The sequence below is a fragment of the Phoca vitulina genome, unplaced genomic scaffold (assembly GCF_004348235.1).
Source record: "Phoca vitulina isolate PV1807 unplaced genomic scaffold, GSC_HSeal_1.0 scaffold3, whole genome shotgun sequence".
NCBI classification, from domain to species: domain Eukaryota; kingdom Metazoa; phylum Chordata; class Mammalia; order Carnivora; family Phocidae; genus Phoca; species Phoca vitulina.
In genome coordinates, this window is record NW_022589706.1 from 55305453 (window position 1) to 55581496 (window position 276044).

General features: G+C 38.7%; 7 protein-coding genes across 9 annotated transcripts; 1 reads left to right on the top strand and 6 right to left on the bottom strand.

The window, feature by feature from the left end:
• Positions 1-9103: 9103 nt before the first annotated feature.
• Positions 9104-35464, bottom strand: SDAD1 (SDA1 domain containing 1). Of its 2 annotated transcripts, XM_032400561.1 has the most exons (22): positions 35231-35464; positions 33154-33258; positions 32611-32709; positions 29670-29780; positions 28135-28206; positions 27951-28051; positions 26490-26547; positions 25807-25881; positions 24576-24677; positions 23956-24025; positions 23086-23189; positions 21073-21130; positions 19916-19974; positions 18854-18930; positions 18591-18688; positions 18412-18488; positions 17292-17418; positions 15555-15649; positions 15221-15411; positions 15027-15111; positions 14006-14167; positions 9104-9456 (listed from the first exon to the last, which is right to left on the bottom strand). In XM_032400561.1, exons 1-22 carry the CDS (start codon positions 35318-35320, stop codon positions 9409-9411), a joined length of 2064 nt encoding a protein of 687 aa, XP_032256452.1. In that variant the 5' UTR covers positions 35321-35464; the 3' UTR covers positions 9104-9408. The 2 variants fall into 2 exon arrangements, with proteins under 2 accessions (XP_032256452.1, XP_032256453.1); XM_032400562.1 differs by lacking the exon at positions 35231-35464 and having other exon boundaries at positions 32611-32782; positions 33154-33243.
• A 15621-nt stretch (positions 35465-51085) lies between these two features.
• On the bottom strand, positions 51086-57415 carry CXCL9 (C-X-C motif chemokine ligand 9). Its single transcript, XM_032398438.1, has 4 exons — positions 57298-57415; positions 55597-55723; positions 53517-53601; positions 51086-52468 (listed from the first exon to the last, which is right to left on the bottom strand). The coding sequence occupies exons 1-4, from the start codon at positions 57359-57361 to the stop codon at positions 52364-52366; spliced, it is 381 nt and encodes a 126-aa protein (XP_032254329.1). The 5' UTR covers positions 57362-57415; the 3' UTR covers positions 51086-52363.
• Positions 57416-82853: 25438 nt separating this feature from the next.
• On the bottom strand, positions 82854-84265 carry LOC116628230 (hsc70-interacting protein-like). Its single transcript, XM_032398451.1, has one exon. The coding sequence runs from the start codon at positions 84177-84179 to the stop codon at positions 83070-83072; it is 1110 nt and encodes a 369-aa protein (XP_032254342.1). The 5' UTR covers positions 84180-84265; the 3' UTR covers positions 82854-83069.
• A 3883-nt stretch (positions 84266-88148) lies between these two features.
• On the bottom strand, positions 88149-90450 carry CXCL10 (C-X-C motif chemokine ligand 10). The gene is made up of 4 exons (XM_032398461.1): positions 90317-90450; positions 89673-89799; positions 89361-89450; positions 88149-88939 (listed from the first exon to the last, which is right to left on the bottom strand). Exons 1-4 carry the CDS (start codon positions 90375-90377, stop codon positions 88921-88923), a joined length of 297 nt encoding a protein of 98 aa, XP_032254352.1. The 5' UTR covers positions 90378-90450; the 3' UTR covers positions 88149-88920.
• Positions 90451-93160: 2710 nt separating this feature from the next.
• ART3 (ADP-ribosyltransferase 3) lies at positions 93161-215972 on the top strand. Its single transcript, XM_032400563.1, has 12 exons — positions 93161-93262; positions 186100-186177; positions 192489-193200; positions 204654-204686; positions 205598-205630; positions 206950-206979; positions 209216-209248; positions 209795-209827; positions 210456-210488; positions 211763-211795; positions 213082-213114; positions 215784-215972. The coding sequence occupies exons 1-12, from the start codon at positions 93209-93211 to the stop codon at positions 215918-215920; spliced, it is 1242 nt and encodes a 413-aa protein (XP_032256454.1). The 5' UTR covers positions 93161-93208; the 3' UTR covers positions 215921-215972.
• On the bottom strand, positions 120102-122016 carry CXCL11 (C-X-C motif chemokine ligand 11). The gene is made up of 4 exons (XM_032400564.1): positions 121811-122016; positions 121111-121237; positions 120924-120996; positions 120102-120696 (listed from the first exon to the last, which is right to left on the bottom strand). Exons 1-4 carry the CDS (start codon positions 121869-121871, stop codon positions 120655-120657), a joined length of 303 nt encoding a protein of 100 aa, XP_032256455.1. The 5' UTR covers positions 121872-122016; the 3' UTR covers positions 120102-120654.
• Positions 215973-240412: 24440 nt separating the features above from the next.
• On the bottom strand, positions 240413-272996 carry NUP54 (nucleoporin 54). Of its 2 annotated transcripts, XM_032400565.1 has the most exons (13): positions 272852-272996; positions 272016-272177; positions 269113-269196; positions 268868-269014; positions 261061-261287; positions 258905-259092; positions 257753-257949; positions 256176-256230; positions 255622-255715; positions 248139-248246; positions 243926-244045; positions 243336-243446; positions 240413-241321 (listed from the first exon to the last, which is right to left on the bottom strand). In XM_032400565.1, the coding sequence occupies exons 1-13, from the start codon at positions 272916-272918 to the stop codon at positions 241193-241195; spliced, it is 1689 nt and encodes a 562-aa protein (XP_032256456.1). In that variant the 5' UTR covers positions 272919-272996; the 3' UTR covers positions 240413-241192. The 2 variants fall into 2 exon arrangements, with proteins under 2 accessions (XP_032256456.1, XP_032256457.1); XM_032400566.1 differs by lacking the exon at positions 272016-272177 and having other exon boundaries at positions 240730-241321; positions 272852-272995.
• Positions 272997-276044: the final 3048 nt, after the last annotated feature.

The window sequence follows — 276044 nt, forward strand, 5'->3', positions numbered from 1 at the left end:
TAAATATTTACAATTGTTAGATCTTCTTTTTGGATAGACCCTTTAATTATTTTTTTTTTTTAATTTTTTTTTTTTTTTTTTTTAAGATTTTATTTATTTGCGAGAGAGAGAATGAGAGACAGAGAGCATGAGAGGGAGGAGGGTCAGAGGGAGAAGCAGACTCCCTGCCGAGCAGGGAGCCCGATGTGGGACTCGATCCCGGGACTCCAGGATCATGACCTGAGCTGAAGGCAGTCGCTTAACCAACTGAGCCATCCAGGCGCCCCGACCCTTTAATTATTGATATAGCATCCTTCCTCATCCCTTATTATAGTCTTTGGTTTAAAATCTAATTTGTCTGATATAACGTTTGCCACCCCAGCTTTCTTTTGATATCCATTAACATGATAAATGGTTTTCCACCCCCTCACTTTCAACCTGGAGGTGTCTTTGGGTCTAAAATGAATCTCTTGCAGACAGCATATTGATGGTCTTGCTTTTTTGTTCAATCTGATACCCTGTGTCTTTTGATTGGGTATTTAGCCATTTACATTCAGAGTAACTATTGAGAGATATGAATTTAGTGCCATTGTATTGCCTGTAAAGTGACTGTTACTGTATATTGTCTCTGTTCCTTTCTGATCTATGTTACTTTTGGTCTCTTTCTTTGCTTAGAGGACCCCTTTCAATATTTCTTATAGGGCTGCTTTGGTGATCACAAATTCTTTTATTTTCTGTTTGTCGTGGAAGATTTTTATCACTCCTTCTATTTTGAGTGACATCCTAGCTGGATAAAGTATTCTTGGCTGCATATTTTTCTCATTTAGCACCCTAAATATATCATGCCAGTCCTTTCTGGCCTGCCAGATCTCCATGGATATGTCTGCTGCCAATCTAATGTTTCTACCCTTCTAGGTTACAGACCTCTTGTCCCAAGTACTTTCAGGATTTTCTCTTTGTCTGTGAGATTTGTAAGTTTCACTTTATATTTCAGGGTGTTGACCTATTTTTACTGATTTTGAGAGGGGTTCTCTGTGCCTCCTGGATTTTGATGCCTGTTTCCTTCCCCAGATTAGGGAAGTTCTCCGTTATAATTTGCTCCAATATACCTTCTTCCCTCTCTCTCTTTCCTCTTCTTCTGGGATCCCAATTATTCTAATATTGTTCTGCTTTATGGTATCACTTATCTCTCGAATTCTCCCCTCATTATCCAGTAGTTGTTTATCTCTCTTTTTCTCAGCTTTTTTAGTCTCCATCGTTTGGTCTTCTCTAGCACTAATTCTCTCTTCTGCCTCATTTATCCTAGCAGTTAGAGCCTCCATTTTTTATTGCATCTCATTAACAGCCTTTTCGATTTTGACTTGGTTAGATTTTAGTTCTTTTATTTCTCCAGAAAGGGATTCTCTAGTGTCTTCTATGCTTTTTTCAATCCTAGCTAGTATCTTTATAATCATTATTCTGAACTCTAGTTCTGACATCTTACTTATGTCCGTATTGATTAGGTCCCTGGCAGTCGGTACTGCCTCTTGTTCTCTTTTTTTGAGGTGAGTTTTTCCATTTTGTCCAGAGAAGAATAAATAAACGAGAGAACAAAATATTAAAATGGCAACAACAACCCCAGAGATATATACACTAAACAAATCAGAAGAGACCCGAAACCGGAGTGGGGGAGGGGGCAGGGACGGGGGAAGAGAGAATATAATCAGACAGGTGAGCAGAGTAGAGCAATACCGTGGATTCTGGGTGTATTTTGGTCTGTTTTTTAGAAAACTATAACCCAAAATTGTTAAGAAAGAAAAACTTACATATGTATAAAAATAAAATTAAATACAATTAAAGGGTAGAATGTATCTGTAAAAATGGAAATTAAAAGACAAGAAAAAACAAAAGGAAAGAAAACAACAACAACAACAAAGGAAGGGATATAAACAGACAGGTGAGCAGAACAGAGCAATACACTACCTCCTGAGTATACTTTGGTCAGTTTGTTAGAGGAAACTACATCTCAAAATTGTAAACAAAGAAAAAGTTACATATACAAAAATAAAATTAAATACACTGAAAGGATAGAATGTAACTGTAAAGACGAAAATCAAAAAAGACTTTAACAAAACAAAACAAAACAAAAAAGAAGAAAAAAAAGAAAGAGAATATGATCAGACAGGTAAATAGAACATAGTCATATACTAGATTTTGGGTGTACTTTGGTCTGTTAGAAGAAACTCCATCCCAAAATTTTAAAGAAAGAAAAAGTATATATATATATATTTAAGAATATATGTATATATTTATAAGTATATATACTTATATAAGTATATATATAGTGTATATATATGTAAAGTGTATATATATATACACACACACAAATATAAGATTACAACGAAAGGATAGAATATAACTGTAAAAATGAAAATTTAAAAAGAATTTAAAAAGGAGCTGATAAAATAAGAAATTGGTTGAAAAAGGAAAGAAAAAAATTTAAAAAAAAGAAAATTAAAAAAAATTAAAGTTGAAAGACTAAAGAATCATGGGGAAGAAAGCCATGAATTCTATGTACTGTATTCCCCTAGCGCTGGAGTTCTGCTGTTGTCATTGATCGGTAAACTTGGTCTTGGCTGGCTGTTCTTGCTGATCTTCTGTGGGAGGGGCCTGTTGCCGTGGTTCCCAAATGTCTTTGCCAGAGGCAGAATTGACCCGCCCTTGCCCGGTCCGGGCTAAGTAATCTGCTCGGGTTTGCTCTCCGGAGCTTTTGTTCCCTGTAAGCTTTCCGAACAGCTTTGGAGGACGAGAGTGAAAATGGCAGCCTCCCAATCTCTGCCTCGGAGGAGCCGAGAACTCCGGGCCCTGCTCCTCTGAGCCCTCAGAGAAAAGCAATCAATCACTCCCGTCTCCCTGGTCTCCCACCGCACTCCATGCTCACCCGGCCTGTGACCGAGCATTTCTATCTCTGGCACCCGACCCCGTGTGGAGTCTCCAAACCCAGCAGATCCCTGCAGTGCGCTCCCACGCCGCTCCTCCCGGGGGAGGAAGGGGAGTCTCCCCAGATCTGCTGCTTGTTGGGTCCCTGCTGGAGGAGCAGTGGCCCGACTGTGCCGTGGATCTCGGTTTATGGCAACCCCGAGCTGAGAGCCTGCTCCACGGCTCCGTCTCTGCAGCTGGCTTCCCCGCTCCGATACCTGGGAGCTCTGCCGCACTCAGGCACCCCCGGTCTTCCTGTGACCCCGAGGGTCCTGAGACCACACTGTCCCAATGAGGGTTCCACCCCCCGGCTTAGCCACTGGAGCGACGTCCCTCAGCGGAGCCGACTTCTAAAAGTTCCGATTTTGTGCTCCGGGGCTCTATCACTTGCCAGAAGTGGCCGACGGAGGCCCCTCCCCCGCCGTCTATCCTCCCGAATATCGCCTCGGATTCACTTCTCCGCACGTCCTACCTTCCAGAAAGTGGTCGCTTTTCTGTTCAGAGAGTTGTTGCTCTTCTTCCATCTCTGGTTGAGTTAGCAGGTGTTCAGAATGATTTGCTAGCTAGCTGTCTAGCTGAGTTTCTGGGTCCGGACGAAACGAAGGTCTCCTACTCCTCCGCCATCTTGGACTCTCTTCTCTCATTTTGTTCGGTTTAAAAAGCAGTGTGATAGTTTCTGGAGCGCCTGGGTGGCTCAGTCGGTTAAGTGGCTGCCTTTGGCCCAGGTCATGATCTGAGGGTCCTGAAATCGAGCCCCACATCGGGCTCCTTGCTGAGCAGGGAGCCTGCTTCTCCCTCTCCCTCTACCTGCCACTTCCCCTGCTTGTACTCTAATAAAAAAATAAAAAATAAAAAATCTTTAAAAAAAATATAAAAGCAGCATGGTAGTTTCAACAAATTGCCACATATCCTTCAACACTCCTCCCATGCAATGGTGGAGCTTATTTCCCCTCCGAGACTGTGAGCTATACTTAATGACTTGCTTCTAGTGAATAGAATACCGCTTTAGTGATGGTGTCTGACTTGCAAGACAAGATCACAAAACACATTGCAGCCTCCTTCATGTGCTCTAGGATTGCTCGCTTTGCAGGTAGCCAGCTGCCAGGCCCTAAGGACACTAAAAAAGCCCTGTGAAAAGGTTCCTGTTTTGAGGAACTGAGACCTTTTACCAAGAACCAGAGAACAACGGAGTCTTCTTGCTAATAGCCATATGAATGAGCTATCTTGGAAGTGGATCCTCTACCCCCAGCAAAGCCACCCCCAAATTCCTGATCCTCAGAAACTACGGAATAACGTTCACTGCTTTAGCCGCTAAATTTTGATAAATTGTTATGCAGCAGTAGATAACTAATAAAGACTTGGGTAACATGAGTGTTACCACCCTAACACCTCAAATTGTAGGCATGGCTTTAGAACTGAGCAGTAGGTGGAAGCCGGAAGGACTTTTTTTTTTTTTTTTAAGATTTTATTTAAGAGAGAGGCAGAGGGAGAAGCAGGCTCCCTGAAGAGCAGGGAGCCGGATGCAGGACTCGATCTCAGGACCCTGGGATCATGACCTGAGCTGAAGGTAGACGCTTAACTGACTGAGCCACCCAGGTGCCCAGCTGGAAGGACTTTGAGCAATATTAGTGAAAGCCTAAGGTTCCTTGAATAGATTATTAGAAGTCTGACAGCTATTAAGTAGGCTGCCAGTAGTAGCTTCAGGGGAAGTGAGGAACATGTTATTGGCAACTGGAGAAAGGTGGTTATTACTCAGTAGCAGGACATTTAACAACACTGCCACTTACAGTAATGTGGAAGGTAGAAAATTTAACAAAAGAACCGAATAACCTAGCTAGATTTCCAGTCAAAATGTTGAAGTTGCCACCTACCTTCTTCTTGCTGCTTATAGTAAAACGTGAGAGGAGAGAAGCTTAGAAGGACTGCTACAAAGGATCCAGCAAAATGGTGCAGCCACTTTGGAACACAGTTTGGCAGTTTCTTACAAAACTAAACATACTGTTTTCCTATGATGCAGCAACTGCTCTCCTTGGCATTAAGCCAAAGGGGTGAAAACTTATGTCCATACCTGCACATAGATGCTTGTAACAGCTTTATTCATAATTGCCAAAACCTAGAAGCAACCAAGATGTCCTTCAGTAGGTGAATGGATAAACAAACTGTGGTATATCCAGAGAATGGAATGTTATTTAGCACTAAAAAGAAATGAAGTATCCAAACCATGAAAAAACATGGAGGAAACATAAATACATACTACTAAGTGAAAGAAACCACTATGAGAATGGTATATAGTGTCTTGACTCCCAACTCTATGACATTCTGCAAAAGGCAAAACTTGAGTAAAAAGATCAGTGGTTGCCAGAGGTTAGGGGGAAAATGGGGGTGAATAGGCAGAGCAAAGAAGATTTTAGGGGACAGTGAAACTATCTTGTATGATACTATAATGGTGAATAAATATCATTATACATTTGTCTAAACCCACAGTATATATAAAACTAGGAGTGAGGGCACCTGGATGGCTCCGTCGTTAGGCAACTGCCTTCGGCTCAGGTCATGGTCCCGGGGTCCTGGGATCGAGTCCCACATCAGGCTCTCTGCTCCGCGGGAAGCCTCCTTCTCCCTCTCCCACTCCCCCTTGCTTGTGTTCCCTCTCTCACTGTGTCTCTCTCTGTCAAATAAATAAATAAAATCTTTACAAACAAAAACAAAACTAAGAGTGAACCCTAATGTAAACTATGACTTGTGGTGATAACCATGTAGGTTCATTAACTGTAACAAACATGTCCCTCTGGTGCACTCAGTTTTGCTGTGAACCTACAACTGCTCTAAAAAAAGTGAGTCTATTTAGGGGCACCTGGGTGGCTCAGTTGGTTGAGCAGTCAACTCTTTGTTTCGGCTTAGGTCATGATCTCAGGGTCCTGGGATGGAACCCTGTGTCAGGTGCACTCAGCAGGGAGTCTGCTTCAGGATTCTCTCTCCTTCTGCCCACCCCCACCCCCACTTCCTCTCTAAAATAAATACATAAATCTTAAAAATAAAAAGTCTATTTAAAAAAAAGGATCCAGGACTGGTTTTGAAAATTCCCAGACCTAAGGTATATATGGGAACTTAGTTTGTCACAAAGATGGCACTGCCTTTCTGCGGAGATATATGTAACATAGTAATTGACAAAGAATTAGTATCCGGAATATATAAAGATCTCCTACAAATCAATAATTAAAAAAAAAAGCTATAAAAAAAGAACCAAATGGCAAAAATCTATGTGAAACAACCTCAATCTCTCTAGTAATCACTGAAATCCAAGTTAAAACAGTATCATTTTATAAACGAGAGTATTTCCTCTTGGGCCTTTATTATTCATTTTCTTACACATGTAGTTTGCTTATGCTATAAATATTTTTGTATTTTGTTCTTTTCACTTATAATAAGTATTTCCTATTGTAAACATTTTTATGGCTTCAAAATATTCCATCATGTGGACAAATTGCAACTTAACCATTTCCACACTGAGATTGGATTGACAAAACAATAAAAGCAGAATTTTAAGGATATAGTTACCATTTAAGAAGTGCCCTATACAAACATGGTGTTTAAATAGTACAGAATTAGCTGTGCTCTGTTCTCATCTGCATTTTTAAATAAGTACTGACCAGACTGTACTAGAAAAGTTTACTTCCTTATAAAAGAGAAAAAGCTCCATGTCAGTGCCTTACTTTTCTATTCATTTTCAAGATCTTTTTAAAATCTCATAAAATATGTTTAAAAAAACAATAGTTAATTTTTAGTTTTAATTTTTATACAATGAAAGGATGTGACGTGGTAGAACTGTATTATTCTTGGTAACACAGTTTAAAATGTGTTTATCTAAAATTGTTTGAAGAACAGGATATTCTAATTAAATATTCTGATTAATTCTGAGTTGCCATGTGACACTTTAGATTATAAATTTCCAAAGAATTAGAATATGAGGTAATGAAAACAAAATAACTTTTATGAAATTATACCACCTTTTAAACCGTAACTTTTTTGATTCAGGAATATTTCCTACTGCTTTCCTGTTCATCATAAGCATTAGTTTGTTAGCAAATAGCCATTTCACCCTCTTGACAGCTGAACTTCCCCCTTTTTAGGATGCTCTCAGCCCTATGCTGTGCCTTTTCTGATAGCTCCATAAGCAGCCTTCTATTATATAGTCATTTTGTAAGCCTATTTCTTTCATTGGATTGAAGGTTTCCATATGACACAAACACGGTGTTTGCAACCCACATACTGAGCATTCAATATACATTTTTATATTTCAAATTAATTCCCCCCAAAATGGAGGAGGGATAAAACAAATATTTGTAGCAACTCTTGTTTCATTTCACAAAACAAAAAATAAAAGAAAAACAGGTATCTAATCTTTGATGAGAAATTTACTGAATGTTTACTTTGTGGCACTTACTAAGTGCTTATAACATTCTCAAAATTTTCAAAACAATCAAGGAGGTAGGTGGTATTATATTTACACAGAGAGAACTGACAGGGAATAAATGCACTGAACTAGCACTAGTGATATAGTAGAGAACAGACTGCCTTTTGTGGAACTTGCTGAAATCGCATACAAAATGTATCAGCATTCTAGATTTATATATAACTTTATATATATTATGAGCTTGGAAATGGGAGTTCATCCCTGAAATGGATCCATACTTAGGACTGACAAAAAACAGAGATTGAAAAGTTGAAGCTCAGACTCTGATGACCTCTTCAAGGTAAGAGGGACCCTGAAAGATCACTCTGCCTTTGCTGACAGCATCCAACCTTGTGAGAATCTGATCTTCGGGTTTACAGAATATATTCTCAAGAGAAGATTTATAAAGTAATAAAAGGAATTGGGTAGAATTAAGATACTATGCGATTAAAGCAATAAGAGTTAAGACTTTCACCTTTTTAAACTAGGTATTTTTCTATCTTGCATATAAACCTCAGATAAGAACAGGGTGAAGCCACAGTAGAACAGAAGTCTGAACACAGAAAGGACTTTGGCCTCCGGCCTCTAAGTGGGGTACGAAGGTCCAGGGGAAGGAAGGGTAAGACTTCCAGGTACCATCACAAGTCATGCAGCAAAGCTGTGAACCCTAGCTGCTATGCCATTTTGAATTTTATTTACCTCTCTCTCTCTCGAGACACCCAGTTCAAAAATACAAACCCCTCCCCCCAAAGAGAGAGAGAGAGAAAGAGAGAAGTTTCAGGTCTGAAATATCAAATTTGCATCAGACACTCTTCCTGTTAAACATTGAAGTTGCTGAAGTTGACTCAGAGCTCCTCTCACCAGGCCAGTGCAACCTAATCAGTAAACTTCAAGATCTTCACAACTAATCTCCAAGGCCCCAAAGTTTCAAATAAAACCAAAAGTGAACACAGAAAGTGAACAAGAGAAGTTTTAGAAGCTACTTCCTAATTCTGGGTGGGCAGAAAATTGCCTTTTACTCTAAAGTAACATAGAACACTTTTCTTATCTATCACAGTATGATCTAGGAAATCTGAGGCAAAGGCACCAAACTATTTCCAAATGCAATGACTTGCAAACAGAGGATGACCATGGCTCTGTGTCCCCTGAGATCTACTCAAACATGCCTAGGGAAGGGAGACCAACACAGCACTCAACACACACAACAGTACCTATGTGACATTAGGAACCTTTTATTGAGACAAAGCAAACAGTGGTCTGAAAATACCCCAGCATGAAGGCAGGCTGAGGAAACCAATCTGATTTCTTTTTCCTCTATGGCGGCCCAAATGACGAACTAAAGACACTCCAAGATTACTATTTATACTTAAGGCAATTTAAAAAGCGAGGTCTTAACCAAAAAGCCTGTACCTGGCATTCAAAAAAATACATTTTTTGGATGGACTAAAAGACCTAATTGGCTACGGAAAATCTGTACAGCAGGGACCTGTTTTCAGCAGGTAAGCCTATATACAAGTAAGAATCTCTTACTCTTGTAACATTGTCCTGTTTTAAGAGAAAATGTTTAACGCCCATGCCCTGCAGAGGTCTCTATGACCCCAGAGAAGCACAGACCTATCTCTATTAGAGAACTATTTACACTGCACTATAAATACACATACAACACACATCTGCCCCCTCCTATTTCCCAAATAGGCTGTGAATGCCTTCTGTGAGGGGTTATGGCTCAGTCATTTTTATTATCTACAGTGACAATTAGTAGGCACCCAACATTTTTTTTTTTTTTTTGCATGAATGCTAAATGAAAATGATTTTACAACACCACTACTGGTTACATTTCAAACATTCCCACCATTACCCATCTCCAAAACAAAAACACTAAATTGCTACCAAGTTTACTATGTTTTTCACAATATAGCGCTTCAGGACTTTTTAATGTAAATAAACATTTTTGATTAATTTTCAAAATAATGATACAAATTTAGCACTCTTCTTGGAATGGAAAATTTGCTTGGAGATTACTTCATTCTTTTTCTCTTTTTCAAAAGTGCATCTCGTAGTGCCAGCTGGAACATAAGAAAAAATATTTAAACATGGGAACTCTTGGGTACCCCGTTATACTAATTTGGTTATATGGCAGTGTACCAGACTGAAATCACTAAATCAACAAATCATCCTGAGATAATTGTGTGTCTTCGGTGTGTGATGGATACTATTCCATGAATTCCCAAGCACCATTCTTTGATTCCTCGTAATTTTTTAAGATCCCTAGCTTTTGAATTTTAACAATATAGATATGTGTTTTTATTTGTTTGCTTTGTTAAAAGAATTTTTGGGGGTGGGATTGCCTGACTCTGTATCTAAATGTTCAAATTTCTTGGATTTTATGATTTTTAAATTATTGACTCCTTGCCTTTATTCATATCTGGGTCTTGGTATGTCTTTGTAGATGGGCAGGATAGCTAAGGATAGACAATTAAGGTAGAAAAATTAACAAGTTCATTTTAACCTAATTTGTATGGCTGAGGAGGTATTTCTCAGACTCATCTGTGCCTTATTTTCTCATCTGTAAAATAAAAAATCACAGTACCTGCTCATATTGTTGTATACTGATTAAGTTAGTTAAAAAACGGAAAGCTCTAGAATCATCAAGGCACAGGGTAAGAACTATGTTAGATAATGATGTTATAACCCAAGGTTACATAAGTTTCATTCTGCTCATTAAACTTTGTAATAAAGCACAGACTACTCACTAGTCTCACACATATCTCAGTTCCCTTCTCCCTTCAGCTGCCACCGTTTGAACATAAGGAACCTGTATATTCTCCTTCCTCTTCCTTTATACCTTTCTAAAGGCCTGACTTCAAGATCCTCCTCTCTCTGCCATAAGCTTCACCTTCCTTTTCTAGTCTCACCTTTTTATATATTCTTTTCTTAAAAATTAAGATTTACTTATTTATTTAACAGAGAAAGAGAGTGCACAAGCAGGGGGAATGGCAGGCAGAAGCAGAGGGAGAAGCAGGCTCCCCGAGGAGCAGGGAGCCCAATGCTGGGCTCTGTCCCAGGGCCCTGGGATCATGACCTGAGCCGAAGGCAGATGCTTAACTGACTGAGCCACCCAGGTGCCCCACCTTCTTATATATCCTATGAGTATACTCTAAAAATGTACAGTAAGACCTCATGTACACTTTTAAGCCATGTAAGACCCTTTTATTCAGGACAATAAAATACCACTGAGAGGTAGAAGGGGTATAAAATGTGATGCTCCTTTTCCAGAGGGTGCTTCGGGTGTGTGAGATAATAGAAAATATATACTGGTCTCTAGCCCTGGTTCCTGGCACAGAGCTCCTAAAACTGGTAATTTCCTAAGTGATAAGGGCATCTCCTTTTTTTTTTTTTATTTTTTTTTAAATTTTTTTATTGTTATGTTAATCCCCATACATTACATCATTAGTTTTAGATATAGTGTTCCATGATTTATTGTTTGTGCATAACACCCAGTGCTCCATGCAGAACGAGGGCATCTCCTTTTAATATTTGGCTCTGCCCGGTCCCTGACACAGGGGTCCCAAAACCCTTGTAAATTCCTAAGTGATAAGAGCACTAGGAGCATCTTTTGTACTAATGAGGCAAGTAAGTGGGCTCCTGGAGAGGGGCTGATCCAAGAAAGACCTTGGAATTTTTGGCAGCCCTCACCCCCAACCCACACACTTTTCCAGAGAGGGGAAAGAGGCTGGTAATGGAATTAATAATTGATCATGCCTATGTGATGAAGCCTTCAAAAAACCTCCTTAGTGTGAGGTTCTGACAGCTTGCAGGTTAGCGAACACATCCGCACCGGGAGGGTGATGAATCCCACTTCTGTCCACAGGGACAGAAGCTTCTGCATTCAGGACCCTCCCAGACCTTGCCCTATGTATCTTTTCATCTGGCTGTTCATCTGTATCCTTTATCACATCCTTTAATAAACTGGTAACCTTAAGTAACCATTGCGCTGAGTCCCATAAGCAGCTGTAGCAAATTAATCAAACCTAGGGAGAGGGTCACTGGTCAGAAACATAGGTTATCACCTGGGCTTGCGACTGGTTTCTGAAGTGTGTGTGTGTGTGTGTGTGTGTGTGTGTGTGTGTGTGTGTTTTGGGGGAGGAGGGCTGTGGAAGGTGGCAGGTGCAGTCTCATGGGACTGAGCCCTTAACCTGTGGGATCTGACACTATCTCCAAGAAAACAATGTCAGAATTGAATTGTAGACACCCAGCCAGTATTACAGAAAATTGCTTGTGTAGGGACAAAACCTCCACACACTGGGTGACCGTAAATGTCAGAAGTATAATGTGTGAGTAGCAAAAGAAACACACAAAAGGTAGACTGAAATGGGTTTTTCTATTTTAGGGTCACAGGTCAGTTTGGGGGATGCTCTGAAGTTGTACTGCCCGATCCAGTAGCTACATGTGGCTTTTGGATGTTTGAAAAATGGCTAGTCCAAACTGAGATGTGCCGCAAGTGTAAAACACACACTGGATTTCAATTAGTTCTAAAACAAGAAGGTACAGTATCGGGGCGCCTGGGTGGCTCAGTCGGTTAAGCGGCTGCCTTCGGCTCAGGTCATGATCCTGGGGTCCTGGGATCGAGCCCCATGTCCGGCTCCCTGCTCAGCGGAGAGCCTGCTTCTCCCTCTCCCTCTGCCTGCCACTCTGCCTACTTGTGCTCTGTCAAATAAATAAATAAAATCTTAAAAAAAAAAAAAAAGAAGGTCTGGTATCTCTAATAACTTTTATATTGATTACATATTGAAATGATACTATTTTGGATATATTAGGTTAAATAAGATATATTACTAAAATGAATTTCACCTCTTTCTTTTACTTTTTTATTTTAAAATTATTTATGTGGTTTGTATTGAATTTCTATTGGGGAGTGCTGGTCTAGGGTGAAGAAGAGAATTAAGAGAAAATTAGGAACCTAGAGTCAAGTTTTATAATGGAGAGATCTTGAAGAAAATATAGGGCAAGGATACATAAATAGAAATTCTGATTAATTTCAGGTTCCAAATGGCAAGGAAACTGGAAAACAAGGAAAAGACATTCTTGAACCAACAAGTCCAATGTCCAATGAACTCAACTCTTACTTTTAAGTAAAAAATTCTTTCATCTCATGACTCAAGAGGTGCTGGCCAGGAACAAAGCAAGGCTTCCAAATCATGCCAAAAAAATTTCGCTAAAACAACAGAGGAAGTAGGGAGTGGGGGAACATCCAAGGTCACAAAATCTTCATAATGAAGGAAGGAACAAACCATGGTGCAACTCAGTGGTTACTATTCTTCAACCGTACAATCTTATAAAGGTCTGCTGAAGGATAAGCTAATAGATGAATCAATTCAACTGTGAATTTAAGTTGAATTGGCAAAATTCAGATATTTATATATTAACATTTATTTACTTAGGGAGAGTGAGAGCAGGAGGAAGGGGCAGAGGGAAGAGAGAGAATCCCAAGTAGACTCCCTGCTGAGTGCATGGAGCTCGATCTCACGACCCTGAGATCCAGAGTCAGATGCCTAACTGAAAGCCATCTGGCATCCCAAAATTCAGATATTTAAAATCCGAAATGGCACCTTTCTTTTCACCTCAATTTTAACAACCTCTATTCAAAATGCTGTCACTTTATTATTTACATAATGTTGTTGGACATAGTTTAGAACCAGAAAAATGAAATAAGCAGATAGGTAGGTTTTATTTTTTTATTTTTTAAATATTTATGTATTTGAGAGAGAGAGAGCAAGCGAGCGAGCACAAGCAGGGGGAGCAGCAGAGGGAGAGGGACAAGCAGACTCTCTACTGAGCAGGGAGCCCGAAACGGGGCTCGATCCTAGGACCCCAGGATCATGACCTGGGCCAAAGGCAGATACTTAACCGACTGAGCCACCAAGGCGCCCCAGGTAGGTTTTAAATGGCACTTAACTCAGTTAATGCTGCCTTGGTGCCCCCATAGATGGAACACTGCCCTAGAAATCTGGCCGTTAACATTCCGGCCTGGCAGACTTATCTTGGCTAGCAATTTAGGAACACTGATTTACTCTTGACTTGATTTCCTGGTGATCCTTCAGAATACATTTAGAAATACTCTGGTACATTCCCCGTAGAGAAAGATATGAGAACATGAATTTGTTTTATTATAATAAATTACTAAAATAAGCAAGCCTACTGAGCAGCACCAGACTACACAGCAAAGGCTATAAACAGATAAAATGAAATCCTCAAAACCTGTAAACATAAAAGCTTTGCAAAAGGGCACATAAGGAAGGATCAAAATATTGTATTTCACAGATGGCAATGTCGAGCATGTTCGTATAGGGATGACCTTACAGACCATCTAGCTTACACTCCTTTCGTTATAGAGGAAGAAAATGGACGCCCCTTTGGTCACACAGGTGAATCTCAACCAAGTCAGGTGTAGGATTTACATGTCCTGACCACTTTCTACCTCTCCATGCTCTCCAATACTCCCCATTAATCCTAAGACACTCATAACACAAGGTCCTAAAGGCACAACTGTCTCAAGAGTAAAGAAGTCTTAAAATGACAACAGTATTCAAACCAATCCAGCTTCATTGAACTCACCTGCTTTTCTCGGAAGGAACGCTTGTTTTTTGCCCGGACATTATGGCTATATCGCATCATCATAAAGTTCTTCTGTTTTTTCTTCTCTTTATTTGTGGAACTGGAAAATGGGTTCATTTTGGTTTTCTTCCTCACAAATTCTTTTCGGTCTGTCTTTCCAGCCTAGCACACACACAAAAACACTTCAAGAGTTATCTAATCCACATACGTGTCTCCTCTATGCCAGGCTCTATTCCATCCTCTACTGGATGCCAAGGACAAAAAGATGGATGGAACTCAGTCCTTGCTCCCCAGGAACTCACTCCAGGGGAGAAATGACCATGATATATTGTAATGGAGCAAGGGAAGCTCAGCGGAGGAAAAGAGCGTAATTCAGCCAGTCAGATCAGAGGAGCTTCCTAGAAAGGGAGATGGATGAGCTGTTTTTGGCAGGATGAAGGCACTCATGGTGGGAGAAAGGAGGGGAAGGCTGGAGCATTTCAGGAAGTACAGATAGAATATGAGAAGGTAGAGAAGAACAAACATGGATTTTTAAACTTATCTAAACAGGTTTCAGTACAAATGGAATGCACAGGGTATTGTGGAACCAGTATGGGATGATGCCTAAAACAAATAAAGGTGTAGAAAATAAAGCTGAAAAGGTAGGCGGTTGGAAATGCTGGAGATGTGCAATCACATGCAGCCCACAGCACCTGCCAGAGGCTATTCTTTAATGAGTGTAAACATTTCCCTGCTTTCCTAAGAGCTCGGATAAATGCACTGAGCCTCCCAGATACGAGAACAGGTGCTAGTACCTTTGTGTGTTCTCCATCTTGTTTTGGATGTTGGTTACATGGCTATCTAGTTGTTAAAACTCATCTAACAGAACACCTAATATCTGTGCATTTTATTCTATGGTAATTATACCTTTATTTAAAACATCAAAATAAAAGACTGCCATTCTGTGGCTATTCATTTTATTTCATTTTTCATCTTATTTGCTTTCTGTTTGAAGAACCAGGGAATGGTATGCCTCACTTACCATTGCCGTTGCTAGTCTTGTCTCCTTGTCAGACTTTGGCTTCTTATGAAGGCGTTCAATGTCCCGAAGAGAAAGTAACTCACCCCTGGGGTAAAGAACAAATATAATATGAAACCAGGGTGGAGGTCCTTTCCCTAATACTTTCATCACCACGTGAGCTGACTGAAGAAGCCCCGGTATATGTGTTGTTTTACCTGGGCTCCTCATCACTATCGATTTCAATATATTTCCTCTTTTGGGCTTTCCCTGGGGCAGCGTCGAGTTCTTTCCTCATTTGGGCCATGCGGATTTTCTGGAAGTCTTCCTGAGTTAAAACTCGGCTCGTGCTAATGGCTGCAGCTTTGGCTTTCCGCTCCTCCATGGGCATGCTGTTGAGCTTCTTGGACTTGAAAGTACACAACAGAGGTTAAAGAGCTACTAGCTCAAGTGAAAGCTAACACTATTAGTCCCCCCCACAAGGCCCAGCATGAATTAGGTCTTAATAAACATCAGAGTGATGCACCTGTACAAGGAAATTTCAGGACTTACTATTTCTTGCTGTTCTTCATCAGAAGAGTGGTGCACATCAACCCACTCACCATCGGCATCTGCCTCCTCACTGAGACTGGTACTTTCCCACCCATCTGTGTGAAAAACAAGACACTGTTAGTGCTGTCACTTTGTGTACTCATGGTAAGTTGAAATAAATCAAGCAAAAGTAAGGTAAAAGTCAATGGAGCTCTACGGACTAATACTTGAGCAATATTTATTGTTAAATAAACCACATCAATGGGAAATACGCACGACCATGTATCTACCATGAGCTAAACCTTATAATCACTTTCTTTAACTCTCACGACTCAACAGAAGAGGAAGAGACCCTGTAAGTTAAGATACCTATCCCAAGCCACACTGCTAGAAAATGTGGCCTACGGTGAAATCATAAAAATCATGTCTGATTCTAGAGCCCATGTTCTTTCCACCAAACCATGTCCATCAAAACAGCACCTGGACATTATCTTGGCCACACAGCGAGGGTCTGACAACTTGTGTAAGCATATTTATACATGTTTTTAGAAACTAGTTAGAAACAGTCATTCAGAGAACTGAAGTTGAAGATTCTGGATGTGAAAGAACCTTGCAGATACCTCAACGAAGAGGCATTAGTTCTTAACGGAGTCACCACAATAAGCTTTCGAAATCACAGATACTTGCAATTTTTCAGTTCCCCATAAGAAAGTGTTTCAGCTTTTTTGGTATGGCGTAAACACAACCACTCCTACTGAGGCCTCAACTCTATCTCTAGTCTGGTATCTTGCTATGTTCCACCCTGTATCCTACATTGTAATAGTTTCTTAAATCCTTCAGGGCTTTGCTCATAGTTTGCCTGGAAAATCTCCACTTCTACCATTCCTCGCTTATTATTCAAGATACAGCTCATGGGTCAACATCTCTCTGAGGCCTTTTTTTTTTTTTTTTTTAAAGATTGATTGATTTATTTGAGAGAGTGCAAGCACTCGAGCAGGTGGAGGGACAGAGAGGGAAACAAGGAGACTCCCCACTGATTGGGGAGCCTGAGATCATGACCTGAGCTAAAACCAAGAGTCAGATGCTTAACTCACTAAGACACCCAGGTGCCTCCCTTTGAGGCCTTTTTTGAACCTCTGAGGTAGACCTGACTTCTCTCCTGCCCTTAGGCCCCATTTCAATCATAGATCTTGGTAACACTTTATTGCTGAGCTATTTATAAAAGATCTTCAAGGACAGGCACCATCATTCATCTTTACATTGACAGTGGCTAGCTCACAGGTAATGCTTTAAGAAGTTTTGCTGATATGATGAATTAATTAATATGAAGAGATAGGACTCTAGCAATCAAGGTAATAAAGGCTAACCATGGAAATCAGAATGGAGTTTTCTCAAGCATTCTTCAATAATGTTCAACAAGTGTTCTCCTTCAACAAGGAGTATCCTGGAAGATTGCTCAGGACTAATCCTCATCATTTTTTCTCGACAATGAGCAAAAACTATTATTTTTTCCCAAGTGGCCAGCATGCTCTTGATAAGGGGCAGCTGTCCTGAGGACATGACATCTACACTACACTGCAAGTTCCCTAAGAGCAGGAACCATGCCCATTTTGATCCTCAATGTCTGTAACAATGCTTGGCACATAGTCCTTGCTCAATAAATACCTGTCCAGTGAATGTTCAATCAGCATAAAGATTTCAAGGTCAATACAGTATAGGAGTGATTTTATCTTGAAAAATGGTGAAATGAAAATGAACCTTCATCGTTTTCAGCATCCTCTTCTTTTTCAACTTCTAGAACTTCTGCTCCTGGAATGTAATCTTTAGCATCTAATTCTCCATATTCTTGCACTCTTGCTTCTATGGAGGCCTCTGTAGGCTTACCCTAAAGGAAAGAACACTGTTTTGTTTTGTTTTAAAGATTTACTTATTTGAGAGAGAGAGCGAGAGCGCGTGTGCGCTCGTGCAAGTGGGGGGAGAGGCAGAGGGAGAGAATCTCAAACAGACTCCTTGCTGAGCATGGAGCCCCACACAGGGCTCGGGCTCATGACCCTGAGATCACGACCTGAGCCAAAATAAAGAGTTGGACGCTTAACCAACTGAGCCACCCAGGCGCCTCCCCCAACCCCCAACACTGTTTTTAGTAAGGTTCTTAGACTACATTATTCATGAAAAGGATGAGGTCTTGAGGCACCTGGGTAGCTCAATCAGTTAAGCATCCCACTCTTGATCTCAGCTCAGTATTGATCTTAGGGTTGTGAGTTCAAGCCTCATATGTGAGTTTAAGCCTCAGAAAAAAAAAAAAAAGGATTCTCTAAGATTATGAATGTAGAAGAGAGAATCATGAACAATGGAAGTAATCAAAGGACAAAAACAATCCACTTATGCCTTGGGTCAAAGTAAATCCCTCAGCCAGAATTCTGCCTATTTTTTTGCTCTCCTCTGATCTGGATCAGGAAACTGGTAGTTAATAGAGAACTGTTCCAATTCTCAAGTCTTGCAATCATCACCTCTTTCTGTTACATACACACATTTCTCTTCCTTCCCAATTCCAAAGAGGTGCTATCTGGCTGGGGAACAGCCTGTTCGATACTGGCATCAGTTACTGACTGATCTCCGGAATTCCAATCTGTTAACGATGTCAAAAGCTTTCAGGATGAAACAGCCTGACAGGTCTATAAGACTCAGTCAGCATCAAAGAGCATGTGCCAACTACAAAATAGTTAAGGCAATGGTATTCAATTCAACTGTATTCTGAGAATAAAATTGCCAATACTCATAGTGGAAGCTTCATAAACACCAAAACTCATACTGTAGGAAGTTATTCTCACCTTCTGAGACTGTAACCTTTGGATCAACATATGCATGTTTCACCTACCCGGAATTTCTTCTGCAACATCTTAGGATTCAGTGTTCGGAAGAGCTGAATCAAAGTTCTAGCAGACATCATCACATCTGTAAAATAATATCTTTAATTAGGAACTCCAGAGCAAAGAGTCTATTGAGAAAAGAGTCACTTGATATTCTTTGATCTACAGAGAATAACATGCATCTTACTCTTATCTCTGTGTGTTTTATACTGAGCCAGGTCTTGGAGAAGTTCTTCAGTCATGGCTAGAGGACATCGAGCTGTTATCTCTTTTATAGCATTGATTCTAGAAAAGGAAAATGAATTTAAAAAGCCCAAACAGCAATCTCAGATGGTTCAATCCAGGGAGGTTTCCTAAAAAGACTAAATCAAAAGGTATATAAATTGGGGACTTCCAGGGTCAATAGTCCTTTAAAAACATATCCACTGCCTCCAGGTATGTTCTACATACCCTACTGTCATGACCTCCCCAGAGTTCTTGTCGGTGACAAAATTGTTGGCCACAGTCATGAGCACTGATTGAATGATCTGAATTGGGAATAAAAGAAAAGAGATGAGTGCTGATAAAATGCCTCTACCTACTCGAACATGCGAGGATGAAGGGACAATAGACTATTCATAGTAAAACAGCCTTGCATCTTCAACATGGGAGTTGGAAGGAATCAAGACTGAGGAAGACCGATAAAAATACTTCGGGTTTCGGTCTTCCTGGCTATCCTTAGATTAAATTTTGCTCTCTTTTAGTATTATTTTTCAATATGGATTTAAAAAATTGCTTTGACTCAGGACCATCCAATGATTTTATTCTATTTTATTTATTTTTAAGTAGGCTCTACACCCAGCATGGAGCCCAACACAGGGCTTGAACTCATGACCCTGAGATCAAGACCTGAGCTGAGATCAAGAGTTGGACGTTTAACCAACTGAGCCATCCAGGTGCCCCTCCAATGCTATTTTAATCAAATAAAGGAATTAGCGTTGAAAAATAATCACTATAAAAATTTACTGATATATTTTTTTAATTTACTGATATTCTTGTCTTCTCTGACAAAAGATTTAGCAATTAAAGTCAGAATTCTCAACAACTTATCTAAAACAAACTTTACTTTTCTACAGTAATTTTTTTTTTTTCCTCCAGTTTCTATAAACGTGTGTGTCTATCTCCTTAAGAGTTAGTGTCTTGGGGCGCCTGGGTGGCTCAGTCGTTAAGCGTCTGCCTTCGGCTCAGGTCATGATCCCAGGGTCCTGGGATCGAGCCCCGCATTGGGCTCCCTGCTCAGCAGGGAGCCTGCTTCTTCTTCTCCCTCTGTCTACCACTCTGCCTACTTGAGCTCTCTGTCAAATAAATAAAATCTTTAAAAAAATAAAAATTAAAAAAAAAGAGTTAGTGTCTCTTCTTCTCATTTTGAAGAAAAGGGGGGCAGGGGGCAGTCATCCCTGTGGGAAAAGCTACCATGATATATTTAATAGTGGCACTGCTATGCAGACAGAGGTAAGGTTTAAGAGTTCTCACCTCTGGGGGTACTAAGTGATGAGATGCTTGGGCAGCAAACAGAAGGATCTTTGTTACTTCTAAAAATGTAAGAGATCAGAAAGATCATAGTCAGCTTACTGTTCTATCTCTCAGGACTATAGCAAACATGGCAAGCACGTTCTCACCTTACATGCCACTGCTACCTTACATACTATTCCAGCTGGAACACCCAACCCCCGGATCCCTGGCTCACTCCCTCACTTCCCTCAGGTCCCTGCTCAGCTGCTGCCTTTTCCAAATGTCTTTCCTGACATAACCTAAACTGGAACCTGCCCCAGCACTCTTTGTTCTTTATTCTTCCTTTTTCCTCAAAATACTTATCTTCACCTGGACACTGTATACACAGCACTCTCTGGATCTCCCTCCAGAATGTAAGCTCTATGAAGGTGAGGACATTCTTTATGTTCTCTGTGGAATTCTTAGCGACTAACTCAGTGTCCAGCTTAGAAATCACTAAGTAAGTGAATAACTACAAACAAATATATACACATGCTCTCCCTTCAAAGGGGCAGTGTATATTAGGAACAAGACCTCTGGCAGAAGAAAGAAGTGAGGTGAATCCTAATTTGCCATTTATTTGCCAAGTGACCCTGGTCTTTTTACTTCTACACCTCCCAGGACTGAAGTGAAGATCTGATGAGATGATGTAGTAAAGCATTTAGCAGCACAGCACTTGGCTCATGTTAGATGTTCAACAAATGCTGGCTTCCTTCCTATCTTGGTTCAAGTTCAAAGGCAAAAGCAACCATCTCTTCTTTCCTGCTCTTATGTTGTTTTTAACTAAGAATACACATGAAGACAATGATAACAGTAAGATAAAATTCTGATATCTATTACAGTTACAGTAGGTCAGACTTCATTTTTAGAACTTTCTACCTGTTTACAGTACTACAAAAAGACTTGCTTTGAGAATCCAGTCTTTTTTCTTCCAAAAATAACTATTTCTTAAAGTTGATAAGCAGAACATTTAACCCATGGCAGACTGGGGGAAAGAAAACATAAGGGTTTCTCTCCCCTTTTCTGAAACAGAACACACTTTACTCCTAACTCTTGCCTTTAATAATTCCAGAACAAAAGGCATGGGTGGTTATTCTAACCCAAGGTCACCGAAGGAACATGGCAAGTGGGAAGCTTACCTCTTTGGTGGGGCTGCAGAAACCTTTGCACAAATGGATAGAAGTTAAAGAGAAAAAGCTGTGGAAAGAAGAATGCACAGATTTTAATATTTATGTAACTGAAGCTATAGAGTTTTATTTCTCCCTAACACAATTTTATCACAGGCTCACCTAACTAGGGATCATCTTTTACTTTTGTTTTTTCTCAACAAGCATTCATGATTCAGTGTGCTATATTACCCAAGGAAAGGAGGCTATACTGCTGCCATCCTCATTATGTCAAGGAAGAAGAAAGTACATGCAGAATAAACCAGGGGGAAAAAAAGGCAACCAAAATGTAACATTCTTCTACTTTTAAAATCGGTGTGGCTGCAGAACTTTTTTAAGTCTTCAAAGATAAACAGGATTATAGGAAGGAATAGCAATGATATTAAGGCTCCAAAGCAAAGGATAAAATAGTAACTCAAACCTGAATAACATCTGGTATAATTTAATCACCAAAACCCCCACAGTTCTCATTTTATTACTGGATACCAGTCCAATCACACTGGAGGAAGCTCTGTATTAGCTCGACATTACTCTGAGCACTCTAGAGTCTACCTAAATAAAGGTGACAGGGTCTAGTTATTAAAGCAACTGTATTTTTTTTTAAATTGTAGTTGACATACAGTATTATATTAGTTTCAGGTGTCCAGCATAGTGATTTGACATTACTATACATGACAAAATGTTCACCAAAGCAGCTGTAATCTTTAACTACACAAGGAGAGAAACTTTGGAAATGGATTGGTCTTTCTCAAAGTTCACCATGTCAGAATAAATTAATTTTTTCTATTTAGCCACAAAGCAAAACCAGGACCAGGACCAGACAAGTAATACGGAAGATTTAGGTTCAGTACAAAGATGGATGCTCAACTGTAGTCAGTTATGAAACTCTAGTATCATTTCTATCAAACCACGCTTAAATTACACATCACTTCTGCTTTCCTATCAAGCTCAAATTTGGGCCTGACATGAAATTTCTGCGCAAATGTAACATAAATTCATCTGGTAATCCTGCTGTAGGACTACAGCCCGTGGAGAAAAGGCATTTTATTCATTAAGATGTTAAGTTTTTCTTAGAGAAAGGGAACAAGTGCTTTCATTATTCACACGTACTTTCATTTTTAACTGAATATTTGTTGACACTGCTAGATTTTCAGTAAACAAGACTATTTTACTTTTTTTCTTTAAATAAACTTTTTGAAGGGGGCACCTGGCTGGCTCAGTTGGAAAAGTGTGCAACTCTTGATCTCAGGGTCACGAGTTCAAGCCCCGTGTTGGGTGTGATTACATAAAAATAAATAAATAAAACTTTAAAAAATAAACTTTTCGAAGTAAGCAACACATTCAATGATGTACAGAACAGCAAGTCTCAAGAGCGAAATGATAGGGAACAACCTCAACGCCATTGCTTCATGGCCTAACTTTTTGGAAATCTCATTTTCTACAACGGTAGTTAGTCTATTTAGTATGTGTTAAGTTTCCATATGTACGCACTTTACAGATATACATATATATGTATATAAAATACCACCAAGGAGCTCCTACAATTTAATTCAATATGAAATAAATGACCAGAGAATTCAGGTTTGCAAACACTGACAATCTCCTACCAGGGTGGTCTGGAAGCCAGGAAAGCTATAAAGGGATAAACAAACTGCAAAATGTAGTTATAGTCAATAAAAATACACAGGTTATGTTGACTCAGAAAAACATATATGTAAAACAAAGTAGAAAAACAGAACACAAAATAGTCTGTACACAAACTCAATATATGTATAATTTAACATCCATACTTACTGATAAGAAAACAAAGTGATAAAAATTGCTGTTTTGGGAGTGAAAGATTTTATTCTTCTATAAATTGTATGGGTTTAAATGGGTTTTGAGGGATAAAATTAAGCCACTGTTCTACCTTAGTGGCTTTCCTTTTACCAAGAATAATTCTATTTCTAATATTCACCGAAATGAGAAACATAATGTAATTCAAACCTCGTGAATTCCCACCAATCTGGAGATGAGGTTCATGAGCATCATTTTCACCTCAAACCTCTCTGTAGAGCTCTCTAGCTGCTTTAGTAGTTTTTCTGCAAAATCTGAAAAGAGAAGATCAGAGAAGTACACTGTGAGTCCATGGTCTGTACACCACTATCTAACAGGTGTAGAGAAAGGCAGTTGTTAGATCAGTGACTGTGGTACAGCTGTACCTGAAATCTCTGCTGGTTAAGGATCCCCAAGATTTTTATTTATTTTTTTAAAGATTTTATTTATTTATTTATGAGAGAGAGGGAGAATGGCGGGGGGGGGGGGGGGAGATGGAGAAGCTGAGCAGAGAGCCCAAAGTGGGACTCGATCCCAGGACCCTGGGATCATGACCTGAGCCGAAGGCAGATGCTTAACCAACTGAGCCACCCAGGCACCCCGGATCCCCAAGATTTTTATGACTGACTGTTTGATAGGAGCTCCACTTAACAGTTCTTGGAACCTTGCTTTCCAAAGTATGGTCCACAGACCACCAGCAGCTGGTCCACCTGGTAGCTTGTTAGAAATATAGAATCTCGGGCCCCACCCTAGACCTACTAAATCAGAATCTGCACCGACAAAAGATTATCAATTTTTCATTTAGTCAAGCACAATGTCCTACCACTACTGTTTGTTAATGACATAAAGTAAAGAACTCTTCCACATTTTTCTTATTTTGCTGTGGACTGGGAATTACAACTTTAGAACATAATTCCCCAGGCTACAACCAACTAGTAACAACAATTACTGATTGTCTATTAAGTGCCAGGGATCTTACATTCCCTGGTAACAGGCAGAGGTAAGGCCAAAAAGGAACCTGGGAAGTTATAATTATAATACCTTGGGGATCATGAATCAAATGAATAGCTGAAAAGTTAAAGACCTCTGGTTTTTTCTTCTTTTTTTGTTTCTGAAATAAAACGAGAGGAAAATCATTTACATTACACCACACTATTGTGGGAGAGAAACCTGTAACAAATTTGTTTCAAAAGCCTTTCTTTCAACTAGAACTAAAGGTGGTTTTTGTCTTTTTACATTAAACCTTGGGAATGTTCCAGCAAATAGCACCTGTGAGACTTCAAAGAATTTAGAAATATAAACATTAAAAGACACAGAAGGGCCAAATTAATGAGTTTTCAGACTAACCATTATAAAATATAAAATGTATTTCATTGGTACACTCTTCTGAGAAGATAAATCTAGCAAAAATACCCTAGTATGAGCCATCTTGATCAGAACAAGTGAAAAGTGAGTTTAATCAAATTTAATCAAGTCACAGATTTTGCTAGAGCTGAAAACATTTTGTCATCTAAAAAACCAGTACTTAAAAATTCATCACACATTTCTAAGTTTCCCAAAAAATGCCAATTCTTTATTTCAAATACTTAAAAGCGTTTCCTAAAAACCCCATATTCTATAGTCTAATGATTCCTACCTCATTTGCCAGGTACAAGTCTCACCTTGAGCACTTTCATAGCCTTTTCCAACCTCTTCTTGTGTTTGGAACTTTTCTTCCCTGTGGCATATTGCACTAGAAGATCTCTTGCTGTTGGTCCTTCATCCTGAAGAAGAAACTACTTTGTAAACAAGGAAAATCTGCATAGAAGCAAACAGTAAGGCTTTCAAAGTCTTCTTTGCATTTGTACTCTGCAACCGCTATCAAAAAGGAGCATGACTTAAAATTCAATAAAAAATATTTGCCTATGTGTACAAACAGGTACATACCTGGAGCACTGATTTTTGTTTTTATATTTTGCTTTTAATTTTTATCAAAGTATAAAATACAACGTTGTTTTTATTTGAAAAAAGAAACTGGAAACACTATCACTAGGAAAATGATTAAGCTATAATACATTCACATTCTGAAATATGTGGAGGTTAAAAGAATGAGGTAGATCTGTATGTACTAAATGCATTGGTATATCCATATATACAACACAAAGAAAGCAGGTTGCAAAATAATATACATATCATTTATATATATTTCAAAGATCTAATATACGCATAACATATACACATCCACACATAAACACATGGGAAAGCAAATGGTTATCTGTGAAGATGGAACAGGGAAGTAGAAATAAGACAGGATCAAGAACTTTTATCTATAGTACCTGTAATTTTTTTATAATAAGAATATATTATTCACACATTATTTAATAACAAAATGAATTAAAAGATCTTATTATTCTTATATTCTTGTTACCACAATGCTAATATGAGAAAGAATATTTTTTCTTAGAATTTTTTTGATTTTACTAAAAAGTATTTTTTAATAAAGAAAATTTCATGACATCATAAATCTTCATTTAGCCTTTTTAAAAGAGGTCACAATATTCTTCCTCTCCTTCCCTAAACACTCTATGATATTGACATCGTCTCAAAAAATATACTGGCGGCAATTTTCACTCTAAGTTTATATAATGAGTTCAAGGCATAGCTTTAGAACTAAGAACAAGGCTAAATGAATTTAACTTTTATTAGTCCTTTAAAACCAATCTTAGTGAACATAAGTGACAAATTCTAAATAGAATAAAATCTCAGCATGCAGAACACAATAAAGGATAAAGATAACATGTAAGTGTCTTTCTAACTTGAGCAGTCATGCATTTTACAATCTGTACTGAGAGCAATAAAGAAATCTGACAGACTACTGTAAAGTTCAGAAGCATCTATGGTTGAACATATAACCTCAGATTCTGAGTCGCTGTCCTGTTTCTCCTCTTCATCTTTCCCAAGGAAAAATGTCAAAGCAGCAACTAATATCTAAAGACCAATCAGAACAAGTCAATTACTCACTCCAGCTTATAACAAAGAATAAATACTTTTGTTTACGCATTATTCATGCACAGAACTAGGATCTGAAGGAACAAGATCAGACTGATGGGATTTGGGTCCATTTTTCTCAATCAAAACATAATGTTGTTACACCACTGTTTGTCCTAAAAGTATATATAATTTTAAAAAATTATCTTTAGATTAAAACAGCCAGGTTCTACATAGTTATCTTTTAAGCAGACTACCAGGAATTTCTATATCCCTGCCTCTGCCCCAGAAAGTGACATTTTTGTCTTTGACTTTCTAACAGAAAGTCAGACATGTTCTTAAATTTCTTTCAGCTGTGCTTGGGCCCAATAAAAGAAGAGTCAAGAATTACAGGGGAAAACAAACACTAAGGCTATCATTTACTACAAAGCATTTAAAAAACTCGTAACTTTGTTTGCCTCCTCTAAAGCACAGATGAACCAGGGAAGCAGCCTAAACACAAAGAGAGCACTACTAAACATGAACTGCACGCCCATACAGCACCTCTTCCTCACATGCCCATCTCCTCGGTACTCACAGTGCCTCCACACAGCCCTACAGACACTCACCTTGGTGACCTTAGAGAAACATGCAGTTGTGATCACATTGACAGTTTTGGCATCATTCCTGGAGTAAGACAAATGAGTGTTTTCAAAGTAAATCTTCATTCTCTTGCATTTCATAGCATTGACAATGGCACAAAATAAACAATATATATTTCTGACAGGTTAGACTCCATAGTTTAAAAAGTTGTGGGTTGCAATAAATAATCATGGGTTGCCAAACGAAAAAAAAAATCATGGATTGCTAAATTGTCAACCCCAGTGAACATTTAATTAAACTTTAGCCCAGTCTTATGTCAGAAAATTATGCAGCCATTTAATATGGATTTTTTTGAAGAATTTTTAATGACACAGGAACATACTCAAGAGAAACAAAATGAATAAAAATTTAATAGTACTGCAAAATTCCAACCATATTTAAAAATTCATGTTAAAGGGGGCATCTGGGTGGCTCAGTTGGCTAAGTAGCTAGCTCTTATTTCAGCTCAGGTCATGATCTCAGGGTCCTGGGATCTAGCCCTGAGTGGAGCTTCGCACTAAGCGGGAGTCTGCTTGAGGATTTCTCTCCCTCTCCCTCTGCCCCTTCCCCTGCTGTGTGTGCACACGCTCTCTCTCTCTATATATAAAAAATGAATAAATCTTTTTTTTTTTTAAAGATTTTATTCATTTATTTGACAGAGAGAGACACAGCGAGAGAGGGAACACAAGCAGGGGGAATGGGAGAGGGAGAAGCAGGCTTCCCGCGGAGGAGAGAGCCCGATGCGGGGCTCGATCCCAGGACCCTGGGACCATGACCTGAGCCAAAGGCAGACACTTAACGACTGAGCCACCCAGGTGCCCCAAAAAATGAATAAATCTTAAAAAAATTCACGTTAAAGAAAAAACAGGAGAAAATATCATAAACTATTAACAGTGGATCACCTCTGGGTGGTGAAACTATCAAAAAAATTTTAAACAACCTTTCTAGCTCCTGATTTTTTGTTGCAATGAATATTACTTTTATAGCGAAAAAAGACATGAATTGGGAACAATGTACCAACAAACCAAAGTTTACAGAGCCTGATACTTTATATACATGGGATAAACTGACTTGGAAATCCTCAGAGTGACAGAGCAGGAAGAGCACAGATTTCAGAGTCTGACATCTGGGTTTGAATTTCAGCTCTGCCCTTGACTAGCTACTAAGCTTACACTCCATGAACTTTAGTTTTGTTACCTATAAAATGGGGATAATTCCAGATAAGCTGCATTATGTTGTTTTAAAGGTTGAAAGAAATAATATGAGGTGTAGGTGGCTCAAGAAACGGTTGCCAATGTTATTAGTTATTTGGATTGCTATTTCTAAAAATTTCCAACTTAATCTATGACAGCGGTATATTTAAGAGCTCAAGATCAAGAAAAATATTTGTGTATGTACTCTGTAGTAATTATAAATGAGAGTCTCCTTCTCAAGAGACAAATACATACCAGATGTTTCTTCTGTAGAGTTCAATCATCACATCCAAAGATATCTTGGCTGCAGTTGCATTGCTGTCTCTTAACATGGTGTACATGAAATTCTGCAACACCTTAAGAAAAAGAAAAGAAAGAAGACTTAATATAATACACTGCTGGTACATAATGCAAACATGAGAAACAAAAGGGTACTTACTATATTCACTTTATTGTTCTTGTGTTTTGCATTTATATTCTTGATATCAGTGACAATATGTGTGTATAAAGTCTAAGGAAAGGAAACAAAAACATATATTAACTAACATTTCTAACTTTGCTCAGTTTGGAGAAAAGTACAAATGCATGGGAGAGTTTAATTTTACGTACTTTTCATTGTATAAGACACCATAAACAAAACAAAAAGCAGCAGCTAAAATGCAAAAGGAAAGTTGTCCTAAAAAGGTTAAACAAGGAGTTACCATATAACCCAACAATTCCAAGAAAAATGAGAACATATTTCCACATAAATATTCACAGCAGCATTATCCATAATAGCCAAAAAGTGGAAACAACCTAACTGTCCATTGATGAAAAGACAAACAAAAGGTGGTATACCCATACAACGGAATATTACTTGGCAACAAAAAGGAATGAAGTACTGAGACATTCAACAACATAGATGAACTATGAAAGCAGTATGCTAAGTGAAAGAAGCCAGACACAACTACTACGCGTGTTGGGTGATTCCATTTATATGAAATACCCGGCAAGGCAAATCTATAGAGACCAAAAGTAGATTGGTGGTTACCTAGGCCTGAGCGAGATGGGGAAATGGGGAGCGAATGTTAATGGGAATGGGGTTTCTTTTTGAGGGGGATAAAAATGCTCCAAAATTGTTTGTAGTGATGGTTGCAAACCCTGTGAATATACTAAAAACCACTGAACTGTACACTTTCAAAAGATGAATTGTATGTGAATTATATCACAATAAAGTTATTTTTAAAAAGGAAAATTGCTCCATTTACTTGGCCCCTAACTACCATGGTGCCCAAAATATACTCCCATAGACAACTTTTATCTCACAATTAGACCAAGAAGTACAATTGCTAAAATCAAACGGTGGCAGTCTCTTAACACTCAGAAAAAAAAATTTTGAAGTTAATAAATGTAAACTTAAATTTTTCTTTCTTAAATTTCTTTCACAAATCTTCAGCTCTGGTCTTACTTATACAAGCAAACACAAAGTCACAGGGAAATATTAATAACAAAAAAAGTGTTTTGGGAGATAGGGTGGGGGCTGTTATAGCTAGGAGTGTCCAGTCCATGCTCTGATTTAGCTCGTCAGTATAGTACAGTTGAAAAAGGCATGGGTTCTGGAGCCATACTGCCTGCCTGGGTTTATATTCCTGCCTCCCCACTAACATGGCCCATGATTCTGGGCATCTTACTCTACCTCTTTGTGCCTCAGCCTTTTCATTTGTAAAATAATGGTAATAATAAACCCAATCTCATTTTGTGAGTAAACAAATAAATATGTAAGAAGCTCTAAATGGTACCTGGCAAAAAGTAAGTACTCAATAAATGTTATCTATTAGCACCATATTGTATGCACACAAACGTTGATTTTCTTCCTATTAAAATTATTCTTAACCGTATCCAATAACGCGAAGTATCAAGAATTCAATCTACAAGTTTAACATCACTGCAAGGAAAAATGAAATATAAGGGGGGGAAAGCAATTTTGCTCTTTACCTTTCGCAGAAGCTTATCATGGCAACGCAGAAGTTCAAAGAAGAGTTCTAGCAAACTTGATGGGTTGATGAGATTCTTATTTCTCAGCAAGATCAAAGCTTTGCAAAATGTCTAAGGAAGGAAGAAAATATACTACATGATAATGATGAAATTAAGATGAGAAAAGGGAGAATGTACACCCCAAAAGAGCATGCTGTCTTCTACTAATTAGGCACTATTCTGGGCATTAGAACAGAACAGTCAGTCTCTGCCCTCATGGACCTGCCACTGGGAGTGGGGCAGGAGAGCGGATAGAGGAGCAAGGAAGCACATAAACAGGTGTATCTCAATAATATGTGTCATGAAGAAAGTAAAACAGGATAATATAATTGATACACAGTGACTGAGGGAGGGCTACTTTACACATGGAGTTGAAGGAATGTCAAGATATAACAAACCCGGGGCCCCTGGGTGGCTTAGTCAGTTAGGCATCTGCCTTCGGCTCAAGTGATGATCTCAGGGTCCTGGGATCGAGCCCCGAATCAACTGAATCAAGCTCCCTGCTCAGCAGGGAGTCTGCTTTTCCCTCTCCCTCTGATCCTCCTCCCTGCTTGTGCCCCGCTGCCCCCCCGACCCGGTCTCAAAAAAAAAAAAAAAAAGATACGACAAACCCCTAGTGATCAATGAATGAACAAAGATAAGAAAGGTGGGGTAACAAGAAGAGAATAAACTGGAATCATCGATCTGAATTTGTGACCTTACAAGGCATTCCTTGGAAGTACTGTTAGTACCAAGAATCAGCCAACAGCACTCGTAGCACTCTGCTTACACCAACTTTCATGAGTAGCCTTATCGCCCAAGGTTTGGCTTCTACTACCGTCCTCCATTAATGGAACAAGTAATCCTTGGAGAATAGTTGATTCCAAGTCTTGGGGCAGGAAAAGCAGTAAAAAAGGTTTTGGAATTATTTCTGCCAGAATATAAGGATGCTTTCAAAAATATCAGGGGCTTTGCCGAAAGGACTGAAAAGCTCCCACTGGCTAGGTGATAACAATTTGAACAAAAAATGATGAATAATGCTTAAAAAAAGAAATGAATACAAAGGACATAAAAAGCCGGACGCGCCTGGGCGGCTCAGCCATTAAGAGTCTGCCTGGAGTCTAGTTCAGTCACACAGAAGCCCTGGAGCACAAACTGCAACACGAAGTTGGACCTACACCGAGGGAAGAGGCTGGGCTTTTGTACCTCTGGTTTAGTCAGGTACCACCTGTAGGCTGAGAGGGCGACCTCCCACGTGCTAGGGCTGTCATCTAGCTGGAGACAAGGCACTGGAAAAAGGATAGCTGGGGGCCAATAACAGCCAACATTCACCACAGGTGAGGGAAATGGGAGCACGAGGCTGGTAAAGGGGCTCTCAGCCAGGACCGAACATCAACCACTAAAGTGACAATATTTAAATGCTCAAACTGGCCAGTTAACGAATAAATTTATTAAATTAAGCATTACAGGAGTGTTCCTAATCAATTCTGGTTTGGCACTGCCCAATTTGAACTGAATTTTACTCCAACTCTTAAAATTTAAAAATAAAGGAATAAATAAAGCATTGTAAAAACTGTAAATTATAATTAGGGTTCTTAATGCATAAGAGATTTGAATGACTAGGGATGCCTGGGTGGCTCAGTCAGTTAAGCGTCTGCCTTCAGCTCAGGTCATGATCCCAGGGTCCTGGGATCGAGTCCGCCATCGGGATCCGTGCTCGGCAAGGAGTCTGCTTCTCCCTCTGCCTCTGCTGCTCCCCCTGCTTGTACTCTCTCTCTCTGACAAATAAATTAAAAAAAAATCTTAAAAAAAAAAAAGAGAGATTTGAAAGACTAGAAGAAATCATGTATTTAGAAGAGCATCCTGGCAGGGTTAGCATGCTAGAAGAACAGAAAGATCAGAGAGAGAGGGGGATGTAGCAGAAAAGGAGATGAGGTCAAAAGTACTGGTGGGGGCGCCTGGCTGGCTTAGTCAGTAGAGCATGCAACTCTTTTTCGTATTTTTTTTTATGATGTTAGTCACAGTTAGTACAGTACATCATTAGTTTTTGATGTAGTGTTCCATGATTCATTGTTTGCATATAACACCCAGTGCTCCATGCAGAACATGCCCTCTTTAATACCCATCACCAGGCTAACCCATCCTCCCACTCCTCCCCTCTAGAACCCTCAGTTTGTTTTTCAGAGTCCATAGTCTCTCATGGTTCGTCTCCCCCTCCAATTTCCCCCCCTTCATTCTTCCCCTCCTGCTATCTTCTTCTTCTTTTTTTTTTTTTTTTAACATATAATGTATTATTTGCTTCAGAGGTACAGATCTGTGATTCAACAGTCTTGCACACTTCACAGGAGCATGCAACTCTTGATCTCAGGGTTGTGAGTTTGGACCCCACATTGGGTGTAAAGGTTACTTAAAAATAAAATCTTAAAAAAAAAAAACAGGGGCGCCTGGGTGGCTCAGTCGTTAAGCGTCTGCCTTCGGCTCAGGTCATGATCCCAGGGTCCTGGGATCGAGCCCCGCATCAGGCTCCCTGCTCCGTGGGAAGCCTGCTTCTCCCTTTCCCACTCCCCCTGCTTGTGCTCTCTCTCGCGCTGTGTCTCTCTCTGTCAAATAAATAAATAAAATCTTAAAAAAAAAAAAAAAAAAAAAATTAAAAAAAAAACAAAAACAAAAAAAAACAACTGTCCCCCCCGCAAAAAACCCAAAACATTGGAAAGCAGATCACGTAGGGACTTACAGGCCATGTAAGTATTGTAGAGTTTTACTCTAAGTATAAATGAGGAGCCACAGAAAGATTTTAAGGAACAGGTGACACATTCTGATTTACATTTTAAGAAGACGTTTAGCTGAGGCTGTTCTCATTTAAACACATATTATTTGCACACATAAACACAGCACAATATATCAATCCAAATACTGGACCTACCATTCGAAGATCTGGATCCAAGACAGTGTGATTGTAGGAGAGAAGATCTTTCAGCTCTTGAGGAAAATTACTTAAATGTTCTGGATAGCAGTGACCAATCTGTAACAAAGCAAAGGTTCTTCTGAAGTTTCTCTTTCTCTCCTATAATTCATATGCACATATTTATGATGCTCTGCAAAAGGAGAGTAAAAGGCTGTTTCATAGAAGTAGATGGTTTCAAATCATTTCTTTTTATTCTACATGCTATTTTTCTGACCTCTTTCATATTTCTTCTAACCTTAGTGAAATATGTGTGACATGAGTTAGAATCTGCTCTTATGAATTTGATAAAAAACCAAACAGCCTGAAAGTTTTGCTTTGGTGGGTTCTGCGCAATACTCCAGCAAAATCTTCTAATTCAGCTTAGGGAGAAAATAAAATTTGCAAAAAAGGAAGCTTAAAAAGTTTCCATTCTTGAATGGAATAAGGTTGGATAGTACTAGAAAAATATTCTGCAAACTGTATAAAACAACTGGTCTTTGTTTTACTCAGAAATCATCTTACCTGTGCCATAAACATCACCAGCTCTGCCAGTTCTTTGCTAGGTTTGTTTGGTTGTAATTTGAAAATCTCCACATTGGATTTGTAGTGATTATACTGCTGTAGAAACTGTAGGAAAATAAAATTTAAGTTGTCACCTTCTATTATATGACTTTCTCAGTAAAGAATGAGAAATTACTTAGTAGACATCTCTGATAGTGGCACGGACAAACAGATATGGTAAAAGTGTGTAGAAATATCTTTTCCTTACCTGCATTCTTCAAAATAAGTTTTGAAAAATGTGAGCACATCATAGGTAATCTAAAGACCCTTTCCTTTATCATTAGAAATGTAGGTGATGTGGTGTAAAGCACATTAAAGCAAGCGTCAAAAACTCAGATTCAATATATAGAGCAGTCATAGCAGCAGAAAAATATAGGTCAGAAAAAGGAAATTATGTCGCAACTATGTAAAACTCTCCAGTCAAAATTCCCCTCTTCCTTTAAATAATGATTAAGATTTTATCCTGGAGTTCTAGATAGGATGTGTCAACAGCCAAAAGCAATACACAGAAATAATGATAATAGCTTCCACTTATTCAGCACTTGCTGTATACCAAAGTCATTATGTACATTATCTCATTTAATTATATTTAATTCTAACAACCACCCAACAGTCTAATGTTGGAACTCACCAGGCCTCAGTTCCATGCCCTACATCTACTCTCCAGCCCTAGACCATAACTTTAAATTGTGTGTGTATGAGAGAGACACTATGAGAATGAGTATTTCTTTTTTTTAAAGATTTATTTATTTTTAGAAAGAGACAGCGCGTGCGTCCGTGCACGCGCTCATGAGTGGGGGGGAGGGGCAGAGGGAGAGAATCCTCAGGCAGACTCCCTGCTGAGAGGGGAGCCCATGACTGGGCTCCATCCCAGGACCCTGAGGTCATGACCTGAGCCAAAATCAAGTCAGTTGCTTAACTGAGCCACCCAGGCACCCTAAGAATGAGTATTTCTTTGTATTAGCAGCCCTAACGGGGCCAGTTCACCCCAAATTCATTATCTCCAATTGCCTGACATGTGTTTAGATACCTAAAAGACATCTTAAACCTAGCATGATAAAAAAAACATAACTTTTGATTTCCCCCAACAAAACTCTTAGGCCTCCAGCTTTCTCCAAGACCAGGAGTCAAGAAAAAGACCTACAGCCCCTACATGCTTCAGATAAGTTCCTGCTCTTTTGACTCCACGCCACCATTGACAGGAGTGAGGAGGGGGCCCCAGAACTCCGTGTGCTCCTGGCAATATCCTTATCTCACTTCTTTCCCCCTCCTATCCATGGCCCAGCCACCACTATCTGCCTTGAGAACCTAAGAACTGGTATCATTACGCCCCTTATGTTCATCAGTCACGACAAATGTCCAGGACTCCCAGGTCATCCCTCATTCCCCTCTAAGCCCCAGACCAGCGGAATTAAGAACTCTTGGGCGGGGCCAGGCCATAATATTTTTTAAAGTACCCTAGCCATTCCGATACTCTGGAAAACTGTTTCTCTCCTGACACACTGCTGCCCCGTTTTCTTCCGCTCAGGAAGTGTCCTCTTTCTTCCTCGGTGCTACTTCCAGAAAACTGGCATCCCTCCAGATTGGTACCCTTTCCTGCTCCTTAACTGTCCCCACTGCCGGCTTTGAATCTTATGTCTGGAGGTCCATTTCCGGCTCTCGGAAACAGACGTCGATGGAAGGCATTCTAACATACGACTCATCAAGTGTTACCGACTTATTCAACTTAGGGGTTTCTGAAAGCAAAAGGCTGAAAAATCTGCATGGAAGTTGGAGGCTGGGGGGGGCATTTGTCCCTCCACCTCTATGAGGTCGGAAGATAAACGTTTAGAAAATCCAAACGGGCAGCAAATTTCCATGCGGCGGGGAACGAAACCAGAGGCATGTCCCTTCCTCAACCTCGTCTCTCCTCCCGAGGGCTCCCTGAACCTAACCGGAGAACTTGGGGCGAGCCAGGACCCCAGTTCCATTCCACACCTTCCCCTATGTCTCAACCAGTCGCGCCCCGGCCTCTAGCGGCGCTACGCCGCACTCCCACCTCCTCGACGTAGGCTGGCGGATCCCGCTTGATCAGATTCTGTAACTGCGGCAGGTTGCTGGGCAGCTTGTTATTGTTTCTGTTAGACATGCTGGCTGCTGACTGGCTCCGCAGGGAACAGTTTTAAGAAACCCCACACCGCCGGCAACCACCAACCGTGTCGGCTAGGTGTGGGAATCGTGCTTCCGAGAATGACCGGAAACAGCACATGGGACTCTCGGCAGGCGGCACCATCTTGGCTCTTAAAAAAAAAAAAAAAAAAAAAAAAAAAAAATCAGCGAGACTACGGGAGCCTCGGAGTGTCAAGTTTACTCCCACTACCGAAATGCCAGTAGTGGTTTACGCGAGGTTTTGATTTTCCCCCCCCCCGCACACATTAGTTTATATCGTCATTCTGACATTCCTATGAAACAGATAGATAAGGATTAATCGTTGTTTAAATCCCACAGCCTAAGGACAGAAGCTTTTTCCTTTGGGAGTGGATAGCACTATCCTATTTTAGAATGGGGGGGAAAAAGCGATGAGGTGCGTATTACTCTTTGCTGTAACTTTAAATACCGTTTTTGTTTTGTTTTTGGTTGTTTCAACCCACAGTAACCCACCCAAAGGAAAGGGGTGTGGCCTGGATAAAATGTAATAATGCTGATTGATTTAAAATTGCAAATTAGGGACGCCTGGGTGGCTCAGTCGGTTAAGCGACTGCCCTCATCTCAGGTCATGATCCCAGAGTCCTAGCATCGAGTCCCGCATTGGGCTCCTTGCTCAGCAGGGAGCCTGCTTCTCCCTCTGCCTGCAGCTCTCCCTGCTTGTACTCTCGCTCACTCTCTCTCGCCTATGCTCGCTCTCTCTCTCTGTCTCTCTAGCAAATAAATAAATAAATAAATAAATAAAAATCTTTAAAAAAATTGCAAATTAATTTGTATTTAAAGGACAACCATTGTTATAACCTTTATAAGTACTCTCCAGCTACAGTTTTTTTTTTTTTTTTTATTGTTTGACAGAGAGAGACACAGCGAGAGAGGGAACACAAGCAGGGGGAGTGGGAGAGGGAGAAGCAAGCTTCCCGCCGAGCAGGGAGCCCGATGCGGGACTCGATCCCAGGACTCTGGAATCATGACCCGAGCTGAAGGCAGACGCTTAACGACTGCGCCACCCAGGCACCCCCAGCCACAGTTTTAAATTCAGATGCTGGTAATTCGAAGAGAATACATTTCTACAATTTCACAGTGTGCAAAAACAAATATGATGAATGAATGAATTAACGAGTTAGGGTGTTGTTAATACAAAAACACGCGCGTGATCACTCACTCTATGCCAGGCACTGCTGCAAGCACTTCACTTGCATTACTCATTTAATCCTCGGAAAAGCCCTCTAAATTAGGTACTATAATTATCTGCATCTTACAGAGGAGGAAATAGGCTCGGACAAACTGACTGCCCAAATTCATAGCTGGTGTGGGAGCTGAGGATTTCAGTCCAGGCAGTTTTGATTGTACCTAGATGAGAAAGGAAAGGAGACTCACAGCTGTCACCTAGTAACTGGTCTGGCATTAATAGAAGGACAGTGGTATTCTTTGCTTAACGTAAACAATTTAGATGCACTGGCTGGCTTAGTGGGCTAGAGCATGCCACTCTTGATCTTGGGGTTGTGAGTTCAAGCCCTACGTTGGCTATAGAGATTACTAAAATTACTAAAATAAATTAATAATAATAAAAAAACCAATTTCACAAAACAGTAACTTCATTTCAGTCCAGGCCATCACAGAACTGGATAGAATGAGCCCAAAACAAGATAACTCTGTAATCATACCCGAGGACAAACAAAATCAAGAATGTTGTGCAAACCACCATTAATTTTCAACTATGTTTAGAAAATGGCTATTCTATTTATTAATTGTTGAGTCAGGTGCTTGTGAAGGTATTAAGAAGTAAATGTAGGCAGTAAATATTTTTTTTTAAAGCCTATTCAGAGGGGCATCTGGCTGGCTCAGTCTGTAAAGCCAGGGATTCTTGATCTCAAGGTCATGAGTTCAAGGACCACGCTGGGTGTAGAGGTAACTTACATGAGTAAATAAATTTTTAAAAATTAAAAAAAACCCAGTCATAGATTTAAATTTAAAAAAATGTTTTTAACTAGGTTGTATTAGGAAAAAAAGTATCCTCAAAATGAAATATATTGAGAAATTTTTTGAAATTATTTGATAGAATTCCTGTCAAAATCATAAGCTTATGTACTATGAAGCTTTCATCACAAAGATATGACATGAATAAAATACTCAGGCTATGTCACAAACTTTTATTTGCCCTCTGTACGTCAGGAACTAGCGTAGGTGCTAGGAATACAAAAATAAATGAGGCATGGGCATTTGCCCTCAGGGAGCTCACAGACTAAAAAGGGAGATAAATAGACAAGGACTTTTAAAATGGATAAAAATGTTCTTACAGTAGAGCAGTAGAAGCCACGGAAAGGACAACCCAGCCTAGAAGAACCAGAATATTTCATAGTTATGGTACTACTTGCTTGAAATCCTGAAAGAAGAGGAGTTTTTCTGGAGGAGGGAAAGAAAGTCTTTCCACATAAAGAAAATAGCCTGTTTAGAGGTATAAAGTCTTGAAAAAGTCTGGTGGATTTAAGGGATTGCCAGAAGTTTGGTGTGACTAAATGTTGGGAACGGAGTGTGCAGCAGGGAACGAGCTGCGAAAAATGAGTCAGCTGAGGTTATGGAGTCCTAATGATGAGAGGCTTTCTGTGCTCATCTAAGGAGGGCATGTAAGTCTGCTCAAGAGAAAACTAAGGCTGAGAGTGACTAACTGAATATGTATTTTCTTAAATTTATTTATTTTGACAGGGAAAGAGATGGAAAGAGAGAGCACAAGCAGGAGGAGAGGGAGAAGCAGACTCTCCACTGAGTAGGGAGCCCCATGCAGGGCTCAATCCCAGGACCCTGGGATCATGACCTGAGCCGAAGGCAAACGCTTAACCAGTTGAGTCACCCAGGCGCCCCTTGAATATGTATTTTTAAAATATTAAACAATGGCTAGGGGCACCTGGGTGGCTCAGTCGGTTAAGCATCTGCCTTCAGCTCAGGTCCTGGGATCGAGCCCCGCATCAGGCTCCCTGCCTGCTTCTCCCTCTCCCACTCCCCCTGCTTGTATTCCCTCTCTCGCTGTGTCTTTCTCTGTCAAATAAATAAAATCTTTAAAATAAAATAAAATAAAATATTAAACAATGCCTATATTGCATGTAACATAATCTACATATGTTTAACGTATATGAGCCAGATCAACACCAAGAGAACTCCATATTCATTTCTATATTTAGTCTTGAATTGGCAAAGAAACTTTTCATCTTTTTCTGATCTCCAAATAACTTTTAACCTGAAGTGAATTATTCTAGAAAAGAAAATCTCCTTTTACCTTTGCAAAAGAGACCCTATAATAATTATAAAATAGATCGTATCATCTGGATTCAAATGGAGTAAAAATCTCTTTATTAAAAACACCTAGACTAGGGGCTATTTTAAATTTTGATTGCATAAGAAGCACACTCTTCTTTTATCTTCATTTGGGGTGCCTTTTGGGGGGGTATAATATTCCAGACAATAGTGTGAGCACCAGTTTTGAGCCATTAAATCTCTATTACAAGTACTAGGAAGAAGGAAGGTGTTTCCGGAAGGGCAAAAGGGTGCACCCCCCCCCAACTGAATTAGCCTTATAAAAGTTCCAAACAATGTAATACTAATGCATTTATCTCCTTGGTCAGAACTTAGTGAGATGGATAGTCCTACAAAGGAGTGTTTTGGTTGGGTACAATGAAGCTTTGAATAAAGGAAGGAGAGATTACGTTTGTTTTGAGGAACAAGGAAAGGTTTCATGAAGATAGGTGTACTTGAGATAGGTCTTGAAAGCCATGTAGTTTTGATATGCAGGGGGATACATAGAAGACAAAGAAACAAGAACTCAATTGAGACAGGTAGTAACCTCCATAAGAGTTTATTAGTATCATCTAAGTAAGAGAACTTTGTGATGTTCCTTAGGAAATATTTCCTTCTTTGTAAAAGGAAAATGTTGAACGAAGCCAATCTCATGCCAACTTCATGATGGGAGGTACGATCCATATGATGATCAACTGAAATTTTCCATTAAATTGATGCTAAATATATTTATTCTCTTTATTTATTTAACCTTATATAAAACAATAATACCTGGGAATGATGGGTTTAATGTGCTGGTGATATTTTTTTGAGCCCATCTAAGGTCAACACCTCTGATTCCACATGAGATCCCATCCTTTATTTTTTTATGATCATATATTTATGTATTTATGTATTTTTTTTACATTTTAATCTTTTTTAAAATTAACATATAATGTATTATTTGTTTCAGGGGTACAGGTCTTGATCATGTATTTATTTTACAGATTCATTAAGATGCAATTAGTCTGCAAGAAATTGGCCATAAAGTGTACAATTTGATGAGTTTTGATGTATATGCATCCACAAAACCATTATCACCATCAAGATAATGAAAATATCCATTACCCCCAAGTTTCCTTGTGCTCCATCATCCCCTGACAAACATGCAGTTGCTTTCTGTCACCGTAGATAAGATTGCATTTGCAGAAATGTTATACAAATGGAATCATATGTTATTCTTTTTTTTTTTTAAAGATTTATTTATTTGAGACAGGGAGGGAAAGAGAGAGAGTGAGCAGAAGCTGGGGGAGGGGCAGAGTGAGAAGCAGGCTCCCCACTGAGCAGAGAGCCCAAAGCAGGGCTCAATCCCAGGACTCTGGGATCACAACCTGAGCCGAAGGCAGACGCTTAACTGACTGAGCCACCCAGGGGCCCCATACATTATTCTTTTGTGTCAGACTTCTTTCATTATATAATAATTTCTTTTAATGAGAGTTTGTTTTTTTTTTTTTTAGATTTTATTTATTTACTTGAGAGAGAGAGAGAATGAGCACAAGTAGGGGGAATGGCAGACAGAAGGAGAGGTAGAAGTAGGCTCCCTGCTGAGCAGGGAGCTGGACATGGGGCTCCATCCCAAGACCCTGGGATCATGACCTGAGCCAAAGGCAGACACTAACTGACTGAGCCACCCAGGTGCCCCTAGCATAATAATTTTGAAGTGGATCCGTGTTGTGTATGTATATCAATAGTTCATTCCTTTTATTCTTTAGTAGTATTCCATCATATGTATATAATGCAGTTTGTTTGTCCATTTACCTGTTGACTATTTGAATTGTTCCCAGATCAATATTTGTGTTCAAGTCTTTTTTTTTTTTAAGATTTTATTTTATTTATTTATTTGACAGAGAGAGAGAGAGAGAGAGAGAGAGAGGGAACACAAGCAAGGGCAAGGGGGAGTGCGAGAGGGAGAAGCAGGCCTCCCGCCGAGCAGGGATCCCAAAGCGGGGCTCGATCCCAGCACCCTGGGATCATGATCTGAGCTGAAGGCAGACCCCTGATGACTGAGCCACCCAGGCACCCCGGTGTTCAAGTCTTTATGTGGACATACGTTTTCATTTCTCTTGGTAAATGCCTAGGAGTGGACGGTTGGATCATATGAAGGGTTTTATTTAAGTTCTTAAGAAACTGCCAACCAGTCCTTTGCTTCCACCATTCCACTAAAACTGTTTTTATCAAGATCACCAATCACCTTGATGTTGCTAAATTCAATGGTCAATTTTCATCCTTTATCTGCAGCATTTGATACAGTTGGTCTCTCCCTCCTTCTGGAAACATGTGGTAGCTGGCCTTCAACTGGTCTCTCTGCTTCTTCCTTGCCCCCCATTATGTATGTTCTTATGGCGGTGGTCAGAGGGACCCTTAAATGGATCAAGTTACTCCCCAAGTTCCCTTCTCACTCAGAGTTAAAGCTAATGTGCTTCAGTGGCATAAAAGGCCATACATAACCTGACCTCACACTTCCTCTCTTCTCTCCCATCACACTCCCCTTTGCCCACTCTGCCCAGGCAAAATAGCCTCCTGCCTCCAATGTGTCAAGCCTCAGGGCCTTCACACTTGCTGTTTCCTTTTTATAAAAAAATATATTTATTTATTTTGAAAGAGAGCGAAAGCGTGAGGGGAGGAGCAGAGGTAGAGGGAGAGAGAGAATCTCAAGCAGACTCCCTGCTGAGGATGGAGCCCGATATAGGGCTTAATGACCCTGAGATCGTGACCTGAGCTGAAATCAAGAAATCGAGAGTCAGGTGCTCAACTGATTGAGCCACCCAGGTGCACCACCCCCTTTTTAAAAAAGATTTATTTATTTATTTTTAGAGAGAGAGATTTTTTTTTATTCTCACAGAAATACATTTGCTTTAATTAATTTATTTATTTATAATTTCAAGTTTTTATTTAAATTCTAGTTAGGTCACATATAGTGTAATATTGGTTTCAGGTATGGAATTTAGTGATTCATCACTTACATATAACACCCAGTGCTCATCACAAGTGCCTCCTCTGACATAAGCACCAAAGTCTGGCTCCCTCACTTTCCTCAGGTCTCTGCTCAAGAGACAGCTTGTTGGCAAGGCCTTCCCTGACTTCCTATCCTGCCTCCCACTCCGTATTTCCTTCTGCTCTATTGTTCTCCATAGCCCTTGTAAGCCCTGGCCTAGTAAGTATTCACCAGCTTAATTATTTGTTATCTGTCTTTTTACCACTAGAGTATGAATTTAATGAGGACTTTATTTTGTTCACTTTTCAATCCTCCACATTTAGAGCAATACATGGCGCATAGTAGGTCATCAGTTAATATTTGTTGAATGAATAAATACACAATCTCTAGTGTGTTCTGCCTCTTCCATTGTGTGATTTGATTTATTAAAGTAACAACTTAAAATATCTTAGACATCCATAGGCAAAATGTACTTCAAGATCAGTAAGTGACTAACACGTGAATTCTAATTACTGTCTCTCTTGTTAGAAGCCAATAATATTGATCATGTTCAGAAAAGCCAGGCATGTGTTTAGGCCTTTTCTAATTAAAATATCTTGTTTTTAAAAACTATTAGATTAGCCACTGGAGGGAGCTCATGCTTTTTTTTAAAACAAGAAAATTCTATCATTTGGCAAAATGACCACATGCAAACTCAACAGCAAAGTTCTTTTCAAGGTTAATATAATTTTTCATTGTTCTTTATTTTTTCCCCCCTCTTTTTTTTTTTTTTTGAAGATTTTATTTATTTATTTGAGAGAGAGAATGAGACAGAGAGAGAGAGCATGAGATGGGGGAGGATCAGAGGGAGAAGCAGACTCCCTGCTGAGCAGGGAGCCTGATGCGGGACTCGATCCCGGGACTCCAGGATCATGACCTGAGCTGAAGGCAGTCGCTTAACCAACTGAGCTACCCAGGCGCCCCTTTTCCCCCCTCTTTCAGCTTTAGTATTAGTTTTGCTCAGAATTTCACCTATCCTTCCTTCTTTGCGGACAATGAGAACTGTCGGGTCTGCCCTTGGATAAATCTATCAACCCTGGGCTCAACAGGGACGAGCTCCACTATCTTTCTCTGCTGTTTTTTTTTTCTGAAACAACCACAACCAAGTTCTTATGTCAGAATGTTCCTCAAGAACCATCTAATGGTTTTTATTTTTATGTCTTTATACTTCAAACTTCAAAGGGTGATAACATTTTAGTCGGCTTTGAAAGATATTCAGTGATTTTGTGGTAGTGGGGAAATAACACCCTTGAAGATAAATCACTGCACATTATATCAATATTTAATCTCATAAAGGGGAAAAAAATAAAAGCTGGCTCTTATCCTTTTGCCAGATATCTTGGGTGTGCCAGATAAAACCAATGCAGTTTATTGCCTTATTCTCTAAGATCTGCTGTTACTGCTGTAATAATTTAGACAATGTAAAGACTATGAATGTGGTTGAGTTCCTGCTTTTCATTGTCAGAGGAACCCATTAGGAAAATTCCCATCTTGGACCCAAGAGGTTCTTTTTTTTTTTTTTTTTTTAAGATTTTATTTATTTATTTGACAGAGAGAGACAGCGAGAGAGGGAACACAAGCAGGGGGAGTGGGGGAGGGAGAAGCAGGCTTCCTGCCGAGCAGGAAGCCCGATGCGGGGCTCAATGCGGGGCTCGATGCGGGGCTCGATGCGGGGCTCGATCCCAGGACCCTGGGATCATGACCTGAGCCGAAGGCAGATGCTTAACGACTGAGCCACTCAGGTGCCCCTAGACCCAAGATGTTCTAATACCACTTTATAGTTTTTCCATCACATGAGAAATACAATAGGCTATGGCTAGTTTTTTGTTTTGTTTTAGCAAGGTATATAAACATTTTGGGGTCCCTTTCAAGAAGACAAGTTGCAATAAGGGGAGAGACATGTCATATGTATGCATTCTCTCTTTGCTGATTAATTATCCTTGCCTTTTCTTTTCTTTCTCTAAATATTAGGAAAAAACAAATCTCTCTGTGGCCCAAATGATACGAAGGTTGTGGTGAGATTTCCTCAAGGATCCACAACCTCGAGGATCTTACTTATTTCAGGAAATAAATCAAAGTGATGAGAACACTTTTCTCCTTTCCTGTTGAGCAAGGTCGTTGAAAGATAAGACTTCCAAGGGACCTGTGAGCTAGACCTGGGAGATCGTAGGCTCCTCGCCCCCTCGCCTGTCCTCAAATGTGGGTTCCACTTCCTTTCTAGCTCCCAGAGGCTGCTCCAAGGGCATAGTCTTGAGATAATGGTGTGATGTTTGAGAACACCTACACAGTGTATGTGACTGAACTCAGTTAAGGCCTCTTTATAAACTTTTAGGATTTGGTGGGCCGGTGCGGGATCCATTCATCTTGCTGCTGCCCAAGACAAACCTAGTGTGTAAGTTCCCTTTGCTTATTAAAACTGCTACCTATCTGAAGTGGCCTGCCTCTTTCGTTGGTCTCTCCCTGACCTCTGCCTGAAGGGGGCTGGGTTTGGATTACAGGAGGCTCCAGGGAGAGTTGTGAACCTATACCTCCCCCAGAATGTTCTTCTCAGTTATAAAAGGAAAAGCATTGCCTCTGTTGTCTGCCCCACCCCCACCCACCAACCTGAGAGACTCACAGAAAGTAACTGGACAATTGGAAACTCTCACCTTCAGGTAGAGGAATGAAGCAATGTAGAAGTACCTAGACATTACTTAGCATTGTATTTGATAGGAAATAAAGAAATAATGACATTCTTTCGGAGTCTTCTAATTTCCATCACGTTGCTATCAAAATAACCGAAGACAAAATAACCTAAGACCAGAGAAGTAGTCTTCTCATATTTTGGCAGTCCTAGATTAGTTCCCTCAGCAGTTTATTTTCAAATATAAACATGTTTAAAGGAGTACAGGGAGCATCATTGTAAAATGTGGCCAGGTGAAGCCATCAGGTAGCCATTAAGCAAAAACTATGGTGTACTGGACAGAATAGTGGACATTGAATGCTTTGCAAGAAACTTTAGAGATCATAGTCCCTCATGCTTCAGTTTACAGATGAGTAAACTGCTATTCAGAGAGCCCATGAGACTTGTCAGAACTACTTGGCCAATGTGTGGCAGACCAGTAATATCTTCATTTCCAGAATCTTGGTTGTACTTCCATCTGTAAGGGTTCTCCCAGTGTGAAAAGTCTGTGTTTGGGGCTGTAAGAGAGAATAATAAAGATAATGCAGCTAACACTTAGTGCTCAAAATAAAAAGTATATGTAATCTATGCCATTTGGGTTCTCTGGGAAGCAGGCACGGAGACAGAATCGGATGTGCCGGAGGTTTATGGAAGGTAACCCTTACAAAAATAAAATAGGGAGGCAGCAGAATTGGGCAGAGACCGCCTCAGACTGTGAGGCAGATCTGACGAAGTCTTAGTCGACCCAGTGGGGGGCTCCCAGTTAAAGACTGCCCAGAAGGGGAGTCCTGCACTTGGCAGACATGGCCATGCCCTAGTATTCTTTCTGTACTCAGTCATTGGCTGGAAGCTGTCCAGTAAGACCTTGGCCTGAAATCTGAGGTGAGGCAAGCCGCAGCTAACTGGCCTGCTTGCAGCTGAACAGCAAGCTCTTTGTTGCACGGTGATCCGAGCAGCAGACCTCCATGGCTGCCACATAACCAAGGGGCCTTCTGGAGTTACCTTCAATATCCAAGTAGGGTGATGCAAGCCTCTATTCACCAATGAGAAATCCAAAACCTTTCCCGGTATTTCCAGAGTCCCGTGAAGGCTCATATTTAACACCGAAAGTTACACAGCAATGTTTTAAAGCTGGTCATTCCGTCACAGGAAATTTCCCACTGCTCTTCTCTACCTTTACTCCAGCCGGCTGTGCCCCTTCCCATCTCCCTCTCCTTCCTCTCTTTTTGCTGCCCCAGGATCCCCAACACCCTCCCCAGCTGCCAGAGATAATTCCTGTTTCCTTGTTTTTCAGAGAAATTTAGCTCACTCTTGCTTTGATCTCTATTGCATAAAAACTCCTATGCCAATCTGGCCCTAATCCAAGGCTCCAAACCAGAGAGATCTATCTAGCCTTGAAGTAAATTCTGCTGTTGGTAATATTATAGAAATGATTGATCACACTTTTAAGTAACAAAATTCCTGTTATATGGTTTATTTTGACATTTCTCCTCTCATAATTACAGAATTTGGTGTTCAGTTCCTCCTGCTGGAGGAAGTTCAGGTTGTCTGATGGTTAAGAAAGGCTGTGGTAGGTGGCTGGGCCTAATCAGTCCTGTGCTCTGCACAGAAGGCAGAGGCCAAGGCCTTGTTCCCTCGAGATGGGGATACCAGCAACTCCCTCGCCTTTTTAAAGCAAAACAAATTTTTTATGAAAACAGTCAACTTGCAACAGTATAATAAAATACTATATTTAAAGGATGAAATTTCTTTATTAATTTAGCAAGCTTTTTTTTTAAATCTTTTTTTTCTATTTTTTTAAAGATTTTATTTATTTATTTGACAGAGAGTTAGCGAGAGCAGGAACACAAGCAGGGGGAGTGGGAGAGGGAGAAGCAGGCTTCCCGCCGAGCAGGGAGCCCGATGTGGGACTCGATCCCAGGACCCTGGGATCATGACCTGAGCCGAAGGCAGACGCTTAACGACTGAGCCACCAGGCGCCCTAAGATGCAAATATTGCAACCTCCCCCTGTATCTTCCTTTCTGTGAAGCAAGCAATTCTCTGTTTTCCCAGGAGTGATAAAGAAATCTCAAATAGCTTTCCCAATGAACTGACCTAGAGATCACTGACATTTAAATTCACAAGTACAGCTTACAGATTAAATATTTTACTGATTCCTTTACCAATTGCTCTAATACAAAAACTTTGTTCAGATACAAACTGCTTTCTGGTATAGCAAAATAATTTAAATTTTAAATCAGGGAACAATTCTTACTGTTAAAGTTTACGACAGGGTAGTCATAGTGGAAGGATTTCAGTGTGTCCAGGAACATTCTGGGATGGAGTCCTGGGTGGAATGGGAAAGCAAGATTTGAATCATGAATTGGGTGGGAGTCAGATGGGGGTGAGGGGTGAGGGGAGCAGATGAATAAAAGAGCATTAGCAAAGCTGAAGGCAGAAGTGAGCATGGTAAGTTTAAATGATAGTGGTAAGAGTAGTTGAGATTGATTTGGGAAAGGCCTGGAAGATAATTTAGGGTGAAGCATATGTCATTTAAGTAAAAAAAAAAAATACGTATTAAGTACTTCCAAAGTGCTGGACACTGTGGATGCAATGGTGAACAAAGTTTTCTGCAGTCAAGAAACTTAAATTAGTGTTTGTGGTAGGGTGGGTCCAGGCAATAACTACATAAATATTTTTAAAAGATAATTTCAGATTATGATGAAGTTTGACTGACTTATCAGATTGTGATAAAAGAGAATGAAACAGATTATAGTTCCCAGATCTTTAAAATTGTGTGTCCTTCTAGATAAAATTATAACAGGCATCCTCTGCATGTGTGTTTTATTCTTTTGTTAGGTTATGTTTGCATTCTTAGTATTAACTTGCATATGAATTTCTTAGTAGGAATCTTTTTTTTTTTTAAAGATTTTACCCATTCATTTGACAGGGAGAGACAGCCAGAGAGAGAACACAAGCAGGGTAAGTGGGAGAGAGAGAAGCAGGCTTCCCGCCGAGCAGGGAGCCCGATGTGGGGCTTGATCCCAGGACCCTGGGATCATGACCCGAGCCGAAGGCAGACGCTTAACGACTGAGGCACCCAGGCGCCCCTCTTAGTAGGAATCTCTTAAAGCCACTTGCCCATTTTGTGAACGTTGGCTCAGTTAGCACTCTATTTTATAATCCTCATAATCCCGGTTCTTGTTCAGAGTTAGCTAGACAAGCCCATGCCCACATAAGTGGCGACCCACTATGGCTATGCTGGAAGTGACTGAGTGAGGCATGTGTCAATTCCTTCCAATTGTGGATGTCTCACTTTTTCCGCAGGAAATCTCCACGTGACACATGACCACCTGACAAATGCTCTTGAGTGAAGCTGCCAATATCAACTGCTGGGTTCAGATTTAGAGAAAATCTTTAGCTCTTTCTTGTTTTTTTTTTTTTTTTAAGGAAAAATGTTACAAATATTGTCATTTCATCCATTCCAGAGGGTGCACACACCTGACTTTGGAAAGCATTACAATAGAGAGGGTCCCAGGATGGTTATTTCATTAAGGTTGAGAAGGGACAGAGACTCTGGGACATGACATTTGAGCTGAAGCTCAAACAATGAGGCAGGAACAGTCATGCAAAGAAGAAGGCACAGGCGATCAGGGAGGCAGAAGCTATCTGAGTATTATGGGGATAAAGGGTTTACTATAGAATCAGATCTCACACAGATGAGGAAGGATCTTTGGAAGTAAAAGTCTGGGAGCATATTCAGGGAATTGGAGAAAAAGTCACTGATCAATCCTTCAGGAGCACTGGTACAGCTGGACAAATCAGAGCTTGTGAGAAAATCCAAGAAGCCCAACCCGTCCAGTGAGACTGCTAGGGGCCTATGGGAAGCTGTCACTTTTGTGTAACCCCTGCTTCTGTGGGTGCACTTCCAAGTATCCGCTGGAGGGTTTGGGACCATTGTTAGTCATAAGGCCAGCAGTCATCGAAGATGAAGGGAACACAGAGGAGAGCAAGGGCAAGCTGGAATCCCCTGGATACCACTGTGTCCATCATTATATCTAATCAAGAGTAATGGCCATCCTCTCATTTCCGTCTTCCAAATCTCCCCCAAGTGCCTCTTTGGTTAATTCTGACTTAGAACCACACGGGGAAGAAGATTCCGGGAAACAGAGTTCCCAGGTTAACCAAGCTGACACAGCACAACCCAGCACGACAGGGAACAGCATGTGCAAAGGCCATGAGAAGGAAATGAACTCAGTGTGCTTGAGAGACAGAAAGGTGAGGCTGAGGCTCAGTAAGCAAAGGGGAGGATGGAGGGAGATGGTCAGAAAAGCAGGCAGAGCCTAAAGTCATATAGGGCTTTGTAGGCCCTGGTATATTTGATTTAATTATAAATTCCAGTATTTTAAGCAAAGGGGTGGTATCCTAGGAGTTGTGCTTTGAAAGGATCATTCTGGCCATCAGAATGGTAAGGAAGCAAGAGAAAAGTTGATTAAAAGAGACAGGAGGGAAAATAGGAAGCTATTATAGTCCAGGAAAGGGATAATAATGGTCTGGACTATGAGTATAAAAAGGTAGATACAGAGAACTTGTCAGGTGAGCTTTTTGCCTCATATTTCCAACATACTTTTTTCAGTCCTGGGAACATCTCTCTGTGTATGAGATGTGGAACTCTCTGTTGCAAGGAAGGTACAGCAGAAGCAAGTGGTCACAGAAGGGTGGGACTGACACTGAGTACTTTCTATGCATCAGATCTATGCTGGGCCCATTCCTCACAACAATCCTGAATGAGGAAACTGGTCCATGGGGAGGTTAAACAGTATACTTGAACCAAGGTCATATAGATAATAAGTGGTGGGCTTCTGATCTTAACCCAGGTATCTCAGAATCCAGAATCTTAGCTCTTTCCACAGCATCATGTAGTCTCTCAGGTTAAGGCCCTTGCAGGGAGTCATGTCCATTGTCAGCAGCTGCTACCTGCCCAAACTTCACACCTTTCTGGCTGCGTCTCAAGTGTACCTCAAATGGACAAGGCTGATATTCTTTGTACATTTTCAACCTTCTTAGTCCACACTGCATAATATCTCCAACTTAGTTTCCTGGACCCTTAAAGAACTTATCCTACGTTTAGATCTCCACTAAAACTACTTGAGGCTTTACAATATTTAAATATATATGTACTTTCGGGGCACCTGAATGGCTCAGTGGTTGAGCGTCTGCCTTTGGCTCAGGTCAGGATCCCAATGTCCTGGGATTGAGCCCCATGTTAGGCCCCCTGCTCAGCAGAGAGCCTGCTTCTCCCTCTCCCACTCTACCTGCTTGTGCTCTCTCTCTGTCTCTCTGTCAAATAAATAAATAAACAATCTTTAAAAAAAATAAACATATATACTTCCAGAATATGGAAAAGAGGGCATCTTTTGTTTCCTGGGTATATATCTCATTGGAATAGCATTATCTTTCAGGATTAGGAAATAAATTGCATTCTATATAACTCTTCATTGTTGTCATATTTTCAATTCAAGTTTTTCTTCTGTTCCCAAAGAGCTCTTTATAGGGCTTCCATGGGCACCTGGGTGTCAGTCGGTTAAGCAGCTGCCTTCAGCTCAGGTCATTATCCCAGGGTCCTGGGATCGAGCCCCACATCAGGCTCCCCGCTCAGTGGGGAGTCTGCTTCTCCCTCTCCCTCTGACCCTCCTCCCTGCTTGTGCTCTCTCTGTCTCAAATAAATGAATAAAATCTTAAAAAAATAAATAAATGAATAAATAAATAAACAAATAAATAAATAAAAATATGTCTTTCTCTTAATTATACCCTATCTCACATGGAAGAAAGTGAATAAGGACATGTAAGAATTACTGTTAAACATGTAATAGTTGAGGTACATATTCAAGACACTAAAACATCAGTATTTGTTTTCTGATCAATGGTCTATTTATTGATACTATTGTCTTTTAGTAAAGAAAATATTTGAAAGTACAAGTTATATATGCAAAAACTGCTTTGAACTTAATTAATTATTGCTTAGAGAGTATACATGTATATATAAGTAATGAATGATTATCATGTCATATGTGTCATAGGTACTTAGTCAAAGATGTGGTCTCTGGTTATTTGTTATGCACTATTCACTTCACCTGTGAGACACATGGTAACTGGGTCACAGACTCTCAAACTATGGAATGTTTGGAGTTTTCAGGGGTTACATATTGAAGGAGCTAAAGAGTTTCATGATTAGACAAGATGCTGTTTGGATGGGATCACCTCTAGGCAGCATTAAAAATCACCTGCAGTGTAAGAAGTGACAAAATCTAACAAAGTAGGTGTAAGTTTAAATTCTGGCCAAAGATGTTCTTTCCTACACAATTCACGAGCCTCCTCTTCAAGAGGGTTTCCAAGCCCTGTTGAAGCTAACTGGGCACCAGCCACGTCTCCACTAACAGGATTTGCTGCTCCCTCCAGCTCTTGGTATCTTAATACCCACACTTCCTCGTGAGACGTGGTGTGGTAATTGATAATCACAATACTTCACAAACTGAAACAGGTTAAATGGACAATGAAATTTATATTTACCTACAATGAGTTTTCAAAAGGCACTTGGTGGCTTTCTTGCCAGACATAGAAAACTGAGGCTTGACAGAAATGGTACTGAGGAATTTTTGTACTGGGTGGGGAAAGGTTGGACAATAAAGCTCCTTCCTACTGTAAGATTCTATGATTCTAGGTATCCTGCACTATTTTATGAAAACAGTTCAGAATATCCGGAGTTTTAAACATTTTCTTCCTATTTGTTGGAGAGGCTAAGTTAACATCTTGTCGTAAGGCAAGAATGTTGCATCACCTCTTATTCCTGTACTGACAATGGCCTGAAGATAATGAGTAAAAGAGGTTACCAGGGGTTAGACAATATGGCGTAGTCAATATAGCCAATTCCTGTTCTGAGGAGAGGGTCTGGTTGCCCTCCTACCTGTAAAAACTGCAACTGAGAAATTATTCAAAACCTAGTTCACAGTCTACTAGGCCTGGTGACAGATTCAAGGAAATAAACTGTGGCCCCCTGCCCTCAAGAAGCTGACAATCTGATTGGAGAAATAGAATAAGCATGCAAAAAAAGTATTAGAAAACCGTTAAGTGCTCACCTGTGTGATACAGAACACAAGTGAAACTGGAGTTTTAAGATAATTCAAATGTCCAGAAGGTTTTATTTAAGAGACAGGATTAAACTGAGCCAAAGACTGGGTTAAACTAGGATGAATTGGGAGAAGAAGGCATTCCTGTGGAGTACTGGGGAAAGAGTGAAGAAGAGTGGACAGACCCAGGTGAATGAGGACATGACCTGTGTAGCAGAGACAGTGAAGAACAGGCTTGATGGAAGCAAAGGAACAGTAAGAAATACAATGGTGAGCCTGGAGAGGCAAGATGGGAGTCCCATGTCCTCAAAAGCTGGATATAAGGTTCTGAAAGCCAAGTGCTAGTGTTCTTCAATGGTGGTCCCCAGAAACAACCAGCATGGGTCTCTCAGATACACTGTGAGGTCTGTAGGCAGATTCGAATACAGATGCTGGATGGCCATGGCAGCTTGGTGAGGTCCAGCTCGATTCCAAACTGCTTGGCTTCCTAGCATGTGGACAGGCTGGGGCTTGCTGACACATGCCTCAGAATATTCTCTGGAGGCTTGAATTTGTGGCCTGGGAAGTACAGGACTGCTCTTCCAGCCAGCTGTTGTGTGTGGAATGTGACTGTGTACAGGATGTGATCGTGTGAGCATTTGTCAGATGTGGGTGTTAGGATTGTGGTCTCCAGCATGATGAAATTCAGTTGGTTAGAGGTGGAAGAAGAAAGTCAAACTATAGCTTTTAACAATTCTTAGCATTTGGATTTTAAAAGCAACTTTCTAGCTTTAATTACAATTTCACAACAATGCTTAAACTTCTCTAGTCAAAAAAAAAAAAGCTTATGTATTAAGATGCCATCCCCTTTTGGAATTATTTCAGTATAATTAAAAAGAACCTTGTTAACACAAAGCACTTGTTGGTAAAGTGGTTGCCTATGTGGTCTTCTTTTGATGAGGATGTTGAGATTTTTTAACTTTTAAAACTTTCTTGCTTTTTTGATATCTTTTCCCTTTCTTCTGCTTTTTCTTTTGGCTGACCTGTGAGGAGAAGGAAAACAAGAGTAATGTTCCTTTATCTTACCATTTTTCCTTCCTTATATTATATTTGGACTCTCCAGACTGTGTGTGTGTGTTTTTTTTTTTAATCTTCAAAAATGGTTTAAAGTTGCCTCCCTCTCAAAGGGGCTCCTTTTGATTCTCTCTACTTTACTGACTTTGAGGAGGAGGCCATTAGCCTCCTAATGGTCTTCTTTTGTCTATTTTCCTGGCTTATTACTGCCCTTACTTCAACTCTGCTTGTCCAAACTACAACCTTCTGAGGCTAGTACTATTATCATCCCACTTTTTACAGAGGAGGAGATTGGGGCTTGGAGAAGGTGGCTTGCCCAAAGAAGGTGGCTTGCCCAATGGCTGCTATATGTGGCAGAACCACTAGATCATCAGACTCCAGAAGCCAAGCTCCTGGCTTTGTCCTGGGCTACTTTTCTACCTCAGTCTCTTCACTCCCTTCTCACAAACTCCAGCCACATTACTTGAGGCTCCCTGAACAGAGCAAGCTCTCATGATGCCATGCTTCTTTTTCGTGCTGTCCTTACTCTCTTGGTGAAATACTTATCCTTCAAGACCCTAATCATATGAAAAGTCTTCCTTAACACTTTCTCCCTGCCCCTCCTTCTGGCAAGGAAAAGGATTACTCCTTCTATGATCTTCCAGATTCTGGTACATATCTTTATATTTCTCACATTGTACTATGATTGTTAGCACATCTGCTACAGTAGGAAGGGACCATAGCTTATTACCTTTCCATCTTCAGTGTCTTCCTTTCAATTCAATACATATATATTTTATTGAATAAGAAAAGTAAGCTCCCTCTCCCCATGGAAAACACTTCTAGTGGGGGATATAGACAAGTGATACTATATGCAGAAATACAATTATACTTCATGGTGATGACATTATTCTAGCAACAAAGTAGGAGCACAATAATATTAAAAAAAAATGTATCCTTAAAGAAACTACATAGATTCTTTGTCTTCGAAAGTTAATTTCTAAAAGAAAGAAAATTTTGTTTGTCCTGGTCACTGACCTGTTTTTCCCACTCTTGAATCAATTCTTTCACATCTGTTGAATCTGGGTTTAGACATGTTTGATCCCCATTCTTCATTGTTGCACTGCCAAGGAAATAGCACGAGATTTTTTTTTTTTTTACTTTCAATACTTGCAATGCCTCATCTTACCCCCAGAATTTAATCCCCCAATTAGAATGTATTTGTGTCATCACAATAAGCATCTGAGACTTCCAGTCTTCCTTCCTGCCTTTTTGTCTTATTAGTGAGGGGACTTAGATAAATTTCTAGAACACACAACCCTAAATTATTTAAATTAAAAAAAACATTATCACATGAGCATTTCCAATGTCATTAAATATTCTTTGAAAATACACATTTTTAAAAAATTTTTTTTAAAGATTTTATTTATTTGACAGAGAGAGAGAGACCACAAGCAGGGGGAGCGGCAGGCAGGGGAGAGGGAGAGCAGGCTCCGGGAGAAGCAGGCTCCCTGAGGAGCAGGGAGCCCGATGTGGGGCTCGATCCCAGGACCCTGGGATCATGACCTGAGCTGAAGGCAGTCGCTTAACCAACTGAGCCACCCCAGGCGCCCTGAAAATACACATTTAATGGCTACATAATATTCCACTGGAAGGCTACATGAGATTTTTATCTCATTAGTCCCTGATTATTACATTTCTAAGACATTTCTAAGACTAAAATAATTAAAGTAATATTTATTATTATAAAAAAATTAAAAATCCAATAGGTACATGCAATGAGAGAAGCTTATAGCTAAAGATAATATTAGTTCTGCTGTGATGAAAATAGCCATTTATGTTTAAGTGAAGAATCAAAATAGAGAAGTTGTCAATATAGCTATTTTTTTTCCAGAAAATATGAAAATCAGCATGAGGTTTGCTAAACTTTTTTTTTTTTTTTAAGATTTATTTATTTGACAGAGAGACACAGCGAGGGAGGGAACACAAGCAGGGGGAGTGGGAGAGGGAGAAGCAGGCTTCCTGCAGAGCAGGGAGCCTGATGCGGGACTCGATCCCAGGACCCTGGGATCATGACCTGAGCTGAAGGCAGACGTTTAACGACTGAGCCACCCAGGCGCCCCTCTGCTAAACTTTCTAATGAAATTCCTTAAAACATAAAAATTTTTTTAAGACATGATTAACAGACTGGTTGACTATTTTAAATTACTTATAGCAGACTGTCCAGGAATAATTAAAAAATTTTTTCTTTAATTTTTCTGTATAATCTGAGAGTAAGAATAGCCATTCTATAGATAGCCTTAATTTAGATTTCAAAAGATTGAAACTAGCAATTCTAATCTTTAAAAAGGTTATTATTTTTAAGCTTTCATTTAAATTCCAGTTAACATACAGTGTAATATTAGTTTCAGGTATACCATGTAGTAATTCAACACTTCCATATAACACCCCATGAAAGTTATTATTAAAGACACAATACTGTCATAGTTATAGTTTGATTTCAATAGCAAAAAATTGGAAATAATCTACATTTAGGCATTGCTCATATAGATTATGGTACACCCATATGACGGAATATAATTTGGCCATTAGGAATGACATTATTAGAAAAAATGATATTACAGAAGATTTACTGACATGGGGAAATGTTCATGATATAGTGTTAATGAAAAAGCAGACTATAAAAGAGTATGTAACATATCATTTTCTTTTTATGTTTATATACATTACATATGTGTATATATATATACTATATATATATATATATATATTATCTATATATGTACATAAATGCAAACGAGGGAGATTTGGAAGACTATAGGCCAAGGGGTGACCAGTATTTGTCACTGGTGGTAGAAGTATAAATGATTTTTATTTTCTTCTTTTGAGTTACCTGCATTAAATATTTTCTACATGCTTGGTGATATATTATCCTTGGTTTTAATGTCTACCAGAAATTCCTTGTTGTGTAGAAGAAAAAAAGTAGACCACATTTATGGAGGGGCAACCATCTGAATTTTAAGTGTCTATACGGGCAAGGGTCCTAAGGGTAATATCACACATAAATTTAATGTTCCTGCCAATATGGTGCATGCGTGTTGGATGAGTTTTTACTTACATGATTTCAGTTTTCTCACAATAAGAGCTTGGGGCAAATTGTTTAAGGTCCTTTAAGAATTTTGACTGGATTGTTCTTTGGCTGGTGGTGATGCAGGAACAGCGTCTATTCCTCATTGTTGGGGTTCCTAAGGGAAAGAAAAAGGGTAGAGAAAAAGGGAAAGAAAAAGAAAAAACATTGATTTAAGGCAATGTCTCAATTTAGGTGATCCGTCAAAATGATACATTTGACTTAGTCATGATTATTACTGTCATTTACTGAGTATGTTTGTTGGGGAAGGTGATAAAAAAAATAAAGTTACCACCAATTGACCTGTGAGCTGGACCTGGGCCCTTGAAGACTTCTCTTCCTCTCCCCTGTCCTTACAGTGTGGGTTCCACTTGCCTTTCTGGCTCCCAAATGCTGCTCCTAGGACATAGCCTTGAGATGGTGACATGATGTTGAAAATACCCACCCTGAATACATGACTAAGGCCAGTTAGGGCCTCTTTATAAGTTTTTAAGATTTGGTGGGCAGGAGATCCCCCCGAAATGGGGATCCATTTGTTTTGCTGCTGCTCAAGACAAGTCCATATGTAAGTTTCCTTTGCTATTATTAAAACTGCCACCTACCAACCTGGAGTTGCCTGTCTCTTTTTTTGGTCTCTCCCTGCCCTGTGAGTAAAAGGGCCAGTTTTAGATTACACCAGAAAAGCTCCTGAAAAAATTTGTGAACCTACACTGTTAATCATTACCACAAACTTTTGAAAGAGGTATTATCTCCATTTTACAGATAAAGAAGCTAAGGTTCAAAGAAGTTATATAAAGAACAAAGTCATTCAGCATTTAGGGGGCAGGTGCACGGTTTCAGCTCAGGTTTTTTTGAGTCCAAATGCACTGCTCTTAACTACCATATCTTACAATTGTAGGAAAGGAGATTTTCACAGTATTTAATAAATGCCTGTCACAGGTCAGACACACAGACACCGATTTATGTGTGCAATGTGGGCCACAATTTCTTAAGCAACTCCCAAAGCCATTTATTATCTGGCCTTAGTGGAATGGAGTTGGTGTTGGTTTGGACAGAAAGCTCTACTTATAATAACCAATTACAACCACCAACCTCATCCTCCCCACTGCCTTGTTTTTCGATAGTACTTCAAACTCTTAAAACCTCTTTGAAATACACTATCTTCATTCCTTAATTCTTTAATTCGTTCAACATATATTTATTCAGTGCTTACTATATGCCACACATTGTGTGATTGGTAGAAAAAACGTAACTATAAAGTCTCCATTTTACAGCTGAGGAAACTGAAATCTAGAAAAGTTCATTAATTTGCCCAAAGGTGGTTACAAAACAGATTTGGGATCTCTCTGATTTTTGGACCCTTAATTGGTTAACCACAGACATACTTATCAAGAAACAATATCAGGGTTACAAAAATAATTTAAGAGACAAACTCTTTGATCTCATTACCACTCAGTTCAGCAAACATTTACTGAACACTTACTACATGCCAGGAATTCACATACTTAGACTTAGAAGATTTACGTTTGGCTTAGTAGGTCTTGGATATGAACTACATCACTGAGAAGCTTTTATGAATGACTCCTATCACTTTCTGATGCATGCAATCAACTTTGTTGGGCAAATCAAGAGACTTTTATAGCAATTCACATTTCTGACTTTACTAACCTAATATAACTCAGAACCCCTTACCTTGACCTCCAATCAGAGTCAGGAAGATGATACTCAACAAAAGAGGAACACCACCTTTCTTCATAGTGGTAGAATGGAGTTCTACTGAATCACTCCTGTATTGGATTTCACGCCTGAAGATTTCTTTAGAGAACATGCTCTTGGGAATCATATTTATTTGGGAAATCCATTTCCCTCCTAAACTCTGACTGGCTGGTGTTGTTAGCTGACTTTGCTAAACTGACCACAAACCTAACTGTGCTGGGGGAAACCCTACTCTCAGATCCAAGGGAATTTCTGCATGTTTTATTTCCATTTCATATAAATGGGTAGTTTATAGTAAGGATGTGAAACCAGCATCATTGGCAGCCTTTAGCATACTCACAGCTACTCACCTGGGTGAAGAATAGGTTATATAATGAATATAATATTATACAATAAGGGTTGGAGATGTTGTTTCCGGATGGAAAATACTAAAGTCCAGATAAATAATACATTTTTTCCAATTTTCTTACTATTTACAAAATATCCTTCTGTATAATATATAGTTACAATTATTTTTTCTCTATTGTCTACCCAACAATCTTAAACAATCAGCATCTTAATTTCCTCAGAGACCAGGTCATTTTCTACTGTAAGCTCATTTTTTTAAAAGATTTTATTTTTTTATTTGAGAGAGAGAAAGAGTGCATGCACACACATGTTTGGGGACAGAGGGAGAGGGAGAAGCAGACTCCCCACTGAGCAGGGAGCCTGACATGGGCCTTGATCCCACAACCCTGGGATCATGACCCGAGCCAAAGGCAGATGCTCAACTGACTGAGCCACCCAGGAGCCCCCATTTTGTTTTTTATATCATTGCTGCTACAGTTTATTATTATTTTTTAAGTGGTTAGACTAGTTAGTATAGGGATCAGTTGAAAAAAGACAAATGGGACTATATCAAACTTAGAAATTTTTATAGATCAAAGAAAATGATAGACAGTAAAAAAGGAACTTACAGAATGGAAGAAAATAATTTCAAATCGCCTATCTGATGAGGAGTTAATATCCCAAACATAAAAGGAACTTCTACGACACAACAACAAAAACCCTAAATAACTGGATTAAAAAGTGGGCAAAGACTTGAATAGACATTGCTCTAAACAAAATTTACAAATGGCCCATAAACACATGAAAAAATGCTCAACATCATTAATCATTAGGGAAATGCAAATCAAAACCACAGCAGATATCACCTCATACCCATCAGGATGCCACTATCAAAAAAACCAGAAAACCACAAGTGTTGTAAAGGATGTAGAGAAGTTGGAACTCTTGTACACTGTTGGTGGGAATGTAAAATGGTGCAGCCATTATGGAAAACAATATGGAGGTTCCTTAAAAAATTAAAAATGGAATTACCATTTGATCTAGCAATCCCACTTCCAGGAATATGTCCAAAGAAATCCATAGCAGGATCTTTTTTTTTTTTTTAAATGTTTTCTTTATTTATTCATGAGAGTCAGAGAGAGAGAAAGGCAGAGGCAGAGGGAGAAGCAGGCTCATGCGGGACTGGATCCTAGGACCCTGGGATCATGACCTGAGCCGAAGGCAGACGCGTAACCATCTGAGCCACCCAGGTGCCCCTCCATAGCAGGAGCTTGAAGAGATATTTGCACACACATGTTCATTTGACATTATTCAGAATAGTTAAGAGGCACAGCAACCCTAATGTCCATTGACATTTGAATGGATAAATAAAATGTAATATATACATGCAGTAGATTATGTTCCTTTTTTTTTTTTTTAAAGATTTATTTATTTATTTGAGAGAGCGAGAATGAGAGAGAGAAAGAGTACATGAGAGGGGGGAGGGTTAGAGGGAGAAGCAGGCTCCTCGCCAAGCAGGGAGCCCGATGCGGGACTCGATCCAGGGACTCCAGGATCATGACCTGAGCCGAAGGCAGTTGCTTAACCAACTGAGTCACCCAGGCGCCCTATGTTCCATTTTTTAAAACATTTTAAAAAGATTTTATTTATTTATTTGAGAGAGAGTGAGAGTGAGAAAGCATGAGCACAGAGGGAGAGGGAGAAACAGACTCCCTGCTGAGCAGAGACCCTGACACAAGGCTTGATCCTAGGACCCTGAGATCATGACCTGAGCCGAAGGCAGCTGCTTAACTGATTGAGCCACACTGGTGCCACAGATTATGTTCTCCTAAAAAAGGAAATCTTCTCACATGCTACAAAATGGAAGAACCTTGAGGATATTATGCTAAGTGAAATAAGTCAGTCACAAAGGGACAAATACTCATATGAAATATCTGCAGTCAAATCTCAGAAACTGAAAGTGGGAAGGTGGTTGCAAAGGGCTGGGGGGAAAGAGTGAGGTGAAATTAATTTTTAGTGGGTATAGGGTTTCAGTGTTAAAAGATTTAAAAGTTTTTGAGATTTGTTGTACAACAGTGTGAATATACTAAACACTACTGAACTGTACACTTCAAAATGGTTAAGATGGTAAATTTGAAGTAATGTATTTTTTTAAACCACAATAATAAAATATAAAAGGAGTAAGGGATCTGTTACATGTAATGGAGACCCAAATTAAAAGTGACTAAAACAGAAGTGTATTTCTCCCTGACAAAATCAGGTAGACTAAGGCCTATACAGTAGTTCTGCTTCATGGAAATCTCACAGGCTCCTTCTATCATTTGCTTTATTGCCACCTCTAGGTTGGTGTCTCCATGCACATGGCTGAAGGGGGCTTGCCACCATGACCACTTTCCAAGGACAGGATGGTGGGAAAGCAGAAAAAGGGCATGTTCCTCATTTTTAGACCTATCTTGGAAGTTGCACTCATCACTTTGCAGCACCTTCTGTGGTCCAAAACTTATTCGCATGGCCACACCAAACTGCATCGGAAGTCAGGAAATGTGATGTTTATTCTGGTTGATCCACTAAGATTTGGAGGTTTCAGTATTGCAAAACAACATTTCTTTTTTTTTGTTTTGTTTTAATTTAAATTCCAGTTAACATACAGTGTGATATTAGTTTCCGGCGTACAGTATAGTGATTCCACTATTCCATACATCACCTGGGGCTCGTCATAAGTGCACTCCTTAATCCCCATCACCTATTCAATCCATCCTTCACCCACCTGCCTCTGGTAATCATTAGTTTGTTCTCTCTAGTTGAGTCTGTTTCTCAGTTTGCCTCTCTCTCTTTTTTCTCCCTTTGCTCATTTGTTGTTTAAATTCCACATATGAGTGAAATCATATGGTATTTATCTTGCTCTGGCTTATTTAGTTTAGCATTATATTCTCTAGTTCCATCCATGTTTTGCAAATGGCAACATTTCATTCTTTTTTATGGCCGAATAATATTCCATAGTATACATACACCTCATTTTCTTTATTCATCAATTGATGGACACTTGAGCTCAAGACAACATTTCTTTTTTTCCTTCAGCAAATGTATTTTTTTAAATTAACATATAATGTATTATTTGTTTCAGGGGTACAGGTCTGTGATTCATCAGTCTTACACAATTCACAGCACTTGCCATCATAGCACATTCCCTTCCCAGTCAGGACAACATTTCTTAACTTTTTTTTTTTGGTTACTGACTCCCATGAGATTAAATTGAATTCTAAATTAAATTAAATTTCTCCCTAAAGAGAATGATTAAATATTAATAAATAAGATTTTGTAGGATTAAACTTCAGTAGGCCACTAATCAGTGTATTATCTAAGATTTTTTAGTCTCCCCAAGGACCAGTTTTTGTCCCCTGAGAGCATTCTCCTTCCTCACCCCACTGAGAATGCATATAGGATAATGCTATAGGATAATGGGGAACATAATAGCATTTTCTGTAACATGGTGCACATTTTTGGGCCGATGCAGAATACTCTTCAACGAAAACTGTTGTGACCTTTGATACAGCTTGTTCGCTTGGTTATGCTTAATTTTGGTGATGACTGCAGCCATGCATAGGGTGGAGCTGGGTTTAGGTCCCAGCTTTGCTACTTAACGACTGTGCAAAATACTTCTGCAAGCCTCAGTTCCCTCTGCTGATAAAACTATTACTGTCCCCACAGGCTGTTAAAATTAAAGGCAGCAATTCATAGTCAACTGCAAGGTACCACAAAGCTTGAGATCATTCTTTCTAGCAAAGAAAGGGAGATGGAATTTTCTTAGAATAAATACTAAGGTCCAGCACGGCCTGCCTTTGCCCACCTTTCCAAGCTCTTCCTGCATAACTCTGGTCCAACACCCTTTCTTCCCTCTGTTCCTCAAAGGGACACATGCCTCCTTCCCACCACAGTTTTTGCTCACGCGCTTCCCTGCCTGGAATGCTGTGCCTGCTCTGCCTTCTTACCCTACTAGTAATCCTAACCACCTTACTATCCAGGTTGGCATTTCCCCTGGGAAGACCTTCCTGACTCCCAGACTCGGTCAGGATCCCACATACGCTCTTGCAGCACCGCGAGCTGACATCGAAGGCAACGTTACCTTTGCCTGCAATCCTATGGTGCAATCTCCTTACACCACAAGAACAGGGAAGGCTTTCCAGGACCCACGCAAGCGCACAGGACTGAGGGAAAGCGTGAGGGAACCAAGGCTCTTGGCCCGCCTCGACACTGCGCGTGCGTAGCGCTACCTGGGGGGTGGACCAGCTGACCTCCCTGGGGGCTGAGATGCGCGCACTGCGCATGCCCAGCTAGCCCGCTTCTAGAACTTTCAGTGGGGAGGCTACAGGCACAGCTCGCGTCGCTGGTGCCGCTTCTGGGTTCTCCTGCTGTTCGTGCTGATTCGGCCAGAGGAGCACATTGAGAGAAAGGTAGTGGCTGTGCCCCTCGGGATCTCGCCTCTCTGCCCCGTCTGGCCCACAGCCTGCTGCCCCCCAGAGGCTGCGTTTCTTGGGGGGGAGTGGGGGGACGACGCCGGGAGCGGGGCCTGTTTTGCAGTTTCCACACGAGGCTTGGGTTGACGCCGGAAGCGCTTGGTTACCGGGTCTGGGGCTGCCGGGAGAGGCTTCGGAGGGTCCTTCCACCGCAGTTTGTGGTGACTGGGAGAAGGCCTTTTGGACAAGAGAAAAGAGGTGCTGGGGTCAGTTAGGAGCCACGGAAGGCCCACCTTGTTTATTACACAGAAGGGGCTACTTTCCTCTGCTAACAAACTGAATGGGAGGGCTCGTCTGGAGGCGCGGCTGAGTGGCCGGGACTATTCTATACGAAGCGTGCGCGGGCTGGCGTGACCTGTAGAAATAGACGAAGGCTGGGGCCGCTCCCCGCACCCCAGCGGTGCAGTCACTTGTTTCCCAGGCCGCCTTTTGGAAGTTGTCTTGAAAGCTCTGAGAAAAAACATTTTCCTGTCTGGGCAGGATGGAGAAAATCCCATCGAAGTGTCATTTATGGCCAGATAGGGCTTTTAGGAGAAAGAGAAACCCAGCGAGAGGATATTGCAGGCATTTCTCACAGTCCTGGGAAAGGAGCCAAGGATTATCAGCACTTTGGAATCAACAATAAATTCTCCTTTTCACTTTGGACATGGTTTTAACCTGTTTTGCTTCCAACAGTTCCTATTCCCCAAGAAACCAAATGTTGATGTAACCCTCAAGAGAGCCTTGCAGAGACAGGATTATGTTTTCATGTGTGCTCCCGGACTTCCCCCTTCCGTCCTTTTTGGTTATGGAATTAGTGTGGTCTGTTTAATTATGTACAGTTTTACAGACTCTGTCACAGTGAAGATAAGTCTTCCTTTTACTTGTGAAAGGGGAAGTTTCTTTCAAAATGAAATCCCCAGGCCTGTTTGAATTTCTTACAGGGTGGACTTCCCCTTCGCTCAGCAGCTATTGCTAGTATTAAAGGATGCTGACTTGAAAAGGGTTTATTTCTTGAAAGTCTCAGAAGCCCCTACTTAGCCTTCTGATTTTTATTTTTTCCTCTTTTTTTCCCCCCATGCAGGGAGTCCTTTCTTCCTTCCAAAATATGGTAAGGTGTCTGCAGGCAGATCATAGTTGTGTCCACATCTCAGATAACAAAGAGAAAGGAACAAATTCTTCCTTTACTGATCTTCTATCAGGCCTCCTGGCTTATATTTTTTATCTAAAGCTGAAGGACTAGGTTAAATCTGTTAATAAACTATCCTGAGAGGAAATGTTAGAACATCATTGAAGAAGATAGCAGGAGGGGAAGAATGAAGGGGGGGAAATCGGAGGGGGAGACGAACCATGAGAGACGATGGACTCTGAGAAACAAACTGAGGGTTCTAGAGGGGAGGGGGGTGGGAGGTTGGGTTAGCCTGGTGATGGGTATTAAAGAGGGCACGTTCTGCATGGAGCACTGGGTGTTATACACAAACAATGAATTATGGAACACTACATCAAAAACTAATGATGTAATGTATGGTGATTAACATAACAAAAAATTAAAAAAAAATAAAGGACAGCTGTGGCTGAATGCTGGCAGTAACAACATTTTTGCTCTGTGATTGTCTGATGACATGTTACCATAGTTATTAAGAAGCTGCTGCCTAATTTGAAGAAAAATTATCCTGAAGAGGGAGAAAATATTTTTGTTTAAAAACCCATATTTATTTAAAGTGATTTACATTAAAATTCCTTATCTAGGTAACTTTACAAGAAAAAAGTCCATGTTCTTGAGACCCTTAATTTACTGTTTATCATTCATTTATTTCATTTACCAAGCTTTTATTACAATTCTAGACTCTAAGGACACAAATATGAACAATAATCTCTGCCCTCAAAGAGCTCACAGTTTAGTGGGGGGAAAGTGGCATTTAAATTAGTGATTACTGTAGAGGAAGTGGTATAATAAAGGATTGCAGTCAGTTATTAGAGGTACATAAAAAGTCACAGCTCTGGTTGAATTAGGTCTGGAAGGGAGAGTTGTTTGGAATTTATTACTAGAAGAAGGTGGATGGGGAGGCATTTTGCGCAGGAAGCATGAGAAAAACGATGCCAAAATTTGGAAACTGTAAGAACTGTGGTAAGGGTGAAGGGTACAGTGATAAAATTGGAGTGGGGAGAAATGAGGCTAGGAATATAGCAGCAACCAGAGGGTGAAGGGCCTTGTAAATCCCTATGCGGTGAGCAAACCTTCAAGAATTTTGACCAAAGAAGTGAGGTGAGGAGATTCACAAACACATAGGTACATCTATATCCACATCTGACCCTTGTCACTAAATAATATTTTTAAATAATCTTATTTTACATAAACATTTCATTATGTTTACATAGTTTATATATTTTAAAAATGGTTTTTTATATTTGTAGTCTATTCTCAGAGCACTGGAGTTGTTTCTATTGGAGTTGTTTCTATTTTATTAATTCAAAAAAACCTCTTATTTTTTCAAAGATTTTACATTCTTGGGATATTTTCCTTTTTTGGAAGTATAGAGACAAGGGTTAAAAACATTTTTATATCTCCTATAACATTTTGACTGATTACTTGCCAGAAAGATTAATTTTGTAATGCCCCCATATGATGTACCAGTTTCCCAATTCCTTTGTCGTTTGTATTTACTTTTATTTAATGTGTGAAACTTGGCACCTGAGATCAGTGTTTATTTCAGTTTCTTATTGACCTTTTAGTTTGTCTTGTCTTAGTATTTGCATCTTCTGTCTTTTCAAGATCACTTGTCAAGTGGAGTCAGAGTATTAACTTTATAAATGTATGTCAGTTCTTTGCATATTTTGAATAGGAAGCTTTAATCCATTTTCAGGTGAAATATCTGCTTTAATTTTGTTGTCTTTTCTTAATTTTTATTGAAGTATATTGCATGTTCTTTTTTTTTTATGTTATGTTAATCACCATACAGTACATCATTAGTTTTTGATGTAGTGTTCCATGATTCATTGTTTGCATATAACACCCAGTGCTCCATGCAATTCATGCCCTCCTTAATACCCATCACGGGGTTCACCCATCCCCCCACCTCCCTCCCCTCTGAATGAAGTATATTGCATGTTCTAAGCTGAATTGTGTCCTCTCAAAATGGATATGTTCAAGTTCTAACCACCAGTACCTCAGAATGTGACTGTATTTGGGGACAGGGTCTTTAAAGAGGTAACTGAGTTAAAATGCAGTCATTAGGGTGGACCCTAATCCATTATGACTGATGTCCTTATGAGAACGGTTAGGACACAGAAATGTACAGAGAAGACCATGTAAAGACACAGGGAGAAGAGGGCCACCAACAAGCCAAGGAGAGAGGTCTCACAAAGAAACCAACTCTGTTGACTACTTGATCTTGGAGTTTTAGTCTCCAGAATTGTGAGAAAATAAATTTGTTGCTAAAGTTGCTCAGTCTGTGGTATTTTGTGTGACAGCCTTAGTAGCTAATACAACCTATATACAGGGGGAAAATATGTATATATATAGAAACCTGCACCAGCATCATGGGTGACTCTGGATTTTCACTCTCAGTGGCATGACGGTATCATTCCCTTCTTCCCCAAAGATATATCACAAATGAGTTTGCCTATTTTTGAACTATATAAATGGCATTATGTATGTCCTATTTAGTGTCTCGTCCTTACGACTAAATGTTTCTGAGATTCATCCATGTCATGATGGAGAAGTTTCATTTTAATTGCTCTGTTGAATTCTGTTGTATGACCTACCACAAAGTATATATTCAGCTAATGGATATTTTGATTTTTTTCCCCTTTTGGGCTAAACTGAAAGTTGCTGTTACGCATGTTGTGCGTATCTTTTGGTGCATATATATATATGTGTGTTTTTGCTTAGTGTATTATTAGGAGTGGAATTGCTGGTTCATAGAGTGTGTGTATATTCAACTTAATTTATGCTGTTTATGCTTCCACCAGCAGTGAATGATAGTTTTATTGACCCTACATTCCCATCTATATTTAATATCATTAGGCTCATTGCCTTTTTATTTTAATTTTTTGCTCTTGAATGTTTAGAAGTTTTTCATTTTTACATAATATTGATTTCTATTTATTTCTGTAATGTATAGATTTTCTTCCCTTTTCTTTCTTTTCTTTTTTAAAGATTTTACTTATTTATTTGACAGAGCGAGAGAACACAGGCAGGGAGAGAGGCAGGGAGAGAGAGGGAAGCACCAAGCAGGGAGCCTGATGCAGAACCTGATTCCAGGACCCTGAGATCATGACCTGAGCTGAAGGCAGATGATTGACTGAGCCACCCAGGCGCTCTTCTCTTCTCTTCTCTTCTCTTTTCTGTAGGCTCCACACCCAGCATGGGGCTTGAACTCACAACCCTGAGATCAAGAGCTGCATGCTCTGCTGACTGAGCCAGCTAGGTGCCCTGTAGTTTATAGGTATTCTATAATTGAGTATTTCAAACTATAAATTATTGTCTGATACTGTATAAAGAGTGGATTTAAGTTTCTTTTTTTTATTTCCAAGTTTTTATCTAAATTCAGTTAACATGTAGTGTAATATTAGTTTCAGGAGTAGATTTTAGTGATTCATCACTTATATATAATACCCAGTGCTCATTACAAGTGCCCTCCTTAATACCCATCAACCATTTAACCCATCCCCCTGCCCACCTCCCTTCCAGAAACTCTCAGTTTGTTCTGTATAGTTAAGAGTTTGTTCTGTGGTTTGCCTGTCTTTTTTCCCCCATGTTCATCTGTTGTGTTTCTTAAATTCCACATGTGAGTGAAATCATATGGTATTTGTTTTTCTCTGACTTATTTTGCTTAGCATAATACACTCCAGCTCCATCCACGTTGTTACAAATAACAAGATGTCATTCTTTTTTATGGCTGAGTAATATCCCACTATTTATATATGTATGTATGTGTACCATAATTACTTTATCCATTCATTAGTCAGTGAACATTTGGGCTCTTTCTATTATTTGGCTATTGTCAACAAAACTAAAAGGCAACCTTCAGAATGGGAGAAGATATTTGCAGATGACATATTTGATAAAAGATTAGTATCCAAAATCTATAAAGAACTTATTGAACTCAACACCCCAAAAACAAATAATCATTAAGAAATGGGCAGAAGACATAGACATTTTTCCAAAGAAGACATACAGATGGCTAGCAGACACATGAAAAGATGGTAAATATCACTCATCATCAGAGAAATACAAGTCAAAACTTCAATGAGATATCACCTCACATCTGGCAGAATGGTTAAAATTAACGCAGGAAACAACAGATGATGAGGATGTGGAGAAAGGGGAGCCCTCTTATACTCTTGATGGGATTGCAAACTTGTGCAGACACTGTGGAAGACAGCATGGAGGTTCCTTAAGAAGTTAAAAATAGAATCATCCTTTGGTCCAGCAATTGCACTACTAGGTATTTACCAAAGGATACAAATATGTGGATTCGAAGGGATACATGAACCCCAATGTTTATAGCAGCATTATCAACAATAGCTAAATTATGGATTTAAGTTTCTTGACCTCCAAATTAATATCTAACTCTCCCATTAAAGTTTGCTAAATAGTGATTTTTCTCCAGTTGCCATCAGATAGTGGCTGGGTCTGGAGTCATCTGAAGGCTTGGCTGTGCTGGACGAGTGAAATAGCATCACAGGCCACCTCCATGTGGCCTCTTTCCCCAGCTGTATAGCCCAGGTATTAATTGGCCCCTGAAGACTTCTCCATGTGGGCTCTCTAACCAGCAATATAGCTGAGGCAGTGACAGTTCCTCCACGTCCTCCACCTTCACCCTCCATCCTTTCTTCTCCTTTTCCTCCTCTCTCTTCTTCTTCACTGTGTACTTTTACCATTTTTCTGTATTTCTTCATACTGCTTCAGTTTACTGTCTAGTATCCTTTCATTTTAGCCTAAAGGACTCTGTTTAACATTTCTTGTAGGGCAAGTCTAATGGTATCAAACTCCTTTAACTTCTATTTATCTGGAAATGTCTTCATTTCTTCTTCATTCTTAAAAGGTAATTTTGCCAGATACAGAATTTTTGGTTGACAGATTTTTTTTTTTCCTTTCTGCATCTTAAATATGTAATCCTATTCTTTCTGGCCTCCATCATTTCTGTTGAGAAATTGGCTGTTAATCTTACTGAAGATCTTTTGTATGTGAGGAGTCCCTTCTCTCTTGAATCCTCTTCAGAATTCTCACTTTGTCTCTGAGGTTTTTTTTATTATGTTATGTTAATCACCATACATTACATCATCATCATTAGTTTTTGATGTAGTGTTCCATGATTAATTGTTTGCGTATAACACCCAGTGCTCCATTCAATATGTGCCCTCTTTAATACCCATCACCAGGCTAACCCATTCCCCACCCCCCCCTCCCCTCTAGAACCCTCAGTTTGTTTCTCAGAGTCCATAGTCTCTCATGGTTTGTCTCCCCCTCCAATTTCTCCCCCTTCATTTTTCCCTTCCTGATATCTTCTTCCTTTTTTTTTTTTTTTAACATATAATATATTATTTGTTTCAGAGTTACAGGTCTGTGATTCATCAGTCTTACACAACACGGCACTCACCATAGCACATACCCTCCCCAATGTCTATCACCCAGCCACCCCATCCCTCCCACCCCCCACCACTCCAGCAACCCTCAGTTTGTTTCCTGAGATTAAGAATTCCTCATATCAGTGAGGTCATATGATACATGGCTTTCTCTGATTGACTTATTTCGCTCAGCCTAATACCCTCCAGTTCCATCCATGTCATTGCAAATGGCAAGATTTCATTCCTTTTGATGGCTGCATAATATTCCATTGTGTATATATATATATATATATATATATATATATATATATATATACACACACACCACATCTTCTTTATCCATTCATCTGTTGATGGACATCTTGGCTCTTTCATAGTTTGGCTATTGTGGACATTGCTGCTATTAACATCGGGATGCACATACCGCCTCGGATCCCTACACTTGTATCTTTGGGGTAAATACCCAGTAGTGCAATTGCTGGGGTGTATGGTAGCTCTATTTTCAACTTTTTGAGGAACCTCCATACTGTTTTCCAGAGTGCACCAGCTTGCATTCCCACCAACAGTGTAGGAGGGTTCCCTTTTCTCCACATCCCCGCCAACATCTGTCATTTCCTGACTTGTTAATTTTAGCCATTCTGACTGGTGTGAGGTGGTATCTCATTGAGGTTTTGATTTGGATTTCCCTGATGCCGAGCGATGCTGAGCACTTTTTCATGTGTCTGTTGGCCATTTGGATGTCTTCTTTGGAAAAATGTCTGTTCATGTCTTCTGCCCATTTCTTGATTGGGTCATTTGTTCTTTGGGTGTTGAGTTTAAGAAGTTCTTTATAGGTTTTGGATACTAGCCCTTTATCTGATATGTCATTTGCAAATATCTTCTCGCATTCTGTCGGTTGTCTTTTGGTTTTGTTCACTATTTCTTTTGCTGTGCAAAAGCTTTTTATCTTGATGAAGTCCCAATGGTTCATTTTTGCCCTTGCTTCCCTTGCCTTTGGCGATGTTTCTAGGAAGAAGTTGCTGCGGCTGAGGTCGAAGAGGTTGCTGCCTGTGTTCTCCTTTAGGATTTTGATGGACTCCTGTCTCACATTGAGGTCTTTCAACCATTTTGAGTCTATTTTTGTGTGTGGTGTAAGGAAATGGTCCAGTTTCATTCTTTTGCATGTGGCTGTCCAATTTTCCCAACACCCATTTGTTGAAGAGACTGCCTTTTTTCTATTGGACATTCTTTCCTGCTTTGTCAAAGATTAGTTGACCATAGAGTTGAGGGTCCATTTCTGGGCTCTCTATATTCTGTTCCATTGATCTATGTGTCTGTTTTTGTGCCAGTACCATACTGTCTTGATGATTATAGCTTTGTAATAGAGCTTGAAGTCTGGAATTGTGATGCCGCCAGCTTTGCTTTTCTTTTTCAACATTCCCCTGGCTATTCGGGGTCTTTTCTGGTTCCATACAAATTTTAGGATTATTTGTTCCATTTCCTTGAAAAAAGTGGATGGTATTTTGATAGGGATTGCATTGAATGTGTAGCTTGTTCTAGGTAGCGTTGATATCTTCACAGTATTTGTTCTTCCAATCCATGAGCATGGAACGTTTTTCCATTTCTTTGTGTCTTCCTCAGTTTCTTTCATGAGTATTTTATAGTTTTCTGAGTACAGATCCTTTGCCTCTTTGGTTAGATTTATTCCTAGGTATCTTATGGTTTTGGGTGCAATTGTAAATGGGATCGACTCCTTAATTTCTCTTTCTTCTGTCTTGTTGGTGTACAGGAATGCCACTGATTTCTGAGCATTGATTTTATATCCTGCCACTTCACTGAATTCCTGTATGAGTTCTAGCAGTTTTGGGGTGGAGTCTTTTGGGTTTTCCACATAAAGTATCATATCATCTGCAAAGAGTGAGAGTTTGACTTCTTTGCCGATTTGGATGCCTTTTATTTCTTTTTGTTGTCTAATTGCTGTGGCTAGGACTTCTAATACTACGTTGAATAGCAGTGGTGATAGTGGACATCCCTGCCATGTTCCTGACCTTAGGGGGAAAGCTATCAGTTTTTGCCCATTGAGAATGATACTTGCTGTGGGTTTTTCATAGATGGCTTTTATGATACTGAGGATATTGAGGTATGTACCCTCTATCTCTACACTGTGAAGAGTTTTAATCAAGAAAGGATGCTGTACTTTGTCAAATGCTTTTTCTGCGTCTATTGAGAGGATCATATGGTTCTTGTTCTTTTATTAATGTATCACATTGATTTACAGGTGTTGAACCAACCTTGCAGCCCAGGGATAAATCCCACTTGGTCGTGGTGAATAATCCTTTTAATGTACTGTTGGATCCTATTGGCTAGTATTTTGGTGAGAATTTTTGCATCCATGTTCATCAAGGATATTGGTCTGTAACTCTCCTTTTTGATGGGGTCTTTGTCTGGTTTTCGGATCCAAGTAATGCTGGCCTCATAAAACGAGTTTGGAAGTTTTCTTTCCATTTCTATTTTTTGGTACAGTTTCAGAAGAATAGGTATTAATTCTTCTTTAAATGTTTGGTAGAATTCCCCTGGGAAGCCATCTGGCCCTGGGCTTTTGTTTGTTGGGAGATTTTTGGTGACTGCTTCAATTTCCTTAGGGGTTATAGGTCTGTTCAGGTTTTCTATTTCTTCCTGGTTCAGTTTTGGTAGTTTATACATCTCTAGGAATGCATCTATTTTTCCAGATTATCTAATTTGCTGCCATATAGTTGCTCAAATTATGTTCTTATAATTGTATATCTTTGGTGTTGGTTGTGATCTCTCCTCCTGCATTCATGATTTTATTTATTTGGGTCATTTCTTTTTTCTTTTTGATAAGTCTGGCCAGGGGTTTATCAATCTTGTTAATTCTTTCAAAAACCAGCTCCTAGTTTCATTGATCTGTTCTACTGTTCTTTTGGTTTCTATTTCATTGATTTCTGCTTTGATCTTTATTATTTCTCTTCTCTTGCTGTGTTTAGGCTTTATTTGCTGTTCTTTTTCCAGTTCCTTTAGGTGTAGGGTTAGGTTGTGTAGTTGACACCTTTCTTGTTTCTTGAGAAAGGCTGCATTGCTATATACTTTCCTCTTAGGACTGCCTTTACTGCATCCCAAAGATTTTGAACAGTTGTGTTTTCATTTTCATTTGTTTCCATGAATTTTTTAAATTCTTCTTTAATTTCCTGGTTGACCCATTCATTCTTTAGTAGGATGCTCTTTAACCTCCATGTATTTAAGTTCTTTCCGACTTTCCTCTTGTGATTGAGTTTTAGTTTCAAAGCATTGTGGTCTGAAAATATGCAGGGAATGATCCCAGTCTTTTGGTACCGGCTGAGACCTGATTTGTGACCCAGGATCTATTCTGGAGACTGTTCCATGTGCACTAGAGAAGAATGTGTATTCTTTTTTTTTTTTAAAGATTTTATTTATTTATTCATGAGATAGAGAGAGAGAGAGGCAGAGGGAGAAGCAGGCTCCCAAGGAGCAGGGAGCCTGATGTGGGACTCGATCCCAGGACCCTGGGATCATGACCTGAGCCGAAGGCAGACGCTTAACCATCTGAGCCACCCAGGCGCCTGAGAAGAATGTGTATTCTGTTGCTTTGGGATGGAATGTTCTGAATATATCTGTGAAGTCCATTTGGTCCAGTGTGTCATTTAAAGTCTTTATTTCCTTGTTGATTTTTTGCTTAGATGCTCTGTCCATTTCAGTGAGGGGGGTGTTAAATTCCCCCACTATTATTGTATTGTTGTCAATGTGTTTCTTTGCTTTTGTTATTAATTGGCTTATATAGTTGGCTGCTTCCGTGTTAGGGGCACAGATATTTATAACTGTTAGATCTTCTTGTTGGACAGACCCCTTCAGTATGATATAGTGTCCTTCCTCATCTCTTATTACAGTGTTTTGTTTAAAATCTAATTTGTCTGATATAAGGATTGCCACCCCAGCTTTCTTTTGGTGTCCATTAGCATGGTAAATTGTTTTCCACCCCCTCACTTTCAATCTGGGGGTGGCTTTGGGTCTAAAATGAATCTCTTGCAGACAGCATATCGATGGATCTTGTTTTTTTTATCCAATTTGATACCCTTTGTCTTTTGACTGGGGCATTTAGCCCATTTACATTCAGGGTAACTATTGAAAGATATGAATTTAGTGCCATTGTATTGCCTGTAAGGTGAGTGTTACTGTGTATTGTCTGTGTTCCTTTCTGGTCTATGTTATTTTAGGCTCTCCCTTTGCTTAGAGGACCCCTTTCAATATTTCTTATAGGGCTGGTTTGGTGTTTGCAAATTCCTTTAGTTTTTGTTTGTCCTGGAAGCTTTTTTCTCTCTTTCTATTTTCAATGACAGCCTAGCTGGATATAGTATTCTTGGCTGCATATTTTTCTCCTTTAGTGCTCTGAATGTATCATGTCAGTCCTTTCTGGCCTGCCAGGTCTCTGTGGATAGGTCTGTTGCCAATCTAATGTTTCTACCATTGTAGGTTACAGATCTCTTGTCCCAAGCTGCTTTCAGGATTTTCTCTTTGTCTCTGAGACTCGTAAGTTTTACTATTAGATGTCAGGGTGTTAACCTATTGTTACTGATTTTGAGGGGGGTTCTCTGTGCCTCTTGGATTATATGCCTCTTTCCTTCCCCAAATTAGGAAGTTCTCTGCTATAATTTGCTCTAATATACCTTCTGCTTCTCTCTCTCTTTTTTCTTCTGGGATCCCAATTATTCTAATTGTTTCATCTTATGGTATCACTTATCTCTCGAATCCTGCCCTCATGATCCAGTAGTTGTTTAGCTCTCTTTTGCTCAGCTTCTTTATTTTCCATCATTTGGTCTTCTATATCACTAATTCTCTCTTCTGCCTCATTTATCCTAGCAGTTAGAGTCTCCATTTTTGATTGCATCTCATTAATAGCGTTTTTGATTTCGACTTGGTTAGATTTTAGTTCTTTTATTTCTCCAGAAAGGGTTTCTCTAGTATCTTCCATGCTTTTTTCAAGCCCAGCTAGTATCTTTAAAATCATCATTCTGAACTCTAGTTCTGACATCTTACTAATGTCTGTATTGATTAGGTCCCTGGCAGTTGGTACTGCCTCTTGTTCTTTTTTTTGAGGTGTTTTTTTCCATCTTGTCATTTTGTCCAGAGGAGAATAGATGAATGAGAGAACAAAATGCTAATAGGGTAACAATGACCCCGGAAAAATACACACTAAACAAATCAGAAGAGACTTGAAATCGGGGGAAAAGAAAGGGAAAGAAAGAAAAAAGAAAAAAACAAAAAAACAAAAAACCAAACAGAATATGATCAAATATGATCAGGCTGGTGCATAGATCAGTGCCACACACTAGATTTTGGGCGTATTTTGGTCTGTTAGAAGAAAATGCCTCCCAAAATTTTAAAGAAAGAAAAACTTATGTAAGTACAAAAATAAGGGTAAATACGCTGAAGGGATGGAATATTACTGTAGAGATGAAAATTATAAAAGATTTTATAAAAGGAATTGATTTGATAAGAAGTTAGTTGAAAAAAGAAAGAAGAGGATTTAAAAAAAAAGGGGGGGGGGGAGAGAATATGATCAGGCAGGAGACTAGAACAAAGCCATACAGTAGAGATTTAGGATATATTTTGGTCTGTTTGAAGAAACTGTACCCCAAAATTTTAAAGAGAGAACAACTTATATATATATATACATATATATATATATATATATATATATGTGTATATATATACCAAAAATAAGGTTAACTACTATGAAGGGATAGAATATGACTCTACAAAAGACAAAAAAAGATTTTTATTTATTTATTTGGCAGAGAGGGACACAGCGAGAGAGGGAACACAAGTGGGGGAGTGGGAGAAGCAGGCTTCCTCCTGAGCAGGGAGCCTGATGCGGGGCTCGATCCCAGGACCCTGGGATCATGACCTGAGCCAAAGGCAGACGCTTAATGACTGAGCCACCCAGGCGCCCCCCAAAAAAGATTTTTTTAAAAAGGGATTGATAAGATGTTGGCTGAAAAAGGGAAAAAGAAAAATTCAAAAAAAAAAAAGTTTAAAAAAATTAACTCTGAAAGACTAAAGAATCGGGGAAAAAAAGCCATGAATTCTATGTGTAGTATTCCCCTAGCCCTGGAATTCTGCCATTCTCATTGATCGGTAAACTTGGTCTTGGCTGGCTGTTCTTGCTGATCTTCTGGGGGAGGGGCCTGTTGCCATGGTTTCCAGATGTCTTTGCCGGAGGCGGAATTTCCCTGCCCTTGCTGGTCCGGGCTAAGTAATCTGCTTGGGTTTGCTCTTGGGAGCTTTTGTTCCCTGCAAGCTTTCCGTTTGGCTTTGGAGGGAATGAGAGTGAAAATGGCGGCCTCCCAATCTCCGCCCCAGAGGAGCAGAGAACTCGGGGCTCCGCTCCTCAGTAAACCCCGAGAGAAAAGCAGTCAGTCACTCCTGTCTCCCCCGTCTCCAGCCGCACTCCGTGCTCACCCGGCCTGTGACCGAGCGTTTCTATCTCTGGCACCCGACCCCATGTGGAGTCTCCAAACCCAGCAGATCCCTGCGGTGTGCTCCCGGGCTGCTCCTCCCAGGGGAGGAAGGGGAGTCTCCCCGGATCTTCCACTTGTTGGGTCCCTGCTGGAGGAGCAGTGGCCTGACTGTGCCACGGAGCACGGTTTATGGCAACCCCGAGCTGAGAGCCCATTCCTCGGCTCCGTCTCTGCAGCCGGCTTCCCCACTCCGATACCTGGGAGCTCTGCCGCACTCGGGCACTCCTGGTCTTTCTGTGACTCCGAGGGTCCGGAGACCACACTGTCCCACGAGGGTTCCATGCCCCGCTTAGCCCCTGGAGCGACGTCCGTCAGCAGAGCCGACTTCTAAAAGTTCCGATTTTGTGCTCTGCAGCACTATCACTTGCCAGTAGTGGCTGACGGAGGCTCCTGCTGTCTCTCTTCCCGAATATCACCTTGGATTCACTTCTCCGCAGTCCTACCTTCCAGAAAGTGGTCGCTTTTCTGTTCAGAGAGTTGCTGCTAATCTTTTTTTCGATCTCCTGTTGAGTTCATAGTTGTTCAGAATGGTTTGATCCCTATCTAGCTGAATTCCTGGGACCAGACGACATTTAGGTCTCCTATTCCTCTGCCATCTTGCTAGGGAAAATGTTTCTGAGTTTTGATTATATAACTATTGTGTGGCTCTCTTTGGGTTTATCCTCCTTATAGTTCATTTAACTTCTTGGATGTGTGGATTCATGTAGTCCATCATATTTGGGATGTTTTCTGTCATTATTTATGCAGGTATTCTCTCAGCTCCTTTTTATTTCTTCTCTTTCTGGGACTTGCATTATGAGTATATTGGTTCATTTGATGGTATCATAAGTCCTTTAGGCTCTGCTCACTTTTCTTCATTTTTTTCTTTCTGCTCTGCATACTCAATAATTTCAGTTGTCCTATTTTCAAATTGCTGATTGTTTGGCTGGCTCACAACTGCTGATGAATCCCTCTAGTGAATTTTTCATTTCGTTTTTTTACTTAGCAGCTCCAGAATTTCTATTTGGTTCCTTTTTATAATTTGTGTCTCTTTATTGATGTTCTTATTTTGTTCACATATCATTTTCCCAGTTTCCTTCTATTCTTTGTACATGGTTTCCTTTAGCTCTTTGAGCATATATAATGCAGTTGATTTAATGTCTTTGTCTAGTAAGTCCAGTGAATGGGCTTCCTCAGGAATGATTTTCTGTCAGTTCTTTCCCTTTGATTGGGCCATATTTTCCTGTTTCGTTGTACGCTTTGTGAGTTTTTGTTGCTGAAAACTGGACATTGAATATGGTGGTAACTCTAGAAATCTGATTCAGTCTTCAGGGATTGTTGATTTTGCTTGTTGACTGCTGGAACCATCCATTGGTGACTTTCGCAAGTATTTTTGCAAAGTAGGTATTCCTTGTTGTGTGTGGCTAATGAAGTTTTCATTTCATTGCTTCTGTGGTCAGCCAGTGACTTGACATATCTCTATAAATGTAGGTCAAGAGAAGTGGAATGACACACAAAGCCTGCTTATGTGTGTTAGGATAAAATTTATTTGAAGTAAATTTCAGATAGTTATATTTGAGACTTGAATCAGAGTTGAATTCCAAAAGTTACTTTTGTATATCTTCTCTTAAAATGAGGACATTACATCTCAGGCTTTGCAATATATACTTTTTCTTACCTGAAATAAGTAAAGATTTTGTTCCTTTTTCTACATATCCATGTTTCCAACCTACTTAATCATCCCCTTCTAATCTCACCACTCAATGGTACTTCAAGTTAGAGTTAAATGTTGTTGTTTTGAAAATCGCTTATTTTCTGCCTTTTAGAGTCCCGGAGATCTGCAAGTCATGAAATAGAGGAAATAGCAATGGAAAAAAGTTAGCTTTTGGGAATTAAAAGCCCCTTTTGTATTGTACTCTAGGACCACAAAAATCAAACTTGATTTTAAAATAAAACATTATCTCACACCTGTGTCCTGTATTTACATTGTCACCTCAGTTGATTTGACCCCCCACAAGCTTGGTGCTCAGAAAGCAGATAATAGTGGTGCCTGGGTGGCTCAGCCAGTTAAGTGTCTGCTTCAGCTCAGTTCATGATCCCAGGGTCCTGGGATAGAGCCCCATGTCAAGCTCCCTGCTCGGCAGGAGTCTGCTTGTCCCTTTCCCCCTGCCCCTCCCCCCTCCACTCATGCGTGCATGTCAGTGCTCTCTCAGTCTTGCTCTCTCTCAAATAAATCTTAAAAAAAAAAACCAGATAATAAACTTAGTGATGAAGAAAGTGAGATCCAAAAATTCAGTCACTTTTTTTTTCAGGGACATATATCTAGTAAAAGCAGAGTTAACGATCAACCATAGTTCTTCCTTAAACCATTTTCTCAATTCAGGCTTCCCAGATCACAAATAGGTATCCTCTTAATTTCACTCAAGCCATTCCTGACCTGCAGTTATTTTGGCTCTCTAACATTCATCCCCAAAATCTTTCTGGTTATAGACTTTGTGGCCACAGGGTTTCTTCTCACTGGAGCTGGAGGGAAATTTTTTTTAAGTGCTTTTATGAAAGAATGCCTAGGGTTGCAAGTAGCTATGGTTCCAGTTTTTCCAAGGAAATTAAATCAACTTCCTTGAGACAGAAAGACTGCAGAGTTAAGAGGAGAGGAGAAAAAGGCAAAGACCTGAGGATGTTTGAACTTTTCAATCCTGCTGTCCCTGACACAGGCTCTCCACTGCCACCCTCCGCGCTTTCTGCAGTTTAGTTATGTGCAAGATAATTCCCTATTTTTGCTTAAACTGGCTTAAGTAGGGTTTCTGTATCTTGCAACTGAAAGAACCCTAATAAAACCATGTTCTTCATACATTTTTTTCCTGTACAATTAAAAAAAAGGCGGGGGCGGTTTAGGACACTTTCTCTTATACTTTCTCCTTTTTAGGCATTGAGCATCCTAACTTCTACACATGTGTATGTATAGAACGTTATTGTGAATGGGGCAGGGATGTGGAAGGATCTCAACATTGGTTACAATAAAAGAAGGAGAGGTGAATTTTTTCTTTATAAATCTTTTCATTGTTTCACATGTTATTTTCTTAAAATTTTAATAAGGAACGGGTGCCTGGTGGCTCAGTCTGTTAAGTGTCTAACTCTTGGTTTTGGCTCAGGTGGTGATCAGGGTCATGGGATTAAGCCTCACATCAGGCTCTGTGCTCAGTGCAGAGTCTGCTGGAGATTCTCTCTCCCTTTTCCTCTGCCCCTCCCCACCTTGAGCACACACGCGTGTGTGTGCTCTCTTTAAATAAATTAATATAATCGTTAAAAAGTTTTTTAATAAAGAAAATAAAGCATTTAAAAAAATAAAATATATTTCTTTTGAGTTCAGATGTGCCAATTATGTTTGTAGCAAATGCTAATGTACAGCATTAATAACAAAGTTTATTCTAAACCCTTTTCATTTTATTTTCTGACACTCTGTCAGTCATGAGGATTGTATAAGCTTTATTTTTTTGTAGTTCTTAGTTACAAAAATAATAGTTGTTACTGTTTTGTTTTTCAAATTACAGAATTGAATGTGCATTTTCAAACTACATTTCCCACTCACTGCAAGATTCAATATACTTTTGGTAGGAATTGTGGTAGTGCTCCCAGTTGAAAATTGTGCTCTAACATTTTCAGCTCATGTTATGATGTCTGCCATTGTGGATATGTTCTATTTTACTTTTTTCTTTGGTTTTGTGGTATTTGTTAATTAGACTTTCTGTTTTCTTGCATGTCATTTGTTGAAAGTAATTTGTTCTTACTTTGTTTTTATTTTGAGTGATTTAGTTAGAGGTGGACATGATACTAATACTCATATTGCTGTTTACTAAAAATGTATAATTCCAATTTAGTTTTTGTTTACTTATTCAAAAATATGTATAGTATATACTTTTAATGTCTGAGGTCTGTGACTTGAGATTTTAATGTTTCTAGTATTTTTTTTCTCAGTCCTTTTTTCTCTCCAAGCTAAATAATTATCTTAGTGTCATAGGTATGTTAAACTATGTATAGAAGTCTATGTGTACAGGGATGGTGTATGTCTATAATGCTGATTCTGTGATTCTTGCTCCCTGGCTAAGCTGAAGTTCTGCATGCTCCTCAAAAAGAGTTTCACTTAGAGTTAGATTACTTTGAGCAGACAGCTACACATTCTGCTTCCTTTGTCATATCTTCCCTGAATGCACTACAGTTGTAGGTCATCCATCCTTTTCCTGAATAATTCTACACTTATTTCAGCATTTACAATTTTGACTGTCTTACCCTATTCCCATTAGTGTTCCTTCTGGGTAATGACTGAGCATTGACAAGATTAGAGGAGACAACATGTATCCATATAGATTTCATTTATTTGTACTGATTACCCATCATCAGGAGATATAATTGCTCTTCAAGACCTAAATTCATAAGCAATATGTTTAGTATAATTTCTTATAACTTGTAATTGAAAATTTCATTATGGATTATTGAAGTGAATAAACAAGGAGGTTGTTACATTGATGTTGCTTGGAAGCCTATGCAGCCAAACCAAAATCTGAGCCAGAGTCAATGCACTTGAATCTGAGAAAATGAACCTTAAGAACAACTAATCACAGACAGGCAACTAGGCTTTCCCAAATAAGGCAATTGCAAAACCCAATCAGATGATTTCCTTGATTTGCCTCTATGTCTTCTCTATAAAAACCTCTCCCTGAGCTCCTGTCTGTGGAGTGTTCCTAACCATTTTTGTTTGGTGCTGCCCAATTTGAATTGATGTATGCCCAAATAAACTCTTAACAATTTCATTGTGCCTCAATTTGCCTTTTAGCAGGATTATTCTTGTTGATTGCCCAGGAGTCTTCCAAGCTCCTCCCTAGAACTACTAAGGTGGAGCTAAGTAGATCACATATTATTCCGTCCCTACTTATGGTTGACTTCATTGCTCCATGGAATTTTCTTTTTTCTTTTTCTAAAAAATTTTATTTATTTGGGGGGGGGAACAAACGGGGAGGGGGAGAGGGAGAGGGGAAGCAGACTGCCTGCTGATTGGGAAGCCTGTTGCAGGGCTTGATCCCAGGACACTGAGATCACAACCTGAGCTGAGGTCAAAGGCTTAACTGACTGAGCCACCCAGGTGTCCCTGAAACTTTCTTATAATATCATTGACAAGATGAGAAGTTCTATTATCTACACAGTGTAGAGTGGCATATTCATGGTTTAGTCTCAATTTTACCCATTATTCCATTTAGGCAAGTTATAACTTTGATTTCTGTTCGTTTCACTCTCATGATTGCAATAATATAAGCATTGTTTAATTTTATCTTTAAAACTTTACCTTGTTTTATAACCTTACAGGGTTTTAGTGATATTTACATGGTCGTCTGATTTAACACCTATTTCTCCTATATTCAACGCATAATACTATTATTTCCAACATATTAGAATTCTTTGATCAGTTTTATTTACACATACCACTTCCACTTATGTGAATATTGGTATTTACTATTTTTTGTTGGTGGTGATGTTTGTTTTATATATATGTTTTGTTTTCTCAGCTGGATTATTATAATTTTGAGGTCAGGCACCATTCCTTGATTGTCTTTGCACCATTGGATCTTGAAGTTAGTAGGTGCGTAGTAATTATTAAGTTGAACTTGATTGCAATTGAGAATATTCTAGGCATATTTCCCTTTCACCTCATATAATGATTTAAAGGAGGTCTTTAATTTCTAACCACAGAGAAGTTTTTGCCTCAGTGGTCCTAGAGGTAAAAAGGGGGGGATGTCATTTTGATTAATAAAATAGGCCAGGTGGTCTTGGAAATTTTAGGAATACCTTGGAAATAACTATTGATGTCTCCTTTAGGACACAGATCTTTGAGGTCAGTTTAGGTTTCTTAAATAAATCCCCACACTGACCAAGTATTTTCAGTATAATTTGCATGCAGGATTTCCCAGATATGAAGTAATAAAATTGGTATCCCCATGGCTGAGATGAATGCTCTGCAAACTGTTAATTGTCGAGGTTATAGAACTCTGAGAATCTGGTAGAAACTATGAATACATGTATATTCATTTTGCTTATAATTTTAGGGAAGTTGTTGATCCCTAAAAATGACACATCCCAAGATGATCTGCTCTTGGAATAACAGCCTTCCAGATTCTATAATTCTTCTTAAATTCAGATTGATGTTAAGCTTTTTTCAACTCCCCTTTTTGTTTTCTCCCCCTTTCTCATTCTAAAGTTAACTAAGGGAGTTTCCTGCATCTGAGTCTAGGAAATGAGATAGCCATGCTATTCTGGCTTTAATTAGATTTGAGTGTCCTGGGAAAATGTTGCATAACATGTAAACAACATGCTCTTCTCTATGTCAAGTGAAAATAACACACAAAATTTTTTTTTTTGAAAGATCTTTCAGTATGAAACTCGGGGTGGGAGAGACTTTCCCTTCCTCTGAACAGCTGTTGCTGCTATTAGAACATTAAACTTAGCTTTGAAACATTTTTATTTTTGTAAGTCACTTACGCCCCTGCTTAAAACCTTAATTCTCTTCCCACAGAGTTTTCATAGTCCAGTAAACAGTTTGCCAATGCACATGTTTGATATTGTAATGGGAGAAGGACATCATTCCCTCTGTGCTTGTATGGTGAATCAACAGAACTAGTAAGCATCTCTTTATTTCCAAGTTTACTTTCTCCTAAGACTCAAGAAGTATCTAAGGTCTTTGGAAAGTTGTCCTGTCCTTAGAGCGAGTACCAGTTTCCAAAGGATTCTAGCTATGGCAAATGCCAGTAACTTATTTATTCATTCAGTGAGTCTTGAGCATTATTATGTGTCTAGTACTCTTGTAGGTGCCAACAATAAGTGGCAAATAAGACAGGTACAGTTTCTGCTCTCATAGACCTTTATGGGGATGGAGAACAAAGGCATGAAAAAAATATGTAATATATTTATAGATGGTGATAGATCAAGAATGATAGAAGTAGTGCTATTTTCAGTAGGTTGGTGAGGAAAGCTTTCTCTGAGAAGGCGTATTTGAGTAGACACCTGGATAAAGTGAAGGAATAAGCTATGGGAATATGTTTACTGTGCTTGAGAAGCAATAGGAGGCTGTATAGCTGGAATGGAAACATGGAAGGGAGAATGATACGAATGAGGTGGGAGAATTATATAGAACTTTACAGACTGTATGCTATTGGAAGGCTGGGACCAGGGGATCCGTAATCTCATTTATATTTTAAAAGTATTACCCTGGCTGTTATGTAGAGAATAAATGATAGCAGGCAAGAGGGTAAGCAGGGAGACTAATAATGACATATTATAATTTGGTGACCTGAAATATATCCAGTGGTGGTTTAATGATTTTTTAATATAAGCAATTAAATTATAGTCTAGCATTGGACAAAGAAGTTCTGGTATATATATACACACACACACATATATATGTATAGGTATATATATGGCTCTCTTCAGTTCAGATTTTTCTCAGAGATGGTTGACTTCAGGGTCACTGAGAACATAAATCCTAGCCCTTTAAGATTAACACTTAGTGTCTTTGACAGTTGGTTTTCTTTTTTTTTTTTTTTTTTATGTTTTTAAATATTTTTAAGGTTTTTAAGTAGTTCCTAGTAGGAAAACATTATCTGAATGACTACCCTAATGGCAAACCACTATAGAATGTTTCAGTTGCATGTGGGGCAGAGGGGTAGGGATTCTCTTCACAGCACCCCAGCTTTCTTCATGAGAAGGTCAGAGGTACACTGGTTTGTATTATTGCGACATCCATTAGGTGATCGTTGCTTTTCCTTCAGCAAGGGCTTTATTTGTCAGAAGGGCATTATTATGCTTGACCTCCAAATTTGGCTGACAATTTACTGATGAGATTCATAACCTTTGGATTGCTCTGATATTTTGACATATTTGCTGGGTTCTGGGCCACATCCTGGAAGGCCACCATAACTTCTGGACCCTGCATGGCTGCGAGAACCTCTGGATCACTAAGAATTTCATTGAGCCCAGGCATTCCTGCCATTCCAGGCATCCCCCCTGCCATTCCAGGCATTCCTCCAGGAAAATTACCAGGCATTCCCCCAGGAAAGCCACCTGGGAAAGAGCCATACTGAGCTCCTGATTGTCGTCTGGCTTCTTCCTCCCTCTGGGCTCTCTCATGTTCTTCCCGAGCCTTCTTAACCCTTTCTATTCGTTCTTTGATCTCTCGCTCTTCACGTTTTCGCTCATACTTTCTCCGATGTTCAGCAATTTTCTGGGCCCTCGGTTGAACTTCTTTCAGCATTGCGCTAGCATCTTCATCGTAATCCAGTTTACAAGCAAGGGCAAGATCATGTGCTGCTTCTTCCCAGTGGTCCAGAAGTCTGTGTGCTTTCCCTTGCCACTTACAAGGCTGAGCTGAATCAGGATTTATTTCAATAGCTCTGTCACAGTCTCGAATGGCAGCATTTGGCTTCTGCAATTTGATGAAGACACTGGCTCTCTTGGCATACAGAATGGCCAAGCGAGGATTCAGTTTGATGGCATCTGTGAACAAGTCAATGGCTTTCTGTAGTTCACCATCATTTAGGGCATCAATGGCAGCCACTTTTTTATCATTTGCCTGATCCATCATTTCCTCGGTTATCTCTACATTTTCATCTCCCATTTCTTGAGGGGCATCAGTATCTGGTTCAATCACACCTTCATTGTCAATTTCTAGATCACTTTCCTCACTTGATGGTTCGTCTGTCTTTATGTTTTCCTCCGCCTTCTTACTATCTGTTTTTTCTTCCTTGATATTGTCTTCTGATTTAGTTTTATGAGTGGCAGGTGGTATTTTACCCCCCATGCTCTCCACCCACTCCCGCAGGAAACGCATTTCCTCGGTGTGCAGAATGCTCGGATCCTGCTTACACATTTTCACGAAGGCCCGAAGCTCGCTCACTTTGCGGGGGTCCATGGTCCAGAGGCGGTGAAAGGCGGCAGGCGCGGCTAAGGTTGCAGCCCGATTCCAAGCCCGGGTACTAGCTCAGCGTGATCGTGTGGAAGGGGTGACAGTTGGTTTTCATTCGCTTAAATTTTTTTCTTATTAGAAAGTGAAAATATTCTTTGTAGAAAATATGGAGAATAAAGTAAAAAGTGAAAACCATTTCTAATTCTTTCATCTAGATATAGTATTTTAGCTGAATCTTAACAGTTATTTTGCTCACATTTCTGGAGGATTTCTATTTCTGCTTATATAGGTGAGAAAACAAGAGGTTTAGGCAGACTTTAATTACTTGTTCAGAATTACCAGAGTAATTATTGTCGTATTCTTAGTGCTTTATTGAGGTTCTCAGCCAGCCCCTGAATGGCGTGAAAATGGTGTTAGTTATCAAGTTCTAGATACGAACAGTGAATTAACTAAGTATACTGTGACAAAGAAAATTAAGAGACACAATTACAATCATTTTTTCCCTTATCCTTTAGGTCAGTGTTCTTAGATGATGTTGCAATATATAAGATCATTGTGGGACCATGTATTTCCCTAGAAAAAAGAGATTCTCCCTCTCAGATTTATAACATGACTATACAGGAGCACCTGGGTGGCTCAGTCGGTTGGAAGACCAACTCTTGATTTCGGCTCAGGTCAATGATCTCGGGGTCCTGGGATTGAGCCTCACATAGGGCTCCCTGCTCAGCCAGGGGTGTGTGGGGGATCTGCTTCTCTCTCTCTCCCTCTACCCCTCCCCCTACTCGTGTGTGCACGCACGAGCTCTGTCTCTTCTCAAATAAAATCTTTAAAAAATGCAACAGATTTCTGTATGTTGATTTTGTATCCTGTGACTTTACTGAATCCATGTATCAATTTTAGCAGTTTTTTCATGGAGTCTTTCCAGTTTTCGGTATAGAGTATTATGTCATCTACAAATAGTGAAAGTTTGACTTCTTCCTTGCCAATTTGGATGCCTTTTATTTCTTTTTGTTGTCTGATTGCTGTGGCTAGGACTTCTAGTACTATGTTGAGTAAAAGTGGTGAGAGTGGACATCCCTGTCTTGTTCCTGACCATAGAGGAAGAGCTTTCAGTTTTTCCCCATGGAGGATGATATTAGCTGTGGGTTTTTCATATAAGGCCTTTATTATATTGAGGTATGTTCATTCTGACTCTACTTTGTTGAGGGTTTTTATCTTGAGTAGATGTATTTTGTCAAATGCTTTTTCTGCATCTATCAAAATGTTCATATAGTTGTTCTTTTTATTTATGTGGTGTATCACATGGATTGATTTTCAGATTTTTTGTTTTTTAAGTAGGCTCCCCCCCCCCCCAGCATGGAGCCCAGTGTGGGCCTTGAACCCATGACTCTCAGATCAAGACCTGAGCTGAGATCAAGAGTTGGATGCTTAACCGACTGAGCCACCCAGGCACCCTGATTGATTTGCAAATATTGAAATACCCTCATAATCCAGGAATAAGTCCCACTTGATCGTGTTGAATGATTTTTTTAATGTATTGTTGGATTTGGTTTGCTAGTATTTTATTGAGAATTTTTGCATCTGCGTTCATCAGGGATATTGGCCTGTAATTCTTTTTTAGTGATGTCTTTTTTTTTTTTAAAAGATTTTATTTATTAGAGAGGGAGAGCAAGCTCATGTGCGCAAAAGAGTGGGGTGAGGGGCAGAGGGAGAAGCAGACTCCCTGCTGAGCAGGGAGCCTGATGTGGGGCTCGATCCCAGAACTCTGGGATCATGACCTGAGCCGAAGGCAGACACTTAACCAACTGAGCCATCCAGGTGCCCTCTTTAGTGATGTCTTTATTTGGTTTTGGTATCAGGATATTGTTGGCCTTACAGAATGAATTTGGAAGTTTTCCTTTGTTTTCTATTTTTTTGGGGTAGTTTGAGAAAAATGGGTATTAATTCTTCTTTACATGTTTTGTAGAATTCGCCTATGAAGCTATCTGGACTTTTGTTAGTTGGGGGATTTTTGATTACTGATTCAGTTTCTTTGCAGGTTATGGATTTGTTTCTTCCTGTTTCAATTTTGGTAGTTTATGCATGTCTAGTTATTTATACATTTTTTCTAGGTTGTCCAATTTGTTGGCATACAGTTTTGCATAATATTTTCTTAATAATTGTATTTCTGTTATGTTGGTTGTTATTTCTCCTCTCTCATTTGTGATGTTATTTATTTGGGTCCTTTCTCTTTTCTTTTTGATAAGTCTCGTTAGAGGTTTATCAATTTTATTAAATTTTCCAAAGGAGCAGCTCCTTGTTTCATTAATCTGTTCTATTGTTTTTTTTAGTTCCTATATCATTTATTTCTGCTCTAGTCTGTTATTTCTTTCTTTTTACTGATGTTAGGCTTCATTTGTTGTTCTTTTTCTAGCTCCTTTAGGTGTAAGGTTAGACTTTTTATTTGAGGTTTTTCTTGCTTCTTGAAGTAAAGCTCTATTGCTATATACTTCCCTCTTAGGACCACTTTTGCTGCATCCCAAAGGTTTTGCACTTTGTGTTTTCATTTATTTTTTTATTTCTTTTTTGATTTCTTGGTTGACCCATTCATTGGTAGCATGTTGTTTAATCTCCATGTATTTGTGGTCTTTCATGTATTCAAAAAAAATTAAAATTTGTAGATACAGATTAAAGAACAAATTCTTATGTACTCACCACCTAAGCTTGCCGCCTGAGTTTGCCATCTATTAAAAAATAGAACTTTACCATAATTCAGAAGCCTCCTATGTGCCCCTCCCTCACTACATTCCTTTTCTCACCTTCTGAAGTAGTTAACCATCCTGAATTTAATGGACATCATTCCTTTGTTTTTGATTGTTTTCATCATATATGTCTTCACTCCTAAATCCAATGTTTAATGCCTGTTTTAAAATTTCATAATAAGAATTATGCTGCATATATTTTTCTGTGACATGCTTCTTTTGTGCAAGATTATTTTTGAGATTCATCCATGTTGATGTATGGAGTTATATTTTATTTCCACTGTTGTATGGTATTCCATGGAATTAATATACCCTAATTTATTTATCCATTCTATTTATGGACATTTGGATTGTGTCCAGAGTTATGCTGTTATAAACAATGTTCCCATAACTTTCTCTGACATATGTCATATGTAAGAATATATCTATGGTGTATTCATAGTAGTAGAACTGCTAGGACATAGAGTGTGCACATGTTAAATTTTATAAGATAATACCAACATGGTTTCAAAAGTAGTTAAAGCTTTTTCTTCTTTCACCAGCAGTAGAGTGGTATTCCTCATTGCTGTAAAGCCTTCCTGTCACTTGGTATTTATCCACCTTAAAGAGTTTTGCCAGTCTGGTGGTGTCAAATGGTATCCCAAAATGATTTGAATGTAGATGTCCCTGATTACTAGTGATGTTAAGTATTTTTTGTATTCAACTTGTGCATTGTATATTTTCTTCTTTCTTCATTTCTATTTCCCGTTTTTCATTTATTTATCCTTTCCTATTTCATTCATAGGAATTCTTTATATATTCTAGATGCTACTAATTTGCCAACTATAAATGCATTGCAAATATTTCCTTAGTGACTAATTGGATAGGGGAGGTGAGGGAGAAGGCATATAGAATTACTCCCAGGTTTCTGGTTTGGGGAACTGAGTGGTTGCTAGTATTGTTAAACTAGGACATCGAATATAGGAGGAGAACTAGATCTGGGGGAGGGGAATTTGAGATATTTTGGAGTTTGATGTTTCTGTGGGATATTCAGATGTCTATGAGACATCTCTATATAAGGGTCTGAAGCTCAGGTGAAGTCTGTTAGGCCACATCAGTCCAAAAGAGTCTTGTATGATGGGCCTTTCAGAATACTGCAATTGGAAGGAATATGATAATTCTCAAACTCATTTGTCTTCTACCCATTGGATTCTTCTGTGAAATACATGTCCCAAATGACCCACCAGACACTTCATTTTAGTTATTATTTTATTACTTTTTTGATCTGCTAACAGTTATATAATCTTTCTTAACATCTTCAAGAGAGCACAGCATTTTTATTTTGAAACACATCCAGCATATCTGTCTTACATAACATGCAGAGTATACGTCTAGATTTTAAAATTTTTCATTGCACAATCGTGTGGTATTTAGTTACACAAGTTACTCCATAAACACTGAAAACAAGAAATATGTATATCTAAGAATCCTGCTTTATGTAGCTTTTCATTAAAAATAGTATTTTCACATACATTTTCAGGTATTTCTAGGTTCTTCTATGTATTTGGAGTTACATATATATATAACCGCTGGAAGAATATGGGCCCCTTGGGAGGATAGCAGTAGAAGCTCGTGGAGTAAAGGTCTTTCTTAAAAAAGGAGATTGTATTATGGGTACTTTGTGAAGTTCAGAGAACTCTGATAAGTCCAGAGGTGGAAATATCCCTTAATAACAGTTAGAAGGTAGGACAGGTGAGGAAAGTGTCAGTAGTAGGGTAGGACCTGGTACATTCACTGAAAATGTAGTACCTCAGCATAGCTTATAGTGCCAGGACAGGGTGATGAACCGTCCACCTCCCTCAAGGAGTAGTAGCAGCTAATTTGGTGACAGTGGTTGGTCACCTTTTAAGAGAACTGCAATCCAGGGACAATTAGGGCTTGCATATATTGTGTGCAGGGAAATGATGGCAGAGGTAGTCTTTTTCTGGTCCATCTTTATCAGTATTACAGTGATTATGCTTCTCTGTTCAAGGAGATGTTTTAGACCTGTAAGAAAAGAAAGGAGGTGTAAAAGTGTGATACTCAGCTTTGGCTTCAACCTGGGTTCTGCTTGGAACATTCTGAGTCCCCAGGCAAAATATCTGGTGAGCTTTCTTGCTGCTATATCATCATTGTGGATTACAGGGGCTGCTTTTTTAAGGCCAGGAAAGGCTTGGGGGAAATTCGGTAGCTTTGCTTGAATAGTTAAAGCTCTGCCTCAAGGTTGACATTTCTAGATAGGTAGGGTAACCTTTGATACCGCACAAGATGAGATCTCAGTATAAAATAAGTAGAGGTAGAGGCAGGCATGATGGTAAACACTTTCAAGCCAGGGATCCCACAAGGAAAGCTCAATGCAAATATTTCTGACTTCCCAAAATTGACATTTCTTAAAGAACAGTACTTCTGCAAAGAGCAGCAAACCTACCTTTCCTTGCTAATTGCTCTCAATAAAATCTTGATTTTCTTAGACTCTGGATTCAGACATCTTTTCTCCCTATTCTTTTTCAGTGTGGCACTGTAGAAGTAAAAAAGGGTGAAGATATTTAAAAGTCTTGGGCCAATAAAACAGATGGAATATAGTTTTTAGATCAGATGTTTGTTTCATTCTAGATGTTTCCCTTTGTTATACAGAGGTCTTAGAATCATTACAAACCCTTTACTGATTTTGTGATCGTACTTACATATTTAATATATGATTACAACTAGGGAAGTGATATTCAGATGGCATTTTACTCACATGATCTCAACACGTGGACAAGATTGACTTGCAGGAATCACTTCAAGTTTTTCTAAGGATTTTGGATTTACAGATCCATCACTAATCTTGATACAGGTACAGCGTGTAGTTCTAGAGAGAGGTATTCCTGTGGGAAGAAGAGGTACAGAGAGCAGGGGAGGTTAGTGCAGTTTTCATTTTAGGCATTTAATGTGAATTGGTTACTGCTTAGCAGAACCAATATCCCCATGTCATTTGAGTCCGTTGGAGAAAGAATAATACCATTTTAACACAGCTCTGAATGATTAATTAGTTGGTTATATGAAAGAATGGAATTGCAACTTGAGAAGTGTAAATTCATACCCTTGAATGGTTCAAATGGTTAATTAAGCTGAGTTGACTAAGGAAGTATCTGTCATCCTCTCTTCCCTCATTCCCTTACATTTTTTCTGTCTATCCTCTTACACTTCCTCTTCTGCTCCTCCTGTTTTATTCCATTTGCTTTTCTGACTGTACACTCTGGCCAGATGGAATCTCTGCTTATTTACCCTTCATTTATAGGCAGGTTGTAAAACTTTTGTGAATACACTATTCCTATTATTATAGAATTTATACTCAGTTCTATTTCTGACCTTACAAATTAAATATCCCTTCATGTTCCTTACCTTGAGTTCCAGTCAGAGTCAGAAAGATAAGGCAGAAAATAAGAACAGCACTTTGGTTCATGGTGCTGTGACTGGAGGTTCCTCTGCAGTAGGCTCAGAAAGTCTAAGCAGTTGAGTGTCTCAGAAAATGTGGGGTTAGGATGCAGTATTTATTTGCAAAGGCACTTTCCCCCTCTAACTCTGATTGGGTAACATTATAGTTGACTCAGTAAAACCTGCTGTCTGTTACTTGGGGAATTCCCATGTTGCAGAATCAAAGATATTGTTAGTATTTATTTTGACTCTGAGTTGTGGAATTTCCCTCCACCTCCTTTTTTCACTAAGAGCGAGTTAGGTTTCACTTTCCAAAATATGAATGGTTTCTTGAAAAACAGAAGTTTATTGCATGTAAGTTTTTTTTTAATGAAAAACATTTTAATGAATCTTTTTAAATGAAACTTTGATTCTCATCTTTTGCTTCCTGCAAAATAAAGATGTCAACTTAATCCTCAAGTCAGAGTCTTAAATACAGTTTTTTTTCTTTTCAAGATTTTGTTTAAATACCAGTTAGTTAACATACAGTGTAATATTAGTTTCAGGTGTAGAATTTAGTGATTCATTACTTACGTACAACACCCAGTGCTCATCACAAGTGCCCTCCTTAATCCCCATCACCTTTTTAACCCATCCCCCTGCTCATCTCTCCTCTAGCAACCCTTGGTTTGTTAGTCTCTATAGTTAAGAGTCTGTTTCTTGTTTTGCCTTTTTCCCCCATGTCCATTTGTTTTGTTTCTTAAATTCCACATATAAGTGAAATCATATGGGGTATTTGTCTTTCTCTGACTGACTTATTTTGCTTAGCATAATACCGTCTAACGCCGTCCACACCATTGCAAATGGCAAGATTTCATTCTTTTTTATGGCTGAGTAACACAGTTTTAAAATGAGTATATCTATGCTGTGTTTTAAATCTATTTTAATTTGCAGCATTAAGTCATGAATATAAATATATTTATTCACTTTATGGGTTCCAGGGATGTCATGTATTTTTTCTTTTTATCTCTACAGTAACCTGTAAGAAAATGGGAACGTTGTTATCTTCATTTTATATATGGAAGAAAAACCTTAGAGATAAGATAATTGTGTTAGGTCATACAAAGGTTGCAATCTATTTAGTCTACTTACTATGCTTTTTCTCAACATTTGTCTTAAACTTTGTAATTACTTTCAGAGGCTAAGAAATTGTTTTTTTTAAAGATTTCATTTATTTATTTGAGAGAGAGAGAGAGAGAGAGTGCGCACGAGCGGCAGGAAGAGGCAGAGGGAGAAGCAGACTCCCAGCTGAGTAGGTAGCCCATGTGGGGCTCGACCCCGGGGCTCCGAGGTCATGACCCGAGCTGAAGGCAGACGCCTAACCGACTGAGCCACCCAGGCACCCAAGAGGCTAAGAAAAATTTTAAAAGTTCTTTAGTAATAGCAGTTTTTCATCCTTTGTAAATCTAATTTTTGGAAATAATTTAGCCAAGCATTGTCTTTTGATCAAATACTATAAATAATAGGTTTGGTCTTCTTGGACAAGGTCAAAGATCTGGAACTGGCAAGTTTCAAAGAATTCCAGAAATGTTTTGAACAGTCATGACATCATTAGAATAACTGAATAGTCTTCTACATATAACTGTTTTGAGGGAAAACACTACTTATTTGGATATCTGATTTCTGTTAGTGTTGGTAAGCAATTTTTGTGTATTTCAGAAAAGTCCCTGAATGAAACATCATAAGGTAATATCTAGAATGGCATGAAAAAAGGATTAATAGCTATGATAAGATTATTGCAAAAAACAAGGTATTTCCTTTTTGAAGAAAATTTATTTTTGTTTTTTAAAAAATTTTTTTAAAGATTTTTATTTATTTGTTTGAGAGAGGGAGGGAGGGAGGGAGAGGGGAGAGTGCTCGTGCACAAGCAGGGGGAGCGGCCAGCAGAGGGAGAGGGAGAAGCAGGCTCCCTGCTGAAAAGAGAGCCTACCAACAGCCTGGGGCTCAATCCCAGGACCCTGGTATCATGACCTGAGCTGAAGGCAGGCTCTTAACCGACTGAGCCACCCAGGTGCCCCTGAAGAAAAATTTTAAAAAGGGGCATGAATAGAGAGACCTTGGGAGAACAGGATGAAAACAGAGGTTGATTTAAGATTGATACAGCTCAAAGACATTCTCACATGTGAAGCAGAGGATAAAAAGTGTCAGTTGTTAAACTGGTAGCGGAGGTAGCAGAAATTAGCATAATTTTAACAGGGCAAATAGGGGCAAAAATTGGTTTCTTAGTATTCAGTAGCACTTGGCTGATTAATTCACAGCAGGTAACATCAGTAGGAAGCAGGTGATACCCATATAGTGTAACATGTGTTGGGCCTAACAGTGGAAATTCAGTATCCAAGGGATATAATAGTTTTTTTGCAACTGATTGGCAATATGGGATTCAAGGCGAAATGCTCTTTGAAATGCAGGCATCATGCTGCAATGGGAAATTTCATGCAGGTGAATACTTGGAACCTAGGGAAGTATCTGGGAAGTCTTTTCATAGTCAGCTAAGCTGCAGCAATTTACAGATAGGCCCGGTTAAGGCTGTTCCCATCCTGGGATTAAACTGGTTTAGCTGGTAGACACTGGTTTACAACTTGGCACAGATACCATGAGAAGAGCCCATATCTGCAAACTGGGCACACATAAAACTTGGAACCTCAAATGTAGGAATTTTGTCATCAAAACAGTGACTAAGTTGTTGCTTGAGGCAGGCCAAAATTGCTGGAGTGCTAAATACCAGCTCAGTCTGTTCCAAGGCCGAGCTTTCAAGTCAGTAAGTCAGGGGACTTAGCTGTGGGAAACTGGAAAGACAAAAGGAAGGGAAATGAGGCCAGAATGGATAGAACCCAGACGACTTTCACCCAGCAAAGAGACTTTCTTCTGATGAGGGTAAGGCTTATGAGAGACAGTGATATGGAGGGGACCTCTCATAACTGTTTGTACAGAATAAAAAATTAGACTGTGAGTAAAAATGCCAGAATTTTCAGAGAAATGTCTGACATCAGGGATGGAAGAGGTTCTGAACTGTTCTAACATTAGAAAAAAAATATGATAATTTTACTTTTGTTTGTATCTAAATTCTCAGCTAAGATCCTCTGTATATAACAAAATAAAGAGAGTTTGAGGCAGATTACCTATGAAGTGGGTTAGATATGTTATTAATGAGAAAATATTTGTTATTTAATTGATTTTTTAAATTAAACATTACAAAGCAAAAACTGTGTGCCTATGTTCGAAGTGTTTTATGATTATTGACTCTGTTATTCCTTAAATAATGACTCATTTAACCCAGAAATTCTAACTCTAAAGTCCATGTTCTTAACAGCTCTGTTAAGCTGCCTCTTTAGAGAGGATATTGTTCTTGATTTGACTTTCTGATTTCCATTCTGTCTAAATGGCTGAGACCATCTTTGAAGTTACTTTGGGTGCCTCAGTAATTAAACAGAAAAGGTTTAAGATGGATCTCACACTGGAATTCATACTAAAATGGAAAATGCTGTGGTATATATATGTTATTCATAAATGTATACAAATGTACATGAATGTTAGCTGGTAAACAATCACATAGATACATATGTATATACTTCAAAGTATTTTTATTCACTTATTTTTTTAAGTTTTTAATTTTAGTTTCAGTACGGTTAACATACAGTGTTATGTTAGTTTCAGGAGTACAATATGGAGATTCAACAATTCTATACATTACTCTGTGCTTATCATGATAAATGTACTCTTTAATTCCCATCACCTATTTCACTCATTTCCTTACCCACCTCCCCTCTAGTAACCATCAGTTTGTTCTCTGTAGTTAAGTCTTTCTTGGTTTGTCTTTTTTCCTACGCTAGTTTGTTTTGTTTCTTAAATTCCACATATGAGTGAAATCATATAGTATTTGACTTTCTCTGACTGACTTATTTTGCTTAGCATAATATTTTCTAGCTCCAACCATGTTGTTGCAAATGTCAAGATTTCATTCTTCTGGCTGAATAATATTGAATTGAATTGTGTATATATATACCACATCTTCTTTATCCATTTGTCTATTGTTGGATACTTGGCCTGCTTTCATAATTTGGCTATTGTAAATAATGCTGAAGTAAACACAGGGGTGCATGTATCCCTTCGAATTAGTGTTTTTATATTTTTTGAGTAAATATCCAGTAGTGCAATTACTGAGTTTTAGGGTAGTTCTAGTCTTTTTGAAGAATCTCCATACTGTTTTCCACAGTGGCTGTACCAGTTTGCATTCCCACCAGTGGTGCACTAGAGTTCCTTTTTTTCCACATCCTTGCCAACACCTGTTGTTTCTTCTGTTTTTAGTTCTAGCCATTCTGATAGTTGTGAGGTGATACCTCATTGTAGTGTTGTTTTGCATTTACCTGATGAGTGATGTTGAGCGTCTTTTTTTTTTTTTTTAAAGATTTTATTTACTAGAGAGAGAGAGAGGGAGCGCACAGAGGGAGGGGAGAAGCAGACCCCTGCTGAGCAGAGAGCCTGATGCAGGGCTCCATCCAAGGACCCTGGGATCATGACCTGAACTGAAGGCAAACGCTTAACTGTCTGAGCCACCCAAGTGCCCTGAGCATCTTTCTGTGCGTTTGCTCACCATTTGTATGTCTTCTTTGGAGAAATGTCTGTTGATGTCTTCTGCCCATTTTATTTATTTATTATTTTTAAAAAAGATTTTATTTATTTGGGGGAGGAGAGCATGCACAAGGAGGGGGGAAGGGGCAGTGGGAGAAGCAGACTCCCCACTGAGCAGGAAGCCTGGAGCCAGATCATGACTTGAGTTGAAGGCAGATGTTTAACCCACTGAGCCACCCAGGTGCCCCTCTTCTGCCCATTTTAATTGGAGAATTTGTTTTTTGGGTATTGAGTTGTATTAATTCGTTGTATATTTTGGATACTAACCCTTTTATCACAAATGTCATTTGCAAATATCTTTTTCCATTTAGTAGGTTGCCTTTTAGTTTCGTTGATTGTATCCTTTGCCATGAAGAGCTTTTTATTTTGATGTAGTCCCAATGGTTTATTTATTTATTTTTAAACATCACAAATATGATTTTTTATTTGTCACCATTAAGTGTATGACTTTTAAACAGATTCTTGGACTGGTGGCTCATATCCATCAACTCATTCAACTTTAGCACCGGTCTCAATTTCCCTTGCCTCAGGAGATACATCTAGAAAAATGTTGCTACAGCCAGTGTCAGAGAAATTACTGCCTGTGTTCTCTTCTAGGATTTTTATGGTTTCAGGTCTCACATTTAGGTTCTCAATCTGTTTTGAGTTTATTTTTGTATATGGTGTAAGAAAGTGGCCTACTTTCACTCTTCTGCATGTAGCTGTCCAATTTTCCCATCACCATTTGTTGAAGAGACTGTTTTTCCCATTGCATATTCTTTCCTCCTTTGCTGAAGATTAATTAACCATGTAATTGTTGGTTTATTTCTGGGTATTCTGTTCTGTTCTGTTGATGTGTGTGTCTGTTTTTGTGCTGTACTATTCTGTTTCAATTACCACAGCTTTGTAATATAATTTGAAGTCTGGAATTGTGATGCCGCCAGTTTTGTTCTGCTTTTTCAAAATTGGTTTGGCTCTTTGGGGTCTTTTGTGGTTCCATACAAATTTTAGGATTATTTTTTCCAGTTCTATGAAAATACTAGTATATTGATAGGGAGTGTATTAAATGTGTAGATTGTTTTGGGTAGTATAGACATTTTAATGATATTTTTTCTTACAGTCCATGAGCATGGAATGTCTTTTTGTCGTCTTGAATTTCTTTCATCAGTGTTTCAGAGTTTTCAGAGTACAGGTCTTTAATCTCTTAAGTTTCTTCCTAGAAATTTTATTTTTGGTGCAGTTGTAATTGGGATTGTTTTCTTAATTTCATTTTCTGCTGCTTCATTATTAGTGTACAGGAATGCAACAGATTTCTGTACATTGATTTTGCATCCTGAATTCATTTATCAGCTGTAGTCATATTTTGGTGGAGTCTTTAGGATTTTCTATCTATAGTACCACGTCATCTGCAAACAGTGAAAGCTTTACTTCTTCCTTGCCAATTTGGGTGCCTTTTATTTCTTTTTGCTGTCTGATTACTGTGGCTAGGACTTCCAGTACTATGTTGAATAAAATTGGTGAGAGTACACATCCTGGTCTTGTTTCTTTCTTTCTTTCTTTTTTTTTTTCTCTTGTTTCTGACATTATAGGGAAACGCTCTCCGCTTTTCATCATAAGTATGATGTTGGCTGTAGATTTTTCATGTTAGGCTTATATTATATCGAGGTGTGTTCTCTCTAGACCTGTTTTGTTGAGGGTTCTTTTATGAATGGATGTTGTACTATGTCATATGGTTCTTTTCCTTCATCTTATTGATGTGTGATGTATCCCATTGATTTGTGAATATTGATCCACACTTGCATCTCATGAATAGATCCAACTTGATCATGGTTAATGATTGTTTTAATGTATTGTTAGTTTGGCTTGCTAGTGTTTTGTTGAGGATTTTTTGCATTTATGTTCATCAGAGATATTGGCCCATAGTTCTCTTTTTTTGTGGTGTGTTTATCTGATTTTGGTATCAGGATGATACTGATTTCATAGAATGAATTTGGAAGTTTTCCTTTCTCTGTTTTTTTTGGAATAGTTTGAGAAGAATGGGTATTAACTCTTCTTTAAGTGATAGAATTTGCCTGTGAAGCCCTTTGGTCCTGGACTTTTGTTTTTTGGGAGGTTTTTTTTTTTTAATTTAAATTCAATTAGCCAACATATAGTACATCATTAGTTTCAGATGTAGAGTTCAGTAATTCATCAGTTACATATTAACACCCAGTGCTCAGCACATCATGTGCCCTCCTTCATGTGCATCATCCAGTTACCCCACCCCCCTACCCACCTCCCCTCCAGCAACCCTCAGTTTCTTTCCCATAGTTAAGAGTCTCTCATTGTTTGTCTACGTCTCTGATTTCTTCCCATTCGTTTTCCCTCCATTCCCCTATGATCCTCTGTGCTGGTTCTTATATTCTTCATATGAGTGAAACCATAATGATAATTGTCTTTCTCTGATTGATTTATTTCGCTCAGCATAATATGCCCCAGTTCCATACATGTTGATGTAAATGGTAAGATTTCATCTTTTCTGATGGCTCAGTAATGGAGTTTTTAAAAATTTTTTATTTATTTATTTTTAAAGACTTATTTATTTATTTGACAGAGAGATACACAGCAAGAGAGGGAACACAAGCAGGGTGAGTGGGAGAGGGAGAAGCAGGCTTCCCGCCGAGCAGGGAGCCCGATGCAGGGCTCAATCCCAGGACTCTGGGATCATGACCTGAGCCGAAGGCAGCCACTTAACCGACTGAGCCACCCAGGTGCTCTAGTAATGGAGTTTTTTTTTTTTTTTTAAATTACTGATTCAGTTTCATTGCTGGTAATCTGTCTCTTCAAATTTCTATTTCTTCCTGATTCAGTTTTGGTAGGTTATATGTTTCCAGGAAGTTAGCTATTTCTTCTAGGTTGTACAGTTTTTTCACATGTAAATTTTCATAACATTCTCTTAAAATGGTTCATATTTCTTTGGTGTTGGTTGTTATTTCTCCTTTTTCATTAGTGATTTTGTTTTTTTGGGTCTGCTCTCTCTCTTTTTGATGAGTGTGGCTACACGTTTATCGATTTTATTGATGTTTTCAAAGAACCAGCTGCTGGTTTCATTGATCTGTTCTATTACTTTTTTTCTTTTGGTCTCTATATCATTTATTTCTGCTCTAATTTTTATTATTTTTTCTGGTTTTGGATTTTGTTATTTTTCGAAATTCTTTAGGTATAAGGTTAGGTTGTTTGAGTTTTTTCTTTTTTCTTGATGTAGGTCTATATTGCTATTAACTTCCTTCCTTGAACTGCTTTTGCTGCATCCCAAGGATTTTGAATCATTGTTTTCATTTTCATTTGTTTCCATGTAATTTTTGATTTCTTCTTTGATTTTTTAGGTAGACCCATTCATTATTTTAGTAGCATGTTATTTAACTTCCATGTATTTTTGGGCCCTTTACAGATTTTTTCCTGTGGTTGATTTCTAGTTTCATAGCATTGTAGTCAGAAAAGATGCATGTTATGACTTTGATCTTTTTGAATTTGTTAAGATTTGTTTTGTCGCCTAATATGTGATCTTTTTTCAAGACTGTTCCATGTGCACTTGAGAAGGACATGTATTCTGTTTTAAGATGGAATGCTCAGAATATATCTGTTAAATTCATCTGGTCCAGTGTGTCATTCAGAGCAAATATTCTCTTGTTGATTTCCTATTTGGATGATCTGTCCATCGATGTAAGTGGGGTGTTCAAGTCCCCTACTATTACTGTTGATTATTTCCTTTATGTTTGTTATTACCTACTTTATGTATTTGGGTCCTCCCATGTTGGGTGCATAAATATTTTCAACTATATCTTGTTGGATTGTCCTCTTTATGATTGTATAGTGTACTTTTTTTTTTCTCATTACAGTTTTTGTTTTAAAGTCTGTTCTATTATAAGGATTGCTACTCTCGCTTTTTTTTTTTTTAAGATTTATTTACTTATTTATTAGAGAGAGAGAGCATGAGATGGGGGAGGGTTGGAGGGAGAAGCTGACTTCCTACTGAGGGGGGAGCCCGATGCAGGGGCTGGATCCCAGGACTCCAGGATCATGACCTGAGCTGAAGACAGATGCTTAACCGACTGAGCCACCCAGGCGCCCTATACTCTGGGTTTCTTTTGACATCCATTTCCATGATCAATATTTCTCCACCTTCTCACTTTAAATCTGCAGGTGTCTTTAGATCTGAAATGGCTCTCTTGTAGGCAGCATATAAATAGGTCTTGTTTTTTTATCTACTTTGTCATTCTCTGTCTTTTGATTTGAATGTTCATTTACATTCAAAATAATTATTGATAGACACATATTTATTGAAATTTTGATACTTGTTTTATGGTTGTTTTTGTTGTGTTTTTCTGATCCTTTCTTCTTTGTTCTCTTTCATGGTTTTTGGTTTTCTTTTTTTTTTTTTTAAAGATTTTATTTATTTGACAGAGAGAGACACAGAGAGAGAGGGAACACAAGTAGGGGGAGTGGGAGAGGGAGAAGCAGGCTCCCGTGGAGCAGGGAGCCTGATGTGGGGCTTGATCCCAAGACTCTGGGATCATGACCAGAACTGGACACTTAACTGACTGAGCCACCGGGTACCCTGTTTTTTTTTTTTTTTTAAGTGATTCCCTGGGGATTATAATTAACATCTTAAAGCAATATACTTTTGTTTAATAGCAATCTAGTTTTAATAGTATACACAAATTTTGTTCCATTATAACTGTTTCCTCATCCCCTGCTATTATCATATCAGGTAAATCTGTATATATCATAAGCTCATTAGTGCAGCTTTATAATTACTGCTTTATTAAGTTGTTTTTTTAAATCAGATGGAAAAGACAGCATTATACTAACTTTTATGTTTACCTATGTGTTCTCTTTATTGATGCTCTTGGCTGCTGCTTGTGGATTTAAGTTACTGTCTAGCCTTTCATTTAAGCTGAAGGACTTTCTTTAGTATTTCTTTTAGGGCGGGTCTGTGAGTGACATTTTCTCAGGGAGTTTTGTTTATCTGGAATATTTTGATTTCTCTTTCATTTTTTTAATATAACAGCTTTATTGAGATGTAATTTACATACCATGTGATTTACCCATTAAAAGTATACAATAGTTCAGTGGTTTTAAAGTATATTCACAGAGTTGTACAATAGTTGTTTCCTTCATTTTGAAGGATTGTTTTGCAGCAGGGTATAGAATTCTTGATGATAGTATTTTTCTTTTTGTACTTTGAATATGTCATGCTCCTGCCTCTGGCTTCTGTGGTTTCTGATGAGAACTTAGGAATTTTACTGAGGCTCCCTTGTGCATGATGAATCACTTCTCTCGTTTGAAGATTCTGTCTTTGGCTTTTGACAGTTTGACTATGATATGTCAGGTGTAGATCTCTGGTCTTTGTTGAGCTTTTTAGTTATGCAGGTTAATGTTTTTCATCAAGTTTGGGAACGTTTTGGCTATAATTTCTTCAGATATTCTTTCTGCCCCCTTTTCTCCACTCCTCTCTCCTTCCATTATACATGTATTGGTACACCTGATAGTATTCCATCCATACATTTCTGAGGCTCTGTTAAGTTTGTTTTTTACTTTTTTTTTTTCTGTTCTCAGATGGAGAATTTTAATGAACTTGTCTTCAGGTTTGCTGATTTTTTTCTTTTGCCAGCTTAAATCATCTATTGCATCTCTCTAATGAATATCTTATTTTGCTTATTACACTTTTTTATACTTTTTAAAGCCAGAGATTCTTTTTTATAATTTTTTCATTGATATGTATATGGTAAGGTCGTGTTCTCATTCTTTCTGTTAATTCTTTAAACATGGGTTTTATTTCTTTGTACATATTTATAATAACTGACTTAAAGTCTTTGTCTTGTAAGTCCAATGAAGAAGCCCCTGGACTTCCTCAGGAATAGTTTCTGTTGAATGCTTTCTAAATGTGCATGAACCATACTTTCCTCTTTGCATGTCATATAATATTTTTTTTGGTTGAAACTGGATATTTTTGAATAACATCATAACGCAGGAAGTCCAGTTTTTCCCCTCCTTGGGACTTGCTATTGTTGTTGCTCTTTGGTGATTTTCCTGAACTAATTCTGTAATATCTTTATTGTTTATTGTGTAGAGCTACTGAAGTCTTTGTTCAGTTAGCTTAAGCGTGAGCTAACAGTTGGACTAAGGCTTCCTTAAATGCCTTGAACCAACCAGTAAATCTCCCAGCCCTTACCAAGAGGCTCTGGGTATGTGTTGGGGTATGCCTTCCGTGCTCTGAGAGGCTGTTTACAGTTCTGCCTTTGCTTTCATTTCCTGTTTGTGCAGAACCTCAAGGTCAGCTTGAAGGGAGAGATGAGGGCCATTTTAGTTCTTTTCTGTGTGTGCACACAGCCCTGCACAAGTGGGTGGCCTTCTGGATTCCTAGGACTATGTTGAACCTTTTCAAAGCCCTCCATAGACATCCCATTCCCCAGTTTTTCTTTTAAAATTTTAGTCTTTTATTAGACCCAACTACTTCAGGTAGTTAATAATTGTTAAACAGTTGCTGCTGATTAGTTTAGCATTAGAGCTAGGGGTAGGGCTGTTTAACCAAGTGAGCTCAGAATCAAATAAAGACAAGCCCTGTGAACTTTTAAGGAAGCCTTTAACCAAGTCAGTAGTGATAATCATCTAGGATGGGCTTTTGGGCAGTTCCAAACCCATTCTGCCCCTCCATTGGCTTTTAGGCAGCTTTTCAGAGCTACATAGTTGTGGGGCTGTTATATTTCAAGACTACTGTGTAGAGCATGGGAAAGGGGAATGAGAACAGGGCAGTGAAAAGTGCCACAGAGTTCTGTTCTTAATGAGATAAGCTGTGTCTTAGATGTTTTCCATACTGCTGCAAACTTTTGGCTAATTTGAAGAGTTCTGAAAAAGTTGATTTTGACAGATTTTTTTTCTAGTGCTCTTTTTGCTTTTACAGAGGAGATTTTCAGAAGTCATATTATTCCATCATCCCAGCGTGCTTTCTGTTGAGTTAGTTTTTGTGGTTATTATTATTATTATCATTAGATTTTATTTATTTGAGAGAGAGAGCGCACATACACGAGCAGGGCTGAGGGAGAAGGAGAAGGAGAAACAGACTTCTGCTCAGCAGGGAGCCCGATGCAGGGCTTGATCCCAGGACCCTGGGATCATGACCTGAGCTGAAGGCAGATGCTTAACTGACTAAGCCACCCAGGTGCCCCTTATGTTTTTTCTTTTTTTGAGGTAAAATTTACGTATATTGAAATGTTCGGGTCTTCACTGTACCATTAAATGAGTCTCACATATGCATACACTTGTATAATCCAAATCCCTGTCAGGTTATAGAATATCACTGCCACACCAGAAAGTCCCTTCATGCCACTTGCCAGTCTGTCCTCACCCCATCTCCTCTACTCCTGACACTATTACTCTTCTGAATTTTTTTAACTATAGATTTGTTTTTTCCTTTCTAGAACTTCGTATAAATAGGACCATTTCAGTATGTGCTCTTTAGTGCAAGCCTTCTTTTTCTCAGCATATGTTTTAGATTCATCGGTGTAGTTGCATGAATCAGTATTTTGTCTTTATTGCTGCATAGTATTCCATTGCACAAATAACACCAGTTGGTTTATCCATTCTCTTGTTGATGGACACCTCAACTGTTTCCACATTTTAGTAGTTAGTATAAAGCTGTTAAAAACATTTCTGCATAAATCTTTTTCTAGACATATGCTTTTTTCTTTTTCATTGCTGTAGCAGAGCAGAGTGATATTTTTAAAATGTAAGTGACCATGTCACTCCCCTGCTTATGATCCTCCAACAACTTCCAGTTGTACTTAGAATTAAATCCAATTTTGTAACTAACTTGTTTTATTAAGTTCTCTGTCGTCTAACTGCTATCTATCTGTCTAACCTCATCTCACTTTTTTTTTCTCTCAACCACTACACTCCAGTCACCGTGGCCTTTATGTTAGCTGTTTTCTTTATCTGGAATGCTTTACCTGTTTTATGCATAGGTGATTCCTTCTGGACATTTGGATTTTAGCTAAATAGTACTTTCTTTTAGCATACAATCTAAAGCACCCATGATCTTTTAATTCTCTGTTTGGCATTTCTATCTGATATTTGGTTATTTTTTACTGGTTTAATGTCTATTTCTCCACACTAAAATATAAGCCGTAAAAAAGCAGGGACCTTATCAGTCTTATTCACAGCTGCGTCCATGGCCGCTAGAATATCACCTGGCATATGGAAGTATTCAGTAAATACTGGATGGGAGGGATGGATAGATAGATAAATCTATACAGATTTGAAGAAACAGCATAAATAAGAATTGTACATCTTCAAAAAGAAATTCTGTTGACTCATATTTCTACATTAGGACATGGTTGTTCTTGATTTTTCTAGATTGAGGAACCAAGTTTAACTTAAGACTGTAATTTCCTCAGAAGTTAGTATAGATTCAAGTAGGTAGAATTAATACAGATATTCTTAGTGAGCTATAGTCCAGAATCTTCAGTCCAAGGACTATGGGGTAAATATGCAAAGGATGATGCTCCTAAAAAGCTTCTTAATTATTCATTGGAAGTTCTCTTTAATTATGCATTGAATGAATGAAGTAATGCAAATATTTTCAGTGTACATTACATATATGGCCATAGATGGTATTGGAAGAATGAGGAGAGTTGTGCTTGTTCTCATAATTGTTTGTGTACTTTGTGTTGGGAACCAAGCTACTCTCAGGGGAAATGATCTGATGTTGGTCCTTGATGGCTTGCATTCTAATTGGAAACAGCAAAAATTATGAAACAATATCAATAAAAGAAACTGTATGATCAGTGCCAAATGAGTGGTTCAGACAATAAATAATATGGATGTTCATAGAAGAATATACTCATAAAGACCAGGAGCGTTCAGATGAACATTATTGTGCTTATTTAGACAAATGGCCAGGAAGGGAAAGCATATACAATTAGAGAAGTGTCATAACAAATGGTATAGAAGGAAGCCAGCCAACCTTAGTCAGGCAGGTTGGTAGAGTTTCACAAGGATGGTAATACTTTTTTAGGATTCTGTAGTGTCTGGTTCTCAGTTTTACAGTCCAGAAACTCCTATTTTTTCCTAATCATCCAGAGTAAAAAAATTAATGTTCTTAAAGAATTAATTCTGCTGGCCTAATCTACAAGAGACTAAGATGCAAATAAAAAAGATAGTTTATTCATTTATAATGAGGACCGTCCAATGACTGGGAATATTGAGTCTGGTATCCAAATCACCCTTTTCCAGTATCACGGTATGTGGGAAGTTGAATTAGTAACCTGAAGTTGTCTGGTGAGCATAGAATAAAAACAAAGGATTCCTCTATTCTTGTTTTGAGTGGGGATTTGCTTAAGGGGAGAAACTTTGTGTTACCAATATGGAGAAGAATTTGGAAAAAAAAATCAACCTTTCAGGGATAATAGAAGGCCAGCTATTACTTGTTATATCCACAGGCAATCCTAGATGGATCATTTGAATAAAAATCTAAATTACAGCTCTTCTTAAATTTATATTCTAATTTTTTCAAAGCTCTGACATCCTTTCTTTGTATTCACTGATCTGAGTTCAGTTTTGAAAGAAAAGAGTTAAGGAAATATTCTGTCTTTAGTTTCAGTTTCAGATGCTGCTGGTTTATCTTTAAGCCTTTAATTATGGCATCAGGCCAAAAGAAACAGTCTGCCCTGACTGATTCGTTATGGGCCAAGAAAAAAAGTGCTTTCCGAGAAACCAGTGTGCTTAAAAGAAGTTTCCTAAAAAGTGAGCTGGAGGAGTTCAGTGATTTCTGTGGACTGGGAAGTCCTTCAGCTGATACACAATACACCTTGGAGAGTGTAGGAGAGGAGGGCATAGCTTTCCCTTTCATAGGTTTGTTTTGTTTGTTTTGTTTTGTTTTTTTTGTTTGTGTTTGTTTTTTTTTTTCCAAGTAGGCTCCATGCCCAGTGTAGAGCCCAGTACAGGGCTTGAATTCACAACCATGAGATCAAGACCTGAGCTGAGATCAAGAGTTGGATGCTTAACCTACTGAGCCACCCAGATGTCCCTCCCTTTGATAGTTTTGATTGAACTCCCACAAGATTCCCTTAGCTGACATTGTTTGGTAATACTGGTTACATACTTTTAAATTTTTGTTATGTTTCATCATTCACAGCCAGTCCAAGCAAAATGCAAAGTGGACGGTAGACCCTTAAAATCATCATGATTGGAAGAACTGAGAATAGCTTCTGTTTGGATGCATTTTAGAGCATACAGTGTTTTGCTTTCCTCACTTGATGGGATGATGGGATGGGCTGGGCATCTAGAGATACAGTATACAGTGTTGTCTCTCACTTGCTCTGTGATCCTAGATGTTAGGTGTGTCTGTGCTTCAGTCTTCTTAAAATTAGGTGCTCATTTTAACACCCAACCCATCCACCTTTCAGGTTGTTCTAAAGATGACAGGATTAGAAGGGTATTTTTAACAAATCTAAATGAATTTTTTACCAGCTAACATTTCACAAATATAGCCAGCTCTCTGGCCAAATTTTAGCTTTTCTCCTACATGCAACAAATAGTATTTTCTCTCTGGATGATGAAGTTATTTGTGTCATCAGATGTTTCTGTTACTCTATTGCCATAGGTGTGAGTCTCTGGGTAGAACTGAGGGTTGGATCATGCAGCATTTACTCTTAGGAAAGGGCTTATTTAGATAATTTGGCTTACCTATGATAAAGTGTACTGGGATTTACAAAACAAGACAAAGATGCCCATTTTTCACTTCATTTTCATTGTGCTGTAACCCCTAGCCTGAAAAATAAAACAAAAAAAGAAAAAAGAGAGTAATCCACAAGAATTGGAAAGAAATAAAACTTTGTAGAAATTATCTGCATAGAAAACCCAGAAGAATTTACTAAGTGTTAAAGTAATATCAGAACTTATCAAAGTGGATAGCTAGATCAGTATATCATGTTTTCTACATCAGTAACAAATAATTAAAATGTCATTTTAAAAGAAAAATTTACAGTAGCAACAATAAATATTTAAAAACATGAAATACTTAGGAATAAAACTGACAAAGACAAGCAAGACTTGTTTGCAGGAAATGTAGATGAGTTTTTCTAAAATAGCATCAAGTAAAATAGTGTTGAGATTAAATACAGAATGATTACTCTTTTTTTTTAAGTTTTTTTTTTTTTTTAATTCATTTGAGACAGAGAGATAGAGAGAGCATGAGCAGGGAGAGAGGCAGAGGGAGAGGGAGAAACAGGCTCCCCACCGAGCCAGGAGCCAGACATGGACTCGATCCCAGGAACCTGGGATCATGACCTGAGCTGAAGGCAGATGCTTAACCATCCTGAGCCACCCAGGCGCCCCCAGAATGATTACTCTTTTTATAAAGTTCAGTGTAACTAAAGTTTAATATTTTATTTAGATATGTTTATATAAATCTTCTTAAAAAACGAGAGCAGTGGTTGCACAACAATATGAATGTACTTAATGCCACTGAACTGTACACTTCAAAATGATTAAGATAGCAAAATGTTATGTTTCTTTTACCGCAATTTAAAAAAACAAGGGAATAATAAACACAGAACTCAGGATATTAATTATCTTGGAGTTGGAGGAGGCAAGGGAACATGATAGGGAAGGAACATAGTTATAGCTATATATATATATTTTTTAAAGATTTTATTTATTTATTTGACAGACAGAGAGAAACAGCGAGAGAGGGAACACAAGCAGGGGGAGTGGAAGAGGGAGAAGCAGGCTTCCTGCTGAGCAGGGAGCCTGATGCGGGGCTCGATCCCAGGATGCTGGGATCATGACCTGAGCCGAAGGCAGATGCTTAACAACTGAGCCACCCAGGTGCCCCGTTATAGCTATATTTTAAGTGATAATGTTCTAATGAATTCATGGGTCTTCATTGTATTACAAACATATGTATACACAATGTGTGCATGGTTCAGAGATGACTGTGTATCATCAACTAAAATGATGATTAATCCAAATCTATACACCTGAGATTCGTTAAAAAATTAATTTACCATAAAGTCCTTACTTCACGGAAATATTTTTAGATCCCTTATTTCTGCTTTGAAGAGGAGCCAAAGAAATGTGGCATAATTATGCCACTACTTTTTTGAGTCCTTTTATATCTTAAGCATTGGGGAGTTTCCAAGAATCTCTGTTAAATTATGACAATATTTTGGTTTAGTAGAGTGATTGATGTGTTTAAGTCAGCATCCTGTCCAGAGAGGGTCATTGAGTTGTTAATCCAGACATCAAAGAACTGAAGACGGAGAGATGGAAAGACTATGGTTAGTAAATTAGACTGAATAAATGTGACAGTAGGAGATAAAATTAGAGGATAGGCGAAGAAGACAAGGAGGTGGGAATTGGTTTCCTTTTGGTTTCCTTTCCCCTTCTCTCTTTCTCTGTGTCTCATTATTTTTTAAGTTTTTTCTTTATTTTTCTCTTTAACTTCTTTCATTTTTCTCTTTTCTCTCTGTCTCTGTCTTTTTCTTCCTAGCTCTAGAAGGGCTGGAAGACTGTGAATTAAGATGTATTGGTGATGGGGCTCCTGGGGGGCTCAGTCGTTGGGCATCTGCCTTCGGCTCAGGTCGTGATCCCGGGGTCCTGGGACCGAGTCCCACATCGGGTTCCCTGCTCAGCGGGAGGCCTGCTTCTCCCTCTCCCACTCTCCCTGTTTGTGTTCCCTCTCTCGCTGTGTCTCTCTTTGTCAAATAAATAAATAAAATCTTTTAATTAAATAAAAGATGTATTGGTGAATCCCAATACAGGGGCTCTCAAGGTAGGCATGGTTCCTAATATAAGGAATCTGAAGGATGGCTGATTTATGTATTAACTGCCTGAATAAACTGCTTAGTGTTAGAATTTATTTTATTAATAATATATCAAAATTAATACCATATGTTTTGTGCTAAGCTGTGCTGTTTTTTAAATTTATCACATTTAATCTTAATCACTTTATAAGGTGTACAAATATCCCTTGTATTTTGGAAGTTTGTGTTATGCCACTTCACTTTTTTTTTTTAAAGATTTTATTTACTTGAGAGAGAGAGTGTGTGCATGTACGAGTGGGAGGAGGGGCAGAGGGACAAATAGAGCCCGACACGCATGGCTCCATCCTAGGAGTCTGAGATCATGACCTGAATCGAAGTCAGACACTTAGCCAGCTGAGCCACCCAGGTGCTCCATGCCACGTCACTTTTACAAAGACATATGTTAGTATCTGTTTTTGACAACTGAAAGAAATCCAAAGAGGATTTTAGCTTTTATGGAAAAAGGTGAAAAATGAAAAGGGTGTTCAGTGTTTGTTTTGCAGAGCCATTATAGAGATAGTGCACACCCGGAACAGCAAGCATGGCCCACCAAACTCCTTCCCCTGGAACTACACTGAGCATCTCAGCATCAGGCTGCCATAGCTTTGAACTGTGTCTGTGAGCATCTGTGCTTCATCTTTATTTATTTTGTGCATCTGTTAGCAAGATGTGTCCTAAGTTATCAGAAAAACCTAAGAGAGGTTATTTTTTGGGTCTGGGAAAACTCAAAAATTTTTCCATATAAATTAATGGTAATTATTTCTTTGCTTTATGACATTTGACTTAAGAAAGTTTTCATAGGAGGGCACCTGGGTGGCTCAGTCGGTTAAGCGTCTGCCTTCGGCTCAGGTCATGATCCCAGGGTCCTGGGATCAAGCCCCACATCGGGCTCCCTGCTGCTTCTCCCTCTGCCTGCCGCTCCTTCTGCTTGTGTTCTCTCTCTCTCTCTGTCAAATAAATAAATAAAATCTTTTAATAAAAAAAAAGAAAGTTTTCATAGGAATGCTGTACTTTCAGATATCGGAGGAAACCTGTACCTGTTTTATAATAAGCCGTAATAGGATTCTTTATTTTTTCTTTTCTTCATTTATTTTTGAAGATTTTATTTATTTGTCAGAGAGAGAGGGAGAGACAGAGAGCAAGCACAAGCAGGGGAGCAGCAGGCTCCCTGCATAACAAGGAGCCTGACGCGGGCTTGATCCTGGTACCCTGGGATCATGACCTGAGCAGAAGGCAGGTGCTTAACCGACTGAACCACTCAGGCATCCTGCCAAAATAGGATTCTATAGCGGGATTACCATTTAGGCAATCTAACTCCAGAGTCTCATAACCAGTCTACTGTACTGAGAATTGCTTTTATCAGCCTCTAGTGACAAAATCTATGACATCAACCAACAAATCAGGGTACCTGATCACCTGAAATTAGTAGCATCAGTTGTTCCTCAGGAAGAAACAGGTTTCTTGATGAATCTGTCTGACCCAGGATCAAGAGGAGTATCAGACAGGGACCTGGAAGAAAACTGAAGGACACTCAGCTGGAATTCTGAAAAAGATTTAATGAAGGTGTGTGCAAGATTAAAAGAACCAACATGGGATGCTGAGGGCATCTGTGGGAAATTCATAACATCTCAAAAAGTGGCAAGGCAAGGAAAGGATGTTATTGGAACGTAGTGATAAGCCCGTTCCATATTAACGGAAATAATGTATTTTTATTAAAAATAATTGTATTTTCCAAAAAAATTTGTGAAAAGAGTAACATTGTTTTACATTTTTGCAAATCTCTTTAGAGTCTGCAATGTCTTGCTTAATAGAAGATAGCTAGATTCTCATCTATTTATGCATTTAATTTGTTGCAGTATTATGTGCCAGCTAGCCCCTGGGAAACTCATGAGAGAATGAGAATAAAGAAGACAAATAATGCCTTAATATTACTATGAAAAGAGTTTTGACTTTTGGGGTGCCTGTGTGGCTCTGTAGATTAAGTGTCCGACCCTTGGTTTTGGCTCAGGTCATGATTTCAGGGTTGTGAGATCAAGCCCCATTTTGGGCTCCATGCTTAGTCGGGAGTCTGATTCTCTCCCTCTCCCCCTCTCCCCGCTCATGCTTGCGTACTCTCTCTAAAATAACTATATTTTAAAGATTTATTTATTTTTGACTTTATAGACTTCCTGAGAGTGTCTCAAGGACCCCTGGGGGGGGGGTGCCTCGATGGCTCAGTCTGTTAAGCCTTCAGCCCAGACACAGGTCACGATCCCAGGGTCCTGGGATCGAGCTCTGGGATCGAGCCCCACATCAGGCTCCCTGCTCAACGGGGGGGTCTGCTTCTCTCTCTCCCTCTGCTCCTCTTCCCTGCTTGTGTTCTCTCTCTCTCTCAAATAAATAAACCTTTAAAAAAAAAATGAAGGACCCCCTAGGGGGTGAGGGTGGGGGTGTCACATGTTGAGAACTACAGTCTTATAATATATATATATAGTATTATTTTATAATAAATGTATTATATATTTATAAATTTATATTTTAATGCAAAATAAGCAACAATAATGACAAATTAATGAAAATACAAATGATTCACAAGATTATGACTACTATAAGTTAGAAAAACAAGTATTTGAAGTATCTATGAATTTTCTAAGAACATTGTTCAGTACAACATTTGCCAGCTATACAAATGTGAGGATTACTTAACTATACAACTAGAAGACCACTCTGTGCAGAATCTGGTGAAAACCCTTTGATTTCTGCTGCTCCAGGCACCAACAGTTTTATTTTACTAGCATGGGTGCTGTAAGAGTTCAAGTAAGTATGACATGATCTTAGTCCTGAAAAAGCAAGTATTGTAGAATAATTGACAACCAGCCATGGACACTCAGAGATCATCAAAGAGATCCCATGATTACTGAAAGGAGTCTTAGAATCTCCTAGGAGAGGAAGGCATTGTAAGCAGGTAAGAATGATGTGTTACAGTAGAGGTAGTAAGGAGAGAGTGATGTATTTTAAAATGTATATGTGTGGGATGGCTCAGGCAAGGACTATGGCAAGTAACTTTTTTTTTTCTTGTGGATTCAGAGAATCATTTATTTTTTAGAAAATGATTCTTCTAATACATATTAGTATTAAATTATGGTATTGACCAATTCACCTCTTTCTATCAAAATGTCTTTTTGGGACAATGTGACCCTTAATTTTGAGAGTTTTACATCCAAGATATTTTTGAAATATTTTCTTCCTTTTAAAAATTAATTGTATACACACTACATCAAAAACTAATGATGTAATGTATAGTGATTAACATAACAATAAAAATTAAAAATTAATTGTATACAAAAATGGCAAAGAAAGCAATGTCTTGAATACTATAATATTGAAAATTAATTTCCTTAATACTACTTCAAGTTTTCCTGTAATATAGAAAAGAATTCATGCCTAAACTTAGTCAAATTTTCTTAGAAGTCTATTTTTTTCATATTTAAAGTCAATTAACATATAGTATATTATTAGTTTCAGAGGTAGAGGTCAGTGATTCATCAGTCTTATATAATACCCAGTGCTCATTACATCATGTGCTCTCCTTAATGTCCATCACCCAGTTACCCCATCCCCCTACCCCCCTCCCCTCCAGCACCCCTCTGTTTCCTGAGATTAAGAGTCTTTTATGGTTTGTCTCCCTCTCTGATTTTGTATTGTTTTATTTTTCCTTTCCTCCCTCTGTGCTCCTGTGGCTGGTAACTCTTGAACAGAGTATGGAAAAGTGAGTAGGTGTTGGACAAGTGGATGAAGGAGAAGGGCATTTCAGATAGAAAATAGCATGGAAGTGACAAATAATTGAATATGATGGGAGTAGAGAGTTTATGGAGGTTAACAGCAGCATTTATAAAGATAGCTAAGCAGTGTGTACTTTATTCAGAGGCAGTGAGAAGGTGTTGAAAGATTTTAAAAGGAAAATATCAGATTTGCATTTTAGAAGATACCAGAGACAACCAGATCTGAACAATAGTTAAAGCAGTAAAAACAGATTTTTGTTCCAGAACTATTGCAATAGGGAAAAAGATACTGCAGAATAGAACTGGGCTCAGTTCCAAATACAGTATGGAAAGGTAGGGATTTATAGTCAAGGAGTGTGTGTGTGGTGGTGGGGGTGGTTAATGCATGTAACATTATTAAGGGAGTAGGGTAATTTTTGCTAAACTGATCTAAGGGCTAATTAGGGCTTGAACTGAAGCTTGAATCACAGAGATAGAAGAGAAAGGGATGAATTGAAGAAATTTAATGTGGTATGGATTGTACTTGCAGGTCATGTCATTTGGACAGATGCTGAATATAAATGGCAAGAGGTTCCTTCCAATCCTTGCTTTGCTTCCTCTATTTTTTTTTTTTTTAATAGGCTGAGTAGAATATATGTGTGTGAATGTGTGCTGTGTGTAGATACATTTTTTGTGCTGTCATATGTATTAAAGGCAATTTAGATGATTTTATTTTCAGAATCTTGTGACAACCTGGAGAGTGATGAAACCAGAGCAGGTAGGCCATAACCGTATGGCTTTGTTGAAGAGAGGCCCATTGTCAAAGTATAGGTAGAGATAGGGGCAGTGTTGGTTTTCTTTTGGAATTGCCATAGAAAACAGAGATCATACTTTGAAATACAGTGCTATGTTTCTGAACTCATGCATTTCGGAGGACTTTTACAAATATGGCAGACTTAGTCATTTGGGGGAAAAGTTAACATTTGAGAGCACTATAAAAGTGTGTTTAGTAAGGGTGCATTACCTCCTTCATAAATCAGAGATTTAAATAAAATATTCTGTGAATTTTTTGTTCCATTTTTAGTCAAAAGTTTAGAACAGGTCCAGATTTAATTGTAATTGATTCATTGTTGTCTTTTTTGGGAGGAGGAATCTTAAGTATGTAGTTCAATTTGATGTAGTTTAATAGTGCATGCTATTCCATATTTTATTTTTTTAAAGATTTATTTTTAGAGAGTGAGCGAGTGGGGGGAGGGGCAGAGGGAGAGACTCTTCAAACAGACTCCCTGCTGAGTGCAGAGCCCAACTTGGAGCTTGATCCCAGGACCCTAGATCATGACCTGAGCCAAAATCAAGAGTCAGATGCTTAACCAACTGAGTCACCCAGGTGCCCCGCTATTCCGTATTTTAGATCATTTCATTTTCTTCAAGCTCTTACTGACAATTTGTCTTTTCTTTGTAAACAATTTAAAGAAATGCTAAATGATGATTTGTGAGAAATTATGGAAGGTCTCTTAATTCACCTCAGGGCATTTCTAATATAGTAGCAGTCTATTGAGCAGCACCAAGCAACTTCATCTGCATTTATGGGGCTGGGATTTCCAGGAAGTGTAGTTATCCTAATTTGGTACCTAAATGAAACTATAGTTGCAATGTACAGAAAGATGTCAGTTTCAAATAAAATTTACAGACAAGGCAAGAAGAAGCAACTAAGTAATACTACCTTTCCCTCCCCTACCAAACAGCTGTGGGTATGAGAGTATACTGTTTATAACCCACAGGATGCATTGACTGTATCATAAGGATTTACATTTGTTGGTTCTGGAAGTCTTTAAGAAACATATACTAAAGAGGTATATTAATTCTTTGTGGGTATATTTAGTACATATCAATGGCCAAACATAATTAAATACAATTTTTTCTAGTATTATTATGCAAAATTATCCCATCTATTTATAAGCTCCTTTTGGTTAATTAGAGGAAACAGTTCGGAATTTCTAAATCACTGTAAATATTTGCATCTCAGGTTGTATATATTTAAAACTCAACCTACAGGGGCGCCTGGGTGGCTCAGTCAGTTAAGTGTCTGCCTTTGGCTCAGGTCATCAATGATCCCCGAGTCCCAGGATAGAGCCCAGAGTCCCAGGATCAAGCCTGGGGTCCCAGGATCGAGCCCCATGTCGGGCTCCCTACTCACTGGGGAGTGTGCTTCTCTTGCTCCCTCTGCCCCTCTCCCTGTTCCTTCTCTCTCTCTCGCTCTCTCTCAAATAAATAAAATCTTTAAAAAAATTATGTAAAAAAAAACCAAACCCAGCCTACAGCTAAACCATATCTTCCTCTGATCTCCCTATTTGTGTTAGTGGCAGTATTAATCTTTCAAACATCAAAATCTCAGCTTTTCCTGATTCCCTTCTTTGCTTTCATTTCAGATTCAGATTCTTAGCATTTTCCTTGATTCCTTAACCATTTAAAACTATACAATTCAGTGGCTTCAAGTGCATTCAGTGTTATATAATCATCACTGTTATCTAGTTCTAAACCTTTTTTATTACCCCAGACAGAAACTCTGTACCCATTAAGCAGTCACTCCTCATTATCATCTCTCAGCCCCTGACAACCATTAATCTGTTTCTGTTTCTATGGATTTGCCTATTCTAGATAATTAATATAAATGGAATCATTAATATGTTACCTTTTGTGTTCGGTTTCTTTCACTTAGCATCTTCTCCCACCCCCCACCAAAGATTTTATTTATTTATTTTAAAAAAGAGAGAGAGACAGCACAAGTGGCGGGAGGGAGGGAGAGAGAGAAGCAGACTCCACGCTGAGCCTGGGGAGCCCAAGCTGAAATTAAGAGTTGGACACTTAACTGACTGAGCTACCCAGGAGCCCCTTAGCATCTTATTTTTAGGGTTAATCTAGATTGTAGTCTCTGTCAGTATTTCATTTCTTTTTATGGCTAAATAATATTCTATTTTGTATATATACCACATTTTCTTTTTTTTTTTTTTTTTAAAGATTTTACTTATTTGACAGAAACACAGAGAGAGAGGGAATACAAGCAGGGGGAGTGGGAGAGGGAGAAGCAAAGCAGGCTTCCCGTGGAGCAGGGAACCCAACACGGGGCTCAATCCCAGGACCTGAGCCAAAGGCAGATGCTTAACGACTGAGCCACCCAGGCGTCCCTATACCACATTTTCTTTATCCATTTATCTTTTGATGGATATTTGAGCATTTCTACCTTTCAGCTATTGTGAATAGTGCTGTCTGAACATTTGTGTGCAAGTTTTTGTTTGAATAACTGTTTTCATTTCTTTTAGTTATATACCTAGGAGTGGGATTGCTGGGTTATATGGTAATGCTGTTTAACTTAGTGCCCTTACTTTTCAAACCAGTGTTTCCTGAAATGTGGGACAATGCCAGGGGGCTCACTGATAATAACATTTAATATTAGTTCATTAATCTCATTTTAATTTTAGCCCCCCTGATTAAATCATGGAAAGTGTCAATTTGGTATTAGTATAGCTTTCAAACACCTCATCAACTATGTTAATCTCTCTTTGACAAACAGAGAAGGCCTGAGGCCTTGAAATTTGGCACAGTAACATCTAGCTGGAATTTAGTATTTGTTCATTGTGTTTCCTTTTATTGTTACTTTTTTTTTTAAGATTTTATTTATTTTTTTGGGCGCCTGGGTGGCTCAGACGGTTAAGCGTCTGCCTTCGGCTCAGGTCATGATCCCAGGGTCCTGGGATAGAGTCCCGCATCGGGCTTCCTGCTCAGCGGGGAGCCTGCTTCTCCCTCTGCCTCTCTCTCTCTCTCTCTGTCTCCTATGAATAAATAAATACAATCTTTTAAAAAAAAGATTGTATTTATTTTTTGACAGAGCACAAGCAGCGGAAGCAGCAGGCAGAGGGAGAGGGAGAAGCAGGCTCCCCACTCAGCAGGGAGCCCAATGTGGGGCTCGATCCCAGGACTCTGGGATCATGACCTGAGCCGAAGGCAGGTGCTTAGCCGTCTGAGCCACCCAGGCGTCCCTTATTGTTACATTTTATTTCTATAGCAAGTGATACTGATTTCACACATAGTAGTGAAAATTTGCCTTTTTATGTAAATGTAAGTAAAATAAAAGTGATACACAGAATTTGCAAAATATAATGAAGATTGATCAGAAAATACGGTAAAAAATTGTGAAGATGGTATGAGAATGACTTGAAGTTTGGGAAATACAGACCTGAGCCATGACAACATATTTCTTTTCCCAGTCTTTCCCAATTCCAATCAACCTTCTGTCCTATTCCCAGAATAATTTAGAATATTTGGATAGGTTCATTCTCCTGTTCATGAATGTTTAATGAATCTCCACTTTATAAAGAGTAAAACTCAAGGTTGGTTAGTTGGACTTTTGAAGTCCTTTATATCTTCACTCCAAACCAATCTAATTATTATTTTCAAAACTCACCTTCTACTTTCTTACCATTGTACATTCCTACATGCTCTTTCTCTGATGTAAGTTCCTTTCTCTTTAGTTTTGATTGCCAGTCATTCTGTTCTCAAATATTTTGAGAGTCTCATGTGCTAGGCACTTTACTGTGGATTAGGACTAAAATGGCTTTTTTTAAAATTTTATTTTATTATGTTAATCACCATACATTACATCATTAGTTTTTGATGTAGTGTTCCATGATTCACTGTTTGCGTTAACACCCAGTGCTGCATTCAATACATGCCCTCTTTAATACCCATCACCAGGCTAACCCATCCCCCACCCCCCTCCCCTCTAGAACTCTCAGTTTGTTTCTCAGAGTCCATTGTCTCTCACGGTTCGTCTCCCCCTCCGATTCCCCCCCCCCCCATTTTTCCCTTCCTACTATCTTCTTTTTTTGACATATAATGTATTATTTGTTTCAGGGGTACAGGTCTGTGATTCAACAGTCTTACTATCACCATAGCCCATACCCTCCCCAGTGTCTTATCACCCAGCCACCCCATCCCTCCCAGCCCCCACCACTCCAGCAACCCTCAGTTTGTTTCCTGAGATTAAGAATTCCTCATATCAGTGAGATCATATGATACATGTCTTTCTGTGATTGACTTATTTTGCTTAGCATAATACCCTCTAGTTCCATCCATGTCGTTGCAAATGGCAAGATTTCGTGTGTTTTTTTTTTGATGGCTGCATAATATTCCATTGTGTATATATGTATGTGTGTGTACACACCACATCTTTTTTATCCTAAATGGCTTTCCTTTTGAGCTTGTACTTGTGGGAGGGAGAGTAGATATTAGGCAGAGGAATAAATCTTTACAGTTAACAGTTGCAATAAATACAGTTACAATAAATAGTGTGATAGAAAAGAAGACAGTGTTACAAATACAAATAGTATATTTAGTCTGAGATTGAAGGGGTGGTGATGACCTCTTGGTGAAAATGTCATGTAAGCTGAGATTTAAGTGATTGGTAGGCGTTAGTTTAGTGAAGAAACGGGCAGAGGGAATGGTATGTGCAAAGGTACTAAGGTGGGAAGAATCTTGGCTCAATATGTTCATTCTTTAATATGCTTATTTTGCCATGAAGAAATTTAAGTATATGTTATCTACTCAATAATAATGTACTGGTTTATACTGCTTTCCTAAAAGAACCAAATTTATCATGTAGTCCTAACTCAATGATTTTTTAAAGATACTCTAAAAAAAGAAATGACTGCCAATAGTAAAATATTAGATCCAGGTCTTAAAACTATACTGGGAATTTATATAGAAGTTTCATTTCAATATGGAATTTATATAAGTTTGTGATATATAAAATATTTATGCTATATATCTATATTATGTCTTTATACGTATTTGTATTATATCATACTATAAATATGTGATATAAATTATATAGATTTATATACAAATACCTTGGATAACAGTTGGCATCTCATTATTGCTTGTAGGCACCAGTCAGAAAGCCATTCAGTAAGAGGGCCTGTTTGGAGCCAGATACCCTGCTCTGCTACTTTTCTGTCCATTCTATGATCCACTTTATGGTTGGCTCCGATATCAATGGGAAAGATGCACAAATGATATGTTAACATCGCTTTTTTAAAAAAGATTTTATTTATTCATTTGAGAGAGAGAGAGATTGAGAGCACAAGCAGTGGAGAGAGGCAGAAGGAGAAGAAGAGTTCCCGCTGAGCCAGGAGTCCAATATGGGGCTTGATCCCAAGACCTGGAGATTATGACTTGAGCCAAAGGCAGATGCCCAACCATTTGAGCCATGCAGGAGATCCCCCCCTTTTTTGTTTTTAAATACACAGAAATATCACATTATTTTATGGTAATTTTATAACAAATATTTTCATGTTTCAAATGTATAGGTGTCTATAAAAAGTGCTAAATCAGCTAGAATTTTTGGTTATGTGCAGAGAAACCAACACTCGTTAGCTTCAACAGGAAAGGAATTTAATTGTTAGTTGAAGAATCTGTAGGAAGACTGAAAAGTCAGGCTTGGAAAATGGACAAAAACCCAAGGGAGCTAGCTTGCAGGAGGGACTAGCCATAGTCATGCTCTAGGAATATGTGTTAGGAAGCCACAAATCTAGTAAGATTTATACTACTACTACTACTGCCACTTTAAATACTTCTTTTTACTGATAGCATCTTTGTGGTGCCAGCTGGGTAGTCAAAGTCAAAGTCTAGGGTAGGAGTGGTCAGGCTGAGACCTTGCTCTGGCTGCCTGGGAGGATCTCCTTCCTATGGTTTTCTCTTTTGACCTCCAACCCAGACTCCCATAATAAGGGATTTGCCCTAAGTAAAAAAGGGGTGTGGACCTAGGAAGACCCCTTTAAAAAAGGAGACCACTGTCTTTCACAATTACCCATTAAAATATATTTTTAAACAATTCTATGTGATGACAGGTAGCTGTATATTTCTTGAAATACAAGTTAAAATTGTTAAAGGCATCTCAATTTTTAGAAAACAAGAAGGGTTGTGATATTTTACTACAAGAAAATGATTTTGATTCTTTTCAAATTAAATTTGTCTAGATATCCCAAAATTTTATGGTGTAGGCATGATTAAAAAGTAGATTATGTGTTTTTCTAAGAAAAAGAATCCTAGAGTACAGATCTTTTACCTCTTTGGTTAGGTTTATTCCTAGAGATCTTATGGATTTTGGTGCAGTTTTAAATGGGATTGATTCCCTGATTTCTCTTTCTGCTGCTTCGTTATTGGTGTACAGAAATGCAACAGATTTCTGTATGTTGATTTTGCTCCCTGTGACTTCACTGAATATGTGTATCAATTTTAGCAATTTTTGGTGGAGTCTCAGATTTTCTATATAGAGTATCATGTCATCTGCAAATAGTGGAAGTTTGTCTTCCTCCTTGCTGATTTGGATGCCTTTTATTTCTTTTTGTTGTCTGATTGCTGTGGCTAGCATTTCCAGTATGATGTTAAATAAGAGTGGTGAGAGTATATATCCCTGCCTTGTTCCTGACCACAGAGGACAAGCTCTTAGTTTTTCCCCATTGAGGATGATATTAGCCATAGGTTTTTGGTAAATGGCCTTCATTATGTTGAGGTGTGTTCCCTCTAATCCTACTTTGTTGAGGATTTTTATCATGAATGGATGTTGTACTTTGTCAAATGCCAAATTATGGAAAGAGCCCAAATATCCACTGATTAATCGAAGGATAAAGAAGATGTGATACACACACACACACACACAGAGTGAAATATTATGGTGTGTGTGTATGTATGTGTATATATATACACACACACACACAGTGAAATATTGTGATATATATATATAGAGAGAGTGAAATATTACTCAGCCATAAAGAAAATGAAATCTTGCCATTTGCAATGATACGGATCGAGCTAGAGAGTATTATGCTAAGCAAAATAAGTCAGAGAAAGACAAATACCATAGATTTCACTAATATGTGGAATTTAAGAAACAAAATAAATGAAAATAGGGGAAAAAAAAGGCAAACCAAGAAACATACTCTTTAGAGAGCAAACTAATGGTTACCGAGGGGAGGTGGGTGGGGGGATGCATTAAGTAAGTGATGGGGATTAAGGAGGGCATGTATGATGAGCACCCGGGTGTTGTATGTAAGTGTTGAATCACACCTGAATTCTACACCTGAAACTAATATTACACTGTATATTAACTATAACTGGAATTTAAATTAAAAAAAGAACCCCAGAAAGTAAAGGTGATTACCAGATACATGCATATATTCATTTTTAACATTTTTTGTAGGCAAAAGTGTTTTATATTTAAATTAAAATGTATCCAAAATATTGCTACAATTTGTAAGTATAGATAAAACCAAAATGCACAGTAAACACACATATCCTTATTGCACATCTCAATGAAAGGGGTGCATGGGTGGCTGAGTTGGTTAAGTGTCCAACTCTTGGTCTCAGCTCAGGTCTTAATCTCAGGGTTGTGAGTTCAGGCCCTGCATTTGGCTCCCAGTGTGAAGCCAACTTAAAAAATAAATAAATAAAACCAAACCACCACCACAAAATCTCAATGAAAAGAAAAAGTTGCTTAAAAAATCAAATTAAGACCAGAACTACTAATTCAGTTATGAAATATTTGCACTCTTACCTGTTTCCTTAGCTTATAATTTTTTCCGTAGTACATTTCATGAATTATAGCCTTTTTATAAAACAGTAATATATATAAGAACATATTTGTGCTATGGCTTTTGGGTAAAAAAATGTGGATTTGCATTAAAAATTATTTGGGGAATGTTTATTACACACATGGATGCATTTGACTCATAGGTCTTGACTCCAGTAATAATGTTAATATCTTCATTGTAAGTGAAGGTTGTAATATGGCAGATAGATCAAGTACAAACACATAACTTCTAGATACAGAAATGTTTTCATAGTCACAAAAGAATAGTTCTAACCATCAGATTTCTGAGGTTTGCTGACATAGAAATGAATGAACGTACTTTGCAAGAGGCAGGAGAAAATCCATTTCCTCTTGTGGAATTCTTATCACTTTAGTTGTCACAGTTAAACTTGTTCTAAGTTTTCAAATCCTCTTTTCCCAGGACTTTCATACATTTTGGTATTTTAAAAAATTCATTCTTTCAATTTTCTGAAATGAGAAAATGAGAGTTTTTAAGCGTTGTGCTGCTCTTGTTTCCCAGTGATTGAGTTGACATGTAAAAACATATGGCAGGAAAGGAAAGCTAGTTAAACCAAAGACTTCTTATCAAAATGCTTCACACAAAATCCTAGCAGAATATTTTCTGCAAGTCTGTTTTCTCAAAAGATCTGTCTTGGATAAAATCAATTATAAAATATCAGTATCTGGTACCCTACCTTGATTATAATGCTTGCTTGCTTCGATTTGGGATTTAGGCATCTTTGTCCTTTATTTGCTTTCAGGGTGATACTGTTAAGGGAAAATCCAAAACAGTTTTAAATTTTGGATGGAAAAACATAAGCAAAACAAAAAAACATAAAAAAGCTTCCCACCACTGTCATCTTTAGCAAGTTCGTTACTTACATCACTTCTATTTTGTCACAGTTGTTACTCGGATAAATTATGGTCGCTTTCTCAATATCTGCCACTTTCACTGCTTTTACTCCAGGTCCTATGCAAAGACAGCGTCCCCCTTTGAACATGGGGAAGCCTAGAACAGATCACAGCATCAGTTACTAATACATCTGATTGCAACAGATGATTGTAGTTTATAATCCTGGTGAAGAATATGAGCAGGGTTTTCATTAAGGATAAAGATAGCAATTTGTCAAATAGCACTTGACACTGCTGTTACTGGGAAAGGAACATAAGTAAGATGTTGATTTTCTCCTTAAATTTGTAAACAAACCATTAAAGAATAAAGGGAAGCATGAAAATTTATTGGAGATTAAGATTATTTGCTTCTTGTTTTTGTGCTCAAGAATATTTCCAGGAAGCTAATAACATTATCTTACATAAAATCTTAACATTTAAAACTTCTGCGAAAGGCTCTTGCCAGATACTGTAGGCAAATCAAAAACTCCATCAAGTTTATCAGTTCTAGTTTCACCAATTATCTCTAGTACCTTAAACACTTCAAACATTTTCTGTCAAAGCAGTAGTAAGTTCTAATGTGTGAGGTTAAATAAAAATTTACTAAATCTTTTAAGAAAAGATGGAAAAAAAGACATTTGAAGCATTAGAAAATAAATTTATAAGCTAAGAAGTAAAAGGTGCCATATACCTTGAACAGTTGTAGCACAGACTATCACAGCCAAGGCTATAACCATGCCCTTCACACTCATGTTTGTCTTTCGCAGCTATTGCCGCTGCTTCAGTGTCGATACTCTTCTTGGAGGGAGGAGAAATGCTGAACGTGAAAGGAAGTTCTTGACTGGCATATGTAGGGCACTTTTATACACCTACAATCCTCTTAGGGCAACAGGAATTCCCCTCCTTGAGTCATGCTCTTTTGCTTCCAGGAGTTTCTGTTTTGTTCCCATCTACATGTCACTGTCCTTTCCTGTTTGTTACAGTGCTGCAAGTAATAGGAATGTGAAAGCACTTTGTAAAGAGTAAAGAGCTATATAAACATAGAATCGGGTACACCCAAATGGGAACCAGCATTCTCAAAGTAGCATTTCCTAGAAATGTATTTCATTATGGGATTGACCATGGGCAGTGAATTCTGATTGCCATTCATTCTTTCAGTCAGGAAGATTGTCTTCCTACTCTGTCTGTTCACCCTCCATTCTTGACATCACTATACAAAAGAACATTCTTAAACAGTTTTTATTACCTTTTGCTTTTAAGTCCAAACTCTTAGTATGTAAGGCCTACATTATTTGACATCAAATGACTTTTATTTAACCTTATTTATATTTATACTGACTATAATTGCACATCTGAAGAAGTCTCCCTGTACTTCTGAATTTATATCCATTTGTTTTTTCCATGTTTAATAGTTTTTACTTTATGTATATTTTAGTAGTAGTATTTAGTGTATAAAGTTGTCTGACTTGTGGATTTATAAAAAATGATCCTCTTTTCTCATGTGATGTTTTTTACATCTTGGGTTCTACTTTGATATAACCCTTATTTTCTTTCTATGTATATCTATCTTTTCCACCCAAGCTTTCTAGCTCCATTTGTTTTAAATGGGTCATATGCAGATACTTTAAAATGTATCTAAAGGATGTTTAATGGGTGAATTTATTTACTGAGTAATTGGTAATTTGTAAACTTTTAAAAATGCTTTCTTGCTGTTTCCTGTTTTCTTTGTTTTATTTCTTTTTTTAATTCCAGTATAGTTAACATACAGTGTTCTATTAGTTTCAGGTGTATGATCTAGTGATTAAAAAATTATGTACATTAATCAGTGCTCATCATGATAATTGTATTCTTGTTCTTTCTTCACCTATTTCACCCATCCCCCCACTCACCTCCTCTCTGGTAACCATCAGTTTGTTCCTATAGTTAAGGGTCAGTTTTTTGGTTTGTCTCTTTTTTTCCTTCGTTCGTTTTTTTGTTTGTTTCTTAAATTCCACATAGAGTGAGATCATATGGTATTTATCTTCTCTGAGTGACTTCTTTTGCATAGTATTATACTCTAGATCCATCCATGTTGTTGCAAATGGCAAGATTTCTTTTTTTATGGCTAATATTTCTGTATGTGTGTGTGTGTATATTTCTATATCTATATATATAGATTTATACACACACCTCATCTTCTTTATACATTCATCTATTGATGGACACTTGGACTGTTTCCACGATTTGGCTATTGTGAATAATGCAGCAATAAACATAAGGATGCATATATCCTTTTGAATTAGCATTTTCATATTCTTTGCTTAAATACCCAGTAGTGTGGTTACTGGATCATATGGTAGTTGTATTTTAACTTTTGGAGGAACCTACATACTTTTTTCCACAGAGACACTAGCAGTTGGCATATCTAGATTACTTTCTCCCTTTAAATTAAATGTCTTTTCTTGAACATTTTTCTTACTTGAAAGGAATACATTGTTTTAAATTTTGCTAGTAATCCATAAAGTTTTTTTTTTTTTTTACCTTACATTTTCGCATTATTTATATCAACCATGAATAGTATCTTCTGGTTCTTTCTTTTGTAAGATGAGAAAATCACTCTATCACACATTTCCTCCTATTTCCTACTTCTGTTGCATAATCTGGGATTTAGGTAGTCTACTGTTCTCAGATGATTATTTTATATTATTTAACTTCTCTTTTGAGAATTATAATTTACATTTTATCCTGAAATCATATATTTATTTACACATATTCCACATTTAAATTCGTTTAACAACCAAAAGTTTTTAAAACCTTAGTTTTTCACAATCTTATTTTTTTATTGAGATATAATTTAGATACCAAAAAATTTACCACTGTAAATATACAGTTAAATGTGTTTTTTGTTTGTTTGTTTGTTTTAGAGAGAGAGAATGCACGCATGAGCTCGGGGAGGGGGGTGGCGGGCAGAGGGAGAGGGAGAATCTTAAGCAGGCTCCATGCCCAGTGTGGAGCCTGCTGTAGGGCTAGATCTCACTACCCTGAGCTAAAATCAAGAGTTGGATGCTTAACTGATTGAGCTACCCAGGGGCCCCAGTTCGGTGGTTTTTTAGTAAGATTGTACAATATCTGATTCCAAAAACCTTATTTTGATTCCAGTATGGTTAACATACAGTGTTGTATTCCCAAGTGTACAATATAATGATTCAATAATTCCATATATTACTCAGTGCTCATCAAGATAAGTGTACTCTTAATCCCCTTTACCTATTTTTTTTTTAAAGATTTTATTTATTTGACAGAGACATAGAGAGAGAGGGAACATAAGCAGGGCGAGCAGGAGAGGGAGAAGCAGGCTTCCCGTGGAGTAGGGAGCCCGATGGCAGGGCTTGATCCTGGGCTCGATCCCAGGATGCTGGGATCATGACCTGAGCCGAAGGCAGACGCTTAATGACTGAGCCACCCAGGTGCCCACCCCTTTACCTATTTCACCCATCTACCCACCTACCTCCCTTCTGGTAACCATCTGTTCTCTATAGTTAAGAGTCTGTTTTTTTGTATTGTCGCTTTTTATTCCTTCATTCATTTGTATCTCAAATTCCATGTATGAGTGAAATCATATGGTATTTATCTTTTCTCTGACTTCTTTTGCTTAGCATTATACACTCTAGGTCCATCATGTTGTTGCAAATGGCAAGATTTCATTCTTTATGGCTTTTTTATGGTTTTACCACATCTTCTTTATCCATTCATGTATGGATGAACACTTGGGCTGGGTTCATAATATGGCTATTGTAAATAATGCTGCAATAAACATAGGGGTGCACATATCCTTTTGAATTAGTGTTTTCATATTCTTTGTGTAAATGCTGGATCATATGGTAGTTATATTTTTAATATTTTGAGGAACCTCTATGCTTTTATCCACAGAGGCTGGACCAGATTGCTTTCCTACCAACACAAGGGTTCCTTTTCCTCTATATACTCACTAACACTTGTTGTTTCTTGTGTTTTTGATTTTAGTCATTCTGACAGTTGTTAGGTGATATCTCATTGTGGTTTTGTTTTGCATCTCCCTGATGATGAGTGATGTTGAATATCTTTTCATGTGGTTGTTGGCCATCTATATATTTTTCTTTGTAGAAATATCTGTTCATGTCTTCCCATTTTTTCATTGGATTATTTGTTTTATTGGTGTTGAGTTATGTAAGTTCTTTATGTATTTTGAATACTATCATACATTATTTGCAAATTTCTTCTCCCATTGCATAGGTTGTGTTTTAGTCTTGTTGGTTGTTTCCTTTTTTGTGTGGAAGCTTTTTATTTTGATGTAGTCCCAGTGGTTTATGTTTGCTTTTGTTTCCCTTGCCTCAGGAGACATATGTAGAAAAATGTTGCCACAGCTGATGTCAGAGAGATTACTGACTGTGCTCTCTTCTAGGATTTTTATGGTTTCTGGTATCACATTCAGGACTTTAATCCATTTTGAGTTTATTTTTGTGTATGGTGTAAGAAAGTGGGTCAATTTCATTCTTTTGCATGTAGCTATTCTAGTTTTGCCAACACTGTTTGTTGAAGAGACTGTTTTTTTCTCATTGCATATTCTTTCCTCCTTTGTTGAAGATTAATTGGCCATATAATTGTGGGTTTATTTCTGGGTTTCCTATTTTGTTCCATTGATCTATGTGTCTATTATTTTTTAAGAGATGTGGGGAGGGGAAGAGGGAGAGGGAAAGGAAGAATCTTAGGCAGGCTCCATGCCCAGTGTGGAGCCCAACACAAGCTCAGTCTCACAACCCTGAGATCATGACCTGAGCTGAAATCAAGAGTCAGACGCTTAACCAACTTAGCCACCCAGGCACCCCTGTGTGTTTATTTTGTGCCATTACCATACTGTTTTGAATACTGCAGCTTTGTAATATAACTTGAAATCTGGAATTGTGATAATTCCAGCTTTGACTTTCTTTTTCAAGATTGCTTTTGTTGTTCGGGGTCTTTGTGGTTCTACACAAATTTTAGGATTGTTCTAATTCTGTGAAAAATCCTGTTGGTGTATTCATAGGGATTGCATTAAATCTGTAGATTGCTTTGGGTAGGATGGACATTTTAACAATATTTGTTCATCCAATCCATGTACATGGAGTGTCTTTCCATTTGTTTTTCTTGCCTTTAGTTTCTTTCAGTGTTTTATGCTTTTCATAGTACACGTCTTTCACCTCCTTGGTTAAGTTTAATTTCTAGGTATTTTATTATTTTTGATGGAATTATAAATGTGATTGTTTTTGTAATTTGTCTGCTCCTTCATTAGTAGTGTACAGAAATGCAACAGTTTTCTGTACATTGATTTTGTATCCTGTTACTTACTGAATTCATTTATCAGTTCTAGTAGTTTTTTGGTTCAGTCTTAAGGATTTCTATCCATAGTATCATGTCATCTACAAATAGAGTTTTACTTCTTCCTTACCAGTTTGGATGTCTTTTATTTCTTTTTGTTGTGATTGCTGTGGCCAGGACTTCCTGCACTATGTTGAATAATATATGAATTGGTGAGAGTGGGTATCCTTCTCTTGTTCCTGACTGTAGGGGAAAATTCTGTTTTTCTTTATTAAGTATGATGTTGGCTGGGGGCTTTTCATATAAGGCCTTCATTATGTTGAGGTGTGTTCCCTCTAGACCTACTTTGTTGAGGGTTATTGTCAAGAATGGATGTTTTACTTTGTCAAATGCTTTTTCTGCGTCTATTGAAATGATCATATGGTTCATATCTTTTCTCTTATGGATGTAATGTACCACATTGGTTGATATGCAAATATTGAACTACCCTTGCAACCCAGGAATAAATCCAATTTGATCATGGTGAATGATTGTTTTTAATATGTTGTTTGATTTGGGTTTGCTAGTATTTTGTTGAAGATTTTTGCATCTGTACTCATTAGAGATATTGGCCTGCAGCTCTCTTTTTTGTACTGTCTTTATCTGGTTTGGGTATCAGGGAATGAACTTGGACGTTTTCTTTCCTTTTGTATTTTGTGGAATAGTTTGAGAAAAATGGGTATTAACTCTTTAAATATTTGGTAGCATTCACCTGTGAAGCCATCTGGTCCTGGACTTCTGTTTGTTGGAAGTTCTTTGATTACTGATTCAATCTCATTGCTGGTAATCTGTCCAAATTTTCTATTCCTTCCTGATTCAGTGGGGAGGTTGGCATAGAATTTTTCATAACATTCTCTTACGAGCTTTTGTATTTCTAGTGGTGTCAGTTGTTATTTTCTCTTTTTCACTTGTGATTTTGTTTATTTGAGTCCTCTCTCTTTTTGGCTGAGTCTGGCAAAAGGCTTATCAATTTTGTTGATCTGTTCTCTTGGGTTTTTTCTTTTTTTTTCTTTTTTAATTTGATTTATTTCTGCTCTAATTATTAATATTTCCTTCCCTCTACTGGTTTTGGGCTTTTGTTCTTTTTCTAGCACTTTTAGGTGTATGGTTAAGTTATTTATTTGAGGTTTTTCTTGTTTCTTGAGGTATGCCTGTATTGCTATAAACTTTCCTCTTAGAACAGTTTTGGTGCATCCCAAAGTTTTTGGACCGTTGTGTTTTCATTTTCATTTATTTCTATCCTTGGATTTCTTTCTTGATTTCCTGGTTAACCTATTCATTATTTAGTAGCATGTTATTTAACCTCCGTGTATTTGTGGTCTTTCCAAATTTTTTCTTGTGGTTCATTTCTGGTTTCATAGCATTGTGGTCAGAAAAGATGCATGGTATGACTTGGATCTTTTTGAATTTGTTTAAACTTGGTTTGTGGCCTAATATTCTAGAGAATGCTCTGTGTGCACGTAAAAAATACGCATATTCTGATGTTTTAAGATGGAATGTTTTATATATATATATATATATTATATATAAATAATAAAAATAAATAAAATAAATAAATAAAACAATAAAAAATAAATAAAATCTATTTTCCCTGTTATAAGTATTGCTACTCCAGCTTTCTTTTGACATCCATTTGCGTGATAGATGTTTTTCCATTCTCTCACTTTCAAGATATGGTGTCTTTAGGTCTAAAATGAGTCTCCTGTGGGTTGCATATTGATGGGTCTTATTTTTTTTATTTTTATTTTTATTTTTTTAAAGATTTTATTTATTCATTTGACAGGGATAGATACAGTGAGAAAGGGAACACAAGCAGGGGGAGTGGGAGAGGGAGAAGCAGGCCTCCCGCAGAGAGAGCAGCCTGATGTGGGGCTCAATCCCAGGACCCTGGGATCATGACCTGAGCCGAAGGCAGACGCTTAACCACTGAGCCACCCAGGTGCCCCTTGTGAGTCCTTTTAATGATTTTATCAGATACACGTGTTTTTTTTTTTTTTTTTTTTACTACTTTTGTGCTTCATACTTTTCTTACTCTTATGGTCTTTCCTTTCAACTCAAAAAGTCCCCTTTAACATTTCTTGTAGGGTGGCTTAATGGTCATGGATTCCTTTAACCATTGTTTGGGAAATTTCTTTTAAAATTTTATTTATTTATTTGAGAGATATGAGAGAGAACGAAAGGGAAAGCATGAGCAGGGAGGGGCAGAAGGGGAAGCAGACTCCCCGCTGAGCAGGGAATCGGATACAGGGCTGATCCCCAGGACCCCAGGATCACAACCTGAGACGAAGGCAGACGCTTAACCGAGCCACCCAGGAGTTCCTGAACTCTACCTAATTTCTGATATTAAAGAAGAGATATCTGAAATATGAGCACAAAGAGAAGAAATAAGCTTTTAGCTTTCAGTGATTGAAGATTTGAAAAATAGTTATAGTTCAGTTTACTTTGCTTTTTAACTATGTCTATTCATGCTGGTCAGACACAGGCTTTTCTTGTTCCTGGAGTTGTATAATGTTTTTCCATTGTCTTGATTAAATTTATTGCAAAGGAGAGGGTTTCCTGGAATAGCTAAGCTACAGGTGATTTACTGAACTACAGCTTTTTCATTTTCTTAGAAGTTACTCAAGATTTTGATCTACCATTCCTTGTCTGAAAAGAAAACTTAGTATTTACCCTTTTGGAATGAGAGTTATCAAATAATCATTATTTGCTTTTTTTTTTCTAAAGATTGTATTTATTCATTTGAGAGAGAGAGTGAGCACAAGCTGGAGGAGGGGGGAGAGGCAGAGTGAGACGGAAACTCCCCACTGAGCAAGGAGCCCAATGCTGGGCTCCATCCTAGAACCCTGGGATCATGACCTGAGCCAAAGGCAGATGCTTAATTGACTGACCACCCAGGTGCCCCCATTATTTGCTTTTTAAAGTGTAGCATATAAATATTGTTTATCTAGGACCAAATTTACTTGTCTTGACCTGTTACTTTTTGCCAGGTTTACTGCCAAGTTGATTTTATTAGGTTATAATTAACAAGTGTAAAAGAGAAGCTACTTGATTTGTTTTCACAATAATTCAGAAGGGAAAAAAAGAACATGGGTTTAAAATGAACTACTTCCATTTAAAAATTTAGGTAAAATTTAAAAACCTCGTATAGTAAAATTTAGAACACAGAATAAGAAACAAGTTCTGTTACATCAGTAAATAGATTAACCCTCTTTTCCATGTCTTCTATACTCCGCACAGAATGCTGCCATTAGCATGTATTGAGCCAGGAGCAGTGGGTTGTACAAAGTAGCTTCAATATCACCATAAACCTCAGAGAAGTCGTTTTTCTCACAACAAAGGCAGTTTTGTGGATGGCCTTAAACTCGCTGCCTGAAAAATGACTCTAATCCACAACTGCCAGGTAATGTGGATGTTCATGTTAATTTTCTGAGTTGGGAAACAACATGTCTATTGTTAGGGGTTAGAAGCATGTGAGACATTAGCAATGAGCAACTTTACAAACAACTAATTGAAGGAAGTTTCATTCAATAAGAGTGAAAATTATGCAGTAGCTTCACTTACCATTAGTTTACTTCCATGCTATTCAGAGAAGTTGGAAGAGAGAGGAAAATTGATTCTGGCTGATACTATTTCGGGGCTAGTTGGAAAAAGAGTAATGCACAAAAGGATCATGCCTGGAGAGAAGAGTCCTGCATGTGAATGTTAAAGGAGCAGCTGTGTATGTAGGGTATGAAGCTGCACTGGATTTATTTGTATATATTTTTTAGTAGGATAAGAAAATAGCTGTTTATAAGGAGCATTTTGGTGCATGTGACTTAAGAGTTGCAACTAAAGGTTTATCAGTGTAATGTTTTAAATAGGAGATATAGTCAAAACTATAAAAACAAAAGGACTAGAAGGATGTTTTTTGTTACAATATTATCTTGATACTTAGAATAAATGACTTTCGGATTCAAAACAAAAACAACTTTTAAATATTTAGATTGGCTATGTATTATTTTTACTTTGTACATTATGCTGAATGCTATTTTCCTTTTTAATAAAAAGCCAACAAAACTCTATTCTCATTTTCTTATTTCTGAGATTTTCCTAACTTCCTGGTTCCACCTTAGATATACAACCTAGCTTGCTTTCAGTATTCTTTCTTTTAACGTGGGGGAAGGTAAGTACTAGGAGGAATAGTCAGGGAAACATGGCTCACTCCTCAGCTCTAGTTCCTACTGTGCACCTTGCATCTGTATCAGTCGTAGGCTGAATATATGGTGGTAATAGGATGGGTGATAAAGACCACAGCTGCCACCATTTGTTGGATGCCTGGCATATGCTAGTGTACATACTGTCTCACTAGTCCTCAGAATAATTCTGTAAGGAAGGGCACCACCATCCACTGTTTAAAATGAGGCTTCAAAAGATTATGTAACTCTTCTTCAAAACATTTAACACATTTGGTAACACTTTAGTGAGTAGCAGAATTGGGACAGTAGCAGTGATAAAGCACACTGGAGTTCCATTCTGTGATGAAACGGGAGTGAAAGGTCTGAAGTGAAAGGTCTCAGAGGTCTGAATTTGTGATTCCCAGATATAAGCTTCCCAGAAAATAGAAAACTCAAAAGAAGATTGGAGTAGAAGACTAAGTATGGAATAATTTTGGATAAATAGACTCTTAGGGTCCTGGTGAAAGAGCAGTTAGGAAAGCTTGAGAAGGTCTAGAACCCATTTAATATATATTGTGAGACTTCTTAAAATTTTCCATTTGTTAGTAATATTTATCTCTATTTACCCATCATGACTAGCTGTAGTGACTCATAGAAAACTTCAGAACAATGGATGGTTACGCCAGGTATAGAGAAAAAAGAAAGAAGCCTGTGTTCTTTATTCAATTAGCTGAGATGGACAGCTAGCTACTGGTCTTCGGCAGTAGTTGAAGTCAGTGCAAGAGGCAACCAGCAGGTCAGTCCCTCTCCTTGGGAATTTATACTGGATGAAGGTCTTAGATCCTTCCAGGGAAAACAGGGAAGGATAGAGGAGGAGGTAACGAAACTGTTTTAGGACATCAATGTTAACTGTCACAGTGCTGCTCCTTATTGTCATCAGTTCATCCCACCACCTTTCTTCTTTAGCATATATTCTAAATCCTTTCTTAGAGTTCCAGTAGCCTTAATTTCCACCTGTCTCCTCATCCCAGGCCCCTTCCCTTCTTGTACCTTTGAAGTTTGAATTTACATATTTGGAAGGATGCCAGGAATCAGCCCAGCTAGTAGATGGAGTTCTGTAAGTTAAACTAGTGGAGGAAGACTTTTCCTTGTAGTTCTGGAGTCTTTACCAAATCTGAAGAATGTGCAGAGTCCAGAGCTGAGTCTAGAAAACTAGAGAGAGGCTGTGAACATATTGCCAAAATTGAGGTCTCAGAAATAGGTCTCACATTGCCAGGAATCCAAGAATTAGGGAAAGAGAAAAGAAGTTTTAGAGTCAATGGCCTTGGGAATTGCCGAGAACAAGCATTACTGCTTAACAGCAGCAGAGTAATGAGGTGTGAAATGTATTTTGATAGACCAGGAAAGAGGCAGAGTTCCTGTTGTCCATCAGGTTGGGGACAGAGCAAATAAGAAAAAGAGATGTATTCCTGACATCTTACATTGAGACCAGAAGTGTATTTCTCCCTAAAAAAAATAATGCATATTAAGTCAGTGAGATTTCTAGGCTAGCCTGCTAAAGTAGAGTTACCTCATAAGGCACTTGAAATAGAGACTCTGGAGGCACCTGGGTGGCTCAGTCGGTTAAGCTTCTGCCTGCGGCTCAGGTCATGATCCCAGGTCCTGGGATGGAGCCCCGCATCGGACTCCCTGCTTGGCGGGGAGCCTGCTTCTCCTTCTCCCTCTGCTTGCAGCTCTCTCTGCTTGTTTTCTTTCTCTCTCTCAAATAAATAAATAAAATCTTAAAAAAAATAAATATATACTCTGTTGTGAAAAAAAATTATCTTGGTAGAAAATAATGGGTCTTCATGTGAATTTTTGAATTAGGTTCCATTGATAAGTGGGAAACTACCTGTAAATTAGAATTAAAGAAAAGAATAGCCAAGGGGCAACTGGGTGGCTCAGTCGTTAAGCGCCTGCCTTCGGCTCAGGTCATGATCCCAGGGTCCTGGGATCGAGCCCCACATCAGGCTCCCTGCTCCGCGGGAAGCCTGCTTCTCCCTCTCCCACTCCCCCTGCTTGTGTTCCCTCTCTTGCTGTGTCTCTGTCAAATAAATAAAATCTTTAAAAAAAAAAAAAGAAAAGAATAGCCAAACTTCAGGATGTTATCATGGCTTATAGATATTCATTAAAAAGATAATTTACTCTTAATTTTTAAAAAATTAAAAAATAATAGTGACATTTTGAGGAATACTGATCATTTTATAGAATGTTCCACAGTTTTGGCTTATTCTTTGTTTTCTCATAATTATAATGAGGTTATGCATTTTTTGGCAAGAAAACTACAAAACACTGTTATGTCTGTGTCTGCCGTGAAGAACTATCACAGACTGGGGGAGACTAAGAAAAAGTAACTAAATACAATGTAGATCTTGGATAGGATCCTGGGAAGAAAAAACATTGGTGGAAAAATTGGTGAAATTAAATAAAGTCTGTAGTTTAGTTAGACTGTACTGGTGTTCATTTTCTGTCCTTGATAATTGTACTATGGTAATATAAGATATTAACAGTTGGAGAAGAAGAGTGAGGGAGGTAAGGATACACTGTACTATTTTTGCAACTTTCTAAAAGTCTAAAATTAACTCAAAAAGTTAAGAATAATATCTAATACTTACATCATTGCCTACTATGTGCCAGACCCTGCATCTATTTTAACTCTTTGATTTCTCTCAACAGCCCTGTGAGGGGAACTATTATTATCCCTATTTGACAGATAAGAAAACTGGATACAGAGAAGTAAAAAACATGTCCACTGCTACATGGTTATTAAGAGGTCACATAGCTAGAAAATGACTGTTGGAATTTAACTGAGGCATTCTGGATCCAGAAATTCATTGCATCATACTGGCTTTCAGTGTGCTCCTGCATGTGTGCATACATTTCCCCTTGCTTCTCTGCCTCCCCCCCCCAATATATATGACTTAAAAATAATTCATAAAGAGACGGGTTCAAGATGGCCATGTAGGAGGATCTTGAACCCACTTCCTACCCCAGACACAACATATTTACAACTACATATGGAATAATTTCCTCTAAGAAAAACCTGAAAACGAGATGAACAGAACCTCCACAATAAAGGATAAAAGGGCAGCATTGAAACAGGTAGGAGAGGCAGAGACATGGTCTCACAAACAAAACAAAACACACCCAAAAAACCTACCCCAGGCACAGCAATCTACAACCAGGAAGGATCTCAAAAATATGGAACTTTTCCTTGAGAAGCAAGGATCTCTGCTGCATATCAGGCACTCCAGCCTGCACAGGAGAGATGAGTCCCCTACATGCCTGGCTTTGAAAACCAACAGGGATTATATTCAGGAAAACCACAGAACTATAGGGAATGGAGAAGAACTTGGCTCTTTTTTTTTTTTTTTTAAGATTTTGTTTATTTGAGAGAGAGAGAACGCACACGCCACACAAGCACGGGAGGGGGCAGAGGGAGAAGGACAAGCAGACTCCCCGTCGAGTAGGGAGCCTGAAGTGGGACCTGATCCTAGGACCCTGAAATCATGACCTGAGCTGAAGTCAGACACTTAACGGACTGAGCCACCCAGGCACCCCAAGAACAACTTGCTATTAAATGGCTTCACAGACTCCCTGGCCATTGGACCCAGTGCAGAAGTACCAGTTTGGAAAGCACCTAGATTATAAGTGAAGGACGCACACTTACTAATCTTGAAGTTTCTGCCTGAGAGGCAGGAACTTTTTGGGACCCTGCTGGGATGGAGACACTGGTAGGTGCTATTTTTGCAATCTTACTCTAATGTGTTGGTGCCAGTACCAGCAGTTGCCATTTTGGAACTCTTCCTCTAGCCTGTTGGTGCAGGAGGGCACAGCCTGCTGAGGGCCCTGCCCATCCCTGCACTGCAGTCTTGCATCACAGCCAGACCAGCAAGAGCTCCACCTACTCTCATGTTGTGGCCCCACCAAAGCAGAAAGGTGTGCACCGCTCCCACACAAGATGCCGCTTGAGTGCTTGGCATGGGTGGCCAGAGGGGATAGCACTTCTGAGTTCCATTGTATATTTCTTACACAAAACTACTCCTTCAGGGCTGGGAGAGGTAGCTGATTTGCCTAATAAATAACAAAGATGCAGGCAAAATGAGGAGACAGAGGAATATGATCTGAATGAAAGAAGACAGAACTTCAGAAAAAGACCTTCATGAAACAGAGATAAGAAATGTGCCCAATAAACAGTTCAAAGTAATGGTCATAAAGATGCTCACTGAACTTGGGGGAAGAATGGGTGAACACAGTAAGAACTTCAACAGAGTTAGAAAATATAAGAAACTATTAAACAGAAGTTAGAGGGCTGAAAAATACAATAACTTAAATGAAAAATTAATTTACTAGAGGGGTTCAATAGCAGATTGAATGAAACAGAACATGTCAGTGAGCTGGAAGACAAAGCAGTGGAGCTCACCCTGACAGAGGAACAAAGAGAAAAAATAGTTTTTTTGTTTTTTTTTTTTTAAGTATTTATTTGACAGAGCGCACAAGCAGGGGGAGCAGCAGGCAGAGGGAGAGAGAGAAGCAGGCTCCCTGCTGAGCAGGGAGTCCAATGTGGGGCTCGATCCCAGGATCCTGGGATCATGACCTGAGCTGAAGGTAGACGCTTAACCTACTGAGCCACCCAGGTGCCCCGAGGAAAAAAAGAGTTTTAAAAAAGTAAAGCTAGGGGCGCCTGGGTGGCTCAGTTGGTTAAGCGACTGCCTTCGGCTCAGGTCATGATCCTGGAGTCCCTGGATCGAGTCCCGCATCGGGCTCCCTGCTCAGCGGGGAGTCTGCTTCTCTCTCTGACCCTCCCCCCTCTCATGTACTCGCTCTCTCTCATTCTCTCTCTCTCAAATAAATAAATAAAATCTTAAAAAAAAAAATTAAAAAAAATAAAAAAGTTGGGCGCCTGGGTGGCTCAGTTGGTTAAGCGACTGCCTCCGGCTCAGGTCATGATCCTGGAGTCCCTGGATCGAATCCCGCATCGGGCTCCCTGCTCAGCAAGGAGCCTGCTTCTCCCTCTGACCCTCCCCCCTCTCATGTGCTCTCTCTCTCTCATTCTCTCTGTCTCAAATAAATAAATAAAAATCTTTAAAAAAAATAAAAATAAAAATAAAAAAATAAAAAAAAAAATAAAAAAGTAAAGCTACCTTAAGGTCTTTTGCAACAGTATCTGGAGGAATAACATTTGCATTACAGGGGTCCCAGAAGAAGAAGAAGAGAGAGAAAGTGACAGAAAACTTACTTCAAAAGGTAATGGCTGAAAACTTTCCTAATCTGGGAAAGAAAACCGATATTCAAGTTCAGGAAGCCCAGAAAGTTCCAAATGTGATGAACCCCAAAAGATCTACACCAAGACCCTTTGTAATAAAAATTGTAAAAGTTAGAATCTTAAAAGCAGCAAGAGAAAAACAACTTGTTATGTATAAGGGAAATTCCATAAGGCTGTCAGTGGATTTTTCAGCAGAAACTTTGCAGACCAGAAAGGAGTGGCATGACATATGCAAAGTGCTGCAAGGAAAAAACTTCCAACCAAGAATTCTCTAACTGGCAAGGTTATCATTTAGAATTAAAGAGGAGATCTAAAGAGTTTTCCAGCTAAGCAAAAACTAAAGGAGTTCATCATCACTAACATGGTCTTACAGAAATGCTAAAGAGACTTTATCTTTTTTTTTTAAATGTTTAACTGTTTTTTTCTTTTTTAATGATTTTATTTATTTGACAGAGAGAGACACAGCAAGAGAGGGAACACAAGCAGGGGGAGTGGGAGAGGGAGAAGCAGCCTTCCTGCCGAGCAGGGAGCCTGATGTGGGGCTCGATCCCAGGACTACTGGGATCATGACCTGAGCCGAAGGCAGACGCTTAATGATTGAGCCACCCAGGTGCCCCTAAAGAGACTTTAAAGTGAAAAGGGATGACACTAATTAATTACATAAGAAATAACATAAGAAAACATAATAAAATAAAAATATCACTGGAAAAGGTCAATATATAGTAAAGATAGTGGATAAATAACTTCTGAAGGAAGTATGAAGGTTAAAGGTCAATAGTAAAATTAACTAAAACCACAATAAGTTAAAGGATGCATAAAATAAAAAGATGTGAAATGTGACATTAGGAATATAAAAGATGAGGGATAAGTAAAAATGTAAAGTTTTGGAATGTGTTCAAATTAAAGTTCCTATTATCTTAAAACCAACTGTTACATACATAGTATGTTATATTTGAACCTCATGATAATCAGAAGCAAAAAGTTACTGTAAATACACTAAAGAAAATGAGAAAGGACTCTAAATATCACACTAAAGAGTACCATTAAATAACAAGGGAAGAGAGAAAGAGAAAGAAGAAGGAAGGAACAGAGAGGAACTATAAAAACAACCAGAAGGGGCACCTGGGTGGCGCAGCTGGTTAAGTGACAGACTCCTGGTTTCAGCTCAGGTTGTGATCTCATGGTCCTGAGATCAAGCCCCATGTTGGGCTCCATGCCCAGCACGGAGTCTGCTTGAGATTTTCTCCCTCTGCCCCTCCTGCTCATTCTCTCTCTCTGTCTCTCAAATAAATAAATCTTTAAAAAAAACAACCAGAAAACAATTAACAAAATGGCAATAGCTATATACCAATATATCAATAATTAAATGTAAATGGACCGAATTCTCCAAAAGATAAATAGAGGCTGAATGGATAAAAAAAAAAGAGACCCATCTGTATATGCTGCCTATAAGAGATTCACTTCTGAAGTAAGGATCCAGAGAATGAAGTGAAGGGACAGAGAAAGATATTCCATGCAAATGGAAATGAAAAGAAACCTGATATAGCTATGCTTACATCAGACAAAATAAATTTTTAAAAAAATTGTTATCAAAATAGACTGTACTAAAAGACAAGGGCGTTATATAATGATAAAGGGGTCAGTCCAGTAAGAAGAGATAACATAAATATATGCACCCAACATAATAGCACTAAAATATATAAAGCAAATATTTACAGAACGAGAGGAAGAAATTAACAGCAGTACAATAATAGTAAGGGACTTTAACTCTCCACTTGCATCATTGGATAGATCAGCCAGATGGAAGATCAATAAGGAAACATCAGCCTTAACATGGCAAATTAGACCAGATGGACTTAAAGATATATACAGAACATTCCATCCCAAAGGAGCAGAATACACATTCTTCTCGAGTGCACAGGGAACATTCTCCAGGATAGATCATATGTTAGGCCACAAAACAAGTCTTAATAAATTTAGAAGATTGAAATCCTATCAGGCATCTTCTGACCACAATGGTATGAAACGAAATCAATTAAAGAAGAAAACTGGAGGGGCGCCTGGGTGGCTCACTTAAGTAATCAACTCTTGATTTCGGCTCAGGTCATGATCTCAGGGTTGTGGGATCAAGCCCTTCATAGGGCTCCCCACTTGGCAGGGAGTCTGCTTGAAGATTTTATCCGTCTGCCCTTCCCCCTCACTCTCTCTCTCTCTCAATGTAATTCTTAAAAAAAAAAAAAACTAGAAAAACCACAGAAATGTGGATATTAAACAATATGCTACTGAACAACCAGGGGGTCATGGAGAAATCAAATGAGAAATCAGAAATTACCTTGAGACAAATAAAAACAGAAATATGATATACCAAAATCTATTGGATGCAGCAAAAGCATTTCTAAGAGGGAAGTTCATAGAATTAATAGGCCTACCTCAAGAAACAAGAAAAATCTTAAATATCAAACTTTACACCTAAAGGAGCTAGAAAAAGAACAAATGAAGCCAAAGATTAGTAGAAGAAATGAAATAATAAAGATCCAGAGCAGAAAGAGACTAAGAGCTGGTTCTTTGAGAAGATAAAAAGAAGACATTCCTTTAGCTAGATGGGACCAAGAAAAAAAGAGAGGGTTCAAATAAAATCAGAAATGAAATGAAACTTAACGTAACTCTGTATGTTAACTATACTAGAATTAAAATTTTAAACAATCAGAAATGAGGGGCGCCTGGGTGGCTCAGTCTTTAAGCATCTGCCTTCGGCTCAGGTCATGATCCCAGGATCCTGGGATCGAGCCCCACGTCGGGCTCCCTGCTCCGCGGGAGGCCTGCGTCTCTCTCTCCCACTCCCCCTGCTTGTGTTTCCTCTCTTGCTGTGTCTCTCTCTGTCAAATAAATAAAATCTTTAAAAAAATAAAAAAAATCAGAAATGAAAGAAATTAACGCAGAAATATACGAGATCATAACAAACTCTTGAACAACATCAGGGGTTAAGGTCACTAACTTCCTGCACAGTCAAAAATCCACATGTAAGGGCACCTGCATGGCTCAGTTGTTAAGCATCTGCTTTCGGCTTGGGTCGTGATCCCACGGTCCTGGGATTGAGCCCTGCATTGGGCTCCCTGATCTTCGGGGAAGCCTGCTTCTCCCTCTCCCACTCCCCCTGCTTGTGTTCCCTCTCTCGCTGTGTCTCTGTCAAATAAATAAATAAAATCTTAAAAAAAATCCACATGTAACTTTTGACTCTCTCCAAAATTAGCTACTAATTAGCTTACTGTTGACTGGAAGCCTTACTGATAACATAAGCAGTCATTGAACATACTTTGTATGTCATATCTATAGTATACTGTATTCTTACAATAAAATAAGCTAGAGAAAATAAAATGTTAAGAAAATTACAAGGAAGAGAAAATACATTTATGGTACTATACTGTTTTTATTGAAATAAATTCATGTATAAGTGGATCTCCATGATTCAAACCCATATTTGTTCAGGGGTCAACTGTACTGTAAACATTTATATGCCAACAAATTGGAAAACCTAGAAGAAATGGATAAATTACTAGAAACACAATCTTCCAAGACTGAATCATGAAGAAATAAAAAATCTGAATAGACAGAGTTCTAGTAAAAAGATTGAATCATAATCAAAAACCTCCCAACAAAATCCCAGGACCAGACAGTTTCACTAGTGAATTCTACCAAACTTTCAAAGAAGTTTTAATACCTGTTGTTCTCAAACTCTTCCAAAATATTGAAGCGGAGGGAATGCTTCTAAACTCATTTTATGAAGCTGGCATTACCTGGACACCAAAACCAGACAGAGACACCACAAAAAAAGAAAATGAAAGGCTAGTATCCTTGATGAACATAGCTGCACAAATTCTCAACAAAAATGAGCAAATCAAATTCAGAAGACATTAAAATGATCATATGCCACAATGAAGTGGGATTTATTTTAGGGATGCAAAAATGGTTCAATATCAACAAACCGATCAGTACTTTAAATACACCACATTAACAAAATGAAGGATAAAAACCATATGGTCATCTGAATAGATTTTTTAAAAAGCATTTAACAATATTCAACATCCACTTCTGTTAAAAACTCTTGACAATGTAGTATAGAGGGAACATACCTCAATGTAATAAAGGCCATATGTGACAACCCCACAGCTAATACCATACTCAGTGGTCAAAAGCTAAAAGCTTTTTCTTTAAGATTAGGAACAAGACAAGGATATGCACTCTCACTTTTATTCAACATGGTATTAGAAGTCTTGGTGACAGAAATATGGCAAGCAAAAGAAATAAAAGTCATCCAGATTGGAAAGAAAGAAAGAAAATTGTCACTCTTTGCAGAGGATTATACAGAAAACCTTAGTCTCCACTAAAAAACTATTAGAATAAACTAATACAGTAAAGTTGGGGGATACAAAATCAGTACACAGGGATCAGTGACATTTCTGTACACTATAATAACAAACTATTGGAAAGGGAAATTAAGAAGGCTATCCTTTTTACAACTGCATTGAAAAGAGTAAAATACCTTGGAATAAATTTAACCAAGGAGGTAAAAGATATACAGTGAAAGTGTAAGACATTGTTGAAAGAAATTGAAGAAGACTCAAATAAATGGTCTGTGTTCATGGATTAGAATTAATACTGTTAAAATGTCCGTATTACTCAAAGCAATCTACAGATTCAGTGTAATTCCTATTAAAATTCCAATGGCATTTTTCATAGAACTAGAACAGATAATTAAAAATTAGTATAGAACCACAAAAAATACCAAATAACTAAAGCAGTCTTGAGAAAGAATAAAGCCAGAGGTATCATGCTTCCTGGTTTCAAACTATACTATAAAGCTATAGTAATCAAAACAGTATGGCTTTAGCATAAAAACAGACACACAGATCAATGAAACAGAATTGAGAACCCAGAAATAAATCCACAGGTATCTGGGTAATTAATTTATGATCAGGAAGCCAAGAATATACAATGGAGAAAGGATGATTTTCTTCAATATGTGGTGCTGGGATAACTGGACAGCCACATGCATAACAATGAAAGTAGAGCACTATCTTCATATAAAAAAATTAAAATGGATTAAAGAAATGCCCTGAAAACATAAAATTCCTAGAAGAAAACATAGGTGGTAAGCTCCTTGACATTGGTCTTAATGATGTGTTGTGGGTCTGACTCCAAAAGCAAGAGAAACAAAAACAAATGAGACTACATCAAACTAAAAAGCTTCTGCTCAGTGAGGGAAATCATCCTCAAAAAGGCAACCTACTGAATAGAGAAGATCCCAATAAGGGGTTAATAGCCAAAATATATAAAGAACTCCTACAACTCAACAATGAAAAAAACAAGCAGTCAGATAGCAGAATGGGCAGAAGATCTGAATAGACATTTTTCCAAGGAAGATATACAGATGTCCAACAGTCACATGAAAAGATGTTCAGCATCACTAGTTTCAGGAAGTGAAAATCAAAACCACAATGAACTATCACCTCACACCTGTTAGAATGGCTATTTTCAGAAAGACAAGAAATAACAAGTGTTGGAAAGGATGTGGAGAAAAGAGAACACTCATACACTGTTGGTGGGAATGTAAATTGGTGCAGCCACTATTGAAAAGAGTGGAGATTCCTCAGAAAATTAAGAATAGATTTATAGTATGATCCAGCTATTCCACTTCTAGATATTTATCCAGTGAGAGTGAAAACACTAAATCAAAAAGACATATGCACCCCTCTGTTGATTTCAGCATTATTTATAATAGCCAAGATATGGAAACAATCCAAATGTCATTGATAGGTGAATGGATAAAGAAGTTGTGGTGTATATATATGGACAATGGCATTATGTCTGAGCCATAAAGAAGAGCGAAATCTTGTTATTTGCAAAGACATGAATGGACCTTGAGGGTAGTATGCTAAGTGAAATAAGTCAGATGGAGAAGGACAAATACCACATTATTTCATTCATATGGAATCTTAAAAACTACAAAAACAAACTCATAGATACAGAGAATAGATTATCAGAGTGGGAGGGGATTGAAGGGTAGGCGAAATGGGAGAAGGGGGTTGATTATATGCTCATGGATCATACCTAGACTTTTGGTGTAGTGCATACAGATACCGAATTACGATGTTACACACCTGAAACTTATATAATGTTATATACCAATTTTATCTCAATAAACAATAAATCATAGTTACCAAAAATAGGTCTATCCTTTCCTGAGGCAATCTCTGTTAACTACTTATTTTTTTAATCCTTCAGAGAGTAATTACTGTTGAACATTGATAGCAGCCCACTTTGGTTTTCACCCATGATATTCAGAGCTGTGCTTTGGCAATCTTTTGTTCTCTTTTCAGAAATTTCTCATGGCATGCTGACTGTTGTAGATAGCAACTATGTTGGAAACTAGGGAATCCCATCTGAGATAGTCTGACAAGAAGCCTTTATGAGTGCACTTGACCCTTGAACAACATGGGTTTGAACTGTATGGGTCCACTTATATGTGAATATATTTTGATAGATATAGTACTGTAAATATATTTTCTCTTCCTTATGATTTTCTTAATTTTCTTTTCTCTAGCTTACTTTATTATAAGAATATAGTATATAATATAACATACAAAATATGTGTTCATCAACTGTTTATATTATTGGTAAGGCTTCTGGTCAACAGCAAGCTGTTAAGTTTTTGCGGAATCAAAAATTACAAATTTTTGACTGTGTGAGGATTTGGCTCCCCTAATCCCTGCATTGTTCAAGGGTCAGCTGTAAAGTGTTAATTACTCATAAGTAACAGTTACAGTCTGTACAATAAAATTAAGTAGAATCAAATTTCATTTAGAATTTAGCCAAGAAGTTCTGCTGTTACTGTCATGAATCATTTAATTAATATGAATGCCCTTTTCTTTCTTTCTTTTTTTTTTTTTTTTAAGATTCATTTATTTTAGAGAGAGCTGGGGAAGGGGCAGAGGGAGAGAAGCAGACTGTGCCGAGCATGGAGCCTGACTCAGGGCTTGATCTCATGACCCTGAGATCATGACCTGAGCTGAAAACAAGAGTCAGATGCTTAACCAACTGAGCTACCCAGGTGCCCCATGAATGCCCTTTTCATCTTAATATTGAGATTACCTACTTATTTTAAACCAAACTTGGTAGCCATTGTCACAGTGGCTTTGTTTATATTCTTTAAAATGAAGGAAGATTATGATGTGTGGAATACTTGTAGATAGGACCTTTGGGAATTTGAATGAATTACTTGAGTCTGGTTAGCAGATAATGTAGAGACTGAACCTGAGCTTCCTATAACTGCCAGAGGTAGAGGTTTCTACAGGGTGCATATTACTCTGAAGAAAGATTCTTTTTTTTTTTTTTTAAAGATTTTATTTATTTATTTGAGAGAGAGAATGAGATAGAGCATGAGAGGGGGCAGGGTCAGAGGGAGAAGCAGACTCCCTGCTGAGCAGGGAGCCCAATGCAGGACTCGATCCTGGGACTCCAGGATCATGACCTGAGCCGAAGGCAGTCTCCCAACCAACTGAGCCACCCAGGAGCCCTGCAGAAAGATTCTTTTAGTGAAAGAGAAAGTTGCTAAAATGCATATATTAACAGTTAACTGAGCTTTATAATTCTAGGAATTAATCACTGCTGTTGGATTTGTTTAGAGAAATTCATTTCTTTCATCAGGAGCAAGAAAGGAAAAAGCAACTAGTTATTTAAAAGGTGAGAAAAAGAGCAGGAAAGGTTATTTCTCGGTTTTAAGTTTAAAAGATTGTTAGTTGAACCTTTGAATTTTTGTTTATCTAAAACCTTGAATTAAGTGGCTTTTAGCTTACATTCTCAATTGTTCTCAATTGATTTTTTTTTTTAAGATTTTATTTATTTGAAGGGGGTGCAGATGAACGGGGGGGAGGGGCAGCAGGAGAGGGAGAAGCAGACTCCCCGCTGAGCAGGGCCTTTGCAGGGCTCAATCCCAGGACCCCATCCGGGATCCTGACCTGAGCCAAAGGCAGATGCTTAACTGACTGAGCCATCCACGTGCCCCCTCAATTGATTTTTCTACTTGTAGATAACCTCAGAAGAAAAATAAATGTTTTTGACTTGCCATCCAGTACTCCCTTTACGTATTCAGGCAATCCCTAGTTGTGTGGACAGCTCAGTAAAATGACCAAATGATTTTGACATTAAAAAAAAATGGATTAGTGAAGTTCACTAGCATTAAGGGTAGAGGAATTTACTTAAGAAAAAAACCCCAAGCAAACCATGTAAATAGGAGTTGGAGAACTGTCACATTTTTACATGACTCATGAAGAGAGATGAGGGTTGCGGAAGAAACCATTAGCTAAGTAGGGGTGGGTGTGTAGCACTAACACCAGTAAAGTAAGCAAAAGGCTTGTTGACGGGGATATGGTCAAGAAATCTGTGAGTTATGGGTTAGGGAGTCAGAACCTACATTCTTAAAGATGTTAAAATGATGGTGTAATTTTTAAACTTGAGAGGTCCCTCCAGGACAGTAACTTTGTCTGATTTGTCTGCTATTTCCTCCTAATTGCTTTACATAAAACTCTTTTTCCCTCCAAATGTGTGTGTGCGCGTGCACGTGTGTGTATATATGTGTGTGTGTATATGAATATTTGAGTTATAATTGATACATAACATTATTTTAGTTTTAAGTGTATACAACATGATCTGATATCTGTAAATATTGCAAAATGATCACCGCAAATCTAGTTAATGTCCATCACAATACATACAGAATTTTTTTCTTATGATAAGAACTTTTAAGATCTACTCTCAGCAGCTTTCATGCATGCAATACAATATTAACTATAGTTGCCATGCTGTATATTACATCCTCATGACTCATTTTGTACTGGAAGTTTTTACTTTTTGACACCCTTCCACCATTTCACCAGCCTCCCAACCCCCCACCTCTGGCCATCTGATTTCTCTGTGAGCTTGGTTGGCTTTTTTAGATTTCCACATGTCAAATGAGGTCAAGTAAAGTTTTAATAAATATATTTATGTAATTCTTGGCTTACAAAATCTAGTTAATTTTTCAGGTACCTGAAATTCAAGCCCAAGAGTACGATAGAACTTAGCCATTAAATAATAATAGCATCTTTCGGAGTTGTTGTAAGGTGTTGCCGAAACTTCTTTCTCTCCTTCTTTCTCTTTCTGGCCACTAGCCAATGTAGACCTCTACCTGAATCTATCCTACAAGGAAGAGTAGGTTGGGGACAGCTGTGATCTCAGGAAAACCTGATATTTGCAATAGACAAAGAAGGGAAGGCATGAAGAAACAGGAAACCTCAGAATCTCATGCAGTGCTTCTGGTTTGGAAAAGAGTGTCTCTCTGGTTAGTGAACCAGTCTGCTGATGCTGAGATCTGAAGGATATATAGTAATCAGTTATGCTAAATGGTACATTAAGATTAAAACATGGAGGAACCCTGAGTTAGAGTCAAATATCTATTTCCAAATTTTATTAGCATTTTCATATATTCTACTTAAGTCTTTGATACAGGCATACCTCATTTTACTGAGCTCCACTTTGTTGCACTTTGCAGATAATGTGGTTTTTTTTACAGATTGAACATTTGTGGCAACCTTGTGTTGAGCACCATTTTTCCAACAGCATTTGTTAACTTTGTGTAACATTTTGGTACTTCGTGTAATATTTCAACTTTTTTCATTATTATTTGTTATGGTGATTTGTGATCAGTGATCTTTGATATTACTATTGTAATTGTTTTTGGGAGTCATGAATTGTGCCTATATAAGACAGTGAACTTAATTAATATTTCGTGTGTTCTGACTGCTCTGTTGTTCCCCCATTTCTCTCCTTCTCCCTCTCTATTCCCTGAGACACAACATATTTTTTTTTTTTTTTAAAGATTTTATTTATTTATTTGACAGGGAGAGACACAGCGAGAGAGGAAACACAAGCAGGGGGAGCGGGAGAGAGAGAAGCAGGCTTCCTGCGGAGCAGGGAGCCTGATGCGGGGCTCGATCCCAGGACGCTGGGATCATGACCTGAGCCAAAGGCAGACGCTTAACGACTGAGCCACCCAGGTGCCCCGAGACACAATATATTGAAAATAAGCCAGTTGCTAATCCTACAGTGGCCTCTAAGTGTTCAGGTGAAAAGAAGAGTCACATGTCTCTCACTTTAAATCAAAAGCTAGAAATGATTAAGGTTAGTGAGGAAGACATGTTGAAAGCCGAGATAGTCTGAAAGCTGGACCTATTTCATCAAACAGTCAAGTTGTAAATGCAAAGAAAAAGTTCTTCAAGGAAATTAAAAGTGCTACTACAGTGAACACATAAATTATAAGAAAGTGAAATAGCCTTCTTGCTGATATGGAGAAAGTTTTAGTGGTCTGGATAGAAGATCAAACAAGCCACAACAGTCTCGTAAGCCAAAGCCTAATCCAGAGCAAGGCCTAATTCTCTTCAATTCTATGAAGGTTGAGAGAGATGAGTGAGTTGCCGGACATGTTTGAAGCTAGCATATGTTGTTTCATGAGGTTTAAGGAAAGAAGCCCATCTTCATGACATCAAAGTACAAAGTGAAGCAGCAAGTGTTGATACAGAAGCTGCAGCAAGTTATTCAGCAGATCTGGCTACGGTAATTAATGAAGTGGCTACACTAAACAGAGTTTCAGTATAGACAGAACAGCCTTCTATTGGAAGAAGATACCATCTAGGACTATCATAGCTAGAGAGGAGAAGATAATACCAGGCTTCAAAGCTCAAAGGACAGGCATACTCTCTTGTTAGGGACTGATGTAGCTGGTGATTTAAGTTGAAGCCAGTGCTTATTTACCATTCCAAAAATCCTAGGGCTTTTAAGAATTATGCTAAATCTACTTAGCCTGTGCTCTGTACAGTAAATAGAACAACAAAGCCTTGGCAACAGCACATCTATTTACAAAATGGTTTACTGAATTTTTTTAAAGTTTTAATTTAAATTCTAATTAGTTAATATACAGTGTAATATTAGTTTCAAGTATACAATAACAGTGATTCAACATTTCCATAGAATATTTTAAGCCCACTGTTGAGAACTAATGCTCAGAAAAAAAAGGTTCCTTACAAAATATTACTGCTCATTGGCAATACACCTGGTCACACAAGAGCTCTGTTGGAGATATGTAGTAAGATTAATATTGTTTCATGCTTGCTACCACAACTTCCATTTTGCAGCTCATGGATCAAGGAGTAATTTCAACTTTTCTTATTTAGGAAATACATTTTGTAGGGCTACTCCTGCCATTGATAGTGATTCCTCTGATGAATCTGGCAAAATAAATCAAACACCTTCTGGGACGCCTGGGTGGCTCAGTCAGTTAAGCAGCTGCCTTCGACTCAGGTCATGATACTGGAGTTCCAGTATTGAGTCTCACATCAGGCTCCCTGCTCAGCAGAGAGCTTGCTTCTCCCTCTGCCCCTCACCCTGCTCATGCTCTCTCGCTTGCTCACTTGCTCTCTCTCAAATAAATAAAATTAAAAAAAAAAAAAACACCTTCTGAAAAGGATTCACCATTCTAGATGCCATTAAGAACATTAGTGATTCATAGGAAGAGGTCAAAAATGTCAACATTAACAGGAGTTCAGAAGACATTGATTCCAATCTTCATGGATTATTTTGAGGGGTTTAAGACTTTATTGGAGGCAGTAACTGCAGATGTGGTGGAAATAGCAAGAGAACTAGAAGTGGAGCCTGAAGATGTGATTGAATTTGCTGCATTCCCATGACAAAACTAACTGATGAGGACTCGTTTTTGTTGATGAGTAAAGAAAGTGGTTTCTTAGGGAGCCTGGGTGGCTCAGTTGGTTAAGCATCTGCCTTCAGCTCAGGTCATGATCTCAGGGTCCTGGGTTAGAGTCCCGCATCGGGCTCCCTGCTCAGTGGGGAGTCTGCTTCTCCCTTTACCCCTCCCCTTTGCTTGTGCTCTCTCTCTCATGATATCTCTCTCTATATCAAATAAATAAAAAGTGGTTTCTTGAGATGGGATCTATTACTGATGAAGATGTGAAGATTGTTGAAATGACAACAAAGAACTTAGAATATTACATAAACTGAGTTACTAAAGCAACAGCAGGATTTGAGAGGATTAACTCCAATTTTGAAGGAAGTTTTACTATGGGTAAAATGTAGTCAAACAGCATCACATGTTATAGATAAATTGTTCTTGAAAGGAAGAGTTGATTGATGCAGCAGACTTCATTGTCTTATTTTAAGAAATTGCTACAGCGGGCGCCGGGTGGCTCAGTTGGTTAAGCGACTGCCTTTGGCTCACGTCATGATCCTGGAGTCCCGGGATCAAGTCCCACATCGGGCTCCCTGCTCAGCAGGGAGTCTGCTTCTTCCTCTGACCCTCTTCCCTCTCGTGCTCTCTATCTCTCATTCTCTCTCTCTCTCAAATAAATAAATAAAATCTTAAAAAAAAAAAAAAAGAAATTACTACAGCCACCCCAACCTTCAGCACCTACCACCCTGATGAGTCAGCAGCCATCAACATTGAGGCAAGAAGAGCTTCTCCCAGCAAAAAGATAATGACTTGTTAAAAGTTCAGATGATGGTTAGCATTTTTTAGCAGTAAAATATCTTGTAATTAAGGTATATGCATTTTGGGGGCTCCTGGGTGACTCAGTTGGTTAAGTGTCCGACTCTTAATCTCAGCTCAGTTCTTGACCTCAGTCAGGGTCGTGATTCAAGTCCCACATTCAAGCCCAGCATGGAGCCTACTTAAAAAAAGGCATGAACATTTTTAAAAAATATAATGCTATTGTACACTTAGTAGACTATAGTAGAGTGTACACATAACTTTCTCATATGCATGGGAAACCAAAAAATTTCATTTGACTCACTTCTTTGCAATAATTTGTTTTATCATGGTTGTGATAAAACAGTATCTCTGAGGTATGCCAATACAGGAAAATTCTTCATTCACTCGAATACTATAGAAGTAAAGGAAGGAGGTCGCTTAAATCGAAAATCTTGATTAACCATTTACCCCAGAGTCTGGTGTAGACAGTATGAAACAACTAGGATGTCTACAGATATAAAACAAAACCAAAAATCCCCAGAAACTGCGCTGAGATAGTGCATCAGTTTGAAAGGTGATGTTATTCATTGGGAGCATGGAGTGAGAAGCAGGGTTTGGTACAGAAACTATGGAGTTGTGTCTTGACAGGGTAGTTCTTTATTTTAAAGTATTATGGGTTCCTAGATGATTAGTCATAAGGCTAATTCACATGTAAGATTATTTTCAAGATACCACTGGCTGGGTGATGGTTGTTGGGGAGGTTATGTGTTGTGGTGAGTGCTGGGTGTTATGTAAGACTGATGAATCACAGACCTGTACCCCTGAAACAAATAATATATGTTAATTAATTTAAATTAAAAAAAATTGAAAAGACAAAAAATGCCACCACTACCCCAACAACTGAGATAATACTCCAAAAACAAGTGAATTTTGAATTGTCCAGCATTGGATTGCTTATCTATGGAATAGGTTTACCTCTATATAAAAGATAACTTAGAATGGACTATAGGGTGCTTATAATAATTACCTTAATTTCCTCTGCCATGTAAAAATCACATTAATAAAAGAAAAGAGACTGTGTCCCATGTTCCTACCTTTCTATCACCTGTCCTTTTTTTTTTCCCCTTCCTTTTTAAATTTCTTCTTTCTGTCATCTCTCTTTGGGACTGAACTTTTAATATTACCCCAGCAAGAGAGGATGACTGAATATGCCAGCTTGACAGTCAAAGAGTTATGTTATGTTCCAGACCTTTCTTCCAGTTGTTTCCCGTTAAACAGTCCTTTGAATACAGAGTGTAGGATGCTATTCTGAAACTCTGATGTGTAACAGCTTTGGTTAGGGGTGGTGAGAATGGGTAGGGGTGGGGAGTGGGTGGAAAATTACTTTCTTATTGTAGCTCCAGATCAGTCTGCAGCTTAATTTAGAGTTGGTGAAGGCTACTCTTAGAATGGATTATGACTTAAGGACTTGGAGAAGTGGGGCGCCTGGGTGGCTCAGTCAGTTGGGCATCTGCCTTTGGCTTGGGGCATGATCCCCGGGGTCCTGGGATCGAGCCCCGAGTTGGGCTCCCTGCTTGGCGGGGAGTTTGCTTCTCCCTCCCCCTGCTCGTGTGCTCTCTCTCTCTCTTCCCCTCTCAAATGAACAGATAAAATCTTAAAAAAGGTGGGGGGGGGGGACTTGGAGAAGTTTTAGAAATATGACTTTTAAATAGGCGGAGGTTTGGTGAAATACTGTGAAAGACTAAAGGAGTAAAGGTGACTTAAGGAAAAGCTGAATCAAGTACTAGTCATCATCACTAGTCATCAGGCAACTGAGTATATGAAAAGAGTATTGTCCTCTTTGTTAAGAATTTAAGGTTTAATCTAGATTCTATAAACTAACTAGAGTATTCCCTGAATCTTAATTCCATAATTTAAGAAATAAAGGGCTACTGAATCAGACAGTTTCTTTTTTTTTTTTTTTTTAAAGATTTTATTTATTTATTTGAGAGAGAGAAAATGAGAGACAGAAAGCATGAGAGGGAGGAGGGTCAGAGGGAGAAGCAGACTCCCTGCCGAGCAGGGAGCCCGATGCGGGACTCGATCCAGGGACTCCAGGATCATGACCTGAGCCGAAGGCAGTTGCTTAACCAACTGAGCCACCCAGGCGCCCTGAATCAGACAGTTTCTAAGGTTCCTTTAAATTCTAACAGAGTACTGGTGTTTATCAGAGCATTTCATGCTGTTGAACTCCTCCTTTTTGAAATTCTCTTACTTTGGTTTCTATGGTATTGTACTCATGGTTTTTTACATCTCTCTGCCTCTTCTTTGCAGGCCCATCTGTCCCTCCATGTTAATTGTCATCCACCTGTCTTTGTTCCTCTCTCTTTTCTCTCTCTCTCTCTTTCTGATTCAGACCTAGTCTTACCACTTTCTGTCCTATAACCTTTGTCCTGTGTCATTAGCTATATTTTAGGCATTGTAGTCAATGATCATGTTTCAGTAATTACATATACATCACTGGTTCCCAAATTATATTTCTAATCCAGACCTCTTTTATGAGTTCTAGACTCAGATATACAACTGCATAGAAATACCCTTTGGGTATTTAAGAGGCACCTCAAACTCAACATATCCAAATCCAAAGACATAAATTCTTTCCTCCTACAGTGTACCTAGTCTGAGTATATGGGACCATCACCCACCAGTTGCAACCAGTTGTGCAAGCCAGAAACACGGGAGTTTGCAGTAGTTTCTTACCTGATCATCCTGCATTCATTCTGTTTTTTCTTGACTCTAATCTCCATAGTAGAGCCAGAGGGATCTTTTTTATTATTATTTTTAAAAATTTTATTTTATTATGTGAGTCACCATACCAGGGATCTTTTTTAAAAGGCAGATCCAATCTTGTGTCTCTGTGGTACTCTTAAAACATTCCAAAAGCCTTTAGGATTAAGAACCAATTAATTATAATGGCCCTGCCTGCCTCCCCAGCTTCATCTTCCACCACTCTGTCCCTTGTTATCTAGCACCAGCCATACTAACTTTCTTTCAGTTCCTCAAATGCTCCGTAGTCCTTCCCACACATCGCACAGGGCCTCCGTCTTGCCCATCCCCTTCCCAATTACACATATTGCTCATTCTTCTGCTTTGAGCTCAGTAGTAACTTTCTTTTAGAGTAGCCTTCCCTGACCCCCTTAATTAATTAATTAATTAATTAAGTTTAAAGTAGGCTGCACACTCAGTGTGGAGCCCAATGCGTGGGGCTTGAACTCATGACCCTGATATGAGTTGAGCTGAGATCAGCCTGAGCTGAGATCAAGAGTCGGATGCTTAACTGACTGAGCCACCCAGGTGCTCCCAGTTTCCTTTATTAAATAGTCTCATAAAGGGACACCTGGGTGGCTCAGTCAATCAGTCATCTGCCTTAGGCTCAGATCATGATCCCAGGGTCTTGGGATTGAGTTCAGCATTGGGCTCCCTGCTCAGCGGGGATCCTGCTTCTCCCTCTGCCTGACACTCCCCCTGCTTGTGCTCTCTCGCTCACTCTGACAAATAAAATCTAAAAAAAAAAAATTTAAAAAAAGAGTCTCATAAAAGTATGTTTTTTTTCATACCACTTATCTCAGTTTATAATTATATACTTCTTTATTAGTATTTGGTATCTTCCTCCCCCACTAGACCATGTAACTAGTGTTATAAGGGAAAGACAGTTTCCTGTTTTTGCTCACTATAGTGTTATAAGATTCTTACATAGTGCACATGATATCATACATCTTATCACATGATAGATAAGAATTATTTGCAGAAGGAATAATTTTAAGTAGCTGTGCAATGCAACTTTTTTATTCAGCTTTCATGAAGGTCAGGGCAGAAGTAAATGTGGAACAGTAGAATCAATCTTCAGCCTCTCCCTTTCTGTGAGCTTTTTTCCCCAATTAAGATACTAATTCATTAAGCCTTTCTTAGCTTTGGATTTAGAGAAACAAGATAAAAGTGAAGCAAAAAACAAAACAACCAAAAAAAAAAAAAAAAACCCCAACCCTCTCTCATTTTTATATTATCAACCTGGCTGCTATCTATTCGTTTCTTTTCTATTAAAACTACTGGAAAAGTAGAGAGCAAAGCTTTGGGAACATGAGCTCAAGCTAAAAGACCAGGATTCAAGTTTCAGCTCTGCCGCTTCTAGATGTATGACCTTGCTTCAGCTCTTCAAGTGATAAAGCGAGAGAAATAACAGTTGTTTATAATGTTGCTTTGAGGGTCAAATGACAATATATATGAAGTGCTTACCAATGTGTTTGGCACATTTAATGATCAGTAAATATTAGCAGTGATCATCATTGTCATCATCATCATCATTGTTATTAATAGAACTGTGTCCCCTTACCTAACGATTTATAGGTTGTAGCCCTGACCCGAGTGTGACTTTATTTGGAGATAGGGCTTTTAAAAGAGATAATTAAGGTTAAATGAGGTCATAAGAGTGATGCCCTAATCCAATAGGACTGGCGTCCTTACAAGAAGAGGAAGAGACACCAGGGCACGTGCACAGAGAAAAAAGACCCTGTGAGGACACAGAGAAAATGTGGCCATCTGAAGGCCAAGGAGAGAGGCCTCAGGAGGACCCTTGATCTTGGCACTTTGATCTTGGACTTCTAGCCTCCAGAACTATGAGAAAATAAATTTCTATTGGTTAAGCCACCTAATTTATAGTATTTGTTATGGCAGAAGCAGCAGACTAATACAATCATCATCACATCCTTTCAGTAATCTCTCTGCATAGACTCTATACTTTTTCCTTTCTCCTTGACCTACTGATACCAGATTTTTTTTTCTGTTGTTGAACTACCAAAAGCTACTGGTTATTCTTTTATGTATTTATTTTTTTATTAACATATAATGTATTTGTTTCAGGGGTACAGGTCTATGATTCATCAGTCTTACACAATTCACAGCACTCACCATAGCATATACCCTCCCCAGTGTCCATCACCCAGCCTCCCCATCCCTCCCACCCCCCTCTACTCCAGGAACCCTGAGTTTGTTTCCTGAGATTAAGAGTCTCTTATAGTTTGTCTCACTCTCTGATTTCATCTTGTTTCATTTTTTCCTCTCTTCCCCTATGATCCTCTGCCTTGTTTCTCAAATTCCACATTATCAGTGAGATCATATGATAATTGTCTTTCTCTGACTTATTTCGCTTAGCATAATACCCTTTAGTTCCATCCACATTGTTGCAAATGGCAAGATTTCGGTTTTTTGATAGCTGCATAATATTCCATTATGTGTAAATGTGTGTGTGTGTATATATATATACACACACACACACCACATCTTTATCCATTCATATGTTGATGGACATCTGGGCTCTTTCCATAGTTTAGCTATTGTGGACATTGCTGATACAAACATTGGAGTACAGGTGCCCCTTCGGATTACTACATTTGTATCTTTGAGGTAAATACCCAGTAGTGCAATTACTAGGTTGTAGGTAGCTCTGTTTTCAAATTTTTGAGGAACCTCCATACTGTTTTCCAGAGTGGCTGCACCAGCTTGCATTCCCACCAACAGTGTAGGAGGGTTCCCTTTTCTCCGCATCCTCACCAACATCTGTCGTTTCCTGACTTGTTAATTTTAGCCATTCTGACTGGTGTGAGGTGGTATCTCATTGTAGTTTTGAGTTGTATTTCTGTGATGCCAAGGATGTTGAAGCTACTGGTTATTCTTATATAACAAAGTTCAAAGGACTCTATTTGTTTCTTATCTAGCTTGACTTCTTTGTGGTCTTACATTATTAACTTTTTTTCCCTCATGAAAATCTCTCTTCTTATAACTTATGCTTAGTCTGCTTCCTTATTTCCTTCTATAACTGCTCTCCATCTGCACCCAAATGCCAGTGTTCTCCAGGGCATTATCCTCTGCATTCAAGCCCACTATACTTATGAACTAATATGGGAGGCAGAATAATAGCTCCCTAAGTATGTCCATGCCTTAATCCCTGGAACTGTGGATGTATTATATGGCAAAAGGAACCTTGCAACTGGAGTTGAGGTTGTGGATCTTAATATGCATATATACATAAAATGGAACCAGTGTAATCACATGGGCACTTAAGAGTGAAAGAGAACTGTCAGACACAATAAAAGAAAGGTGGTGGATTCGAGTGTGAGAGGGACTCCACCTGCTGTTGTTGGTTTTGAAGATGGAGGATGGTGACCACCTCTAGAATCTGGGAATCCCTCTAAGCTTAGAGCCAACAGGGAAACTAGGATCTCAGCTCTACATCTTCAAGGAGCTGAATTCTGCCAGCTATCTGAATGAGTAAAGAAATGGATTCTCCCCTAGAGCCTCTAAAAAGGAATTAGCCCTGCCAACACTTTGATGTTAGCCCTGGAGAGCTATATTGGACTTCTGATCTAGGAACTCTAATACATTTGTGTTGTTTTAAGCCATTCAGTATGTGATAATTTGCTCTAGCAACAATAGAAAACTAATGTAACTGTTGACTCTCAAATTTGAAACACTATCTCATATTTTTCTCTGAACCATAAATTCAACTGTTTACTGGATTATCTTCTCTGTGATATCCTGTAGGGACCTCATATTCATTACACTGAAATGAAACTTCTCCCTAAAACCTGCTCCTCTTTCTTACCTTGATTGTTACTGGTCTTACCCATTCAGTTACCTGGGTCAGAAATCTGGGAATCAGCTTAATCTCCTTCATATTACACTATCCCTCTATACATCCCCACCCCATGTCATTTGTTACCAAATCTTTTTGATTCTAGGTTTGTTACACTGATATGGGTCAGGCTCCTGCCACTTCTCACTTGGATTTCTCAAGTCTGTCAACACATTGCCTTGCCTCTAGTTAAAGCTTATAGCTTAATCCATATTCATGTTCTGTGAAGAAACAGGACCTTTCTGAAATTGGTTATTTCTCCCTTGCTTCATGATTTTCCATTGCCATTTCAGAAAAGTCCCAACTTCTAAGCATTACACACAAGGCTTTTTTATATGATCTGGGTCCCTGCTTATCTCCCTAGCCTTCAACTTCCTTAACACATATCATGCTGTCCAGCTATACTGTATAACTTGCATTTTCTTCAGTGTGTGCTACTGTTTTATGCCATTAGTGCCTTGTATATACTTTTAAATCTGCCTGGAATGCTCTCTGGTTTTTTCTCCTGACTACTGTTTGGTATCGTCTTCAACTGAATTGTCACTTCCTTTCAGCACCTCTTCCCCATCTCAAGCGGAAGGAGTTGCCCTCCTTTGGACTCATAGTGCCCCATATATATTTCTGACCTAGCTCTTACCTCACATACTATAATTTTTGTTTGTTTGTATGGTATCACCTCTCTATAAACTGTAAGTTCTTTGAGGACAGGGGACTTTATTTTTGTGTCTTAAGCACCTGTTATAGTGTTTGATACTTAGGGGCTTAGTAAATATTGGTTTAAAGAGTGAATGAGAAGAATTCCAAAGTATAGGATTGTGAGAAAGTGGGTTTCCACGTAAATTTTTAGGATCTTTCCCTGGATAGTCTAAGGACAGTATTAGCCAGCAAAGTTTATGAGATTGTTCAATGGCGGTCTTTTGTCAGTATTATGTAAAAGCTAACAAGAGAGCATTTGAATTTGGTATTTGGGTTAGGAGTAAGCAGGAACTCAATTCTTTCAGAAGAGAAAGCAGTTACGGATGATGAGACACATGTAAGAAAGCTACCAGACCCATTTATGTAGCCATCAACTTTTCTCATCTACAGAACAGACTACCCCGTTTGGTTTTGCTTCCCCTTTTTTAAAAGGCAAGATTTCTTGTTCTAGAAGGGAGTAAGCTTAAATTAACAAGCATTAAGTTATCTTCAGTTTTCTTTTGAGTTTGAATGGTATTCTAACAGTAGTTACTTCATGTGGGGGTTTCCAATTTTGGGAAAAGAGTTAATAACTAAACTCCTGAAAAACATTAGTCATGCCCAGAGACAGAATGTTGCTCTATCCTTCAAGTTATGTAAAATGTTCACCATTTTAATATTTTTCTTCATGCATTTAAAAAGGAAATGTACAGGGCAAAAAATAAAAATTATTCCTTTTTTTTTGCTCTCATAGGAAGGCATAACTTCCACAGGGCCTTTCCAGTTAGTAAATCAGATCCTGTGTACCCTTGTGTTGTTTCCTTAATCCACAAGGTCCCATGCAATTTTGGACATCTTATAGCTGATGAATGAATGAAAAAAGCTTATTTTTTGTCCCATTGAAAAGCCTTTTTCTCCTTCCTAAATCTATGTTAATTAATCAATTTTGTATTATATGGAGGAAAAAATGAAGATGAGAATATAGCTATTACTTCACCTGCTTTTTAAAAAATAATAAAAAGTACATATGGCAATTGCATAGATGATAGTTATAATTAAATTATGGTATGAGAAAGGAAATACAGAGAGCTGTTTTCTTACTACTTGAGGAGAAGCAGCCTTGGATGGAAGGAGTAATGATATGGAGAATGAAGGAATGATGAACTAGATCTGACTTGATACTACTAGAGTATCTGTGATTAAAAAGTGGGCCAAAGATCTTAACAGATACCTCACCAAAGATGATATATAGATGGCAAATAAGACATATGAAAAGGTGCTCCACATCATATGTCATCATGGAATGTCAATTAAAACAACAATGAAATACCACTATCCATCTGTTAGAAGGGCCAAACCCAGACCACTGATGACACCAAATTTTGGCAAGAAAATGTGGAGCAAGAGGAAATATCATTTATTGCTGGTGGAATGCAAAATGCTACAACCATTTGGGAAACAGTTTGGGGGTTTCTTAGAAAATGAAATATATTCTTAATATACAGTCCATCAGTTGCATTCCCAGTTTACTCAAAGGAGTTGAAAATGTATGTCCACACAAAAACCTGCATATAGATGCTTGTTTATAGTAGTTTTATTGATGACTGCCAAAACATGGAAGCAATCAATATGTCCTTCAGTAGGTGGATGTATAAATAAACCTGTGGTTCATCCAGACAGTGGAGTATTTAGCACTAAATGGAAATTATGGAATGGAATGGGATTATTTAGCAGTAAAAAGAAATGAGCTGTCAAGCCATGAGAAGATATGGGGAAACTTAAATGCACATTACTAAGCAAAAAAAAAAAAAAAGACAATCTGAAAAGGCCCCAATCTGAAGAACCCTATTGTATGATTCCAACTCTATGACATTCTGGAAAAGGCAAAACTATGGGGATAGTAAAAAGGTAAGTGGGTTGAGGCAGGGAAGAGGAATGAATAGGTGGAACACAGGACTTTTAGGGCAGTGAATCTACTCTATATGATGTTATAATGATGGGCACATGCCATCATACATTTTTCCAAACCTTTGGAATGTACAACACCAAGACTGAGCCCTAATATAAACTATGGACTTCGGATAATTGTGATATGTTAATATAGGTTCATCACTTGTAACAAGTGTCTGGTGGGGGAATGTTGATAATGGAGGAGACTATGCATGTGTGGAGGCAGGAAGTATATGGAAAATCTCTATACCTTCCTCTCATTTTGCTGTGAATGAAAAACTGCCTTTTTTTTTTTTTTTTAAGGCTTCATGCCCAGTGTGGAGTCCAATGCAGAGCTTGACCTCAGGACCCTGAGATTAAGATGCTTAACCAACTGAGCCATCCAGGCACCCCACTAAGACTGCTTTTTTAAATTTATTTATTTTAAAGATTTTATTTATTTGAGACAGCACACACAAGCTGAGGAAGGGGCAGAAGGAGAAGAAGCAGACTCCCTGCTGAGCAGGGAGCCTGATGCAGGGCTCAGTCACAGGATCCCAGGACCCTGAGATCACGACCTGAGAGCCAAATGCAGATGCTTAACCAACTGACCCATCCAGGTGCCCCTAAAACTGCTTTTTTAAAAAGTTGAATTTATACAAATCTTTGAGAATCATCCATTATACAAAATTGTGAGGGAAGATTATTTTGAACCTAGAATTATATACTAACCAAACTGTTAAATCATATTCACATTTCAAAAATGAAAGTACTAAAATACTTATTTTCCATGCATCCTTTAGGAGAAAATTATTTCAGAATGTATTCCCACAAGATAAATTTGAAGAAAAAAGCTATATAATACAAGAAATGGAAAAAGTACCCAGGGATACTTTAAAGATTTTCTAGTGTGGTTGTTGGCCTAGAAAGCATTTGGTCCAGATTAAAAGTAGACTCTAAGAACAAACACAAAATGGGTTCCAAACAATAGAATTGGAAATAGAAATACATTAGGGATATGATGGAGACAAACATTTTTGTCTCCCAACAACAACAGCACTCCAGAAAATCAAAAGAAAAATAAAAAATTGTAATGACCAAATATGAAATAGACCAAAATGGGGCATGATTTCAAATGATTAGTGGAGTATATTCTGCTAGAAAGGATTATTAATTTGATCTTCACATTAGAAATGTTTTGCTTTGAATGTGATAATGATCATGACATTGGAATATACATTGATATACTAGTGGTATAATAGTAGTATAAGCAAATAACTAATAGTATAACAAAGAATAGCCAGAGCAATCTTGAGGGGGGAAAAAAAAAACAACAAAGCTGCAGATACCACAGTTGCAGGTTTAAAGATGTACTGCAGAGCTGTGGTAGTCAAAATATGATACTGGCACAAAAATAGACACATAGATAAATGAAACAGAGTAGAGATCCCAGAAATAAACCTATGATTATATGGTCAATCTATGACAAAGGAGGCAAGAAATTACAATGGGGAAAAGACAGTTTCTTCAGTAAATGGTGCTGGGAAAACTGGACAGCTACATGTAAAAGAATGAAACTGGGCCATCTTTTAACACCATACACAAAAATAAACTCAAAATGGGTTAAAGACCTAAATGTGAGACCTGAAACCATAAAAGCCCTAGAAGAGAACACAGGCAATAATTTCTGACATAGGCCATAGCAATATTTTTCTAGATATGTCTCCGCAGGCAAGGGAAACAAAAGCAAAAATAAACTATTGGGACTACATCAAACTAAAAAGCTTTTGCACAGCAAAGGAAACCCATCAACAGAACAAAAAGGCAACCTACTGGTGGGAGAAGATATTTGCAAATGATATATCTGATAAGGGGTTAATATCCAAAATATATAGGGAACTTCTACAACTCAACACCAAAAAAACAAATAATCCAATTAAAAAAATGGGTAGAAGACCTGAATAGACATTTTTCCAAAGAGGACATTCAGCTGGCCAACAGACACATGAAAAGATGCTCAGCATCACTCATCGGGGAAATACAAATCAAAACACAGTGAGATATCACCTTATACCTGTCAGAATGGCTTAAGTCAAAAAGACAAGAAATAACAAGTGTTGCCAAGGATGTGGAGAAAGAGGAACCCTTGTGCACTGTTGGTGGGAATGTAAATTGGTGCAGCCAGTGTGGAAAACAGTATGGAGGCTCCTCAAAAAATTAAAAATAGAAATATCATATGATCCCAGTAATTCCTCTATTGGGTATTTACCCAGAGAAAATGAAAACACTAATTTGAAAAAATATATGCACCCTATGTTTATTGTAGCATTATTTACAATAGCCAAGATATGGAAACACAGGTATCCATCAATAGACAAATGGATAAGGAAGATATGTGTATACACACTATATATACATATACACTATGTGTATATATACACTATACACCATATGTGTGCATGCACATACACACAGGAATATTTCACAGCCATAAAAAAGGATGAGACTGCCATTTGTGACAATATGGTTGGACCTAGAGGGCATTATGCTAAATGAAGTCAGACTGAAAGGGACAAATATCATATGATTTCACTCGTAAATGGAATCTAAAAAATGAATAAACAAAAAGCAGAATCAGACCTATAAATACAGAGAACAAATTGACAGTTGTCAGAGGTGAGGGAGGTGGGAATGGGCAAAATAGGTGAAGGGGAGTGGGAAATACAGGCTTCCAGTTCTGGAATGAATAAATCATGAGAATAAAAGGCACAACATAAGGCATATAGTCAGTGATACTGTAATAGTGTTGTATGGTGACATATGGTAGCTACACTTGTGATAAACATACCATAAACTAATGTATAAATTCAAATCACCATGTTGGACACCTGAAACTAATGTAATGTATGTCGACTATACTAAAAAAAAAAAAGTTAAAATAGTTGCAAGTGATTATTGCTGGCAACAAATGGAGCAGGGGCTGTTGTTTATCATTATAAACACTCTGAAATAGTTGATGTTTAAGCTGAAAGTATTAAGTGTATAAGATTTTTTAAGAAAATAGACACACTTGGGATAGATATATTCAGAAGAAAGGATAATTATAAGCCAATATTCTTTGGAAGAAAACCATATTATATATTTGTAAGAAAGAAAATATGCTTCTTATTAAGACTTCTCTGTTCATTCCTAGCAATGTGATACCCACATCTTAAATCTGTTACCATCACTAGACAACATCTTGAGGCCAAAGACTGTCTTAAAAATGTTAGTATTTCTCACCTGACTTAACACATAGCACTCAGTAAATAACTCAATTGTCTGTGCACCTAAGATCCTGGTCACCCTACTGAGACAGAGTGAGGTATAGAGATGTCACATTCACATGGCATTAGTTTCAGTCCAGCATCTAGGAAAATGGTAACCAGATAACTCAGTGCTTCGTACTTGCAAGTATTGTTATCACAAGAGTGAAGAAAATAAAGTTAATTTACAAATACTAGAGCATTGACATTGAACTCTTTGGTCTGGCACATAGTAGACAACTCAAGGTTTTGTTTTACTTTTTAAGTAAGTAGTAGAGTGAAGAATAAATGAGTGACTGCCTTTGTAGAATCATATGGATATGGAGAATTTGACAAAAATCTGTCTCTGGGCTTGCCTTTTTAGCCAGTCAGTCACTCAAGATTGGGCCCTTGCCTGGAGAAAAATCCTGATGTTGACTCCTATATGCTGTGTTCTTGCATCTCCTTTTCCTTTTAAGTCTGTGTTCCTAAATTATTGATACTTTCTTTTCTCTTTGAAAGTACTTTGTGAGTGCAAGGGATCCCCTAATTTTATTAATGTCATGTTTCAGTTTTTGGTTTTTTTTGTTATTTAGTGTTAACATTGTTCTCAATAAGAAGTTTGATTTACAATCCATTGTCCCAGAATCTGGTTTGCAAGTTTGGGAGTATCTTGAAAGGATGGACTTCAAGTGGGAATAGTCATATGCCCTTACTTCTTTTCCTCAGAGGTGGTTGATTATCCAAATCAATGATTGATATATGAGAAACCAAATCCTCAACAATTACTATAGGTCATTCGTATTTGTTGAGTGATGTCTGCCTAGAACATTTTGGGTATTCAATAAAATGATTCTCTAAATAGTTTGTTTTTAAAATTTTGCCACGGTAGTCTTAGTTACTCTGTTTCTGTGGTGAATATTTATTTGTAGATTGGACTCTGCAGCTTTACTCCACAGAAAAGTGAATTGCTAACTTCATGGTTCTTGTCTAGATTTCTTGACAACCAGCCAAATTATCTGATTTAAACAATAAAATATGACTGTAGATTTCAATATAGTAAAACATTTCTGGGGTTGAATCTATAGCTGAAAAATAGATTCGTAAGACCATAACAGGTTAGCTAAGAACAGTCACAGTTCACTTGGCTTTAGCCTCCATCCAGCATCACCATATAGGAAAATACTCAGGAATAACTTAGTGCTTCACACTTATAAGTGTTTCTATCACAATGCTGAAGAAAATAAAGTTAGTTTACAAATATTAAAGCATTGACATTGAACTCCATGGTTTGGCACATTAGTATTTTATGTGAACTTGTGTCTGAGTTTGTGTGTGTAACATGGTCCAATAGTATAAGATTGCTGAGTCACTGAGGTATATGGTTTCAAGTCATAGTTCATCTAACTGTTCAGTGAGGCCAAAATTGTAAGTCCAGGTGACCAGAAACAGGACACTTTACCACTTTCACTGAAAGTTACTATTAGTATAATTTCTTCTCAAGGAAGTAGATAGATTAGATGTAGTTGCAAAAGCTAAATTGTTGCCTGTGGTGACTAAGGATTCTAATGCTGTTCCTGCTAATATTTATTCTGGAAATCTTAAGCCTAGTAAGGTTGACCTTCTTTACTCCCTCTCCATCCCTCTCTTTATTTCATAAACATTTATGAAGTACTCGTAGTGTGAAAGACCTATGAAAGACACACTAAGCATTATAGGAGATGCAAAGGTAGGTTGATGACATATAATGAGGGACATATGAGAAATCTCTGAAGGAGTTTTTTTTTGAAATACCATATCTTGCTCTAATATAACTTACTCCACACATATTCATACATACACACTTAGAAATCATTGCCATAGAGACCCATTGTCCTTGATAAGAATGTGTTTCTCACTGCAGGAGAAAAAAAAGTTGAGAGTTAAAGCCTAGAGGTTTAAAATCTACCAACAGAGCTGTGTCTACAAATATGACACTGTATCATTATATATGGAATGTTACAGGAGTAATATTCTGAATTATTTTGAAAATACTAAGTAGATAAACTTTTTATTTCCTCTTATAAAGTTTGTTATGTCTGTGCTCCACAATCACCTTTAATATTAAGTCATAAGTAGTCCAAGGGAAGGAAAGGTAGATACACCAGAACAAGGGGGTTCATAGAATAGAGGAGGCAGAAATAGCATATAGGAAGTACCCCTAAAAGTATTGGTAGTGGAAGAGTTGGTTCCTGAACAAAAAGAAAAGGAGAAGGGGACAAGATTAGACTCCCGTGTCCTGGCTTCTCTGGACTGAAACCCTGGAAAGGATTGATGTAGGAGTTCAGAAACAATGTCATAAGTTTCAGGGTATCCTCGAACAGTTGGGATTGTTTTCTTGACTCTCCTTGAACAAACTGGATCATTTTTGAGGTCTCTTAGAAAAGCACTAAGTCTAACATGGGGCCACCCAAGCAGTAAATTGGAAATAGCAAAGTAGCAGAATATGTTGAGAACAAAGGTTCCTCTCCAGTTTTCTACACAATCAAGGTTATTGTGAAGGAATTCCTAGGTTTGCCTTTGGGCCTAGTTAAGGTACCAGGGAGCACAAACTAGCTATTATTTTTTCTAAGAGGATGACCAGCAAGGCCAAAGAAGCTCATCTGTGGTAATGGGGTCAGAGGACATAGAAATTGTTTCAGAATACCCAGTGCCAACTGGGGCCCCAAAGCAGTAGTTACTGAACCAGCAATTAAATGTCACCAGTGCTGGAGACCAGCCTAACCACTAGAGCTAGCAGAACACAGACTACAATTTTCCCTACTGGCAGAGTGCCACAATGTAGAGAGGGGACAATGTGCAAAACAAAACTGTATTTCTTTATATTGGAACTCAACTTAGTTCACAAACCCTCGTGTCCATTAATGGTAGAAATGTTAATCTTGCCAATTAAAATTTAGTCATTTGTAAGTTGAAACAGTCTTCTTTGAGTAAATAGTTAAATTCAGAATTCTTTTCTCCCCTTCTCTTCTGTCCTTTCTAAGAGCAATTTAAAATCCTGCCATTAGAAGAAAGGTATCTTGTTCTGGTGCTGACCTCTAGTGGTCACTGACCTGCACTGAGGTGTCTGATCCTGCTTGGTTTTCTTTGGATGATGGTAATTTACATGTACTGCTGTAATGTCCTGGCTTGACCTCCAGTCTCTAAGATACATGTACTTTGCATTATCTGATCACAACCCTAAGTTCCTTTGGACCTTCCAGCTCTTTTTCAGCCTCTTCTATGGGCCATTGCCATATTACAGTTGCTTTATAGTAGTAGTTTTCAAATTGGGATACATATAACTCTTGGCATACACAAAGACATTCCAAGGAATATAAAAAAAATTTTTTTTCTTTCTTAAAGATTTTATTTATTTGACAGAGAGAGGGACAAGCAAGCAGAGGGAGAAGCAGGCTCCCTGCTGAGCAAGGAGCCTGATGTGGGGCTTGATCCCAGAACCCTGGGATCATGACCTGAGCCGAAGGCAGATGCTTAACTGACTGAGCCACCCAGGCGCCCCTAGTTTATTTTTAAAAATCAGCTGTGTTTATGATTTATATAAATTTATCAATTTTAAGAGTACAACTCTATGACTTTTGACAAATGTATACCATCATGTAACCACTAATACAATCATGATGTAAAACATTTCATCACCCCAAAGAAGTTCTTTCATGCCCCTTGTAGTCAGTCTCCTCCCTCCACTCAAGCCCCTGGCAATGACAGATCTGTTTTTTGCCTTTTCTAGAATGTCATTTAAATATTATGCTCTATGTAGCCTTTTGTAACTGACCTCTTAGCGTAATGCTTTTGAGATTCATCTGTGTTGCATATATCAGTAGTTCATTCCTTCTTTAAAAAAGAGCTTTATTGATATGTTATTCAGATACCATATAACTCATCCATTTAGAGGGTACAATTTATTTTTTTTTATTTTTTTTATTTTTTTAAAGATTTTATTTATTTATTTGAGACAGACAGAATGAGAGAGAGAGAGCACATGAGAGAGGGGAGGGTCAGAGGGAGAAGCAGGCTCCTTGCTGAGCAGGGAGCCCGATGCGGGACTCGATCCAGGGACTCCAGGATCATGACCTGAGCCGAAGGCAGTCGCTTAACCAACTGAGCCACCCAGGCGCCCAGAGGGTACAATTTAATGGTTTTTAGTATATTCACCGAATTGTTCAGCCATTACTGCAGTCAGTTTTAGGACTACTGATTAATGCAACAATATGGATGGATTTCAAAGTATTATGCTAAGTCAGTCACACCTTTACCACCTTTACTGCCGCCATCCTGGTTCAAGCCACCCTAATCTCTGCTTGCATTATTATAATAACCTGCAAACTGGTCTTCCTACTCTCACCCTACTTACACCCTATGCTCAGCATAATAGCCAGGTGATCTTAAAAAATAAGTGAGATCATGTCATGCCTTTGCTCAAACCTTGTCATTTTCTCTCTCCTTCTTAGAGTAAAAGCCAACATTTTTACGATGGCCTACAAACGCTTGCATGATATTTCCACCACCCCCCTTACCCCTGTGACCTTATCTCCTACCACTCTACCATACCTACTGTTCCAGCCATATTGGCCTCTTGTATTCCTTCTGCGTGATGACTCTTCCACCACATTCTTCATGGGTGACCTCCCTATCCTCCTACAAATCTTTTTTCAAATATCACCTTTTCAGTGAGTCCTCCATAACCATCCAGTTTTTTTAAAGTTTTTGTTTAAATTCTGATTAGTTAACATACAGTGTAATATTGGTTTCAGGAGTAGGATTTAGCGATTCATCACTTACATATGAAATCCAGGGCTCACCCATTTAACCCACCCCTTAATACTCTTCACCCATTTAACCCACCCCTCTACCAACCTCCCCTCCAGCAACCCTCAGTTTGTGCTCTATAGTTATTAGTCTCTTATGGTTTGCCTCCCCCTCTTTTCTTTCCCTTCCCCTATGTTCATCTGTTTTGTTTCTTAAATTCCACATATGAGTGAAATCATAAGGTATTTGTGTTTCTCTGAGTGATTTATTTTGCTTAGCATAATACACTCTAGCTCCATCCAAATCATGGAAAAATGAAAGATTTCATTCTTCTTGATGGGTGAGAAATGTTCCATTGTGTGTGTGTGTGTATGTATATCTTCTACACACACACACTACATCTTTATCCATTCATCAGTTGATGGGCATTTGGGCTCTTTCCATAATTTGGTTTTTGTTGATAATGCTGCTATAAAGATTGGGGTGGATGTGCCTCTTCAACTTAGTATTTTTGTATACTTTAGATAAATACTTAGTAGTGCAGTTGTTGGGTGGTAGAGTAGTTCTATTTTTAACTTTTAGAGGAGCCTCCATACTATTTTCCAGAGTGACTGCACCAGTTTGCATTCCCACCAATAGTGTAAGGGGGTTCCCCTTTCTCCACATCCTCGCCAACACCTGTCATTTCCTGATTTGTTAATTTTAGCCATTCTGACAGGTGTGAGGTGGTATCTCATCCTGGTTTTGATTTGTATTTCCCTGATGATGAGTGATAATGAGCACCTCTTTTCATATGTCTGTTAGCCATCTGTATGTCTTCTTTGGAAAAATGTCTATTCATGTTTTCTGCCCACTTCTAAACTGGATTATTTGTTTTTTGGGTGTTGAGTTTGTCAATTCTTTTTTTATTATTTAAATTCAATTAACATATAGTGTATTATTAGTTTCAAAGGTAGAGTTCAGTGATTCATCAGTTGTATATAACACCCAGTGTTCATTACATCATGTGCCCTCCTTAATGCCCATCACCCTGTAACCCCATCCCCTCACCCTCCTCCCCTCCAGCAACCCTCAGTTTGTTTCCTGAGATTAAGAGTCTCTTATGGTTTGTCTCCCTCTCTGATTGCCTTGTTTTATTTTTCCCTTCCTTCCCCTATGTTCATGTGTTTTTCTTAAATTCCACATATGAGTGAAATCATATGATAATTGTCTTTCTCTGATTGACTTATGTCGCTTAGCGTAATACCCTTTAGTTCCATCCACGTCATTGCAAATGGCAAGATTTCATTTTTTTGATGGCTGAGTAATATTCCATTGTATATATACATATATGTACCACATCTTCTTTATTCATTCATCTTTCGATGGACATCTGGGCACTTTCTATAGTTTGGCTATTGTGGACGTTGCTGCTATAAACATTGGGATGCAGGTGCCCCTTCAGATCATTACATTTATAATTTTGGGGTATATACCCAGTAGTGCAATTGCTGGGTTGTAGGGTAGCTCTATTTTTAACTTTTTGAGGAACCTCCATACTGTTTCAAGAGTGGCGTACCAGTTTGCATTCCCACCAACAGTGTAGGAGGGTTCCCTTTTCTCCGCATCCTCACCAACATCTGTCGTTTCCTGACTTGTTAATTTTAGCCATTCTGACTGGTGTGAGGTGGTATCTCATTGTGGTTTTGACTTGTATTTCGCTGATGCCGAGTGACGTTGAGCATTTTTTCATGTGTCTGTTGGCCATTTGGATGTCTTCTTTGGAGAAATGTCTGTTCATGTGTCTTGCCCATTTCTTGACTGGATTATTTGTTCTTTCGGTGTTGAGTTTGAGTTCTTCATAGATTTTGGATATTAACCCTTTATCTGATAAAACATTTGCAATATCTTCTCTCATTCTGTCAGTTGTCTTGGTTTTGTTGACTGTTTCCTTTGCTGTGCAAAAGCTTTTTATCTTGATGAAGTCCCAATACCTCATTTTTGCCTTTGTTTCCCTTGCCTTTGGAGACATGTCCAGCCAGAAGTTGCTGCAGCCAAGGTCAAAGAGGTTGCTGCCTGTGTTCTCTTCTAGGGTTTTGATGGATCCTTGTCTCACATTTATGTCTTTCATCCATTTTGAGTTTATTTTTGGGTATGAGGTGAGAAAGTGGTCTGATTTCATTCTTTTCATGCAGCTCTCCAGTTTTCCCAACATCATTCGTTTAAGAGATTTTTTTCCCATTGGATATTCTTTCCTGCTTTGTTGAAGATTATTTAGCCATATAGCTTATTTAACCATACAGTCATATAGTTATGGGTCTATTTCTGGGTTTTCTATTCTGTTCCACTGTGTGGAAGACAGATCTGTGTGTCTGTTTTTGTGCCAGTACTATACTGTCTTGATGACTACAGCTTTGTAATAAAGCTTGAAGTCCAGAATTGTGATGCCTCCAGCTTTGCTTTTCTTTTTCAAGATTGCTTTGACTATTCAGGGTCTTTTGTGTTCCATACAGATTTTAGGATTGTTTGTTCTAGCTCTGTGAAAAATGCTGGTGCTCTTTTGGTAGGGAGTGTGTGCATTAAATGTGTAGATTGCTTTGGGTAGTATAGACATCTTAACAGCATGTCTTCTTCCAATCCATGAGCATGGAATATTTTTCCATTTCTTTGTGTCCTGTTCAGTTTGTTTCATAAGTGTTCTATAGTTTTCAGAGTACAGAGCTTTTACCTCTTTGGTTAGGTTTATTCCTAGGTATCTTATGGTTTTTGGTGCAATAGTAAATGGGTTGAGTCCTTGATTTCTTTTTCTCCTGTTTCATTATTGATGTATAGGAATGCAACAGATTTCTCTATGTTGATTTTATATCCTACAACTTTGCTGAATTTGTGTATCAGTTCTAGCAATTTTTTGGTGGAGTCTTCTAGGTTTTCTACATAGAGTATTATGTCATCTATGAATAGTGAAAGTTTGATTTTTTCCTTGCTGATTTGGATGCCTTTTATTTCTTTTTGTTGTCTGATTGCTGAGGCTAGGACTTCCAGTACTGTGTTTAATAACAATGGTCATAGAAGACATCCCTGTCTTGTTTCTGACTTTAGAGGACAAGTTCTCAGTTTTTGCCCATTGATGATGATATTAGCTGTGGGTCTTTCATATATGGCCTTCATGATGTTGAGGTTATGTTCCCTCTATTACTACTTTGTGTGAGGGGTTTTTATCGAGAACGGATGCTGCATTTAGTTAAATGCTTTTTCTGTACCTATTGAGAGGATCATATTGTTTTTATCCTTTTATTTTTTTAATATTTATTTAGAGAGAGTGCATATGAGTGGGGGGAGGGGTAAAGGAAGATGGAGAGAGAGAATCCCAAGCAGATTCTGCATTGAGAGAGGAGCCTGATGGGGGGCTCAATCTCATGACCCTGAGATCATGACCCGAGCTAAAACCAAGAGTTAGATGCTTAACTGACTGAGTCACTCGGGCGCCCCTTATCTTTTCTTTTATTAAAGTGGTATATCACACTGATTGATTTTTGAGTATTAAAACACCCTTGCAGCCCAAGAGTAAATCTCACTTGATTATGGTGAATAACTCTTTTAATGTACTGTTGGATTCGATTTGCTAGTATCTTGTTGAGAATTTTTGCATCCATTTTCATCAGGGATATTGGCGTATAATTCTTCACTTTAGTGGGGTCTTTGTCTGGTTTTGGAATCAAGGTAATGCTGGCCTCGTGGAATGAATTTGGAAGTTTTCCTTCCATTTCTACTTTTTGTAACAGTTCGAGAAGAGTAGGTATTAACTCTTCTTTAAATGTTTGGTAGAATTCCCTTGGGAAGCCATCTGGCCTGGACTTTTGTTTGTTGGGAGACTTTTGATTATTGATTCAGTTTCTTTGCAGATTATGGGTCTGTTCAAATTTTCTATTTCTTTCTGCTTCAGTTTTGGTAGTTTATATGTTTCTAGGAATTTATCCAATTCTTCCAGATTGCCTAATTTGTTGGCATATAATATTTCATAATATTCTCTTAAAATTGTATTTCTGTGGTGTGGGTTGTGATTTCTCCTCTTTCATTCATGATTTTATTTATTTGGGTCCTTTCTCTTTTCTTTTTTATAAGTCTGGCTAGGGGTTATCAATTTTATTGATTCTTCCCAAGAAAAAGCTCCTAATTTCATTGATCTGTTCTGTTGGCTTTTTTTTCCCTTTCTGTATCATTTACTTCTGCTCTAATCTTTATTATTTTCCTTCTTCTGCTGGCTTTAGGCTTTATTTGCTTTTCCTTTCTTAGTTCCTTTTTTTTTTTTTTTTTTAAGATTTTATTTATTCATGAGAGACAGAGAGAGAGAGAAGCAGAGGGAGAAGCAGGCTCCCACGGAGCAGGGAGCCCGATGCAGGACTCGATCCCAGGACCCTGGGATCACGACCCGAGCCGAAGGCAGACGCTTAACCGTCTGAGCCACCCAGGCGCCCTTCTTAGTTCCTTTATATATAAGGTTAGGTTGTATGTTTGATACTTTTCTTGCTTTTTGAGGTAGGCCTGTATTGCAATATATTTCCCTCTTAGGACTGTCTTTGCTGTGTCCCAAAGGTTTTGGACTGTCATGTTTTCATTTTCATTTGTTTCCGTGCATTTTTAAATTTCTCCTTTAATTTCCTGGTTACGCCATTCATTCTTTAGTAGGATGTTCTTTAACCTCCACATATTTGTGGTCTTTCCAAATTTTTCTTGTGGTGACTTCAAGTTTAATGGCCTTGCGGTCTAAAAATATGCATGGTGTTATCTCAATCTTTTTGTACTTGTTGAGGCCTGATTTGTGACTTAGTATGTGATCTGTCCCGGAGAATGTTCCATGTACACTCGAAAAGAATGTGTATTCTTTTTCTTTAGGAGGAAATTTTCTGAATATATCTGTTAAGTCCATCTGGTCCAGTGTGTCATTTAAAGCCATTGTTTCTTTTTTGATTTTCTGTCCACTGCTCTAAGTGGGGTGTTAAAGTCACCTACGACTATTGTATTGTTATCAATGAGTTTCTTTATGTTGGTTATTAATTGATTTGTATATTTGGATGCTCCCAAGTTGAGGGCATAAATATTTATAATTGTTATATCTTCTTGTTGGATAGACCCCTTTATTATAATATAGTGCCCTTATTCATTTCTTGTTACAGCCTTTGGTTTAAAATCTAGTTTGTCTCATATACGTATGGCTACTCCGACTTTCTTTTGACGTCCATTAGCATGATAAATAGTTCTCCATCCCCTCACTTTCAACCTGCAGGTGTTTTTAGGTCTAAATGAGTCTCTTGTAGGCAGCATATCGATGAGTCTTGTTATTTCATCCATTCTGATACCTATGTGTTTTGATTGGCACAGTTAGTCCATTTACATTCAGAGTGATTATTGATGATATGAATTTAGTGCCATTGTATTACCTGTAAAGTTGGTGTTTCTGGAGATTTGGTCTGTTTCTTTCTAGTCTTTGTTGCTTTTGTTCTTTCTTTCCCACTCAAAGAGTCCCCTTTAATATTTCTTGCATGGCTGGTTTAGTGGTCATGAACTCCTTTAATTTTTGTTTGTCTGGAAAACTCTTTATCTCTCCTTCTATTTTGAATGACAGCCTTGCTGGATAAGGTATTCTTGGCTGCATATTTTTCCCATTCAGCACATTGAATATATCATGTCACTCTCTTCTGGCCTGCCAAGTTTCTGTGGAGAGATCTGCTGCTAACCTTATTTGCCTTCCTTTGTAGGTTAGGGTTTTCTTTTCCCTTACTGCTTTCAGAACTTTTTCCTTATCTCTGTATTTTCCAAATTTTACTATGATATGTCTTGGTGTTGGACTGCTTTTGTTGATTTTGATGGGAGTGCTCTGTGCCTCCTGGATTTGGATGTCTGTTTCCTCCCCCAGATCAGGAAAGTTTTCAGCTATAATTTGCTCAAGTAAACCTTTCTGCTCCTTATTCTGGGACTCCTATGATATGAATGTTATTACACTTTATGGAGTTACTGAGTTCCCTAAGTTTACACTCGTGATCTAATATTTTTATTTCCCTCTTCTTTTCAGTTTCATTATTTTCCATAATTTTTTAAAGATTTATTTATCTGAGAGAGAGAGAGCATGAGCGGGAGAGAGGCAGAGGGAAAGGAATAAGCAGACTCCCTGCTGAGCGTGGAGCCCAACACAGGGGCTTGATCCCACCCCGAGATCATGAGCTGAGCTGAAGGCAGATGCTTAACCGACAGCCACTCAGGCGCCCCTGTTTTTCATAATTTTATCTTCTGTATCATTTATTTGTTCTGCTTCTTCCATCCTTCATTCCTTCCATCCAGTCAGTTTTGCATCTTGGTTATAGTATTTTTAATTTCAACCTAATTTTTAGGTTTTTTTAATCTCTGTGCTAAGAGAGTCCCTGATGTCTTTTGTGCTTTCCTCAAGCCCAGCTAGTATCCTTATGATTGTTGTTGTAAATTCTGGTTCAGGCATATTACTTATATCTGTTTCAGTTAGATCCCTAGCCAAGATCTCTTCTTGTTTTTTCTTTTGGGGTGAATTCCTCCTTCTTGGCATTTTTTTTCTAGACCTCTGTCTTCTGTGTGTTAGGAAAGTCTGTTATGTTTTCTGCTCCTGAGAGTAATGGCTTATATTAAGAAGTCCTTTACTGTCCAGGGCCTGGTGCTTCGGAAAGTGTTTCTGGTGTATGCTGCGTGCACTCTGCTGTTGTGTTTTGGCTGCTCTATTCCTCAGGTCAGGCCTCTGCAGAGTTTCTCCTTGCCTGCAGTGGGGAGTGTTTGGACCTTGTCCAGTGTGTGGTGAGTTTTAACTAGATGTGTTTTGTTCTGCTTGTTAAAAGAGACTAAATACTATTTCCCCTAGAACTTAAGCTTTGTGCACTCAGTGGTCAGTAGACTTGGTGTGCAGGTGTCTTGTGCTGGTCTTCTGCGGGAAAGGCCCGCATTCTGCTCTCTGATTTTCAGGCACCCTTGCCCTGGTTCAGAAGCACCTGCGAGTCCAGGGAGGTGGGGCTTGGTGTAAGTGGTGCAAGCCTCCACTGTGGGAAGCTGTGCTGCTCACTGAAGTCCATCAGTGCTGATGTCCAAGGGGGGAAAAATGTTGTAAGCCTGCTCTCTCCTCAGAGAGGGGAGTTCGCACCCACTGCTGTTCCAGAAGCCCTTACAGAAGAGTGAACAATCTCCCCTTGTTTGTCCCAGGCTTCACCCTGCCTTTACCATGTCTGTGTCAGAGCCATCTGCCCACCCGGTGGCACTGTGCTCCTGTATTTTATCTCAGGCCTGCCATCTGAGTTTCAAAACTCCAAATCATAGGGACCTTGCATGTCACACTGATCCTCTGGGGGAGGGTTTCGCAGTGGTATGGATGGTGCCAGTTTGTCCCAGAAGGGCAGTCGCACTGAGCACGGGCTTGGAGTTCATGGCAAAGAGTAGCAAAAAGCTGGTGTCTTGGTTAGCGGCCCACAGCAGACATCTCTGCTCCTATGCTAATGAACGGGACGGGTCAATGGCACCCGCTGGCTCTTTTGTCCCTGGAGAGGCAGTGCCACCTCTCCCAAGCGCACTGCAAGAAGGGGGACCGTCTCTCCCAGTGGGACCCAGTGGATCTTCTGACCACACTGTCTGCTCTCGGGCCTCTGCCCTTCTTCTCCACAGGAGCACCTCTGTACCCACCAGGCTTCCCCCAATGATCGCATGGACTTCTAGAACTTTAGTCTCTGAGCTCAGCCACTTATAAAAACTTGCAGTAATCAACCGCTCTCGTTTTCCACGTCAGTGGTTTTAGAGAAGTGTTTTTCTTGTGTAATGCCCTGTGCTCTATTCTCTCTCTCTCTCTCTCTCTCTCTCTCCCTCCCCCTCCCCTCTCTCCCTGATCCGGACTCCTTCCCTTCCCTAGCACTCACTATTCTTTTTTTTTTTTTAAAGATTTTATTTATTTATTTGAGAGAGAGAATGAGATAGAGCATGAGAGGGGGGAGGGTCAGAGGGAGAAGCAGACTCCCTGCTGGGCAGGGAACCCGATGTGGGACTCGATCCCAGGACTCCAGGATCATGACCTGAGCTGAAGGCAGTCGCTTAACCAACTGAGCCACCCAGGTGCCCGCACTTGCTATTCTTTTCTCCCCCAAATCACAGCTCATCTCCTACCTTCCATGACGTGGCCTCTTTTCTCCCTCTAGTTGTACAGTTTGTTCTCCTAGTCCTCAGATTGATTTCCTGGTGTTCTGAATGATTTGATATTTATCTAGCTGTGTTTTAGGTATGAGGCAAGCATAGGGTCCTCCTACTACTCCGCCCTCTTAACTCCCTAATCATTCAGTTTAAATTGCAAACTCTACATGCATTCCCAATTTCCCTTGTAATACTTTTTAAAAAACCGTAGTACTAAAAAAAACAAAAAACAAACCCAACCAAACAAAAAAACTGTAGTACTTACTATATTCTAACATACTCATATCATTTGATTATTTATTTTGTTATTTGCCTCCTGCCACAAGAATATAAATTTAACAAGGGCAAGATGTTTGTTTATTTTGTTCATTGATCTACACCCAGTACCTAAAACGGTGCCTGGAACATTGTGAGGACTCCTGGGGAGGTACCTAAAACGGTGCCTGGAACATTGTGAGGACAGTGCACAGATAGCAGACTGAAACACACCCCCAGTCTTTCTGAGAAAGAGACCTGTTTGTTCAGGAGCTTTGGCCTGGGGGGCAGGCTTCTGGTTTGGCGCACATAAGGGGCCTGCAAACTACAAAACTGCTATTAGGGAACAGAGGCCAGTTGATGCAGTCTTTGTGCTCTCCCTCTGCCTTGCTCCAGCTTGTCAGTATCGTACAGAGAGGAGCTTACACCATTCTCTGCTGCCCTGATTTTTACAGTTGCTGCCAGGAGACACCTCTATATCGCTTAGGTTTGGTGGTAGCAGTTCATAGATCCCACGGGACTATCACCAACAGAGAATTCTTAAACAGTAGTACTACTCCCAGTGGCTGCCCCAAGAACTACCACAGCAAGAGGCAAAAGACCCAGGAACCCAATCCTGTGAAAAAGGCTTATTAGTTCATCGTCAAAGTTGCAACCTAAGGGGCAGGCTTCTGTTAACACACACATCTAAGGGCTAAAACCTTCCCTGACACCTCAGAGAGTGGGCATTATCTTTATGCTCTCCTTCTGCTACACTCTAGAGTGCCATCATCCCTCAGAGGGGAGTTCTTATATGTGTCTGGTATCCTAGTTTTTATATCTGGTGCCTGGTTTCAGTGGCTGTCACCCAGGGAATATCCTTTGATCACTCTTGGCTCTGATAGCCAGGGGCACTGGCACTCCTGTGTCTCATGGGACTGTAACAGTCAGAGTTCTTGGTAGGTACCAATCCCAGCACACTGCACAGACCAGACTGAAACACACCCCTAGTCTTTTTGTGAAAGACACCTACTTGCTAGTCCTGGAGCTTCAGCCTAAAGGGCAAACTTTAGGTTTGGCATACCTTTAGAGGCTATACAGGTGCTCTCAGTGAATGTAGGCTAGGGAATGCCATGTTTGCACTCTAGCTCACCCATACCTCCCAGAAAGGAGCTCATACATTTGTCTGGAGCCCCAATTTTGTGACTACTTCCCAGGAGACACCTCCAGATCACCTGGCTCTGGGGGCCAGTCTGGTCAATTACTGGGACCTATTAAAAATAAAATATGATATATGTATAATTACAAAGTTTTGAGAGACAACTAAGAGCAAGAGCGGTGTTGAACAATAAGTTTTATCTTCACAAGGCCAACCCTTCAAGACAGAGAAGCAGTTGTTCCATCTGATTCATAGAAACCAATGTAGGCAATCAAGCAAAATGAAGAAACAGAGGAATATGTTCCAAATGAAAGCAGAAAATGAAATCCCTTGATGAAATGGAGGTAAGTAATTTACCTGATAAAGAGTTCAAAGTAATGGTCATAAAGATGCTTACTGAACTTGGAAGAAGAATGGATGAACACAGGACTTCAGCAAAGAGAATTTTAAAAGATGAAGATAGTTTAAAGGATTTATAGGACAACCTGAAGCAGACTAATGTTCACTTTATAGGGGTCCCAGAAAGAGAAGAGAGAGAGGCAGAAAATTTATTTGAAGAAATAATGACTGAAAACTTCCCTAATCTGGGGAAAGAAATAGAATTCCAGATCCAGGCAGAGGATTCCAAATAAGGATTCCAGAGGATTCCAAATAAGATGAAACCAAAGAGACCTATACCAAGACACATTATAATTAAAATGTTAAAAGTTAAGGGAAAGGAGAGACTCTTTTTTTTTTTTTTTAAATATTTTATTTATTTATTTGAGAGAGAGAATGAGATAGAGCATGAGAGGGGGGAGGGTCAGAGGGAGAAGCAGACTCCCTGCTGAGCAGGGAGCCCGATGCGGGACTCGATCCAGGGACTCCAGGATCATGACCTGAGCCGAAGGCAGTCGCTTAACCAACTGAGCCACCCAGGCGCCCCAAAAGGAGAGACTCTTAAAAACAACAAGAGGAAAACAAGTTGTTACCATGCGAGGGAACCCAAATAGGCTATGAGCATATTTTTCAACAGAAACCTTGCAAGCCAGAAGGGAGTGACACAATATATTCAAAGTGCTGGAAGAAAAAAATTTCCAACCAAGAATACACTACCCAGCAAAATTAACCATCAGAATTGAAGGAGAGGTAAATAGTTTTCCAGAGAAGCAAAAGCTAAAGGAGTTCATCATCACCAAACTGACCTTAAAGAAATACTAAAGGGACTTGTTAAGTTGAGAAGAAATATAAACAGTAACAAGAAAACATATGAAAAACTATATCTCTGGTAAAGGTAAATATTTACTGAAGGGAATAGATTAATCTCTTAAAGCTTAGTATGAGGGTTAAAAGACAAATATAGGGGCGTCTTTAAGCGTCTGCCTTCGGCTCAGGTCATGATCCCAGGATCGAGCCCCACATCAGGCTCCCTGCTCAGTGGGGAGTCTGCTTCTCCCTCTGCCCCTCAACCCACTTGTGCTCTCTCTCTCTCGCCTTCTCTCTGTCTCTCAAATAAAATCTTTTAAAAAATATATATATATACAAAATAATACAAAAAATACAAAATACAAAAAATAAATGTCACCACAATAATTAGTTAAGGGATACACATGATATGAAAAGATGTTTAATGTGACATCAGAAACAAAACATTAGAGGGAGAATAATAATGTAGACTTTAAAATGCATTCAAACTTGAGTTGTCATCAACTTAAAATAGACTTACAAATTTTTATATGTAGGCCTCATGATTACCACAAAGCAAAAACCAGTAGTGGATGAACAAAAGGTAACGAGAAAGGCATCTTAAGCATACCACTAAGGAAAGTCGTCAAACCAAGATGGAAGAGAGCAAGAGAAGAAGAAAGGAACAGAGGAAGTACAAAACATCTAGAAAGCAAGTAACAAAATGGTAATAGTAAGTCTTTAGCCATCAATAATTCTTTGAATGTAAATGGAGTAAATTCTCCAGTCAGAAGATGTAGAGTGGCTAAATGGATAAAACAAAATAAGACCCATCTATATGTTGCCCCCAGGAGACTCACTTCAAACATAAAGACACACACAGACTGAAAATTAAGAGTTGGAAAAAGATATTCCATGCAAATGGAAACCAGAAGAGAGCTGGAGTAGCTATACTTGTATCAGACAAAATGGACTTTAAAACAAAGACTGATAAGAGACAAAGAAGGGCATTACATAATGATAAAGGGGTCAACTTAAAAACAGGATATAACATTAATAAGTATTTATGCACCCAAATAGGAGCACCTAAATACATAAAGCAAATATTAACACACCTAAAGGGAGAATTAGGCAGCAACCCAATGACAGCAGGGGACTTGAACACCACCCTTCTTACATCAATAGATCAGACAGCAAAAACTAAGGAAATATTGACCTTAAATGACACATTTGAGCAGATGGACCTAACAGGTATATATAGAACATACCATCCAAAAGCAACAGAATACACATTCTTCTCAAGTGCACATGAAACATACTCTAGGTTAGATCAAGTCTTCACAAACTTAACATTGAAATCATATCAATCATCTTTTCCAAACTCAATGGTATGAAACTAGAAATCAATTACAAAAAGAAAACTGAAAAATTAATATGTGGATATTAAACAACATGCTACTGAATAGTCAGTGGGTCAGTAAAGAATTCAAAAGTGAAATCCAAAAAAATATCTGAGACAAATGAAAATGAAAATACCAAACCAGTATACCAAAAATTATGGGATACAGCAAAAAGAGTTCTGGGGGAGAAGTTCATAGCAATAAATGCATACCTCAGAAACAAGAAAAATCTCAACCTAACTTACACCTCAGGAAACTAGAAAAAGAAGAACAAATGAAGCCCAAAGTTAGTAGAAGGAAGGAAATAAAAGTCTGAGGAGAAATAAATGAAATAGAGACAAAAAGACAATAGAAAAGATCAACGAAACCAAGAGCTGGTTCTTAGAAAATATAAACAAAATTGCCAAACCTTTAGCTAAACTCACCAAGAAAAAAAAAGAGGATTTAAGTAAAATCAAGAATGACAGAAGAATCATTACAACTGATACTACAGAAATATACAGGATCACTAGAGACTTTGAACAATTACACGCTAACACATTGGACCACTTAGAAAAAAATGGATAAATTCTTAGAAACATAAAACCTTTCTAAACTGAATCAGGAAGAGAAAAAATATCTGAACAGATCGATTACTAGTAAGGAGATTGAAGCAATAATTTAAAACCTCCCAACAGGGGTGCCTGGGTGGCTCAGTCATTAAGCGTCTGCCTTCAGCTCAGGTCATGATCCCAGGGTCCTGGGATTGAGCCCCACATTGGGCTCCCTGCTTAGTGGGAAGCCTGCTTCTCCCTCTCCCCCTCCTTGTGTTCCCCCTCTTGCTGTGTCTCTCTCTCTGTCCAATAAATAAAAAATAAAATCTCTAAAACCTCCCAACAAACAAAATTCCAGGACCAAATAACTTCACTGATGATTTCTACCAAAGAAGAATTAACACCAATCATTCTCAAACTCTTCAAAAAATAAAAGAGAAGGGAACATTCTAAACTCCTTGTATGAGACCAGCATCACCATGATAATCAAAACCAGACAAGAAAAGACAATTACTGAGAAGAAAAGAAAATTACAGACCAGTAGCCCTAATGAACATAGATGCAAAATTGCTCAAGAAAATATTAGCAAGCCAAATTCAACAATACATTAAAAGGATTGTACCCTGTGATCAAGTGGAATTTATTCCAAGGATGCAAGGATGATTGAACATTTACAAATCAGTCAGTGTGATACACCACATTAACAAAATGAAGCGAGAAAATCATATCATTTAAATAGAAGCAGAAAAAGCATGTGACAAAATTCAATATCCATTTATAATAAAAACTTGGAATAAAGTGGGTATAGAGGGAATGTCCCTCAACATAATGAAGGCCATTTATGACAAGCCCACAACTAATATTAAAACCCAGTGGGGTTAAGTGAAAGCTTTTTCTCTAAGATTAGGAACAAGACAAAGATGCCCGCTCTTTCTTTTTTTTTTTTAAGATTTATTCATTTATTTGAGAGAGTATGTGTGAGTGGGGGAGGGGCAGAAAGAGAGGGAAAAAGCAGACTCCCCACTGAGTGCAGAGCCCAATGAAAGGCTTGATTCCAGGACCCTGAGATCATGACCTAAGCTGAAACCAAGAGTCAGACTCTTAACCAACTGAGCCACCCAGGAGCCCCAACGATGCCCGCTATTGCCACTTTTATTCAACATAGTGTTGAAGTCCTAGTCACAGCAATTGGGCAAGAAAAAGATAAAAGTCATCCAAATTGGAGATAAAGAAGGAAAATTATCACTCTGCAGATGACATGGCATTTTATATATAGAAAACCTTAAAGATTCCACCAAAAAACCATTAGAACTAGTAAATTCAGTAAAATTGCAGGATACAGAGTCAATATACAGAGGGTTGCCTGGGTGCCTCGGTTGGTTAAGTGTCCAGCTCTTGATTTTGGCTCAGGTCATGATCTCAGGGTCCTGGGATTGAGCCCCAAGTTGGCCTCTGTGCTCAGAGGGGAGTCTGCTCAAGGATTTCTCTCCCTCTCCCTGTGCCCCTCCCTGTTTTGGGCTGTCTCTCTCTCTCTTAAAAAAAAAAAAGTCAAAGTCAATATACAGAGAAATATGTTGCTTTTTTAAAAAATTTTTTATTCTTATGTTAATCACCATACATTACATATGTTGCATTTCTATACACCAATAACAAACTATCAGAAAAATTAAGGGGGCACCTGGGTGGCTCAGTTGGTTAAGCATCCAACTCTTGATTTTGGCTCTGGTCATGATCTCAGCGTTGTGAGATCAAGCCCCACATTGGGCTCTGAACTCAGTGGGGAGTCTGCTTGTGATTCTCTCTCTCTCCTCTCCCTCCGCCCCTCCCCCCCACTTGCATGCATGCTTTCTCTCTCTGAAATAAATAAATCTTAAAAAAAGAGAGAAGGGGCGCCTGGGTGGCTCAGTCGTTAAGTGTCTGCCTTCGGCTCAGGTCATGATCCCAGGGTTCTGGGATCAAGCCCCGCATTGGGCTCCCTGCTCCGCGGGAAACCTGCTTCTCCCTCTGCCACTCCCCCTGCTTGTGTTCCCTCTCTTGCTGTCTCTCTCTCTGTGTCAAATAAATAAAATCTTTAAAAAAGAGAGAGCGAGAAGAAAATAACCCCATTTTCAGTTGCATTAAAATGAGCAAAGTAGGGGCGCCTGGGTGGCTCAGTCGTTAAGCGTCTGCCTTCGGCTCAGGTCATGATCCCAGGGTCCTGGGATCAAGCCCCGCATCGGGCTCCCTGCTCCGCGGGAAGCCTGCTTCTCCCTCTCCCACTCACCCTGCTTGTGTTCCCTCTCTCGCTGTGTCTCTCTCTGTCAAATAAATAAAATCTTAAAAAAAAAAAAAAATGAGCAAAGTACTCGAATTATAACCAAGGAGGAGAAAGACTTATGTACTGAGAAGTATGACATTGATTGAAAGAAATATAAGGAGACACAAATAAATGGAATGATATTCCATGCTCATGGATTGGAAGAATTCAAATTGTTAAAATATTCATACTGCCCATAGCAATCTATAGATTTAATGCAACCTTTGTCAAAATTCCAGTGGCGTTTTTTCACAGAAATAGAACAAGCAATTTTAAAATTTGTGTAGAACCACAAAAGACCCTGCATAACCTAAGCAATCTTGAGAATGAAGAACAAAGCATCAGGCTCCCTGATTTCAGACTATATTATAAAACTATAGTAATCAAACTACTACAGTATTGACATAAAACAGACACACAGGGGCACCTAGGTGGCTCAGTCAGTTGAGCATCCAACTCTTGATCTCAGCTCAGGTCTTGATCTCGGGGTCATGAGTTCAAGTCCCACATTGGGCTCCACGCTGGGCATGGAGCCTACTTAAAAACAACTGGGGCACCCGACTGGCTCCATCATTTAAGTGACCACCTTTGGCTCAGGTCATGATCCTGGGGTCCTGGAATTGAGCCCCGCTTTTGGCACCCTGCTCAGCAGGGAGTCTGCTTCTCCCTCTTCCTCAGCCTTCCCCCCTGCTCTTTTTCTCACTTGCTGTCTCTCTCTCTCTCTCTCAAAAGAATAGATAAATCTTTATGAAAAAAATTAAAAACAACAAAAAACCAGATACACAGATCAGTGGAACACAATAGAGATCAGAAATAAACCCATAAATATATGGTAAATTAATTTAGAAAAAGGCATCAAGGGGGCACCTGGGTGGCTCAGTCGTTGAGCGTCTGCCTTCAGCTCCAGTCATGATCCCGGGGTCCTGGGATCGAACTCTGCACTTCTCCCTCTCCCTCTGCCTGATGCTCCCCCTACTTGTGCTCACTCTCTCTCTGTCAAATAAATAAAATCTTTAAAAAAAAAAAGGCACCAAGAATATACAATGGGGAAAGGACAATCTCTTTAATAAATGGTGTTGGGAAAACTGGACCACTTTCGTAGGCCATATACAAAAATTCACTCAAAATGGATTAAGGACTAGAATGTAAGACATGAAACCATAAAAACTCTGGAAGAAAATATAGAGAGTAATAAGTTCCTTGACATCGATCTTGGCCGTAATTTTTGGATTTGACACCAAAAGCAAAGGCAACAAAAGCAAAAATAAACAATTGGGACTACATCAAACTAAAAAGTTTTTGCACAGCAAAGGAAACCAGTAACAAAATGAAAAGGTAACCTACTGAATGGAAGAAAATATTTGCAAATCATATATCTGACAAGGGGTTAGTATCTAAAATATATGAAGAACTCAGACAATAGCAAAAAAAATTAATCCAATTTAAAAAATGAACAGATGCTCTGAATAGGCATTTTTCCAAAGAAGACATACAGAAGGCCAGTGGGTACATTAAAAGATCTCCAAAGTCACTAATCAGGGAAATGCAAGTGAAAACCACAGTGGGCTATCACATCTGTTAGAAGAACGGCTATTATCAAAAAGAACAAAGGGGTAGGACTGTGAGGGGAAAAATACCAAGTGTTGGCAAGGATGTGGAAAAGGGGATCTTTGTGCACTGTTTGTGGTAGTATATATTGGAGCAGCCACTATGGAAAAAATAGATCTGCCATATGATCCAGCAATTTCACTTTTGGGTATTTATTTATATGAAGAAAACAAAACACTAACTTGAAAAGGTATGTATCACCCCCATGTCATTACAGTATTATTTACAGTAGCCAGGATATGGAAACAACCTTAAGTGTCCATCAGTGGATGAATGGATAAAGAAAATGTGTGTGTGTATGCACACACATATATACACATATATAAATAAAATGGAATATTATCAGCCATAAAAAAGAATAAAACATACCACATCCATTTGTGAGAACATGGATGGACCTTGAGAGCAGCATGCTAAAATGAAATAAGTCAAAGACAAAAACATCATATGATCTCATTTATATGTGGAATCTAAAAAACAAAAACTAAAAAAACCAAGACAGAGAACAGATTGGTGGTTACCATAGTTGGAGGTTGGGAGGGGTGGATGAAATGGGTGAAGGGAGTAGAAAGGTACAAATTTTCAGTTATAAAATAAATGTCATGGCGATATAAGGTACAACATGGTGATTGTAAGTAATAATACCATATTGCATATTTGAAAGTTGTTAAGAGAGTATGTCTTAAAAATTATTGCACAGACAAAAATTTGTAAATATGGTGACATGTTAACTAGACTTATGGTGATCATTTTGCAATATATACAATATCAAACATGTTATGCACCTGAATCTAATAGGTTTTGTATGTTAATTATACCCCTACTAAAAGAAAGTTTAAAACAGGAATGGAGCAAAAGCATATTGAGCATAAACAAGGCCAGACTTGCCTTGAACTTCAGGCAGTGTTTGTTACGTGCTTTTGGTGGACTTCATCTTTTGTGTGATATATAGACAAGTCTGGTAGGCTTTAGTACCAAAGACAGGAAAATCCCACTCCCATAGGCTCACATGCCTAAGACTTAAAAGAAGGTCAGTGTGAACATAAAGCCTGAAAACATGTGCAAACCCTCTTTTTTCTTTCTGATCAAACCTTTTTTTTTTTTTAATGATGCTATTGCTGGGAGTCTATTTAGTGTATTAAATTGTATCTTAAACAGCTTAATTAGTACAGTGGGAAGAAGTTAGAGGTTTTGAAGGCTGAAGATTAGAGGTGGGTTTTATAAAAATGGGTGCACTTTAAAATGTTTAGTTGAGTAATATATGTACATATGCACACATTCAGAGGAAAATACACATATATATAGCTTGGTGAATTTTCACAACTGAATATATCCGTATAATCAACACCCAGAACCAAACCAGAACCTAAGCAGCATCCCAGATACTCTCATTGTTCCTCTTCCAGTGATTTCCTACTCAGAGTAACCAGTATTCTGACTCTAATGCTATAGATGTGCTTTGTTTGATTTTGTTCCCTATCTAAATTAAATCATACAGTATATACATGTTCGTGTCTCTTCTTTTGCTTGAAAATGTTTTAAGATTTATTCACATTTTCTTCTATATGGTTAGAGTTTATTCATTTTCAGTACTATACAAAATTCTATTGTATGAATATAACAATGTACCCATTCTACTGTTGTTAGGCATTTGGATGGTTTCTAGTTTGGGGCTATTCTATATTGTGCATTATCTAATATATTATATTAATGTATTTTGATATATATGCATAAATTTCCTAGGACATTTCACAGTTTTTTATCCATAGTCAGCGAACTACTAAGTGTTCTTCAGCGTTGCAGTCTATTTGCTCTGTGTACCTTACTCAAATGGAACTGTAGTCGTAGGTATTACCAAATCCTTCCCTTAGTGTTCTCACTAGACTTTTTCTAAAACTCACTTGGATTTTCAACATATATTTTGGTTAAGTATGAATATTAATGTGTTTTATCAGATTGTGGGTGCTTTTTAGTCTTTGTTTTACTTGCTTGTGTATCCCGGCAGCTGGCACAGTTACCTGAAAAATAGTAAGCTGCTTGAGTGAATGGTGATGGCCATCATCATTGCCAGAGATTAACACAGCAAGTTCCCTAGGTTATGTGAACCATCTAGTTCAGGTAAAATCCTTGCTTTAGTTTGACATCTCAGAGTCAAAGGGTTAGGAATGGGAGGTGATCACTCTCTGAGAAGCCTACAGCAGAGCTCGGAACTGAACATGCTGTGTGGTTAGGGGGAATTGCTGTGGCTTTACAAGCCTCTTGGAGATTGCATGTGTTAACAGCAGTGATTCCAAAGGATAGTGTGGGGGCCAGATATAAATAGCAGAACACAAATGGGGTGAGGTGCCACTGCCAAGCTACTGCTGGGGGTGTTTATAAAAAGAAAAGCATTCCCTCTCAGCTCTCACTGTCAACAACCTCCCATCCTGAAGACACGCTTACCACAACTGAGAGAGTGGGGAAACAGTTTGAGACCTAGCATCAGTTAAACCTCCTCCACAGGCAGAAAAGCCAGGTAAACATTTTGACTTATTTACACTCAGCTACAGAAGTAAAGAATTTTCAGAAAATCCTGATTCAGAGCTTGCTTGGCACATACTGCCTCGTGACAGTTATCTGTCGAGTACTATATTTCAAATCTTTTTTAGAAAGTGAAGTTTAACACAAAAGTGGCATTTTGGTTGTGTATTTTAGAGTCTCTAGTGAAAGAAACTGCTCCTGAGTAAAGATGGGAATGTGGGGCCAAAGAGAGAACTCTCCTTTCCCCTATGCTGTTTATTCCCATTTGCAGATGCCAGAATATGTTGATTGGTAGGATAAAGTAGAGATCTCTGTTCAGTTCCAGTAAAGTCAGCTTTGTTACAGGTATGTGGAAAGAACCAACCTTTAATTGAATCAGTTAATGGCTGTGGGGACAGCTTCAGCTCTTGAGGACCTCTCACCCTCCTGTTTACCCCTTTCAGTCTCCTAAATATTGGGACAAATATTGGGCATTTGGCCAAAGAGTTGTATAATCTTATTAGAATTCCTGCCTACCTAATTTTTTTCTTATTTTCATTCCTGCCATCAGAAATTTATGCAAGACACTTGTTTTATCCTTGGGCTTCTCTTGAATCTAAATATTTGGGGGAAGGAGACCCCCTTGGGTAACCCTTCAGTTAGTAACACTACTGGTCTCATCATTCCCTCCATCCTACACAGATGGGTGTGACTTAGTTTGCAAAGAGGTTAAAAGAATGGATGATATGCATGGACCATAACTACTGGGGAAGTTTTGGAAACTGGGAGCTAGGAGACCACCAGTCTGAAGTGATTGTTTTTTATAGTTTGTGTTATTTCCTGTGTAGGCTAAGGAGAAATTCAGAGATAGGAAGAAAATATGACTACCAATGACTGTCTATGATGGGAGAGACAGCATGGCTGGAGGAGAATGGAAATGGACAGATTTAATCTTGAACAAATTTCTGAAGTTCTCTGAGCTTTTGTTTCCCTATCTGTAGAATGAGGATGTTAGCCACCAGACAGAATCTAATGGCCCTTCCAGCCATTGGAAATTTACTGATGATCACTTCCTGACCATCATGATATCTACTCTCACCCTGAATGAAATACATACACTGTGTCATCCTGCTCTACTTCCCTAAAGTTATTCTTTTTTAAGTCTGCTAAATTGGAATTTCTTCATTTTAATTTAGAAGAGAAAAATGAAGACCGGACATTTTGATATGGTCACCATGCTGCTGGCAGCTATGATTCTAATGGACATTTTCCAGGTAATGTTGGGAATGGGAAGTATGTGGTCATTGGAATGGGAACTCTTGATATAATGTTGCCTGAGGCATCTGTGTGGGTTGATGTTGGAAATGAGAGTGGATAGAATAAATAGAATAGGTAAATTAGATTTTTACAAGTAGATTTTATCTTTTCATTTTACACATTAGATACAGGCCAACTGTAGAAAGTTGAAAAAATTAAAATTAAGCAAACAGAGGAAAGTAAAGATCATTCACAATCCCTCCACTCAGAGGGAAAAGACTCTTAATCTGTTGGTGTATAGTCTTCTTGGCTTTTTTCTGTGTGTGTGTTTATAATTTAGAAAAATGGGTTCACACTGTACAAAGTATTATTTTACTTTGCTTTTTAAGTTACTACTGTATGTAAATGTCTATGTCATTAAGTATTCTTAAAATATGTATTTTGTCCAAGTAAGATGACACTGCAGTGTTTGGTTGTGTGTGTTTTGTTGAACTATATAATGACCATTTTCTCACATCTGGTGTTCTTTTTTTCTGATAAAACTTGTATGATTTTATTTTTTGCAATTGAATCTTTAAACATTCTGTAACATATTTTTATGTAAAATATGAGCGAGGCATCTCATTTGATTTCTTTCTTGACGGTGTTAACTGTCACATCACTACTGAATATTTTTCCACTGTTTTGAAGTGCCTTCTTTAAAATATGTTAAGTTCTGGGGCACCTGGGTAGCTCAGCCGTTAGGCGTCTGCCTTCGGCTCAGGTCATGATCCCAGGGTCCTGGGATCGAACCCGCATCAGGTTCCTTGCTCCGTGGGAAGCTTACTTCTCCCTCTCCCACTCCCCCTGCATGTGTTCCCTCTCTCGCTGTGTCTCTGTCTGTCAAATAAATAAATAAAATCTTAAAAAAATAAAATAAAATATGTTGTTCTTAAAATTTTATTTTTGCATTTAATATACTGATCCCTTGTCAATGGAATCATTGTGTGTATTCTGTCGCCTGTACTGCCGTATGATTTTTTAAATTGAGGTATAATTCACATATCATAAAAAAATCACCATTTTAAAGTACATAATTCAGTGGTTTTCATAAATTCACTGTGTTGTACAACCATCACCACTATCTCATTACAGAACATTCCCATCACCCCCAAAAGAAGTCCTGTAGCTATCAGCAATCAGTCCCAATTCCCTCTTCCCTGCATCCCTTAACAACCATTACTACTTTCTGTTTCTGTGGATTTGCATATTCTGGTTGTTTCACCGGAATGTAATCATACAGTATCTGGCCCTTTATGTGGCTTCTTTCACTTAGTGTATTGTTTTCAAGGTTCATCTATGTTGTAGCATATACTAGTACTTCATTACTTTTTAGAGCTGAATAATATTCCATTGTATGGTTATGCCACATTTTGTTTATCCATTTATTAATTTTTTTAAGATTTTATTTATTAGAGCATGAGCGGGAGTGGGGGGGAGGAGTGGGGGGGGAAGCAGACTCCCCGCGAGCAGGGAGCCTGAGATCAGGACCTGAGCCGAAGACAGATGCTTAACCGACTGAGCCAGCCAGGCACCCCTACCCATTTATTAATTGATGGACATTTGGGTTCTGTTCTCACTTTTTAAAGGCTCTTAGGAATGAATAATTCTGCTTTGAACTTTCATGTATAGATTTTTATGTGAACATGTTTTCAGTTCTTTTGGGTATGTAACTATGAGTAGAATTGCTGGGTCATATGGTAACTTTATGTTTTCCACAGTGGCTGTACCATTTTATATTCCCACCAGCAATGTATGAGGGTTCAATTTCTCTACATCTTTGCCAACACTTATTTTCCTTATGATTATAGCCATTCTAATGGATGTGAAGTGGTATCTCACTGTGGTTTTGATATGCATTTTTAACATTCTTTTGTAACATAATTTTCATGTGTGTTCTGTGACTGTTCTATAATTTGTTTAACCAGTTTCTTTTCATTAACATTTAGGTCATTTCCACATTTTTGGTAATATTTTTGTAATAAATTTTTGCTAATTAAATTTCATTAGTAAGGGCTTTTGTTTCAGTGATAAAACAGAGGAAGAAAATATTATCAGTGTGTTCACCTAGCCTTTTGGACATGTCCCTTAATATCCATTCAGTTGTCCCTGAATGGTGGTGGCATTTGTGAACTTTTTCACTGCTCAAGGCACTCACTGTACAGAACACACAATCAACTGTGGCTTTGGGCCAGAAAGACTTAATGTCTAAAATTAGACCTGTGGAGACTGGTTAGAGGCATAGGAAAAGAAAGGAACATGCTGGATAGGATATGATATGACTCTGTTATGATGTGACTCAGATACGATGTGAGGAATGTGGGAGGTGGTTTCAGGGTGTGATGTCTTAAGTCTTGAAAATGAGTCAGGTATTAGTGCCCAGGATACACCGTGGTACGTTCTGTGCTGCAAAGGAAAATGCATTTCTTGGCTAAGAGATGGCAGTGATTTAATCTCCTGAAGCTCAGATTCCCACTTCAGGAAACTGACCTACAGACCCAGGAGCTCAGTGGTCTCAATGACTTCCCCAGCAGAATGTTCTGTGGCTGATAATAAAGACCGTTTCTGATGCTGGCCTAGTTTCTTCATTTATAAAATGATGTTACGGATTGTCTGCTCAACCTTTCATAATAGTTGTTAGGAGGAGAAAATTAAAGTCTTCTGAAAGTGCTACATAAATGTCTGTGGTCTTTATCATTGGAAACAGGGCATTTTGTTTAAGAGGACAGATGCTGGGGCCAGATTGCCTGGCTTCAAATCTCAATTTCAGACAAGTTACTCTGTCTTAGTTTGCTCATCCTTAAAAAAGGGGCTAATAGTATCTACCACACAGGGTTGCCATGAAGATTAAATGATTTCATTAATATGTAGGAACACTTAGTGCTTGGCATACAGAAGACATGCTGGAGAAGTTTGTTAGGTCTTAGTGATAGAGTGACCACAGAGGGTGACTGAGAAGAAGATACCTAGGAAAACTCTAAAATGAATAGATGGGTCTTTGTAAGGACCAGGTTGTTGATGGGTGCTGTAGGCACTAAGATGGTAAGTTTGCTCTTAGACTATTAACAGTTGAAGGGTCTTTGTGCAATTCAAGTGGAGTTACTAAGTAGGCAGTTGATAATACGGGTCTGGCACTTACAGGGACAGGTCAGAGATATTTGATGATAATTGACACTATGAGCATGTATATAATTGCCTAAGTTGAGAGTTAAAAAATAAATAGCTTTGAGAAACTCCCAACATTTAATGGCCAATAGAATATGTTGGATCTTCAAAAGAATCTAAGAGGTGTTCCCTTAGTGAGAGCTGTTTGGGTGGAGGAATGGGAGTGGGATGCTGAGTAAAGAGGATTGAGATATGAGTGGAAATGAAATGGCGATATCAAGGGTAGACGTTTCTTTCAAGAAGTTTGTCTGTGAGGGGGAGAAGAGAGAGAGTAGGAAGCAGATAGCCTGGGATATTTATTTTGCTTTTTTAGGTTGATTCTCTCTCTCTCTCTTTCCCCCTTCTCCCTCCCCTCACTCCTGCCACACCCACTTTCACTCACACACTCACTCACATGCTTTTTAAGAATCATTCATGAGGTAAAAAAAAAAAAAAATCATTCACTCGGAGGCTGCAACTTTAACAGCTCCTAAGGGTCCTTATAAAGTTTTCAGCTGAGGTCTCCTGCTTAGGTTGTGGCTTATGCAACCGATGTACTATTACAAGTATAGAATAGTGGAAAGAGAAAATGATGAGGGAATTATCCTTTTATTTGTAGAAACCCTTAAGTGGTGTCCCTGGGCAGATTTGCTTGTCCTTTGTTTTGATCCATAGACCAGAGTACAGGATTTCTTTTTCTTTAGTGCCCGCAGTTCTTGGTCACACCGCTTCAAAGAATGAAGAGGCAGACCGGATGAAGAGTGGTGGGCAGCAAAGCAAAGTTTATTGAGCGATAGCAAAGTGATAGTACAAAGTTCCTGAAGAGGGAGGGGACCCGAGAGGGTGGTCCCCAGAGTTTCTAAGTCTAGGGGTTTTTATGGGCTTGTTGGCAGGCTGTTTTAATCTGATTAACCCTCCCTGCACGGGTCACCCAATCACATTTTTGTCATCTATCTATCACGTGGGAAAGGGTGGAGGGCTCCTTCCGGGGGTGGTGTAAAATCCTTTTAAGGTGGGGGGGGGGGGGTTCCTTGCCTGCCTTTTCTTCCAGCTGTCCTTCATTAATTTAGTTCACCTGAATATTTTGCTAGTTGTTCTGCTAGAAGCTTGGAATTCAAAAGGTAAATGTGACACATTTCCTGCCCTTGAGAAGCTTACAGTATAATACATGTATTCCTATAATTAAATAATGAAAATAACCACAGTGTGTTGAAGGCTTAATAGGTGGGTGGGCAGTGTGGGTAAGGGCTTTGCATATATTCATTTTATCATTAGTTCTTTACCACAGTCCTGCAGTTAAGATATTATTTCCCTTATCCTCATTTTTAGATGAGAAAATTGAAGCTCAGAAATGTGAAATAACTTTCCCATATCTAATTAGTATCTAGTTATGGAATTTGAACCCAGATTTGTCTGGCTCCAAGCTAGTGCTAATCATATGATACAACCCCACTTATTATGTTGTATGTATTATTTAAAGATACATTAGGCCTTTTTCGGTTGTATGTGACAGAAACACAATTCAAACTAGCTCAAGCAAATAGGGAATTTATTGATTCTTATGACTGAAATAGAATACAGTTTTCAGGTACAGCTAGACCCAGGGCCTTAACTAATGTCATCGGGGCCTCTTCTCTCTCCCTTTCAGCTCTGCAGGCCTTTCTTTGTTGGCTTTATTTACAGTCAGGATTCTCCATGGAACTAAAAGGATAAGCACTGGCTGCACCAAGCTAATATGACGCGTGGAGCTTATGGTTGTAGACAGAAAAAGCTTTTTTTCTACCCCCTAGGAGCACTCTGGTTTTTAAACCTGCATCACTGGGGCACCTGGGTGGCTCAGTCAGTTAAGCATCTGATTCTTTTTTATTATTATTAATATATAATACATTATTTGTTTCAGGGGTACAGGTCTGTGATTCATCAGTCTTACACAATACACAGTGCTCCCCACAACACATACCCTCCCCAGTGTCCATCGCCCAGCCACCCCATCCTTCCAATCCCCTTCCCTCTAGCAACCCTCAGTTTGTTTCCTGAGATGATGAGTCTCTTATGGTTTATCTCCCTCTCTGGTTTTGTCTTGTTTCATTTTTTTTCCTATCTTCCCCTATGATCCTCTGCCTTGTTTCTCAAATTCCACATATCAGTGAGATCATATGATAATTGCCTTTCTCTGACTGACTTACTTCGCTTAACATAATACCCTCTAGTTCCATCCACGGCATTGCAAATGGCAAGGTTTCATTTTTTGATGGCTGCATAATATTCCATTGTATATATATACCACATCTTTACCATTCATCTGTTGATGGACATCTGGGCTCTTTCCATAGTTTGGACATTGCTGCTATAAATTTTGGGGTACAGGTGCCCCTTTAGATTACTACATTTGTATCTTTGGGGTAAATACCCAGTAGTAAGCATCTGATTCTTGATTTCGGCTCAGGTCATGGTGTCAGGGTTGTGAGATTGAGCCCCACATGGGGCTCTGCACTGCTGAGTGTGGAGCCTGCTTAAGATTCTCTCTCTCCCTCTGCCTGTGCCCCTCCCCACCCCACCTGCTCACATGCTCTTTCTCATGCGCGCACGCTCTTTCTCTCAAAAAAAAAAGAAAACACCCCTGCATCATTACTTATCATTGGAGAGAAGGTGCAGAATCAGTTCTACCCAAACCACGTGTGCAAGAGAGGGGGAATCCTCAAAGGAAAATGAATAATATTTATCATTATGTATCATGTACCGTATTTCACACATGATATTTCAGAGTCATTCAGCAGTCTTAAGGGGTTGAAAAGATCTAGCTAAGAATATTGTTTAAAGCCAAGACTGCTACCCATTCCTTTAATTTCACACTTACTCTTTCTTCTGCACCATAAGGTTCAGATGAGTGAATTACAGGCATAATCATTCCCATACTTCTCATTGCTAACCTTTACTGTTTCATACAAAGAAATCACAGCTGAGAAAAGTTATCAGTAACAGTGGAATATACTTCCTACATAAAAATCATGTCCAAAGTTGGGTCTAAGCAAGGGAGAGATTCTAGGCAGGGCATGAGAGGGTGGGGACAGTAAGGGAGAGAAAATGATATACACCAAATATCTCATTTCAAGAGTATTAATTTCCTTTTCCTTTTCTTTTGAAGGTGAAGGCTGAAATGTTAGACATGGCAGATAATGCATTTGATGATGAATACCTAAAATGCACTGACAAAATGGAAGTCAAATATGTTCCCCAATTGCTCAAGGAGGAAAAAGCAAGCCATCAGCTCTTGAAGGATGTGTGGGAAAATGCAAAAGCCAGATGGGAAGCCCGGAAGACTCGCATCTTTCTCCCTATGAGTTTTAAAGATAACCATGGAATAGCACTGATGGCATATGTTTCTGAAGCTCAAGAGCAGAGTCCCTTTTACCATATGTTCAATGAAGCTGTGAAGACGGCTGGCCTATCTCGAAAAGATTATATCTATGACTTCCAGTTCAAAGCTTTTCATTTTTATCTGACAAAAGCCCTGCAGTTGCTGAGAAGACCTTGTGAGGACAGTTACAAAACTGTGGTGTATAGTATAAGCCAAGATGTCTCATTTACATTTGGAGGGCTAAACCAAGCCAGATTTGGCCATTTCACCTTGGCGTATTCAGCCAAACCTCAAGCTGCTAATGACCAACACATTCTGTTAACCATCCACACATGCTTTGGAGTTGCTATAGAAAATTTTTTTGATAAAGAAAGTGAAAGAATTATTTTAATACCTCTGAATGAGGTTTTTAATGTGTCACGGGATGGAGCCAGCAATAACCTTATCCTTCAAAGCACAAACAAGACCTGCAGCCATTATGAGTGTGCATTTCTAGGTGGTAAGTGTCTCTGTTCTGTCTGCGCTTGTCTGGGAAGAAAGGAGTTGGATCTTAGGCCCAGGGAAAGGTCAGGAAAGAAACGGACAGGTGTTTGAAAGGAGAAATGACATTGATGGTCTCTAGCTCCTTTCATATCATTAGTTTTTTTCCCCATAATTTAATTTTATCAAAATAATACATTTATAGCATTCTGGAAAGTTAAATAAAATACTATGAGGCAGTGGTTCTCAGCTGGGGCAATTTTGCCCTGCAGGGTCATTTGGTAATAACTGGAATTTTTAACTCTCACAGTCATCCCTAGTTGCTACTAGTAGCATCTAATGGGTAGAGGCCAAAGACACTGCTAAACAAAATGTACAGAACAGCCCCCCACAACAAAGAAGTACCTGGCCCATAACCGTACTTGTAAGGCTTATTACGAAAAATAGCAACTCCCTGCCCCACTGTTCCCTATCCCCAATTTTCACTCCTCAGTGGCATTCATTTTTAATTTTTCAGCTAAAGCTTTTTTTTTTAAGATTTTATTTATTTGAGAGTGAGAGCACAAGCAAGGTGAGAGGTAGAGGAGAGTGAGAAGCAGACTCCCCACCAAGCAGGGAGCCCAACGTGGGGCTCGATCCCGGTACCCTGGGATCATGACCTGAGCCGAAGGCAGACACCTAACCACCTGAGCCACCCAGTTGCCTCTCAGCTAAAGTTTTGTTTTGTTTTGTTTTTTAGATTTTATTTTTATTTGACAGAGAGAGAGACAGCGAGAGAGGGAACACAAGCAGGGGGAGCAGGAGAGGGAGAAACAGGCTTCCCGCAGAGCAGGGAGCATGATGTGGGGCTCGATCCCAGGACCCTGGGATCATGACCTGAGCCGAAGGCAGATGCTTAACGACTGAGCCTCCCAGGCACCCCTCAGCTAAAGTTTTTAATAATATGTTTCAGCATGTTTTTTCTTGATTTTTAAATTTTTAAACCTCATCAGTTACATCATCAGTAACTCAGTCTCAGCTTTTGTCTTTCTGTTCCACCAATCTTACCCTGTTGGGTTTATTGATTCATGTTTGCAATGTGACTCTTGTAGCTGTAGGCATCAATCCATGTTCAAGACAAAAAGAAAGGGAAGTGGGATGGCAGCTAGATCTTCCTATTTAATCAGGAAAGTAAAAGCTTTCCCAGAAACTGCTAGTAGTTTTCTGATTACATATCATGGACCAGAACAGCTACTTGATAATCCATAACTTGAAGAAAAGCTTGGAAATGAGGTAATTAGCTTTTCCAGCCTCTCTAGCGTAGGGAGGCAAGGAGAAGGGAGTTAGAAATAGTTGTCATGTCAGTAAACCAAATATATCTCATAACCACCACCCTACACTCCTCCTCAGTGTTTGTGCATTTCCCCCTTCCCAATCTCCCATTGTAATAAAGACTGGTACCTTTTTATTTATTTTTTTAAGATTTTATTTTTTTATTAGAGCACGAGCAGGGGGAAGAGGCAGAGGCAGAGGGAGAAGCAGACTCCCTACTGAGCAGGGAACCTGATGTGGGGCTCCATCCCAGGACCCTGAGATCATGACCTGAGCCAAAGGCAGGCACTTAACCAACTGAGCCACCCAGGCACCCCAAGACTCATACCTCTTTAAATACCTTTTTTACCCCAGGGTTATTGGTTGTATGATTTTTTTTGTTTCCTTAGTTTTTTATATCCCATCAATAATTCACCTCCAAATCCTTAGAAATATAAATCTCCACTTAGTACATTCAGACATATCAGATACTTTCTTTTTTTTTTTTTTTTTGGAATATACTCCTGGATTCCCCCCATCAAACTACTCTGTGATGTACTCTTTAGGCCTGCTGAATATCCTAAAATCTCTCCTCACAACTGTAGAGACTTCCTTTTGTTTCTCCCCTGTGAGGAATCCCCTATATCTTGGATTTTCTCCTCTTTCTTGAATTACTTCTTTGTTTGGCAAGGGTGTGTGTTCTCTAAAAGTTTTCTGAGAAAAGGGACATTGAGGGAAATTTTTAAGACTTTGCATGCCTGAAAAATCTACCTGTAAGCTTGAATAATAGTTTGCATAGATTCGTATTTCTGTTTTGGAAACCATTTTCCTTGGAATTTTGGAGATATTCCTCCATTGTCTTCTGGTTTCTGGTGCTGCTGTTGAAGAGCAGGAAGCCATTCTAATTACTAAAACTTTGAATTAGACCTTGTTTTTATCTTTGGATGGTTTTAGAATTTTTCCTCATCCCCAGCATTCTGAAATTTTATGATGTTGTGGTTTGGTGTCTGAGTGAAAGATTAATAAAACCCTTTCTCCTTCCTCCTGTGAAAATGGCCTCCTGTTGATCTTCTAACACGGTTTCTCTGTAATCTACTGAAGGTGAAATGACCACTGTGTAACCGTATAACGCTGCCTAATGGTAAACATAGCCCTTGATTGGTAAAATGCATCTGAGCTGGGAGGGTTGTGAATAAACTGTAAATATTTGGGGGAAGCCATAGCTTTGGGCATTCCCGAATGCGGTGTGACATATGCAGGTGTTTTTCTTGCTGAGTCCTGAAACTATACTCATGGACTGGCATAAGAGATACTGTCTTTATGTGGAATGAGGCTACTAAGCTAGGATGGTTCCTGCACCCGCCTGTGTAAACTTGTTTCCTTGTACCTGAGCCATCATTTTGGGAACAAAAGAACAGGCCTGGATTGCTGTGAGGACTTGTGTTGAAGGGATGTATCTGATGCTGCCCTGCTGCTAAATAGTGTGTTATGTTTCTTGCCTTGCATTCTTCTGTAAAACTGAGTAAACTAGTGAGAGGAGAGCCTTTTTGGGTCTTATGAGTGTGCCTTTCTGGCTGAACCCAAAACCAGGGCTGCTGATCAAGCAGGGTGAGTATTGCAGTAGGGCCTCAGAAGTGGGATAGACTTTTAGACCTTGACTCATTGTGGCCAAGGCATTATGAGATTAAAAAGTACAGGTAGGTAAGTAGGAAAGTGCTGATGAGACACCATGCCGGGGTGGGGGCTGATCCACTTATGATTTAATGACAGAAGTGTTGTGGCCATTGAGACGCCTGGGGCACAGAATTTAAGGAAGGTCCTTACTCTTAGGGTCATATACTTGTACCATCTGCAAACTTGCATGATTCTAAGAGTGAGTGCCTTTTTAAATTTTGCATTCATAGGCACCTCATTTGCCTCGCCCCAGTCCCGGTCCTGAGTTGCAAGTGAATGAAACTATCTACCTTGAGAGGGAAGATGAAGACTGAAGCGAGTAAATTTGTATTGAGAGGAAAAGTGCCCATTCCTCTCATCAACCATATAGTGGACCTGACCAAAAACCAAGCCATTTAGAGCTGGCTCATACCAGCTCACGGAAGCTGATTGTGGGCATACATCTCTTCCCAGTTCCTCATACATCACAGTAGCTTGAAATTGGCCATGGTTGAGAGCTTTACCATGGAAATCAGTGAACAGTACAAATCAGGACCCCACCACCCACCCCAGAACCTATTCACCTAACCAATACATCACAGCCAGAAACCCGGTTGAAGCTGGGATGACAAAATAATTCCACTTTGGTGCTCTTGATGCATTTGGCCAAATGCCATTTGTGGAGGAAGAAACCCTGGCTGCAGTAGATAGAGGCCAAATCAGTCACTGGTTGATGGACAAAAGGTGGGCAGTGGAACCCACAGAGTTGTTTGTGAGTGGGATTATTATGAACAAAAGGGGTGGAGCCATTGGGTTGATTGAGAATGAGCCAGGGCTCAGGTTTTCATGAGGAAGTGCAATATGAGCTCATGCGAGGAAGGGAAGAGAGGAATATGCACACCCCTTTGGGTATGCCCACAAGGTCAGGCAGAGGCTGTCACAGCAAGTTAATGTTCAAACCAGCCACAAGGAGAGGACTTTGTGGAGGCTCACATGCACTATTTGTTTGGGAGCTCTGACAAAGGCCACTGCAATTGATCCTGTTGATTTAATGCCAAACTGAATTCTAACCAATGTCCTCTGCTGCCATCTAGAGACAACCATTGGGATCTCAGGGACAAAAACCCAAAAAAAAGTAAAGCTAGGCTGTTTTCAACACTATGAAGGAAAATAGCCGGGGCTTTTCAAAACTCAAGCTGGGAGGATATAATCAGAACCTTGTTCCATTGTGACTGAATAAAACTCTGGATGAAAAAAAAAACAGTTGTTTCTAAATGGGATAAAAAATGATACCAAATTGGGACGCCTGGGTGGCTCAGTCAGTTAAGCGGCTGCCTTCAGCTCAGGTCATGATCCCAGTGCTCTGGGATCGAGTCCCGCATCGGGCTCCTTGCTCAGCAGGGAGCCTGCTTCTCCCTCTGCCTGCAGCTACCCCTGCTTGTACTCTCGCTCACTCTCTCTCGCCCACGCTCTCTCTAACAAATAAATAAAATCTTTAAAAAAAAAAAAGATACCATGGAACACTGTATCTAAAACTAATGATGTAATGTATGGGGATTAACATAACAATAAAAAAATTTAAAAAAAAAGATACCAAATTTAGTGCTAACACAGTCCTGTGTTGTTTTAAACTTGTTTATGATTTCCAAGATAACTAATTTTTATAAGACCCACAATGAGTTTTTATCTAAAAAAAAAATAGGTCATTTGGTTAGGAATTGGAGAAAACACCAGTGTCCCATTAGGTAATACAATTTCCTGGTGGTCAAAAATACTAATCCAAGGATATGTGAGTGAACTGTGAGTAAATGGCAACAAAACCCTTTTTCCTTCCACATTGGGGAAGTTACTGCAGGTTAACCTTCTGCTGTACTGCTTTCCTAGAAAACCTGATTAAAGGTGGAATGTCAGTGGTGTAATCAGGCTACATTCCTTACTTTTAAAAAAGACCCCATTTGGAAAACTGTACCTGGATTGGGAAGACTATAGATGAATTATAATACCTGGTAGAAAACCGTAGCTTTGGGATTCCCTGTACCTTATAGTGCAGATACAAGGTTTTATTGGAAGAATACTTAAAGAAATAGTATAGTAGAGTATACATCATACTCTGAACTCTAGCCCTGGACTCCAGTGGCTGATATTAGTCTATTTTGTTAATCTTACCCAGACCTGTTGAGCCAGCTCTCTGCTAAGCCATCAAAAGGGGAAAAGAAGGTAAACCTACAGAGCTATCGGAGACTTAGTTTGTATAAATCCATGCCTAGCCCTTGAGGGCTCATTAAATATAAGTATCTTCATTGGTTCTAATTGACACTCTTTTTTAGCCTTCCTGGGGAGGAGTGAAGTTTCAGTGCAGTTGTCTGAGATTGGCTGGGACTGGGACATCAATAAGATCTCATGTAGAGAGGACATGACATATTCATCACCAGGAGAAATTCACAGTATGAGTCAACACCTAAAGCAATTTGGAAGGCTGTTCAGACAGTTTATCTGTATTTATAGCAAAAGAGAGAGCTCTTCACCACCAACTTCCTCCAGACTTTCATCCACCAAACTTGTTCATCCCAATAATCAGTCAGCGTTCAACCAGAGAATCAAAATCAGTAGAAAATATATAGGAAATATATATTAAGTCACTAACTGCAAGGATTTAATATATATTAAGTCATATATATTAAGTGGGGGCTAGCAAGGCAAGTCCAAATCTGTAGGTCAGGCTGTCAGGAAGGGCAGGCTGGAACTTTTGGGCATTAGCTGAAGCTGTGTCTACAGGCAGAATTTCTTCTTCTGGGAAGCCTCAGTCTCTTAAGGCCTTTCAGCTGATTGAATCACGCCCACCTGATTATCTTGGCTATCTCCCTTACTTAAAGTTAACTGATTATAGACTCTAATCACATCTACAAAATACTTTCAAGGCGACAACTAGATTAGTGTTTGGATAACAGAGGACTGTATCCTAGACATCTGACATAAATAAAACTGACCCTCACGCCTATATTAGTTATCCATCTCTGCATAACAAATTAGTCCAGAATTTAGTGGCTTAAAACAACACTTATTATTTCAGTTACTTTGGGTCAGGAGTCTGGGTGTAATGTAGCTGGGTCTTTTTGGATCTTGCTGTCTCACGAGGCTACAGTCATCATAAGACTTGACTGGGAATGATTTGCTTCCCAGCTCACTCACAGGATTGTTGATAGGATTCGGTTCCTTGTAGGTCGTTGACTAAGACCTCAGTTCTTCATGAGCTGTTGACCAGAGGCCTCCCTTATTCCTAGCCACATAGGCCTCTCCATAGAGTATCTCACAACATGGCAGCTTGCTTCTTCAGAGTAAGCAAGAGAGAGAGCAAGAAAGAGTGCCAGTAAGTCATAGTCTTTTGAAACCTAATCACGGAAGTAACATCTCATCACGTGTGCTGTATTCTGTTTGCTAGAAGCAAGTCACTAGTTCAGTCCACACTCAAGAGGAGAGGATTATATAAGGGTGTGACTACCAGGAGGCAGGGTTGTTGGGAACCGTATCAGAAGCTGCCTACCATAATCCCAACCCATTACATGCTGTCACTTCCTCTTGGGGATGATCCAGATTGGCTGTCCTTTTTTCCATAATGATCAGTTCCACAGTGACCTCTCTGGCAAAGGAGACTAGCTATAGAACCACTGGAAGCAGAGTCAGCCTACAGTCTCATATACTGGTGTTTTTGATCTAATCAATATGAACTGTTTATTTGCTGAGGTCATATGAAATATAAATATATATTCATTTACTGAAGTAAAAGCAGGTTTTATATAAATGTCCATCCACTGAGGTCAGGACAAGCACACCTACACAAAAAGGAGGAGAGTATACTATTCCTCCAATTCGCCTCATTCTTTAATACCTAATTCTTTGGAGCTTGGGAACTCAGCCAAGACAGGTTAGCATGGTTGTATGCAATTTATAAATAATTGAAGACAGCCAGACCAGTTCACCCTGTAGAGATCTTTATTGGGGAGGCTGATAGAATTTTTTATTGAAAGCCCTAATCCTTTGCTTATAGAGTCAGAAGCTGTAGTAGGGACAATGGCCACACATGCTTGATTTGTTTTGCCAGTCTCCAGATGCCTTTCTTTAGATGCATTCGCCACATAAACATGTATATGTATAGCATAAAGATTGACTTCATGAGTTGTGTTTGCTGTGTTTGTTTCCATAGAGAGGGACTGCATATGGTTTTATCTTTAGTAATCAGTTCTGAGTGTCTCAGGCCTGATCATACAGCTTTAGAGCATTAGCGTTGGCACTGGTAGATTGCAGTCAGTCCCAAGGTGGTGCCTGGGTCCCTGCCAGGATCACCATTTGAAGTTCTTCTCACAAGAACATCCAAGGCAATGAACAAATTATTATTAAAATGGATGAATACAGCATTCCATTGGATTTGTCCAACCTGGGGGCAGGCTGTTTTATTAGGGAACTGTACTGTCTTTTCAGGTGTGAATTCTTGTAGGTAAGGCCCCTATTGAGCCAGTAGTTTGGGTAAAGTAGTAAGTAAGCTTTTGTGGTGTCTAATGCAGAGGTTCTCAAATTTTCTTGGTTCATGGTGTCCCTAGTGTTGTCGTAATTGTTTTCACAGTGTCCACAGGCTAAAAGAAATACCTAAAAGTTCCATTTATTAAGTGAAGTCAAACAACTCAATAAGTATTATGTTCATCTAAGAATTAAAAACATCTTAGTAATAACTATTTTAAAAAATAATACACAAATTTTTTAAAAAATATTATTTCATTCTTAGCCACAATAACTTGCTAATGTATGTGCCTATTGGACACTGCACAGCTTCTCAAAGCTTGGAATCAGATTGGATACCACCTTATTTGCTGATCCACATTGATTTTCACATGTATTTGCTTTTTTATCACAATTGCTGAGAACACAGCCTTGTAAATATTTGATGTCATCAAACAGAAGGTAACATGGCATACCTTTGAAACTGCATTCTACTTCAAGCTAGTAGTTCATGCTATATCTGACAGATACCAAGTACATCTGTGTTTGTCCTAAAATTTTAAAATATCCCTTGGGAGCCCTGTGCATTTCTGCCACTGTTTGGAAACTGCAGTTCTGATAGATGGACAGGCACCTGTTTGTGAAAGTGGTTAAGGCCTTAGCAGCTAGCCAGGTTTGGCTCTTAATTGGAAGTAAAATTTCCATGTGATGGAACTTTTGGGGTTTTATCCTACCTATGGGACTTAAGTTCAGAGAGAATCCATTGCATGATAAGATAGGGGGTTGGAGAGTCATGACTTTTCTTTCAGTGAGACAGTCTGTCTTAGTCCCAGTGACAGGCTAGCTGTAGCAGCCCTGCAAAGGGCTTGTGTGCAGAAACCCAGTGATCAACAAATACGCCTTAGTCTTGTTGCTGGAAATTCCAACCAGCTGTGAGTTTGGTCACAGATCTCTGTAATTTCTTAGGATCTGAAGGAGATTGGGAATCCTGAGAGGCTTTATTTACTCTTGTCTGGACTGTTTCTAAGTCTTCCTACTGTAGAGTTCACTGCTAAAATGACAACTTACAAGGTTTTCCAGTGTGACTGGTGGGAATAGGCACTACTCTTGTTCCTGTGGGTTCTTTTCCTGGCCTCACGTAGTTTCCTCACATGTGTAAGTTGGACAGTATTTTGCTCAATACTTGAGGGAAACCCTTTGAAGATCTTTGGAGCTCTCTGTGCAGCTACCTTCTCTTTAGTACTCTGTAAAAACCAAATTATCTTGGTAATTTCTTTGTGGAAAAATTTAAGCTATTCAATGGTTGTAATGTCATTCAAGTTCTCTGTTTATTCTTTTTTTTTTTTTAAGATTTTATTTATTTGACAGAGAGAGACAGCCAGAGAGGGAACACAAGGAGGGCAAGTGAGAGAGGGAGAAGCAGGCTTCCTGCGGAGCGGGGAGCCCGACGCGGGGCCCGATCCCAGGACCCTGGGATCATGACCTGAGCTGAAGGCAGATGCTTAACCGACTGAGCCACCCAGGTGCCCCTCTATTTATTCTTGAGTTATTTTGGTAAAGTCTGTTTTTCTAGGTATTTGTCTTATATTTCAAATTTATTGGCCTAAAGCTAGTCATAGTAATCTCATGTTTTTTTTTTTACACCTACCAAATCTGTGGTTATATTCTCTTCTTTCATTCCCTATGTATTTCTGCCTTCTCCTGTTTATTTTTGATCAGTCTCATTCATTTTAATCCTGTTACTTCTTTAGAAACCCAAAATAGTTTACTTTCTGCTGTTGAAACACTAATGGAAAATTAAATCCAAAGTCAAATAGGGAGGAGAAATGCAGTCTTGAATAAATGGATCTGTGTTAAACATTAAAGGAGATCCATCCTCTACTACTGAGAAGGCTCTCAAAAATTTGGTGCATAAAAAATCACTTGGAGTCCTTGTTTAAAATGTAGATTACAAGACATCACCCCCAGAAATTCTTTGTCAGTAGTCCTGGCTAGGGTCCTGGAATTTGCGATTTCAGTAAACACCCAGATGATTCTGAAGTATGTGATTAGAAGATTACACTTTAAGAAACATACTCTAATTTGTGGTACAGATGAAAGATAAAGGCTTTAAAATTCCCCAGCGCTGGGGCACCTGAGTGGCTCAGTCGTTAAGTGTCTGCCTTCGGCTCAGGTGTTGATCCCAGGGTCCTGGAATCAAGCCCGGCATCAGGCTCCCTGCTCAGTGGGAAACCTGCTTCTCCCTCTCCCACTCCCCCTGCTTGTGTTCCCTCTCTCGCTGTCTCTCTCTCTGTCAAATAAATATATAAAATCTTAAAAAAAAAAAAAAATTCCCCAGTGTCTAGTCCCCTGGCTGAATCTGTTATACCTATAGCTTTCTTAGCCACATCTTCCCTCACCTTTACCTCACCCTCAGCTAAGCCCTCTGAGTGAGACTTGCACTCATTCATCTCCTGCTAATGCGATCTTTTTTATTAGTCTCTAGACTGTTTTTTTTTTTTTTTTTTTTTTAATTTCTAGTTTAGCTAGAGACCTAAGGTTAGCCTCAGGGCACCATCCAGATTCTAATGGATCTGTACCATTTCCTGGACCAGTAGAAACTGGACCAAGTCACCTAGATTCTTGGTTCAAACTCCACAAATGGAACAGGATTTGAGAGCAGATTACAGAAAAGCACATCTCTCATAGTGAAGCCAGACCTCTTAGGGATTCCCCCATTTTATATGGAGAAATTCATCCTCAGGTAGCTGAATATCCAGATTAGATCAGTGAGTTAGCCAGGCATGGAGAAGAGACCATAGGACTCTAGGCCATCTCTGGCATTCTAGGAGGCCCTCCGTGGCTCATGCTGGCACCAAATCTAAACATCCTCCCACTGAAGTTCTTGCCTTAACTTCTGTTGGGCAGGCTAGCAGATATCCCTGGATGTCATGTCTCAGAGGAGTCACTGCAGCACTGATGATTTATTTTTATAAGGCCCTAGACCCAGCAAGAGGGTCTAGGGCCTTATAAAGATACAGTGATAGATGCCATATTCTTGCTTTCCAAAAACTGTGGTTTCCTTACATATATAGATCAGTGTTCTGGGACAGACCACAGATCAGTGTTCTGGGATAGACCATTTGTTTCTTTATATGAATGTGAAGGATCTTTCTTTATATATCCAAGGATCTTTAAGATCTGATTGAGATTCTTTTTCTCCAATGAATAGGAATTGTCATAGGGGCATCTGGGTGGCTCAGTAAGATAAGCGTCTGACTATTGATTTAGACTCCGGTCATGATCTCAGGGTATGAGATTGAGCCCCAGTCATGCTCCCTGCTGAACGTGGAGTCTGCTTAAGATTCTCTCTCTCCGCCCCTCCCCCTGCTCTTGTGCATGCACACGCCCTCTCACTCTCTCTCTCTCTTAAAAAAGGAATTGTCATAGTAAAAGGATAAGTTTTCTGTTGAGGACATTTAGTATCTGAAGAGAAGATTAATTAGACACATAATTTTTCTCCTAACGTTTGCCAACTAATCATAGAATAGAATCATAAAGTGTTAGCCTTGGATGGGCATTTGGAGGTTATTTGAAGCAAACTCCCAGTGAAAGATACAGATAAGGATACTGAATTCCCGAAACGTTAGATGTTTTGTCAAAGATCATACTGCTGTTAAATGGCTGTAATGTGAGTACAAAAATGTAATTGTTCCGTATTTCAGCTCCCACCAAATTATGGATCTGATAGACTTAAAACTGACAGATTAGATTACCAGTAGCTATAAGACCAATTTGAGATCTTTACTGGGGCAGGGGTGCCTGGGTGGCTCAGTGTTAAGCGTCTGCCTTTGGCTCAGGTCATGATCCCAGGGTCCTGGGATCGAGCCCCGCATCAGGCTCCCTGCTCAGTGGGAAGCCTGCTTCTCCCTCTCCCACTCTCCCTGCTTGTGTTCCTGCTCTCACTATCTCTCTCTGTCAAATAAATAAATAAAATCTTTGAAATCTTTTCTAGGGCATAGAGTATCTAACTAATAAAGCTTTATCTTCATGTTTCAGGACTAAAAACTGAAAATTGTGTTGAGAACACGGGTAAGATATGCATTTAAAGTATTATTTCTGTAATGGGAATATGATGTCTCCCGGGTATGGGTCAGAGCCACCCACCCCGTTGTCATTCTGCAGCCATCATCTTCTCAAAGCTGAGTTGTGCTGCTGCTTCTGCGGCTACAGCCACCACCACCACCGTCCTGTCAGGTGGAGGGCCCAGGAGCCTCTGTGGCTTGCGCTCCACCCCCAGCCCTGCCTGTGGCTCTTCTCCCAAACACTGCGTTTGCCTTGGGCGTGCAAGGACCATGCCACTCTCACCCTAGCCTGTCCTTGGAGGAGCTTAAGGACTTTTGAATGTCCCTACATGAGTCCTATGCACAGTGCTAGATTCATATTCCCATATTTTGATATCTTAGGAAATAACATTTGGGAGACCAAAAAGGAAAGGAATATAATGCATATGGCTGAAGGGAGACTGAGGGGACAGAATCGTAATGTGGTCTGTCTCACCTTCCTCAGGGAGAAATAGGAGGAGGTAACAAAAATAATCTTCCTTAGAGGACCATGGGAAAGATTTGGGAAGATAAACAGGAATTCTAGGAGGAGGAGCTTTATCAGATAAGCCCAACAGATTTGAACCAAAGTTTCCAGAAAGTGCTTTAGGCTAATGCATGCTTTGGGTGGATCCCTTTGAAGATTTCCTTGTTAAAAAGTTTGACTATAAAGTTCTGTTTCTAGCTGTGTTCCTGGCTAGTTTTTCTGTGAATTCTTCATGTAGTTAAAATCCATACCCATTTGTTTTTGAAATTGAAATTTTATATTTCTCATATTACTGTATTTTTGGAAGCCAACTTAAATCTTTTTTATTAATAAACATTTAAAAATAGACTGAACCTGACATTTACTTACATCTGAGCATAGTGCTAGGTAATGAAAACATGTTTGTATTTCAGAACATCATCTACCCATCTATATCTACAACCCTGGTAAGTGTGCTCTAATTTTTAAAAATAATCCTTACATGGATGTTTAGTATTTAGTAGCTCTTTCCTGTTTAGCAAATTCACTTCTTAGTGAAGAAAGAGTACTTTGCAGGTATGAAGGTGTAACTTGAGAGAAAAGAGATGGGGAAAAAAGAATTTATTCTGGGGGAAACTTAACTTTTTGTAAATGGGAAGGTTGTGTCTCTGGAGATCTGAATAATACGGAAACATTCTGGGGAGTAAGGTTGGTAGGTCCTGAAGGGCTAGTTGCTCTTGACAGGCCTGAGGGCCTGTTATATAGCTCTGTATTCCGTCATTGAGATTAGCCTGTGTGGCACCACACATCCAGATGAAAGTAGAAAAGCTACTCATTTTCATCTGTCAAATATGCTGATGTTTGCGATCATTTGACTAAAATATCTGGGTGATTGGATGCTTTCCCCATTAAGCTTCCACTTCCATTGATATGACTCAGATCACTTTTTTGCATAAGTTCCTTGTGTGTTTGGCCCATTTAGCTACAGTAAGTTTTTCTTTACTGAAGAGAGAAGAGCATCTGGCTTTTCCTTAAGTATGCAATTTACTTGATATTTGGAAGATACTTCCTGCCCCGATGTGAAGCATTTTGTGAAGCTTCATGTGAAGCATTTTGTGAAGCTTCACGTGAAGCCCCTGAGGACTTGCTCAACAGCACTTCTTATTGGCCCAGTGCAGCCACAAGTTTTACTGGTCATTTCACAGGGACTTCAGCTAACTCTTCAAGACGGACATTTTTCTACCTCATTGAGATCCCCAGGAGACTTGCTCTATGTGATGATTTTTCTTTCTCTTTTTTCTTACTTTTTTTTTTTTGTTGTTATTTCTCCATAACGTCCACAGGATAGTGGTTTCTTTTTTTTTAAATTTTATTTTATTATGTTAATCACCATACATCCTTAATTTTTGATGTAGTGTTCCATGATTCATTGTTTGCGTATAACACCCAGTGCTCCATTCAATACGTGCCCTCTTTAATACCCATCACCAGGCTAACCCATCCCCCCACCCCCTCCCCTCTAGAATCCTCAGTTTGTTTCTCAGAGTCCATAGTCTCTCATGGTTCGTCTCCCTGATTTTTCTTAATAAAAGGGGCCAGAGGAATGTTCCAGCCCAATTCGGTGCATTTAGATTCTGGCTGACACTTAAATTTAGTAGCTTTAGTTTACTGGACATACCAAGTGGTTCTTTGTGGCTCTAATATCTGAAAATAGTTTGCTGTAACTATAGTTATTCTCAATTTTTTTTTTATCATTAAAGTGGATAAGTTTCTTCTTATGACTTAGGTGAGAAAGACCAGAACCTTGAAGACCCTGGTAAGACATTTTTGTAAACTCTGGGGGTTTTCATTTGCAATATAGCTCTCTTAGGGATGGAAACAGGTAAGCATAACACAGTAAGGAAAAGTGGGAAGAAGGCAGAACCCACTTTAGCTTACTAGTTTGGTATATCAGAGCCCTCCTGAGTTATATAGATAGACCTTTATAAAGATGATGCAGTAGCCTTGTCTCTTACTTAACTCTCCTGTTTATCTCCGAGATGACCGACAGAGCATTTAGAGACATGATATGAGGAACTAGTTCTAAAGAGTATATTTTCTGTGCTCACTTTGGCAGCACATATACTAAAGAGCATATTTTCTGTTTTTATGTTAGCTGTTATATGGATAGAGGAAGGTGTGACTAATTACAAACTCTTGTAACCTAGGGTGTTGGGCAGGGGCATTAAAAAATAGCGTCATTTTTTTCTAAATTAAAATGTTTTCTGTCTTTATTTCTGCTTCCAGCAATCTGAGTAATAGATGCTTTTAGCTATATCCATCTGATTATTTGGTATATTTCAAAGTACAGCTCATTCCGAAGTTTTTGTTTTTGTCTTTTTTTATAATGGTATTACTCAAATGTTCTCAAGGGTGCTGGGGCGGGGATACTCACAAATTAATGGTAAGATTAAAATTTGGAACTTTTCTGAAGGACAGTTTGATGGTATGTATTACTAGCCTTAAAAAGTCCATACCTTTTGGGCGCCTGGGTGGCTCAGTCGTTAAGCGTCTGCCTTCGGCTCAGGTCATGATCCCAGGGTCCTGGGATCGGGCTAGCATCGGGCTCCCTGCTCAGCGGAGAGCCTGCTTCTCCTTCTCCCACTCCCCCTGCTTGTGTTCCCTCTCTCGCGCTCTCTCTTTCTGTCAAATAAATAAATAAAATCTTTAAAAAAAAAAAAAAGTCCATACCTTTTAACCTAGTTATGACACATTTGTGTTATATCCTATATCCTTGTACTAAGGAAATAAAGATTTGTGTACAAAATGTTTACAGTGTGTGGTGGCCAAAATTTATAAATAACCTTAGTGTCCAGCAGTTGGGTATTGTTAAATACTATCCATATAACGAAATACTAAACAAATCATATCTTTTTTAAAGATTTATTTATCCATTGTAGAGAGAGCGCATGCACGCATGTGAGCCATTGGAGGGGCAGAGGAAGAGGGAGAGAAGCTGACTCTATGCTGAGCCACCCAGGTGCCCCTAAAAATCATATTTTTGAAAAATATGAGAAAGTGCTTATAATATAGTGGCAAGTAAAATATATAAAAACATATGAACTGTAATAGCAGTTTATTTAAAAATTTCAAAAGAGGGGCGCCTGGTGGCTCGGTTGGGCATCCGACTCTTGATTTCAGCTCAGGTCATGATCTAAGGGTTATGAGATCAAGCCCCATGTCGGGCTCTGTGCTTATTAGCAGGGAATCTGCTTATCTCTCTGTCTCTCTCTCTCGCTCTAAAATAAATCTTAAATGTCAAAAGATACGAACTTCCAGTTGTAAGAGAAATAAGTACTGGAGATATAATGTATAGCAGGATGCGTATAGTAGTACAGCAGGATGGTACATTTGAAAGTTTTTAAGAGAGTAGATCTTGAGAGTTCTTATCACAAGAAAAAAGCCATTTTTTTCTTTTTTAAAATATCTGTATGAGATGCTGGATGTTAATTGTGATCATTTCACAATATATGTAAGTCACATTATGCTGTACACCTTAAACTTACACAGTGCTGTCTATCAGTTACATCTCTCAAGGCTGGAAAAAATGCTTAAAAATGTATATGTACATATACATAGCAAAGAAATTGAAAGGAGATATACCAAAAATATTGAGGATGAGTAGCTCTGAGATCTGGGATTCTGAGTAATTTTTAATGATTTCCTGTGTTTTTCCAAATTATCTGTAATTATAATGTATTATGTAATCAAGAAATTTTATTCTTAATATGACAAATGTAGTTTGGAGTCTTTGGACTGATCTTAAAAAAAAAAAAAAATCACAAAGAGCTGTTTTGCTTAATCTAGGAGAGAGCCTGGGTCTCTAGCCATAGTTGTTCTCACCATAAGTCAGTCAAGCTCCAGTGGATTAAATTTTCTCCCCTTTTACCCTGGTCCCTGCCATCTCTCAAAGCTTTTAGTTTTTCACTGTAAATAGCCATATAAATACAAGATTAAATTAATTTTCAAGTTGATTGCATTGTTCACTAAAGAGTTTCTGTTCTTATCTTTAGAAATGAAAAGCCAGGAGTCCACTGTCTTATTTGGTAAGTGATCTTTTTCCTTACCCTCTGCGACTAGCTACAAGGTTAGCGGGAAACATAAGGGCTGACTAACTGGACATGGAGAGTTTGAGGAATGAGTTAAGCCAGAACAGAGGGATTCCATGCAGTGTACTAAGCACTTTTATGACTTACTTCCTTTAATCATCACTTACTTACAAACCTACGATGTATTTCTTTTGCATAAATAAGGAATTGAAGCTCAGAAGGATTAAGAAGCCTGCCCAATCATAGAGCTAATAATTACAATGACAATAAAACTAAACCACACAGAGTCTTAAACTCAGTACTGTTTCATTTAAAAGCTGCTGTACTCGGACTGACTTATAAAGATAAGATTGGAGAGATAGGGGCCAGATCATGGAAGTTCTTAAAGTCAGGCTAAGGAGTGGGCTTTGTCAGAGAATGAAGAGCCACTGAAAGGTGTTTTTGTTGTTACTTTTTTAGGGTTGAGAGGGGGAGGTGTAGACAAAAGAGAGCATTCACAGTGCAAGATAATTGATTAACACTAATACTCATTTCTGTCTTGAGGTCTGACAAGCCATGAACCCACCCAAATACCTGGTAAGACAGCTTTCTTTTTACTGAGGTAAAGACAGAAATGAGGTGAGAAGAATTCCCCCAGGCATTAAAGAATGTATTATCATGAGACTGTTATTCATTAACAGTTCCCTTACAGCTGCCTACTAGCCATTCTACAAAGATTTAGCTGGGGAAGAGAGTAGAGAGGAAAAAAGAGTCTTTCATCTCTAGTACACGTGTGTTCCTGGAGCAGGAAAGTTAGCTTCTTAGGGGCATGGCTGAAGGCAAGGCTGCTGGGACCTGGAGGTATGCAAGCCCGCACCTTCTAGGTTCTACAGCTAACGTTACTCGGTAGAAACTTCAGCTTCACACGAAAGCTGACTTTTAGCTTTGGCTAACAACTCACATCTAGAATTTCCAGGTAACAAAATATAGTCTTCTGGCATATAGACAAACTCAGTGTGCGGTGCCATGGCAGAAGGCTTCTCTAAGCTTGAAGTGGATTTGCACAACGAGGGTTCTCATAGCCAGAAGTTTCAAATAAAAAGCCATAAACTACAGTGCAGTGGGAGCTTCGGCGCTTGTATCACTTAGGCTCATCAGATAAGAGTTGGGAAAATATACTCGCTGGAGCAAACTGTAAGTCACTGAAAGCTTCTTTCTCATTTAGGAATGAAAATTCCAGAAATTTTTTCACTACCAGGTAAGCAGTGGTTGGCATATGAGAGAGGAAGCTGCCAGTTTGGGGGTATAGTTATAATTGTCACCATTAGATAATGCAGGGGAGCCTAAGTACTTTGTACAAGATCACGTAAGTGAATAAAGGACCCACGTCTCTTAACTTACAACCTAGTACCCACCCATTCCTTAAGACTTGTGGTTCGTCAAGTGTTTTTCCAGTTTTATTTTACCATGGCAGATTTAACTTACCTATAAGATATAATCATGAAAATCTCAAATAGGTATTTAAACAGTGTGAGGCTGTTGCTGAGGACAAGGCCATTGAGGGGCCTTGAGCTTCTGTGGCCAGAGAAACTGAATAGTAATTTCTGTCAAGTTCCTCAGAAAGGGCTTAGAACTTAATGCTTACAGAGGAGGAAAAAGGTCTCTAAACTTAATTTTTTTCCTGGGGCAAAGAGAAGTAAATTTTTTAAAAAGTGGACATAATTTCCAAGAGAGCTGTGGACAGTAATAACACTTCTCTGCCTCAGAATTGTTATCTTTCAAATACGGCTAATAATTGTCATGTTTACCTTATGGGAATATCTGTAGGGACTAGAAAAACACAGAATCTCAGGGTGCAAGCCCCCATTTAATGCTTAAATCCTTTCTCCTGAGTTCTTGTAGTATTTTGAAAATAATTTTTGGTATGTCTTATTATTATGGAATGAATAGCACAGTGCTCAGCTTTGCCTAACATCGCTGTCTAGGGAAATAGCACAGTGCTGTATACAAAGACAGCATATTCACAGTTAATCGCCTCACTCACAGATTTAGGCCCAGAGAGAAGGTCCAGCAGCTCTTTTATATTCACCTGGATTTGCCATGTTGGGCCACATGTTTGTTTGCTCACAACTTTGAAGTGAACCTCTAACAACACTGATGACACATCTTGTGTGTCCACAACCCTTCAACTCAGTGACCTGAGTTTGCGTAGTGTTCTCATTGGCTCCTTCGAGCCAGTGGTTATCTGAAAGGCAGCTGCTGAGCCGGGTAGGGAATGAACACAGGCTGTGTAGATAGACAGACCCCTAGTTTCATTAAGTCTCTCCTCTGCCATTTTCCTCTGGGTAACTTATATATAAGTTATTTCACTTTTCTTTGCTTCTGCTTCCAAATCTGTAAAATGAAGAAAACGTTGTCTTGCAGGACTGATTAAAGTCCTAATGAGATAAGGTCTGGCAAAATGAATGGTAGTTTAAAATAGTAGTAAATGGTAGTTGTCTTTCTTATTATCTGAAATTCTTTCTCATTTAGGAATAAAAGTGGTACAACTGGATGAAAAACCTGGTAATAAATTCTTTATTGGGGGTGGAGGTATCATGGTTTTCTGGGTCCTTTACCATCATCATTCAGTTAGCTCAGTCTTACGAGGGCAGAGGAAAACGCCTGGGCTGTACAGCTTCTGCTATCCCAGTCTGCGAGCCAGAGGGAGGAAATGTTGAGGAACCAGTGTGAGCAGCAGGCCGCTATTGTGGCTCTCTGGGCTAAGCAAAGAAAAAGACCGTTGACTTGCAGCTGGAACAGTTGGCTTCCTGCTGCAGGGGTCTATTCCAGAATGGGACAGGAGGTTTCCCAAGGTAACGTGGCTCCTGTGAGGGAATCTGTAGTAACTGGAACAGCATCATCAAAGAGGTGTGTATGAGACGAGTCATTCTGTGTTCCTCACTGCCCTTACCATGTCCTCCAACAAATAGGCCACCAGGTTTTGCTGGGAATATTTTGTATTGTGCACTCACCTAGAAAGCTTTGTGTAGTGCAGGCTTTTTAAAAGTGTCAAAAAACATTTACACAGGATCTTGTTTAATCCACTTAAATATTATTATTGCCATTTTAGAGATGAAGATATGGAATATAGGAAATTTAAGGAACCTGTAAAAGACTAGAAAGAGAAAACTAGGACTCAAACTTTTCAAATTTTGTTCACTTTCTGTCATATGACACTTGTCTTCCAACCAGATGTAGTTATAGAAAATACACCTCTATCCTGGGCTCCTAGAATTGGTATTTGGCTTCAAAGCTGTCAAAATATGGCAATATCGTAATATTTCAGTGCTAGTATAGCATTATAATTGAGGTCGTGTATCATAGTAATTGAGAGCAGAGGTTTTGAAATTAGACATTGCTTCCACTCATTACCTCTGTGGTTTTATGCAAGTTTTGAGGAACATCTGTATAATACTGGTAACTATACCTACCTACTGAGACTGTAAGAAACATGACAATGTACATCAATCATTTGCACAAAGTATGATGCATAGGAAGCACTCAGTAAATGATAGGTATTAATGTTGTACTTGGGAATCTTAGTTCAATGTCCAGAAAATACTATTTTGTAAATAAAATTTTAATCTTTCTTTTAATGGAAACACATACACATAATAGTAAAAAAAAAAATTCAAAGAGCACAAGTGAGTAAAAATTAAACACTTCCTCAACCCCACACATAAATCTAAACCTAATACTCTGCCCTTCAGGCCCATTTTCAGAGATAACCAAGTTTGCTTAATCAGATAATTCTCTTCTGGATAAATAGATGTACAATATAATTAACTCAAAATCTGTTTATATTTTAGAAGACAAAAGTCAGGAAGATACCGGCAATCCTGGTATGAAATATTTCATTTCCTTAGTTGATAAATGTCTGATCTGCAATATAGAAAAAGTGGCAAATTTATTTTTCCTCAGTAACAGGAACAAAGCTTCAAGAGTTTAAGGCATCATAATATGGGATATAATGTCATATCCAAATGCTTATTAGTGTGTATATGGTGGGAGTAACTTAATTTCTTAAGCAGTCATTTTCAACTGTGTGTTTTGTTTAGAGCAGTGGTTCTCAACCCTATCAACCCAGTTCTCCCTTTTTATAACAAATATTTATAAAGCCTTTGTAGTGTCTGGAATAACATGCATAGATAAGAAGACCTACTTGTACCCATAAGAATATCAATATAATGTCCTAATTATAATTTATAACAAAATTATATAGATTTCAATATGTAAGTGCCTACATTATACTAAAAGAAATAATGGACAAGTGATTGTATTAATTATACAAATTGGATTTAAGAAAAGACTGGAAGCACTTCTGTGCAAGTTTAAGAAAATGAAAGGCAGGGGCACCTGGGTGGCTCAGTCGTTAAGTGTCTGCTTTCGGCTCAGGTCATGATCCCAGGGTCCTGGGATCGAGCCCCGCATCAGGCTCCCTGCTCAGCAGGAAGCCTGCTTCTCCCTCTCCCACTGCCCCTGCTTGTGTTCCCTCTCTCCCTTGTGTCTCTCTGTCAAATAAATAAATAAAATCTTTAAAAAAAAAAAAAAATGAAAGGCAAGAAATAGAAGCTAGATAGAAACTGATGTTTATTGGAACTATCCAAAAATATTTTGTTTCTATGTAAAACTGATTCAGGTTCTGGACTTAAGCATTATAAATAGGTTATTAACTTATATGTATGTCTGCCAGTGCATTTGAAATTGGTGTGGAAATGGGTTGGTACAAACACAGTCCAGAGCATTGCAAGATATCTAGCCCCTCTACTTTTTTTTTTTTTTTTTTTTAAGATTTTATTTATTTGACAGAGAGCACAAGCAGGGGAAACAGCAGGCAGAGGGAGAGGGAGAAGCAGGCTCCCCGCAGAGCAGGGAGCCCGATGCTGGTCTCGATCCGAGGACCCTGGGATCATGACCCGAGCCGAAGAGCCCTCTACTACCCCACTGTTGTGACTATCAAAAAATACCTGACAGCAAACCATAGGAGGACTCTTAAGCATAGGAAACAAACTGAGGGTTGCTGGAGGGGAGATGGGTGGGTGGGGGTTGGGGGATAGGATAACTGGGTGTGGACATTAAGGAGAGCACGTGATGTAATGAGCACTGGGTATTATATAAGACTGATGAATCACTGACCTCTACCTCTGAAACCAATAATACATTATGTGTTCATTGAATTTAAATAAAAATTAAAAAAAAACAAGACAACTGAAGTAGTATGCTATTTTTACAGATCCTAAAGATCACCTACAGATGGAAATGATTTATAAAAGGAACAAAATTTTGGAAAAGGTTAAAAACAAAAGAAGGAAATGCTCAGGATCAAGATTCTAACTCATGATTTCCTTACACTCAGCACATGCTGACAATTTTAGTAGGGATGGTCCCATTAAAGAAATTTAACTCTCTTTTTTTTAAGATTTTATTTATTTATTTGAGAGAACGAGAGAGAGCATGAGCATGGGGGAGCAGCAGAGGCAGAGGGAGAAGCAGACTCCCCGCTGAGCAGGGAGCCCGATCTGGGACTCGATCCCAGGACCTTGGGATCATGACCTGAGCCGAAGGCAGACGCTTAACTGACTGAGCGACTCAGGCGCCCCCCAACAAATTTAACTCTTAAAAAAATATGTATATATATACCCTGACAAATTCCAAACTGCCTGTTAGGGGGCAGTACTGCTCCCTTGAGAACCACTGCTCTGTAGTAACAAAGTAATGTATGAGTGTATCTGCCTGTCCCTTTCCCCATCTGTATACATACAACTACATTTTTATAATTATGGCGAGTAAATTGATAATATGAGTTAAAGACATAAAATTTACTGGCTGTTTCTCTTGGCTTCATGTATGAAATCTGAGTGGTGATTCCATTTGGATACTTCCCAGTCTTCCCTTGTACAGTCTGAACCAAAACACAGCCATAATTCAGTTACGGGGAGTGTGAAACAGATCATCATCCTACGAATGGACTCCACTGTTTCTCTTCACTAGTTCAGATGAAAGGGAAACCGTTTCCTCCAGACCAGTGTTTCGTGTACCGAGGGAAAAAGTTAACTTTTTTTTTTCAGCTGGCAGGGCTTCGTGTTTAAAAATGCAGCTGAATTTAATCACATATTGGTAACTATTAGCATATACATATGAAATACCGTCTTGAAATAGAATCAAGCTTTACCTTGCATGTATATACAGAAAATGAAAACAAAAAATTGCTAAGAAATTCTAGAGAACTTGAACAACAACATAAAGTATCTTGTCTACATAGATATTGAAAAGGCTGTGGAATCCTAGATAAAAACTGTGTTGTCAGCACATACACCCTGATGATAATATATGAAAATACAGCCTGAAATCTGTAATGAACTATATTTATTTCAACATTGTTCCTGGTTAGTGTTTTAGGAAAGTTTGTAGCTCAACTTGAATGTCTACATATTAAGGATACATGGTTTAGGTGCATGAAACTGGGTATCAGAAATGACATGTGTCAATGACTGTGTGTTCTCATTAACAGCTCCAGGTCCAGTTCCAGTTCCAGGTCCCAAAACCCATCCCTCTGCTGCATCCTCTGGCAAAATGCTCCTTCCACCGTTGGGGACGTTCATCATTTTAATCAGTGCTTCTGCTGTAAATCTCTTTGTTGCTTTGTAGTCTAATATATTCTTTATTTACTTAAAATATACTCAAGGAATCCCACAAGAAACCATCAACAGGAATGATGTATTTTTCACTTGTTGGTCAGAGTCACTTGATAAAATGAGAACCGAGTATTTTTTATTTACTTTGTAAATTCAGAGTTGGTCCAGGTATGTCATAGAATTCATTTTTCATTTATTTCGATGTTTATGATTGCAAAAAAACCCTGTATACTTCTGATTGAATTCAATAAAAGACTTTAAGATTGTTGGATATAATTTCCGTAGAATTGCCAGGTATTAAAATACCCAGTACTGTTAGTGATTAACATGAGTTTATTTCCTGAATTAGAATTTTAAAGAAGTTTTACTCATCTTTGAAGGATCAAACTTTGACTTCAAATAGTATCACCCCACAATCTCTTCATCTTCCTTTAATATATAAACACTTTATATTTCTGTAAACATGACTGTTTACCAAGTGTTTCACATATAGTCCCTAACTTAAATCTCATATTAATCCAGGAAAATAGACAGTAGTGAAGGAATGTATATATGCTAAGTAAGTAAGGAAAAAATGAGATTATACAGTATGGTATTCTTTTTCCCAAGGTATTGTGGTAGTTGAATAGTGACTGATTTAGGCATGGGCTTTGGTAACTGGCACTTGTTTACATTTTGCAGTGTTTCAAAAAGGATTTAAGTCCGCCTTGAAAGATAAGAGAAAAACTACTTAAAATCTAGACTAGGTGTTACGGGTTCAATGTGCTTTTTTAAAAAAGTTGTCTGCACACTTTTTTTTCCCCCAGTCTGGTTTATTTATATTTATTTATTTATTTGGAAGGTTTTATTTATTTGTCAGAGAGAGAGTGAGCACAAGCAGGGGGAGTGGCATGCAGAGGGAGAAGCAGGCTCCCCGCTGAGCAAGGAGCTCGATGCGGGGCTCAATCCCAGGACCCCAGGATCATGACCTGAGCTGAAGGCAGACGCTTAACCAACTGAGCCACCCAGGCATCCCTATTTATATTTATTTTTAAAAGTTTTAATTGAGGTATAGTTGACACACAATATTACATTAGTTTCAGGTGTACAACAGTGATTTCAGAATTATATACATTATGAAATGCTTACCACAATAAGTGTGGTTACCAGCTGTCATTATACAAAGTTATTACAATATTATTGATTATATTCCCTATGCTTTATTTCTCATTCCTGTGACTTACTATTTTATAACTGTTCGTACCTCTTAATCCCCTTCATCCATTTTGCCCATCCCTCTACCTCTCTGGCAACCACCAGTTCTCTGTATTTAGGGGTCCGTTTCTGTGTTTGGTTTGTTCTTTTTTTTTTATTTTTTAGATAGCACCTATCAATGAAATCATATGATATTTGTCTTTCCCTGTCTGACTTAATTAGAATACCCTCTAGTTCATCCATGTCGTCACAGATGGCAAGGTTTCATCCCCTTTATGGCTGAGTAATATTCCACTGTATATACACAACTTCTTTATCCATTCATTTATCAGTGGACACTGGGTTGCTTCCATATCTTGGCTCTTACAAATTATGCTTCAGTGAACTTGAGGTGCATATATCTTTTGAGTTAGTGTTTTGGTTGTCTTTGGCTAAATACCCAGTAGTGGAATTACTGGATTATGTAGTATTTCTATTTTTAATTTTTGAGGAAGCTCCATACGTTTTCCATGTTGGCTGCACCAATTTACACTCCCATCAGCAATGCACAAGTGTTCCCTTTTCTCTACATCCTCACCAACACTTGTTATTTCTTCTCTCTTTGGTACTAGGCATTCTGACTGGTGTGAGGTGATATCTCATTATGGTTTTGGTTTGCATTTCCCTAATGATTAGTGATGTTGAGCATCTCTTCATGTATCTGTTGGTCATCTGTATGTCTTCTTTGTAAAAATTCATATTCAGATCCTCTGCCCATTTTTAATCAGATTGTTTATTTTTTTGGTTAGTTGTATGAATTCTTTATATTTTTTTGGGTATCATCCCTTTATTAGTATATAATTTGCAAATATGTTCTCCCATTCCATAGGGTTGCCTTTTTGTTTTGTTGATGGTCCTTTGCTGTGCAAAAAGCCTTTTCATTTGATGTAGTTCCAGTTATTTCCCTTGTCTGAGGGGACAGATCCAGGAAAATATTTCTGGGGCCAATGTCCAGAAGTTTATTACTTTTATGTTTTCTTTTAGGAGTTTTATGGTTTCAGGTCTCACATTTAGGTCTTTAACTTATTTTGAGTTTATTTTTCTATGTGGTATAAGAAAGTGATCCAACTTGATTCTTTTCATGTAGCTGTCCAGTTTTCCCAGCACCATTTATTGAAGAGACTATCTTTTCCATGTTGTATATTAGTCCTTCTTTATCATAGATTAATTCACAATATAAGTATGGGTTTATTTCTGGCCTCTCCAGTCTGTTCAATTGATCCGTGTGTCTTTTCTATGCTGGTACCATACTGTTTTGAACACAATAGATTTTATAGTGTAGTTTGAAATAAAGGATACCTCCAGGTTTGTTCTTTCTCAAGATTGCTGTCACTGTTTGGGGTCTTTTGTGGTTCCATACAAATTTTAGCATTATTTGTTCTAGTTCTATGAAAAATACTGTTGGCATTTTTATAGGGATTATTCTGAATCTGTAGATTGCTTTGGTTGGTATGGACATTTTGGTATTATTCTTCCAGTTCATTAGCACAGAATATCTTTCCATTTATCTGTGTCATCTTCAGTTTCTTTCATCAGTAATCTTAATAGTTTTCAGAGTACATACAGTTCTTCTACCTCCTTGGTTAAATTTGTTCCTAGGTATTTTGTTCTTTTTGAGGTAATTGTACGTGGGATTGTTAATTTCTCTTTCTGATAGTTACTAGTATATAGAAACACAGCAGATTCTGTATATTAATTTTTTATCCTGCAACTTTACCAAATCATTTATTAGTTCTGGTAGTCTTTTGGTGGAGTCTTTAGGGTTTTCTATATATAGTGTCATGTCACCTGCAAATAGTGACAGTTTCATTTCTTCTTTACCAATTTGGATGCCTTTTATTTCCTTTTCTTGTCTGATTGCCACAGCTAGGACTTCCGGTACTATGTTGAATGAACGTGGTGAGGGTGGAAATCCTTGTCATGTTCCTGATCTTAGAAGAAAAGCTTTCAGCTTTTCACCATTGAGTATGTTAGCTGTAGGCTTGTCATATATGGCCTATTATTTTGTTGAGGTACGTTCCCTGTCTACCAACTCTGCTGAGAATTTTTATCATAAATGGATGTTGAATTCTGTCACATGTTTTTTCTGCATCTATTTTTTTTTTTTAAGATTTTATTTATTTGTCAGAGAATCCAAGCAGGGGGAGCAGAAGGCAGAGGGAGAAGCAGGCTCCCCACTGAGCAGGGAGCCCAATGCGGGACTCGATCCCAGGACCCTGAGATCATGACCTGAGCCGAAGGCAGACGCTTAACTGACTGAGCCACCCAGGCGTCCCTTTTCTGCATCTATTGAAATGATTTATGCTTAATTTTGTTAATGTGATACATCATGTTGATTTATTTGTAGATATTGAACTGTCCTTGCATCCTTGAAATAAATTCCACTTGATTGTGGTGAATGATCCTTTTTTTAATGTATTGTTGAATGCAGTTTGTGAATATTTTGTTGAGAATTTTTGCATCTATGTTCATCAGGGATATTGATCTGTAATTTTTTTTTTTTTGGTAGTGTCTCTTTCTGGGTTTGGTATCAGAATAATACTGGTCTCGGTAGAATGAATTTGGAAGCATTCTTTCCTATTCTATTTTTTGGAATAGCTTGAGAAGGATAGGTATTAACTCTTCTTTAAATGTTGGGTAGAGGACACCTGTGTGGCTCAGTTGGTTATGTGTCTGCCTTCAGCTCAGGTCATGATCCCAGGGTCCTGGGATTGAGCCCTGCATCAGGCTCCCTGCCTCTCTCCCTCTGCCTTTCCCCCGCTTGTGCTCTCTGTCAAATAAATAAATAAATAAAACTTTAAAAAAAATAGGGATGCCTGGGTGGCTCAGTGGGTTAAGCGTCTGCCTTCGGCTCAGGTCATGATCTCAGGGTCCTGGGATCGAGTCCCACATCGGACTCCTTGTTAAGTGGGGAGCCTGCTTCTCCTCTGCCTACTGCTCCCCCTGCTGTGTGCTTGCTCTCTCTCTCTCACTCTCTCTGACAAATGAATGGATAAAATCTTTAAAATAAATAGATAGATAAATAAATGTTGGATAGAAATCACCTGTGAAGCTCTCTGGTCCTAGACTTTTGATGTTAGGAGTTTTTTGATTACCAGTTCGGTTTTGTTACCAGTAATTGGTCTGTTCACATTTTCTGTTTCTTCCTGATGCAGTCTTGGAAGATTCTATGTTTCTGGAAATATATGTATTTCTTCTGTGTTGTCTGATTTGTTGACCTACATTTTCATAGTAGTCTCTTACCCTTTGTACTTCTGTGGTGTCGGCTGTAACTTCTCTTTCATTTCTGGTTTGTTTGGGTCCTCTTTTTTTCTTGATGAGTTTGGTTTAAGGTTCATCAGTTTTGTTTATCTTTTCAAGAAACAGCGTAGTTTCATTAATCATTTTTATATTGTTTTTTTAGTCTAAGTTAATTTCTGCTCTGAGCGTTATTATTTCCTTCCTTCAACTAACTTTGGGCTTTGTTGTTTTTCCGGTTCCTTTAGGTGTAAGATTAGATTGTGAGACATTTTTCTTGTTTCTTGATTATTAGGTTTAGTGCTATAGACTTTCCTCTTAGAACCGCTTTTGCTGTATCCCAAAGATTTTGAACCATTGTGTTGCCATTTTCATTTGTCTCAAGGTATTTTTTCATTTTCTCTTTTTGATTTCTTTCTTGATCCATTGTTTATTGATACCGTGTTGTTTAGTCTTTATGAGGTTGTGTTTTTTCAAGTTTTTTCTTGTAACAGAGCTCTGGTTTCATAATGTTATGGTTGGAAAAGATACTTAATACGATTTCAGTCACCTTAAATTTATTGAGGTTTGTTTTGTGACCTAATGTGATGTTTCATGGAAAATACTCCCTATGCACTTGAGAAGAATATGTATTCTGTTGTTGGATGGAATATTCTGTATATATCTGTTAAATCCATCTAGTCTAATATGTTATTCAAAGCCACAATTTCTTTACTGATTTTCTGTCTAGATCGATCTGTTGATGTAAGTGGGGTGTTAAAGTCTCCTATTAATTGTATCAGGGACAGTTTCTCCCTTTAGGTCTATTAATATTTGCTTTATATATTAGGTGCTCATATGTTGGGTGTACATTTATAATTGTTATATCCTCTTGTTGGATTGATCCCTGTATCATTATTTAATACCCTTGTCCTTTGTTATAGTCTTCATTTTATTTACTTATTTTTAATCATTTTTTTTTTCATTATGGTAAGTGGTAACTATCAGTTTGTTCTCTATAGTTGAGTCTGTTTCTTGGTTTGTCTCTCTCTTTTTTTTGTTGTTAAGATTTTATTTATTTGAGCAAGAGAGCAAGAGAGAGAGCACGAGCCAGAGGGGAGGGGCAGAGGGAGAAGCAGACTCCTCGCTGAGCAGGGAGCCCGATGTGGGACTAGATCCCAGGAAGCTAGGATCATGACCTGAGCCAAAGGCACATGCTTAACCAACTGAGCCACCCAAGTGCCCTCTGTCTCCTTTTTTATTTTCCTTTGCTCATTTGTTTTGTTTCTTAAATTCTATATATGAGTGAGATCATATGGCATTTCTCTTTCTCTGAGTGATTTATTTTGCTTAGCATTATACTCTCTAGATCCATCTATGTTGTTGCAAATGACAAGATTTCATTCTTATGGCTGAATAATATTCCATTGTATATACATATATATACCACTTCATCTTTATCCAGTCAGGTACCAATGGACACTTAGGCTGCTTCCATAATTTGGCCATTGTAAATAATGCTGCAATAAACATAGGGGTGCACATATCCCTTTGAATTAGTGTTTTTGTATTCTTTAGGTAAATACCCAGTAGTGCAATTCCTGGATCATAGGGTAGTTCTATTTTTAATTTTTTGAGGAATCTCCATACTGTTACAATGGCTGCACCAATTTGCATTTCCACCAACAGTACAAGAGGGTTCCTTTTTCTCCACATCTTCACCAACACTTGTTGTTTCTTGTATTTTTTATTTTAGCCCTTCTGAGGTGTGAGGTGATACCTCATTGTGGTTTTGGTTTTCATTTCCCTGATGTTGAGTAATGTTGAACATCCTTTCATGTGTCTGTTGGTGATCTGGATGTCTTCTTTGGAGAAATGTGCGTTCATATCTTCTGCCCATATTTTAATCAGATTGTTTTTGGGTATTGAGTTGGATCAGTTGTTTATATATTTTGGGTACTATTTATCGGATATGTCATTTGCAAATATCTTCTCCCATTCAGTAAGTTGGCTTTTAGTTTTGGTTGTTTCCTTTGATGTGTAGAAGTTTTTTATTTTGATGAATTTCCAATAATTTATGTTTGCTTTTATTTCCCTTGCCTCAGGAGACATACCTAGAGAAATGTTGCTAGGGCCGATATCAGAGAAATTACTGCCTGTACTCTCTTCAAGGAGTTTTATGGTTTCAGGTCTCACATTTAGGTCTTTAATCCATTTTGAGTTTATTTTTGTGTATGGTGAAAGAAAGTGGTCTAGTTTCATTCTTTTGCATGTTGCTCTCCAGTTTTCCCAGCACCATTTGTTGAAGAGACTGTCTCTTTCCCATTTCCATTCCTCCTTTGTTGAAGATTAATTGACCATATAATTGTGGATTTCTGGATTTTCTGTTCTTTCCCATTGATCTATGTATCTGTTTTTATGCCATACCATTTTGATTACTACCACTTGTAATTTAACTTGAAATCGGGAAATATGATACCTCCGGGATTTTCTTTTTCAAGATTGCTTTGACTATTCAGGGTCTTTTGTAGTTCCATGCAAATTTTAGGATTGTTCTAGCTCTGTGAAAAATGCTGTTGGTGTTTTGATAGGAATTACATTAAATCTGTAGATTGCTTTGGGTAGTTATAGGCATTTTAACAGTATTTGTTTTTCCAACCCATGAGCATGGAATGTCTTTCCATTTCTTTGCGTCATCTTGAATTTCTTTCATCAGTGTTTTATAGTTTTCAGAGTACAGATCTCTTACATCTTTAGTTTATTCCTAGATATTTTGTTTTTGGTGCAAATGTAAATGGGACTTTTTTTTTTTTTAAGATTTATTTATTTGAGAGAGAGAGAGAGCACAAGCAGGAGGGGAGGGGCAGAAGGAGAGGGACAAGCAGACTCCCCACCAGGTGTGGAGCCCAATTCGGGGCTCAATCCCAGGACCCTGGGATCATGACCTGAGCGGAAGGCAGATGCTTAACCAACTGAGCCACCCAGGCTCAGTCGGGATGTTCTTAATTTCACTTTCTGGTGCTTCATTATTAGTGTATAAGAAGGCAACAACAGATTTCTCTACATTGATTTTGTATCCTGCAACTTTACTTAATTCATTTATCAGTTCTAATAGTTTTTTGGTGGATCTTCAGGGTTTTCTATCTATAGTATCATGTCACCTGCAAATAGAGTTTGGCTTCTTCCTTGCCAATTTGGATGCCTTTTATTTCTTTTTGTTGTGTCATTGTTACGGCTAGGACTTCCAGTACTATGTTGAATAAAATTGGGGAGAGTGGCTGTCCTTGTTTTGTTCCTAACCTTAGGGGAAAAGCTCTCCTTTTTTCACTATTGAGTATGATGTTGGCTGTGGGTTTTTCATATCAGGCCTTTATTATGTTGAGGCATGTTACCTCTAGACCTACTTTGTTGAGGGTTTTTATCATGAATGGATGTTGTACTTTGTCAAATGCTTTTTGTGCAGCTGTTGAAATGATCATATATTTTTTATCCTTTCTCTTATTGATGTGATGTATCATGTTGATTGTTTTGTGAATATTGAACCACCCTTACATCTCAGGGATAAATCTGACTTGATCGTGGTGTATTACTTTTTAATGTATTGTTGGATTCAGTTTGCTAATATTTTGTTGAGGATTTTTGCATCTATATTTATGAAAGATATTGTCCTATAGTTCTCTTTATTTTTTGTAGTGTCTTTATCTGGTTTTGGTATCAGGGTGATACTAGCCTCATAGAATGAATTTGGAAATTTTCTTTCTTCTTGTATTTTTTTGGAATAGTTTGAGAAGAATGGGTATTAACTCTTCTTTAAATGTTTGATAGAATTCACCTGTGAAGCCAAATGGTCCTGGAATTTTATTTTGGGGAGTTTTTTGATTACTGATTCAGTTTCACTGCTGGTAATTGGTCTGTTCAAATTCTCTATTTCTTCCTGCTTTAGTTGTTTCTTTTTCCCTGCTTTAGTTTTGATAGGTCATATGTTTCTAGGAATTTATCCGTTTCTTCTGAATTATCCGGTCTGTTAGCATGTAGGTTTTCATAATATTCTCTTATAAATGTTTGTATTTCTGTAGTCTTGGTTGTTATTTCTCCTTTTTTTTTTTAAATTTTTTTATTGTTATGTTAATCCCCATACATTACATCATTAGTTTTAGATGTAGTGTTCCATGATTCATTGTTTGTGCATAACACCCAGTGCTCCATGCAGAACGTGCCCTCCTCAATACCCATCACCACGCTAACCCATCCTCCCACCCCCCTCCCCTCTAGAACCCTCAGTTTGTTTTTCAGAGTCCATTGTCTCTCATGGTTCTTCTCCCCCTCCGATTTCCCCCCCTTCATTCTTCCCCTCCTGCTACGTTCTTCTTCTTCTTTTTTTCTTTCTTAACATATATTGCATTATTTGTTTCAGAGGTATAGATCTGAGATTCAACAGTCTTGCACAATTCACAGCGCTTACCAGAACACATACCCTCCCCAGTGTCCATCACCCAGTCACCCCATCCCTCCCACCCCACCCCCCACTCCAGCAACCCTCAGTTTGTTTCCTGAGATTAAGAATTCCTCATATCAGTGAGGTCATATGATACATGTCTTTCTCTGATTGACTTATTTCGCTCAGCATAATACCCTCCAGTTCCATCCACGTCGTTGCAAATGGCAAGATCTCATTCCTTTTGATGGCTGCATAATATTCCATTGTATATATATACCACTTCTTCTTTATCCATTCATCTGTTGATGGACATCTTGGCTCTTTCCACAGTTTGGCTATTGTGGACATTGCTGCTATAAACATCGGGGTGCACGTAGCCTTTCGGGTCCCTACTTTTGTATCTTTGGGGTAAATACCCAGTAGTGCAATTGCTGGATCATATGGTAGCTCTATTTTCAACTTTTTGAGGAACCTCCATACTGTTTTCCAGAGTGGCTGCACCAGCTTGCATTCCCACCAACAGTGTAGGAGGGTTCCCCTTTCTCCGCATCCCCGCCAACATCTGTCATTTCCTGACTTGTTAATTTTAGCCATTCTGACTGGTTTGAGGTGGTATCTCATTGAGGTTTTCATTTGGATTTCCCTGATGCCGAGCGATATTGAACACTTTTTCATGTGTCTGTTGGCCGTTTGGATGTCTTCTTTGGAAAAATGTCTGTTCATGTCTTCTGCCCATTTCTTGATTGGATTCTTTGTTCTTTTGGTGTTGAGTTTGATGAGTTCTTTATAGATTTTGGATACTAGCCCTTTATCTGATATGTCATTTGCAAATATCTTCTCCCATTCTGTCAGTTGTCTTTTGGTTTTGTTGACTGTTTCCTTTGCTTTGCAAAAGCTTTTTATCTTGATGAAGTCCCAATAGTTCATTTTTGCCCTTGCTTCCCTTGCCTTTGGCGATGTTTCTAGGAAGAAGTTGCTGCGGCTGAGGTCGAAGAGGTTGCTGCCGGTGTTCTCCTTTAGGATTTTGATGGACTCCTGTCTCACATTGAGGTCTTTCAACCATTTGGAGTCTATTTTTGTGTGTGGTGTAAGGAAATGGTCCAGTTTCATTCTTCTGCATGTGGCTGTCCAATTTTCCCAACACCATTTGTTGAAGAGACTGTCTTTTTTCCATTGGACATTCTTTCCTGCTTTGTCAAAGATGAGTTGACCATAGAGTTGAGGGTCTATTTCTGGGCTCTCTATTCTGTTCCATTGATCTATGTGTCTGTTTTTGTGCCAGTACCATACTGTCTTGATGATGACAGCTTTGTAGTAGAGCTGGAAGTCCGGAATTGTGATGCCGCCAGCTTTGCTTTTCTTTTTCAACATTCCTCTGGCTATGCGGGGTCTTTTCTGGTTCCATACAAATTTTAGGATTATTTGTTCCATTTCTTTGAAGAAAGTGGATGGTATTTTGATGGGGATTGCATTGAATGTGTAGATTGCTCTAGGTAGGATTGACATCTTCACCATATTTGTTCTTCCAATCCATGAGCATGGAACGTTTTTCCATTTCTTTGTGTCTTCCTCAATTTCTTTCATGAGTATTTTATAGTTTTCTGAGTACAGATCCTTTGCCTCTTTGGTTAGATTTATTCCTAGGTATCTTATGGTTTTGGGTGCAATTGTAAATGGGATCGACTCCTTAATTTCTCTTTCTTCTGACTTATTGTTGGTGTATAGGAATGCCACTGACTTCTGTGCATTGATTTTATATCCTGCCACTTTACTGAATTCCTGTATGAGTTCTAGCAGTTTTGGGGTGGAGTCTTTGGGATTTTCCACATAAAGTATCATATCATCTGCAAAGAGTGAGAGTTTGACCTCTTCTTTGCCGATTTGGATGCCTTTGATTTCTTTTTGTTGTCTGATTGCTGTGGCTAGGACTTCCAATACTATGTTGAATAGCAGTGGTGATAGTGGACATCCCTGCCGCGTTCCTGACCTTAGGGGGAAAGCTCTCAGTTTTTCCCCATTGAGAATGATATTCGCTGTAGGTTTTTCATAGATGGCTTTTATGATATTGAGGTACGTACCCTCTATCCCTATACTCTGAAGAGTTTTGATCAAGAAAGGATGCTGAACTTTGTCAAATGCTTTTTCTGCATCTATTGAGAGGATCATATGATTCTTGTTCTTTCTTTTGTTAATGTATTGTATCACGTTGATTGATTTGCGGATGTTGAACCGACCTTGCAGCCCAGGGATAAATCCGGCTTGGTCGTGGTGAATAATCCTTTTAATGTACTGTTGGATCCTATTGGCTAGTATTTTGGTGAGAATTTTTGCATCCATGTTCATCAGGGATATTGGTCTGTAATTCTCCTTTTTGATGGGGTCTTTGTCTGGTTTTGGGATCAAGGTAATGCTGGCCTCATAAAATGAGTTTGGAAGTTTTCCTTCCATTTCTATTTTTTGGAACAGTTTCAGAAGGATAGGTATTAATTCTTCTTGAAATGTTTGGTAGAATTCCCCTGGGAAGCCATCTGGCCCTGGGCTTTTGTGTTTTGGGAGATTTTTGATGACTGCTTCAATTTCCTTAGGGGTTATAGGTCTGTTCAGGTTTTCTATTTCTTCCTGGTTCAGTTTTGGTAGTTGATACATCTCTAGGAATGCATCCATTACTTCCAGGTTATCTAGTTTGCTGGCATAGAGTTGCTCATAATATGTTCTTAAAATTGTTTGTATTTCTTTGGTGTTGGTTGTGATTTCTCCTCTTTCATTCATGATTTTGTTGATTTGGGTCATTTCTCTTTTCTTTTTGATAAGTCTGGCCAGGGGCTTATCAATCTTGTTAATTCTTTCAAAGAACCAGCTCCTAGTTTCATTGATCTGTTCTACTGTTCTTTTGGTTTCTATTTCATTGATTTCTGCTCTGATCTTTATTATTTCTCTTCTCCTGCTGGGTTTAGGCTTTATTTGCTGTTCTTTCTCCAGCTCCTTTAGGTGTAGGGTTAGGTTGTGTACTTGAGACCTTTCTTGTTTCTTGAGAAAGGCTTGTATTGCTATATACTTTCCTCTTAGGACTGCCTTTGCTGCATCCCAAAGATTTTGAATAGTTGTGTTTTCATTTTCATTGGTTTCCATGAATTTTTTTAATTCTTCTTTAATTTCCTGGTTGACCCATTCATTCTTCAGTAGGATGCTCTTTAGCCTCCATGTATTTGAGTTCTTTCCGACTTTCCTCTTGTGATTGAGTTCTAGTTTCAAAGCATTGTGGTCTGAAAATAGGCAGGGGATGATCCCAATCTTCTGGTACCGGTTGAGACCTGATTTATGACCTAGGATGTGATCTATTCTGGAGAATGTTCCATGGGCACTAGAGAAGAATGTGTATTCCGTTGCTTTGGGATGGAATGTTCTGAATATGTCTGTGAAGTCCATTTGGTCCAGTGTGTCATTTAAAGTCTTTATTTCCTTGTTGATCTTTTGCTTAGACGATCTGTCCATTTCAGTGAGGGGGGTGTTAAAGTCCCCCACTATTATTGTATTGTTGTCAATGTGTTTCTTTGCTTTTGTTATTAATTGCCTTATATAATTGGCTGCTCCCATGTTAGGGGCATAGATATTTACAATTGTTAGATCTTCTTGTTGGATAGACCCTTTAAGTATGATATAGTGTCCTTCCTCATCTCTTATTACAGTCTTTGGTTTAAAATCTAATTTGTCTGATATAAGGATTGCCACCCCAGCTTTCTTTTGGTGTCCATTAGCATGGTAAATGGTTTTCCACCCCCTCACTTTAAATCTGGGGGTGTCTTTGGGTCTAAAATGAGTCTCTTGCACACAGCATATCGATGGGTCTTGTTTTTTAATCCAATCTGATAGCCTGTGTCTTTTGATTGGGGCATTTAGCCCATTTACATTCAGGGTAACTATTGAAAGATAGGAATTTAGTGCCATTGTATTGCCTGTAAAGTGACTCTTACTGTCTATTGTTTGTGTTCCTTTCTGGTCTATGTTGCTTTTAGGCTCTCTCTTTGCTTAGAGGACCCCTTTCAATATTTGTTGTAGGGCTGGTTTCGTGTTTGCAAATTCCTTTAGTTTTTGTTTGTCCTGGAAGCTTTTTATCTCTCCTTCAATTTTCAATGACAGCCTAGCTGGATATAGTATTCTTGGCTGCATATTTTTCTCATTTAGTGCTCTGAATATGTCCTGCCAGTCCTTTCTGGCCTGCCAGGTCTCTGTGGATAAGTCTGTTGCCAATCTAATGTTTCTACCATTGTAGGTTACAGATCTCTTGTCCCGAGCTGCTTTCAGGATTTTCTCTTTGTCTCTGAGACTCGTAAGTTTTACTATTAGGTTTCGGGGTGTTGACCTATTTTTATTGATTTTGAGAGGGGTTCTCTGTGCTTCCTGGATTTTGATGCCTGTTTCCTTCCCCAAATTAGGGAAGTTCTCTGCTATAATTTGCTCCATTATACCTTCTGCCCCTCTCTCTCTTTCTTCTTCTTCTGGGATCCCAATTATTCTAATGTTGTTTCATCTTATGGTATCGTTTATCTCTCGAATTCTGCCCTCGTGATCCAGTAGTTGTTTATCTCTCTTTTTCTCAGCTTCTTTATTTTCCATCATTTGGTCTTCTATCTCACTGATTCTTTCTTCTGCCTCATTTATCCTAGCAGTTAGCGCCCCCATATTTGATTGCACCTCATTAATAGCCTTTTTGATTTCTACTTGGTTAGATTTTAGTTCTTTTACTTCTCCAGAAAGGGTTTCTCTAATAACTTCCATGCTTTTTTCAAGCCCAGCTAGTATCTTTAAAGTGATGATTCTGAACTCTAGATCTGACATTGTACTAATGTCCGTATTGAGTAGGTCCCTGGCAGTCGGTACTACCTCTTGTTCTTTTTGTTGAGGTGATTTTTTCCGTCTTGTCATTTTGTGCAGAGGAGAATAGATTAATGAGAGAACAAAATGCTAGCAGGGTAACAACGTCCCCAGAAAATATACTCTAAACAAATCAGAAAAGACCTGAAGCAGTGGGAAAAGAAAGGGAAAGAGAGAAAAAAGAAAAAGAAAGAAAAAAAGAAAAAAGAAAAAGATAAAGATAAAAACAAACAAAAGCAGAACAAAACAAAACAAAACAAAAACAGAATGTGATCAAATATGATCAGGCTGGTTTATAGATCAGTGCCACACACTAGATTTTGGGTGTATTTTGGTCTGTTAAAGTCCCTCCCAAAATTTTAAAGAAAGAAAAACTTATATATGTACAAAAATAAGGGTTGATATGATGAAGGGATGGAATATGACTGTAAAGATGGAAATTATAAAAAATTTTAAAAAAGGATTCGATAAGTTGTTTGAAAAAAGAAAGAAGAGGATTAAAAAAAAAAAAGAAAGAAAAAAGGGAGAGAATGTGATCAGGCAGGGGAGTAGAAAAAAACCATACACTAGAGATTTAGAGTATATTTTGATCTGTTAGAAGAAACTATCTCAAGATTTTAAAGAGAGAACAACTTATATATATATATGCCAAAAATACGGGTAACTACTATGAAGGGATAGAATATGACTTTAAAAATGAAAAATAAAAATGTTTTTTTTTAAAAAAAGGGATTGATAAGATGTTGGTTGAAAAAGGGAAAAAGAAAAATTCAAAAAAAAAAAAAAAAGAAAAGACAGTTAAAAAAATTAATTAACTTTGAAAGACTAAAGAATCATGGTAAAAAAGCCATGAATTCTATGTGCAGTATTCCCCTAGCGCTGGAGTTCTGCCGTTCTCATTGATCGGTAAACTTGGTCTTGGCTGGCTGTTCTCGCTGATCTTCTGGGGGAGGGGCCTGTTGCCGTGGTTCCCAAATGTCTTTGCCGGAGGCAGAATTGCCCCGCCCTTGCCGGTCCGGGCTAAGTAATCTGCTCGGGTTTGCTCTCCGGAGCTTTTGTTCCCTGCAAGCTTTCTGTACAGCTTTGGAGGCGGAGAGTGAAAATGGCGGCCTCCCAGTCTCCGCCCCGGAGGAGCCGAGAACTCGGGGTCCCGCTCCTCAGTGCGCCCCCAGAGAAAAGCCGTCAGTCACTCCCGTCTCCCCGGTCTCTGGCCACGCTCCGTGCTCACCCGGCCTGTGACCGCGCCTTTCTATCTGGCACCCGACCCCGGGTGGAGTCTCCAAACCCAGCAGATCCCTGTGGTGCGCTCCCGCACCTCTCCTCCTGGGGGAAGAAGGTGAGTCTCCCCGGATCTGCCACTTGTTGGGTCCCTGCTGGAGGAGCAGTGGCCCGACTGTGCCGCGGATCACAGTTTATAGCAACCCCGAGCTGAGAGCCCGCGCCTGGCCTCCGTCTCTGCAGCCGGCTTCCCTGCTCCGATACCTGGGAGCTCTGCCGCACTCAGGCACCCCCGGTCTTTCTGTGACCCCGAGGGTCCTGAGACCACACTACCGCGAGGGTTCCACCCCCCACTTCGCCACCAGAGTGACGTCCCTCAGCGGAGCAGACTTCTAAAAGTTCCGACTTTGTGCTCCGCGGCTCTATCACTTGCCAGAAGCGGCCGACGGAGGCCCCTCCCCGCCGTCTATCTTCCCCAATATCGCCTCGGATTCACTTCTCCGCACGTCCTACCTTCCAGAAAGTGGTCGCTTTTCTGTTCAGAGAGTTGTTGCTATTCTTTTCTTCGATCTCCTGTTGAGTTTGTAGGTGTTCAGAATGGTTTGATCCCTATCTAGCTGAATTCCTGAGAGGAGACGAAATCCAGGTCTCCTACTCCTCCGCCATCTTGCTCCGCCCCCCCTATTTCTCCTTTTTCATTAATGATTTTGTTTCTTTGGGTTCTCTCTTTTTTTTAAGAGTCTTGCTAGAGGTTTTTCCATTTTGTTGATCCTTTCAAAGAACAAGCTTCCTGTTTTCATTGATTTGTTTTTGTTTTGTTTTTTTAGTTTCTATATAATTTATTTCTGCTCTTTATTATTTTCTTCCTTTTGCTGAGTTGGGGTTTTGTTTGTTGTTCTTTTTCTAGCTCCTTTAGGTGTAAGGTGAGGTTGTTTACTTCAGATTTTTCTGGTTTCTCGATATAGGTTTATATTGCTATAAACTTCCCTCTTAGAACCACTTATTCTGCATCCCAAAGATTTTTGGACTGTTGTGTTTTCATATTCATTTGTTTTCTTGTAATTTTTAATTTCTTCTTTGAATTCTTGGTTGACCCATTCATTGTTTAATAGCATGTTATTTAACCTCCATGTACTTGTGAGCACAGATTTTTTCATGTGGTTGATTTCTAGTTTCATAGTGTTATAATCAGAAAAGAAGTATGGTATAGCTTTGAATTTTTTTTTTTTTTTTTTGAAGTTGTTGAAGCTTGTCTTGTGGCCTAAAATGTGATCTTTTCTGGAGAATGTTCCATGTGCTCTTGCAAAATTCTCCTGTTTTAGGATGGAATGTTCTGAATATATCTGTTAAGTCCGTCTGGTCCAGTGTGTTATTCCTTGATTTTCTGTTTGGATGATCTGTCCATCCATGTAAGTGGGGTGTTAGTGTCCCCTACTATTACTGTATTAATATTGATTCTTTTATGTTTTTATTAACTGTTTTATATATTGGGGTCCTCCCATGTTGGGTGCATAAATATTTACATTGTTATATCCTTTTACTGGGGTGTCCCCTTGATTATTATATAGTGTCTTTGTCTCTTGTTACAGTCTTTGTTTTAAAATCTATTTTGTCCAATATAAATATTGTTATGCTGGCTTTCTTGTGGCATCCATTTGCATGGTGTTTCTCTATCCCCTCACTTTCTTTTTTTTTTTTTATAAGATGTTATTTATTTATTAGAGAGCATGAGTGGGGTGAGGGACAGAGGGAGAAGCAGAGTCCCTGCTGAGCAGGGAGCCCTATGCAGGGCTCAGTCCCGGGACTCTGGGATCATGACCTGAGCCGAAGGAAGACACTTAACCAACTGAGCCACCCAGGTGCCCCCTCACTTTTTTTTTTTTTAATTTTATTTTAATTTATTTTTGGGAGAGAAGGAGAGAGAGAAAACATGAGCAGGGGGGGAGGGGTTAAAGGGAGAGGGAGAAGTACTCCCCGCTGAGCAGGGAGCCTGACTCGGGGCTCAGTTCCAGGACCCTGGGATCATGACCTGAGCCGAAGGCCGACCTTAACTGACTGAGCCACCTACATACCCCACCATCCCCTCACTTTCAGTCTGCTGATGTTTTTCAGTCTGAAATGAGTCTCTTGTAGGCAGCATATACATGGGTCTTATTTTTTTATCCACTGTCACCCTGTGTTTTTTTTTGAAGATTTATTTACCCATTTTATTTATTCATTTAGATTTTATTTATTGAGAGAGAGACAGAGATAGCGAGAGAGAGCACAAGTGGGGAGGAGAGGGAGAAGCCGGCTCCCTGCTGAGGAGGGAGCCCAATGCGGGACTTGATCCCAGGACCCTGGGATCATGACCTAGGCCAAAGGCAGCGGCTTAACTGACTGAGCCACCCAGGTGCCCCTTATTTACCCATTTTAGAGAGTGCATGCATGCACTGGGAGGGGCAGAGGGAGAGGGAGAGAAAACTCCCCACTGAGCATGGAGCCCAATGAGGGGCTTACTCCCACAACCCTGAGATCATGACCCAAGGCAAAACTGAAATGGACACCCAACCAACTGAGCCACCCAGGTGCCCTGCACCCTATGTCTTTTGATTGAAATGTTTAGTCCATTTACATTCAAAGTAATTACTGATAGATATGTATTTATTGCCATTTTGTTACTTGCTTTGTTGTTGTTTCTATAGATTTTCTCTATTTTCTTGCTCTCATGGTTTTTGGTTTTCTTTAGTGATATACTTGGATTCCTTTCTCTTTATTCTTTGCATATCTATTACTGTTTTTTTTTTTTTTAAGATTTTATTTAGTTACTTGAGAGAGCAAGAATGAGAGAGAGATCGCGCACATGAGACGGGGGAGGGTCAGAGGGAGAAGCAGACTCCCCGCCGAGCAGGGAGCCCAATTCGGGACTCGATCCCGGGACTCCAGGATCATGACCTGAGCCGAAGGCAGCCGCCCAACCAGCTGAGCCACCCGGGCGCCCTCTATTACTGGTTTTTAATTTGTGGTTTCTATTAGGTTTGCATATAATGTCTTTTGCATAGAGCAGTCTATATTAAGTTGATGGTTGCTTAAGTTTAAACCCATTCTTTACTCCTCTCCTCCCCACATTTTAAGTGTATGGTGTCATATTTTACCTCCTTTTACTTTATGAATCCCTTGACTAATTTTTACAGAAATATTTATTTTTACTGCTTTTGTGTTTTTTATTTTTCATACTCTCCCTTATGGTCTTTCTATTCAAAAAGTCCCTTTTAGTTTTTCTTACAGGGCTGGTTTAGTGACTGTGAACTCCTTAGTTTTTTTTGAGAAACTCTTTATCTCTCCTTCTGGTTTGAATGATAACCTTGCTGGATAGAGTATTCTTGGCTGCAGATTTTTCCCTTGCAGCACTTTTAATATATGCCACTCTCTTCTGGGCTGCAAAATTTCTGCTGAAAACCTCTGATAGCCTTGGGGGGCACTTTTCCCTTGCATGTAACTGTCTTCTTTTCTCTTACTGCTTTTAAGATTTTTTCTTTATTGCGACTTTTTGACATTTTAGTTACTGTGTCTTGGTTTGGACCTCCTTTGGTTATGTGGGATGGGGGAGAATGTCTGTGCCTCCTGGATCTGGATATCTGTTTCCTTCCCCAGATTAGGAAAGTTTTCAGCTATTATTTCTTCCAAATAAATTTTCTTCCCTCTTATCTCTCTCTTCTTGTGAGGTCCCTGTAATGTGGATGTTATTACACTTGATGGAGTCACTGAGTTCCCTAACACTATTCTCAGCTTGCGTAATTTTGTCTTTTTCTCAGATTAGTTACTTTCCATTACTGTGCCTTCCAGGTCATTAATTTTTTTTTTTTTTTTAAAGATTTTATTTGACAGAGAGAGATAGCGAGAGCAGGAACACAAGCAGGGGGAGTGGGAGAGCGAGAAGCAGGCTTCCTGCTGAGCAGGGAGCCCGATGCGGGGCTCGATCCCAGGACCCTGGGATCATGACCTGAGCCGAAGGCAGACGCTTAACAACTGAGCCACCCAGGTGCCCCTCCAGGTCGTTAATTTGTTCTTCTGCTTAATATAGCCTGCTGTTTATTCCGTCAAGTGTATTTTAATGTCATTGATTGTGTTCATCTCTGATTGGTTCTTTTTTATCTCTGTCTAAAGGGTCTCACTGATGTCCTCCACTCTTTTCTCCAGTCCAGTGAGTATCTTATGATCATTACTTTAAATTCTCTACCAGGCATATTATTTATATCCTTTTCACTTTGGTGTGTTGCTGTGGTTTGGTCCTGTTCTTTCATTTGGGAGATGTTTTTCTGTCTCATTTTGTCTGACTTTCTGTATCTGTTTCTATAGGTTAAGAAAGTCAGCTACTTCTTTCGCTCTTAACAATAATAGCCTTGTGAAGGAGAGGTCTTATAGTGCCCTGCAGTGCAGTGTCCCCTGGTCCCCAGTGCCTAGTGCTTCAGGGAGTGTCTCCTGTGTGTGTCGTGTGTGCTATGCTGTTGAGTCTTTGTCTCTTTTTTCCTTCAGTCCAGTTGTCTGCAGAGACTCTCTTTGCCTATTGTGGGCAGCAAGGTGTGCGGTGGTTTGCCTGCAAAATGAGACCTGACCCCTGCCAGAGGAACTGAGGTCCTGTAAAACGGTGGGTCAGGAGATGTGGTGTTGCCAGGGTTTGCATAGGTCTTCCTGGGGAGGGCCCCATGGAGCCAGGACTCAGGCAAGTATGACTGGGAAGGCGGATCTGCTGAAGCAAGGGGGGCCAGGGCTTAGCGCCAGCAAGTTAGGTAAGGAGTTTCAGCACCACACTACTTTTCACAGGTGGCCATTGTTTATGCTGGGGCTTGGAGGAGAGAAATGGTGCCTACCAGTTCCTTTGTTCCTGGAGGGGTCTCCCTGTGATGCCTGTCTCTGAGCTGCATTCTGAGCTGAGGAAATCATTATCCCTCCCGTCTGCCCCTTGTGTTTTTCAAACTGCTAGTTCTAAGCTATATTTGCGTGGGTGGGTTGTTGTGCTTTCTCTTTATGGTGGAAACTCCACTTTGAATGCTGTCTAGGCTGAGCTGAACCCACTAATTTTTTAAATTCTAGGCTGTTAAGTCCTGCTGGTTTTAAGAACTCAAAATATTTAGCGCCTCTCACCTTCAAAGGCAAGTATTATGGAGATTTGTCTTCCCCATTCTTGGACTGACTCCCTGGTGTGAAAGTCTATTTTCTGCCGTTCTCTGCACGCCAGCTCCCTCCCCACTGTGGATGGCCATGGTCTGATTTGCTCCTTGGCCGCATCTTCGCTCTTCCTCCCTTCTTTGATGTGGCCTCTTCCTAGCCTTTAGTTGTGAAGTTTGTTCTGCCAGTCTTCGGGTTGTTTTCTAGGTTATTTACACTGATATGGGTGTTATCTGGTTGTATCCATGGGACTTAGGTGAGCTTAGGGTCCTCCTCCTCCATCTTCCCAGCCAACCACAGTCTTCATTTAAAAGTCTACTTCATCTAATATATGTATTGCTACCCTGGCTTTTTTTTGGGGGGGGGGGCCTCCTTTTGCATGGAATATCTTTTTCCTTTCACTTTCAGTCTGTATTGTCTTTAGGTCTGAAGTGAGTATCTGGTAGGCACATATAGATGGGTCTTGTTTTTTTATACATTCAGTCACCTTTTGTCTTTTGATTAGAACATTTAGTCTCTTTACATTTAAAGTATTTGTTAATAAGCATGTACTTATTGCCATTTTATTAATTGTTTTCTGGTCATTTAATGTAGTTTCCTGGCTTTTTTGTTTTGTTTTCCACACTCCACTAGGTGTGGAGCCTGACGTGGGGCTCGATCTCACAATCCTGAGATCATGATCTGAGCCAGAATTAAGAGTTGGATGCTCAAGTGATTGAGCCACCCATCCTTTTTTCTTATCTTGCTTTCTTCCCTTGTGATTTGATAACATTCTATAGTATTATGCCTGGATTCTTCTTTATTTTGTGTGTATCACAAGTTTTTGGTTTGTGGTTCTAACATCCCGTGTGTGTGTGTGTGTGTGTAATACTAGATTATATGTTAGTCTGTAGTAAGTTGATGGTCATTTAAGTTCAAACACATTCTAAAACCACTACATTGTTACTTGCCCTCTCCAGGTTTTATGTATATGATGTCATGTTTTACATCTTTTTGTGTATCCTTTAGTTACTGTAGATGTAATTGATTTTACTACTTTTGTGTCTTTACCTACATACTAGCTTTATAAGTGATCTCATACCTTTACTATATATTTTGCTTTCACCAGTGAAATTTTTCTTCCATAGTTTTCTTCTAGTTATGACCTTTTTTCGCTTAAAGAAGTCCCTTTAACATTTCTTGTAAGGCTGGTTTAGTAGTGATGAACTTTTTAAATTTTTGCTGGGAAACTCTGTATCTCTCCTTCAATTCTGAATGATAACTTTGCTGGGTAGAATATTCTTGGTTTTAGGTTTTTTCCTTTCAGCACTTTATCATGCCACTCCCATCTGGCCTGTAGTTTTGGGTGAATGGTCAGCTCATAGCCTTATGGGGTTTCCCTTTATGTAACTAGTTGCTTTTCTCTTGCTGCTTTTAAGATTTTATCTTTAATTTTTGATATTTTAATTATTATGTGTCTTGGTGTAGACCTTCTTGGGTTCATTTGTTTGGGGCTTCCTGGGCCTGGATGTCCATTTCCTTCCTCAGATTAGGGAAGTTACCTGCTTTTATTTCTTCAAATAAGTTTTCTGCCTCTTTCTCTATTCTCTTGGGATCCCTATAATACAAATGTTAGTACACTTGATGTTGTTGCAGAGTTCCTGTAATCTAGCCTCATTTTTTAAATTCTTCTTCTTTTTGCTCAACTTCAGTGGTTTCCACCACCCTCCCTGTCTTCTAGACTGGTGATCTGTTCTTCTGCATCGTTTAACATACTTTTGGTTCCCTCTAGTGTAGTTTTCATTTCAGTTATTGTATTTTTCAGCTCTCACTGGTTCTTTGTTATATTTTCTACTTCTTTGTTAGAGTTCTGAGTGTATCCACTCTGGTCTCAAGTCTGAGCATCTTTATGACCATTACTTTGAACTCTTTTATCAAGTAGATTGCTTGTCTGTTTCATTTAGTTCTTTTTCTGAGGTTTGTCTTCTTTTGTTGTCTCCTCATTTTGTCTGGCTCTCTGTTTCTGTGCATTAGGTAGGTCAGCTACATCTCCTAGTCTTGAAAGTAGTGGCCTTATATAGAAGTCATCCCGTGGGGCCCAGTAGCATAGTCCCTTTGGTCGCTAGAAGCTGGCACTCCAGGGGTGTCACATGTGGGCTGCATGCGCCCTCCTTTTGTGACTGGAGGGCCATGAGTGCTGAAGATGCACTGGTGGATAGAGCGGGCCTGCAGCACAGGTGAGCGCGAGACCTGGCTGCCGCGGCTGCAGCTACCCTGGTGGGCAGGGCTCATTCCACGCGTGGCTGGCTGCCAGGCACGGCTGTAGCTGCTCCAGCCGTGCTGATGGGGTGGGGTTAGTTCCTGGTGCAGGTGGCTGGGAGGCCTGGCTGCCACTGGTGTGTGTGTGCCGGAGGGCAGGGCTTGGCACCTCTCCCCGCCTTCCTGGGGCAGGATTTGGTTTGGAAGGGCCTGGGGCGAGGAGGCTGCCTGCTGGGTTTAGCGTGGTAGGAGCTACTCTGGAGGGAGCCTGCTGAGACAGGTCCAGGGGAACTCCAGGGCTGGGTGAGCAGGGATAGCAGGGTAGGTGGAGTGTCACCTGACTCCTGCCGGCAGCTGGCCAGCGAAGCTCCAGGACGGGGGGCAAGAACAATTGTGTGCCCTAGCAGGTCTTGTCATGGAGAGTGTTGACAGATCCATACCCCTCCAGCACATACCCTAAAATTAGTCAGTAAATCTTCACGCATAAGCCAGACTCTTTGAACTGCTGCCTCGGTGCTGGTTCTCGAACCCAGTTTTTTAGGGCTCTGGCCCTTTGGGGGTGGAGTCTCAGTTTCTGTTGCCCTCCCGGTGTCTCCTGGTGAGAAGTCCTGCTGATTTTCAAAGCCAGATGTTATGGCTCATCTTCCCAGGGAACACCTCCAGGGTTGGCAGTGCCCTATTTGGGATCTGATCCCCTCCTCAGGGAAGACCTCCATGCCTGTATATCCCTCCCACTTGTGGGTCACCACCATGCTATTTGATTCTTAACCGCATCTTTGCCTCCCCTGCCCTTCTGAGTGTGTGTGTGTGTGTTTATATCTCTAGCTGTGGAAGAGCCGTGCTGTTACTGTTGAGGTCATTTTCAGAGTTTGTTGCATCATGTTAGTTGCATCCTCAGTGTGTCTGTCGGGGGAAGAGAGCCCAGGATCCTCCTATGCCGCCATCTTCCCTGTAGTCTCAGTGTGCTTCAATTCTGTTTACCTCTCTTCATGTCCACAAGAACTGTTAGCCAGTTGAAGATTAAACACAGAACTATAAATTGTGCTGTACAACTTAGTCCTCAGGCCAAAGTGGGTCCTCCCCTTTCCTACCCACCTACACAAGAACTTGACTGTCACGTACTTGCTCCGACCACACCTATACTTTGACCAAGTCCCGTTATCTAAAAGGCCACATGAACAAAGGTGATGGGCCTGCCTTAACACCTGCAGTCAGTGGGATTAAAACTTAGGAGGCTGGCTGGGTCAGTCTTTAAAAGGCAGGCCCTGGGCCCTGCCTAGGAGTATTTATCTTGTGAAATTAGCAGCCTGAGAATATATCAGAGCACAAAAAAATGAAAGGCTAGAGAAGTGAACATGGCATGCATGATTAGCAATCTGTGCACTAGCATTTATGGCTCAATGAGTAAAACTTCTCATCGGTTAGGTCAACAACTCTCTTCTAGTACGAGGGTGTATAGAAGGACAGAAACACCTCCTATACTCTGCTACATGGAAGAGAAGAATGAGATTGCCTGTTTTCTGGGCCAAGGAGAAAACACAAGGAAAGAGAAATTCCTCTTCCAGCACTGTTGGAATTGCAACGAATTGAGTAGGAAAGTATGATGGAAGAGGGTATTAACAAGTTTGCATGCCATCAGCTTGGCAAAAGTGGCTGCAAAGTTTTAGCAGCTAACTTAGAATCATTTCTAAAATTCCCAGTCTCTTACACAACTTTACCTAGTTTGCAACTGGACAGAAATTCCTTCAGTGGGATCTGAAAGGATGACCTCTGGATATGTATCACACTCATCGCCATCCCCATAAACACAGTGGCAAAATTCATGGGCCTGTTTCTCAAAACACCTCTCATTATAAGCCAAAGCATCATACAGAAATGCAAAGTTAAAGCATTACTAGAGGGGCCAACATGCAGGCTAGCTTGAACTCTGTAGAAAATTTCTGATTGATTGTTCAAAAATCACTTTCACATGATGTCTAATTCAGATTTTCTAGTGTTTTCAAATACTAATGATATATTAGGGAATTCTTTACTGTAGATAGTACTTGAAGTAAGTTTTATCTGCCATAAGCTAGTCAAAATATGTCAGCATTGATACATTTTACTTAGGAGGGAAAAATCAGACTTAAGGCTGAAATTCTTGAATTGTGATTATGATTTAATACTTGTGAGGACATGGTTACTCTCCCATAGCCAAATAAAGCATCAGACAGAATTATATAAAAGTAATTACAATCAATTTATTTTTTTAGAAATAAAAAGGCCTAAAAAACAAAAAAGTTGCAAAAATGATAAAATGTAATTTTGTTATATCCTAATCACTTAAGTGTGTTCTGTGAATTCCAAATAAGTAAAATAATATAAAAATATATTTTCAAATCTTTATAGAATGAAAAGAAAACCACATTAATCCTTAAATACTCTTCGATTTCCTTTACTCCTCCCACAGATGAATTCACAAATATATAAAAACTGATGTACATTTACATTCTGAAGTACAAAGCTCCAACAGCCAAGTAGTTATAGTTTATTTTGTTATGTGCAAAGTAGGTATTTCATATTTACTTGCTATGGAAAGCAGAGTACAGGCTCAATGGAGAATAATCATTAAACACTGATTAGTTTTAAGAACAATGCTGTTGTCAAAATGTACAATGGTACATATTTTTGGTAATTATGTACTTCTCTTGTACAGTAAAGAACAGCTTTCAGGTATAAATCTTTCAAAGGCTATCTTTGAAGAGCTGTGAAGTGGATGTCATTTCAGATTTGATGAAAAGTAATTTGTCAGTAACTCCTCAAAAGCCAGGAGAGGATTGTTTTCCCTTTTTTTCCCTCCATGTGGTCAGTTTCATTCTTAAGGAAGGTCTGATGTAGCAAGAAGATACATTTCACAAACCCTTAACATAGGTTCGCGAACTGTCAACTGAAAACACCACCTCTGATGTGGATGGTTTCATTCAATCCATGTTCTACCAACTTTATATCTTCTAGGTCATCTTTTATGATGCTAATCAAGTGGCTAAGGCCTTCCTGTTGTTGTTTCAAATGCTAGAAGGGATTAAAAAAATAGATTAATATGTTAATCTATTAAAGTGCAAGTTACCCACAGGAATAAGGACTTTTCACTATTTCACCCGCAATACAGCACTTAACAGCTGCTCTAAATATAGTGCACATGCGTATTTAAACATTCATACTACATCTTTTGCTAACACATTTCTATGACCTACAATAACATACTGTAAAAAACAAAATCAAATGATCTTCAACAGAAATTTTACAGAAGATGCAGATTTTATATTAAAATGGAATGCAAGAAGGTACCTGAATATAGATGACTAGCAAAATAATCATTCTGTAAACTGAATTTTCATGTTTTGAAGTATAAAGTATGTAATAATGATAATGTGGTAACTACAATTGCTGACATTTTCAAGTATCCAGGTGTTAAGGCAGTTTTTAGAGCCTCGTGGGTACTAATAAGTAAGTTATTTAATATTCTTTTAAGCACCCTTTGGTGCTACAGATACAAAAATTGAGATGCAGGTAAGAAACTTGCTCAAGGTCCTAAACTAGGTGATGAGATGTGATTCAATCCCAAAACAATACACTGCTTTTCATTGTTTTAGGTAGGTGTTTATGTTATTCCAGATTTTACTGCATAAACTCTTTAATATAGTTCTTCACCTCAATATGCTGAAATCTTTCTCAGCTCATTTTATTGTAGATATTTACAATGGGATATAATCAAGTGTCTGTATACCTAAGTTCCCAAGAATCTAGGGGCCAAACTGGTCTTTTAACTGTATAAAATGACAATATCCATTCTAAAGCACATAATAAAATTGCATTTGTGGATGATAATTATAACCATCTAAAATCCTCAGGGCCATGCCAACAGTCCCACCAAAGATGTTCTATAAAATTTACCATTTTGGTATCTTTAGATACAGTCAACAGTTATTTTTCATTAAACCTAACTGTATTTATACTAAAGGAAATAAGCGAGAGCAGTACTTTCCAAATTTTTCAAACCACGAGTCTAAAAGTGGTTGGAGTGGTTTTGGCCACGCCAACCTCTACCCAGGTCCCCTGAGGGGATCCATGACTGGACATATTCACAATTTATATGTAGCATACAGGTTGGGAATATGACGTACAGCAGTTACTTCTCAGACTTCAATGTACGTACAAATCACTGACCTTAAATAAAATGCAGATTAAGTAGGTACAGAGTAAGGACTGAGATTATGCCTTTCTAATGACCTCTCAAGTGCTGCTGCCGCCACCACTACCACCTGCCCGTTGAATAGCAGGGTCTCGGGACCTCTGTGCCTCTACTAACTGAATTCGTCTTTCATTATAAAATATACAAAACATCGAAATACTCATTTTAACCGTTCTTAAAAGTGTACAGTTCTGTAGCATTAAGTATATTCACATTACACAAAAATCACTACAGTCTAACTTTAGAACTTTCATCTTCCCAAATCAATTCTGTACCTAATATTCATCCCCTGCTCCCCCTCCCCTGGCAACCACCATTCTGTGAATTGTACTCCGCTAGGTATACTATAGAAGTGGAATTATACAATATGTGTCCTTTTATAAAAATTGGCTTATTTCACTTGGCATAACATTTTCAGGATTCATCCATGTTGTAGTGAGTGTCAGAATTTCCTTTGTTTTTAAGACTGAATAATATTCCACAATGTATATATACTGCATGTAGTTTATTCATCTATCTTTGGACACTTGAGTTGCTTCCACATTTTGGCTACTGTGAATAATGCTAAGAACACGTACAAATATCTAAGTCCCAGCTTTCAATTCTTCTAGGTATATATCCAGAAGTAGAATTGCTGGATCATACAGGTAGAGGTTTAATTTTTTGAAGAACTGTTTTCCACAGCCACACCATTTTACATTGTCACCAGCAATGCATAAGGATCCTATTTTATTCACATCCTTGTCAACACTTCTTAGGTTTCTTTTTTGCGTAACAGCAAGCCTAATGGATGTGAAGTGAATTCACCTTTTTAAAAGGTGCTAGTGCACTTACCTGCTTGATTTCTCGTAATAGATCTGCATCGATGTAATATCTTTCCTCAGATTTGACTGCTCCGAAATGATTCTGCATCCTGATTTGGGACATCAGTTCATTTAGTCGGCCCTAAAAATAAGACCAAGTCAAATTACAACTGCTAACAACAGTTTTGTTTTTTTTTTAAGATTTCTTTATTTGAGACAGTGTGTGTGTGCACGTGTGTGTTGGGGGGGGGGCAAAAGGAGAGGGAGAGAATCTCAAGTAGACTCCCCATTGAGCAGGGAGCCTGCCACAGGGCTCGATCTCATGACCCTGAGATCATGAGCTGAAAATGGAGAGTCGGACACTTTACTGACTGAGCCGGCCAGGCGCCCGAGAGAATCTTTCTTTTTTTTAAAAGGATGGGTACTACTCTAATAAAATTACCTAATTCTCCCTCTGTCCATTATGTGAAACAGTAACACAAGCCAAAAACAACATTAAGAGTCTACTTTAGAAGGGAAGTTTTGATTAAAGAGAGCAAAATATTTAATAAAAACCAGTATACAAAATTCCTCTTTTTGAAGACTAGCAAATTCTAGCTTTATGGTCTTACAAATGCCTACCTTAAACTGGGTAGGTGCATTCAGTTCACACTGAATTGTATCTAGCTGAACTCGCAGTTGCTCTTCATCAGCTTGGATGGCATACCCACTCTTCCTCTGAATTTCCTGTTTGATTAGGACCTATATAAAGAAAACCCATCAACAATACCAATAGAATCATGATTCTCTTTTTAAGTTATGTAATTTTATTACAGTCAGTTGTTGAAAGAGACCAGCTGAGAATCTTAAGAGTTCAAGATTTGAATTAGGTTTGCCCATTTTTATTTGGCAGTCTACGTTAGTATATTGATACATGCCTCTAATTTGTTTTTAATGCCTGCATAATTTTTCATGCATTAATAACCAATAATTTATTCAGTTATTCCTCTTATTGAGGGGTATATATTTTGTTTCTAGTTTTGATATTATAAATACTGTAATATACATTTATAGATATATAGATAGATTCGCTGATACAGAACCTGCCTCCCCCAAGAATGAAACTGCTGGATTTAAAAGCATGTTTTCAGTCTAACAGAAGCTCCTAAATTGTTTCACAAACAATTTAGATTCATAAGCCACATGAGAGTATCCTTTTCCCCACATGCCAATCAGCAATAAGTTGTTTAAATTTTCCCCAAACTAATGAGTATAAATGGAACCCACATTTTTTTCTTTAATCTGCACTTCCCTGAAAGTTAAAGGAGCATCTTTTTTTTTTTTTTAAAGATTTTATTTATTTATTTGAGAGAGAGAGAATGAGAGACAGAGAGCATGAGATGGGGGAGGGTCAGAGGGAGAAGCAGACTCCCTGCCGAGCAGGGAGCCCGATGCGGAACTCGATCCCGGGACTCCAGGATCATGACCTGAGCCGAAGGCAGTCGCTTAACCAACTGAGCCACCCAGGCGCCCCTAAAGGAGCATCTTTTAATAGTGAAGAACTACTTTGCATTTGCTCTTCGGTGAACTGCCTTTACACATTCTTTACCCATATTTCACTTGGGTTTTTTGGTCAGAATTAAAGGATCTCTTTGTATAATATGAATAATCAGTGCCATTTGCAAATGCAATTTTCTTTTTCTGGTATCTGTCACATGACTACTGACAAACGGCTTCTGGTACCTTTTGCTACAGAAAATTTTCTAATTATTTAGCCAGTTTTGTTTTATAGTTCCTGGCTTTCTGGCCAAAAATCTCTCCAATCCCTAGGGCTGTGCATGTAGCTTCATAAATTTGTTAGTTAAATCTCTTTAATCCACCTATTTTTGTCTATGGTAAAATACAGCAGTCCATTTTTTCCCCTAGACAGTTACTCTAGCATTATTTATTAAATAAACCAACTGAATTGAGCTACTACCACTTTGTCACACTAAATTTTAAGATATACTGGCATCTACTTCTGGATTCTCTATTCTGTTCTATTATCTTTATTGTCCAATTCTATGCCAATCCCACACTGATTTGTTACAGAACCTTTAAAATAGATTCTAAAATCTGACAAATCCCCTTCACTATTTTGTTCCCTCAAAAGCTATTCTCAAACACTTACCCTTCTTTATGAACTGAAAGATTTTAATCAAGTCTTTAAAAGTTGTATTTTCTAACCTTATTAAATGAATAGTAAATCTCATCTAAGAATATGGTTTATGTCTATTTGTAAAGACTTTATCTCACATTTTTTTACTTCCCTCATAAATTTATTCCTAAGTATTTTACAATTTTTCATCATAGTAAATGGAGTATTTTCCTAATTCCACTAATAGTATAAAGAAATGCTGGTTTTTGTACATTTATCTTGTATCTAGCCATCTTAACCATATTCTATGTTTTCTTCCCCTTGAGTTTTCTAGATACACTATCAAGTCATTAGCAAAAAGAAAATCTCTTCCAATGTTTATGTTAAGTTACTTACTTACCTATTCATTATATTTATGAAAACCTCCAAGATAACACTTAATAATATTGGGTATTACTTTCTGAAATGTGATTTTAGTGCTTTGCTTCTTTGAATTTTTGCTAAAGTCTTTATCATATTTTTTTCTTTAATGTGTGTTAATCATAACTTATATGCTGATAGATTTTCTGTTATAAAACCAACCCTGCATTCCTGAAATAAACCTTACTTAGTCACAGTATATTCTTATAGGATTTGATAAATAGTTCGAATCTTTTTGCTTATATTTCATTTAAAACTACTGCACTTCTGTTGTTTTGGTCATATTTATTGAGGTATGATCCACATATAACAAAATCCACCCATTTTAGGTGTACAGTTACCATGAATCTTGATAAAGTCATGTTACCATCGCCACAATCAAGATACAGAACATTTCCATTTACTCCTTGTAGTCACTCCTCTCCCCTGACTACCTGCCCCTTGCAACTATGGATCTGTTATCTGTCTCTAGTTTTGTTTTTTGCATAACATCATAAAAACAGAATTATGTCATATGTAGCCTTTAAATCTGGCTGCTTTCACGTAGCATAATTTGTATCTCTATTTATTAGAAGTATCTGTTAATAGATTTTTATTTTGGGGTACCAAAAACAGATGTAAAATAGTGTGGCTGCTCTGGAAAACAGTTTTTAGCAGTTCTTCAAAACGTTAAACATAGAGTTACCATATGATCAAGCCACTCCAATCCTAGGTTTATGTACCCAAGAAAATGAAAGCACACATCCACACATTTGTACACAAATGTTAAAAGCAACATTCATAATAACCAAACAGGGGAAACAACCAAAATGTTTATCAATTGATGAATAGATTAAAAATGTGGTATATTCATATGACAGAATATTATTCAGCAATAAAAAGGAAGTAGTATTACATGCTACAACACAGATGAACCTTGAAAACACTATGCTACATGAAAGAAGCCAGTCACAAAAGACCACATGTCATGATTCCATTTATATGAAGTGTCCAGAAGAGGCAAATCCATAGAGACAGAAAGTGGTTGCCTAGGGCTGGGGGGTTTGGGATGAAATGGGGAGTGACTGCTAATAGGGATGGAGTTTCTTTTTAGGGTGATGAAAAGGTTCAAAATTGATTGTGGCCATGTTGCACAGACTAAATATACTAAAAACCACTGAATTGTATACTTTAAATGGGTGTATTGTATGGCTGGTGAATTTTATCTCAAAGTGATTTTAAAAAACGGGGAGATGGTCTATATATTTTTCCTTTTATTTAGAATAACAACAACTTTGGAAATAGCTCTTTAGTGGTTAGACGAAGTTCAGCAATTAAACTATCTGGCCTTGGTATTTTTCCATGGTTGATATTTATTAAGTTTCTCAATTGTTTCTATAGTATTTGTCTATTTAAGATTTTTGCGTCTCTTGTAGATGATTTTTTAGCAAAAATAAAATCAGCAAAATTAAGCTATTTTCTCTAGCTCCCAAATTTGTTGCCCTGAATTTCATGAAGTATTTTCTCATTCTGTTCTGTTATCTATAGTAATGTTTCCTTTCTCACTACTAATTTTTCTTTTCCTCCTTCAGACTCATAAGATAGTTAGCTATTTTAAAAGATCTTTTCAAAGAAATAGCTTTCAATTTATTTTCTGTACTATGATTAATTTTCTTGTTTCACTCATTTCATATCTTTATTTCTCTCTTACTGGCTTCTTTTGATAGTCTTTCTAACTTCATGAGTACTAGGTTCCTTATTTTTTGCCTTTGTATTTTAAAAAGAAGGCTTAAAGGCTATAAATTTTACTCTGCCTACAGCTCTTGCTGTATTCCACGGATTCTGACAGGTAATGGTTCTGTCTTCATGATTGTTTATAATTTCAATTTTTGTTGCTGTTCATGCTTTTATTCCCTCTGTTAATTTTGAAGTTCTATTGTTTTTCATCCTATTGTTTTCATTAATGGTTATACTCCCTTTTCTAGCACTGAAAAATCAAGTATTTTTTTCCTACTACTTTTATGAAAACTGGATGTTAGTGATCTGATACAGGCTTTCTTTGCACCAAGATGATTTATTTCTTCACTGCTTCTACCCTCTCAATAAGATGTGAATTTTAGAATATATTTACTTTCTTCACCCACTCCTGTAAGACCTCTCCTCCATCTTCCAAGTTTTACTGAGAAAGTTTGGTACTTTCAGTTTCAAGTTACTATTACTTCCTTTCAGTATGTTTTTCTCTATTCCAAAAAAATCTCTATTAAGCACTGTCTCACATACCGTCTTAAAACTATTCAAAAAATTTTTCCAAATTACTACCTGTAAGGTTCTATGGGAAAGGTCCATGAGTTTCCTCTTATATTGTGCAATTTTGGCCATAGTTGTAGTTTGATTCTTCTGTAATTCACTAATATCTTCAGATATGATCTGTTTTGTAAAAGAAAGTTTTGAAGGTAAGTATAGACATCACAAATATTTATCAGGTTTATCTATATGCAAAGTCTAATTCTAAAATGAGACAGATTCATCTCTCAAAATATAAACTCTTTAAATCTGCCTTATATTTCTTCCCCTTTGTGCATCTAAAAATTAAAAAGTACCACTCAAAGGTTTAAGAGCTCTAGGAAATTTAGTGATGAGGCAAAGTGCACAGAAAAAACATATACTTCAGAAATAAGGAATTTTTAGTAATATTAACAACCAGCCCATGAATGGAAAAAGTCAATAGTTATAGTGACATCCAGGAGTGGCATTAATAGACAATTAAATCTAACTACTTCTGGATAGTATAGTCCAATATTAACTGCTGCAGAATACTTGAGAGGGACTGATCAGAGTGTAGGGGGAAAGGAAGGATATTAATCATACAACCAAATACGTTTTTATGCCTCTGCATCTTGGATTTGCTCTTTGCCTGGCCTGAAAGCATACTGTTCTGCCTTATGAAGTCTTAACCTTACAGATGGGAGTTAAATCTGATTTCACTAAAGCTACCCAACCTGAATTAATCCCATAATTGTTCCTATCATAATTAATCATTCTTTGGCATTGGCTTATATTAAGAGGTTGTAAGAAAGAGGGTAAGAAGATTGTGCAAGACATATTTTAGTTATGTCCACCTGGACATGTCACCTTTTAAGGAAACTTTCCAGTGACAGGTCATGCTGAAGGAACAAAAGTAGGTAGCCATGTTTTATACTATGTAACCTAGGTACTTCCCCCCTGCCCCGCCCCGGTTTTGAGGAGTTGGCAGGATTCCAGACACGAAAGACTATAGTGGTCTTCTAAACCAGCAATAACTAAGAAAAAATGGAAATGTTACCATTATTTATTCACAAACACTATAAATCTAGGAATTAACCCAAGGAAGAATGCACAAGGTTTTTAAGGAAATCAGAGGGGGAGACGAACCATGATAGACTATGGACTCCGGGAATCAAACTGAGGGTTTTAGAGGGGAGGGGATGGGGGGATGGGTTAGCCCAGTGATGGGTATTAAGGAGGGCACGTATTGCGTGGAGCACTGGGTGTTATACACAAACAATGAATCGTGGAACACTACATCAAAAACTAATGATGTAACGTATGGTGACTAACATAATAAAAATAACGTATTTAAAATTGTTTCAAAGGACCGTACCTCAATGAGTAAAGACCTCAATGAGTAAAGAAATGTAACATGTTCATGATGGAATAATTTATTAAGATTCAATTCTCTACAAATAATGTTTAATGCAATTCCAACTGAAATTCTAGTTGTTTTTTTTTTTTTTTAATTTTATTTATTTGACAGAGAGACACAGCGAGAGAGGGAACACAAGCAGGGGCAGAGGCAGAGGGAGAAGCAGGCTTCCCGCCGAGCAGGGAGCCCGATGCGGGGCTTGATCCCAGGACCTGGGATCATGACCTGAGCTGAAGGCAGACGCCCAACGACTGAGCCACCCTGGCGCCCCTAAAATTCTAGCATTTTGACAAACTGATTCTAACACTGTTAATAGAACAGTAAAGATCTATAAAGATGCCACAACTGTGAAAGAAGAATCAGATTCACTGTATCACACGCTGAAATACACTACAAAGCCACTGATTAAAGAACAGAATACATCATATATATATATTTACATATGGTGACCTGATAGCATAAATGCTTTGATAAATCATTGGGGGAAAATAACACTGGATGTTATTTATGGATGACATTGGAAAATCTGACCCACTAGAGAAAAACAAGGTTGGGTTCATACCACTTATTGTGCAAACTTGAACTCCGTGAGGATAGAAGACCCAAATGTGGAAGGTTAAGCTCTAAAATACTAGGGAAAAAAAATGTAGGAGACTCTCAGACCTTGGGGTAAGGAATGATTTCTTGAGCAAATTCCCAAGAAGAAAACAGGGCAAGATACTAGTGGATATTATTACATTAAAGTTTTCTGTTCAACTAAGGACACTCTGCAGAGTTGGCAGAGCGATGAGAAAGTAGGAGATATCTGAACAATATAATCAGACTAGAGATTAAAATCCAGAGTAATGGTGAATTCCTGAAATTCAGTAAAGAAAAGTTAAGTGCAACAGAAAAACTAGCAAAAGATAGGAACAATTTTGATTTTGGACAAGATGGACTTAAGTATATGCTACTCTCTCTCTCCTACTGAATATAGCTATAAAACTTGAATGCATGGGCAACTATTTGAGGACTCTGAAAAATAGTGGCAAGAGGATTGGGGAAGAAGACATGAATTTGAAGTACCACTGAACTGGTGATGAGTTACTACTGTCCCCAACCTCTGGCATACCCCACTCTGGGTTCAACAAAGCCCAAAACTGTGAAGTGAGCATCATGCTTACAGCTCTAAGAAAAGTCTGTATTAACACTGATGTTAGGAGATACATTGTAATATCTAGAAAAGGTTTCCTCAACTCCAGTACTATAGCAATCCTTCCTCATCCATGAGGGATATGTTTTACAACCCCCAATGGATGCCTGAAACCATGGATAGTACCAAGCCTTATATTTATTATGTTTTTTCCTATACAGACATACATATGATAAAGCCTCATTTATAAATGAGGCACATTAAGAAATTAATAAAATAGAATTATACTGTAATAAAAGTTATATGAATGTGGTCTCTCAAAATCTTATTGTACTGTACTCACCACTGTTCTTATGATGATGTGAGATGATAAAATGCCTACCCGATAAGATGAATCGAAGTGAATGACGTAGACATTGTGACATAGCACTAGGCTACTACTGTCCTTCTGATGATTCATAGATAGGGGTTCCAGATAGTGGTTGACTGCGGTAACTGAAACCACGGAAAGGGAAACCGTGGATAAGGGGGGACTACTGTATTAATTTGGGCGTGATAATTGTTGCAGAGGCACTGTTCTGCACACACTAGGATGTTTATCAGCATCCTTGCCTCTACTCAATAGATACCTGTAGCACTCCCCCAGTTCTAACAACCAGACAAGTCCCTAGACATTGCCAAATGTGCCCTGGGGACAAAACACAACGCCCACCCCCACTGAGAGATGCCCTATGGCAATCAAAAAAAAATTGTTGAAAGGACAGTAAATTAAAAACAGAATGCTAAAAAGTGTCCAAAAAAACCCAAAAGGCGGCAGAAAAGAGGAAACAACAGATCTTCAAAATACATGAAGCAAAAACTGACAGAACTGAAAAAAAAAGACAAATCCACAACTGTAGCTGGAGACTCCCAATTCTCCTCTCAGAACTAGTAAACACAAAAATCAACAAGAATAAAGAACTTGAACAATCTACCAACCAGATCTCACTGACACTAACAGAAAACTCCACCCAAGAACAGCATTCTCCACATTCTTTTCAAAGGCATGTGGGTTAAAAACCTTAAAATAATTGAAATTCTACAAAGTTCTCTGACCATAATAGAACTAGACTAGATATCAACAAGAAAGTAAAAGGAAAATCTCCAAACATGTGGAAATGAAACATACTTCTAAATAATCTATTAGTCAAAAATATTCAACAGATAGAACTCTCAAGTGAAATTAGAAAATATTTTGAATGTATGAGATGAAAATAAGACATTATCAAAATCTGTGGGATTTAAAGCAGTGCTTAGAAGGAAAAAAAAGTCTCAAATTAATAACCTAAAGCTGCTACCTAAAGGAACCAGAAAAAGAAAAAAGCCCAAAGCAAGCAGAACAAAGAAAATGGTTAAAAACAGAAATGAAATTATAAACAGAATACTAGAGACAAAAGTAATGAGACCAAAAACTTGGTTCTTTGATAAGATCAACAAAATTGACAAACCTCTACTAAGACTAACAAAAATAAAGAGAGGTAATAGCTTCTTTGGTCTTATTTTGAAGAACTTTGGTCATACCCAATTTATAGTACTGTGGCAACTCATTTTAAAAATGATGCTGATAGGGGCGCCTGGGTGGCTCAGTTGGTTAAGCAACTGCCTTCAGCTCAGGTCATGATCCTGGAGTCCCGGGATCGAGTCCCGCATCGGGCTCCCTGCTCGGCGGGGAGTCTGCTTCTCCCTCTGATCCTCCCCCTCTCATGCTCTCTGTCTCCCATTCTCTCTCTCAGATAAATAAATAAAAAATCTTTAAAAAAAAAAAAAAAAAATGATGCTGATAAATCCAATGTGTCCAGCCCAAGATAATGAAGGCTCTGGAAATCATGTCACATGAAAAACCATGCTTAAGTTTATAGCCAGAGAAGACAATAATAAAAAGGAAGAAATGATTACGATGTTCAAATATCTGTAATGCTGTCATAGGAAGCACAGTGATCACCTACAAATCAATGCCAGAGAAAATGGGTGTAAGTTATACCAAGGCAGATACTGACTGGATCAATGTAAATAAGAGAATTTGTATCAATTAGTTAGCTGACAATGAAATGGGTTGCTTATAAAGCAGTAAGCTTTTCACTATTCAGTCTGAATGAGTATGTCATCAGGAATTCCACATAAGAAAATTTGGAGGTTACCTTTAAGAACCTTTAAGGATATTAGGTAGATTTAAGCATTCGATAATTTAAGTGTGCTTCATTAATCTACCATTAAACTATGCCAACAAAAAGAATCACAACTATAGCCTTCATTTTGGTAAGGCCTCATAAATAAGTGTTTAAGAAAATAATATGCGAGAGGCTGCTGGAAGATGGCAGAGTAGGAGGACCCTGGGCTCACCTCTTGCCACGTGGCCACCTAGAGAGCACCCACGTCGGCATAAATAACCCAGAAAGCAGCCCGAAAACTGACAGAACAGACTCTCTGCAGCCCGGCATAGACAAGAGGCTAGAACGAAGCAGATCCACCCCCTCCAATCGCTCTTAGTAAAATCCCATCAAAGTGGTGCCACAAGCCTGGCAGTGTGCGCGCGGCCCAGACAAGGGCCAGCACCACTCCACAGTGAGTCCTGCTCCAGGGAGAGGGGAAGATAAGCACACACCAGTCTGACTGTGACCCCAGCAGTGCGCTGGGGGCAGGCAGTAGGTCTGACTGCAGGCCCCACCCTCCAACAAAAGCTTCTCAGGGGACGACACAGGGACAGTGCCCGCAGTTAGGTGCTCCTGCATCTCTGGCAAACGCCTGGTCTGACTCAACTCAAGCCCAAGGCAGCCCCGGGCCGGCCCACTAACAACACGGGCACCAGATTCTGCCCACAACAGGCAGAGAGCCACTTTAGACTGGACTGACAGCAAACACAGCTCCGCCACAACGCGAGGACACCCCTGGAGCAACACACAGAGGAGACCCCCTGAAGCACCATTTTCTGCTGAGAAGGAGACATTGCGCTGCAGGACCTCTTCTTCCTAAAGCCACTACTTTCAAGTGCGGGAGATGTAGGTGTCTTTCCTGACACACAGAAACAGACACAGCAATAGACAGAATGAGGAAACAGAGGAGTATGTCCCAAATGAAAGAGCGGAACAAAATCACAGCAAGAGACCTAAACAAAATGGAGATAAGTAATATGTCTGATAGCGAATTTAAAGTAATGCTCATAAAGATATGCACTAGAATTGAGAAAGGAGTGCAGGACCTCCATGAGACCCTCCACCAAGAGATAGGAGATATAAAAAAGAACCAATTAGAGCTATTGGACTCACTAGATGGAAATAAAAATAGACCACCTGGAATAAATAGAAAACAAGAGGAAGTAGAAGAACGGATCAGCTACCTGGAGGACAGAGTAATGGAAAGTAATCAAGCTGAGAGGATGACAGGGGAAAAAAATATGCAAAATGAGAACAGACCCAGGGAACTCAGTGACACTGCCAAGCATAACAGTCGCATGAGAGGGACCCCAGAAGGAGAAGAGCGAGAAAAGGTGGCAGATTTGTCTGAAGAAATAATAGCTGAAAACTTCCTGAATCTGGGGAAGGAAAGAGAAATCCAGATCCAGGAGGCACAGACAGCCCCCAACAAAACCAACCCAAAGAGGTCTGCACCCAGACACAAAGTAAATAAGATGGCCAAAAGTAGTGATAAAGAGAATTTTTTTTTTTTTTTTTTTTTTAAAGATTTTATTTATTTATTTGAGAGAGCGAGAGCATATGAGAGGGAGGAGGGTCAGAGGGAGAAGCAGACTCCCTGCTGAGCAGGAAGCCCAATGCGGGACTCGATCCCGGGACTCCAGGATCATGACCTGAGCCGAAGGCAGTCGCTTAACCAACTGAGCCACCCAGGCGCCCCGATAAAGAGAATTTTAAAAGCAGCAGAGAAAGGAAAGCAGTGACATACAAGGGAAACCCTATACGGCTATCAGTGGGTTTTTCAACAGGAACTTTGCAGGCCAGAAGGGAGTGGCATGATAAATTCCAAGTGCTAAAAGGAAAAAATCTATAGCCAAGAATACTCTATCCAGCAAGGCTTTCATTCAGAACAGAAGGAGAGATAGTTTCCCAGAAAAATAAAAGTTAAAAGCAAAACCAGCCATGTCCCCATCACACATGGATGCCATCGGCCTGTGGGTCCCAAATTCACAGTCTAGCCGCCCTCCTGCCTGAGTCAGCATGCACAGCCTGCCACCTGCTCAATGCCAAGTCAACACACCTTCCCCTTAAATTCCAGCCCCTGTGCTGGGTTGTGCACAAAAGTGGGCATAATTATAACAGCAGAATGAAGCAACCCAAATAGTGACACTAATTCTGTGGAATATATAATGGATAAAAGGAGTGTGCTAGGCTGATAACATCTCCAACAAGCACATCAAAGGACAATACATACAGCATGATTCTGCTTAGTAAAAGAAACAAACCCGGGAAAAATAAAATAAGATGAAAACAGAGAGGGACACAAACCATAAGAGACTCTTTAACTATAGGAAACAGTGTTGCTGGAGGGCCGGTGGGGGGGGATGGGGTAACTGGGTGAGGAGCACTAAGGAGGGCACTTGATGGAATGAGCACTGGGTGTTATATGCAACTGATGAATCACTGAACTCTACCTCAGAAATTAATAATACACTATATGTTAATTAATTGAATTTAAATAAAAAAAAAAAAACCCCCGCCAAATAATAATAATATGCATTCCCTGGCTGGAAATGGAAATAACAGCCTAACAGCAATGCTAAGCCAACAATTCTAAATTCTTTGTTAAAATATACCAAATCAGATTTACATGATTTTGGAGGCTCTATATTAAGTAGTTGCACAAAACTGTAATTGTTAATTTGCTCATAACGCTATATTGTTTCCCTCTAAAACATAACAGTAATCCACATGGTAAAAAGAAGTGTCTGTAATCTCTTTTACTATTCCCAGAGGCAGAGAATGAAGCTAAATGCTTACATCTAATCTGGTCTGATGCTGCTTAGTCATCTGATCTTGAACCTTCAGTCTTCGAAGAAGTTCTTTGAAACCCACCATGGGTACAGGAATTAACCTGAAGAAATCCAAGTGGTCAATTATCAGACCTTAAGCCTTTTACTATTATTACAAAGTATAAGAAATTAGGGTTTTTCATAATAACATTCATGTAATTTCACAATAAATTTCTAGGGTTCAAAGGCAGATCAATGACTATGAAATCAACAGTGTTAAATCAGATTTTATTCAACCTTATTTTACAAATGAGGAAATAAAGTTCAGTCAAAAATTGTACTTTTAAAGGCAAGTATAATTAGGGGAGTGATACTCAGATGTCAAGGTTTTCACCATATTATACGGCCTTATCAGTCAACATTTTTTTTTTTTTTTTAAGTAGGCTCCCATGCCCAACATGGGACTTGAACTTATGGCCCTGAGATCAAGAGTTCCATGCTCTACCAACTGAACCAGCCAGGGGTCAACATTCTTTAGCAAATTTTAGTCCTTATATGAAAATAAGATGAAGGTATACTTACTTTTCAGAATCAGGGTTATCCACCTTGGCTTGTTCCCAGATAATAGGATCAACACCTACCAAAAAGAAGAAATATTTTTTCTGAAAAAAACTATCCTCTGTTTTTATAATATTTGTATGGGAGAGGCCTTCCTAAAGAAGCTGTAATGAAAAATTACTATTCAATATGACCACTACAAAAATGAAAATTTTTGTAGGATAAGCTTAAAAAAAAAGTTATAGACTGAAAGGAAATACCTACAATCTATAGGATAATACATTAACCTCCAGAATACAGAAAGAGCTCCTATAAATCAGAAAGGAAAACAAAAACATCTAATAGAAAATGGGTAAAGGACATGAGATGTTAATTCACAAAAGATACAAACATGGCTAATAAACATATAAAAAGATGCTCAACTGACTAGAAATCAGGGAAATGCTAATGAAAGTCAGTGATTTTTGCATTCAGAATGGCAAAATTAAAAGAAACTGACAATCTCATTGCTGGCAAAAAAAGATCAAAATGAGAAAATATTAAAAAAGAAATATGAGAAAAAGAAGACATTCCTGTTACAATGTGTACAACTTTCTTTGGAGAGCAATTTGGCAGTCTCTAACAATACATAAAATATACATAATCTTAACTCAAAAATTTCATTACCAGAGATCTATTCTAAAATACATATCCATGTGTTCTAAGACATATTTATAGGGATGTTAATTGTTGCATAGTTTATAATAATGAAAAGGTGGAAATAACATAGAAGTTAAGTGAAGTAAGGTACATCCATGGTATTCCATGTAGATTTTTAAAAAGAATATTTACTTTCATGTACTGACATGGGATGGGAAGTGCTATGAAATACTACAATTGAAAAGGCAAGTTGTAAGGGCGCCTGGATGGCTCAGTCGTTAAGCGTCTGCCTTCGGCTCAGGTCATGATCCCAGGGTCCTGGGATCGAGCCCCGCATCGGGCTCCCTGTTCAGCGGGAAGCCTGCTTCTCCCTCTCCCACTCCCCCTGCTTGTGTTCCTGCTCTCACTATCTCTCTCAGTCAAATAAAATCTTTAAAAAAAAAGAAAAGAAAAGGCAAGTTGCAGTAAATGTACAATGCAAAATCCTTTTAAGGATTTCCATGTACATATGCCATATTAAAATCACAGATAAGGGACTAATAGAGTATAATAAATTATTAGTAGTAGCTATTTCTGTGGAAAGGAGATAAAGAGGATCTGTAATACAGTCAATCTAGTTATGCCATTTACAATCTTTTTTGGTGAGAACACATTTATTTAGGTTTTACTTGAATGCTCAGCACAAGTTAGAAAAAAATAAAAATATTAAAAGTGAATTACCTTTGGGTAGATGGATTATGGATTATTTTTCTTTAGTTTGTCATTTCCCAACATTTCTAACAAGCATATTAGCTATAGAATAAAAAAGCTAAATGCAATGAAAACATTCAAAACTTTGTCCCAAATTAGCAGACATGATAGACACTAGTTTTATTAATAACCAACTAATACCTCCCCAAAATAGAGGAAGCATATATATTTCTAAATCTTTCATTTCCTCAACTCTGTGACTAAAAACATACCAGCAGGAGGATTCTGTAAAAGTTGTTTGATTTGTGCAGGAGAAAGTTCAGTTCTAGTCATAGAAAGGGTTACACCAAGTTGCTGCAACTGTGTTTTTATATTAGTTTGTTCAAAATGGGCATATAGTGTTGTAGCTGGAACTCTTCTTGAAGTACCATTTGGAGAACGCTCAACAACATAAATGACAACTTCTGTCCTGGGGGAAAAATAACCAAGTTATAAAAGAGCACACAACTCATAGCTACAACTCATATCAGTGCAGCATGTGATTTTAGAAAGATGCTAGTTGAATTCAGAAATTGTTGTTTTAGAAAATAGTATTCTCTTAAATCTTGGAAAATAAGGAACCCTTACTTTATGTTCACTTGTAAATCAACTTGAATGATAAAATGAGACAGACATATAATATTTATAAAACATTTGCTTCGCTGCAAAGTACTATGTAAATGTTACTATCTTTTCCAGAATTGAGAAGTACTTTGGAGATTCTGTTGAAGCTTATCTGATCTCAGTTATTATACCTCACTAATAATAATTCTTCTAACCCAACATATCCCAAAGTAAATGCTTTTGCCACTAAGTATGAAAATTATACAGAAGACATAAGAAGGAAATAAGTCATAGTTACTATCCATGAATGAGCATGAACAGTAATCAGTTAAAACTTTCCAATAACGTCTTTGTGGCCTTTGATTTGCACACACAGCCATGATTAACATTTCTTCCTGCTTCTGAATGAAAAATCTAAGGAATTATTAGCATCTGGTAAGTTAAGAACTCCAAGATTAAGGGGTGCCTGGGTGGCTCAGTTAAATGTCCGACTCTTGATTTCGGTTCAGGTCATGATCTCAGGGTTGTGAGATCAAGCCCCGCATCTGGCCTCCGCACTGGGCGTGGAGCCTGCAAAATTCTCTCTCCCCACCTCACTCTGTCCCTCCCACCTCTGAAAAATAAATAAATATAAAATAAAATAAAATAACTCCAAGATTAAGAAAAATGCTTTTAAACAAATGTTATAAATACTGAATAATCACTAGCTGAGTAATAACATTCTAAGATTTAATTTGTGCTTTATCAACAAAAACGCTGTTGGATCACTCTCTTTGGACCAAGGTGCACAGAAATAAATGGTGTATTTAATGTATACTTACTGATCATCTGGCAATGTTTTAATACCCTCTACATTTACAGTAAGGGTCTGGTTTCCTCCCAAAACTTTATGTAATGATTCTACCAACTGCTGTTGTTGGCTTCGAATATCTGTTTCTTTTTTGTTGAAAACTAAAACCACTAGCCCATCTTCATCTTTATTATTGGGCATACAACTATATCCTACTGCCTGTAGAATGACAAAAACAATATCAAAACTATGTACAGATTTTACATCAGATGTTTAATATTAATACGTTAAATATCTGCTAAAACAAGGAAAACAGCTTAATGTCTGCTAATGAAGGAAATAATTATTCTTCCCACCACTCTGTGCCCTAGGTCATCACAAGTTAAAGAGAAACTATTTTACCCAGGAATAATATAAACTTACAGTGAAATTAAAATTTTCTCTTCAACAGAGTAACCAAATAGCCTTCTCCTCTAAAAAACTTTGATATTCATTATTGTTGGGTGTTTCTGAACTCTGATGAAACAATTCTGCATGTCATTATAAAAATGACTGCAAAAGTCATGGACCAGGACCTAATTTATTTTACTATACTGACTTACAGAATGTTAAACTAAGTTTTAGATATACAAAGATATGATTACTATACTTTTTTTCTAAATATAAATACTTTTAAAGTAGAATAACACTGTCAAACTTACAATACTATAAAGAATGTCTACATCATTTTATGGTTTCATGTAATATAAAACTTTACAAAGCATGTTAGTTTTTAACATAGTATTAAATATGACAAATTTCTAAGGAATTACTCTTTTAGACAGAAGCCTTTTCTTTTGTCACCACTTATAATGCAACTTTTTAAAAAAGATTTATTTTGGGGGGGGAAGGGGTAAGGGGAGAAGGACAGAGGGAATCTCCAGCAGACTCCCCACTGAGCAAAGAGCCCTATACAGGGTTGGATCCCACGACTCTAAGATCATGACCTGAGCCAAAATCAAGAGTCAGATGCTTAACTGAGCTACCCAGGAGCCCAATAATCCACCTTTTAAAAAAGAATTCTAGTTCTCATTTTATCATATGTATGTTATGTATCAACTTAAAAAAAAAGTTCTATTCAACCTATGTGCACTGTATAGCTCTTAGTCACTAAACAAAAGTATAAAATTTCAACTATATACACTTAAAAATTCTTTTTATTAGAGTGATGAGATAGAGAGATGTTCTTTAGTAAGATAAGCTAGTCACTTTTTGTTGTTTAACCATGTTGAGAAGGGTCTGATCCTCAGGCTTGCAGCTCCAAACACAAGCTTACATACATATTGATTAGAGACTGACACAGGCAACAAAAAGTGTTGTTTTTTTTTTTTGCCACTGAAATGTGGCTGGGGTACCTAGGTGGCTCAGTCGGTTGAGTGTCTGACTCCTGGTTTTGGCTCAGGTCAGGATCTTAGGGTCGTGGGATCCAGCCCCAAGTCAGGCTCCACCGTACTCGGAGAATCTCCTTGGGATTCTCTCGTTCCCTCTGCCCCCCGCACACATGCACCCTCTCTAGAAAATTATTAAATACGTCTTAAAAAAAAAAGTAGCTGAAGTATAAACTGGATTGCAATACATTAGTTATTAAAAATATGCCATCGAGTTGACGTAAATACTCTCACTGGCTGATGAGACAATCTCTGAGAAGCCAAATTCAAATGAGAAGGTTGTTTGGTAGGCATGGAATCAGAAAGAAAAAGATTATACTGTTTTAATGGCTTTAGCATCCAGTTATAATAGTTGACAACAGAATTATACATGCCAAACAGCACATACAGTCTGTCTGCTGGCTGGGGTATACATTCCTGGACAATGTTACATGAGTATCACCAAATTTAGTTTTGGGTCTCCACTTTATAGATGCCAAGCAGACCACTCCCCTTTCGTTAACATTTTTTCCTCAGTTTTAAATTACATTCTGATCATACCTTCCTTCATTCATTCATACTCTGGTCACCTTCAATCACATATATGTAAGAAATCACTTCAATTTAATAACTTCTGTATCTTTAAAACAAAAGTATAATTGTACCATATTCAAGGAGTACTAAAGACCAAGCAATTGTTTCCTTCGTATTATTTTAATCCAAATATCACATTCTCTCTTACACACACTCTTCACGTGAGGATCAAAAGAAATACTAATACCTTAAATCGGCAAAAGGGATTTTCTTGTGTGAATTCCACCGGTGGAATGTTATTGTTGAAATATCCTTTTCCTGTGCCCCAAAAGGCCTGCAGCTGATTCCATTTTGCTAAAATAGCGTCCCTCTCATCTCCCAACAGCGTTGGAGCAGAAAGAGCACTTGCAGTATTTATCAGTTGGCTGGACTGTGTAGGAGCTTGTGTGGGCTGACTGAAGAGACCACCTAATGCTAGAAATGTACCCCGTAGTTAGTATTTAAGAAAAAAAAAGAATCCGTCAATTCAGATACTAGGTATGGTAGGCCGAATAATGCCCCTTCCCCCCCATCATGTCCACATCCTATCCCCAGAACCTGTAAATATGTTACTTTACACAGCAGAAGAAACTTTGTAGATGTGATGAAATTAAGAGATTGAGTTCAGACTATCCTGGATTATTACTAAGTGAGCTCAACACAATCATAAAGGTCCTGAGGAGGGAAACGGGAAGTCAGAGTCAAAGTGAGATGTGAAGACGAAGGAAGGGGCTGGCTATAAGCCAGGAAATGCGGGGAGAGAGACTAAAAGCTGGATAAGGCCAGGGAATTGATTCTCCCTTAGAGCCTCAAGAAATAACATGGCCCTGCCAACACCCTGATGTTAGCCCAGTGAAACCCATTTCTGAATTTCTGATCTCCAGAACTATAGGATAATAAATTTGTATTGTTTTAATACACTAAGTCTGTGATACTTTGTTAGGGCAACATTAGGAAACTAATATACTAGAAGAATCCTTATAATGTTAAACTTACTTTTCTAATGATTATCTTCTTAATACAAGTAATTCCATTACCAGTACACTAGTTGGATTCATATTAGACCCACATAAAAAAATGCATATGGATATGATACAGAAAAGTAAAGTTTGTGAAGTTGCAGAATTGGTTTTTAAACCTTTATTGCTATTACATGTGTGTAATAAATACAAACTGGAGGACACAAAATAAGCAAAAAGAATCATTATATCATTGTTTTATCAATATCAACTTAATCACTTTTCCTTCTCTTACTACAAAGAAATACATAGTAAAAAGAACAACAAATGAACTAATAATCATTAGGATTCTAAGCTAAAAGCTTTAGCAGGCCGTGTAGCTTTGGGTAAGTCACTTAACTTCTCTGTGCTACAATTTCTCCAACAGAAAAGGTAACGTTGTTAGATCAGATCAGTATCTCCAAAGTGGGAGGTTAAGTATCCCCAGTACATGAAATTATAGCTGTCAGGCAACAGTTGAGTCACTGAATAGACTAATTCACATAACAAGAAGTTATCTTTTAATTATCTGATAATATATTTTAAAAGTCTCAGTTTGGTACTAGTCTGCCTTTAATGACTCACAACACCTGCTTATCTCACATTTTACCAAAGGAAAGCGTAAGTCTAAGGCTCAGAGCTTAAGGCAAAAGTATTAGCTAGAATCTATTAACACTATTACATTTTCTGTGTGCTTAATTTCAGTTATCCTGTCTTTATAGCAGATGATACTGGCTTTCCAAAATTTATAGCAGTAATACAAATCTTCCTTTTAAAATAAATATGTAATGTTTAAAAGAAAACTGACTTAAAATTCTTAATAATACAAATGGTACAGAGATAAGAGAAAAATCATGAATACCAAAATGCTCTGAGTTTTAGGGCCACTATATTAGATGATACTTAACTTTTCTTTCAGATCTAAAGGTTCTAAGTACCACAAGGTCACTGGGGCTGCTACAGGGCTAGAGAGGGTCTCTTATTATCCTCCAGATGAATAGTATTAATTTCCAAATGGGAATATATAAAAATTGTAAAGAATTGGACTAGAAGCTAGAAGACTTGAATCCTGGTCATTATAAGCTCATAAGCTATTTATTGTAGGGGCGCCTGGGTGGCTCAGTGGGTTAAGCATCTGCCTTCGGCTCAGGTCATGATCCCAGGGTCCTGGGACTGAGCCCCATGTCGGGCTCCCTGCTCAGCAGGGAGTCTGCTTCTCCCTCTCCTTCTATCCCTCTCCCCACTTGTTCTCTCTCAAATAAATAAAATCTTAAAAAAAAAAAAAAGCTATCTATTTTAGCATTGGCCAAGAAATTCCTAGGCTTTATCTCTTCAACTTTTAAATGAGATAAACTATGATCTGGACTGATTTACACTGAGCTTCCTTTTTACACTTCAAACTAGATTATAGCAATACTAGTCTACTCAGAGTTCACTAGCTGGAAGGCATTGAGGAACTCAAATTACAAAACCCAATACACTCTTTTCAAACCTTAGCATATTAGACTTCTCATACCTTTCTACATTCTCAGGGCCCTCATGCTGTTGATTAGCGCTTAGCTCCCAAAGAAAATCTTCAACTTTCACTGAACACACATCCTCCTTGAAAAGCTCTTTTCCTTTACATTTCCTGACAATATATAGTCTGTCCTGGTTTTATATATCATACATACATACATTCATTCATTCAACAAATACTTATTGAGTATCCACTAAATATCAGACATAGAGCTAAATACTAAGGACAGAGTGGTAAACAAACTGAGCACATCAAATAAATAGTAACAACTGTGGTAAGTCCCTCAGAGAAATACAGAGGTCATCAGAGTACTAAATGAGGGAGCTAATCAAGTTGGGGGCGGGAGGTCAAGGGAAGGCTGCTCTGCTCCACTAGAAATTCACTAAGGCATAAAAGAAGCAGTCAGCCAGGCCATGATGTAGGGGCAAAGATGAACAGCATGGGCAAATCTCTGGTAAAGAGGAGGAGGAAGATGAACCAGCAGAAGCAATAAAGAGTACTAAACAATTAGGTAAGAAAAAAATAGACCAGGTTATCGAAGTTAAGGGCTCATATTGGCCAAAACTGACAATCTGAGCATCAAAAAAAAAAAAAAAAAAAAAAATGCAACCAACTCAAGCACATTCAATTTATTAAAACTCTTGCATTCAGAATTATATTTTTTAAAAGATAAAAAATTTTAAAAAACCTCAATTCCTTGGACACCACTGGAAATAATCGGGCCACCAACAACTTCTTACAAAAACTGTCAACTAAAAAGAATTTAGCCTGCCTTTCCTATACAAATTATATTTCAGGGTGACCAAGCAATCTTGTGGGATGATTAAAAACTTCTTTTACAGGGGCGCCTGGGTGGCTCAGTCATTAAGCGTCTGCCTTCGGCTCAGGTCATGATCCCAGGGTCCTGGGATCGAGCCCCGCATCGGGCTCCCTGTTCGGCGGGAAGCCTGCTTCTCCCTCTCCCACTCCCCCTGCTTGTGTTCCCTCTCTCGCTGTGTCTCTCTCTGTCAAATAAATAAATAAAATCTTTAAAAAAAAAAAAAAAACTTCTTTTACAGAATAGTTTTAGTGTGGAAGGGAGGGCAGAGTTAGGAAATCACCATTTTGCAACTCCTAATAAAATAACTGACTGAGGCAATGATCATCAATGAATGAAACCATTAAGTTAAAGACTGATGGGGAACTTTATAAGACAGATTGGCTGTCACCCCCCCGAACCCACTGATCAATCTCAGCATCACCAAAAGAGGGATACACCTTCTAATGTGATGCAGTATGAAGTACACTGCACAACTGGCAAAGTATCCATGGCAAAACGTCAAATTTGAATCTAATAAAGTACCTAAAGCTAACTTCATTTACCAGAAAAATGGGGGATAAAGTTAAATGATACTACAAGCAAACAAATCTCCAATTGGGGACATTTCACAGGACAACTGGCCCAGTCTCTCCAACAATTCTTGAGGGGGGAAAAAAGGAGTGGGGAACTCTCTATACTAAAAAGAAACTTGAGGGGTGCCTGGGTGGCTCAATTGGTTGTGTCCGACTCTTGATTTCGTCTCAGGTCATGATCTCAGGGTTGTGAGATCCAGCTCTGCATCGGGCTCCATACTGGGTGTGGAGCCTGCTTAAGATTCTCTCTCACCCTCTCCCTCCCTCATCCCCGACACGCTTTCTCGTTCTAAAAAAAAAAAAAAAAAAAAAAAAACCTTGAGATATGATAACAAGAAAATGAATGTGGGGATCTTGTTTGGATCATGATTTGAATAAACCAGCCTTAATGAAACATATGGGGAAATGTGATTAAGGACTAGGTATTAGATGATACCAAGGAATTATTAATGGTGAATTGGAATGAAGTCCATGTTTTTAAAGAGAGAAGCACAGTACAGTGAGGGTGAAAGGACATGTTTGGGATTTGCTTTAAAATACTTCAGCAATCAAAAAAAAAAGCGGGGGAGCCAAGGAGATAGATAAAACAAGTATGGCAAATTCTGACTTGCTGAATCTATTCAGTAGACTATGGGGTCGTTTTACTCTTATTTTTGTGTGTTAAATTTTTCATTTAAGTAGAAAGTAAGTATTCATTGGATTTGAGAGGATTAATGATCTTAACTGTTTGAGTAAAGAAAACAGAATCCAGATCAGTGTGGGCTAAGAGGTAACAGAAGACAACAGAAGGGGATCCCCTTTTCCATAACTATTTCATGTAGTTTATGAAGAGGAGAAGAGAACAGCAACTGAAGTGTGATGTGAGATTAAAGTTGTTTTGTTTTGTGGTTACTGTTTTAAGAAAAAAGAAACTTCAGGTTGTTTAAATGTGGATAAGAAGGATCTTTGGGGAGAGAACTTGAAGACTATTTTGGGGAGAGGGGTGTTGCTGGAAAGAATAATCAACAGTAGAAGGGTCGCTTGGAAGAATGAGATCCAGAGCACAGGTGAAAAGGGAAAAGGATGAGTATAGAGGGAGGAAGATAAACAGATTTGGTAGTGGGAAACTGAAGGAACTGCAATGAGGGATTTTATTTTCTTTTTGAAGTGGAGGTCAAGGCCATCTGCTAAAAATAAGAATAGAGAAATCTGAGATTTGAAGAGAATAAAGGTTTAACTGTTATAGAAGGTGGGAGAATAAATTAAATAAACTTCTAAGGATTACCAGGCAATGTTGACGCCCCAACTTAAGTCAGTGATTAAGAATTTAGAGGTACTATTCAATCTTTTGTATTGTGTGATTTTTCTCAAGCAGTATCCGGACAGACAGTTGGGCTTTCACCCGCTTGGGATTTTTTACCCCCTCAGGCACATGATACAATGACAAAGTTTAGCATTTGGCAACCAGTGACTGAAATGGAAGGACATGGAATCTAAGCTAATTAGAGAGGTTAGTGAAGACAAGAAGGAGCTGATGGAAGAACGGATAATGGTCTAAATGGTCTAATGGTCTAAATGAAAATATCACTGATCTAAAGACCTAATGAGGTCTAGGAACAGCTATATTCGAAGTATTTAAAAAGGCAGGCTAAAAGAACAATAGGTTGTGGAATGTTCACACCAGTGATTTTGAAATTAGAACATTTTCAGATGTTGCCAAGGTCCAGGGTAAGAATTGTTTAAGAGAAATGGAAGAGGTTTTTGGAATAAAAGGTAGATGGCATGGCTGTTTGAATATATAGCCATGTGATGTTTAAATAACCCAGATAGATAGGAGTTGAAAAGAAAAGGAAGACTAACAGCCAGTTGCCAAAGTTTTCAATGAATAAGAGGTACTGTCCAGGAAGTCAGCAGCTGAGATTAGAGTATCACCGACAGTATTATCAGACAGCAAGCATCTCATACAAGCAGGGGTTTTAAAAATAAGGCAACAGTTCCATAATCTTTGCAGATTAAACTCAAAACTCCTTACGGCAGCAGGTCCCAAATTCATTATGATATGCCATGCAATGATGCTTTTATCAGTTATCCCCTCTGCTTGGAATACCCTCTTCTGAATTTATCCGACTAATTCTTTCAAGATTCAGCTCTTCTTTTGTATTCCACAACACCTTGTAGGGGTTCATTTTAGTGCTTTCACATTACATATGTATTCTGTATAACTGGATGTTTATTATTCTAATTAAATATTTGTTATTCTGTCTCCTTGTAGGCTATTAGCAGGAAATCGTGGCTTTCAACCTTCTATCACCAATGCCTGACATACAACATACAGTCAGTAAGTGGCTGCTAATAACTGAATAAGCCCCTTTATTCTGCGAATGAATAAAACCAAATTCAATTTCCCATTTTTCCTAATGAAAGTAAGTGTAACTATGATACCTGAGAATTGGAGAGACTTTATTTCAAGAAACAAAAAAAGAAGTTCCCTTTCCCCTTCTTCTCCTAAAGTACTTGGATTTCCAACAAAGAGAAATGACTGAAATACTAGAAAGAAGAATTGAGACTACTATTCTATTTTCTTTGTCCTATTGGCCAGACAATTCTTGAAATTCATGTTTAATAATCTTCAATAACTGAGTAGGATGAATTTTAGCCAATCAATCAAGTTACCTCAGAACAATGAAATGAAAGTGATTTTAAGAGGTAGCAGACTGGAAAAGTGAAAAGAGCATTACATAGGAAGTCAAAGAACTTGAATTTATGTTTCTATCCTACATCTTGGGAGGTCTATGGAAGAGTCACAATCTCTCAGTTTCCTCTCTTCACCTATAAAATGGAGATAAGAAGAGTACTATTTCATAGAGTTCTTGTGAGAATTAAATAAATTAATCCATACAAGATAACCCTGGAGCATACTGCCATATCAGCTAGTAAGGAAGCTATCAAAGACTAATTCTAAGCTTGTGTCAAAGGACTTGGAAGCCAACCTGAAGAAGCTTGTATCTTTGGCCAAAAATGGAACAATTTAAGTATCAATAAGGATAATAACTGCAACAGATTAAAAAATACCAAATAGCTGAAATACTTAAGTTCCTAACATTAAATAAAAATTAATTGGTCTCCTTTGGAGAATCATAGAGAACCAACTCTTTATTTTGAAAACTAATTATAAATATGGAAAGAATCACCAAATAGTAGATAAAGTTTCTCTTTATAAAAGTACTCCAACAAATACATGGAAAAAAAGTCACAGAGTCAGAATAATACCATTTTGCAACCCCTGATAAATTAATGGATCGAAGTAATGATCACCAATGGCTGCTGCTAACACGACAAAGAATAGACATGACTGACATTATATACCTCTTGATAAAGAATGCAATACGACCTATAGTCTTGCAACCCAACAAAAAACTGAACTATCAACATAAATAGGTACCTACATCCAACCCAATTTACAAGAAACAGAGAAGACAACGAAATATGTTAAACTATACCACAGGAATACAATCCAGTAAAGTCCTGACTTGAAAAATTCTGTATGACAAGTATCTCATTTCTTTAACAAACTGGAAAAACAAAACAAAAAAAAGAGTGCTAACAGGGGAACTTACAAAGCTTTAAGACAAATAAAACTAAACAATAATGCTTACACACTTACATGACAAAACTATAAAGTAAAGAACAGATCACCATGAAAGAGGACTATAGTTCCTCTGATAGGGAAGTGACTGTGAGCGCAATGTGGAGGGCTTCTCAAGTGGCTGGCCAGAGACCACCTCCTGACATAGGCAGTGGTTACAAGGGTGTTCACCTTGATATAATTCATTAGGGTGTACTTTTGTGCAGTTTTCTTTTTTGTGTTACTTTTAGCAACAACGAAAATTTAAATGGAATGCTATTACACACAGAGGCTTTATAATCCTGATCCTGCCAATCACTCTTCTCCCCAGTTGCTATCATCATATATAAACATGAGAAGTAGCTTTTGGAGTCTTGTGGAACATAATATTGATAAATCTTCAAAAAAAGAGATCCATTAAAGCGTTTTGAACAGTGCGCTCAATGTTAGCTATATGTTACAGTTTTATATTTGAAGTAAGATGAAGGCCTCTTATACTTACTAGTTTGCTGTTGCTGCTGCTGTGTATTAAATCCTCCAAATCCCAGTCCAGTTCCCAAACCAGTACCTAAACCAGTACTACTTCCAGTTGTTGTGCCAAAACCAGTACCAAAGCCAAAACCTTTGTTCTGAGTACCACCGAAGAGTCCTTTGAAGGAAAAATGTAAATTGCATAAGTTAAAAAAAAAAAAAAAATCTGATCTCTAGCTCATTCACTTCTACAAATGACTTAAGATATCCTCTTACCAGTAGTGCCTGTGTTAGCTGGAGCAGAAAAGCTGAATGCAGAACCTGCTGTTGTAGATGTTGTCCCAAATCCTCCAAACCCACCTAATTTAAAAAGGATAAATAGAAAGGAAGAGTCTTTTGTATACATAAGTAATTTCTTTTTCAAATTATTTTATCATTGCCACGTAAAAAGACAAAATATTTTGATCTAATTTTTCCTTTCTCTAGTTTCAACTTCAATTTTTTTAAACCATACTACTCATCAAGAAGTCAATGTTGCAAGAAATAAGTGACTAAGTATTTAAAATAGAAATACCACAATGCAATATATACCCCTCAACTAAAGGGCTGATTAACAGTTACAGGTGATAAAACATGTTAAGCCTATTACCATGTTTAACAAACTCTAAAATGATTATGCATTTACTTTCTAGAGTAGGAGCTGCAAATTCAAATGCCTACAAGATTTAGGCTGAGAACATTAATAAGTGAAACAGACAACATGAATAGTTTTTAAAAGTGGCAGCAGTTTCTAAATTCCAGCAGGTTACTGCTATGGGAGAATGGTAGTTTAGTAGTGTTGTATATTCCTATTTTTCCCAAGAGAAACAGAAGATCTAGATTTTCTATGTGAAATTTACAGAATTTTAAACCCTAATTCACTTTTTTTTTTTTTGGCAAAAAATTCAAATGTTTTTAAAACAGTGTGTCAAACAGATCATACTGGCAGACTGTGGTGCCAGTTTGCAACTTTGGCTTCGGTGAATTAACTTACATTCTCTTTTAGCTTATGTTTCTACTTAGCCTTCATGAAAACTTAGGAACTTTTCAAAGGAAACATAATGAACTCCCTACAACAAGAATGTGTTTCTTGAAGGAAGAGGTAAGGGGAAAAAAAAAAACCCCACAAGTGGAAGGCAGTAGCAAGGAAGGAGAGCAGGAACTAGCACAGCTTTCTGCACTAGTCTGGCAACTGACAGATTTACAAATTTCATTTTTAGGTTAAGTTTAGAAATGAAACTCATCTTAACCATATGTAACTTGACATATGAATGGGATGGAATATAGCCAATCTATTTTTTTTTCTTATTGTCAGTTTTTACCTGATTACCAATGTGGTGCCAAGAAGACTTTTAAGAAAAATATTTGAACCATTAGTGCTGAGTTATGCCACAGTATTTTGCAATTCTAACTTTTAATCTCATATATTTCTAGTATAAGAGACAGATTCATGTTACATAAAAGACATAAGAAGGAAAAAACCCCAACCCTCTGATATTCATCATATAATTTTGATTTGGAAAATTACTTAAGAATAGACTGCATGTTGTAGCCATAACCAAATACTCTATTTTCTTGTAGGTTCTATTTGCAGTATTGGAAACCGTAAACATTTTGATTAAAAAAATCACCTAAAAGTATAAAACATTGTTCTCAGTCTTTTTCATTATTCTTCACTCCTACAGAAAAACTATTGATATATTCTGAATTGGCTACACAATATTAGTATCTTATCATGCTTCCTAATACCAAAAATGTTTATTAGTAATAGTGGATCTGCAAAGATACAAAATAAACAAGAATTTCTATCATCCCTTTGCTGAAGTCTCAGTTAATGAACATATATAAAAGTGGTTAAAATACAGTTATATTATCACAACTCAATACTTAACAATGATAACTCCAAATGAACATGAAATCAAGCAAATACCAACAGGTTTATTTATTGTTGTTGAATTACAAGCTGGGTGGCTTTGTTCGGAAACACAAATTTCAAAATAATGTTGTTTTACCCAGTGCCAATTTTAAGCAAACAGGGAATAATAAACATACCAACATGATCACTTAAAATATAACTTAACGATAACGGACAGCTTTATCTTTGGAATCCAAGGTTTCAAGTATTCTTCAAAACGTTTCAAATCAGATGCCAAGGTGATATTCGCACTGCAGTAACAAATACTGCACAAATACCCAAATAAATTTTAGGGAATAAATAATGTTTACCAAATGCATATAATTGGCATGGGCAGAAGTGGCATAATGTAAGAGAATATGGACAATAAATTCATATACGAGCAGCAGAGGAACAAGACTTTTCTATAGGATAACTATAAGAAGTACACACAGACCTATTTTAAATTTATATACACATATATACACATCATAGTTTGTGTTTTGCAAATTTCCAATAAGCTTCAACCTATATAGATACTAAAATCTTCATTATTTTTTTTAATGCAAAGATGTCTAGCCTACCTACTAGAACTCAATGCTATCTGATAATAAATTAAATTGCTCCGCTCATATCTCAAAAAATCCAGCAAAAAATTGGGGGCTCTTTCTATAATTACATACCTTATAGAAGAAATGTATCCTAATCTGCTGAGTGGATCAAAGAAATACATTATTGTTGTTATACACCTTAAAAAAACAAGACAGGATACTGCTGTTCGTATAAGACTTGTTTCTCTTGGGAAACACAAGGACAATCAAATGAAATTCCAATGAAAGATGCAGGAAAAATGAAAAAAAAAAAAAAAAAAATGACTGCAGGAGTCCAAGAATCCCAGAGAAATGGGCCTGACTGCTGAGCTTCTATTTTGGAAGAGATACGTAACAATTTGGAAAACATATTCTACTCAAAATAATAATCCATTCCAAATTCTTATCACTTGGAAGGTATATTCTGTTCAATCAAATACAAGTTTAACAAAGGAACGTTATAACTTGCAAGACTTCTTAATACCAAATCTTTTAAGACAGTCAAAACTGGATACAAACGTTTTTGATTCGACACTAGAAAATGAATTTCCCTTCTTCATTAGACAAGTCGCTGTTCTTTCCAAAACTAGGAACCACAAAATATTCTTGGACTCCAGCTCCCAACATTCGTTACACATACGACCCGCAGTATCTACCTGCACTTGCCAGACTGTTACCAAAATTGAACGGAGTCGCCGAGGTAGTAGAAACACCGAAATTCCCAATATTAAAGTTCACTGCAGGATTAGCAGTTAATCCGAAACCCCCAAAATTAAACCCACTGGCGGTGGAGTTGGCAGTCTCAAGCCCACCAAATCCTGATAGGCGTGTAGACAAAGAAACAAAATTTTAAAACGGGAGAGGGGAAAGAAAAGAAAAAGAAAGCAAGATAAGGATTAGAAGAGTCAGCAGGTTTTACAGAAGGGAACAAAGACAAACCTTGACTTAGCTCCAAACGAGTTAAGAAAGCGGAGGCGGGGACAGGAGAGAGGAGCAGGAGCGTCAAGTCCCCGCGGCAAGAACCAAAGGGCCAGCACCGAAGGAGCCGCAAGGCAGCGCCCGCGGCTCCCCAGCCCCAACCTCGCCGAGCCCAGCAGAGGGAGCCGAGCAAGCGTTCCCGCGGGTCCCGGAGGCTGAGGTGAGGAGGGCAGGGCGGGTCTCCCACAATGGGAAAGAGGAGCCGCTCTCCAGTCTCTCCGAGAAGGGCTCCCCGGCGGCGGGAAGCGACCCCCAGGAGGACAGGGCCCTGCGGGGACCCACCACAGCGTGAGAGCCCCAGGCTGGGCCTCGAATTCCCCCGCGGCCTCCTCAGGAGCCGCCTGGGCCCGCTTTGCCGCCGCCCGCCCTTTTCCGAAGCACCTAAAATCCCCAAGCAGCCAGGAGATCCCCGTCCCCCCACCCCCCGGATCCCGGAACTGGAGAATCTCGGACCGAGGGGGTGGACCGGAGGCCTCCCTTCCTCCCCGGGAGAAGGTCCGGAAGGATCACTCACCCGCGGGGGCCGCGGTGGCTGCAGCGGTGCCAGAGGTGCCCGAGGGAGCCCCAAAGTTGAAGGCCATGTCGCGGGAGCAGGGGACCAAAGCGCTGCTCCCGCGACACTCGGTGCACTCGGCTTTTCAGTCCCGCCGGGAAACTGCCTTCGGAGTCGGGAGTTCCGCCTCTTTTCTGGCCTAGCCTAAGAGGCCGGAATGCCGGAAAGGCTCAGGGGGCGGGGGCTGGAGCGGGAACGCCCCCGGTCCCGCCAGCTTCCGGGGGCTTAGTGGCTTCCCGTGGTGTGAGGCGTCACAAGCGTGGGGAAATGCTGCGAGTTCGCGGGGGCCTGCTGTCGGAAAGCCCTTAAAATCTGCCTTAGGGAGGACCCTTGGAAAAGGTGTGCGTGCGGTTGAATGTGCGTGCGTACGAGTGTGTAATGAGGCCCAGGTAGGAAGGCCAAATCCTCATCTCCGTATTGTAGAGCGATGGATAATGCTAAAACTCATGAAAATAGACGAAGCAGCCTGTTATCTAGTCATGGTCATAAATTAAAAAAAAAAAAAAAAAAAAGGGTTAACAGAGGTGCCTTTGAGAATGGTATCTGTTTAGGTTCCTTTTTTTTTTAATAAATCTTCTAGAATTATTTGATTCTTAAACCTATGTGCTTGTATACTTTAATAAAAATTAAGATAATAAGCCATTGTGTCTATCAAAATGACAAATCCTTGGACCCAGCTACTTCTAGGAATTTATCTTATAAATGATTGGACAAAATTATGGACTACAAGGTTTTTGGTTACAGCATTGTGTATAATAACAAGTGACTGGAAACAAACGGGTTTGCTTAAATAGTTGCATTTATACAAAGGAATACTATTCAGACATGAAATGGGAACAGTAAAGCTCTTTATGTACTGAAAAGAAAGATCTCAAAGATGTATCACATAAAAAACAATTAGAATACTGTCTATGGTATGCTACAACTTTGGTGATGGAAAAAAGGGATAGAATATATAATACACATTCTTGTATAAAATATTCCTGGAAAGATATATATAAAAAAGTGAGTAACATCAGTTGCCTCTGGGAAGATGAACTGGGTATCTGGGAGATGGGTGGAGGAAGACTTTTCGCTATAAACCCCTTTTATGCTTTTTGAAAATGTAAACGGTTTACCTATTCAAAAAATTAAATCATGCCAATAGTGGTAACTGCAGGAGTCCCAGTGAGAGTGCTGACCCAGGGAAGAGGACAGCGGGAAGGGAGACAGGAGCAGATGGACTTGATGACTGATGGGATGCGGAGGGAAGGGAAAATAGTCTAGCAAGAGTCCCTGGTTTCGGGCTTGTACAACTGGGTGGATTGTGATGCCATTCCCCAGTAATGGGAATTTGGAACGAAGACAAGAAAAAGTGAATTCCTTTTTTTGCTTTCTGGATTTGAGGACAATCTGGCGGAGGATATCCAGCAGGTGTTTGGTATGTGCAGCTGAGGTTGAACTCAGACCCGTGTTTCGGCTGTAAGTGTTTAGGTTGTAATTGAAGTCAGGGAGTCAATGGAATTGTCAGGAAGAGTTATCAAGTGAGAAGAGGTTGCAGCTGAGCACAGGTATTAAGAAGAGAACAAACAGCCCTCAACAGCCTGAGAGAGCATGGCCAGAGAGCTAGGAGAACCCGCAGAGTGAAATCACAGAAATAATGGATGGAAGGGGAGAAGGATCGGGGATGAAAAACAATGGGTGAATATTTCTTCCATAGGAAGCCTTCCCTGACCACCCTTTCTAAAATAGCACATTCCAGTCCTGTCACTGTGGCTTCTTAAATATTCTTAGTACTTACCACCACCTGTTTATTGCTTCCCACATTTAATATAAGCTCCACGAGGACAGGGAACTCTGTTTTGTTGTTTTGTTTTTCTTAACTGGTTGTATCCCTACTGCTAGCAGAGTGTCTGCCCCCGTGACAGACCTTATTCAATACTGTGGAATGGGTGAATGAGTTCCGTGACATGTCCCTCTCCCATATTCATCTCCAAGTCTTAAGCATTTCTAAAACCCTTCATCTCCACTGCCATCTCCCTGATTCCAGTTACCATAATCTTTTGCCTAGACCAGGGATTAGCAAATGATGGCCAAACATGGACTGTCATGTATTTGTGTAAATACAGTTTTATTGGAACACAGAAACATCCATTTGTTTACATGTTGCCCATGACGGCTTTTATGATACAAGAGCAAAACTGAGTAGTTGTGACAAGAGAGGCTTGCAGAGCCAAAACTGTTTCATCGGGCCCTTTACAGAAAAGGTCTGCCAACCCGTACCTAGACATTGCAGGAGCCTTTGCAGTGCGGTGAGCTGGACTGTCGGACTGTGACCTCATTCTGGGTTGCCCTTCTGCTGGGAGAAGGAGCTGCACCCAAGCTCAGGTCCCATGGAACCGGGGTCCTCTTTACCCCAGTGATGGAGATTGTAACGTTCCGGAAATAGGCAGCTGGCAGTCCCAGACAGTTTCTATAAAGCGTTCACCCGAAATCCAAACTGCCTGTTGCTCAGTGGCTTGTACATTCCTTCATGGACAAGACTGCTTCTTCACTCTTGCCCCTTAAAAAGGGGGACTAGAAGGCAGGTATGTGCTCCTTAGTGAGACCAAACAGTACTCTGGCCCTTGGCTGGCCTCCATGGGATGACAGGAGGATGGAGGGTCTGTGCCTTTTTTCTTGCTTTCCTGGCCCTATACCCCTGAACATTTTTATTTTCCCCAATAAAGCCCATGACTTAACCCCTGCTATGCAGCTTTGTGGAATTCACCCTGGAGGCTGGTGCATGACACCCACACAAGATCCATCTTGCATGCCAAGGGAGACCCCAAAGGGACCCACCTAACATGGGAGCCTCCTAACTGACCTCCCTGCGTCCATGTAGACTCTTCCAGTGTATTCACCTTGCAGCTACAGTAGGCCTTTCTGAACAAGCCTGACATGTCTCCCATTTCTCCCCCGACCCCTCAATCCGGTTTGCAACACTTCCTGTTGGTCTTAAAATAGACCAAAATCTTTAACATGGCTTAATAAGACCCAAGTTGATCTGGACCCTGCATTTCTCTCTAACCTTATCTCCACTATTCTTCCCTCTCTGAACTCCAAGCAAATATCTTCTGTCACTTGTAAACATGTTCCTTCCTGCTCCTGCCCCCCTTTGGTTAAGGGTCGATAC

Coding starts and splice junctions, on each gene's coding strand:
- SDAD1 (XM_032400561.1), bottom strand. CDS start 35,320: ATGTCTAACAGAAACAATAACAAGCTGCCCAGCAACCTGCCGCAGTTA. Junction 21,131..23,085: donor GATTGGTGGGAATTCACGAG/GTTTGAATTACA, acceptor TTCTTTCCACAG/CTTTTTCTCTTTAACTTCTA. Junction 18,489..18,590: donor TAAAACACACAGAGATAAGA/GTAAGATGCATG, acceptor ATTATTTTACAG/ATGTGATGATGTCTGCTAGA.
- CXCL9 (XM_032398438.1), bottom strand. CDS start 57,361: ATGAAGAAAGGTGGTGTTCCTCTTTTGTTGAGTATCATCTTCCTGACT. Junction 53,602..55,596: donor TGTGAGAAAACTGAAATCAT/GTAAGTAAAAAC, acceptor TTTCCTTGGCAG/TGCAACAATGAAGAATGGGG. Junction 52,469..53,516: donor TTCAAGAGTGGGAAAAACAG/GTCAGTGACCAG, acceptor TTCTCCTCACAG/GTCAGCCAAAAGAAAAAGCA.
- LOC116628230 (XM_032398451.1), bottom strand. CDS start 84,179: ATGGACCCCCGCAAAGTGAGCGAGCTTCGGGCCTTCGTGAAAATGTGT.
- CXCL10 (XM_032398461.1), bottom strand. CDS start 90,377: ATGAACCAAAGTGCTGTTCTTATTTTCTGCCTTATCTTTCTGACTCTG. Junction 89,800..90,316: donor GACTCTGACTGGAACTCAAG/GTAAGGAACATG, acceptor TTCTTCCCACAG/GAATACCTCTCTCTAGAACT. Junction 89,451..89,672: donor TGTCCACGTGTTGAGATCAT/GTGAGTAAAATG, acceptor TTACTTCTACAG/TGCCACACTGAAAAAGAATA.
- ART3 (XM_032400563.1), top strand. CDS start 93,209: ATGGATAGAACCCAGACGACTTTCACCCAGCAAAGAGACTTTCTTCTG. Junction 186,178..192,488: donor TTCTAATGGACATTTTCCAG/GTAATGTTGGGA, acceptor TTTCTTTTGAAG/GTGAAGGCTGAAATGTTAGA. Junction 204,687..205,597: donor AAATTGTGTTGAGAACACGG/GTAAGATATGCA, acceptor TTTGTATTTCAG/AACATCATCTACCCATCTAT.
- CXCL11 (XM_032400564.1), bottom strand. CDS start 121,871: ATGAGTGTGAAGGGCATGGTTATAGCCTTGGCTGTGATAGTCTGTGCT. Junction 121,238..121,810: donor CTGTGCTACAACTGTTCAAG/GTATATGGCACC, acceptor GATCTGTTCTAG/GCTTCCCCATGTTCAAAGGG. Junction 120,997..121,110: donor TGTGACAAAATAGAAGTGAT/GTAAGTAACGAA, acceptor TTCCCTTAACAG/TATCACCCTGAAAGCAAATA.
- NUP54 (XM_032400565.1), bottom strand. CDS start 272,918: ATGGCCTTCAACTTTGGGGCTCCCTCGGGCACCTCTGGCACCGCTGCA. Junction 244,046..248,138: donor TTTCCCATAGAACCTTACAG/GTAGTAATTTGG, acceptor TTCTTTATATAG/GTCCTAATCAAACAGGAAAT. Junction 241,322..243,335: donor TATTACGAGAAATCAAGCAG/GTAAGTGCACTA, acceptor AATCCCTTCTAG/CATTTGAAACAACAACAGGA.